This window comes from Eumetopias jubatus, unplaced genomic scaffold (genome assembly GCF_037043125.1).
Source record: "Eumetopias jubatus isolate StellerSeaLion01/CBP00866 unplaced genomic scaffold, mEumJub1_p1.0 scaffold_12, whole genome shotgun sequence".
Lineage (NCBI taxonomy): Eukaryota > Metazoa > Chordata > Mammalia > Carnivora > Otariidae > Eumetopias > Eumetopias jubatus.
The window spans coordinates 95,860,762-96,093,333 of NW_028274818.1; the positions used below are offsets into that span (position 1 = coordinate 95,860,762).

Consider the following 232,572-nt stretch of genomic DNA (forward strand, 5'->3'; position numbering starts at 1 on the left):
TGAACTGCCAAACTGTTTTCCATAGCACTTGTACCATATCATGTTCCCACCAGCAGTGCATGACAGAATCCAATCTCTCTCTCTTGTTATTGTCCCTCTTATTGATTATAGCCATCCTAGTGGTTGTGAAGTGCTATCTCATTGTGGTTTTGATTTAGAATTCCCTAATGGCTATTAAAGTTGAGCATCTTTTCATGTCCTTACTGGCCATTTAATGAAGAAATGCTCATTGAAATCCTTTGCACTTAAAAAAAAAAGAAGAAGAAGACTTTTTTCAAGGAATTTTAGGTTTACAGAGAAATTGAACAGAAAGTACAGGGAATTCCTATAGAGGCCCTTGCCCCCTCCACCCCCCCCCCGCCCCAGCTTCCCCTTACTAACATCTTGCATTAGTGTGGATATTCATTACAATTGATGAGCCAATGTTGATAAACTTTTACTACTTAAAGTTCATAGATTACGTTAGGGTTCGCTCTGTGTTGTACGTTAGAAAGTGCAGTAATGCATACATAGAATGGGTTTTGACAAATACGTGTATTCCACCATTATAGTATCATCAGAATATTTTCAATGCCCTGAAAACACCCCGTGCTCCACCTGTTCGTCCCCTCCCTCCCTCCAAATCCCTTTCAATCACTGATACTTTTACTGTCTCCATAGTTTTGCCTTTTTCAGAATGTCATATACTTGGAATCATACAGTATGTGGCCTTTACAGATTGGATTTTTCACTTAGCAATATGCATTTAAAGTTACTCCGTGTCGGGACGCCTGGGTGGCTCAGTCGGTTAAGCGTCTGCCTTCAGCTCAGGTCATGATCCCAGGGTCATGGGATCGAGTCCTGCATCAGGCTCCTTGCTTAGCAGGGAGCCTGCTTCTCCCTCTGCCTGCTGCTCCCCCTGCTTGTGCTCTCTCTCTTTCTCTCTCTCTGACAAATAAATAAAATCTTACCAGAAAAAAAAAAAGGTGACTCCATGTCATTCCATGGCATGATAGCTCATTTCTTTTTAGTATTGAATAATACTCTCTTGTCTAGATGTACCAGTTTGTTTATCCATTCACCTATTGAAGGTCATCTTAATTTCTTCCGATTTTGGTAATTATCAAAAAAGCCTGGGCGCCTGGGTAGCCCAGTTGGTTAAGCAACTGCCTTCGGCTCAGGTCATGATCCTGGAGTCCCGGGATCGAGTCCCGCGTCGGGTTCCCTGCTCAGCGGGAAGCCTGCTTCTCCCTCTCCCACTCCCCCTACTTGTGTTCCCTCTCTTGCTGTCTCTCTCTCTCTGTCAAATAAATAAATAGTTTTAAAAAAGGTCACTGTAAACATTTGTGTCAACATCTGTGTGGACAGAAGTTTTCGGTTCATTTTGGTAAATACCAAGGAGTATAATAGCTGGTTCATAGGGTAAGGGTAGGTTTAGTTTTGTAAGAAACTGCCAGACCGTGTTACAAAGTGACTATAGCATTTCCAGCAATGAATCAGAGTTCCTTTTGTTCTATGTCCTCACTAGAATTTGGTGGTATCAGTATTTTGGATTTTGGCCATTCTAATAGGTGTGTAATGGTATCATGTTGCTTTAATTGCAATCCCCTAAAGATGTAAGATATTCATATTATTTGCCATCTATTTCTTCATTAGTGAGTGTCCAGATCTCTTGCCCATTTTGTAATTAGGTTGTTTTCTTTTTGTTGAGATTTAAGTGGTTTTTAAAATATATTCTGGATACTAGGCCTTCATCAAAACATCAAATAGGTGTTTTGCAAATATTTTCTCCTAGTCCCTGATTTGTCTATTCTCTTAACAGTCTTTTACAGAACAAAAGTTTTTAATTTTAATGTAAGTCCAACGTGTCCATTTTTTCTTTCATGGATCATGGTTTTGATGTTGTACCTAAAAAGTCATCGTGAAAACTAGGTTATCATCATGAAGTCACCTAGATTTTCTCCTATGTTGTATTTTGGAGTTTTATAGTTTTGTATTTCACATTTGGGTCTGATTCATTTTGACTGATTTTTTTGCAAAAAATGTAAGGTCTGCATCTGTTTTTTTGGCATGTGAATATCCAGTTGCTCCAACACCCTTTGTTGAAAAGACTGTCCTTTCTCCATCCAATTGCTTTTGATCCTTTGTCAAAGATCAGTTGCCTCTCTTTGTTTAGGTAATTCTGGGCTCTGTTCTGTTCCATTTTTCTGTGTACTCCTTCACTAATATCACACTGTCTTGATTACTGTAGCTGTGTATTAACTCTTGAAGTCATGTAGTATCAGTCTCCTTGTTCTCCTTTGCCCATTTTTTAAAAAAAGATTTTATTTATTTATTTGAGAGAGCAAATGAGAGGGGGGAGGGTCAGAAGGAGAAGCAGACTCCCCGCTGAGCAGGGAGCCCGATGCGGGACTCGATCCCAGGGCTCCAGGATCATGACCCGAGCCAAAGACAGTCGCTTAACCAACCGAGCCACCCAGGCGCCCCTCTTTTGCCCATTTTTAATTGAGTTGTTTGTCTTTATTGTTGAATTGCAAGATTTCTTTAATTTTCTGGATACTAATCCCTTAGCAGATAAATAATTATTTTCTCTCATTTTTTTTTTAGTGGTTTTTTTTCACTTTCTTGATGGTGTCTTTGAAGCACATAAGTTTTTAATTTTGATGAAGTCCAGCATACCTTTTTTTCCTCTGGTTCCTTCTGGTTTTGGTATCATATCTAAGAATCCATTGCCTAAATCAAGATCATAAATATTTACTCCTCTGTAACTTCTAGACATTTTATACATTTAGGTCTTCAATCCATTTTGAGTGAATTGTTGTATATGGTGTGAAGAAGGGGTCCAACTTCACTTTTTGCATGTGGATATCCATTTGTCCTAGTACCATTTGTTGAAACCTATTTCCCTCCAACCATTCTGTCCCTGAAAAGGTGACTACTAAATTTTATCAGTCAGGTTCTGTGGACTACTTAGTTATCTGTCATCTTGGGCCCTTATTAAATCTGATAATCTACAGCAGCCTCTAGCCCCTTAGACTTCACTGTATTGTTTAGAACGGTTCAGCAAGGACCAGATAATACCTTAGCCTTGGCAGTTCATAAGATTACTGTCACAACCACTTAATTCTGATGTTACAACACGAAAGCAGCTGTGGTTAATTCATAAATAGATGAGTGTGACTGTGTTCCAGTAAAACCACAAAATCAGGCAACAGGCTATGATTTGCTGACCCCTTGTTTAGATGCTTCTGGAGTAGGGGGAAGAGGGTTCCCTACCCACCAATAACCTTCCTCATGAGGTCCTGCCTGTGGCTTACTTTTCTGCAGGACATCTGGGATTTTTCCATAAATGCTTCAAGAGCTGGCATGCCCAATCCTGGCTGAGATTCTACCCACTAGCATGATACAGAAGCCTCATGGAGTGTGTTTAGTTTTGACTGCCTTACCTACCACACACTATTGAGGCTGCCTTAAGGACTCTGTGCTCAGTCACAACTACTATAATTTTGGGTATCTAGTTCAACAAAGGCTTGTTGAGCACACAGTATATGCCAAGATCAGTGCTGTATAGTTGGGCCACAAAGTCAAGCCTCAAGATACATAGAGCCTGCAAAATAAGGTTACTTAATGCTTCCACTGTTTCCTTTTTTTTTTAATTTTTTATTTATTTGAGAGAGAGAGAATGAGAGAGAGTACGAGAAGGAAGAGGGTCAGAGGGAGAAGCCGACTCCCCGCTGAGCGGGGAACCCGATGTGGGACTCGATCCCGGGACTCCAGGATCATGACCTGAGCCGAAGGCAGTCGCTTAACCAACTGAGCCATCCAGGCGCCCTGTTTACTTTCTGATCCATTGTATACCACCTGTACTTAATATCCTAAAGTACTTTTTCTTTACATCGTATCCTCAGCTCAAAAACTGGAAATCTTCCTATGGCATTGAGAATAAAAATTCCATAGTGACATCAACAAAACGGAGGGCTAGGAAGTTCTAAGCTCTTGTTCTCTCACAGAGACATTGAAAACAAAAGGTAGCTAAAACGAGCTTGTTGGGGCGGGGACGCCTGGGTGGCTCAGTTGGTTAAGTGTCTGCCTTCGGCTCAGGTCACGATCTCAGAATCCTGGGATCAAGCCATGTCAGGCTCCCTGCTCGGCAGTAAGTCTGCTTCTCCCACTCCCTCTGCACTCGCTCTCCTAAATAAATAAAAATCTTTTTAAAAAATAATAAAATGAGCTTGAGGGAGCTCAGGAAAACAGTCAAAAGTCTACAGTATCCAAGTGGCCACTTCTGGGTATATACTCAAAAATTGAAAGCAAGCTCTCAAAGACATTTGTATACCCATGTTCATAGTAGCATTATCCACAATACCCCAATTATGGGAGCAAAACAAGTGTCCATTGACAGATTAGTGGATAAACAAAACGTGGTATATCCCCAGAATGAAATATTATTCAGCCTTAAAAAGGAAGGAAAATCTGACATGCTACAACATGGATGAACCTTGAGGCTATTATGCTGAGTGAAATAAACCAGTCACAAAAAAACCAAATACTGTATGGTTCTATTTATATGGGATACCCAGAGTATAGCCAAATTCGTAAAGGCAAAAGTAGAATGATAGTTGTCAGGGACTGGGGGAGGGGACAATGGGTTACTGTTGTATAATGAGTTTAGGGTTTCAGTTTTGCAAAATGAAAAGAGTTCTGAAAATTGGTTGCACAATAATGTGAATATATTTAACACTAATGAACTATACACTTAAAAATGGTTAAGGTAGTAAATTTTATATTTTTACCACAAAAAAATGAGGGAGAAATTAAGACTTTCCTAGATAAACAAAAGCTGAAGGAGTTATTACCACTAGATCTGACCTACAAGAACTGCTAAGGAAAGAACTTCAGATTGAAATGAAAGGACTCTGAAAAGTAACTCAGAATCGTATGAAGATATAAAGATCTCCAGCAAAGGTAAATACAAGGGCAAGGATAAAAACTAGTATGTGATTTTGATTTATAATTTTATTTTTTATTCTTTTACAGGATTTAAGAGAGAAAGCATAAAAATAATCATAAACCTATATTTAAATGTACCCATTATACAAAGATGTCATTTGTGGCAACAGTAACATAAAGTGTGGAGAAGGGGGAGAGACAGAGCTGTAAAAGAACATTTTTGTTTGTGATTTAAGTTTCTATCAACGGAAGATTAGTATACTTCAGGATGTTATATGTAATCACCATGATAACCACAAGTAAAATATTTTGAAAATACATAAAAGGAAATGAGAAGGGAATTAGAATATGTCACAAAAACAGCAAATCAACTAAACAGAAAGGAAGGCCGCAATAAAAGAAATGAAGGACAAAAAAGCTCTTAGACATACAGAAAACAACAAAAGGGCAAAAGTAAGTCCTTCCCTATCAGCAATTACTTTAAATGTAAATAGATTAAACTCCATCAAAAGGCGCATATTGACAGCATGGATTTTTAAAACATGATTCAACTACATGCTGTTCCCAAGAGACTCACTTTAGATCTAAGGACACAAATAGATAAAAAAAATGAAAGGATAGGAAAAGATATTTCATGCAAATAGTAACCAAAAGACAGCAGTAGTGAACATACTAATATGAGACAAAATAGACTTAAAATTTTTTAAAGGCTATAAGAGACAGAGATATATTAAGAAAGGGTTCAATACAGCAAGAAGATATAACAATTACAAACATTTATGTACCTAATAACAAACCATCAAAATATTTGAAGCAGTAATTGACAGAATTGAAGAGAGAAACAGATAGCTCTACAGTAATAGTAGCTGATTTCAGTACCACTTTCAATAATGATAGAACACCAGATAGAATCAATAAGGAAATGACCTAAGCGATACTATAAGCCCAGTTGAACATGGCAGACATATAGACACTCTGCCCAACAAGTGCAGAATACACAATTTTCTCAAGTGCACATGGAGCATTCTCCAGTAAAAACCATAGGTTAGGCCACAAGACAAATAAATACATTTCAAAACTATTGAAATTAGACAAAATATGTTTTCCCATTCCAGTGGAATAAAATTAGAAGTCAGCTGAAAGAGAACTGAAAAATTCATAATTATGTGGAAATAACACACCCTAAAAACCAAGGGGTCAAAGAAGAAATCTTAAGGGAAGTTATGAAATACCTTGAGACAAACAGAAGCAAAACTACAGCATTCCAAAATGTATGTGATGCAGCATAAACAGTGCTAAGGAGGAAATATGTAGCTATAAATGCTTACATAAAAAAAGATGAAAGATTTAGGGGCGCCTGGGTGAGTCAGTTAAGTGTCCAACTCTTGATTTCGGCTCAGGTCATGAGATCGAGCCCCATGAGCTTAAGATTCTCTCTCCCCCTGTCCCTCCCACCCCTGCTCACATGCGTGCTCTCTCTCTCTCTCTAAAATAAAACTAAATTTAAAAAAAAGATGAAAGATCTCAAATCATCAACCTAACTTTACTCCTTGGGAAGCGGAAAAAGAACAAACTAAACCCAAAGCTAGCAGAAGGAAGGCAATAAAGAGTCACAGTGTCTTAGAGTGTTTGGGCTGCTATAACAGAATATCATAAACTGGGTGGCTTATAAACAAATTTATTTCTTAAAGTGCTGGAGGCTGGGAAGTCCAAGATCAAGGCCTTGGCAGATTTGGTGTCTGGTGAGGATGTGTTTCTTGTTCATGGACGGCCATCTTCTAACTCTCTCCTCTTGTGGCAGAAGAGGGGACGGAACTCATGAGGGCTCCATTCTCCTAACTTAATCACATCCCAAAGACTCCACCTCCAAATACACTGGGGGTTAGTATTTCAACATATGAATTTTGGGGCAACACAAACATTCTATGCATAGGAAGCAGATAAAATAGAGAATAGAAAAACAATAAAGAAAAAAACCAGACCAAAAGTTGGGTCTTCAAAAAAGTCAACAAATTGACCAAACTTTAGCTAGGTTGACTAAGAAAAAAAAGAAGACTCAAATTACTAAAATCGGGGAAAAAAGGATAATACTATGATTTTATGGAAATTAGATTATAAAAAAATACTATGAATAATTGTATGGCACCGAATTGAATAACCCAGATGAAATGGACAAATTATTAGAAACACACAACCTACAAGATGATCATGAAGAAATAGAAAATATGAATAACTAAGAATATTGATTCAGTAACCAAAAAAATTCAAGCCCAGGACCAGATGGCTTCTCTGGTGAAATGTACTAAACATTTAAAGACAGAAGTAACACTGGTATTTATCAAATTCTTCCAAAAAAATTGAAGAATGGAAATACATACTAAGTAATTCTAAGATGCCGGTATTACCCTGATAACCAAAGCCAGACAAAGACACTTCAAGAAAACTAAAGACCAATAGCCTTTATGAATATTGATGCATACTACTAGCATGTTAAAAGGATTACACATCACGACCAAAGGCCACATGGGAAAAATGCACAGCTAACATCATACTTAGTAGTGAAAGGTTGAAAGCATTTTCTTCTAAGATCCTAACAAGAAAAGTATGCCCACTTTTGCCACTTCTATTCAACATAATACTTGAAGTCTTTTCAGAACAGTTAGGCAAGAAAAAGAAATAAAAGGTGTCCAAATTGGAAAGGAAGAAGTAAAATTATCTCTGTTGACAGATAACATCATCTTATATGTAGAAAACCGTAGATTCCACAAAAACACTATTGGAACTGACGAACAATTTCAGTCAGGGTGGTAGAACACAAAATCACCACACAAAAATCTGTTGCATTTGTATACCCTAATAATGTGCAATCTGAAAAAGATACTAAGAAAACTATTCCATTTACAATAGCCTTGAAAAAAATTAACTCCTTAGGAATAAATTTAACCAAGGAGATGAAAGACTTGTATATGGAAAACTACAAAATGTTGCTGAAAGAAATTAAAGAAGACACAAATAAATAGACATCCCATATTCATAGATTGTTCATAGATTGGAAGACCTAAAAATGTCAAGATGTCATTACTACACTAAGTGATCTACAGATTTAATGCAGTCCCTATCAAAATCCCATTGATGTTTCTGTGGAAATAGAAAATCCATCCTAAAATTCATATGAAATCCTGAGGGACCCCCCAAATAGCCAAAATAATCCTGAGAAAGAAAAAGTCGAAGATCTCACACTTCTTTATTTCAAAATTTACTGCAAAGCTACAGTAGTCAAAACAGTGTGGTACTGGATAAAGACAGACATATAAACCAATAGAATAGAATAAAAAGTCCAGAAATAAACCCTTATAGTCAATTGAACAAGGGTGCCAATGCTATTCAATGGGAAAGACGATCTTTACCACAAATGGTGCTGGGAAACTTGGATAGCCAGATGCAAAGGAATAAAAATAGAGCATTACCTTACACCGTATAGAAAAATTAAAGTGGATCAAAGAGTTAGAACTATAAAAACTCTGGGGGCGCCTGGGTAGCTCAGGCAGTTAAGCATCTGACTCTTGATTTTGGCCAGGTCGTGATCTCAGAGTCCTGGGACTGCGCTCAACGGGGAGTCTGCTTGAGGATTTCTCTCCCTCTCCCTCCGGCCCTCCCCCCCTCTAAAATACATAAATAAATCTTTAAAAAAACAAACTGTAAAACTCTTGGAAGAAAACATACAAGGAAAGCTGCATGACATTGGCTTTGGTAATGATTTTTTTCCGACAGGCACAGGCAACAAAAGAAAAAATAAGTAAGTTGATCATCATCAAAATTGAAAACGTTAACGGGTCAAAATGCACTGTCAAGAGAGTGAAAAGGCACCACACAGAATGGAGAAAATATTTGCAAATTATACATCTAATAAGCAACTAATGCCCAGGATGTATAAAGAACTCAACAAGAAAAAAACTAAACGGCACCTGGGTGGCTCAGTCAGTTAAGCATCTGTCTTTGGCTCAGGTCGTGATCCCAGGGTCCTGGGATCAGGCTCCCCGTGGGGTTCCCTGCTCAGTGGGGAGCCTGTCTCTCTCTCCCTCTGCTGTTCCCTCTGCTTGTGTTCTTTGGTTCTCTCTCTGTCAAATAAATAAATCCAATCTTTAAAAAAAAATCTAATTCAAAAATGGGCAAAGGATTTTGAATAGACATTTCTCCAAATAAGATACACAGATGTTCCATAACCTTGTGAAAGAATGCTGAACATCATTAGTCATTAGGGAAATACAAACCAAAACCACTATGAGATCCACACCCATTAAGACAGCTAATATAAAATAAAACAGAAAATAACAAGTGTTGATGAAGAAGTGGAGAAATTAGAATCTTTGTGCATTGATTTTGGGAATGTAAACTGGTGCTTTCACTGTGGAAAATAGGATGGTAGTTCCTCAATTGTTTAAACATAGAGTTATCATATCAAACAGCAGTTTCACTTCTGGGTATGTACCCCCAAAGAACTTGAACAGATATTTGTATACTCATGTTTATAGCAGTATTATTTGCAATAACCAAAATGTAGAAACAATCCAAATATCAGTTGGTGGGTGAATAAAGAAAATGCAATACACACACACACACACACACACACACACACGAATGTTATTCAGCCTTAAGAATGAAATTCTGGCAGATGTTACATGATTGAACCTTAAAGACGTTATGCTAAGTGAAATAAGCCGGACACAAAAGGACAAATGCTGTATCATCCCACTTTTATGAGATACCTAGAACAGCCAAATTCACAGAGGCAGAAAGTAGAATGGTGGGTGCCAGGGGCTAGACAGAGAGGGAAATGGGGGGTTGCTGTTTCATGCTGTTTCAATTCAGACAGAATTTTAGTTTGGGAAGATGAAAAAGTTCTGGAGACGATGGTGATGAATGTACGTATAGCCACTGAATTGTAGACTTAAAAATAGAATGGTAAATTTATGTTGTGTATATTTTATCCCAATAAAAATTTTTAGAAAGCCAGGGTAGAAGGCAGAAGAAGCAGGTTTGTTAACCAGAAATATTGGTGTAGTTAAAACTGAGCACTCACTTTGGCTCTCAGCCTCCTGGAACCAAGAGAAAAGACATATTCTCATAGTGCCAAGAACATGTTGAATGGTTTCAATAGTTTAATGGAAACTATTGCATTGGTTTAAATTATAGCAGCTAAAATTCTGAACTATATACTATTTTTAGTATGGAACTATATAATTTTTTTTAAAGATTTTATTTATTTATTTGAGAGAGAGAGCAGAAGAGGGGGGAGGGTCACAGGGAGAAGCCAACTCCCCGCTGAGCAGGGAGCCTGATGCGGGGCTTGATCCCAGGACTCCGGGATCATGACCTGAGCCGAAGGCAGTCGCTTAACCAACTGAGCCACCCAGATGCCCTGAAAGTTAAATATTGAATACAAAAATATAGACTAAAATTCAGAAATTATGATTTTTTGGTTAATAGAGGAAACAAGGATTTTTAGAAAGCAATATGTATTCAGTCTTCACTTTCTGTCCTTTAGATTAGTGATTTTTTTTTTAAGATTTTACTTATTTGACAGAGAGAGACACAGCGAGAGAGGGAACACAAGCAGGGGGAGTGGGAGAGGGAGAAGCAGGCTTCCCGCCGAGCAGGGAGCCCGATGCGGGGCTCGATCCCAGGACCCTGGGATCATGACCTGAGCCGAAGGCAGACGCTTAACAACTGAGCCACCCAGGCGCCCCTAGATCAGTGATTTTTACACTCTGTTGTATTCAATCCTTGAATTACCAAGAACTTTAGAAGCCCACTCATGGATCTCAAGATCAGACAAAAGGGTAGGGCGATAGGCACGCATTCCAATACAATCAGACCAGCCATGCTTCAGATTTCCTCCAGAATAGGGTCATACTGCTCTGTGTGTACTTTGAAAACCACTTACAGAGAATATATCCTTGAATTAAGATTGAAATCTTGGGGCGCCTGGGTGGCTCAGTCGGTTAAGCATCTGCCTTTGACTCAGGTCATGATCTCAGGGTCCTGGGATTGAGCCCCACGTTGGGCTCCTGGCTCAGCGGGAAGCCTGCTTCTCCCTCTCTCTCTGCCTGCTGCTCCCCGTGTTTGTGCTCACTCTGTCAAATAAATAAATAAAATCCTTAAAGAAAAAAGATTGAAATCTTATTACTTAGGAATATAAATCTCAATATTCTGATTAATTTGTTTTTAGAATATAAGCTATATTGTTTGCCTAAATAATATTAAAAGTAAAACTGTATATTTATTAATATGCAACATATATATACATATATATGTATGTCTTTGAAAAATATTAAAGGTATTCTAGTTTGATACTGTGACCAGGGTAAATTAAGATTTAGAAAAATATAGATTGTAGTATCATTCCAAAAATGGTTCTAGGCATATGAAATACAAAGATAATTTAGAGTGTCTCTGTTTTTAAAGGCACTCATAGCATAGTCCACTGAAAGCTAATATGCTGGCTCTTCTAATACTGCTTAATAAATACCAAGAGAAAGGAAAGCAAACATACTATGGAAACACACTGAAGGGCATGTAACATGGAGATTGCTCCAGGGAAGAGAGTTTCACAGAAATTTATGTAGAACAAATAAAACTTTTGAACTGTCTCAGATGTTGAGTGGGAGTTAGCCATATTTTATGGGTTGAAATGTGTCCCCCACAAAACAAAATATTTTGGAGTTCTGACACTGGTACCTCAGAATGTGACCTTATTTTGGACATAGGTTTCTTTACAGAGGTAATCAAGTTAAAATGGGGTCCTTAGGGTGGACCCTAATCCAAAATGATTGGAGTCCTTATAAAAGAGAAATTTGGGGGCACCTGGGTGGCTCAATCAGGTAAGCGTCTTGCCTTTGGCTTGGGTCATGATCTCGGGGTCCTGGGATTGAGCCCCATGTCAGGCTCCCTGCTCAGTGGGGGGTTTTCTTCTCCCTCTGCTCCTTCCCCCCCACTCCCTGCTTGTGCTCTCTCTCTCAAATAAATAAATAAAATCTTAGGGGAAGAAAGAGGAAATTAGGACGCAGAGAGATACACATAGAGAGAAGATCATGTGAAGAGACACATGCCGAAGACAGCCATGGACAAGGCCAAGGAGAGAGCTCTTCAAAGATACCAGCCCCGTTGACATCTGTAAGTCGGTGAATGTAACTGATTTGGAACTTCTAGCCTCCAGAACTATGAAACAATAAATTTCTGTTGTTTAAGTTAAAAAAAGATTAAAAATAAAAATCTAAGCATTTAACCTTAGCATTCTAGAGCATTCACAATCTGTCTCCCAATAAAATTTCCAACTTTATTAATCTCCTGCACAACCCTCCATTCCAGCCGAGTGGTTTCACTCATTATTTACTCAAGTTTTTGAGTGTCTACCATGCAAGGCTTAGGGCTGGGCAGTGGGGATGGGACATGACTCTGACATCCAGAGTCGCTGCCTTCAGAAAGTTTTATGTTCTAGGGGGAGAGATGCTAAATGACTAATTTCACAGTTCATCATTTCATTACAACCAGGGTAAGAGCTGGACATGAGAATGAGCCATGAGAGCACGTAACAGAGAACCTGAGCTAGTCTGGGAGAATCAGGGAAGTTCTTGGAGAAAGTAATGTGTGGACTTAAAGGATGAGTAAAAGTTGGTCAATGAAGGAAAGAACATTCCTTCAAGAAATGTTTGTTTTCTCATTTCTATGCTTTTGTGTACAGGGTGCCATCTGCTTGTACTACACGCCTTTTTTAAGAATCCAAATTCTAGGGGCGCCTGGGTGGCTCAGTCGTTAAGCGTCTGCCTTTGGCTCAGGTCGTGATCCCAGGGTCCTGGGATGGAGCCCCGCATCGGGCTCCCTGCTCCGCGGGAAGTCTGCTTCTCCCTCTCCCACTCCCCCTGCTTGTGTTCCCTCTCTCGCTGTGTCTCTCTCTGTCAAATAAATAAATAAAATCTTAAAAAAAAAAAAAGAATCCAAATTCTAGGGGCGCCTGGGTGACTCAGTTAAACAGCTAACTCTTGATTTTGGCTCAGATCATGATCTCAGTGGTGAGGTCGAGCCCTGCGTTGGGCTCCGTGCTCAGGGGAAGTCTGCTTCTCTTGATCTTCTGCCCTTCCTTCCCTGCCCCATCTTGCGCTTGCTCTCATGCTGTCTCTCTCTAAAAATAAATTAAATCTTAAAAAACAAATCCAAGTCAATATTTGGCTCATATCCACCCTTCTCCAGAAAGCCCTTCCTGATCATCTTATTCTCTCCTTGCTGTAAACTAAACAAGTCGGCTGGTTATTCGCTATAAGCTATGCATGGCCTTGTGGTTTTTCACGAGGCTCACCTTGCCCTGTTGTATAAATAGAAGTCACCCTTGATTCCAGCCTCCACCCAGTTCATTAGCAAGTCACTTCTGTTTTAATTCCATGCCGAATTTTCTGGGAAGACAATGATCACAGGACTTGGTTTAAATAATCTGAACCTTCTTTATTGTAAAATAAAACACAGATACCAAAAAACCCCACATAAATCATGTGAATTATAAGGCGTTGGATTATGAAGAGAATTTATAATTATGATTCATAGCTTAATGAATTCTAAGAACACCCGTATTAACTATCACTCAGGTCAAGAAGCAGAACTTTGCCAGGCACTCCAGAGATCTTCCTTGCACCCTGTCTCAAATACCATTGCCTTCCTCCTGCATAAACTGTCCACAGTCCTGAACTTTATGGGAGCCACGTCACAGGATTTCTTTATAGCTTTGTTACCCAAGTGTGCATCCCCTACCACAATAGTTTTCTCTGGCACTTTTGTTGTTGTTGTTTTTTAAACATACCTTTTCTGTCTCTTACTCTTCAAGATCATTCACCAGGCTTTTCTTACAATTTCATGATGAAAATCCCAGGCTGTTTGACCTATAGAGTTTCCCACAGTCCTGGATTTTGCTGATGGCATATTTATAGTACAGTTCAACTTGTTCCTCTCTCTTATTTATTTTTTTCCTGCATTTTAGCAAAGGTCCAGAGGCTTGGTCAGATCAGGTTTGATCCCTTTGGCAAGATTATAGGTGGTATTGTGTTCTTTCAGCAAGAGAGAGGCATATAGTATCTGTTTTGTCTGTTTGTGATATTAGCAGGTGTTGATGCTCAGTGCCTGAATCTGTTAATACACTGGGGGTTGCACAATGGTGGTATTCTAATTCTATCACTTTTTCTTTATTAAATGGAATATTTTTATAATGAGATGTTTTTCCTCATCTACTATTGGTTACCCATTTTGGGAAGATATAATTATAAATCAGATCTCCTGCCAACGCAGAAACTTGCTTCCACAAAATACAGGAAAGAAAGGAAACAATCTCATTGAATAAGCATTAAACCAGACTGCAATGCACATAATGGCAATCCATCAAGAAGACTGCAAAGAAAAATAAATCCTGTTATATATAGTCAGGTAAATAAAATCCATTACATACATGCTAATTGTTTTTATCAAAGGGGAAAAAAAAAAAAAAACTTCTCCTATCTCTATGACAAGCAGGGTGTTACATTAAGGAGCCCAGAACCTAGGTTTAAAATCGCAAAAAGGCAAGTTCACATTTCAAGGCTAGCATCCAAGAAAGGCATTCCTGGTATGAAAAACTGGCAAGAAGTCTATTTAACTTTTTTTAAAGACTTACATATGTCTCAGAGAGAGAAAGCATTTATAATTTCAGGTTTTGTAAAGGAAATGCTGAAAAGAAGGAAGAAAGGGGAATGTGTTCTTTTAAGCACCAGAGATATTTAAATTTATTTTATTATTATTTTTAGATTTTTGTTTACCCTACATCTAAGAATAAAGTTCATGCAGGGAAAGCAAGATACATGTTTGATTCTTTCCTTTTATTTACCTATTTTCAAAGTAATGAATTGGCTCCTAAACATCCTCCACAGGTGTCCAATTAGTTTTGTTTGTTTGTTTGTTTTTAAAGATTTCATTTATTTATTTGACAGAGAAGCAGTGAGAGCGGGAACACAAGCAGGGGGAGTGGGAGAGGGAGAAGCAGGCTTCCCGCGGAGCAGGGAGCCCGATGCGGGGCTCGATCCCAGGACCCTGGGATCATGACCTGAGCCGAAGGCAGACGCTTAATGACTGAGCCACCCAGGCGCCCCAGTTTTGTTTGTTTTAAGTGCCATTATTAACCCATGGACTTAACCCATTATTGATGGGCTTTAGTCTATATAATTATTATCTTTAGTGCAGCTGAAATTGTCCTCTGACCCATGGAAGCCTCTTCAAAGCTGGCTCCTGAGTCTCTAAGAGCTTCATATGATCTGGCAAGCAAAGAGTTCCAGGCTCATCTTGTGCCTTTCCTATCCTTGAATCATCCATTTCTTCAAAAAGCCCTGGTTTCTTCTAGTGCAAAATGGTATTTTGAGACCATATCTGCATTGCCACTGGCTGGTCATTGTGTCTACCTCATTTCTAGGCATTTTCAGTCAACAGAGATAGGAATTTATATATATGTGTGATATAAAATATGTCCTAAAAGTAAGTTATATATAAATACACAAAATACATACATATATGAATATATATATGCTAGGATGATATGTACATAATATACATGTATTTTATATAAATATATGCACATATGTGTATGTACGTTTTTAAAGATAAAGTAACTTCTGAGTTCATTCTGACAATGCTTCCACATCAAATTCAGGATTTTTTACTTAAACTCTTCTATAGGCTAGAATTAGAATATCTCATAATTATTTATGTGCTTTACCCGCTTCACATACACAACCACCTCAGAATAACAATAGTAATACTTACCACTACTAATATGATTACTGAAAATAGTTAAAAACATCCTTTTTGTATATGCTTTCCCTTTGACCCTGTGTTTTGTAATAATCATTCTATACACACTTGGCCAGAAATATAACCATTACTTCCTCTTTTAACCCTTATTTAGTCTTAGTTCCACAACTGACTATACGTATCTGTAACGTTCCTCACCATACCTTATGTTCATATCTCCCTAGTTTGGGTTATGCTGTGTTCATATCTTTCATTTTGGTTATCTGAAACTTGTTCTTTAATCGACTCCTCAGTAAGAGCTCATGGAAACAGTATTCCCTGAGCTCTTGCAAGTTGATAATAGTAAGTGCTCTTTATATTTGAAAGGCAATTTTGCTGGATATAAAGTCCCTGGGTCACATTTTCTTTTCTTTTGCTGTTAAAAAAAGTCTGGAAATAATCCACATTTTGTTTCTCATATAAACCACTGGGTTTTTTGTTGTTGTTGTTGTTGTTTTGTTGCCTAGATACCCAAAAGATTTTTTTCCCCTGAAAGTCTAGTGAGTTTATTAGAATATGTCTTGATAGTGTTTGGGTCAAGTATTCTTAGGTACATGGTGTTTGTGTGTGTGTGTGTGTGTGTGTGTGTGTGTAATTTCAAATATTCTTTTCTTTTTCTTCAATTCAGGAACATTTTCTTAATTTTTTTATTTTACATATTTTCTTGATTTATGCATATTTTTTATCAAGATATATAAATATATCTTGATTTTTTATATTTTTTCTTGATTTTTATATTTATTCTATTTACTTGCTTCAGTTCTCAACTCCAGAGACTTCGATGTTCTATATTGGCTCTCCTCTGCCTACCCTACATATTTGTCATTTTCAGTCAATTCATTTTGTTCTTTTCTATAAGACTTCCTTATAATTAAAATTGTTTTTTTCTCAGGGCACCTGGTGGCTCAGTTGGTTAAGCATCCAGCACTTGATTTCAGCTCAGTCATCATCTTAGGGTCACGGGATTAGCCCCAAATCAGGCTCCATGCTCAGTAGGGAGTTTGCTTGAGATTCACTCTCTCCCTCTGCCCTTCTTCACACTTGTCCACGCTCTCTTTCTTTCTCTGTCTCTCAAATAAGTAAAGTCTTTGGAAAAAATTGTTTTTCTCTTGGGGAACCTGGAGCATGCGACTCTTGATTTCAGGGTTGTGAGTTCAAGCCCCACATTGGGTGTAGAGATTACTTAAAAGTAAAATCTTAGGAAAAAAATTAAAAAAAAATTTTTTAGGGGCACCTGGGTGGCTCAGTCGTTGAGCATCTGCCTTTGGCTTGGGTCGTGGTCCCAGGCTCCTGGGATTGGGCCCCGCGTCGGGCTCGATAAATAAATAAATAAATCTTTTATTTATTTATTTGACAGAGAGAGACACAGCGAGAGAGGGAACACAAGCAGGGGGAGTGGGAGAGGGAGAAGCAGGCTTCCCGCGGAGCAGGGAGCCCGATGCGGGGCTCGATCCCAGGACCCTGGGATCATGACCTGAGCCGAAGGCAGACGCTTAAGGACCGAGCCACCCAGGCGCCCCTCGTTTTTGTTTTAATCACAGCCATCCTAATGGGTTTGAGGTGGTATCTCACTGTGGCTTTGATTTGCATTTCCCTAATGATTGATGATGTATATGTTTTCATGTGCTTATTGAGCGTTTGTAAATCTTCTTTGGAGAAATGTCTACTCAAGTCCTTTGAATTGTGTTTTTTGTTGTTGTTGCAGGAGTTCTTTATAGATTCTGGATGTCCATCTCTTACCAGATATGCAATTTGCAAATATTCACTCCCATTTGTGGGTTCTTTTCACTTTCTTGATAGTGTCCTCTGATTTTTTTTTTCCTTTTTTAAATTAATTAGTAATTTATGGAGAGATACTTTACGATTATATGAAGATCCTCTTCCTCATCAAACTTTCCATCATCATCTATTGACGATTCTTTCTTGGTTCAATGGCTACTATTTTTGAGCACCAGCCATGTTCCAGGTGCTGCCCTGGGTGCTTCATGTGCATTGTCCTTACATCACAAAGGAGGAGACTGAGCCGCAGAGGTGGAACAGTGGCACAAGGGCACACAGCTAATAAGCAGCAGAAATGGGAGGAGAGTCCAGGACCAGCTGCTCCAGAGCTAGAGTTCACATGCTAGAGCTGGGGACACCAGTATTAGCTGCAAATGGGGGACTCCAAGCATCAGGTCTGTTGAGCAAGCCTGTTTTTGATGTTCCTTCCTTGTGCTTCCCCGAACACTGCCTGACCTAGAGAGAGAGGGTAGGGCAGACATGCTTCAGGGCCATGGACTGTGATGTGCTGGGTGTGTTCAGCTGTTGGGAACCAGTTCCATCCCCAGTTTGCAGCTTCATGGGCACTATGTATCTGCAGTGTCCTGCAGGGGTGATGGGCTCAGGAGCTGGGTTGACAGAACAAGAAGCCCTAACCTGTCCTTTCACATGATAGGTGTGGAGGGTCTTAGTAACCTGGCAGGTTCTGGGTTAAACATCCCCATTCTTTGGGCTCTTGTGGGACCTTTACTGGGAGGATCAGAACATGGGCAGGGTGGGGTCCTGGGGCAGGGAGCCAGAGCCCTGAGTCATAGGGAGACAGAGAGTCAGGGCCAGGGCAAGACACGCTGAGCCAGAAAATCTGGAGGGAAGCCATGGTCTGAATCCTGGGAGGAGGGAGAACTCACCAGATATAGGCGAAGTCACAGCAGGGGATGCAGTCAGGATGGGAGCCAAGAACAAGCTCCAGCAGGTCAGGATCACGTGCAGCTGGGGTAGGAGATCCTGAACCTGTGTTTGGAGATCTCCAGGGACGGAAGATTGTTCTCGGGGCTGACAGTGGCCTACGGCTGGTAGATTGGCCCAGGCTGAGGATGCACAAGCCCAGAAGCATGCGTTAGTCATGGGTAGCCTGTTGGATCAGACTTTGTGGTGGACAGTCACCTCTCCTACAGGCCTCTCAGGCCCATACCCACCTCAGTTTCCTGGGGCTCAGCCTCCATACCTTATCAGCTGCAGTCCCCTAGCCTGGCTGCTCATCTGCTGTGATCACTCAGTCAGGCCCCAACCTTCTCTTTGGATGAAAACTGCATTCTGAAAGAGCTTTATTCGCAGAGACTTTACATGTAGGAGTTTCTTGTTTTTGTTTTTTTAAACCATCCAGAAATAATTTCAAACTTTCAAAAAGTTGCAAAAATAAAGCACAATATAAAAATACACATTTTTCCCCCCAAACCATCTTAAAGTGACTTAAATATATCAAGACCCTTTACCCCTAAATACTTCACTGTATGGTTATTGCTGGGGTTTTCTTCTCCCTTGCAACTAATAAGCAATGCAGGGACATTATGCAAATATCGTGTGTGTGTGTGTGTGTGTGTGTTTTAAGATTGTGTTTATTTATTTGCGGGGGAGGGGCAGAGGGCGAGGGAGAAAGAGAATCTTAAGCAGACTCCCTGCTGTGCACGGAACCCAACACTGGGGCTTGATCTCACACCCTTGAGATCATGACCTGAGCCGAAATCAAGAGTTGGATGCTTAACTGACTGAGCCACCCAGGTGCCCCCCCAATATCATGTTCTTTATCGAAGTTGCCCCCTAGATTTAGCATCCACTGATGATTCTTGCCTATCTATTCTTTACCATGATGGTTCCAAAAGAGTAAGCCAACACTCCATCCACATTTTCCATTCTGCCCTCAGCGTTTTCCAGTGAACAAGAGACCTTCCTTCTTCGATTTATGTATTTGTGGACACATGGTATAGACTCATGATTTCCTATTTTTTTAGGGATTTATAATTTAATTCTCAGTTATTTTGGTGTTCAAATTGTCCCAGATTTGCCAGTGAGAACCCCTTCAAGCTGTCTTCTAAGCCCATGTGACATAAACCCCCTTTTTAAAGAAGCATTTCCTTACTTTCTGGCATACTAAGGGATTCCACGCATTTCTTAGGCCAGCCTACAACTCAGTCATTGCTCTGAGGAGCCTGATTGATCCATTTAGCGGTGAAGATCTTAGAGATCAAGGTCAGAGAATTAGAGAATTAGGTGTCCTCAATGCTACTGCAGTGTCCTTGCTTCTGGGCTCTTTCAGTGGACAGAGCTAGGAAATGCATGGATGTACGCACAAATGTACATATGTACGTGTGTTTGCACATTCATACATGTGTGACATAAACATGCATATACAGATCTCAGAAATCATGAATTTACGCTGATGTCCCCTCACAAGGTTATTTCTTGCCTTCCCCATTCCCTATTTGTTTGTGCCTTCTCCCTTAGTGAGATTCCTGGCTCCCAACTATCAACGCTTTTGCTCAGTCCTATATGACATCTAAAATAGTTTATTACATCTAGAATTGTTTCTGAATCGCTTTGTCTACACCATTACAAACAGCAGACCCAGTAAAAAGAGATCAGGATTTGTTTGAAATTCTTCCCCATCCTCACCACACTCCCTGTCCCCAACTGAGAGAATATAGTCAAATTCTGTGTTAAATTACTTCAAATTTGCTTTTTATTTCCTTTTCAGTGTGATTATGGTACTTATTTGAAACATGACTAGTTTAATTGTTTTTTTTTTAAAGATTTATTTATTTGAGAGAGCGAGAATGGGAGAGAGAGTACATGAGAGGGGAAGAGGGTCAGAGGGAGAAGCAGGCTCCTCGCCGAGCAGGGAGCCCGATGCGGGACTCGATCCCGGGACTCCAGGATCATGACCTGAGCCGAAGGCAGTCGCTTAACCAACTGAGCCACCCAGGCACCCTAGTTTAATTGTTTTAGTTTGCTTTCAGTTTTAATGTACTCCTTTCCATTCTTATGGATTTAATTTTACTTTTGAATATCTGTAATATTGCCATGCTTTCAAAAGTCAAAACTATACAAAAAGATATGCTCAGAGAAATGTCATTTCTACCTATCCCCCTCCACCCCTTGTAGGTAAGCAACTGCATTGTTTTCTTGTTTATGCTTCTTGTGTTTTATTTTGTAAATGATCAGCAGATATATGTATATGTTCTTATTTTCTCATGCAAAACATACAAGCATATGACATATGTGTAGTATGAGAAATGTATCTGGTCTTTGTCCCTGGTTCCTGGCATAGAGCTCTTGAAATCTTTGGAATTTCTTGAATGATGGGAGTGTCTTTAGTTACTCCTAATGAGACCCTTTGTGAGCATACTTGACTTTAGGCTAATGAAGTGACAGTGTGGGGCCCCTAGATAGCCTTAGGTTGGGGCTGGTCCCCAGAAAGACGAAGTGATTAGAGGGTTGGCACTTTCAGGGTCATCCACTGACTCTTGAACGAAAAGATTTGATGAGCTTCCTGGTTGGTGAATACATTCCCATGCCTGAAGGAGTCACATCCCAGTTCTATGGGGACAGAAGCTCCTTCCCTCAGGACCCTTCCAGGCCCCAACCTATGTACCTGTTCATCCGGCTGTTCATCTGTATCCTTTATTTTTTTTTTTTTTAATTTTATTTATTTTACTTTAGAGAGAGAGAGAGAACAGGGGGAGGGGCAGAGGGAGAGGAAGAGAGCATCTTTTTTCTTTTAGGAAGAGAGAATCTTAAGCAGACTCCACACGTAGCGTGGAACTGGCTGTGGGACTCGATCTCACCACCCTGAGATCATGACCCGAGCCGAAACCAAAAGTCGGTTGCTTAACCGACTGAGCCACCTGGGTGCCCCCATCTGTATCATTTATAATATCCTTTAGAATAGGGGTGCCTGGGGGGCTCAGTCGTTAAGCGTCTGCCTTCGGCTCAGGTCATGATCACAGAGTCCTGGGATCGAGCCCCGCATCGGGCTCCCTGCTCAGCCGGGAGTCTGCTTCTCCCTCTCCCACTCCCCCCTGCTTGTGTTCCCTCTCTCGCTGTGTCTGTCTCTGTCAAATAAATAAATAAAATCTTCAAAAAAATATATCCCTTAGAATAAACTGATAAACATAAATAAATGTTTCTCTGAGGTCTGTGAGCCACTCTAGTGATAAGTGAAATCTGAAGAGGAGTTTATGGCAACCTCCAATTTATAGCCCGTCAGAAGCACGTGTAACAACCTGGCTTTGCAATGTCTGAAGTGGGCCATCTTGTGGGTCTAAGGTCCTTAACCTGTGTGGTCTGATGCTCAGAGAGAGAAGGCAAAAATTGAGTTAAATTATAGACCACCCAGGTGGTGTCACAGAATTGCTTGATGTGGGAAAACCTACCACATATATGGAGTACAGATGTATTCAGGGTATTGTGTGCAATGTAGAGGAAAGCAGTTTTTCCTTTACAATATGCTTTTCTGCAATTAAATTTCTTCAGTTGTCTTCTGGAAATCGTTTCCTCTCAGCTCACAGAAGTCTTCCTTGTTCTCTTTACTCCTCGAGCTCTTGTATTTGCCAGAGTTTATTCACCCAGTCTTCTCTACTTGGATGTTTAGGTAGTTTCCAGTGTTTTGCAGTTGAAAATAATATTGCAGTGAATAACCAATGTATTTGTATTGTTGACAGTATATCATCAGGATAAATTCTTAGAAGTGGGATTTCTGGGTCAAACAAAGGGTGCCTTCCTTTTCTATGGCTGTGTAACAAGTTACTACAAACTTAGCAGCTTAAAACAACACTTATTCATTAGCTCACAGTTCTGTAGGACAGAAGTCTGGGCGTGCTTGACTGGGCTCTCTCCTCAAAATATAACAAGGCATAAATCAAGATGTTGACTGGGCTCTCATCTGGAGGCTCTAGAAAGAATCCATTTCCAAGAAAATGCAGTGGCAGAATTCAGTCCCTGGGAGGGAGGTCTCCATTTTGCTGTGTGCATTTGGCTTCCACAAGCCGCCCCCATTTCTTGCCACATGGCCCCTCCACTTTCCAACCAGCAACAGCGTGTTGAATCATTCTTGCTTGGAATCTCTCCAATTTCTGTCAAAGGTAAACAAAGCTGGACATTAGCTAACGTGGTAAGGACAGATTTTAATCAGTAACTATTGCAATAGGGGAAAAGAGTCCAATGTGAATGGAACTCAACTTTGAGCTTTCTCAGGCAGGCACTTCAAGGGGGAGCTAAGGCTATACTAGGGATGTGGCCTTGAGTTGTCAGAAATCAGGTTAGTGTTTGTTCAAGTCTTTGTAGGCCAACGCCGAGGCCTCGTGGAGAAAAGGACTCGGAGAGGCTTGGCCAGAGTTTGGTCAAAAGGGGGAATCTCTGTCACTACTTCTGCTATCAAGGAAGCTCAGCTGTTAGTGGGCTCGTGTGATCAGATTAGGCCCACTTGGGTAACGTCCCCTTTGCCATATAGCATAACATAATCATGGGAGTTACACAAGGGGGTAAAGGTTATAGGGGCCATCTTAAAATTCCCAGCCCTCCTTCTAGCAATTTTCCTGGCCAGTCCCAACCTAGATCACACCCGAACCAGTATAAGAGGTCTGAACTGCTTGGGGCTCTGAGCCATGCTAAGGCTAACTGAGCCTCTGGTTACCAGGAATGGAGAAGAGCCTTAGAATTCCAACAGGAACTTTCTTGGCCCCACAGGGTGGAAACAGTGATGGAGTCTATAAACAATGTCTTAGAGAGGGAGGGTCGGGGAGCGCTCATGTGTTATCTTGAGTGAAGGACTGTTCCGTGTGGCCGAATCCCATCAGTACTTTTGTGTAAGAACATACACCCGCCTCGCGTGCCCTTTAATGCTCACTGTGGTTTCAAACTCCTTTGAGCAACTTGGCCCTTGCTCTTGGAAGCCACTCCAGTGTGAGTGGCTGGCTAGTAGGAGCACAAGCTCTCAATCGGATAAATCCATGCTCTGCCATTTACTGGTTGTGGGACCTTGAAATTACTTAGCTTCTTTGTGCCTTGATTTCTTCATCCATGAAATGTGAATGAACAGTAGTAGTGACCTCCTGGGATAGTGGGAGGGATCAAACAAAATCACATTCATAGAGTGCGGCTACATTCTTGGCGCACAGTAAGTGCCCAACGAATGTTAGCTGAGTTTTGTCACTCTGTCCGGCTTCATTTCTGACTCTATACCCCACGTTATTCTTGGCTTTCCTGTGGTCCTTAGTGTTAGCCTCTTGATTCTCTCAGCACAATGTCTCTTGGTTCCCAATGTCCTGTCCTGGAGCTGGGATGCTGCTAAGGATGGAGACTAAAAAGAAAGTACCCTGCCTGCCACACATCTTCTTCCAGACCCCCAAACAAGAAGCAACCTTCTATCCCTCGGGGGCCTTACATGCCACCCTCTCTCTGCTTAACTCGGTTCCAGATGGAAGTCTTGAGAAAAGGCATCCCTTCTGTTAATCTATTGTTGTGAAACACAGTACCTCAAAACTTGGTGGCTTAAATACCCGTTTTATTTTGATCATGATTTGCAAGTCAGGAGAGGGCTCGGTTGGGGGGGTCCATCTCTGCTCCATGCTGGGGCTGGAGGATTTCCTTCCAAAATAAGCATGTTCACTCCCATACTGAGCACCCCCTGCATGCTGGTCTCATCGTCCATGGCCTCCAGATGCTTGGGCTTCTCACAGCGTGGCTTTCGAGGACAGTTGGACTTTTCACGTAGAAACTGGCTCCCCCAGAGCAAACATTCCAAGAGGCCCAGGTGGACACTGTAAGGCTTCTTAGGAACAAAGTTTGAGGACGTCATTTCTGCTGCGTTCTTTTGGCCACACAAGTCTCCAAGGCCAGATCAGATTCCTGGGGAGGGAGATTAGATTCTACCTCTCAGTGGGAGGATTAGCAACGAATGTGTGCTGTTTTTAATCTACCATAGCATCTGGTGAGTGGAAGCTAAAACCCACCTGGAACCCTGCTGGGAAATGTAGTTTTAGGATTTCTAGTCTCTGCAGCAGAGAAAGAGAGCGAGACACAGCAAAGAGGGTGAGGCCGTCAATCTGTTATATCCACCACGGTCCCTCGGCATTCGGCGGTGTCTCGGCGCCAGCATCCTTGAATCCGATGGGAATTGGGAGTGCTCAGTCCCTCTACCTAGCTTGTCCTTTTGGCCAAGGCTTTAAAATGTTTTTTTTTTTTTTCACTGAAACTCACAGCAAAAAATATAGCTTATATCAGTTTATGGTCAGATTTATGTAACTGAAGTAAAAGTTTCATGAAACAGTCCTTATCTTTACTATGTGCAATGTTCCCTTATAATTTTCTATCACATTTTGTTCTTTTAAAAAAAAGTACTGGTTGTGCCTCCACTAAATTCATTTCATGACTCACGAATGGGTTACCATCTGCAGTTTGAAAGGCACTTGCTGAAGCTACCTTTTACACAGGGAATCAAAAACTGCGAAGAAAAAAATGGGTCCATTGGGGGAAAAATTATATAGGGACAGAAAAAATATTTTCTCTTAAGAGGTTTACTTAATTCAAAAGAAATGTAGTCAAGTATATCACTGTTTCACAATTATTCACTCCCTTCCCTGTAAGGTATTTATACGTACCCCCCTTGTTAAGCCTTCCATTGTGAGGCTTGGCTGTGGGACTGCCTTGGGCTTTGGCCTTTGGCAAATGAGCAGGCATGTCTCATATCATGTCTGAGCAGAAACTTTAAATGCAATTGCATGGTTTGGCTGGGTCTCTAGCGATTCTGCCCTCTGCTATGAGAACAGTATGTTCCAGATAGGTTCCGTCAGCCTGGGCACCAGAGTGAGAAAACACACAGAGCCAAAGTGCAGCCTAGTCTCAGCCCTCACATGACATGAGAGACAAATATTTGTTATAAACCACTGAGATTTGGGGTTGTTTGTTACTGCAGCAAAAGCCAACTCATCTAAGAAGCCACTTAATGAGAAAACAAACAAAAAACCAAAGCACTCTTCTGAACATTGAAACAGAATGGATGGCGTATAGAAAGTAAAAGAGTTCCCCTTCACCTGCTCCGAGAAGGAGGTTTTTGAAATGGCTGTTTTCTAACTTTCATGAGATGAAATTAGTGCATGAATGTCCACAAATAAAGTTTTATTAAAACACAGCAGGTGTATTTTGTTGATGGCGGCTTTCACACTCAAACAGCAGAGTATTCAGACAGACTGTAACGCCTAATGTACTTAACTATCTGGCTTTTCACAGAAAAAAATTTACTGACCCTTGGTCTAGGTCCGCCAAATATTAACATTTGGCATTTCGCAATTTTTGTTTTTATTTCTCTTTCCCCCCCGCCTCCTCCGCCACCTCCTTTATTTCTCTTTTACCTACGAATTTTTTTCTAAACCATTTAAAATGAAGTGTAGATCTCATGACACTTTTTCTCAATATTTCAGCGTGTGTCCTAAGAACAAGTTTACTCTTCTCCACAAACCACATTATAATGATCACACCCAGAGCATTTAACATTACAATTCTATTAACTAATATTCAAATTTCCCCCAAATTGGCCTGAAAATGTCCTTCATAGCCTTTCCACCCTCCGTTCAGTATGTAATTAAAGATTATACAGCGCATTTAGTTTTCATGTCTTTTCAGCTGCTTTTGATCTAGAACAATTCCTAGTCTTTTTCAGTGCTCATGAAACTGATATTTTTGGAAGAGTCCAGGACAGCTGTTGAGCCGGTTGTCACTCAGTTTTTTGTTGTTGTTGTTGTTGGTTTTTGGTTTTTGTTTTTTAAGATTTTATTTATTTATTTGACAGAGAGAGAGAGACAGCAAGAGAGGGAACACAAGCAGGGGGAGTGGAGGAGGGACAAGCAGGCTTCCCGCGGAGCAGGGAGCCCGATGCAGGGCTCGATCCCAGGACCCCAGGATCGTGACCTGAGCAGAAGGCACACGCCCAAAGACTGAGCCACCCAGGCGCCCCTGTTATTGGTTTTTTGTTGGTGTTTTTTTTGTTGTTGTTGGTTTTTTGGTTTTTGTTTTTTTGTAGCTCGGTATTAGATTCAGGTTAATCATTTTCGTTTTTGGCAGAAATTCTACATAGGTGATGTTGTGTTCTTATCAGGAGGCTCATGATATTACTTGGCCCAGTTTGTGTTGTTAACTTTTTTTAGCTTTTTATGTGGAGTCTGCCAGAGTTCTCTGCTCTAAAGGTCATTTTTCCCCTTTGTAATCAATAAGTGATCTGTGGGGAAATTCTTTGAGAATAACCAATTCCCCAACAACCTTCTGCCCTGTGGTTTTAGGCTCCTTTGATGATTCTTTCCTGAATCAGTTGTTGTCATGGAGAATGTAAATGGACATCAGTATTTTTTTTAAATGGTCTCCAAGTGATTTTAAAGTGCAGCCAGCATTGGGAATCACTAGACCAGTGCTTCTCAATCTGTATTTATAAATCCCCTGGGTATCTTGTTAAAAGGCAAATCAGGGGCACCTGGGTGGCTCAATCAGTTAAGCGTCTGATTCTTGATTTTGGCTCAGGTCATGATCTCAGGGTGATGAGATGGAGCCCTGTGTCAGGCTCCATGCTGGTCCTGCAGCCTGCTTAAGATTCTCCCTCTCCCTCTGCCCCTCAAGTGTGCACTCTCTCTCTCCAAAAAAAAAAAAAAGAAAGAAAGAAAAGAAAAATAAAAAAAGGCAAATCAGATTCAGCAGGACTGGGGTGGACTGGACTGAGATTAAGCATTTCAACAAGTTCTCAGGTGCTGGTGCTGCTGGTCCACATGGACCGGAGTTTACACACTTTAAAATATCAAGGGCCAGTCTAGACTCTAGACAACACCTACAGCTCATACTGGATACGATACCTTTCTTCCCCAAATTCGTTTTGTCTTCTGTTAGTCAAGATTCTCAGTTACAAACATCAGAACACACTCTAGCTCAGAAAAGGCATGTATTAGCGGGCACTGGGGATCTCTAACAACCAACTAGGAGCTTGGGGTGGGCTCCTAGGAATAGAGAGCCCAGACCACATTGCAGAACCGACCTAATGAGGGAACCAGTCTTCCCACTGCCAGGCACTGAGCCAATCTGCACTCACGCCAGGGATGCAAGCCTACTGTGCCCACAGCCGCCATCAGCACCCATGTCACGTGTGTGCCTGGAACTCAGCTGCACAGCTATCGCCAGCCCCGAAAACTGGATGTCTGTTGTCACCCTCACCAGCAAACGGATTCCACGAAGAGCCCGCTTTCTTGTGTTTATTTCTTTTTTTTTCCCCCTAAGATTTTGTCTATTTGACAGAGAGAGACACAGGGAGAGAGGGAACACAAGCAGGGGGAGTGGGAGAGGGAGAAGCAGTCCTCCTGCTGAGTAGGGAGCCCCATGCGCCCGATGTGGGGCTCGATCCCAGGACCCTGGGATTATGACCTGAGCCGAAGGCAGATGCTTAACGACTGAGCCACCCAGGCACCCCTGCCCAGGGGATTTGTAAACACAGATTGAGAAGCATTGGTCTAGTGATTCCCAACCCTGGCTGTCCTATAAAATCACTCAGGGACCATTTAAAAAAGTATTGATGTCCATTTACATTCTCCATGACAACAACTGATTTATATGTAGTATATATTTACATATAAATATATAACATATATTTTCTATCTACCTACCCAGCTATCTTAATAAGAATATCCGGTCTTAATGAAAGAAGTAATAAATGGATATTTTCACACATTACTTATATGAAATAACCCTATTTGGAGCAAAACGGGGCATTTAAAAGAATATTGGGTATTCAAAAGAATAATAACTGCAATGAATTGGAACATATCAAGAATATAGTAATCTAAGCATTCTTAATACTAAAAAACAAAAACAAAAGGTCTGGGTGGCTCAGTTGGTTAAGCGTCCAACTCTTGATTTCAGCTTAGGTCATGATCTCAGGGTTGTGAGATTGAGGCTTGCATGGGGCTTCATGCTCAGCAGGGAGTCTGCTTCTCTCCCTCTCTCTTTCCCCTCTCCCTCTGCCCCTGCCCCCTCTCTAAAATAAATAAATAAATCTTTAGGGGCGCCTGGGTGACTCAGTTGGTTGAGCGACTGTCTTCGGCTCGGGTCATGATCCTGGAGTCCCGGGATCGAGTCCCGCATCAGGCTCCCTGCTCAGCGGGGAGTCTGCTTCTCCCTCTGACCCTTCCCCCTCTCATGTGCTCTCTCTCTCTCATTCTCTCTCTTTCAAATAAATAAATACATAAATAAATAAATCTTTAAAAATAAATAAGTCTTTAATACTAAAACACAAAAGTAAAAGATTATCTTTTGAAGTTCTAGGATACCAATTCATTCTGCAAGTTGGTAAAGGAAAAAAAGAATTAAGCATTTATCGTGCCTATCCTTATCAACTCTATTTTAGGATACCCAAACAGTTGATGAAAAGGAGTTCTTTTTTTTACGGCAAAAAGAATTATAGGATTAGAAAATCTCTATTTACAATTCCTAATGAAGTAATAAATTTAGGCAGTGACTGTCAGTGGCTGTAAAAATATTTGGTGAAATGACCAGGCAGACAGCTTCTGAACCCACAGATCAATCTTAAAGCACACAAAGGGACAACCAGATGTTCTGAGCCTTTTGATGTTGTGTAGTAGGAAGCATACCATTCCCAATGAAGAAGTCATCCCCCCCAAAAATGTTTTTAATTTAATCAGATGTCTCTAGAATAACAGAAAATATAGAGGCTAGAGAAATGTGTTAAATGTCATCATAAGGAAGCAATCAACCAAATCCAGTTTATGGGAATTTACAAGAGTGATAAGACATATATCAACTGGGCTCCTGGGTGGATCAGTCGTTAAGCGTCGCCTTTGGCTCAGGTCATGATCCCAGGGTCCTGGGATCGAGTCCCGCATCGGGCTCCCTGCTCAGCGGGGTGCCTGCTTCTGTCTCTGCCTGCCACTTCCCCTGCTTGTGCTCGTGCTCTCTTTCTTTCTCATTCTCTCTCTGACAAATCAGTCAATCAATCAATCTTTGAAAAAAAAGACATATCAACCAAGACCGTCTTTGGATATTGATTTATTAAAATCAATATAATTTCAGACAATCAGGGAAAATTAACATGGACTGATTGTTGGAAGATTTTAATGTAATGCTGTCAAGTGTGATAATGAAATTGTGCTTATGTTTTGTTTTTTTTTTAAATTCTTATCATGGGGCGCCTGGGTGGCTCAGTCCTTAAGCGTCTGCCCTCGGCTCAGGTCATAATTCCAGGGGCCTGGGATCGAGCCCAGCATCGGGCTCCCTGCTCGGCGGGAGGCCTGCCTCTCCCTCTCCCACTCCCCCTGCTTGTGTTCCCTCTCTTGCTGTGTCTCTCTGTGTCAAATAAATAAAATCTTAAAAATAATTTTTTAAAAATTAAAAAATAAAAATCCTTATCAATTAAAAATACATACTAAAAATGTGTATGTTAAAGGAGAAATTAAAATACTTTAGAAAAAACAACCATGGGGATGGGGAATAGATACATGAAAGAAGAATGACAAAATAATAATTATTAAAGCCAGGTGCTGGTCCATCAAATGCATTATACTCTTTGGCATTTTGTTTGTTTAAATGTCCATAGGAAGGGGGTAAATAAAGTAAAAGATCTTTCACCTTGACTCTGTGATCCTATTACAGAGGGCCCATGCTCAGAAAATAATCTAACATTTAGGAAAAACCTTTATGCATAAGAATATCAATCCCACCAGCATTATGAGTGCCAAAATTACAGCAACGTAAATGTCAAACAAAAGGGCAACAATTTTATAAACTAGATATGTCCCTCAAGGGACTATTATGTGGCCATTAAAAACAGATGTTCATGAAGAGTTGCCATCATATGACAAAGTGCTTGGGTTGAAATATCAAGTGCAAAAAAATAGGTCACAGGATTTTATATCAAATTAGTATACCAATCAGCTTTTGCCATGTAACAAACCAGTCCAAATTTAATCACTTAAGTCACTTACACATTTATTATTTCCCTTGTTTTGTGTGTCTAGGTGTTTTGCAGCTGGGTCTGAATAGTCTGGGATGGCCTCATTCTCACATCTGGTGGCTGGCAGGCTGACTGGTACAAGGGGCCTTACCTGGGACAGTTCATCTCTGTTCCATGTGATCTCTCATTCCCCAAAAGGCTAGCCTGGGCTCTTCTCATAGAGTTTTGTGGACCCGAAGGGCAGCAAGAGAACAAGCCTCAAGGTGTGAGCTCTCTGTTTGCCTCACGTTTGCTAATGTCCCGTTGGTAAAAGCAAATCAGGATGACCAAGCCCAGAGTCACAATGGTGGTGGGGGGAGCATTAGACAATGGTTTGGATGCAGGGAAGCTGGAGATCTTTACCGCAAGAATCTACCACAAGTATGTTCTCATCTATGACTTTTTAAAACTGTGCATTAATAAGGCCAAAAGGAACTATTAAAATGTTAACAGTGATCATCTCTGAGTGGTGTTTTTCTTTCCATTTTAATTGTTTGTAGTGTATTCTAAAGTGTTTGTGATAGTATTATTTTTTTATCATTGGAAAAAATTAAGTTGGAAGAAAGAAAGGAAAAGAAAGAAGGAAGGAAGGGTGGGTAGAGGGGAAGGACTGAGGGAGGAAAGGAAGAAAGAAGTCCTGGAACTGACAGCTGGAAGGCCGGTTGCTTTCCAGGGACTGAATTTTCCAGAAGAGTGAAGCTGGGACATGCAATAAAATCTGAGTGGCGTCTCTCTTCCTCCCCATTCCCTCCTGGTTTGTCAGATCTGCAGAGGGTCACAAACAGCATCCAGTCCAGCCCTATATATATATGCGTACACAAACACACACATACACACACACACAACTATCTATACGTGCATGTGTGTGTTGCATGTGTATGGACAAATTTAAATTTCACATTGTTAACATACAGTGAGTACAGTGTTGGTTTCTGGAGTAGAATTCAGTGATTCATCCCTTACGTACAACACCCAGGGCTCATCATATCAAATACCCTCCTTAATACCCATCACCCACCTAACCCATCCCCCCACTTCCCTCCCCCCATCAACCCTCAGTTTGGTCTCTATCATTAAGAATCTCTTATGGCTTGTTTTGCTCTCTGTATTTTTTCTTCTCCCCCTTCCCATATGTTCATTTGTTTTCTTTCTTAGATTCCACATATGAGTGAGACCATATGATATTTGTCTTTCTCTGACTTGTTTCACTTAGCATAATACACTCTAGCTCTATCCATGTCGTTGCAAATGGCAAGGTTTCATTCCTTTTGATGGCTGAGTCATATTCCATTCTATATATTACACCACATCTTCTTTATCCATTCATCAGTTGATGGACATTTGGGCTCTCTCCATAGTTTGGCTGTTGTTGATAATGCTGCTATAAGATCGGGGTGCATGTATCCCTTCAAATCTGTATTTTTGTATCCTTGGAGTAAATACCTAGTAGTGCAATTGTTAAATCGTAGGGTAGTTCTATTTTTAACTTCATGAGGAACCTCCATACTGTTCTCCAGGGTGGCTGCACCAGTCTGCATTCCCACCAACAGTGCAAGAGGGTTCCACTTTCTCCACATCCTTGCCAACACCTATTGTTTCTTGTGTTGTTAATTTTAGCCATGCTGACAGGTGTGAGATGGTATCTCATCATGGTTTTGATTCGTATTTCCCTGATGATGAGTGATGCTGAGCATCTTTTCATGTGTCTGTTAGTCATCTGGATGTCTGTTTTGGAAAAGTAAAGACCAAATATATATGAGAAAAATATTTTGGTCATCTAAATGACCAAATATATATTTCTTATAAATCACAATATTGTAGTGACAGTTGCACATCTCTCTGAATATACTAAAAACCATTGAGTAGTATGGGTGAATTGTATACTATATGAATTTTATCTCAATAAAGCTGTTCTTAGAAAGAAGAGCTATGAGGGGCGCCTGGGTGGCTCGGTCGGTTAAGTGTCTGCCTTCAGACCTGGCTCAGGTCATGATCCCAGGGTCCTGGGATCAAGCCCCGCATGGGGCTCCCTGCTCAGAGGGAAGTCTGCTTCTCCCTCTCCTTATACCCCACCCCCCAACCCCCGCCACCACTCATGCTCTCTGGTGTTTGCACGCTCTCTCTCTCTCTCAAATAAATAAATAAAATCTTTAAAAAAAAGAAGAGCTATGATGATAGGGGCATTAATATAGTCTGTGACAGCAAATCAAGGAAAACCGGAAAGGGCCAGATCACTCCAGGTGAGGATGGTCAAGGGAGGGGTGTCTCAATGAGGACTTAAAAACCTAATGGGAAGGAAGGCGAGGTGAGGATTCTCAGACAGGTGAAGACTGTGATCTGAAATTGGGGAACGTGCTGTGGGTGGCTAACTTGTGAACAGTTGGGGTTGGAATACAGTAAAGGAAGACAGGTGAGGGTAACAGGAACATTCTTGTTTGAGTGCTACTGCTGTGAGCTGGTTTCAGATTTGTTAAATATTTAGAGCTAGCTCTTTGATGCTTGGGTACTTTGGGGAATTCCCTGAGGAGCTCCTCTCCTCAGTCACTGGGTGTAGGGCAAATGCACATCTTCAAAAAAATTCTTTTCTTAAATCTAATTGCCAACATTGGGGCAAGAAGTAACTACTTTTCAGAACCCTTATACATTTTGCATTTGGTCTAGTCCAGCACTTTTCAAACTTAGAGCCACAGACATTTTGGATTGGATAGTCTTTGTTGTGGGAGCTTTCCTGTGCACTATAGGATGTTTAGCCATATACCTACCAGCTAGATCGTTAACTCATTCCTCTTCCCCAGCTGACAACCAAAAACATTGCTAGGCATTTCTTATCGCCAAATGTCCCCTCAAGATGGTGGTGACAAAATTGCCCCAGGTTAAGAATCACTGACCTAGGCCCTTGCTACTCAAAGTATGGACCAGAAGCATAGGGATCATCTGGGAACTTGTTAGAAAGGCAAATTGTCAGGCCCCACTCTAGACCTGTGGAATCAGAATCTGCCTTTTAACAAGATGTGATTTGTAGGTTCATCTGCATGAGAAGTCTGGTTTAGCACACCCTGTAGAACATAGCTTGTGTTTTGTGTACTTTGTGTATTTTGGTGACTTAGATGAAATAGAAATTTTTAACATAAAAATAAAAAAATGTCAAGGCTATGGCCTAGCCTTATTGACACCATGTTCTTTTGCACTGGCCCTTAACTTGGTGCTTGCATTAGAATCTCCATGACCTTTCTCAAACTACATGGGTTTAGGCCCCAGATTTTCTGATTCAGTGGGTTCAGAATGGGGATTCAGGGTCTATGAATTTTGAAATGTCACTCCAGGTGATGTGTTCTCAGTTAAGATCTTCTAATCTAATAGTCCTGGGTACTTAGCTGCATCATACCAAATCAGTTATTCAAACTGCAAAATTTCTTGAGATACAGTAATTGGATAAGAAGTGAGCCCTGGCCATGTTTCAGAAGCACAGGGGAATGGGGTCATATTTGGATTTTGGAAGTGGATTTTTTTTCTGTGGTCTCCAAACCTGGAGGAGTGTGATCTCTGGAAGTGGCTCAGTTCCTGAATTCCTCTCTCTTGCCTAGAGGATCCAGGGAGCTGCTCTTTCTGTCATCACACCCTGCACTGCACACATCCCTGCTGAAACTTGGCCACCGAGCTCAGGCATAGCTTTCCTTCCAAGAATACCCAGGTTTGCTTAACGTCCTCTGTCCTCAGACAAGAATGGCTGGAAAAAGTGACAGGGCAGGGTTTCTTGGAAAGCAATCTGGCCTGCATCAGCACTAATGATTAAAATGTGTCCTCATGTGGCTATTCCCCAACAGACAGCACATTCCTAAGCTATTTTAACTCATCAGTTCAGAAATTCTAGAGTCCCTATCCTCAGTTCTTGAGGTCTGGATCCTTTTTCTCCTGGAGAACCAGACACAGACACCATTGACTAGAATGTTCTATAAAAATCCTATAGAGTATCTGTCTATCTATTTATCTATCTACATCTGGATAAAGCTATCATCATCTAGATATAGACAGATAGTTGTAGAGATGTTTCTTTTACAAAGTTATGTAACCTTGAATTAGAAAGTTTAGAATGTACTAAAACTTTTAAAATCCCGTTAAAGTTTAGTGGCCAGAACCTTTTTGGAGTTGTTAGGGTAACAAAGGAAATGCCAAGAACATGCTGCCTTGGAGAATCTTGGGAAACTTGACTGGCTTCATTATGCTTCTCAGGGCCATGGAAGCAGGCCATAGAACATTTCAGGCCCTGGCAAGCACTTTTCCAGAGTCTACAGGGTCTTCTATTACCCTACATAAATTGATCTTTTTTCCCTTCACAAATAAACACACAATTAACGAGTTTCAGTGTGATGACTGACTTGAAGCTAAAGATTCCCCAATTTTAGCCCACCTAATCATTCCCACTTTTGTTTCAACTGTATTAAGTTTATGGGACCTTTGTTTTTTAGCACCAATCAGAACCTTCCTTTGTATATTTCCTGTTCAACTAAATATTTAAATGCCATCAATTGCTATACTGATACTGACGACAATTGATGATGCTGAAGTGGGATTGTTGGCAACTACGCCACACCCTCATGAGTTGAAATCATCCTGAGTTGGCTGAGATATTAAAGTTCAAATTTGGCCTTTGAAAGATGTGTTGGGTCTGTCTGTGCATAGTGCATTAAATGTATAAAAGCATAGACTGTTCAAGATTTGACTTAAGCAAAGTTGAGAAACTTCTGTGTATATATAGGATGTACCTTTTCCCTATATCACAGTATCCAAAATTCCTCCCTTTAATGTCCTCAAAATTCAGAACGTTACCCTCTGCCTCATGGTTTATAGGGTCATTATCATGAGAGGTAAAAGTGGAGTGCAGATTTTTAGTATTTCTTTGAAGTCCTATCTGGTGCTTCCATCTTACTTTGGGAGACTCTTAACATCTTGACATGTAGCACTTGCCTGTTTGACCTATAACAGCCCTAGAATGATCAGATGGATGATCTTAAGGGTAAACATGGTAATTATTCTAACCAAAGTTTGGCATCCAAACATAAAAACAAGACAAGTTGCTTACTTTAGATAAATCCTGCATAAAAATGAGGATAAGGGAGACCACTTCCGATTATCTATCCCAAGCAGAGGCAGTACAATTCCCACAGAGAAACAAAGGAACAAAGATTGTCTGCTAGCAGCTGGCCTCTGTTAGAGAAGGCTCTTTCTTTTTTTTTTTTTTTTAAGATTTTATTTATTTATTTATTTGACAGAGAGAGAGTGCGAGAGAGGGAACACAAGCAGGGGGAGTGGGAGAGGGAGAAGCAGACTCCCTGCAGAGCAGGTAGCCCGATGAGGGGCTCGATCCCAGGACCCTGGGATCATGACCTGAGCCGAAGGCAGACGCTTGACAACTGAGCCACCCAGGCGCCCCTAGAGAAGGCTCTTTCTAAGAGCACCAGAGAGAGTGGAGTGCAATCCAAACTGTGAGCCTGTTAAAGCCAGATGCCCCGTCTGGCTCACCTGAAATCTCTTTGAGAATACCTATTTTAAGTCTACTCAACTCCATAAGTTGGACTCTTGGTTGCAAGTGATAGAAACCCAACTCAAACTAGTTTAAGCCCAAAGATGGATTTATTATGAGGAACAGTGGACTCTCGGAACCCATAAGCAAGAATGCAGTTGGGCTTCAAGAGCGACACAGAGTCAGAGACTCAAGTACCACCAGCCTGTCATGTCTCTGTATCTCTCTAAGCTTCACTCTTTTTTCTCAACAATGAATCTGCTTCCAATCTTCCAGTCTACATGATCTGGAACATGGTTGCAGAGAGCTCCTAAATTTTATGTTTTTATAATGTCAGACAGAAAAGAAAGCCTATTTCAACTCTTTTTTAAGTCTGTGGTCCAAAAATCCATGAGAAGTCTCATTAGATCAGCTTAGGGCAGGTGCCTTACCCTGAACCAATCAGCTGTGGGTAGGGGAGAGGTCACATAATAATTGGGCATCCTGAAAGTAGAAAGAAAGGGAAAGGGCAGCAACAAGAAGGTAGATAGTACCAGCCAGTCTTTCCCATGGGTGTCCACTGAACCAACAATCCCACCATTTTGATATCTTTTTTTTGCAGGCATTTATCTATATATGAGTCTTGAGAAATATACCATGTTCCTGGATTAGGAAAATCAGTACTGGAGTGCCTGGGTGGCCCAATCAGTTAAGTATCCGAATGTTGATCTCAGCTCAGGTCTTGATCTCAGGGTGATCTCAAGCCCAGCGTGGAACCTACTTAAAAAAAAAAAGACAAGAAAACTCAATATTATAAAGGTTAATTCTCAAGTTGATTTGTAGATTACACATAATTCTTACTAAACTTTCAACATGTATCTTAATAGATCTTGACAAGCTGATTCTAAATTTATATGAAAGTGCAAAAAGCCAAGAATAGCCAAGATACTGACCTGTACCGAAAACTCTGGTCTGTACTAGATGATCCACTTCCTATTCACTCAAAATGTGATTTAAAAAAAAGTTCGAGAGAAAAACTCACAAAATGCTACACACAGTTTCACTCAATAAATGCCCATTTGATCATATAGCTGCTCTCAGTTCGCTGCCAGAGCAAGGAACCTCAATCATCAGATTTAGGTCTATTTTAGGATGGATGGACTAATTGCCTAAAATATTATGGATTTATTCAAGAAGCATTTATTGAAAACACGTTATGTGTCACCCTACTTAAAGGAAAATTAATTCTCTACTTATAACACTTCTAACACCAAGTGTGTGGGTTTTCCACAGCAAACAATTCTCTAATTCTCTGCAGACAACAATTGGGTGTCCTGCAATTCAAATCAAATCTGAAACTAACTACCTGGAGTTAGTGCAGACCCCACAGATTAAGGGCTCAGTCCCAAAAGACTGCCTCCCATTTCAGGTACCATTGCAAGTCTGAGCCTCCTATACTTCTGATAAACTGGCTATAGATCAGGGGTTCCCACAAACCCTGCTCAGGATCAATAATTTGCTAGAATGGCTCACAGAACTCAGGCAAATATTTTACTCAAAAAGATATTATAAAGTGTACAAATTGAACAGCCAGACGAAGACATACATAGTGTGAGATCTGGAAGGGTCCCAAGCTTCTGGGACATGCCACCCTTCTGGCACATGGATGTGTTCACCAATCTGTGTGCTCTCCAAACCCCTTTGTTTTGGGTTCTCTGGAGATTCTGTTATACAAACATGATTGATTAAATCACTGGCCACTGGTGATTAATTCAACCTCCACCGATGTCCCCTCCCCAGAAGTTGGGATGTGACCCTCTGATAACATGGTTGGTTCCTCTGAAAACCAACCCCCAATCTGAAGTTACCTAGGGCTCATTAACATAAATTCAATAAAAAGCTTCTGCACAGTAAAGGAAACAGTCAACAAAACAAAGAGGCAACCCACGGAATGGGAGAAGATTTTTGCAAATGACACTACAGACAAGGGGCTGATACCCAAGATCTATAAAGAACTTCTCAAACTCAACACCCAAAAAACAAATCATCACGTCAAAAAATGGGCAGAAGACATGAACAGACACCTCTCAAAAGGAGATATACAAATGACTAACAGACACATGAAAAAAATATTCATTATCATTAGCCATCAGGGAAATTCAAATCAAAACCACATTGAGGGTGCCTGGGTGGCGCAGTCGTTAAGTGTCTGCCTTCGGCTCGGGTAATGATCCCGGGGTCCTGGGATTGAGTCCCGCATCCGGCTCCCTGCTCAGCAGAGAGCCTGCTTCTCTCTCTCCCTCTGTTGCTCCCCTGCTTGTGCTCTCTCTCTGTCAAATAAATAAATAAAATCTTTTTTTTTTTTAGCGAGAAAAAAACATACATGGCAATTCATTTATATAAAGGTAGATGATTTCCAGTGTGTGTGCGTGTGTGTGTGTGTGTGTGTGTGTGTGTGTGTGTTTTTCCTTTCCTTTTCTCCAGATGGGTGGAGTGTAGAACAGACAGAAGAAAACGAATCTTGGTTTCTTTCTGGGTGGAAACTGTCAAGTTTAAACCATGGCAAGAAGCACTCATGTTCTGTTGCTGGGTAGAAAAGGTGTGATTTTGAACTTCAGCCGCCTCTCTGGCTTCCTGCCTCTGATCATACAGGTGTCCTGTGATGGTCTTGGGTTTACAGACAGCAAGATTTGCCCCTCTTTTATGGCAACACTCTGGATTTGCGAAGGATAAAATGATCAGATCCTTTTAGAGATTTTTCTTATTTATCCAAATGCTTTATTATTTAGTAGGTTCCAGAGAGGAAGGCTTTGGGATACTTCTGCAAATGTTCTCTTCCCTCTCTGGTCACCCGGCCTCCGAACCTCAGACTGGAAGGAGAAGACCTAAATAAAATCTTAAAAAAAAACACACACACACATTGAGATACCACCTTACACCAGTTAGAATGGCAACAATTGACAAGGCAAGAAACAACAAATGTTGGAGAGGTTGTGGAGAAAGAGGAACCCTCTTACACTGTTGGTGGGAATGCAAGATGGTACAGCCACTTTGGAAAACAGTGTGGAGGTGCCTCAAAAAATTAAAAACAGAGCTACCCTGTGACCCAGCAATTGCACTCCTGGGTTATTTACCCCAAAGACACAGATGTAGTGAAAAGAAGGGCCATATGCACCCCAATGTTCATAGCAGCAATGTCCACAACAGCCAAACTGTGGAAAGAGCCGAGATGCCCTTCAACAGATGAATGGATAAAGAAGATGTGGTCCATATATACAATGGAATATTACTCAGCCATCAGAAAGGATGAATACCCAACTTTTGCATCAACATGGATGGGACTGGAGGAGATTATGCTAAGTGAAATAAGTCAAGCAGAGAAAGCCAATTATCATATGGTTTCACTTATTTGTAGAACATAAGGAATAGCAGGGAGGACATTAGGAGAAGGAAGGGAAACATGGGGGGGGGGAATCGGAGGGAGAGACGAACCATGAGAGACGATGGACTCCGAGAAACAAACTGAGGGTTCTAGAGGGGAGGGGGGTGGGGGGATGGGTTAGCCTGGTGACGGGTATTAAAGAGGGCACATATTGCATGGAGCACTGGGTGTTATGCGCAAACAGTGAATCATGGAACACCATATCAAAAACTAATGATGTACTGTATGGTGACTAACATAACATAATACAAATTTTTAATTTAAATTTAAAATTTTAAGTTTTAAAAATTAAAAAAAACAAATTCAAGCATGGTTGAAAGGAGCTTATTATGAATAACGAAAGATGCTCCTCTCACCCTTATCATTCAGGAAATGACAAGGGTTTTAGGAGCTCTGTGCCAGGTTCCCTGGGATAAAAAGACCAAATACGTATTTCTTATTATATCACAATATTTTTGGTGAGTGAAGCAGTGATTATCAGTATCCTGGTGTTTCAGCATCCCTGTATACTGCTGTTTTAATATGATGAAGGATTTAACACTGTTAAAAATACAATAGGTCACTGAAGTCATTTAGGTTGCAACTGAATTCTTTGAGGAATTAAAGACAACTATTCTCGGGCGCCTGGGTGGCTCAGTTGGTTAAGCGACTGCCTTCGGCTCAGGTCATGATCCTGGAGTCCCGGGATCGAGTCCCGCATCGGACTCCCTGCTCAGCGGGGAGTCTGCTTCTCCCTCTGACCCTGCTCTCTCTCTCTCTCTCAAGTAAATAAATAAAATCTTTAAAAAAATAAAAAATAAAGACAACTATTCTCAGGGTGCCTGGGTGTCTCAGTTAAGCATCTGCCTTTGGCTCAGGTCATGATTCCAGGGTCCTGCGATAGAGCCCTGCATCGGGCTCCCTGCTCAGCAGAGGGTCTGCATCTCCCTCTCCCTCCTCCCCTCCCCCTGCTTGTGCTCTCTCTCTTGCTCATCTCTCAAAAAATAAATAAAATCTTAAACAAAAACAAAAACAACTGTTCTCATCTTATAAATTGAGTCTTTATAAGAACAGAAATGCAGGTCTAGAAGCAATTCAAAGTCTATCAACTCTTTTTACCAATCCCAAAACCTCTCCCATCCATCTTAAAAGGCTTGTAGGTTAAAAAAAAAAAAAAAAGGTTTGTCAGTATTGTAAAAATTCTGACTTTAGGAAACAAAAGTCCTCCTTAAAGGGACTTGCATTCTTTCTTTGTGATGTAAATGTTCTACTTGGTCTTCTCTAGAAACTGAGGGCCATGTCTTTGAAAAGCAAATGTTAGGGAGGTAGTTCTTCTCAGAAGGAAAAAACAAGGAAAGGATATTTGGAAACTTTGCGAATGAAAAATATTAAGTATTTTCTCCACAAGTATTAGTAAATAGTCTAAGCCATCTGAGTAGGTAACCTTATTTCATCAGCCAGAAACATAATTTGGGGTTTTATTAAGGTTTTTATTTAAATTCCAGTTAGTTAACATATAGTGTAATATTAGTTTCAGGTGTACAATGTAGTGATTCAACACTTCCATACAACACCTGGTGCTCATCACAGCAAGTGCGCTCCTTAATCCCCATCACTTATTTAACCCATCCCTCCTCCCACCTCCCCTCTGCTAACCATCAGTTCATTTTCTGTAGTCAAGTCTGTTACTTGGTTTGCCTCTCTCTCTCTCTTTTCCCTTTGCTCACTTGTTTCCTTTCTTTCCTTCTTTCTTTTCTTTTTTCTTTTCTTTTCTTTTCTTTTCTTCTTTTCTTTTTTCTTCCTTAGAGAGAGTGTGTGCATGATGGGGGGAGGGGCAGAGGAAGAGGGAGAGAATCCCAAGCAGGCTCCACACCAGCACAGAGCCCTATGCTCAATCTCACCACCCTGAGATCATGACCTGAGCTGAAATCAAGAGTTGGATGCTTAACCAACTGAGCCACCCAGGTGCCCCAATTTGTTTTGTTTCTTAAATTCCACATATGAGTAAAATCATATGGTATTTGTCCTTTTCTGACTGGCTTATTTCATTTAGCATCATACTCTAGTTCCATCCATGTTGTGCAAATGGCAAGATTTCATTCTTTTTATGGCGGAATAATATTTCATTATGGATATATATGTGTACATACATACACACACACACACAAAGACACACACACACACACATCTTCTTTATCCATTCATCAGTTGGTGGACACTTGAGCTATTTCTGTAATTTGGCTATAGTATATAGTGCTGCTATAAACATTGGGGTGCATATATCCCTTTGAATTAGTATTTTTGTATTCTTTGGGTAAATACCTAGTAGTGCAATTGCTGAATTGTAGGGTAGTTCTATTTTTAAATATTTAAAATATTTTTATCTTTTTGAGGAAACTCCTCACTGTTTTCCAGAGTAGCTGCACCAGTTTGCATTCCCACCAACAGTGTAAGAATGTTCTTCTTTCTCCACATCCTTGCCAATACCTGTTGCAGAAACATAATTTAGATTCACCTGTTCTTTTATAAACTAGTGAGTTTTGCATTACCATACTTATTTCTTGACTGAAAATTTTAAAACAAAAGCTATAAGATTTCTGTGGATGTCTGTTTATGTATGTCTATGTATGTATGTTTACAGATGTGTGATATATTTCTACCTCCAGATGGTGTTGCTAAAAGTAATTTGTAAAGAACTCTATTTAATTGGCTTAAAAATGAACAAGCACTATATAAATTAAGTATACTCTGAGAAATATAAAAACTAGCCCAAATGTTTTTCAAGTTCATGTGATCTAGGATAAATCTTTAATAAATAAAAAAGTCACTGAATATCTAGAACACTTCCAAATAAGATAAAATAATAAAATGTTAATTACTGAACATAGGTTTACTTACTTTGGGGTTCCTTTTACAGAGGGACTAAAGATATATGTGTCTAGGGGCGCCTGGGTGGCTCAGTTGGTTAAGCGACTGCCTTCGGCTCAGGTCATGATCCCAGAGTCCTGGGATCGGGCCCCACATCAGGCTCCCTGCTCAGCGGGAAGCCTGCTTCTCCCTCTCCCACACCCCTCGCTTGTGTTCCCTCTCTCTCTGTCTCTCTCTCTCTCTGTCAATTAAATAAATAAAATCTTTAAAAAAAAAAAGATATATGTGTCTATTAGTAAACATGTTTGTGCCACACTGGAAAATCTACTATAAACAAACATATGCTTCTAGAAATTATGAAATGTGTTTATAAGTTTGCCAGTAATGGACAATCATTTAATTCTTAATTTTCACTAGAAATTAAAGTTTTATGGGTTAAAAATTCTAATATGTTAATTAAAACTAACAGAAATAATAAGAGAAACATCTCTGTATACAAGGAAAATAGAATGTGTGTTTTCATTAAGGAAAGTATGAGGAATGGAGATACATTTTTGTTGATGGAAAATAAAGTAATCTTGTCCCAAAGTAAAGCTAATTGTTTTAGAATGGGAAAGAGAACAAAGGACAAACCAAATAGACATGGAAAGTTGTAGAAGGTTTGTGGAAAAGAGATTTCAGAAAGGAATTTTATGTGTGGCCAAGCTGGCTAAGATTGAAATGAATGTAATTAAATTTTTAAAATTTAATTAATTTTAATATCAAAAGTACACTGGTACAAAATTAGAATTTAGTTTTCAATCTGTTAAGAAGGCAATGTTTTTCTTAAATTATTGGTTTGTTCTTAATCTCTTAATAAGAAATTTAAACAAAGGTTTGGGGGGTTTGTTTTTTGTTTTTTTACCTTTTAAGCAATTTGCCTAGAAAGCGAAGATTTTATGTTTTATCAAAATAATTTCCTGTGCTTTGTGTTATCTTTATCAACATGTCTTTGATTACTTAAGTAAACCTAGTCTTAATATTGAAAGGGCAAAGTTTTGCTCTGAACTATGTAACCTTCTGTATTTGCTTTTGAAATTTTTTATTGTCAGTTTGGCTAAATGCATAATTAAGTATTGTTTCATAATGCTCTGTGATCCTTTTTAGTAAAGTGCCCAAAGTCTTTTGATATTTTTTAAATAACTTCCCAAAATCAAATTCTAAATCGTCTTTTTTCTTTTTTTTTTTTTAAAGATTTTTATTTATTTATTTGAGAGAGAATGAGAGATAGAGAGCACGAGAGGGAAGAGGGTCAGAGGGAGAAGCAGACTCCTTGCTGAGCAGGGAGCCCGATGCGGGACTCGATCCTGGGACTCCGGGATCATGACCTGAGCCGAAGGCAGTCGCTTAACCAACTGAGCCACCCAGGCGCCCTAAATCGTCTTTTTTCAACCTCCAACTAACTTTGGGATTTTCCAGTGGACCCCAGGAATATCTCCAAAGATTTGCTCTCTTTCCATATGAAAAGAGAGATATTAAGCTAATTAGGCTTATTTGATATATTAAATTACATGGGAAACATTGTCAAATTAGAAGTAATGCTTCTGTTAATGTAAGTGTTCCAGAAATTGTATGAAATTTCTAGAAATCTTGTATGTCCTGCTATAATGTTATTAGTCATAATTCTAGTTATCTTAAAATGTTGCGTGTCACAGAAATAACCAAATTTTCTGGTCAGTAGTGAACTCTCATCAGATCTTTAGCAACAGGTATTTTAAAGTCTTTTGTCATTTACAGACAATTATTGTTTTACTCCAGTGCTTTTGTAAAAGTGAGTCATGGAAAGGACTGTACTGAGAACAATTTATAACACCAATGCCAAATTACAAGGTGTTGAACCTTGGGTGCATATTTCACAAATGAAGAAGGCTCCAACTGACATCTGGTCCTATACAAATGCTGGAGACCTCAAAATCAAATTGACGAGGAAAAGAAGTAGCTGACATTGAGGTAGACTGCTTCTTTCCCAGACATCAGATCAAGAACATTTCTTTCCATTTCTTTTCCTATCTGACCATCCTTTTTCTAATTCTTACACCATGAAGGTCCTGTGATTCTTTTGTTCACCTTTTGCCTTGCTCTGGCCTGGAAAGGGAAATACCATTGTTTACATATTTCAGGCCTTGCAAAGGGAGGTAATCCAACTTCAAATGTCTGTTGGATTTGCCATGGTTCTGATGATTCTGTGGTTCTGCCATCATAGACTTCTCCCTGATTTCCAATGCCTCAGTTTCTCTACAACAAACTCAGCTTCCTCTGTATCATACTAGGTTCCCTAACCCGGGGGGTCTATTTTCCTGTCTCTTGTTCCTAACCCCAAACCTGAAAACCTTGCATCCAGGCTCTTACAAAGAAAGGGGCACAAGGCAAAAGTAACCAAAATATAACTGCTTGTGTGGTCTACAGATCCTTATATTTTACTGGTCTCCATGGCTGTCACCTTTCTTGTCCTAACCACAGACCCAGGAATTACCAAGAGGCATTTGTGATTCAAAGTCACTTCCTTTGGCAGATCCTTATTCCTCTAGTTAGGAGTAACTGCAAATGATGCTATGATCAAGAATCTCTCTCTTGACGATATTGCAGAATTGCTGCTAAAGCAATAGCTGCCCAACAAAATTCCCTAGATTCTTTGGCTGAAGTTGTTTTTGACAAAAGGATAGCCTTTGATTACCTTTTAGCTGAGCAAGATGTCTGAGCTATGGCCAACACCAAGATTAACACTTTTGGGGAAGCCAAAAGCTACATAAAATAATTGAATAATCCACGTAGCTTACAAAAGTGACTCCTTCAACATCTTTCTTTCACTTTTTTGATTTTTATTTGGGCCTTGGGGACGACACCTCTGAAGTGCACTTTGGATACTGGGAATTATTCTGTTTATAATAATCACAATTGTCTCCTGGACATACTGTTTTCTCTCAAAAACTGTAAATGCGTGTTCACAGCTGGTAACCACCAAGCAAATGATCTCGCTAAGACTACAACATCAGAAAAGGAACAAAGAGAATGACTGACTTAAAGAATGTGAACCAGATGCTGTAACCAATGAATACCACACAGAGAATAAGTAGCTTCAGAGTGGTAGCTGGGAATAGTGCTAATGCCTTAAATTTTTATCACTTCTCTCAGGCTGAGAGTCTGATCAAAAGGGGGAATTGTTGGGGCGCCTGGGTGGCTCAGTCGTTAAAGCGCTGCCTTCGGCTCAGGTCATGATCCCAGGGTCCTGGGATCGAGCCCCGCGTCAGGCTCCTTGCTCAGCGGGAAGCCTGCTTCTCCCTCTCCCACTCCCCCTGCTTGTGTTCCCTCTCTCGCTGTCTCTCTCTCTGTCAGATAAATAAATTTAAAAAAATCTTTAAAAAAATAAAAAAAAGGGGGGAATTGTTAAAAACAAAACAACATGCTCCAAATGGAATCACTTATTTTAAGTCCCACATCACCAAACCAAGACTTAACTTAATCACAGTTTTGGCTCCTCCAGAAATGGAATATTAAATCAGTGAGAAATTACCTGGTCAATATTAGTGAGTAATTTGCGTGATAGTCCCCTGCCATCCCCTAAAGGAAAGTGACCTTGCCACAGCCAATCTGCTTTTTGCTAGTATAACTTCCTTGTTCCTGTTCCCTTCTGTCTATAAAAGTCTTTCATTTTGACTCTGTGTCTGTTGGTCAATTCATCAATCATTGTATAAAGCCAATGAGATCTTTACAATTTACTCAGTTGGATTTTATTTGTTTGTCTTAAAGATTTTTTTATCTGTCAGAGAGAGAGAGAGAAAGAAAGACAGACAGACAGACAGCAAGCACAAGCAGGGGGAGTGGCAGGCAGAGGGAGAAGCAGGCTGCCCGCTGAGCAAGGAGACTGATGTGGGACTCGATGCCAGGACACTGGGATCATGACCTGAGCTGAAGGCAGATGCCTAACCGACTGAACCGCCCAGGCGTCCCAGATATCGTTTTTTTAACAACAGAAAAACATTTCTCAGAAAAACATCTCTCAAAACATCCTCACCTTCTCCCAAGTAGTGAAGGGTCAGAAGGAGTTTTTCAGCAGCTGGAAATATTTGCACAAAAAATTATCTTGTAACTCCAGACACTGTTTATATTTTTTATAATATATATACACGTATATATATATTTATTTATTTTTAAATTTCTATTTTAATCACCCAATGCTCATCACAAGTACACTCCTTAATCCACATCACTTATTTTGCCGATCTCCCAACCCCCTCCCCTCTGGTAACCTACAGTTTGTTCTCTATAGTTGAGAGTCTGTTTCTTGGTTTGCCTCCCTCTCTCTTTTTTTCCCTTTGCTTATTTGTTTTGTTTCTTAGGTTCCACATATAAGTGAAATCATATGGTATTTGTCTCTCTCTGACTGACTTACTTCTCTTAGCATAAAACTCTGTAGCTCCATCCATGTCATTGCGAAGTTTCACTTTTTTATGGTTGAATAATATTCCATTGTATGTATATACAGCGTCATCTTTATTCATCAACTGATGGATACATGGGCTGCTTCCATATCTTAGCTATTGTAAGTAATGCTGCTATAAACATCAGGGTTCATGTATACCTCTGAATTAGTGTTTTTGTGTTCTTTGGGTAAATTCCCAGTAGTGAGATTGCTTGATCATAGGATAGTTCTATTTTTAACTTTTTGAGAAACCTCCATACTCTTTTCCAGAGTGGCTGCACCAGTTTGCATTCCCACCAACAGTATAAGAGGGTTCCCCTTTCTCTGCATCCTCGCCAACACCTGTTGTTTTTTGTGTTGTTGATTTTAGCCATTCTGACAGGTGTGAGGTGATATCTCATTGTAGTTTTGATTTGCATTTCCCTGATGATGAGTGATGTTGAGCATCTTTTCATGTGTCTGTTGGCCATCTGTATGTCTTCTTTGGAGAAATGTATGTCCATGTCTTTTACCCATTTTTTAATTGGATTATTTGATTTTAGAGAATTGAGTTGTATAAATTCTTTATAGATTTTGGATCATAACCCTTTATTGAATATGTCATTTGCAAATATCTTCTCCCATTCCGTATGGTGCCTTTTAGTTTTATTGATTGTTTCCCTCACTGTGCAGAAGCTTTTAATTTTAATCCAGTCCCAGTAGTTTATTTTTGCTTTTGTTTCCCTTGCCTCAGGAGACCTATCTAGAGAGATGTTGCTATGGCTGATGTCAGGGAAATTATTGCCTGTGCTCTTTTGTAGGATTTTTATGGTTTCAAGTCTTACATTTAGGTCTTTAATCCATTTTTAATTTATTTTTGTGTATGGTATAAGAAAGTGGTCCAGTTTTGGGCGCCTGGGTGGCTCAGTCGTTAAGCGTCTGCCTTTGGCTCAAGTCATGATCCCAGGGTCCTGCGATCGAGCCCCACATCGGGCTCCCTGCTCAGTGGGGAGTCTGCTTCTCCCTCTCCCACTGCCCCTGCTTGTGTTCCTGCTCTCGCTGTTTCTGTCTCTGTAAAATAAATAAATAAAATCTTTTAAAAAAAAGAAAGAAAGTGGTCCAGTTTCATTCTTTTCCATGTTCCTGTCTGGTTTTCCCAGCACCATTTGTTGAAGAGACATGCTTTTTCCCATCGCATATTCTTTGCTGCTTTGTGGAAGATCAATTGACCATAAAATTGCGGCTTTATTTCTGGATTTTCTGTCCTGTTCTATTGATCTATGTGTCTATTTTTGTGCCAGTACCATACTCCTTTGATTACTACAGCTTTGTAATATAAGTTGATGTCCAGAATTGTGATGCCTCCAGCTTTGTTTTTCTTTTTCAAGATTGCTTTGGCTATTCTGGGTCTTTTGTGGTTTCCTGCAAATTTTAGGATTGTTTGTTCTAGTTCTGTGAAAAATGCTGTTGGTATTTTGGTAGGGATTGCATTAAATGTGTAAACTGCTTTGGGCAGTATCACCATTTTAACAATATTTGTTCTTCCAATCCATGAGCAAGGAATGTCTTTCCATTTCTTTGCAGACACTCTTTATATTTTAAAATTGCTTTGATTTAGAAAATCAAATGATGTTGGGGCGCGTGGGTGGCTCAGTCCATTAAGCATCTGCCTTCGGCTCAGGTCATGATCCCAGAGTCCTGGGATCGAACCCCTTATCAGGCTCCCTGCTTGGCAGGAGGCCTGCCTCTCCCTCTCCCACTCCCCCTGCTTGTGTTCCCTCTCTCACTGTGTCTCTCTCTGTCAAATAAATAAATAAAATCTTAAAAAAAAAGAAAAGAAAATCAAATAATGTTATTTCATGATCAGTGTTTCATGATTAAACTTCTATTTTAGGGGCGCCTGGGTGGCTCAGTCGGTTAAGCGACTGCCTTCGGCTCAGGTCATGATCCTGGAGTTCCAGGATCAAGCCCCACATTGGGCTCCCTACTCAGCGGGGAGTCTGCTTCTCCCTCTGACCCTTCCCCCTCTCATGTTCTTCCATTCTCTCTCTCTCTCTCTCAAATAAATAAAATCTTAAAATAAAACAAACTTCTATTTTGACTATCGTGCCAAGTTATTTTTAAGTGATACTTAGTTTTCATTAAATGAATTTGTTAACAACTTATAGAATTATAATCTATAATTCATGTTGATATTTTGTTTGATGTTTTATGATATAAACTTTCATATTTTGAAATGTATTTCAATATGTAGTTTGATTCTTTAAAAAGATATTTGAATTCCTGACAGTTTATAAGAATCTTGTCTTAGCGTTCAGCCCATATATATATTTTTTCCCTTTTTAAAAATGTTTTATTTCATAAGGGACTGGCTTATGCAATTGTGGGGGCTGACAAGGCAAATCCAAAGTCCACAGCAGGGCAGGCAGTGGGAGGGAAGGTCTCAAGCAGGCTGGAGCTCCACAGATGCAGGTAGAAGCTTGTTCCTGGGTACTCAGGAAGGAGGATCCAGAGGAGATAGACAACAATTGCACGAATCATTGGGAAAGACTGTGTGTATGCCACCAAATGGCCGCTGCCTTCCTTCCATCCTCTGCCTTCATGCGAGAATACTGCTTGTAGCCCACACTAGTTAGGATCACACTAAAAAAGGAATTCTGGGGTCTGTAGGTAAGCCTCGCTGAGCTGCCACATGACATACTCATCACACTTGTGTGAGTTCACATTGGTAGACAATGCCGTGATACTATCTTCATCATCTCACCTTATTCTGTACATCATTGCCAATTTCTGACCCTGAGCTTCCTGCATGTGCCTCCTGCGGGCTGTCTCCCTTCCCTCCATCCAGCTTAGTGCTTTTTGTCCTCGCAAAGCCGGTATCGGCATGTATCCTGGCCTTCTCGGGCCATTTAAAGCCCAGCTGGTCCCATCTGTTCAGACACCTCTATCTCACAGCCCCGAAGTGCAAGCCTCTCCACAACAAGGCAACGATCTGCTCTTTCAGGGGTGGAATTCACCCCTACTCACAAATGTTTCAACCACTTTGCTGGTGACTTTATTTACATCAAGGCCTTCACATTCCCTTGCTGCCTATGGCCTAGAATTGCTGAATTTCGCCCTTCTGGGAGCCCTGGGAGTGTAAAAAGCCTTGTGTATTCTGCATTTGTAGCTTGCACATTGTGTGCATGTAAATATTTTACCAGAGTGTAAACAAGGCATGGGCTTGCTGCCTTATTCACTGCTGTTTCCTGTGTCCACAGGGCCTGGCATACAGTGGGCACTCAATAAATAGGTATCGAATGAGTACAGTATACCTGCACATTTCTGTACACGGATGTGTGTACAATGTATAAATCTGTGTGTAGATTTTGTGTGTGTGTGTGTGCGTGCGTGCGTGTGTGTGTGTCCGTGTGCGTGAAGAAAAATACTTGGGTAGACCCAAAAGAGCCATGAGGGATTATTTTATTTTGTTTTTATTTTTTTTTAAGATTTTTATTTATTTATTTGACACACACAGAGAAAGAGAGAGAAAGCACAGCAGGGGGGAGTGGGAGAGGGAGAAGCAGACTCCCTGCTGAGCAGGGAGCCCGATGTGGGACTCGATCCCAGGACCCTGGGATCATGACCTGAGCCAAAGGCAGACGCTTAACAGACCAAGCCACACAGTCGCCCCTATTTTGTTTTTAAAGATTTTATTTATTTGTTTATTTTGAGAGCAAGAGAGAAACAGAGAGAGAGAGGGAGGAGAGAGAGGGATAAGCAGACTCCAGGCTGAGCACTGGGGCCCCACTCAGGCCTGATCCCACGACCTTGACCTTGAGACCAGGACCTGAGCCGAAACCAAGAGCGGGATGCTCAACCAACCAAGCCACCTACGAACTATTTTAATGAATTCTAGCTATGAGTGTAGAATCCATTCAGAGAAACATTTGGAAAATCACCATTTGTGCAGAATGAAAGAAAGTACGTGGATACCGTCTGTAGTGGGTTGAATGGTGGCCCCCCAAGAGATATGTGCTAACCCCCAAAACCTATGAAGGTGACCTGATTTGGAAAAAGATGTAGTCAAGTTAAGGATCTACTATGAGATTATCCTGGATTATCCGGGTGTCTGCAGGATCTTGCCTGAAATCCAAGTTTTTCTGTGAGAGGAGTTGGGGGGCAATGTGACCACGGTGGCGGAAATTGGAAGATACAGCCAAGGAGGTCACAGAAGGCCTGTAGCCACCAGGAGCTGGAAAGGGTGAGGACAGATTCCCCCTAGAGAACCTGCACGTCGTGCTGACACCTTGATTTCAGACTTCTGAGCTCCAGAACTGTGGGAGAATAAATTTGCGCTGTGTTTGTTGCACCACGGTTTGTTAACGGCAGCCACAGGAAATGACTGCACTTTTGGTTGGGCATAGAGGACTTGTGGCCAATTTGTCCGGGGCTGTATGTGTGCTGTGGCTGTGCATCCCCGCATTCCACCTTGACTGCCAGCCCCGGGTGTGTACAACAGCACAGCAAATATTTGCAAGGCGTGGAGCCTGGCTGGGAGGGCCAGGCAGGGCCCAGAGACCTGGAGCCCTTCAGATTCACTGGCCCCTGGAAATTTTCTGGAAATAATGCTTCTGGGACATTTGGAAACCCTTAGGGATTACCAGGGACCACCAGGGAATAGGGAGGGAAAGGATGGTTTTTCTGCTTCCTGCAAACTGGTCCTTTTCCAGAGTGTGGTTCGCGTGAAGGGCCAGCCCCGCTGCCGCAGCCCCAAGGGGTCCTGAAGGGCACTGAAGGGGTGTGGGGTGCCTGCCACTCCTACTTCTGTCAGCCGCAGCTCAGCTCCCGGCTCAGCGTTCAGGCTGCTTTCATGGCTCTCTGCTTCGTTTCCTGCCCTGCTTGCCTTCCCTTCTCCGTCCAAACTGGCCCTGTGATCTCCAGCGCTTCCAGCCCCTGGGCGGCAGCCAGCTCCACTTTCCTTGAATGACTGGCAAAAATAGCAGGGCCAGGCAGGAATCCTCATCAGACAGGGAACGGGCTATTTGCACAGTCCCCGAAATACTGAGTGATTTCCACAGATTACTTGTAAGTTACAACAGGAAAAATGTTAACTTCACAGTGGAGAAGCCTACCTTAACTAGAAGTTAGCATCACTGATCATGAGTCAAATTGACCTGATGTGCTTCCTGCTAAGATGGCACCTCCCTTTTGGGGTGTTCCTGCTCCCCCCCAAAACAGGAAACTCAAGTTGAAGACTATTTTATAAATGTAAATGTAGTATGCCTCAAAAGACAGAGGAAGAGTGAGGAAAGAGGCAAAAGTGACATAACCAAATGCAACACACAGATTAGAAGGAAGAACTAGCCATAAATGTAGCCTGGGCCCAAGGGTGCAGGAGCACTGGCTCTGGGGCCCCAAACAGACTGGGTTTGGCCTCTCCCTGCTGACAGAAACTAAAGACAGGGAGATGAATGGTAGTGAAACAAGAAGGATTTATTTCAGCAAGGCCGACACCGGGAAGACAGCAGACTAACGTCTCAAGACTGTCTCCAAAGTGCCCAAAATACTTCTAGGTTTCCTCAAGGAAAATGTGGGACAAAGGTCGGAGGGCACCTGCAGGTGGGCAGTATAGGTCAGGTCATCATTGTCTTGGGGTCAGTCACAGGTGGGGTCTTCCTGGCTCAGGGCCGTCATTGCTCGAGCCGGTAGTTTCGGTTTCCCAGGGGATGCTTTGGCTGCAGGCTCTTTTGCTGGAGTTCAGAGATAAGCTGGAAAGAAGAACTTAATCAATTACAAGGTACAGACTGAGGTTAAAAGGGAGGTGGTTGAAATTCTCTTTCAAAAAAGACAAAATTGGGAAGATTCAAAAATGTGAATATGGACTGTATATTACGTAAATTCGATAAATTTCCTTCACTGGATCATTGTATAAGAGAATGTCCTTGTTTTTAGGAGATAACTATGAAGTAAAAAGGAACATAAGATACAATGTCCAGGGCGCCTGGGTGGCTCAGGGGGTTAAGCATCAGCCTTCGGCTCAGGTCATGATCCCAGGGTCCTGGGATTGAGCCCCACGTCGGGCTGCCTGCTCAGCGGGGAGTCTGCTTCTCCCTCTGCCTCTGCCATTCCATCCCCCCTCCCACTTGTGCTCTCTGGCTCTTTCTTTCTGTCAAATAAATGAATAGTCTTAAAAACAAAGCGGGGGGCGCCTGGGTGGCTCAGTTGGTTAAGGGACTGCCTTTGGCTCAGGTCATGATCCTGGAACTCCAGGGGTCTGCTTCTCCCTCTGGCCCTCCCCCCTCTCATGCTCTTTCGTTCTCTCTCAAATAAATAAATATAATCTTTAAAAACAAAGACACAATGTCTGTAATTTATTATCAAAAGGGTCAAAAACAATAACAATGATAATTTTATATAGACAGATATCAAACAAATGTAGCAAATGTTAACAATGGGTGCATCAACAGTTGGACACTTGGTAAACAATATATATACTGGAGTTAATTGTACTATTCTCACCAATTTTTTCTCTGTTTAAAATTTTTCAAAATGAAGTTAAAAAAAAACCAATAGGGTTTTTTGTTTGTTAGTTACAGAGCGGTAGAACAAAGTGAACTGATGATTTTTTTTTTTTTAAGATTTTATTTATTTGAGAGAGAGAATATGAGAGAGAGAGCACATGAGAGGGGGGAGGGTCAGAGGGAGAAGCAGACTCCCCGCCGAGCAGGGACCCTGATGTGGGACTCGATCCAGGGACTCCAGGATCATGGCCCGAGCCGAAGGCAGTCGCCCAACTGACTGAGCCATCCAGGCGCCCTGAACTGATGATTCTTAAGGGAAACCCTGTCCCATCATTCAATTCAATCCATCTCAACAAACATTCTAAGGCCTCTTATGGGCCCAGAATAGTGCTGGGTGCTGCAGAGAATATGTAGCAAGTACAATATACCCCGTTCCTATCTGCTGAGGGTGAGGGAGGAGAACCAGACAAAAACACAGAGAACAAGAACGCAAAGTAGAGCAGGAAGAGTTTCTTAAGAAAATTGTAAAGCGGGGCACAAGTCACAAGAGTCACAGAGATGAGACACTTCCCAGCGGAACTGGTGTTTGCAGCGTGTTCGGAGGTTGGCTGAATTTTCACAGCAGAGCTGGGTTGAGGTCAATGCAGGTGGAAGAGTGTGTACGAGCAAAGGATCAGACGTGGAGACCTGGGCACAGCGAGTGGTGAGCAAGTCTTCATTGTCGTGAGTGCTTCTGTTGAGTACGTGTGGGAAAGGTGGCACCATGGTCTTAGGCTGAGAGGCTAGGGCCTGAGGATTAAACTGACAAACAACAGGTTAACAGGAGAAAAGGTTTATTATTGCCCAGGCACACAGGACCAACAAAGGAAGTAGCTGGCTTCTTAAATGGTTGAAGTTAAAGGTTTATATTCTTCTTCTTTTTTTAGTTTCAAGTTTTTATTTAAATTTCAGTTAACATATGGTGTAATAATAATCGCAGGAGCAGAATTTAGTGATTCATCATTTACGTACAACACCCAGCGCTCAACACAGTAAGTGCCCTCCTTAATACCCATTCCCCACTTAACCAATCCCCCCATCCACCTTCCCTCCAGCCACCCTCAGTTTGTTCTCTATAATTAAGAGTCTCTTATGAAAAAAAAAGTCTCTTATAGTATGCCTCCCTTTCCTTTTTTTTAAATTTATTTTTTATCTTTCCCCTATGTTCATTTGTTTCTTAAATTCCACATAGGAGTGAAATCATACGGTGTTTGTCTTTCTCTAACTTATTTCACTTAGCATAATATACCCTAGTTCCATCCACGTCATTGCAAATGGCAAGCTTTCATTCTTTTTGATGGCTGAGTAATATTCCTGTGTGTGTGTGTGTGTGTGTGTGTGTGTGTGTGTGTTACATCTTCTTTATTCATTCATCTGTAGATGGACATCTGGGTTCTTTCCATATTGTTGATAATACTGCTATAAACTTGGGGTGCATATAATCCCTTTGAATTTTTGTATCCTTTGGATAAATACCTAGTAGTGCAATTACTGGATTGTAGGGTAGCTCTATTTTTAACTTTCTCAGGAACCTCCATACTGTTTTCCAGAGTGGTTGCCCCAGTTTGCATTCTCACCAACATTGTAAGAGGGTTCCCCTTTCTCCACATCCTCGCAACACCTGTTGTTTCTTGTGTTGTTAATTTTAGCCATTCTGACTGGTAAGAGGTGGTATCTCCTCATGATTTTGGTTTATATTTCCCTCCTGATGAGTGATGCTGAGCATCTTTTCATGTGTCTGTTGGCCATCTGTACATCTTCTTTGGAAAAATGTCTATTTGTGTCTTCTGCCCAATTCTTAACTGGATTATTTGTTTTTTGGATTTGAGTTTGATGGGTTCTTTATAGATTTTGGACATTAACCCTTTATCAGATATATCATTTGCAAATATCTTCTCCCGTTCCATAGGTTGAAAGGCTTATATTCTTATTTTCTTTTGTTGTTGTTGTTCTTGTTGTTTTTATTTATTTGACACAGAGAGATACAGCGAGAGAGGGAACACAGCAGGGGGAGTGGGAGAGGGAGAAGCAGGCTTCCCACTGAGCAGGGAGCCCGATGGAGGGCTCGATCCCAGGACCCTGGGATCATGACCTGAGCTGAAGGCAGATGCTTAACGACTGAGCCACCCAGGCGCCCAGGCGCCCCTGTTGTTGTTGTTTTGTTTTCTTCCAAGCCCTTGTGATGAGGGCCGACTTTGAATAGATCACAGCGAGGGAGCTGCTCCTGCTACCTAGGAAACCCCGACCCAGAAGCAGGTAGTCTGTGAATGGTTTAGCACCAGGTTCCCCACAAATGTGCATGGTGCTGCGTGACGGGTGAGGGGGCAGCCCCTGAAAGGCTTATATTCTTTTTTTGTTTTAAGGTTTTATTTGAGAGAGAGAGAGAGCACGCACATGAGCAGGGGGGAAGGGGACGGGCAGAGGGAGAAGCCGACTTCCCGCTGAGCGGGGAGCCCCATGTGGGGCTCGATCCCGGCCGGGATCATGACCTGAGCCAAAGGCAGAGGCTTAAACAACTGCGCCACCCGGGTGCCCCGAAAGGCTTATATTCTTAACTTCATTGGGGAAAGGGGGAGGATTTGGGTTTCTAGGGACAGCAAAGTGTGTTAAGTTAAATATACATAGGAAACTAATGGAAGATAAGGGTGATTGAGGAAGGTTTGTTATGCAGATTGAACTGATGATAAAGTGGTGAGTTCTCTCCAAGTTCTCTTTCTGGTAAGAGGGGGTAGCGCCTTTACAAATAGAAATTTCCTTTGCAAAAGGAAAATTTATGCTTTGTTTCCTGCAGAAAGAGGACAAAGAACTTGTGTTTTCTGTTTCTTTGCTTTTTTTTTTCCCTTCAAGTTTTCTGTTTCTTAATTGCCTTCAACTCAAAATAATCCTTAAGCCACAGTGGTAGATTTTGAGGTGGCGTTTCCTGATCTCCTTCACATGTAATGGAATGCCAGGCTCCACATTAAAATATAAGCCCAATAAGGACCGTAGGGACCGATTTGTTCATTGCTGTGTCCTCAGCACTTAGTGCCTGGTGGAAGACATTAGTCAATGCCCTTGAATCCCCCAGATCCTGTGGGGAAGTAGCATATCCTTCCAAGAACCTGATTTTGCCCTGGGAAAGGGACGGAGGAGGGTGGCAAGAAGCTGGTAGTCTCTGTAGCCTCTTTAACCAGGGAAGGAAAACCAAAGCCACAGGTGAAAATGGCCCTCTTGAGTTGGGTCACAGGCCTGAGCAAGCCCTGTCCAAGAAGCAGGGTGCAGGACAAGTCACTAGCATCTCTGGGCACAGGAGGGCCGTACCCTGGAGCGCCTCCCACCGGGGTCCCTTCCCTTCCCTGGAGCTTCTTTCCTTTGAAAGTCAGAGACTTGCCTAAGAGTAGAGTCAGACCCCTGTAGCTAGATCCAACATACACCCCAAAGCACACAGCTTCTCTAATGTAACCTAAGACCCTCACCCTGGACCTCTGACTCAGTGGTCTTCAAATCTGGTAGGGGAGCAGAATTTACCCGGGAACTTTTTGAAAATTGAAGTGTAACAAAAACATACAGAAAAGTGCACACGTGAATAGAGTTTGATGAGTTTTCATGAAGTCAACAAACTGGGTAATTTCCAGGTCAGGACACAGAATATCACCGACTAGCCTCTCTCTAGTCCCCCTTGTGCCACCTCCCAGTCACTACTCCAGTCGCTGTCCCCCAATCCCCCACACCCTCCCCCCGGCCCCGTGGTCTGGGTGACCCTTCTCAGAGCTTCTGCTTCATATAATCCATGAGAGGCTTGGTGTCTAGTTTACAAAGCTGCACAGATGGTTTATATGCAGTGATAGGTTTGAAAACCACTCCTGGAAGTCACACAATCTTTTTTGTTGTAAGTGCAGTGAGAGGATGCTTTGCTGCCAGTCTTGAGCTCAGCACCCGTAGCTGTCTGGCTGGGTTTACCCGCGGAGCAGGGGCACTTCCTGCATCTAGGGTCTGCAGAGCATGTGGGTGGGAGCTCCTAGGCGCAGGAAGCCCGAATGGTTGGTTCCAGCCTGGGCATGTGGCCCTCGCTCCCTGGCAGGGGTTCCGTGAAGAGGTATTTTTGGAAGGTGCAGGAATTCTGCAGCCATTTGGAAAATGCCTGCTCATAGGCTAGGCTGGATTTTCATTTTAAAATGATGATGTGGCTGAGGGGCCTGACCTGGCCAGTTTTCCTGGATCTAGGGGTGGGGAAAGTGCGGAGGCATGCTCTTTTCTTTTCCTTTTCTTTAAATTGTATCACCATTTTCTTTCTGTCTCAAATCCCTCTATCCCACAAGGTTCAAGAGCATTGTAAGGTGTCGCCTGCCGCTCATTGGCCTTTTGATGCTATTTGCAGGTAAGTGTTTCATTTTGTCCTAAGTCAGCCAGGACTTGGGGGTCACTTTAGGTTGGGCAAAAGCTTAATTTAACCCTCAATTCCCCAACAAGGATCTTTGCCTCTGGAGCCCTCACCCTGTCTCTCTGCCCTCCCAGGCAGGACCCTGAGTGCCTTTCTTTTTTTTTTTAAAGATTTTATTTATTTATTTGACAGAGAGAGACACAGTGAGAGAGGGAACACAAGCAGGGGGAGTGGGAGAGGGAGAAGCAGGCCTCCTGCCGAGCGGGGGGGCCCCACACGGGACTCGATCCCAGGACCCCGGGATCATGACCCGAGCCGAAGGCAGACGCCCAACGACTGACCCACCCAGGCGCCCCCTGAGTGCCTTTCTCTTCCCCACATCCCTCTCTGCTTTGCCTTGGTGGCCTTTATTGACAGCTGCAGCTTTTGCCATTTTTCTATTCATTCGCTCATCCATTCATTTAACGCGTACTCGGCCCTGTGCTGGGGGCAGGACAGAGCGCTGGGCAGACACAACCACCTTCCGTCATCACCATTCCTGCCCTTACTCTTGAACCTGCCTTTGTCGCCACTTCTCCACTTCCCACACTTCCCCCACAGCCATGTGTGTGCTCTCTGAAAGATCCCTGCTCCTTCACTTGCGCAGCAAAGGTAGCCTGTCTTCGCCATTTTCTGTTTCCAAGCCCCCTTGCTCCTGACTCTCATTTCCAGCTCCCTTGGGCTGGGACAGAGAATAAAAAGTAGGACCTGGCCTGATTCTCTTCCCCATTTCTGAGGGCCTCTCCCCACTTCCACCTCTGCCACCATCCTCAGTCCATGCCAGATTCTGGAATGGCAATGCCATGAAGGGAGATCTGCTGCACCAAAAATCAAATCAAAGCCAACATACCCATAAAGTAAAAGTGATGGAGGGTTGTGCTGCCTCCTTAGTTCTCCTCCAATCCTGAACGTTCCTAGGTGTATTGACCAGACTTTCCTTCCAGGAGGGGAGATACTATATGGTCCTCACTCACCCTAGGCCAGGCCTTCCTGGGAGATGAATCCCCAGGTGGGAGCTGTGTGAGGCTGGCCTTAGGGGGCAGTGGCTTCCAGGCTGTCCCTGGGGTGTCAGCTACCACTTGTCCACATCTTCTCTTTTCTTGGGCTCGTGGGGGCTGCCTAGGCTGTTTGGAAGAAATAAGCTCTGAGTCCTTTGAATTGCCTCTTGATTGCTCAAGGGATGAAGCTGTTTGTGCCCTCAGGTGAGGTTATCTGAGCCTGAGCAGATCACCTGGAAGAGGTAAGGCTGAGGAGGGAAAATTCATACAGCATGTTCACACTATGTATAATATGTGGCTTATTAAATTACACAAAGCCACGTACACATCATGTGAACCAGAGGTTCATATAGGCTTGAACGGTGGGTTTTGCAGAAAAGAGGGGTTTTTTTTATTCTGAATTTTTTTTAATTTTTTTAAGATTTTATTTATTTATTTGAGAGAGAGACAGATAGTGACAGAGATAGCAAGAGAGAGCACAAGCAGGGAGGAGAGGGAGAAGCAGGCTTCCCAGTGAGCCGGGAGCCCGACGCGGGGCTCGATCCCAGGACCCGGAGATCATGACCTGAGCAGAAGGCAGACGCTTAACCAACTGAGCCACGCAGGCGCTCCCTGAATTTATTTTAAATAGGTAAGCCAAGTACATGACACAAACTTCCACAAAGTGCCTGAGTATATAGATAGAGTGAAAAACAAGTCTCTTTCCCACTCCGGTCCCCAAGCTCTTCAGTTTTCCATCCAGAAACAACCACTGCTGCAGTTTACTGTGCATCCTTCCAGAGATCATTTCTGAAAATTACAAGCATGTGTGTGTGGGGGTGGGTGGGTGTGCGTCCCTAAAAAAATGCAAATGGGCATATTATATACACCGTTTTTAACTTTGTTCTTTTCACTTAAGAGTATATTTTGGAGTCTTTTTTCTTAACATATACTGTTTGAGTTGGGGGCAGATTTAGAAAGCAGAAAAAACTTTTCCCAAATGATTCTGAGCTTTGCTTCACTTCAAGCAGCTCCTTGCTTCTGGCTGCCTTTTACGTTGTGGCCCCTGGGCCACCTAAAGCTGTCCTGCTCTGAGAGACATCCTGCCATGTGACAGGCATGGAGCCCACCTCCCTGCCAGATTCCACAGAAGCGATTTGTGTCCTCTATTCTTCCTGGATCCCCCAGATCTGGAATTTGTTCTCATAGTTTACTAGGTGAGATACAAGCACCAGCCCCTCACCTGGCTACTCAGTTGTTGTTTTTTCAGGTCTTGTAGTTGGGTGAAGTATTTTTGGGGCAGTAAGAAGGGCATCTCAGTTGCAATTCTGTTTTGTGGAGGTGCGGGGCCGGCAGGTGGCTTCAGGTCATGGTGAGCACTTTTCCTGAAGGGGTCTGGAATGCAGGAAGTGGAATGGGCCATAGCCCTTAATGTTTAAAAGACTGGTTAAATGACTTTGGGGGCAGCCCTCGGGTCTTTCTATAATTACTTTGTAGAGCCATCTCCTTCCTTCCCTTATCTCTTGCTCTAGGCCTGCTGATATTGCTCATTTTCTTTTGATGAGCTTTGTAATCTTAGTGGTCCATTTCTTCTGCCCCAAACTGGCTTGGGTCAAATCAGATCATCTTCTTCATTTGATTTAGACATTCTAAAGAGAAATATCATGGTGAATATTTGTTTAAATTTCCTCAGATCAAATTGCTTACAAGATTTTGCCAACTGAATAGAGAAAAACAAAGTTAGATATACTGATCCCTTGTTCTTGGAGAGGCAGCAGAGTCAGGGGCTTTCAGAGGTTTGTTATCTCATTTTATTTTTTGAAAAAGTAACAGCTTTGGGGCACCTGGCTGGCTCAGCTGGTGGAGCATGCAACTCTGGATCTAGGGGTTGTGAGTTCGAGCCCCATGCTGAGTGTAAAGATTACTTAAAAATAAAATCTTAAAAAAAAGTAACAGCTTTACTGAGATATAATTCACATGCCATACAAGTCCTCTAAAGTACACAATCCAGTGGTTTTTAATATATGCACAAAATTGTGTAACCATCACACAATTTTAGGACATTTTCATCAATCACCCCTAAAGGAAACCCCATACCCATTAGCCGTCACTTCCCGTTTTCCCCAATCCCCTCAGCCCAAGGCACTTACTAATCTACTTGCTATCTCTATGGATTTGCCTATTTCGAACATTTTATATAAATGGACTTATATTATATGGGGTCTTTTGTGACTATTTTCTTTCACAGTGTAGTATTTTCAATATTATAATCCACATTGTAGCAGTATCAGAAATTCACTCCTTTTTTATGGTTAATATTTCATCCTATGGATATACCAAATTTTATTAATCAGTTGATGGACATCTGGGTTGTTTTCACTTTATTGGCTATTATGAATAATGTTGCTGTGAGCATTCAGGTACAAGTTTTTGTGTGGACCTCACTTGAACACTACAGCAACTCTCTAAGATACATATTTTACAGATCTCATTCTGTAGCTAACAAAACATTCCGATGTGGTTGACAGGAATTTTGAATCTTTATTAGATTCCTGAACCCATGCTTTTTGCAATCTCTCTTTTGTCCGTCAAGAAGAGGAGGTAAAGCAATCAAAGCATTTATTTGAAGGAGACATGGAGTCCACTGAAATTCAAAGTGTGCTCTGAATTTCAAGGGTGCAGAAGATCAGGCAAGAGCCACAAGGTTACATAATTCGTTTTAAAACAATTATGATTGCTGCTAGCTGAGTTTAAACTTACTAATACATGACTCACCAGCTGTCAGGTGTTAACATCTTCCATTTCACTGCAAAGTAGAAGGTTAAGTGGAGGAGATGGTGGAGTTGAAACTAACAAGCTGCAATTGACGAAGTCGAAAGTTTGAGGTGTTCCTGGACTTGAACTAGGCCCTACTTCCCCAGTGTGCTCTCGACTCTAGAGTGACTCTGTGACAATGCTCACTTAATTTTAAATCTTCTTTCACAGTTCACAGAACTGATGATTGCTTTGACAGAACCTGGTGTGGATATGTCAGTAGGAAGGAATCAAAAACATCAACTATTAATTTTCAGTTGGGAAATTTCAGCCCTCTCCCCAATGTCTCTCTTCCCTTCGCCTTTTCTCCAATCCGTTTTCACTTCTTTCTCTCAAGTATCAGTTCCCCGCCCCTATGGTCCCCGCCTCTATGGTTGGGACAGAATCTCCTATCACTCACTCACTTTTTTTTTTTAAAGATTTTTAAAATTTATTTGTCAGAGAGAGAGCACAAGCAGGGGGAGCAGCAGGCAGAGGGAAGAGAGAGAAGCAGGCTCCCCGCGGAGCAGGGAGCCCAACGCGGGACCCGATCCCAAGATCCTGGGATCATGACCTGAGCCGCAGGCAGACGCTCAACCGACTGAGCCACCCAAGCGCCCCTCGCTCACGCTTCTGTGTGGAATGCAATATTGTGTGAATTTGCTATCTGTTCTTGAGTTCTCGCCAATGAGATGAAAGCTCCTCCGCCAGCAGGGGCCAGAGAGGTGGTATTCGAAGCAGCGGACATGCAGAAAGAGACCTTCTTGGAAAAAGCTCCTTTTCCTGTAGCGTGCCAGGGTTTCATGGATGAAGGCCGCTCACGTAGGGGTTGGGGCGGCGTGGACCGCATCCCAGCCCAGTTTCCCCCCGGCTAGGTCAAACGCGCCGTCGCTAGGGCAACGACCAGTCCAGGCAGGTGGCAGCTCCGGAGCCCTCGTGGGGAGCGCGCGGGCGCCCGGACGCCAGCCCGGCCGCGACGTCAGACCCATCCCGCCCTTTAACGCCTGCTGGACCCGGCGCTACTCCGAACACCGCCCCCCGCGAGCGGTAGCTAGCGAAAACCACCAATCAGAGGAGCCGACACATCGCCCGGGGCGGGCGTGCAGCAACCAATCGCTGCTTACGTGTGATCCCAGGCCCGCCTGCGAGGCTGGCGGCCGGCGCTGAAGCGGCGACGGCGGGAGTCGCTGCTGAGGCAGCCGCGGGCGCGGGTCGCTTCGGCGCTGCTCCGCGGGGCCGGGCCGGGCTGGCTGCAGCTGGCGCCTGGCGGTGAGGGCGGGCTCCCGGGACAGGCGGAATGGCCCCCACCTAGGGCAGTGGAAGAAGCGGCTGAGCACAGGATGCTGGGGAGGCGGCGCGGCGGCTCCTCACTCATCCCAGGTAAGGGGGACGCCGCGCTCGCTGTGGCTCGGCTCGGAGCGCCGCCCCGGCCCCGCCGCCTTCCAGTCGCCGCCCACCTGGCTCCGGGCCCCGGGCCGGCTCTGCCCTGGCATCCCTTGGCCCAGCGTCCCCTCCTGCCCCCACATCTCCCCATCTGCCCCGGGGCAGTTGCCCAGCCCCGCCCCCCTAGCGCGGCGTCCCTCGCCCTGGCGGGCCGGCTGCTGCACCCACGCCCGCTCCCCTTCCCCCAGCGCCTGCGTTTCCCGGTCTCCGCTGCGCCGTCACCCCGCTAGTCCTCGCCGTGGTCGGCCCCCCGCCCCCTCCCGTCTCATCTTTGCTCCCTTCCCTCTCCTCTCCGTCCCCTCCCCTTTCGCGGCGCTGGCACCGTTTCCCAGCCTCTGCAGTCCTTCGGGGCGCCTTCCGGGGATGAACCCCCCCCGCGCAGCTCATCCCGTCGGGATCAGATCAGACTTTTGCCCTCACTTAAACCTGGGCTTCTCTTCCGCAGAATCACCCTCATCCCTGCCCTTTAATTACATATTCTCTGTACCTTTCAGTCGCCCCCCCCAACCCCCATGTCCCTTGGGTTTTGCCCTTTTGCTCCCAGATGCCTTCCTCTACCACCTCGCCTCTTCTCCCCTTACTTTCATCAACCACTTCTTTTCCTTTACGCTTAAACCTTCAGACACTCTAATACTCTCCTGAATACCAGATCTATAGTTTTAACGTAATTCGTCTTTCAGTGAGCTGCACCGCTAACATGTAAAGCGCCTTGCCCAGAACCTGGCACACAGTAGGCCTGCCACACAGTGGGTGCTTATGCGTGTTAGTCTCTTCCTCCTTCCAGGTCTTTGTACTTTCCAGATGGTGGTAGCAAGAGGGAGTCCAGTATCCAGAGGGATTGGACCCACTGTTGGAAGAGTGGTATGGGAGATGGCAGGACAAATTATTGAACTCCCAAGTGTGAGAAAGAGATTAAATTGTCAATTTTTACCCACTGCATTTATTCAGGAAAAAAGTGAATTTTGCTATTTTTGTATCAAATATTGTTTTATGTTAATTGGCTTTGTAAAGGATTCTTAGGGAACCTCACAATGTAATTATTCCCTTATCACCCCCCCTTCAAACTAATAACATTGTATGTAAGAAGTGTTTTACTTGTTTATCTCTCAGCTGGATAGTCCAATTCTGCAGTGAATTTTCATCCTATAAGAGCCTAGGGGAATCGGGTTTAGAATTCTTGGAATCAGATGCTAGAGGGATCAAAAATGCTTAGGAGTAAAAGTCCTAACAAGTTCTGTAAGAGTGAGAGAGTAATTATCTCTCCCTTTCCCCAACACTTTCTGGCAATCAGAGGAAGTAGCTACATTTTTTTTTTTTTAAAGTGAAATAAGTTTGACTTTTCAAAATTATAAAAACAGTGTTACTGGCCTCAGCCCATTCTTGCCACATTTGCTTTAATGGTCTACAAGCCAGGATGAATCAAACAGTTGCTTTTTCTTCTCCTAGGCTCTCCAGAGCAGACTGGAGAAAATCATGTAAGTGAGCTGCTGGTGCTGTTCTAGACTTCTGGATTCTGACTTTATTCATACTGGCTGGAGATCCTTCGATTTACCCCATAGGATATTCTTATGTACTAAAACCTGACTGGCTTTTTATAGATTCTTACCGTTCTCCTCTCTTTGTCCTACTCTTGATATTTCTTCATTGCTTATTTTGCAATAAGCAGAAAATTCACAGAAGAGGGGCACCTGGGTGCCTCAGTCAGTTAAGCGTCTGCCTTCGGCTCAGGTCATGATCCCGGGGTCCTGGGATCGAGCCCTGCATCGGGCTCCCTGCTCTGCGGGAAGCCTGCTTCTCCCTCTCCCACTCCCCCTGCTTGTGTTCCCTCTCTCGCTGTGTCTCTCTCTGTCAAATAAATAAAATCTTAAAAAAGAAAAGAAAATTCACAGAAGAAATTGGTGGACTTTAGCCCTGAACTAGTAAGGGTCTATCATTTTTTTGTGTGTCTATGCCTGATTTCTGATCTCCTTTCCTTTACCAGAGGAAAAAAGGCCCTTCTTTCTAAGGCTAACATCTTTGATCTCCTCTATGTTCTCATTTTTTTCTCCTCCTGTGTGTATGGTCAGGTTTATACCTTCTAAAACAAAAACAAAAACCTTCTCTTGATGCTTCCCTCTTTTTTCATTTTCTCTCATTAGTCTGGTCTTCCTTAGATTTTCAGTTTTTGCTCTTTTCTCTGTTCTCTAATTTCCTTGTGTGATTACACTTCTATCATGTCTTCGAATAGCACCTGTATACTTAGGGTTTTCAGAGATGTGTATTCAGTCCCCATTTTTCTTGAGTTTCAAGTGTTCTTTTCATCTATCTTTTGGATAACTAAACTTGGATACTGAGTACTCCAAACTTGGTTATCTTTTTCTTTCCCTTCCCTCTACTCACATAGCCCCCTCAAGCAGTATAAATACTCATTTTCCTATTTTAGGCCTCACCCTAGAAACGTTAGAATCCTCTTCTCTCCTCACAGTTAAGTCTGTCATTGCTCATGTTGTGTCTACCTGAAATCTTTTTCTTTCTCTCCTCACCGCCAGAAGATTGGTTGAGGCCTGGGTTATGTTTTTCCCAAACAGAGATGGTCATTTCCAATCCAAGCGCTACTTCATTCATTCATTCATTTACGCAGGCACTACTTTAAAACCACCTGGGGAGCTTTTAAAGGTTAAGGATGAGGGGATGAAGGCTTTCACAGAGATTCTGATTCAGTTGGTTTGGTGTAGGGCCAGACCTTGTCATTTAAAAAATGCTTCCCTGGGCACCTGGGTGGCTCATTCGGTTAAGTGTCTGCCTTCAGCTCAGGTCATGATCTCGGGGGTCCTGGGATCGAGCTCCACGTCAGGCTCCCATCCCACTCAGTGGGGAGTCTCCTCCTTTCCACCCCCTCTGCTCGTGCTCTCTCAAATAAATAAATAAAATCTTAAAAAAAAAATTAAAAACATGCTTCCCATGTGACGGTAATAGCAGCTAGGGCTGAGAACTGGACTGAGAGCTTGAGGAGGGACTGATAGAACCCTGAGGAATTACAGTATTTAACTCATCATTTAAAAATTAGGATAAATGTCATTTTTGTTGGCATGGTTAGTTGCTTACTTTCCTGGCACTTGGTATATGTATCTGTTAAAGTACATACCATTTCATTTAAATTATTTCTCATGGGCCCATTTTTGTCACGACTAGGAATTCCTTGAGGTCTAGGACTGTGCCTGCTGTTTCTTCTGCACAACTCATGACCCTTCTGACAGCAAATTATGTGGGCTTTCCCCTTACAGTTCTCCAACTGTCCAGACACCTATTGGGTGTCCTACAATTTAACCCAGTCATGACACTACCTACCTGGAGTTAGTGCAGACCACACAGATGAAGAACTTAGCCCCCACCCACCTCCTCCACACCCCACTGCTATGCCATTTGCAAGTCCCAGGTTGTGACGTGTACTTTTGACCAACTGGCTATAAACTGGGGCTTCCCACAACCCCCTCCTCAGGTCAATAATTTGCTGTAATGACTCACAGAACTCGGGAAAGCTCTTAACCACTACCTGCTTATTATAAAGGGTATAACTCAGGAACAGCAAATGGAAGAGATGCCTAGGGCAGAGTATGTGGGAAGGGGCATGGAGCTTCCATGAGCTTTCCCTGGGGGCACCATCCTCCCGGCACCTCCATGTGTTCACCAACCCAGAAGCTCTCTGAATCCCTTCAGTTAGGATTTTTATGTAGGCGTAATCATTGGTTGTTGGTGATAAACTCAATCTGCAACCCTTTTCCCCCATCCTGAGGTCAGGGGTTGGTTCTTCTGACAACCAGCCCCCATCCTCCAAGATATGGTTGAAGGGGGCTTATTATGAGTAACAAAAGATGCTCCTCTCACCCCATCAAGAAATTCCAAGGGTTTTAGGAGCTCTGTGTCAGGAGCCAGGGATGAAGACCTAGTACATTCTGTAATAATTCTTATATCACAGTATTGTAATACCTTATTTATCTTTTTGTCACTGCCTTGTATAGTACTTCGTATATTTTAAAAACGTGATAAAAATTGGTTGAATGGATCAGTTGGTAAATAATGTAAAACAGATCTTGAATTCACGGTTTTGCAAGATGACCATCTGTTTCTTTCTTGACTGATTAACAGGTCACTAGTCATACTTGCATAGTCATTCTTGTTTAAAAAAACACACACTCGTAATAAATTAGAGTGGATTAAGATAAATATTTGCTCTTATGATTTGGCTTTTAACCTGGCTAAGCTAGTACATGATTATAGAGGTTCATTCAGGCTTCCTCTTTAGTGGATGCTATTTAAAATAGACTTTATGGATGGTTGAGACATAGGTATCTTCCATCTTTTGTAAACAAATAGCTCTGATTTTAGGCTTATAAGCTTTGGGATTTTCAAGTAGAACAAAAACTGTAAAATTGATAAAAGATCTTGAACAATGGAAGAACTATTTCTTTTTAAGAGAATTAAGAAAGCAGGGAATATGCATTAAGCTATCTACATACAGGAGTCTCATTGGCATTGGTGTTGGTGAGGGGGGAATCTGTAATTCCCAAATATTTAATTACTGTTATAAGAAAAATCTCATATAATGGTACCGTATATTTTGTAATAAGTTAGAACTAAGATATAAACTATAGAGTTGTCTTCTTTTGTTCTTTAGTTTTCTTAAGGTTTTTGTCAGCTGTTTCTCTTTATAGAATTTGTGGTTGACGGTTCCTTACTTTTAGCATTTGAAAATGGTTTACTACCTTCTTCAGACCTCTATGATTTTAGGCGAGGAATCCTCTGTCATTGGAATTTATGTTTCTCTATAGGTGATGTATCCTTTCTCCTTGGCTGCTTTATTTTGTTTTATTTTATTGATTTTTTAAAAAGATTTTATTTATTTGACAGAGAGAGGTAACGAGAGCAGGAACACAAGCAGGGGGAGTGGGAGAGGGAGGAGTAGGCTTCCCGCTGAGCAGGGAGCCCGATGCGGGGCTCAATCCCGGGACCCTGGGATCATGACCTGAGCCGAAGGTAGACGCTTAACGACTGAGCCACCCAGGCGCCCTATTTATTGATTTTTTAAAAGATTTTATTTATTTATTTGTCAGAGAGAGAGAGAGAGCACAGGCAGGGGGAGCGGCAGGCAGAGGGAGAGGCACGCTCCCCGCTGAGCAGGGAGCCCAATGTGGGACTCTATCCCAGGACCCTGGGTTCATGACCTGAGCCAAAGGCAGACGCTTAACCAACTGAGCCACCCAGGCATCCCTCTCCCTGCCTGCTTTAAAGGCTTTTTCTTTGTCCTTAGTTTTCAGACGTTTAATTATGATATGGGTCTTGGCATGAATTTGTTTGGGCTTATCCTATTTGGAGTTCTTAGCTTTTTTTTTTTTAATTATTTTTTTAAGTAGGCTCCATACCCAGTGTGGGGCTTGAGCTCACAACCCTGAGATCAAGAGTTCCATGCTCTACTGAGTGAGTCAGCCAGGTGCCCTTCTATTAGCTTTTTGAACTGTAAGTTTATGTCTTTTGCCATTTTGGATGTTTCAGTGATTTTTAGTATAAATATTCCTTTTTTTTTCTTTCTTTTTTTTTAGAATAATTTTTCAGCAGCACTCTTTTCCCCTTCTTTCTGTGACTGTGAGAATACAACTCTTAGATCTTTTGTTACTGTCCTACAGTGCATGAGACATTTTTTTCTTCTTTTGTTTAGATTGGGTAATTCCTGTTGTTCTACTTCCAGTTTCAACTTCACTTGTTTTTCTCTTGTATTCAATCTGTGATTGAGCCCATCTATTGACTTTTTTTTTAAGATTTTATTTATTTATTTGACACAGAGAGAGAGAGAGAGAGCACAAGCAGGGGGAGCGGCAGGCAGAGGGAGGGAGAAGCAGGCTCCCCAAGGAGCAAGAAGCCTGACAAGGGGCTTGAAGGCAGTCGCTTAACCAGCTGAGCCACCCAGGCGCCCCATCTATTGACTTTTTGTTTTGGTTATTTTTCAGTTCTGTAATTTCCACTTGGTTCTCTTCTGTATCTGCTATTTCTGGTAAACTTTATTTTGTTGTTTGTTTCAGTAGTAGATCATTGCTCATTAAAGCATGATGGCTGCTTTAAAATCCTTGTCAGGTAATTCTGACATTTGATTCATGTGTGGTATTAGTATATGTTAATTGTCTTTTTTATTTAAGTTGTATTTTCCTGATTCTTGGTATGATGATTGACTTTTGATTATATCCTGGACATTTTTGATATTTTGTTTGAGACTGTGAATCCTATTTAAATCTTTGGTTTTAGTAAGCAGTCACCCCAAGAGGTTTAGTGTGTAGGTCCCAGCCTATTTTTTTTTTTTTTTTTTTGGTAGCAGCTTTGTTGAGTTATGTCACATACCATACATTTGCCCATTTTAGGTATGAAATTTTGTAGTGTATTTACAGAGTTGTGCATTCATTACTACAGTCAATTTTAGAACATTTTCATTACCCCACAAAGAAACTGCATACTCCTTACCTGTTACTCCCAACTGTCCCACTCTATCTCTAGGCAACTACTGATCTATTTTCTGTCTCTGTAGATTTGCCTAGTCTAGACATTTCATGTAAATGTAAAAATACAATATATACTCTTTTGTTACTGGTTTCTTTCACTTAGCATAATGTTTTCAATGTTCTTCCATGTGCTGGTTTCTTTGTATTGCTGAATAATATTCTATTTTATAGACATAATGCTTTTTACTTGTCCATTAATCACTTGATGGGTGTTTAGATTGTTTCCACTTTTTGGATATTATGAATAATGCTGCTATGAACATTTGAGTTCAAGTTTTTGTGTGGACATGAATTGCTGGTCATATGGTAATTCTAGAACCCTAAGTCTAACATTTTGAGGAATTGCCAGATTGTTTTCCAAAGTGGCTGCCCCATTTCATATTTCTGCCAGCAGTGTATGAAGGTTCCAATTTCTTAGCTTCCTCCCTAACACTTGTTATTATCTGACTCTTTGATTCTAGCCGTCCTAATGGGATGAAGTAATATTTTGTGGTTTTGATTGCATTTCCCTGATGGATAATGGATAAAGCATATTTTCATGTACTTTTGGGCTATTTGTATATATTTGGAGAAATTTCTATTCCTTTGACCATTTTAAAATTAAGTAGTCTTTTTATTGTTATAAGATGTCTTTATATATTCTAGATACTTAATCAGCTATATAATTTGCAAATACAGATGTCCAGTTCTGTGAGTGTCATTTCACTTTCTTGATGGTGTCCTTTCAAGCACAGAGGTTTTTAATTTTGCAAACTTCAATTTATTTGTGTTTTCTTTTGTTGCTTATGCTTTAGATTTCTTTTGTTGTTGTTGTTTTAAGTAGGCTCCATGCCTAACATGGGGCTTGAAGTCACAACCCCAAGATCAAGAGTCACATGTTCCAACAGCTGAGCCAGTCAGGCACCCCCTTTAGGCTTCATATTTAAGAAACCATTGCCTGATTCAGGGTCATGAAGACTTAATCTTATGTTTTCTTCCAAGAGCATTAGAGTTTCAGCTCTTACATTTAGGTGTTTGATCTTTTTTGTGAATTTTGTATATAGTGTAAGATAGGTGTCTAACTTCATGTTTTTGCTTTAGATGTTCAGTTATCTTAGCACCATGTGTTGAAAAAACTGTTCTTTCCTCCTCTGAATTATCTTGGCACCTTTCTCCAGTTGGAATTTTGGCAGGGTTTGCATTGACCCTGTAGATCAAGTTGAGGAATATTGCTATCTTAACAGTATTAGTCTTCCAGTCCATGAACATGAAATGTCTTTTCATTCATTTAGATCTTTTTCTTTAAGATTTTATTTATTTGGGAGAGAGAGAGAGCATGCGTGCAAGCACATGAGTGGGGGGAGGGGCAAAGGGAGAAGGAGAAGCAGATTCCCCGCTGAGTAGGGAGCCCAATGTGGGGCTCAGTCCCAACACCTTGAGACCGTGACCTGAGCCAAAGGCAGGCACTTAACCAACTGAGCCACCCAGGTGCCCCCATTTATTTAGATCTTCTTAAATTTCTTTCAGTAACGTCTTCTAGTTTTCCATGTACAAGTCTTGCATTATTTTTGGTAAAATTTGTTTTTTAATATTTTATTCTTTTGATGCTATTGTAAATGGAATTGTCTTCTTAATTCCATTTTTGGATCGTTATTTTTAATATATAGAAATACAATTCTGTATATTAGTCCTGTATCCTACAAACATCCCTAACTCATTTAACAGTTCTGATAGTTATTTTAATGAGTTATTAGGATTTATATATACATGATATATCATCTTTGATGAGAGATAGTCTCACTTTTTCCTTCCAATCTGGATACCTTTTAATTTTTCTTGCTTAATTGTGTTGGCTAGAACCTCCTATACAATATTGAATAGAAATGGTGAGAGCAGACATCCAGTCTTGTTGATCTTATGGGGTAATCATTAAGTGTGAAGTTAGCTGTGAGTTTTCTTAGATGTCCTTTTTCATGTTGATGTTCTCTATTTCTGACTTATTCTTTGTGTTTGTCATGGACAAGTGTTGGATTTTGTTAAGTGCTTTTTCAGTGTCTATTGAGATTGTGTGCTTTTTGTCATTTATTAATATGGTGTATGACATTAGTTGATTTTCATATGTTGAAACAATCTTACATGCTTGGGACAATCCACCCTTGCTCATGCTTTATGTATGGTCATCCTTTATGTATGTTTCTGGATTTGATTTGCTGACATTGTCTCAGGATTTTTGCATTTATATAAATATATGTTTGTAGTTTTCTTGCAGTGTCTTTGGTTTTGGAATCAGGGAAAACTGGCCTCATAAAATAAATTGGGAAGTGTTCCCATCTCTTCTATACTTTGGAAGAGTTTGTTAAGGATTGGTGTTCATTCTTAAGGTTTGGTAGAATCCACTAGTGAAGCCATTTGATATTAGACTTTTCTTGACTTGTTATGGCTTTATTCAGAGCATTTCTTTGTGAATTGATTTTAGTACTTTGTGTCTTCTAGGACTTTGTCCACTTCATCTAGTTATATAATTGATTTGATTACAATTGTTTATAGTATTCCCTATAATTCTTTATAATAATTTTTATTTATGTAAGGTTGGTAGTAATTACTGATTTTAGTAATTTGAGTCTTCTCTTTTTTGTTCTTGTTAAATCCAAGATTGTTAATTCTGTTGATCTTTTCAAGGAACCAGCTTTTTATTTTGTTGATTTTCTTTATTCTTTTTTCTCTGTTGTATTTATTTCACTGTAGTCTAATTAATTCCTTCTGTCTACTGGCTTTGGGTTTTAGTTTACTCTTCTTTTTCTGTTTTTTTAAAAAAGATTTATTTGAGAAAGAGCACATCTGTGTGCAAGCAGGGGGAGGGGCAGAAGGAGAGGGAGAGAATCTAAAGGAGACTCCCTGTTGAATGTGGAGCCTGATGTGCGGCTTGATCTCACAACCCTGAATTCATGACCTGAGCTGTAATCAAGAGTCCGACACTTAACTGACTGAGCCACCAAAGTGCCCCTTTTCTCTGGTTTCTTAAGGTGAATGGTTAGGTTGTTGATTTGAGGTCTTTTTAACTTTTAAAGTTTTAAACTTTTTAAGATTTTATTTTTTAAGTTTACATGTAATTGACATATAACATTGTGGAAATTTAAGGTGTACAACAGGTTGATTTGAGATTTTCTTTTTTATAGGTATTTACACTATAAATTTCCCTTATGGCATAGCTCTTGCTGCTTTTGCTACATCCCATAAGTTTTGTGTTTCTATCTCAAAGTGTTTCCTAACTTCCCTTGGTATTTCTTCTGTGGCTTATTGGTTATTTAGGAGAATGTTCTATAAATTTTCACATATTTGCAAATTTCTCAAATATTTTACCTGATATTGTTTTCTAATTTTATTCTGTTTTGGTTGGAGAATGTACTTTGTATGATTTCAGTCCATTTATTGAGATTTGTTTATGGCCTAGGGAATGTTCTATGTGCATGTGAAAATGATATGAAGCCTAGACTGTTTTATAGATGTTTGCTAAGTCTAGTTGGCTTGTAGTATCGTTCAAGTCTCTTTCCTTGATGATGTTTTGTCTGGTTGCTTTATCTGATATCAAAAATAGAGTAATAAATTCTCCAAATATTGTTGTAGAATTATCTTTCTCCCTTCAACTGTAATTTTTTGCCTTTTACGTTTGGAAGTTCTGTTGTTAGGTGCATATGTATTTATAATTTCTATATCTTCTTGATGGATTTCAGTTTTTATAATTATATAGTGCCCTTTGTCTCTAGTAACAATTTTTATCTTAAAGTGCATTGTATACAATGTTAGTATAGCTACTCCAGAATCTTTTCATTATGGTGTGTGGTGTATCTTTTCCTCTTCTTTTGCCCTCAGCCCATTTGGTCATTGAATCTAAAGTATATTCTGTAGGAAACATATATTTGGGTGTTTTTTAAAAAAGTTTTAATTCAAATTCCAGTTAGTTAATATACAGTGTAATATTAGTTTCAGGTGTACAATATAGTGATTCAGCGCTTCCATACAACACCCAGTGCTCATCACAGCAAGTGCACTCCTTAATTCTTAATCACGTATTCAACCCATCCCTGCACCCACCTCCCCTCTGGTAACCACCAAGTTTGTTTTCTATAGTTAAGAGTCTCTTTCTTGGTTTGTCTCCCTCTCTCTTTTTTTCTCTTTGCTCGTTTGTTTTGTTTCTTAAATTCCACATATGCATGCAATCATATGGTATTTGTCTTTCTCTGACTGACTTACTTCACTTGACATAATACTCTCTTGGTCCATCCACATCATTGCAAATGGAAGATTTCATTCTTTTTGATGGCTGAGTGATATTCCATGTATGTGTGTATTATCTTATATACACACACACACAAACACACACACACAAACACACACACACACACACACACCACATCTTCTTTATCTCTCCGTCAGTCGATGGACGCTTGGGCTGTTTTCATAATTTGGCTGTTGTAAATAATGCTGCTATAAACATTGGGGTGCATGTATCCTTTCGAATTAGTATTTTTGTATTCTTTGGGTAAATACCTAATAGTGTGATGGCTGGATTGTAGGGTAGTTCTGTTTTTATCTTTTTGAGGAAACTCTGTACTGTTTTCCAGAGTGGCTGTGCTAGTTTGCATTCCTACCAATAGTGCAAGAGGGTTCTTTTTCCACATTCTTGCCAACACCTGTTGTTTTTTGTGTTTTCTATTTTAGCCATCCTGACAGGTGTGAGGTGATACCTCGTTGTTTTGGTTTGTATTTCCCTGATGATGAGTGATGTTGAGCATCTTTTCATATGTCGTTTGGCCATCTCTATGTCTTCTTTGGAAGAATGTCTGTCTGTGTCTTCTGCCCATTTTTTAATTGGATTATTCATTTTTTGGGTATTGAGCTTTATAAATTCTTTGTATATTTTGGATACTAATTCTTTATTGGATATGTCATTTGCAAATATATGCTCCCATTCTGCAGGTTGCCTTTTAGTTTTGTTGTTTCCTTCACTTTATAGAAGCTTTTTATTTTGATGAAGTCCCAATACTTTATTTTCGCTTTTGTTTCCCTTGCCTCAGGAGACATATCTAGAAAGATGTTGCTATGGCAGTGTCAAAGAGGTTGCTGTCTGTGTTCTCTAGGATTTTTATGGTTCAATTCTTATATTTAGGTCTTTAATCCATTTTGAATTTATTTTTGTGTTTGGTGTAGGAAAGTGGTCCAGTTTCAGTCTTTTGAATATTGCTGCCCAGTATTCTCAACACCATTTGTTTAAGAGACTTTTTTCTAATTGGGTGTTATTTGCTGCTTTGTTGAAGATTAATTGACCATATAGTTGTGGGTTCATTTTTGTGTTTTTTATTTTGTTCCATTACCATACTCTTTTGATCACTACAGCTTTTAATATAACTTGAGTTTAGAATTGTGATGCCCCTAGGTTTGCTTTTCTTTTTTCATGATTGCTTTGGCCACTAGGGGTCTTTTGTGATTCCATGGAAATTTTAGGATTGTTTGTTCTAGTTCTGTGAAAAATGCTGGTGGTATTTTGATAGGCATTGCCTTAAAGCTTTATATTGCTTTGGGTAGTATAGACATTTTAACAATATTTGTCCTTCCAATCCATGAGCATGGAATCTTTCCATTTCTTGGTGTCATTTTCAATTTCTTTCATGGGTGTTTTATAGTTTTCAGAGTACAGGTCTTTCACCTCTTTGTTTAGGTTTCTTCCTGGGTATCTTACTGTCTTTGGTGTAATTGTAAATGGGATTGATTCCTTAATTTCTCTTTCTGCTTCATTATTGATGTATAGAAATGCAACAAATTTCTGTACATTGATTTTGTATCCTACAACTTTACTGAATTAGTTTTTCAGTTCTTGCAGTTTTTGGGTGGAGTCTTTCAGGTTTTCTATATAGAGTATTGTGTCATCTGCAAATAGTGAAAACTTTACTTCTTCTTTGCCAATTTGGATGCCCTTTCTTTTTGTTGTCTGATTGCTGAGGCTAGGACTTGCAGCACTATGTTAAATAACAGTGGTGAGAGTGGACATCCCTGTTTTGTTCCTGACTGTAGAGGAAAAGCTATGTTTTCCCCCATTGAGGATTATATTAGCTATGTTTTTTTTTTCATATATGGTCCTTATTATGTTGGGGTATGTTTCCTCTAAACCTACTTTGTTGAGGGTTTTTATTATAAACAGATACTGTACTGTGTCAGATGTTTTTTCTGCAACTATTGAAATGATTATATAGTTTTTACCCCTTTTTTAAAATTAATGTGATGTATCTTGATTGATTTATGAATATTGAACTATGCTGGCAGCCCAGCAGTAAATTCCACTTGATCTTGGTGAATGATTTTTTTTTAAATGTATTGTTGGATTCAGTTTGCTAGTATTTTATTAAGAAATTTTACATCCGGGGGTGCCTGGGTAGTTCATTTGGTTAAGAGCCTGCCTTTGGCTTAGGTCATGATCCCAGGGTCCTGGGATTGAGCCCCGCATTGGGCTCCCTGCTCAGTGGGAGCTTGCTTCTCCCTCTCCCTCTGCTGCTTTCCCTGCTTGTGCTCTCTTGCTCTCTCTCTCTGTCAAATAAAGTCTTAAAAAAAAAAAAAGAATTTTTACATCAGGGGCGCCTGGGTGACTCAGTGGGTTAAGCATCTGCCTTCAGCTCAGGTCATGATCCTGGGGTCCTGGGATGGAGCCCTGTGTCAGCCTCCCTGCTCAGTGGGAAGTTTGCTTCTCCTTCTCCCTCTGCCCCTCCCTCTGCCCCTCTCAAATAAATAAATAAAATCTTAAAAAAAGAATTTCTACATCAGGGCATCTGGGATGGCTCAGTCAGTTGAGTGTCTGACTCTTGATTTTGGCTCAGGTCATGATCTCAGGATTGTGGGATTGAGCCCTGCATTGAGCTCTGTGTTCAGTGGGGAGTCTGCTTGAGATTCTTTCCCTCTCTGTTCCTCCCCCTGCATGCACATGTGCACTCTCATTCCAAAATAAATAAATCTTAAAAAAAAATTTTTTTTCACATCTGTATTCATCAGGGATATTGGCCTGTACTTACTTCTTTGGTGGGGTCTTTCTCTGGTTTTGGTATCAGAGTAATGCTGACCTCATAGACTGATTTTGGAAGTTTTCCTTTCTTTTCTACTTTTTGGAATAGTTTGAGAAGAATAGGTATGAACTCTTCTTTAAATGTTTGGTAGAACTCCCCTTTGAAGCCATTTGGCCCTGGACTTTGGTTTGTTGGGAGTTTTTTGATTACTGATTCAATTTCTTTGCTGATTATCAGTCTGTTCAAGTTTTCTATTTCTTCCTATTCCAGTTTTGGTAGTTTATATATTTTTAGGAATTTATCCATTTCTTCCAAGTTGTACAGTTTTTTAACATATCCTCATACAATTGTTGCATTTCTGTTGTGTTCGTTGTGATCTCTTTCATTCATGATTTTATTTGGGTCCTTCCTGTTGTCTTTTTGGTAAGTCTGGCCAAGGGCTTATCAATTTTACTGATTTTTTTTTCAAATAAATTTAATCAATCTGTTCTATGTGTTTTTAGTTTCTATATCACTTATTTCTGCTCTAATTTTTATTTCTTTTTTAAAATTTATTTATTTGAGAGAGAGAGAGAGAGAGCAAGAGCAAGGGGGAGAGGCAGAGGGAGAGGGAGAAGCAGACGCCCCACTAAGCAGGGAGCCTGATGTGGGGCTCGATCCCAGGACTCCGGGATCATGACCTGAGCCAAAGGCAGATGTTTAACCGACTCAGCCACCCAGGCGCCCCTCTAATCTTTATTATTTCATTCCTTCTGCTGGCTTTAGGCTTCGTTTCTTCTTTTTCTAGCTCCTTTAGGTGTAAGAGTATGTTGTTTATTTGAGATTTTTCTTCTTGAGGTAGGCCTGTGTTGATGTACACTTCCCTCTTAGCACTGCTTTTGCTGCATCCCAAAGGTTTTGGACTGTTGTGTTTTCATTTTCATTTGTTTCCATTTTTTTTTTTTAAAGATTTATTTATTATTTATTTTGAGAGAGTGAGAATGAGAGAGAGAGAGCACATGAGAGGGGGGAGGGTCAGAGGGAGAAGCAGACTCCCCGCTGAGCAGGGAGCCCGATGCGGGACTTGATCCCAGGACTCCAGGATCATGACCTGAGCTGAAGGCAGTCGCTCAACCAACTGAGCCACCCAGGCACCCCATGTTTTTGTTTTTTAATTTCTTCTTTTATTTTTTCGTTGACCCATTCATTGTTTTGATAGCATGTTGTTTAACCTGCATGTATATGTGGTCTTTCCAGACTTTTTCTTGTGGTTGACTTCTAGTTTCACAGCATTGTGGTCCGAAAAGGTGCATGGTATGATTTCAGTCTTTTTGTATTTGTTGAGGCCTGTTTTATGACCTAATATGTGACCTACTCTGGAGAATTTCCCATGTACACAAAAAGGAATGTGTATTCTGTTGTTTTAGGATAAAATGTTCTGAATATGTCTGTTATGTTCATATGATGCAGTGTGTCATTCAAAGCCATTGTTTCCTTCTTTATTTTCTGTTTCAATTATCTGTCCATTGATGTGAGTTGTTAAAGGCTCGTACTATTATTGCGTTACTATCAATTAATTCCTTTATGTGTGTATGTACTTTGGTGTTCCCATGTTGGATGCATAAATATTTACAATTGTTATATCTTCTTGTTGGATTGTCCCCTTTATGATTATATAATGCCTTTCATCTCTTCTTACAATCTTTGTGTTAAAGTCTAGTTTGTCCAATATAAGTATTGCTATTCTGGCTTTCTTTTGACATTCATTTGCATGAGAAATATTTCTCCACCCTCTCACTTTCAATCTGCAGGTGTATTTAGGTCTAAGATGAGTCCCTTGTAAGTCAGCATACAGATGGGTCTTGTTTTTGTTTTGTTTTTGGTTTCTTTGTTGTTTGTTTTTTTAAGGTTTATTTATTTGAGAGAGAATTTTTTTTTATTTTAAAGATTTTATTTATTTATTTGACAGAGAAACAGCGAGAGAGGGAACACAAGCAGGAGGCATGGGAGACGGAGAAGCAGGCTTCCCGCTGAGCAGGGAGCCCGATGTGGGGCTCGATCCCAGGACCCTGGGATCATGACCTGAGCCAGAGGCAGACATTTAATGACTGAGCCACCCAGGCGCCCCAAGAGAGATAATTTTCAAGCAGACTCCCTGCTGAGCAGGATCCCGACTTGGGGCTTGGCCCCACGACCCTTACAATCACAATCTGAGCCAAAACCAAGAGTCGGATGTCAACCAACTGAGCCACCCAAGTTCCCCCAGATGGGTCTTGTTTTTTTATCCATTCTGACACCCTTTGTCTTTTGATTGGAGCATGTAGTCCATTTACATTCAAAGTAATTTTTTTCCTGAAATTTTTATTTAAATTATAGTCAGTTAACATGTATTGTGATATTGGCTTCAGAAGTAGAAATCAGTGATTCATCACTTACATATAATACCCAGTGCTCATCATAACAAGTGCCCTCCTTAATACCCATCACCCATCTAGCCCATCCCCCACCCACCTCCCTCCTCAACCCTCAAGTTGTTCTCTATCGCTAAGAGTTTCTTTTTTTTTTTTTTTTTAAGATTTTTTATTTATTTATATGACAGAGACAGCGAGAGCAGGAACACAAGCAGGGGGAGTGGGAGAGGGAGAAGCAGGCTTCCCGCCGAGCAGGGAGCCCGATGCGGGGCTCGATCCCAGGACCCTGGGATCGTGACCTGAGCCGAAGGCAGCCGCTGAACGACTGAGCCACCCAGGCGCCCCTCGCTAAGAGTTTCTTATGGTTACTTCCCTCTCTCTTTTTTCCCCCCTTCCCATATGTTCATCTGTTTTGTTTCTTCAATTCCACATATGAGTGAAATCATATGGTATTTGTCTTTCTCTGACTTATTTCGTAGGCATTATGCCCTCTGGTTCCATCCACATCATTGCAAATGGGAAGATACCATTTTTTTGGATGGCTGAGTAATATTCGTGTGTGTGTGTGTATGTGTGTGTGTGTACGTACCACATCTTCTTTATCCATTCATTTGTCAGTGGACACTTGGACTTTTTCCATAGTTTGGCTTTTGTCAATAATGCTGCTATATCAAAGTAATTATTGATAAATAGGTATTTGTTGCCATTTTATTACTTGTTGTTTCTGGAGATTTCCTCTGATCTTTTCTTGTCTTTGTCACTTTTGGTTTTTCCTTTCCACTTAAAGAGTCCTTTTTAATATTTCCTGCAGTGCTGGTTTAGTGGTTACAAACTCCTTTAATTTTTGTTTGGGAAATTTTTTATCTCCTATTCTGAATGATAGCCTTGTTGGATACAGTATTCTTGGTTGTAGATTTTTCCCATTCAGCACTTTGAATATATCATGCCCCTCCCTGCTCGCTTGCCAAGTTTCTGTGGAGAAATCTCCAGCTAGCCTTGTGGGTGGGTCTTCCCTTCTAAGATAAAGACTTCTTTTGTCTTGCTGCTTTTAAGGTTTTTTATACTGTGCAAATTTAATTACAAAATTGGTGTTGGTGACTTTGATGGGAGTTCTCTTTGCTTTCTGGGTTTGAAAGTTTTTTTCCTTCCCCAGGCCATTGGTCTGCAGAGACTCTCCTTGCCTGTTGTGGACAGTGTTTGTTCCTTGGCCTGAATGTGGCAGGTTTTAACTAGGTGTCCTCTGTTCTGCTTGTAAAATGAGACCTGACGACTCCTCTAAAACTGAGGCCCTGCAGAAATCGCTGGTCGGGAGTCATGATGTGGGTAGGAGTTTGTGCTGGTCTTCTGGCGGAGGGACGCCATCCACACTGGGAGTGAGGCAAGCTTGACCAAGAAGGGCAGTCGTGCCAGAGCACGGGGAGGTAAGGCTTGGTGTAAGCAAGTTAGGCAGCCAGTGTCTGCACTGTGCTGTTTCCCTCCAGTGGCTCTGTGTTTATGCTGAGTGGCAGGGGTGGGAAATAGTGCCTGCCAGCTCCTTTGTTCCTGGAGAGGCATCTCCACGAACATTACCTCTCAGGGAAGCACTCCCTAGAATTGCAAATAATCTAACCCCCTGTGTGCCCCAAGCATTTTTCAGATTGTTCTTTCCATGCTTTCTACTTCTGGGTTTTCTGCCTGCCTTCTCTGTAAGAGCAGCGCAGTGTTCTCCGTGCTTTAAAACTCCAAGCTTTAGAGATGTGCTGTATGCAGGGGCTTGTGCTGGTCTTCTGAGAGAGGGGCCTGCCACACTGGTAGTGAGGAATGTTTGACTGAGAAGGGCAGTCTTGGCCGAGGACAGGGGTGTGGGGTAAGCAAGAGAGGTAGCTTGTGTTGGCGCTGCTCTGCCTCCTGTCCAAAGATGCCTCTGTGTTTCTGCTTAGGGGTGAGGGCGAGAAATGGCACCAGCCAGCTTCTTCGTTCCTGGAGAGGCATCTCTGAACGCTGCCTTTCAGGGAGTGAATAATCTCCACCCAGTGTGCCCCAAGTGTTTTTTAGATCGTTTCCCTATCTCCCTCCAGGTGTTTTTGCCTACCTTCTCTCTAGGAACAGCGCAGTGCCCTTTGGGTTCTATCCCAGTCAGACCTGCTGACCTTTAAAATCCAGACTTTAAGCCCTGCTGGTTCTAAGAACTCATAAAATTCAGCCCCTCTCGTTTTCCAAGCCAATGGCTTTGGGGAAACGTTCTCCTTGTGTGTTCCCCTGTATGCTGCTCTCTCCTGCCCTTCTCTGTGACCATGGCTTCCTCCCCTCCACAGCACCGTGATGCATTTCTCCCCCAAACCATGTCTGCACACTTCCTACCATCTGTAATGTGGCTTCTTCTTTCTCTTTAGTTTTGGAGTTAGTCTTCAGATTGATTTCTGGGGTATTTTGGATGATTTGATAGTTACCTAGTTGTGTTTGTGGGACAAGATGAGTCTGGGGTCCTCCTACTCTGCCACCATCTTCCCCCCTCTTGGTATATACTTCCATGATTTTGTTTGTTTTGGTCCATTTTGCCAACTCTTTTTTTTTGTGAGTGTTTAATCCATTTACATTTAATGTAATTACTAATACACTAGGTTTTATGTTTGCCATTTTACTATTTGCTTTCTACATGTCTTATGTCTTTTTAGTTTTTCTGTTCCTCTTTTACTGTTTTCTTTTGTATTATTTTCCTGTATATATTTTACTTAGCTTGATATTTTATCATAATTTTTATTTATTTTCTTGGTGGCTATTATTAATCTCTTAATGTATTTCAGGTTGATACTAATTTAACGTTAATAGTATGCAAAAACTGGGGCACCTGGCTGGTTCAGTCATTTAAGCCTCCAACCCTTGATTTTGGCTCAGGTCGTGATCTTGGGGTTGTGAGATTGATTCCCACATTGGGCTCTGCACTGGGGTGGAGCCTGCTTAGTATTCTCTCTCTCTCCCTCTCCCTCTGCCCCTCCCCCACCGCTCACTTGCTCTCTAAAAAAAAAAATAGTATGCAAAAGTTTGCTTTAATAGAGTTCTTTTCATTACTTTTCCTTTGTGTTCATCCAAGTTAGATATTTTACGTTAAAAGCCCATCAACTGCAGTTTTATAATTATTGCTTTATGCAACGTCTTTTAATTCAGATAGAAAAAGTGTTCTAAACAAACATTTCTTCTTAAGTAAGCTCTACGCCCAGTGTGGAGTCCAACATGGGGCTTGAACTCACAACACTGAGATCAAGGGTCAGACTGAGCCACTCACTAAGCCACCCACGTGGCCCCCCAAATATTTTTATATTGTCTCTTGTATTTGTGTAGTAATCTTTATTTGGTGCTGTTTCTTTTTTTGTGTGGGTTTGGTTTACATACTAATGCCTTCATTTTAGCATTAAGGACTCCTTATGTTTCTTGTACAACAGCTCTCCCAGTGATAAATTCTCTATTTATTGGGATTTCTTAATTTCTCCTTTATTTTTGAAGGATAGTTTTGTTGGATATAGAATTCTTTTTTTTTTTTTTTAAAGATTTTATTTATTTGACAGAGAGAGACACAGTGAGAGAGGGAACACAAGCAGGGGGGAGCGGGAGAGGGAGAAGCAGACTCCCCGCTGAGCAGGGAGCCCAATGCGGGGCTTGATCCCAGGACTCTGGGATCATGACCTGAGCAGAAGGCAGATGCTTAACAACTGAGCCACCCAGGCACCCCTGGATATAGAATTCTTGATTGACAGTCCTTTTAGCTGTGAATATGTTTCCCATTGTGTCTGTCTTCTGTGGTTTTTGATGAGAAGTCAGTTGTTCATCTTATTGAGGCTTTTATGTGATTAATTTTTTTCTCCTGGTGTCTTCAGGTTCCTCTGTCTTTGGTTTTTGAGCTTGATTTTAATGTATCTAGGTGCATATCTGTTTGAGTTATCCTACTTGAAGTTTATGCAGTTCCTTGGAAGTTTAGATTAATGTTTTCCATTGAATTGAGGATTTCAACTACTTATTTATATAAAATTGTTTTTTTTTTTTTCTATCTCCTTCGAGGATTTCTGTTTTATGTGTTTTGGTATGCTTGATGATATTGCACAAGTCTGAGCCTGAGTTCATTTTTCTTCATTCTTTTTTGTTTCTCTGCTTTAGACTGGAAAATTGATCTATCTTTTTAAGTTCGGTGATTCTTCTAGCTTAATTCTGGTGTTGAGCCTCTTTAGTGGATTTTTCATTTCAATTATTATACTTTTCAACTCTAGGATTTCTATTTGGTTCTTCTGTATTTTTAAAAAAATTTTTAAAAGGATTTATCTATTTTAGAACAAGAGCAGGAGGGAGGGGCAGAGGGAGAGAAAGAGACGGTCTTTTTATTTTTTAAAGATGTATTTATTTATTTTAGAGAGCATGAGCTGGGGGAGGGACAGAGTGAGAGAGAGAGAAGCAGACTCTCTGTGGAGTGCAGAGCCCTACATAGGGCTTGATCTCACGACCCTGAGATCACGATGGGAGCCAAAACCAAGAGTTGGTCACTTAACCAACTGAGCCACCCAGGCCCCCAAGGAAGAGAAAGTCTTAAGCAGACTCCATGCAAAAGGGCTCAATCTCACCACCCTGAGATCATGAGCTGAGCCAAAACCAAGAGTTGGAGGCTTAACTGACTACACCACCCAAGTGCTCCTTGGTTCTTCTTTAAATAAATTTTTATTCCTATTGATATTCTCTATTTGGTGAAAAATTTATTCTCATAATTTCCTCTGGTTCTTTGGACATGGCCTATCTCAGTTCCTTGAACATATTTACCTGATGTGACAAAGTCTTTGTCTAATAAGTCTAACACATGAGCTTCCTCAGAGATAGTTTTTACTGACTGACTTTTTTTGCCTCTGTGTATGGACAATACTTTCTTGGTTTTTTTGGTGTGTGTCATAGTGGTTTTTTGAAAATGGGCATTTTTAATAATATAATGTGGCTACTCTGGAAATCAAATCTCTCTCTCCCGGTGTTTGTTATTGTTATTTGTTTCATTACTTTTGGGGATACATTCTTTAAATTCTGTATTCTTTGTTCTGTGTAAGCACTGAAGTCTCTACTTGGTTAGAGCTTAGTGGTCAGCGAATGATTGGACAATTTTCTCTAAATATCTTGAACCTATAGTCTTTTAGCCTTTGCTGAGGGTTTGTGTGTGTGTGTGTGTGTGTGTGTGCACGCGCGCGTGTGTGTTTTGTGGTTTCTTTCACGCACCACCAGTTTACACTGCCTTAGCCTTTACTTCTGGCTTATATAGAATATCAAGTCAAAGATGATAGATTAAGGACTTCCCAGGTCTTTCCTGGGCATGTACATGCCTTCTAGATACTTAGGAGCTTTTCTAAGTCCTCTAAGTACATCTCATTCCTCAGTTTTTCCTTTTAAGTTTTTTGATGAAATGTATTGTTTGCTTTAACTGTTTGTCACTGCCAACAGCTGTGACATTAAGCAACTGTCTTTGATTATTTTTAACAAAAGCCCTGGGGGTAGGATGGTTCACACTGTGGGGCGGGAGGGGGGTGGTCTCTGAATATAAGCCCTGAGTATGGAGCTTTTCCAGTGAGCTGCTAGGCAAGTTAATCCAGAGTTGTGGTTTTTGGGGGAGCTCCAAACCTCTTTTGCCCCCTTAAGTGGCTACTGGGATGCTGTTACTCACATCTACCATGTTTGCAGGTTGTTGGTTTCCAGGTCTTCCATAGAGTTGGGGAGAGAGGGATACAGCAAATTAAAATGTCACAAAGCTCTCTGTGCTTGCTGAAAGTCAGCTATTTTTCCTAAATAAATGTATCTTGGATTGTTGCAAGTCTTTGGTTAATTTTTAGATTTTTGAAAAAGTTGATTTTGACTGTTGTTGCCAGTGTTCTCATTACTTTTATAGAGGATCAGATTTTTATTTTAGGTCTTTATTCTGCCATGCTAGATGTGCTTTCTCTAGCCTTTTCTTAGCATTATGTAGTAGGGGTATAAACCTACATACATTTTAGCAGATTTGTTTAGGTCCCTGGTAAGTCTGAGATTAAGCATTTCTGTTTTTCCAGTTTTATTTGCTATTCCCTTATACTCTGGCTAAGCTGATTAATATTCTCTGAATATGTGCTGTCTTCTTCCATTTTGAGGCTTCTTGTTATCTTATTTTCTCTGCTCAAAATAATCTTTCTTCCCTCATTCCCACAGTGGGAGTCCTGCTTATCTTCTAAGATTTATTTTTTGATGTCATTTTCCTGTAGCCTTTTATGAGCCCATGCATGTGATCCTTTCTTTAAGTTCCTGTATGTCTTTTTTTCATACCTTTGTATGACCTTTTTGTTATTATATCACATAATATATATATATTCTTATTTTCTTTCCCTGATAAGTTAGTTCTTTGAAGGCAAATGATGAGTTATAGTTAATTATATGTTCAGTAAATGTTTGTTTTAATTGGAGTGTAGGAGTGAGGTTTTATAGCAAGAATGTTCCACATTTTAGGTATTGTTACTGGGGTCCCATTTTATTCATTATTGAACCCAGGAAAATTATCTATTGTGGAAAATTTAATTTAAATAATATATGGCTGTACACACACATACAATCCTTGAAGAGGCACAAGAACATAAAATGATAAAGGAAAAATTCAGTTTTTCCAGTGGAGAGTGTTATAGTTTCTGATTAGAGGTTTGATGCCCAGCTTTTTTTTTTTTTTTTTTTTAAGATTTTATTTATTTTACAGAGAGCGAGAGAGAGAGAGAACAAGCAGGGGGATGCAGGGTTTGATCCCGTGAACCTGGGATCATGACCTGAGCCAAAGGCAGATGCCCAACTGACTGCGCACCCAGGTATCCCTGATGCCCAGATTTTTATAGAAATCACAAAATTCCAGCTCTGAGTAACTTTGTGTCAGAGGTATAATTTCTCATGACAGAAGTGGAACTTATTTACATGTGAGAGTGACTGTGCTAAAGCCAAACTAAACTGATAAAAACCACAGGAAAGGCTGAGCTAATTGCCATGCTAATTTCTAGCCTCCATATATATCTGTTATCTCTTAGGACCAGCCCTAGTTCTCCATTCTCTCTCTCTTTTTTTTTTTTTTTAGATTTTATTTATTTATTTGACAGAGACAAAGCGAGAGAAGGAACACAAGCAGGGGGAGTGGGAGAGGGAGAAGCAGGCCTCCCGCTGAGCAGGGAGCCCAATGCGGGGCTCAACCCCAGGACCATGGGATCATGACCTGAGCCGAAAGCAGACGCCCAACGACTGAGCCACCCAGGCGCCTCTAGTTCTCCATTCTTAATCCCATCTAGGTGAAACCCTCAGGGATTAGCAGAAAGTGTGTAAATGTGCATGTGATGTTCATTAATGCAAATAAAGCACAATGCATACATGGATTTAGAGTTTTCTTCTATCATCTAATTAGATCTGAGATGTTGATAATAGGGTAATTCAGAAGCTGTGTATGTTTTTTTAAACCATATGCTTGCTAATGAAAGCCTTGTAGCAATAGAACATAGTCTTATATTCACTTTATTTGAATACAGAGTCTCCCAGATTTTTAGCGTGCACATCTGAGAGGATGCCCACTTATCAGTAGAAGAAATAGAAGCGGAAGAGAGATTTACTGGGGAAGATGCATTCCATTTGGTCTTCCTTGAATTTGACCTGCCAGTGGAACATCCAGGAAGAGCTGAATTGTGCCTTTGTCTTTGAATGATCAGGTTTGAGATTTGGGATATAAGCCTTGGTTGCAAGCACGGTTGAGAGGCATCAGAATATGAGTAGAAGATAGCTGTAGATGAAGCAGGATGAGTGTAGGAATGTGGATGAGGGAACCCGATACCATAAGTTTTTTCTACCTGCTATAAATTTTGTACATTCAGTTTAAAAAATCCTATTGGGATGATTGAAATCGTAAAAATTTTTATGACTTCCAGATTACTTTGTTTTTGTTTATTTGTAGTTCCTTGCTTCATTTTTGACATTTGTTGAACATTTGCTTTGTTTCACATGACACTGTAGGTATTTTACAGAGATTTGAAAAGATTTCACTAGGTGTTTATCATTCACCTGTATTTTCCTTGTTTTATATTTTATCTGATATTCATGCACTCATTGCATGATAATGTATTTTAATTTGTGCTTTAAAGGAGTTTATAATCTAGTGGGGTAAACTGCATAGTACAGTGCATGAGTGTAAACCAACGTGTTGTTACCAAGTGCTTGAAGTTACAGAAGTTGGAACAATTGATTTGGGGGGTGAGGGGGATATGAAAAGAACACTGAGGAGCATGTCTAAAACAGAGAAAGGGCCATGACATAGGAGGTAGCAGCAGCGTGAGTAGAGGGCAAGTGTGGAGGTACCTTGTATGGATGGAGAGTGGTCCTGAATGGGGGCAGGCTGCATGGGAGGAATGCCAGGAAGCGTCCACAGGCCTGTGGTCTTTTTATTTTTTTTTTTAATTGTTGAAGTATAGTTGACATACAATGTTGTGTTAGTTTCAGGTGTACAACATAGTGATTTTTAAAAATTTTTATTTTAATTTCAGTTAGTTAACATACAGTGTTATGTTAGTTTCAGGTATACGATATAGTGATTCAACAATTCCATACATCATCCGGTTCTCATGATGAGCGCTTTCCTTAATCCCCATCATCTATTTAACCTATCCTCCCCACCCACCTCCCCTCTGATAACCATCAGCTTGTTCTCTATAATTCTTTTTCTTGTTTTGTCTCTCTCTCTTTTTCCACAACATAGTGATTTGACAATTCTATGAATTACTCAGTGCTTACAGTAATTAAGTGTAGTCACCATCCACTATATTCAGTATGTTGTACTTTTTACCTCTGTGACTTATTTATTTTATAGATGGAAGTTTCTACTTAATTCCTTTCACCTGTTTTGTCCATCCCTCCAACCTCCTCCGCTCTGGCAACCACCAGTTTGTTCTCTGTATTTATGGGTCTGTTTTTGTTTGTTTGTTTGTTCATTTGTTTTTTGTTTTTGTTTTTTTACATTCCTTGTGTAAGTGAAATTACATGGTTGTCTTTTTCTGTATGATTTATTTCACTTAAAATAATGCCCTCTAAAAAATAAAAATAAAAAAAAATAATGCCCTCTAGGTCCATCCATGTTGCAAATGGCAAGATCTCATTCTTTTTTCAGACTACTGTTCTATCACACACACACACAGACACAGACACACACACACACACACACACACTTACATGTATGTACCCCATCTTTTCCATTCATCTCTCGATAGATTGCTTTCATATTTTGTCTATTATAAAAAATGCTACAATAAACATAGGGGTGCGTGTATCTTTTTGAATTTGTGTTTTCATTTTCTTTGGATAAATACCTAATAGTGGAATTACTGGATTAAATGATACTCTATTTTTAATTTTTTTGAGGAAACTCCATACTGTTTTCCACAGTGATTGCATCTATTTACATTCCCAATAATAGTGCATGAGGGTTCCCTTTTCTCCACGTCCTCACTAACACTTGTTGTTTCTTGTCTTTTTGGTAATAGCCATTCTTACTGGTGAGGTAATACCCCATTGTGGTTTTAATTTGCATTTCCATGATGATTAGTGATATTGAGCATCTTTTATATGTTTGTTGGCCATCTGTATGTCTTCTTTGGGAAAATGTCTATTCAGGTCCTCTGCCCATTTTTAATTGTTTGTTCTTTTTGGTGTTGAATTGTGTAAGTTCTTTTTATATTTTGGGTATTAACCCCTTATTGGATACACCATTTGCAAATATCTTCTTCTATTCAGTACATTGCCTTTTTGTTTTGTTGATGGTTTCCTTTGCTGTGAAAAAGCTTTTTATTTTGGTGTAGTCCCAATAGTTTATTTTTGCTTTTGTTTCCCTTATCTGCAGAGACATATCCATAAATATGTTGCTAAGACTGATGTCCATGAAATTAGTGCTTATGTTTTCTTTTAGATGTTTTATGGTTTCAGGTCTCACATTTAGGCCTTTAATCCATTTTGAGCTTATTTTTGTGTATGCTGTAAGAATGTGATTCAGTTTCATTCTTTCCCAGGTAGCTGTCCAGTTTTCCCATCACCATTTATTGAAGACTCTGTCTTTTCCCCATTGTATCTTCTTGCCTCCTTTGTCATAGATTATTTGACCATGTAAGCATTTTTTTTTAAGATTTTATTTATTTATTTGAGAGAGAGAGAATGAGAGATAGAGAGCATGAGAGGGAAGAGGGTCAGAGGGAGAAGCAGACTCCCTGCTGAGCAGGGAGCCCGACGTGGGACTTGATCCCAGGACTCCAGGATCATGACCTAAGCCGAAGGCAGTCGCTTAACCAACTGAGCCACTCAGGCGCCCAAGCATGGTTTTATTTCTGGGCTCTCTATCCTGTTGCATTCAGATCTGTATGCAGATCTGTCTGTCTGTTTTTGTGCCAGGACCATACTGTTTTGATTAGTACAGCTTTGTAGTATATCTTGAAATCTGAGATTTCTGATACCTCCAGCTTTGTTCTTCCTCAAGGCTGCTTTATCTGTTCGGGGTCTTTTGTGGTTCCATATGAATTTTGAGATTGTTCTAGTTCAGTGAAATACACTATTAGTATTTTGATAAGGATTGCATTAAATCTGTAGATTGGTTTAGGTAGTATGGACATTTTAATATTAATTCTTCCAGTCCATGAGCGTAGTTGTGTCTTTATGTTTGTATTGTCTTCAGTTTCTTTCATCAGTGTCTTACAGTTTTTAGAGTATAGGCCTTTCACTTCCTTGGTTAAATTTACATCTAGGTAATTCATTCTTTTTGGTGCAGTTGTAAATGAGATTATTTTTTCTTTTACTAATTGTTGTTTTTATACAGAAATGCAAGAGATTATGTATGTTAATTTTGTATTCTGCAACTTTACTGAATTCCTTTATTGGTTCTCATAGTGTTTTGAGGGAGTTGTTAGAGTTTTCAATATATAGAAATGTCCACAAATGGTGACAATATTACGTCTTTCTCACCAATTTGAATTCCTTTTATTTATTTTTCTTATCTCATTGCTGTGGCTAGGACTTCTAATACAATGTTGGATGAAAGTGATGAGAGTGACAGTCTTTGTCTTGTTCCTGATCTTAGGAGAAAACTTGGTTTTTCATCGAGTATGATGTTAGCTGTGGGCTTTTCACATATGGCCTTTATTATGTTCCCTCTAGATCCACTTTGTTGAGAGTTTTCATCATGAAGTGGTATATTTTGTCAAATGCTTTTTCTGAATCTCTTGACCTGATGAATGGTTTTTATCCTCTCTCTTGTTAATGTGATGTATCACATTTTAAATTTTCTTTTAAGATTTTATTTATTTGACACACACACACACACACACAGAGAGAGAGAGAGCACAGCAGGAATGGCAGGCAGAGAGAGAAGGAGAAGCAGGCTTTCTACTGAGTAGGGAGCCCGATGTGGGGCTTGATTCCAGGACCCTGGGATCATGACCTGAGCCGAAGGCAAACACTTAACAGACTGAACCACCCACACACCCTACATTTCTGAATTGAACCGTTTTACATCCCACTGGATTGTGGTGAATGATCTTTTTACTGTGTTTGTTGAATTTAATTTGCTAATATATTGTTGACAGTTTTTGCATCTATGTTTGCTAGAGATATTGTGTAGTTTTCTTTTTTTTGTAGTGTCTGTCTGGCTTTGGGTCAGGGTAATGTTGGCCTTGTAGAATGTATTTGGGAGTTTTCCTTCCCCTTCTATTTTTGGACTAGTTTGAGAAGAATAGGTATTAAGTCTTCTTTAAACATTTGGTAGATTTCACCTGTGAAACCATCTGGTCTTGGACTTTGGTGGGAGTTTTTGATTACTGATTCAGTTTTGTTACTGTAATTGGTCTGTTCAAATTTTCTACTTCTTCATCATTCAGTTTTGGAATATTTTGTTTCTAGGAGCTTACTCATTTCTTCTAGGTTTTGTTGGCATATAATTTTTCATAGTAATTTTTTATAATCCTTTGTATTTCAGCAGTGTTGGTTGTTATTTCTCTTCTTTCATTTCTCATTTTATATATGAGTTCTTTCTCTCTTTAACTTGAAGAGTCTGGCTAAAGGTTTATCAATTTTGCTTACCTTTTCAAAGAACCAGCTCTTGGTTTCATTGATCTTTTGTGGGTTTTTTGTCTTGATTTAATTACTTTTGCTGTTTATTATTTCCTTCCTTATATTAACTTTGGGCTGTGTTGTTTTTTTCTTAATTCTTTAGGTGTAAGTTTTGATTGTTTATTTGAGATTTTTCTTGTTTCTTGAGGTAGGCCTGTACTGCTGTAAATTTTCCTCTTAGAACTGCTTTTGCTTGGACCATTGTGTTTCCATTTTTATTTGTATGTATTTTTTATTTCCTCTGATTTCTTCATTGACCTATTGGTTATTTAGTAGCATGTTGTTAAGCCACCATGTGGTTGTGTTTCTTTCTAGTTCTTGTGGTTGATTTCTAGTTTCATACCATTGTGGTTGGAAAAGATGCTCGATATTGTTTCAGTCTTTTAAAATTAATTGAGACTTGTTTTGTGGCCTAACATGACTTATCCTGGAGAATGTTCCAGGTGCACTTGAATGTGTGTATTCTGTCTTTGGATGGAACGTTCTGTGTATATCTATTAAGTCCTTCTGGTCTAATGTATCATTCAAAGCCACGGTTTCCTTACTGATTTTCTGCCTGTATGATCTTTCCATTGATGAAAGTGGAGTGTTAAAATCCCCTAGTCTTCTTGTATTCCTGTTAGTTTCTCCCTTTATGTCTATTAATATTTGCTTTATTTAGATGCTTCGGTGTTGGATGCTATATCCTCTTGTTGGATTGATCCCCTCATCATTATGTAATGCTCTTCTTTGTGGCTACAGTGTTTGTTTTAAAGTCTAATTTGTCTTGTATAGGTGTTTCTACCACAGCTTTTTTTTCACTTCCATTTGCATGGAACATCTTTTTCTCTCTTCACTTTCAGTCTGTGTCTTTAGGTCTGAAGTGAGTCTCTTGTAAGCAGCATATAGATGGATCATGTAGTTTTCTCTGTTCCGGTCTTCTCTTGCTTTCTTCCCTTGTGGTTTGATGGCTCTCTTTAGTGTTATGATTGGATTTCTTTCTCGTGGTTTTTTGTGTATCTTGATTTGTGGTTACCACTGGGTTCATATATAACATCTTATGTGTGTAGTAGTCTGTATTAGGTTGATTGTGGCTTAAGTTCGACCATTCTGAAAGCACTAAACTTACTACTCCCTCCATGTATCATGTATATATTTTACATTTTTTTATTTTGTGTCTTCCTTGACAATTTATTAGTTTATTAACTTATGGAGATATTGATTTTACTACTTTGTGGTTCAAACTCCATACTGATTTAATAAGTGATCAATTTATTACTTTTATTATGTTTGTATTTACCTTGGATCTTTTTCTTTTCCTAATTTTTTAAATTATGATTTTGGCCTTTTCTTTCCATTCAAAGCATTCCCTTTAATACTTCTTGTAAAGCTGCTTTTGTGGTGATGAACTCCTTTAGTTTTTAATTTCTGGGAAAATCATTATCTCTCCTTCAGTTCTACATGATAACCTTGACAGGTAAAGTATTTTTGGTTGTAGGTTTTTCCTTTCAACATTTAGAATATATCATACCACTCCCTTCTGGCCAGCAAAGTTCCTGCTAGAAAATCAACTGATTGCCTTATGGGGGTTTCCCTTGTATGTAACTGCTTTTCTCTTGTTGCTTTTAAGATTCTCTATCTTTTAATTTTTGCCATTTTAATTATTGTGTGCCTTGGTGTGGACCTTCTTGGGTTCATCTCGTTTCAGGCCTCTGTTCTTCAAAAGCCCTTTAACGCATTATCCACTAGACTATCCTAGCAGCATTGTGAAAGAAAAGAGAACTTGCAGGAGTTTTTTTATGTTTGTGCACTTCTTTTTATAATTTCTACTCCAAGTGAGAAAAAAAATTTCATTATCATTATCCCCATTTAACGGATGAAGAAACTGATGCTCAGTGATTTAACTAGTGTCATAGGTTAAAAAAAATAGATTTCAGATTAGAGTCCAGGTCTAATACACTAGGCTTTTTTTTTTTTTTTTTTTTTTTTTACATTCAGTGCCAGCTTCTTTTCTCCTTTTAATTCTAAGAGTTAGGAGATTAGTAGAAACATTGTATAATTGAGTTATTGAATGAAAGTATGTAATTTAAGCAAATTTGCTTTTGTGTGTGTGTGTGTGTGTTCCCTCTCAAGGGTAGTTTACATAGATGAGAAACGTGAGTGAAGAATCTAGAAGAAGAATGGTTAGCCTACAATGACCCTCTGATTTACAGATCTGAGAAGGTTGGAATTTGGCAACTTAAACATTATATTCTTTTTTACTTCATTTTACCATTTACTAAAATTTTCAATCATATCCAAAAATAGAGAAAATGATATTGAATCCTCAAGTACCCATCACTCAGCTTTAGTAGTTATTAACTCATAGCCATCAATTTCATATATAACTCCTCTCCCCACTCATACATCTGCTGTCAGATTTTTTTTTTTTTAAGATTTTATTTATTTGACAGAGAGATAGCGAGAGCAGGAACACAGGCAGGGGGAGTGGGAGAGTGACAAGCAGTGAGCCCGATGCGGGGCTCCATCCCAGGACGCTGGGATCATGACCTGAGCTGAAGGCAGACACTTAATGACTGGGCCACCCAGCCGCCCCTGCTGTCAGATATTTTTGAAGCAATTCCCAGACATTATTTTATTTCACTTGAACCATTGAAAATGTTATGTTTAACTTGTGCTCTTATGTCTATTTATGTCATAGACATTAGGTCCAGTTCTTTGTATTTGACTGGCTTTTTTCCCTCTTGACCATGGGGTTTCTTGAAAACAAAATCCCAGAACACCGCTTCTTTAAAAAGATGGGTTCCAGTCGACTTCCCAGAGATCATCAGCTCTGTATGCTGTATTCTTTTTGCCATTTGCCGTGTATTGTCAGTGGTTCTAGTGGCAGACCCCAATGTATGGCAAGAAAAATCTGTTCCCATTTTGTACTCTATGAGCTGACATAAGAATTGGTCTTGCAACAGTAGTTTGTTTACTGGAAGTTTCTGCAGAATGGCAAAGCTGTAATTTAAATGAACCCCTGGACACATACTAATTGGCAAGTTTAAAGGCATGGTATAATTATGTTTACTTTTACTAAAAAACTTAGAGAATAGAGAAACCCACTATGGAGCAGACTTTAGACAGCAGGCAAAGTGGCATTGGCTGTTGCTACTTGCTATATTGGTTGATATCATGAATAGGCATAAGAAGAAAGGAGCTAACGAGTTAACACTGTAAAGAAAGTTTTTAGGAGGTTGTTATTTTGTTCAATTTATCTTTTCCTAGGACATTTGATCAACATCTCTTTGGACCTAGCACATGGCCACTTTCCTGATTATAAAAGCAGGGTGTGATGTATGTGCTCATGAGTGCTCATGCCTGGGCCTGTGTGTGTGCCCTGAGTGTTGGCACAGCCTTTCTGACTATTGACTTCTATACCCCTACTTCTGTTGACTGATAACTGTTTTTGATTAGAAATCTTTATAAAATTTGTAAAGCTCTAAGTAGGGAAGTATAATGTCAACACTCTCTTCTCTAGAGAGTCTTTCATTTCTGGGAGTCTTTCATTTGGTTTGCTGAGAAACAGTAGTCCTATTAATAGTGATTTCTCAGAAATGTTTGTTGCAGTGTTTAATGCTTTTTCTTTCCCCTGGAGATAAAAGTGAGACTGAACTTTTTAGTGTTCTAGCTCAGCCTCGGCTCTGTAAATGTCCCAGTTGAGAAAATATTGATACTGCTTGTTTGAAAAGGAGCAAAATAGAGTTTTAGGTAATGGACAAAGGCTTGTGTGTGTGGGTGCATGTGCATGTATTTTTGTGTGTGTGTTTGTGTGTGCATGTGTAGAATGGTTGAATATATACGGCTAATGATCAGACTAGCTTTTGCTGTACTTTCTACTTAAATTATAGGGCTACTTATTAAAAAGAATGAGGAGAATTCATATCAAGGTGTGAGTAGAGACCTCATTTTCACGGAGTCTCTCTTCTAGAGCAATGTACTTCCCAGTTTGGTTGGTTTACTGATGCTTTTTGAAGACTCAGTGTACAATGTGACCTCATGCCCTGTTACACATGCTGTGGTAGGGGATGAAACCCAGACGAGGACTCTGAATTTCTGAGCTTAAAATCTTTTGGAGTAAATAAAATGTACAGGATAAAATTAAAAGTGACCTTTGAAGAATGGGTAAGATTTAGAGAAATGGTGAGGAAAGTGTGCTATTAGGTCCTCTGTTTGTGTATCTATAAAATGAGAGCATTGGGTCAAATGATCTAAAGGCCCCTCCTAGCACTGATGCTGTCTGATTCTTTGATTCTTCAAATTAAGAAACATGCACAGAGGGAAAAATAGGCTTCATAAGCTTAGTGAAAAGTATGAGAATGTTTCTGGGAAAGCCAAAATCCCTTTCTTTTCATTTTTAATATCCCTTAAAAAGTCTTTGACCACCATCTTACTTGATTTCAAACGTCTTGAAGGGGATGTAGAACATACTTTTTTCTTCCTAATGGGTTAGGGAAGACAATCTTTAATTTAAAATACAATAAAAATGAAAATTTGAAAAAAATCCAGATTGTGTTGACACAGTTATCAAGTATGCTTGGATATTTCCCCCACATCATCCCTTAGTAAAGAAGGAGTTGGCCTTCATTTTAGTCCTTATGAAACTTCTAATGTTAAGAGGTGTCTTCTCTCTCTTTTTTTAAAGATTTTATTTATCTGACAGAGACACAGTGAGAGAAGGAACACAAGGAGGGGTAGAGGGAGAGGGAGAAGAAAAAAAAAGAGGTGTCTTCTCAATTATGTTATTTTTAAAAAAATTTTTTAATTTATCTGACAGGGAGAGAGAGACAACGAGAGCAGGAACACAAGCAGGGGGAGTGGGAGAGGGAGAAGCAGGCTTCCCACGGAGCAGGGAGCCCGACGTGGGGCTCAGTCCCAGGACCCTGGGATCATGACCTGAGCCGAAGGCAGACCCCTAAGGACTGAGCCACCCAGGCATCCCTCAGTTACTTTAAACAAGAAGATATATTGTCCTGACCTCTGTCAGTGTTGTTTTTGATGCCTATAGAGATTTCTTGACAAAATCAGTAGAAAAAGAGAAATTTAACACAGATTTAATGTTGGACGTCTTAAGCCTTTTCAAGACTATTTTGAAAAACAATACTAGGCTGTGAGCAGAGGAATGATGTGTTCCGACTAAATTCTAAAAAGATCCCTCTGGCTATTGAGTGGAGAATAGTCTCTAGGGAGCAGGAGTAGAAGTAAGGATACTTTTCCCATAATCCTGGTACGAGATGCTGGTGGTGCAAATGAAGTGTTGAGAAGTGGTCAGATTGTGACTGTATTTTGAAGATAGAGCCCAGTGCAGGGCTCGATCTCACGACCCTGAGATCATGACCTGAGCCAAAACCAAGAGTCTGACACTTAACTGACTATGCCACCCAGGCGCCCCAGTAGTTAAGAATTTTAACGGGACAGGGCGCCTGGGTGGCTCACAGTTGGTTAAGCGACTGCCTTCAGCTCAGGTCATGATCCCGGAGTCCCTGGATCGAGTTCCGCATCGGGCTCCCTGCTCAACAGGGAGTCTGCTTCTCCCTCTAACCCTCCCCCCTCTCATGTGTGCTCTCTCTCTCTCTCTCTCTCTCTCTCTCTCAAATAAATAAATAAATAAAATCTTAAAAAAAAAAGAAGAATTTTGATGGGATAAAGGGAATGCAAAAACTAAGTCTCTCCCAGGCCAGGAAATAGCCTAACCATATCAGAGACAATAAATCAGTGGTAAAAATTCCAGTTCTGTTCCATAAGCAAGCAAAGCCTTACATTCCTTTCCTGAGATAAGGAGCCCAAAACCCCATCCAGTTTATACAAGATCTCAGAGCATGCCCATAGCCCCTTTGACAGTTACCTCTGCTTCCTTGAATGTTAAAGTCTTCCATCCTAGGAAGAGCACAAGCTTCAGTAACATAGCATACGATGTATGTATAGGCCTGTTTTCTAAGTAAGAGAGTGCAACCTTATACCCACCTTTATATGTGATGACAGAGCTTCCCTTTCTGAATATTTGTTCTAACCCCAAATAAAAGGTACCCACTCACCCCTGCTTAGGGATTTACCGCTTTGGAAGTTATTCTTCATGATCTCCTTATTTGCTAAAAACAGTTTCCTTTGTTTGACAACACCACTTTTGGTGTAGTCTCTACCTGTAACTCACCAAGGAGCAAACTCACATGAGCTTGGTTATAGATCCTTTCAGTAAAGTATTATGCAGCCATTAAGATGATTTTATGTTTCTGGACACAGAAATATGTTAATATATTTCCAGTTTTTGTCTTTTTATGTATTTTACTGAGAATTTGGGATATTTTAACACAAAGTTGTTTGATACTCTTGGTTGCTCTAGTAAAGTGGTTTTGTCATGTTAGCTTTTGCTTGGTGAATATTTTGTATCTCATATGTGCTTGGGGAAGATTTGGTTTATTAATATCTTGTTTTTGTACAATTGAATTTTATTTTTTTAAGATTTATTTATTTATTTATTTGATAGCGAGAGAAGGAACACAAGCAGGGGGAGTGGGAGAGGGAAAAAGCAGGCTTCCCTCGGAGGAGGGAACCCAATGCGGGGCTCCATCCCAGGACCCTGGGATCATGACCTGAGCTGAAGGCAGACACTTAACGACTGAGCCACTCAGGCACCCCTGTACAATTGAATTTTAAATTGTTGCTCAGGTAATTTTTGGAAGAAGACTCATTTATTTATCACATGTTGAGGTCAGAGGTTGGTAAGTTAAATGTAATTTACAATACATATAGTACTAAATTTTACTAAAAAGCTTTCCCATTTTCGAGTGATTTCTTAGTGATTACTGTTCTTCTCTCCTGCAACATGCATTATGTATCTGCTACCCCACAAATGAAATGTGCTAGAGGAATCATTCCTGTATAACTATCTAAAACGAAACCAATCATTATTAGAGTTAATTGCTTCCCTAAGAGCACTTCTCTTTGTTTCACTAAGTAAGTTTTGTTTGCTTTGTTCAGACTTAAATGAATTTTTATTTCATCTCAGCGTTCATAAAATGGAAAACATGAGATAATTTTTCTAGGATAATTTCTTTGCTCTTCTCAGTAAAACCCATTATTTATTTAATGTATTCCTATTACCACTGAATTTATCACCACTGAATAATATTTGATCAGAAACATTATTGGGGCTGCCTGGGTGGCTCAGTCATTGGGCGGCTGCCTTCGGCTCAGGTCATGATCCCAGGGTCCTGGGATCGGGCCCCACATCAGCTCCCTGCTCAGCAGTGGGCCTGCTTCTCCCTCCCCCACTCCCCCTGCTTGTGTTCCCTCTCTCACTGTGTCTCTCTCTGTCAAATAAATTTTTAAAAATCTTAAAAAAGAAAGATTTCCCATTGTAAGGGTCCAATTCAGTGACTTTATTAGTAGATTTTATAGAGTTGTGTAACTATCATGACAGTCCAGTTTTAGAACATTTCCATTACTGCAAAAAGTAACTTCATGCCTATTTGTCATTAAATTCCTGCTTCCACCCTCTGCTTTCTGTCTCTATAAATTCGCCTTCTGTGGACATTTCATATAAATGTATGCTGATGCAGCTGCTCAGATACACACAAACACACACACTTAAAATTGTTTTCATTTTTAAGCATGGCTTTCTAGGGGTTGCCTTCCTGTCAGCATAGGTTAATGGACAGTGGTTTTGCTCAAACGTCTTAAGATAGTATGACTTTTCATCTGCCAGTGGATCTGCATGTGGGTAGGGGAGCACATTTAAAGTTCAGGGCATGTTCAGATCTGCACTGGTGTTTACTTTCCTCTCATTCCTTTCATGTCTCCTCTTTGCCTCCATGCACCTCTGAGTTGGCAGTGAACTTGCCAGTCACGACTGCACCCTGAGACTGCTAGAGCTGTTCGTCCTGCCTGCTCACCTGCCGCCTGGAACATCACTTACACTGAGAGCGCAGCAGAGCATGTGTGTTACTCACCACTCCAAAATGAGTGATCTCCCTTTGATCCTGGAAGCAAAGCCACCAGTCTTCATAGTTTGCCCTGACTGGCCCTGCTCTGCAGAACCTCTGTCCTGCTGAGTGGGTGGCTGATGGAGTGGGAATCGTCTTAGGCAAGAATGCCACAGACTGTCATTGTTCTTACTCAGCATTTAGCAGTTTTCAAGCATAAATGCTACTTAGGTTGTTGTATTCCTTTGGTTGATTTCCAGAGAACTGAAGGGTCGTCAGTTTCATCCTGCTTTTAATTGGTTTTGGGGGAGAATTGCATACCCTCTCACTAGTCCATAGCTCGATGTTCTGCCTCTCAGAAGGTATTCTTTTTTTAGTATAGCTAGTCATTTCCCCAGGTATACTTACTATTAGTCAGGAGACATATGGAATTTTTAAGGAATTAGCTCCTGTGGTTGAGGTGCTGGCATTTAAAAATCCATAGAGCAGTCCAGCAGGTAAGAGTTGATGTTAACCTTAAGTCCAAATTCTGCAGGGTAGAAAGCTGGAAATTCAGGTAGAATTTCCATGTTGCTGTCTTGAAGATAATTCCTTTTTCTTCAGGAACTATGTCTTTTCTCTTAAGGACTTAAGTTGTTGGACGAGACCTACCCATATTATGAAGGCTAATCTGCTTTAATCAGTCTGTTGATTTATTTTTTTATTTAATTGTTAAATCATCTAAAAAATGGCTTCCCGGCAACATCTAAACCAAACTAGTGTTTGGTGTTTGACAAACACAGGGCTCCATAGCCTAGCCAAGTTGACACATAATTAACTATCACATCTCCCCACTGAGAATTCAGGGTACATTTTTTTAGTCTAGGTGTAGTCTGATTGCTGTCTGCTTCATAGTACGTATCCTAGCTCCAGCTAAACTAGTGTTTCCATAATATGTGTATTTTACATATACATGTAATATGTAAATTTTACATAGTGTATGTGTTTTACATACATGCCCTTCTACACATCCACATCTTTGGTCATGTGTATCTTCAGCTTAGAAAACTGTGTCTAAATCTTCTCTGTCCTTCTGAAGGCTAGATCACAGACACGTATGCATTAATGTCTTTACACACTGTTCACCAGCTCTCCTGAACTACTTCTTGTCACCTAAATATGCTGTGTTCTGTCATGTCATTGTGCAAGTTCCTAGTGCTTAGAGTACCCCTCCCTCTTATGCTGTGTTCTGTCATGTCATTGTGCACAGGAACTTGCACGCAAGTTCCTACTGCTTAGAATACCCCTTCCTCTTATTTTCTATGAGGCTTTTATAGCTTCCTCTGGTAGACTTATGTGCTTCTTTTCATTAGACTCTCATTGTCCCGTTGGCTTATTTCTACTAAGGTAATGATTGCATTTTGTCATTGTTTGCATATCTGTCCGTTCATGAGACTTTGTTTCCTGAGAGCAGAGGTCACTGCACTGCTGTCTTTGTTCAAAGCTTATCCTCAGCCAAGCCCAAGTATCTGGCCTTGCAGGATAAACTGAATCTTTGTTAAAGTTTTGGGAGTTGTATATTTCTTCTGTAATTTCTCTTTAGAGTAGAATGTAAAGATAATGACTTCTTAGGGGTGAAGCAAATGTGAGTATCAGTGATGAGCCTTGGGTTAGACTCCAAACATATTTGGGCATATTAAATATTTTCATGACTCACTGATAGAAATAGTTTTATTTTTCCATTCTGTGCAAGGTACATAGAATTGTTACATTAAGACAAGCTGTTTCTGATTAGAAATGATTTCTTTTTGCTTGCATTTGTGTATACTTGTGTTCTAAGAATATCACAGTATCTAAGATTGCTTCAGCTTCTTTCTAGCTAAAATGTAATGGTGATCACTGATGACTAAGTTGTAAACAATCTTTTTTTTTTGTAAACAATCTTAATGTGATGATAAAATAACTTTTTCCTTTTCCCATTAGATGTTGATCCTCTTTCTTCAGTAGAATCTCCATGGCCTGAACATTTTCTGAAAATTATTTTGAGCAGACTATCTGTTTAATAACAAGATAACCACATCAAGATGGTTGGAAAACTGAAGCAGAACTTACTATTGGCATGTCTGGTGATTAGTTCTGTGACTGTGTTTTACTTGGGCCAACACGCCATGGAATGCCATCACCGAATAGAAGAACGTAGCCAGCCTCTCAAATTGGAGAACACAAAGACCACTGTGCGAACTGGTCTGGACATCAAAGCCAATAAAACCTTTGCCTATCACAAAGATATGCCTTTAATATTTATTGGAGGTGTGCCTCGGAGTGGAACCACACTTATGAGGGCCATGCTAGATGCACACCCCGATATTCGCTGTGGAGAGGAAACCAGGGTGATTCCCCGAATCCTGGCCCTGAAGCAGATGTGGTCACGGTCAAGTAAAGAGAAAATACGCTTGGATGAGGCTGGTGTCACCGATGAAGTGCTGGATTCTGCCATGCAAGCCTTCCTACTAGAAATTATTGTTAAGCATGGGGAACCAGCTCCTTATTTATGTAATAAAGATCCTTTTGCCCTGAAATCCTTAACTTACCTTGCTAGGTTATTCCCCAATGCCAAATTTCTCCTGATGGTCCGAGATGGCCGGGCATCAGTACATTCAATGATTTCTCGGAAAGTTACTATAGCTGGGTTTGACCTGAACAGCTATAGAGACTGTTTGACCAAGTGGAATCGTGCCATAGAGACCATGTATAACCAGTGTATGGAGGTTGGCTATAAAAAATGCATGTTAGTTCACTATGAACAACTTGTCTTGCATCCTGAACGGTGGATGAGAACACTCTTAAAGTTCCTTCATATTCCGTGGAACCACTCAGTATTACATCATGAGGAGATGATTGGGAAAGCTGGAGGAGTATCTCTGTCAAAGTGAGTAGATGTTATTATTTTTTTTTACCCTATCTTCAGGTAATAAAAGTGTGTGTGTGTGTGTGTGTGTGTGTGTGTGTGTGTGTGTGTAAACTACAGCTCTTTTTTGGAATCGATATAACTTTATCAATGAGTTTTAAAAAAATTATCTAGCCAGTTCATTATAGACCCTTTCATTTATTTAATTCATTTGTATATTTATGAATTGTGGTCCTTTTCATTTTTTTGATGGAAGCAGACCCAATTTATAGCAGTGAAAGGTCTTTTTCACAAACCTTAGGCCTTAATGTCCATCATTCAATCTTAGTGACTCCTGATTTCTAATTTCTAGATATTTTTATTAATAAGGATAGTTGGCTTTTGTGTGGATTAAGGTTAATGTGAGAAGCATCTCACATGTTGGTAAGCAAGTGGTGAATTCTAAGCATTTAGGAATTTTTAGTAATAAAAATTAAGGCTAAGTTTATCTAACCCAGTCCTTTCATTTTACAGGTAGGAAGACTGAATCAGAAAGTAAAAATGATTCACTCAAATTTAGATGGAAAGGCCAGAATTAGAATCCATGCCTTGGTCTCAATGGGCTAGTGTTGTTTTCTGTGACATTTTATAACATGTAGTACTTCTTTTGTCATCTGATGGATCTTGATTTTTACAAAAGGGTAGAGAACTCCACAATTTAGAAGCTTAATCCATAATCCATACAGGAAGTTCCTTAGATTCAAATACTTTTAAAATCATTGCATTTTTTCCCCTTTCTTATGAAGTGGTGACTGGGGTGCCCTGACTTGATCTGACAACGTGATTTGATGACTTATATACCTAGAACAAGGATATAAAAAGGAAACTACTGTTAAATTCAGGTAGCATCTCCTTATGGGGAAAGTTGGGTATAAATAAGTTCTATTTTATTTTTTTCCATTTATAAAAGTGATATGTACCCCCTGTAAAAAAAAAGAAAGAAAAGATAAAACAGTGTACTTCTCCCTTAGGTACCCTGCTTCCTCCTACCAAGGAATGTCTTCTTGATTTCCTTTTTTCAGTGTATAGAACTCGTACAATGAGTATCGATTCCTGATGTAGATAATTTGAAAGGAACAGCTGCGTTTCTGCACTTAGCTACAGGGTATTGATTATAAATTATTAGGTATGATCACTTTACTGGTTCTGGGTTATTTTTATTGATTCAAAGAAAATTATAGCCCTAGCTACTGTCATCATAGTTTATTGTTCTTTCCAGATAATAGACCATAACTAATTTCTAATCACCTGTATTCCTAGGTAAGCATTTCACTCTATGTGCTTGTATGTTGGCCCAGATATTCTGATGCTGGTTCCTTCTAGTAGTATCAAATAAACCTGTTAGACCTCACCCCCCTCCCCCACCCCCAGTCTGTTCAAATAGGGATTAAGGCGACATGCTCAAGGTAAATTTTGGTGGAAATCAGGAAAAGATTATTTTACATATATGTGTATATATAATTACTATGTTTAAGGCAAACATGAAGACCGAGGAAATTCATAGAAACTACAAATAGATAGATTTTAGAAGGGAAAGAGACCTTACTTAACATTTAGTATGCAGAATGGAGACCCAGTGAAGTTTTGTGCCTTGTCAAGAATCACATGTGGCAGAACCATGACTAGAACTTGCAGTGCTTATTCCAAGATTCTTGGTATTATATGAGGTTTTTTTTTTTAAGATTTTATTTATTTATTTATTTTTAAAGATTTTGTTTATTTATTTGACAGAGAGAGACACAGCGAGAGAGAGAACACAAGCAGGGGGAGCGGGAGAGGGAGAAGTAGGCTTCCGCGGAGCAGGGAGCCCGATGCGGGGCTTGATCCCAGGACCCTGGAATCGACCTGAGCCTATTTATTTTTTGACAGAGAGACAGCGAGAGAGGGAACATAAGCAGGGGGAGTGGGAGAGGGAGAAGCAAGCCTCCCTGTGAGCAGGGAGCCCAATGCCGGGCTCGGGACCCTGGGATCATGACCTGAGCCGAAGGCAGCCGCTTAATGACTGAGCCACCCAGGCGCCCCATAGAAGTTTTAATTAAGGCATACCTATAATTAAATGCACAGATATTCACTGTATAATCTGATGAATGTCTACATCTGTATACACCTGTATAATCACCATCCATATAAAAATACAGAAAATTACTAGCACCCAGGAAGCTCCTTTATGCTTCTTCTTGGTTAACATCTTCCTCAACCCAAAAGTAACCACTGTTCCAGCCTCTATCACCAGAGGGGCTATGATGTCATATCTGAAGTTCAGAAACAGTCTTGCTTGTTTTTGAACTCATATAAATGCAAGCATACCTATTTATTATTTTTTGCCTGGTTACTTCCATTTAACATTAGATTTACCCATCACATTGTAAAGAGCAGCAGTTGATTCTTTTTCATTACTATGTAATATTCCAGCATATAAATATAACACAGTTTATCCTTTGTTCCATTGGTGGACATTTGATGTTTCCAGTTTGGGGCTATTATGGATAAAATTGCTAAGATCATTCCTGTACATTACTATTGGTGAACATAGCATTAATTTCTCTTGGGTATATACCAATGAGTGGAATCGCTGGATCATAAGATATATCTATATCTCTATATTTAGATGTCCTTAACGGATACTTGTTTTCCACAGTGTCCGTACCATTAATGTATGGCTATACTATACAGGAATGTGTTCTAGTTACTTTGCATCTTTGCCAACACTTGGTATTCTGAGTCCTTTTAATTTTAGGGCAGGTACAAGTATTTTTTTAAACCTAAAAACAAAACAATAACAACATTGAACTCTTTTTTGAAACAGATCTTCCCAGAATTCCAATATAAAACAGATAAAAACAGCTACATTGGTTGAGGCAGGTCTAATCTAGGCTGTACTGCCTCTTTTAAGACTGAGTCCCTGCTCTCAAAAAGAGCTAACTGGGAGATAAGGCAGAAGCATAGAATTATTCCATTAGTAAGTACCAAGTTGTAAATATGCCATGTTAGTTGAGAGGTCATGACCATAAGGAATTCATAGCCCAGAGTCAGTGTGTATTTTGCTTTTCTATAAATATTTTTATTCTGGGAAAATTGTTTAAAATAAGTATTTTAATACTTATTGTGGTATTATTTAGTACTAAAATACTGAAAATATTTAGGCAGTTTTGAAGGCTTGCAGATACCACCAGATGGCTCAGGAACATATGTAGAAATTGTTGGAAGACGGTGATAGAAAGCTTTCACACTTCTACCTGCCCTATTTTGTTAACTATGAAAATTAAGCTTTTTTTGCTTTGCTTAGGAATTTCCAGTTATTTTCAGTCAGAGAGGTACCTCTTGCCTCCCTGGTCAGTTCCAGTTCCAGTAGGAGCAAAAGGTAATCACCTGCTAGCATATATAAGAGTTCCTCTCTGAAAGAATTTGGTGGAAGAAAGCATTCTTTCATTCTGGGGTGCTTCAGGGAATCTTCATAAGAGACTACTGTATATAAGCTAAGTTTTTTTAAAAACTGAAAATAAAAGCAAAGTTTTTAATGAGTGGGGAAGGGATGAAAACAGATTGCTTTGGGTGGGTGATAAGTTTAGTTCTGCATTAAGGTACAACTATAGAGTTTTAGGTACACTATTTATCCTTGATGTTTTTAGGTAGTCGTTTCAAGTTCAAGTAGTAGAACTAGTTTCTCCAGTGACTGAAGTTGTAACTTTGATGTTTTGAGTACTATGTTCTGTTTTAACAAATTACTCACACATACTGTTCGACTTCGAATTAAATTGAGCTGTAGTCTTGAATAAGATGGCTCCAAAAATGATACAGAACTCACTGATCTCTTCATTTCTTACATACTAATAGAGTAGAAAAGATTGAAGCATTTCTAAATGTCTTTTTGCCTTTATCTTTCAAGAAATGTTTGTTTAGAAAGGTGGGGGGTGCATTTTAAGGAAAATACCTTACACAAATAGGTGGATTCTAGTAGAATTCTCCAAGTGATTGAATATGCAGTAGGATTTTGCTGATTAGAGAATGGTATCTACTGCCTGCCTGCTTCTCAAATAATTGGAGTAGGAAATGGAAATAAAGTTTGAGGCTATTTATATTAACTCTGTCTCGTGAATTGTGGAATTTTTGTGGAATTTCAGTCATTTCCATCTGGGTACATTCAGGAAATTACTAGTGTATACAGCATTGTTCCTGCTTTTAAACTTATTAAGATACGATGAAATTATCTGGAACAAATAAAAATCATCAGTAACAATAACAAAAGAGCGCATCAAGGTATACTTAAGGATGACTAAAATAAAAAAGTAACCTAGGATCAGTCAACAAGTTTACTACGTGAAAAGAGCAAAGCCAGAAAAACAAAACACTATAATGGTAACCCTTAAACAGAAGCAAGTATAAGAATCACAGCTACAATTCAGAGAGAAGTAATCTGCCCTTGGGGCAGACAAAAGATATACAACTATTAAACACAAATAGGTTAGAAGGAAAAATATAGTAGCAGTGGCAAGTACAAAAGAACAAATAAGAATACAATAATTGACACTCAGAAACTTCTGGTAAGTAAAGCAGAGAAAACTAGAAATCAGATCCAGAACAAAGAAAGTATTAAATAACAAAAATACAACTGAGTAAATTTTAACGATCTAATTGGCTTTATTCATGAATCGGGCAATGTCCCATCTAGCAAGTAGTGGGGGAGCCCCAAAGGACTACAGAAAAGGGAAGGTTTTTAAAGGTAGAGAGCTAGTGGAAAAAAAGGAAATTATTAGGAAAGAAACCATTGTTTTAGGTAAGGTTGCCCTCCTAAGGGGAATGGCTGGGGTCTATCAATAAATTTGCTAGTGCTGACCAGGAAATTCCCACGTTGACTCGTTAAAGGTTATATTTCAGGGGGTGTGAAACTGCAGTTAGATTAGGTATTAAGACTTTTTTTTAGGGGGACACCTGGGTGGCTCAGTTGGTTAAGCGACTGCCTTAGGCTCAGGTCGTGATCCTGGAGTCCCGGGATTGAGTCCCACATCGGGCTCCTGCTCAGCGGGGAGTCTGCTTCGGACCCTCCCCCCTCTCATGCTCTCCTTCTCTATCTCATTCTCTCTCTCAGATAAATAAATAAAATCTTTTTAAAAAAAAGACTTTCTTTTTAGGAACAAAACCCGAGTTTTTTATTTGTTCATTTCTTACATTTGAAGTATTCCTCAGTGACAGTCCTTGGCCTGAGACCCTTTGCCGTCACACAACTGCAACCAACCACTTTATGGGATTTTCCCTCCCTGTCAGTTTTACAGAGGCCTACCCATTTCCCTACTTTCTTGTCATCAACCTTATTAGGTTGATTTGGTGTAGAGCACAAAGGGCCTCCACCAACTTCACATCACAGTTGGGTGCAAACACACAAAGATGGGTTTGCTGTTTGTCTTGAGGTTTTGGCATCTTCGCAAATTCCACCTGCGAGGTCATTGTGGATGAGGGTGGGCTTCAGCACCTCTTATAAAGCAGTATTAACAGCCATTATATTTCCAGCAGCAATGACTTCCTCCATGGTGGTGGGTTACAGATGCAGCCAAATTTTAAGTGCACACAAGCCTCTGCTTCCACGCCACTCAACAGGGGCAGGCCAAGAGAGGTATTAAGTCTTGGTTTACTGTCTTGGGGCTGTAATCCAAGTGACACCATTTTAGGCCTGTGGTTTTCTTTTTAAAAAGGTAAATCGGTGAAAGCAATGCAAAAAAAGTTTTTTGGAAATGGAGATGCTCCTAAGTAGAAAGAATAGTTACTAAATTTAGAATATTACATTTCTTTTTTAGTTTCCCAAATGGAATTTAGTTTGGAAATCAGACATTCTGATAATATCTTACAGAATTAACAGAGAAGGATATAACAAAATATCCACTGAAAATTTTCTAAATTTGGGGCGCCTGAGTGGCTCAGTTGTTAAGCGTCTGCCTTCGGCTCAAGTCATGATCCCCAGGGTCCTGGGATCAAGTCCCACATTGGGCTCCCTGCTCAGTGGGAAGCCTGCTTCTCCCTCTCCCACTCCCCCTGCATGTGTTTCCTCTTTCGCTATGTATCTCTCTGTCAAATAAATAAATAAAATCTTTAAAAAAAAATTTTTTTTTCTAAATTTAAGGATAGCAAGAATATTATGAGCAAGTTAAGAGAAGGACAGGTGATATTCACACAAATTATGATCACTTCTACAGTGTGTAAAATTAATAGCATGCAAATTATGATTACCTGAGTTCTACTGGCTCAGATTAAAATATCCCAGAAGAATTTTATAAATATTACTTTTTTTGTTTTTGAAAAATTATTTTGGGTTACTTACCCTTTGTGAAGGCAGCAAACCTAGCTTTATAAATCTGGTTGTTAGTCAAATACTACCTAAGAGCAATGCTTTAGTAGTTGTGGAAATCACTTGTTTTTCTGTTACAAATTATAGGTAGCTGAGAACCCTTAGTTGGAGAAGGGTAATTAAATAAACAAGGAATGCAACTGACAGCAAAACAGGTTGCAAAAGGAAAAGAGCAGAGGAAAAATTGTATTTCAGAATGTGTTAGTGAAGAACGAGAAGACGCAGAACAAGAACATAAAATAATAAAGCACAGTTCATACTTTTCTTGAAGAAGATGGCATTTGATGGCAAAAAACAGAAGTAGGGTGTTAGATCATTTATTAATTTAGATGAGGTGTCTTTGCAAAAAATAGTGACCGAAATAGCCATGGTTTTAAACAAAATAGTGGCTGTTATATAAAAGAAGGCAGACCAAGGCTGGTTTAGAAGCTTTGCAGTCATCCAGCATTTAGGCTGCTTCCAGTTTTTGGCTCCATCAGCCCTGTGGTCCAAGTTGGAGCTCCAGTCATATCATCTGTGTCCTAAGTAGTAGGGTGGGGGTAGTGTGGGCATATAAGAAGAGGCATTTAATAGATTTTTAGGACATTTCCCATGAATTTCCTTCATTCCCTTTCCACGTAGCCCTTCTTTCATTCTACTGGCTATAACATAGTCTTATGGCCATATATAAAAGGCTAGGGAATGTAATTTTTATTCTAAGTGACCATGTGCCCAACTGAGAATTGTTTATTCTTTTACTAAGAGGTATAGGCTAGATATTGTATGTACTGTGTGCCACGCACAGTGTTAAAGTCTCTGTGCTAAAGGTACACATGATCTAATGGAAGACACAGATTCATATACAATACAATGCTAAGTATTATAGGAAACCAAGAAGAGGTAATCTGGGGTGTTCAGGAAGGCCTTCCTGGACAATGTGGTATCAAACTGAGAAATAAAGCAGTGTTTCTTGATCTTGGCACTATTGACATTTTGGGCCAGATAATTCTTTGTTGTGGGGGCTGTCCTATACATTGTGGGATGTTTAACAACGTCCCTGGCCTCCATAGATGCCAGTAGCAAACACCCTCCCCACTCTTGGGACAATCAAAAATGTTTCCAGACATTTGCAAATGCCTTCTAGGGGGCAAAATGCTCCTCTTTTCCTCTCCTGTTGAGAATCATTGACCTAAAGGATAAGTAGCTCAACAGATAAAGGGAAGAACATTCAGTTTTGACTTGTAGGATAATGTGCTCCTTGGGTGACCCATGGCTAGAGTGCTGTAGTTATTCCTTGACCGTCCAGAATGTTTTTGTCTTCCTTAGCCAAATGAGCCATCAGGAGACATTACTCCTGGGAACAGCCTGTGTCTAACTCTAGTCCTACAGCACCCAAAAAGAAGAGATGGGATGGCAGGCTTCTTGTGGCATGACTGCTGGCCCAACCTGGGGGCACAAAAGGACCTAGGGAACAACTCGGCCCTGTTACACCTGACCTATGGACCCTGCCCTTCCACCATGTAGTAAAAGTCACCCAAGCTCAGTCCCACTGGGCCCAGAATGTGGCATTTGTTTCCCATAGCCTAATGTAATTTTTAAAATGTAAAGTAAAATAAAATAAAACCAGGCAGGAGTCATCTGGAAGTTACAATATGGACAAATTCACAAAGATGAGAAGCATCTCATAAATTGTGGTATTTATGAGGAACTATAGGCAGTTTGGTGTTACCAGAAAGTTCATTTCTAGGCAGGAAGTAGTGGGAAATAAAGCTTGAGAGTTGATGGGGACCAGGCTTTGGAGGGCCTTTATATTTTATGCGAAAGATCTTGAATTTTATCCTGTAGACCAGTTGTTTGCAAGCTTCTCTTATTGTGGGACTCTCATTCGAAATGAAATCTCATAAGGAACCTTGGTATCTAACGTACTTAGAAGTGGAGTGGCTTTGGTTGAGGCAACATTTAATTTTGCTTGGATTTAAGAAAATTGAAGTGAAACTCATGGAATTGTAAAACTTCTGTTTTTAAAAGATAAATTGACAGGGTGCCTGGGTGGCTCAGTCGGTTAAGCATCTGACTCTTGATTTCAGCTCAGGTCATGATCTCAGGGCTGTGAGATCAAGTCGCCGTCAGGCTCTGCACTCAGCGGGGAGTCTGCTTGAGAATCTCTCTTCCTCTCTCCCTTTGCCCCTACTCCCAGCGTGTGCGCGTATACATACACGCACTTTTTCTTTCTCTAAAATAAACCTTTAAAAGAAGAAAATTGATTATAACATCCTCCAAAATTTATAGAAATGATAAAATTTAAGCAGTTAGGATTATCATGGTTTCTAAGAACACTTAGTTTTAATAGGTATAAGTTTGACTTCATTAAAAAACAAAATTAAACTGAGTAAATTTGCAGATCTAATTGGCTTTATTAAATGATTCATGAATCAGGCAGCGTCCCATCTAGCAAGTAGAGGGGAGCTTCACTGAGCTAAACAAGAGGAAGGCTTTTAAAAGCAGAGAGAGGGCATAAAGTAAAAGAAAGGAATTTATTAGCAAGGAATGCATTGTTTAGGCAAGATTGCCTTCCTGAGGGGAGTAGAAAGGGTCTATCAGTAAATTCTCAGTATTGACTAGGAAATTCTGTCAGCTGGTTAAAGGTTACATGCCTGGTGGTTTGAAACTGCAATTAGATTAGGTATTAAGCCTTGGTTTCTTGACTTGGGCTTTAACCTAAGTGACACCATTTTGGGCCTGTGGTTTTCCTTTTAACAATTATCCCCACCCCACCCCCCCCTTTTGATCAGACTCTCAGCTTCACTGGGAGATGCGATTAGAATTTATAGCATTAGCGCCACTCTCAGCTACCACTCTGTACTTCTGGTAGCTTTTGTTGATCCTTTGTGTGGCATTCACAGTTCATAACATTTTGCTTTATCTCTATGTGCTCACCTAAAAGATAATCAAGGACTATTCTATTATCAAGAACAATTTTGGCCAGAGTCTAAAGATACCTTTGTTGAGTAGCTATTGTGTTAGTAGCAGATTCTGCAACAATTTCAAGGATTAAGAAGTTCCTGATCATAGCCTCATTTACATTTATCCCTAACAGAGGAAGTAGGGACCTGCCAAAAGGAGTGAATCCTGAATCCTGCAAGCTTCCTGGTAGGTCGTTTCAACTCATGATGTAAATTCAGGGGAGTTGGCCAATAAGTTGTCTTATTTTGCTTGTAGAAAGTTAGGGCCAGGGGTGCCTGGGTGGCTCAGATGGTTAAGCGTCTGCCTTTGGCTTAGGTCATGATCCCAGGCTCTGGGATCGAGCCCCGCATCTGCATTGGGAATCCCTGCTCAGCGGGGGGCCTGCTTCCTCCCACTCCCTGTGCTTCTCCCCCTGCTCATACTCTCTCTCTCTCTGTATCTCTGTGTCTCAAATGAATAAATAAAAAAACCTTAAAAAAAAAAAAAGAGGGGCACCTGGGTGGCTCAGTTGGTTAAGCGACTGCCTTCGGCTCAGGTCATGATCCCGGGGTCCTGGGATCAAGCCCCGCATCAGGCTCCCTGCTTGGCTGGAAGCCTGCTTCTCCCTCTCCCACTCCCCCGCTTGTGTTCCCTCTCATGCTGTCTCTCTCTCTGTGTCAATTTAATAAATAAAATCTTTAAAAAAAAACTGCTTAAAAAAAAAAGAAAAAAGTTAGAGCCAAGTTAGATTTTCTTCTAGCCTGAAATAAAAAGTTGTTATAAATTCCAGAGGTTGGCACCCTTATCAGTGGCCTGAGAGATAAAGATAAAGGCATTATCTTTCCAGGCCAGTGGCAGAGGAAAGGAAAGGAAAAGGAGAAAGGGTTTCATGTTCTGTTGAAGTCTTGATCCATCATGGGTGGAAGCAATTTACCTTGACGTCACATACTTCTCTTCCTTGTAATTTGACTTGGAGGTCTCCAGTGTCTGTATAGGGCTGGATGTCATGTGGAGCCTTTAGCTGGGTGATGTGTACTAAAGGCTTAACACCTGATTTTGCAGAGCAGTGTCAGTGGCCAGGAGCAATTGGTAAGGTTCTTTCCAGTAGGGCTCAAGAGCTGTTTTTCTCTCATGTTTCCAAAATGCCTAATCACTATCTCTAAACTGTGACCTTTGAATTCGGATCCAGATAGACTTCTTTAACCTGTTGATAGGCTTCAACGTAAGACGTTAGAGGCTTACGGTAGCTTGTACTTTTCATAAGATAACAAAGGATCAACAGGAGGTTGTATATTGATGGGATTCCAAGAAATTTGCAAGGTTTTTATGATCTGTCCAGTGAGGTGGGTGCCTCAGTCACTGGAGATTACAGAAGTTATATCCCAAGTGGGAAACACATTTTTTTAACTTTTTTTTTTTTGTTTTTGGTCCTCGCTGTGAGGGCATCAGCCTTGTGGCAGGGAAAGGCTTTAACCCATCTGGAAAACATACATACAAGAACAAGGACATCTTGATAACTCATATGAAATGGCAAATGAATAAAATCTAGCTGTAGGTGTTCAAAGGGTCCAGCGGGAGGAGGTCTGAGGCCCCTAGAGACAACAGCTTTTTCAGGATTATGGACCTGACAAGTCAGACATTGCTGATAGACCATCTACAATTTTAGAAACGTTTCCCCACCAGTGTCTGTTTTTAATTTGAGTCATCTTAAATGCACCATGGTGGGTGAAGGAATACAAAAACCGAAAAATGGGTTTTGTCAGAAAGCTAGGAAGAGCCAAACAGCTGTCTTGGTTTTCCCATAGCTCCGACTGTTCATTTATAGGCATTGTTTATCCGTATTAATTTCTCTGATTCAGGAGCATACTGTTGTCTTGTTACAACAAGGGGCCATTTTTTGCAGAAGCTGAGTGGATTTTATCCATGTGTCACAATCTTTATAGAGTCTGTCGCTACTGCTGTGCATGAAAGCTTGATCACACATTAAAATTTCCTTCTGAAGATTTATTTTCCACAAACTTTTTACAGCTCTTTTTTACATTCAGATTTTGTTCAGTTTTCCCGCTTTAAATAACCAGTTTCAAAAATAAGTAACTAAATAACCAGTTTCATTTTAGGACAAAATTACTTTATTTTCTTTCAACAAAAATGTTATTTCTATTTTTCAGATTTTTTCTTAATCAAAAACACACAAATCCTACTTTCCTTGCATGCAGAGTTGTTTCCCTTATTATTTCCAGTAGTCTTAACTACATTTATTAGAGTTCTTAATTCTTGGAAACCTTAATTTCTAGTGAAAGCGATTAAGTAAGCAATCGTGAACTTTTATGCCAGCATTCATTCTTTCTTTCTTTCTAAAGATTTTATTTATTTGACAGAGAGAGACACAGCGAGAGAGGGAACACGAGCAGGGGGAGTGGGAGAGGGAGAAGCAGGCCTCTCACTGAGCAGGGAGCCGGATGTGCGGCTCGATCCCAGGACCCTGGGACCATGACCTGAGCCGAACCGAAGGCAGCTGCTTAACCGATTGAGCCACCCAGACGCCCCTCCAGCGTTCTTTAGATTTGCAAATTTATGAATATATTAATTTTAGAAGCATATGCCTTTTTCATTTTTCCAGTGTAGCACTAACACATCCGAATATCTTTTAGTTTCTCTGTAATAAGCTCAAAGTAGTTAAACCTGTGTTCAGTAATTAATGTTATAGTATTTTATCTTATTTGGAAATGACCTAGATATTTAAAGAATTTAACTTATCATTTAACCTAATTTAGCAAAACTTTTAAGGTTTTAGGTTACCAAAAAGATTTGGGTAAACTATTTAAGTAGACATAAATATTGCTGAAACTTTTGTCTTGCTTACATTTATTTACTTTTTAAAATAAGTATGTTTAGATTACCTATAAAATCTCATTAAACATTAGACAAAGTCAGCCATTATACCAAGCTATTTTTTAAGTACTTTATTTATTTTTAAAATATTTTATTTATTTGTCCAATAGAGAGCGAGAGAGAGTGCACAAGCAGGGGGAGTGGCAGGCAGAGGGAGAAGCAGGCTCCCCGCTGAGCAAGGAGCCCAATGTGGACTTGATCCCAGGACCCTGGGATCTTGACCTGAGCCTAAGGCAGACGCTTAACAGACTGAGCCCCCCAGGTATCCCTCATTATCCCAACCTGTTATTTTTTTGTTGGTAGATCTTGTTAAGAGATAATATGAATTTGTTTGGCTAATAAACTTAGGTAGAATAAAATTTTATATTTGGTGTTGATAACTCTAAACACATCTATTTTCATTAAACCATAAACCTTACACTAGCTTTTATATAAAATATTTTTTTCAGATTACATGAACTTGAAAGACATTTGGGTTAGTTTCTGTCTTTTTGAAAGTTTTAGAATGCCCAATCCTTATAAGCACTTGTCTTCAAACCAAGTATTAGAGCCCTTCACAGATTAATTTTAGCAGTATTATCCAGAGGCAGCACAATATCTCACATTTATAGCATGTACACAAACATAAATGCAAAGACCTTATAATTACTAATATTTGTGGAGAAGATTTTTAAGATTTGTATTTGTCCCTGGAATTAATCTTTTTTTTTTAAGATTTTATTTATTTATTTGTCAGAGAGCACAAGCAGGGGGAGCAGCAGAGGGAGAGGGAGAAGCAGGCTCCCCGCTGAGCAGAAAGCCCAATGTGGGACTCGATCCCAGGACCCTGGGATCATGACCTGAGCCAAAGGCAGACACTTAACCGACTGAGCCACCCAGGCATCCCATGACCCTGGAATTAATCTTAAGGACAGACACTTCTAGAGTCTAGGAGCCCTTTTAGCAGTTTGCATTTTAAAAAGACCTTTTCCCCTTTCTTTCTTCCTTTAGAGTCAGGTGATTATGAGCTGTGTTTATAACTCCAAGGGACTGAAAGAATTTAAGTTTCTCCAAGATGGACTTTGCTTTCCTAAGGCCAATAATTTACAAGTCTTTTGAGATAAATAAGGGAGTTTGGGGATTGCCTCTAGAGCTGACTTTTGTTTTGCAAAAAATTTGCAAGATTAGGACAGTTGCTTTCAATTCCTCAAAGAATTGGGTTGTAACCTAAATGACATCATACATTGATCCACCTATCCAACTACATTATCCTCAATTGGTTTCTTTCCCTCTGGGTACAGGGTTTTATTTTTAAATATTTCTGGCAGTATTGAATAACCCCTCTTGGGTAAGGGCACCAAAGAGGGTAAAGATCCCAAAATCCAGTCACTCCCAAAGATTGCCTAAAAAAAAGAACTAATAACTTGCATGTCCCAGGCTGGCAAAAAGCCAGGCCCAGTTGTGTAAGCAAGAAGACAGTAGCTATCCCAGAGAGAGAAAGGATCAATAAACAATGGGTTTGGATTTGGAAGGGAAGGGATAGGGTGCACTTTTATTTTCCTCTCTCAGCTGGGCACTACAGACAGATTCAGAAGAAGGGATTCTACTAAGAATTTTCACCCTTCACTGGCTTCTGTCAGTTTTTCTGTAATCCCTTCTGTGGACTCTGGTATCTACCAGAGGTTACCCTTGTTTGTTTAAAGAAACAATGTAGCAGTTTACCAGTAAATTCCTCAGTTTCATCAACTCTGAGAGGGTTCTATACAGGGGCCCTCCTTTGAAGGTAGATACAGGGTTGTCTGTAAGGCCATTAACTTGGAAGACTATGTTTATGGTTGTGTAGTCCCTTCAGAGTGGAAAAACAGTTCAGACAGAGGATTAGTAGAATGAGTACTCAGGAGGAAAGAGAGAGCTGTGGGAGTTAACAGTCCTGTTTTAAGTCCCTCACATTAATTTTTCTTTAGGCTTTTACAATAAATTTTTCAATGAAACTACTTTGGAATTGTGGAACCTTTTGGAAGCCTCTGCTTGCCAATTAAAATAGGTATCCCATTCTGTTTATTTTGGGAGCCATTGCTTTCAAGTGTACTTCTTTTTTTTGTTTTTTTGAACTCTAATTTAAATTTTTATTGTTAATCACCATGCATTACATATTAGTTTTTGATGTAGTGTTCCATGATTCATTGTTTGTGCATAACACCCAGTGCTCCATGCAGAACATGCCCTCTTTAATACCCATCACCAGCCTAACCCATCCCCCTACCCCCCTCAAGTGTACTTCTTAAATGATCTTATCTAATTGGAACATTCCCCATCAGGGCCATTGTAATTCTAGGTTGTTTTTTGTAAAAATTTGCCATTTCTTATATATTCAGTGTACCCAGCTCCGTAGTTTCTATTTGATTTATTATTTATTTATTTATTTTTTGTTAAAGGTTTTATTTATTAGAGAGAGAGGGAACACAAGCAGGGGGAGTGGGAGAGGGAGAAGCAGATTCCGTGCTGAGCACAGAACCCGACGCGGGGCTCAATCCTAGGACCCTGGGATCATGACCTGGGATCATGACCCAGGCGCCCCCCGGCTCCATTGTTTTTGGACATAAAATAAGCAGATGTGCCAGGCCCAGTTGTGTAAGCAAGAAGACAGTAGCTATCCCAGAGAGAGAAAGGATCAATAAACAATGGGTTTGGATTTGGAAGGGAAGGGATAGGGTGCACTTTTATTTTCCTCTCTCAGCTGGGCACTACAGACAGATTCAGAAGAAGGGATTCTACTAAGAATTTTCACCCTTCACTGGCTTCTGTCAGTTTTTCTGTAATCCCTTCTGTGGACTCTGGTATCTACCAGAGGTTACCCTTGTTTGTTTAAAGAAACAATGTAGCAGTTTACCAGTAAATTCCTCAGTTTCATCAACTCTGAGAGGGTTCTATACAGGGGCCCTCCTTTGAAGGTAGATACAGGGTTGTCTGTAAGGCCATTAACTTGGAAGACTATGTTTATGGTTGTGTAGTCCCTTCAGAGTGGAAAAACAGTTCAGACAGAGGATTAGTAGAATGAGTACTCAGGAGGAAAGAGAGAGCTGTGGGAGTTAACAGTCCTGTTTTAAGTCCCTCACATTAATTTTTCTTTAGGCTTTTACAATAAATTTTTCAATGAAACTACTTTGGAATTGTGGAACCTTTTGGAAGCCTCTGCTTGCCAATTAAAATAGGTATCCCATTCTGTTTATTTTGGGAGCCATTGCTTTCAAGTGTACTTCTTTTTTTTGTTTTTTTGAACTCTAATTTAAATTTTTATTGTTAATCACCATGCATTACATATTAGTTTTTGATGTAGTGTTCCATGATTCATTGTTTGTGCATAACACCCAGTGCTCCATGCAGAACATGCCCTCTTTAATACCCATCACCAGCCTAACCCATCCCCCTACCCCCCTCAAGTGTACTTCTTAAATGATCTTATCTAATTGGAACATTCCCCATCAGGGCCATTGTAATTCTAGGTTGTTTTTTGTAAAAATTTGCCATTTCTTATATATTCAGTGTACCCAGCTCCGTAGTTTCTATTTGATTTATTATTTATTTATTTATTTTTTGTTAAAGGTTTTATTTATTAGAGAGAGAGGGAACACAAGCAGGGGGAGTGGGAGAGGGAGAAGCAGATTCCGTGCTGAGCACAGAACCCGACGCGGGGCTCAATCCTAGGACCCTGGGATCATGACCTGGGATCATGACCCAGGCGCCCCCCGGCTCCATTGTTTTTGGACATAAAATAAGCAGATGTGCCAGAAGGTGGTACATTTGACTCTTTAGAATTCAAGGACCTCATTAGCTAAGCCTTTGTTACACAAAACCAGACAGACAAACATACCAGCAGGAACCAAAAGATGTTACTATGGGCTGGCCAAGAGAAGGTCTTGTGCACCACCAGCACTAAACCAGCAGGCTCTAGTAAATGGGGATTTCAGACTGGAACTTTGGGGAAGAAATTCCAATGTGGAATTGTGGACTGGGCTGTGAACACTGGTGCTCTGCTAGGAGCCCCTTGTCAGTCTAGACTGACCTGTGAACTCTGGACTGGAAAGCCAATTAGATAGGTAGCTTGAGTGAAAAGGAGCAGAATCAAACCATGAAGGACTTACCAATGGCCCTCAGAAATGGCCAGAAAGGGGGCGCCTGGGTGGCTCAGTCGTTAAGCTTCTGCCTTCGGCTCAGGTCATGATCCCAGCCCCACCCACATCAGGCTCCCTGCTCTGCAGGAAGCCTGCTTCTCCCTCTCCCACTCCCTCTGCTTGTGTTCCATCTCTCACTGTGTCTCTCTCTGTCAAATAAATAAATAAAATCTTTAAAAAAAAAAAAAAAGGCCAGATAGACAGTGAACTCAAAAGGGTTTGCAGGACGCCATGCCTGTGTTTTTCATTGTTCCTGAATTCTCTCAGAAGTTTGCTTTGGATCTCATTGCTGTCACCAAATCTGTTAAACAAAATTCAGCTGAGTAAATTTGAAGATCTTACTGGCTTTTTAAAAATGATTCATGAATCGGACAGCATCCCATCTAACAAGTAGAGGGGAGCTCCACTGAGTTACACAAGAGGAAGGTTTTTAAAGGCAGAGAGAGGGCGTTAAAAAAAGAAGAAGAAGAAAGGAATTTATTAGCAAGGAATGCATTGTTTAGACAAGGTTACTTCCCTAAGAGGAGTGGAAAGGGTCTTTCAGTAAATTCCTAGCAGTAACCAGAAGTTCTATGTTGACTGGTTAAAGGTTACATTTCTAGCAGGTTGAATATGCAGATTAGGTATTAAGTCTTGGTTTGACACCATTTGGGGCAGTGTTTTTCTTTTTAACAACTTTTTAGGGCATAAAACAAAGATCCCTCTGGCATAAATTAAAAAAAAAAAAAGATTTACAATGTAAGCCTGTTTGGGAATGTATTTTTAAGATGAAGCGTAGAGGAAATTTGATTTGTAAATAGAGTAACCTAAAAATTGAATAATTTTGTCAAAGGAAAACCAATAGCTAGTGCCTATTCAGATATTATTGTCCTCTCCCTCTTATGAATTCAGAACATCATGGTCCTCTCCCTCTTCTGAATTATTTGACTGATAAAGGATGATTTCATTATTTTTGAAAACATCACATTCCATCATTGCTCAAAATCATCTTATCAAATGTCAGCCATATATTAGAATCACTTCAAGGACTTTGAAAGACCCACATCAGTTAGTTTCTTCCTCCCTCTCTTTCTTTTTTTTAAGTAGGCTCCACACCCAGCGTGGAGCCCAATGTGGGGCTTGAACTCATGACCCTAAGATCAAGACTCAGACGCTTAATCATCTGAGCCACCCAGGTGCCCCTAAGATACCAGAGTTTCTGATTCAGATCTGTGACAAGTCCAAGAATCTGCATTTGTAACAGATTCTTAGGTAATGCTGATGTCCTGGTCTGCAGCTTTCACTTTGGGAACCAGTGCCTCAAAATCATGCTACATTTTATGTTGAGGTTTCATATGCAGACTCTGACTTTCTCACCCCTTCCTCCCTGGGCCCCAACTGTACTGAAATAATTGTATCTACTCAGATATTCCATACTGCTCATTATATTGCTCCTTCTGCTTGTGGTACCTTTCACTCGCTTGTTTATCCGAGGGACTCAAGTTGTATTGCAGCATTCAGTTCAGATTTCCTTTCCCTGAAGATCTCCGAGACCTCCCTCTGTCCGGTGAGCTTCCTATGGCTTCATGAGATGCCTTGGGAAACGGGAAAGAGTTCCGACTTTGAAGCTGATTATACCTCTGTTTAAAACCTTTCACTGATACTAACTGGTTTTGTAACATTGCATAAACTACTGTCCCTCTGTATATGTCTGTTTTTTATTTATTTTTTTAAGATTTTATTTATTTATTTGACAGAGAGTACAATCAGAGGGAGTAGCAGGCAGAGGGAGGGAGAAGCAGGCTCCCCGCTGAGCAGGGAGCCCAACGCGGCGCTCGATCCCAGGACCCTGGGATCATGACCTGAGCCGAAGGCAGACGCTTAACCAACTGAGCCACCCAGGCGTCCCTGTCTCTGTTTTTTAAACTATAAAATGGAGAAGATGGTGATGATAAAATAATGATGATATCATCCAGAATTTACTGAATATTTGTTGTGTGCCAGGCATTGTTAAGCTCTTTACATGCATTACTTCATTTACTTTTCATATTTACCCTTTCACACTTACCCATAGGTACTTTAAAAACCATTTTATAGATAAAGGACTATACCTCTCACAGAGATTGAGGAGCTTGTCCTCACTCAGTTGAAACAGGTAAGCTAGGACATGGGCCCATGTCTTTCTGTCTTTAGAAACTATACTCGTAACTCCTAGGTTATATTTACCTTATAGGGCTTCTGAATATTAAATAAAATAATGAGTGAGAAAGTGGCTAACATAGGCTTTAGAGTCAGACAGACAGAGGTTTAAATTCCAGCTCTGTCCTTTATTAGTTGTATGACCTTAGATGAGTTACTTGATTTTTGCCTTTTCTTAGTTATCTCATCCTCTCACTTTTTTTATCCTAGAAATTAGGGATGGTAATAATATCCAGTAGGGATGATAATAATACCTGCTTCAGAGGGTTATTGTGAGGAGTAAATTAGAATGACTATTAAGCCTTAGCCCAGTGTGTGGCATTAGTAGGGGTCAAAAATGTGAAAAATATTTCAAAAATGAAACATTTCATTAATGAAATATTTTCATTATTATTAGGATGATAATAGTATCCATTGGGCATGGCGATAATAGTATTTATCTCATAGAATTGTTGTGAGGATTAAAATAAAGTTACTATAAAGCCCCTCGCACAGCACCTGGCATGAATGGTACTTCTTATTAGTATGTTATTATTATTATTAAATACTTGTGCTCTTTTGAAAAAAATAACGACTGGGAAACAACTAGCATAGTACTGAATACTTCATAGGCTTTTGTTAATGTTATCACACATTCTCCCGTAGGCTTGTTTAGGGTAGAGATAGTCTTAACTCATGAAATGTTTGTTTAACAAAGCAAATTGGACACCTGATTTGAACAACCCCAGTGGGGGAAAACTGACAGGGCAGGTTGGGAATTTAGTGTTACAGTAGCAGTAATATGAAACTACTTGATGGTGATCCCCAGTCTTTCAATGTCATGGTTTTCCTGTTTTTATTTGCTTCTTTTATTTGCCTGTTTATGAACTTTATATAAATGGGATCATAGTCTGTTTTCTTTTTTCTTGCATGTGTTCTTCCTTCTTTCCTTTCCGCATCCTCCCCTTGCTCCTCCTCCTCCTCCTCCTCTTTCTTAACATTATCTTGAGGTTTATCAGTTTTAAGATACATAGCTATTATCAGTTTGTTTTTATTGCCACAATACTGTTCTCGGATATAGCTTATTTCGTACTATTGATGAACATTCGGGTCGTTTTGGTTTGGGCTATTTATATATTTTTAAGGTATCTACTTCAAGAATTTCTCTGAAATAAACAGGAATAGAGTTGGTGGAATCATGGAGGATATGCATGTTCAATTTCACATAGCAATGCCAATTTTTTTTTTTTAAGGTTTTGTTTATTTATTTGAGAGAGAGCACTCACTAGCAGAGGGAGAGGCAGAGGGACAAGCTGACTCCCCGATGAACGGGGAGCCCGACACAGGGCTTGATCCCAGGACCCTGAGATCATGACCTGAGCTGAAGTCAGATGCTTAACCAACCGAGCCACCCAGGTGCCCCACCAAATTGTTTTCTAAAGAGTTTTCAGTGGTTTACATTGCCACCATCAGAATATAAAAATTCCCAAGGGTCTGTATCTATAAGCCTGGCTTTTTTTTTACGTTAATATTTTGTTTATTTTTCATAGATACATATTTTTCCATACATATGAAAAATAAACATAAATTATAAACATATATATAAACATATACATATAGATATGCAGTTTTAAACTTACATGTACATCCACACCAAACATTTAGATAATAAAATAGGGATCACTTAGTGTACAGAACTACAACACATTTTACAACCTTATATAGGACAGCCTGTTTTTTTAATTTTCCAGTTGGGTAAGAGTAAGTGGTACCTCATTGTGATTTTAATTTCTAATTCTCTGATTAAGTGTGTGTGAGCACCATATATATATATATATTTTTTTTAATTTTAATTCCAGTAGAGTTAACATACAGTGTTATATTAAGTTAGGTGTACAATGTAGTGATTCAGTAATTCCGTACATCACCTGGTGCTCATCATGATAAGTGTACTATTAATTCCCTTCACCTATGTTACTCATCCCCCCAACCACCTGCCCATCAGTTTGTTCTCTACAGTTAAGAGTTTGTTTTTTGGGGGGGGCCTGGGTGGCTCAGTCAGTTAAGCGACTGCCTTCGGCTCAGGTCATGATCCTGGGGTCCCGGGATCGAGTCCCATGTCGGGCTCCCTGCTCAGCGGGGAGTCTGCTTCTCCCTCTGACCCTCTTCCCTCTCGTGCTCTCTCTCTCTCATTCTCTCTCAAATAAATAAATAAAATCTTTAAAAAAAAAAGTTTGTTTTTTGGTTTGTTCCTTTTTTCCTTTATTCATTTGTTTCTTAAATTCCACATATGAGTAAAATCATATGGGTACTTGTCTTTCTGTGACTGACTACTTCAGTTAGCATTATACCCTCTAGATCTGTCTTTGTTGTTGCAAATGGCAAGATCTCATTTTTCTCTATGGCTCAGTAATAATGTTCCATTGTGTATATATACTACATCATCTTTATCTGTTTATCAGTTGATGGACAGTTTAGCTGCTTCCATAATTCAACTATTATAAATAATGCTGCAATAAACATAAGGGTGCATATATTCTTTTGAATTAGTGTTTTTGTATTCTTTGGGTAAATACCCAATAGTGGAACTCCTGAATCATATGGTGGTTCTATTTTTAATTTTTGAGGAACCTCCATACTGTTTTCCACAGTGGCTGCACCAGTTTGCATTCCCACCAATAGTGCATGAGGGTTCCTTTTTCTCTACATCCTCCCCAACACTTGTTTTTTCTAGTGTTTTTTATTTTAGCCATTCTGACAGATGTGAGGTGAGATCTCATTGTGGTTTTATTTTGCATTTCCCTGATGATGAGTGATGTTGAGCATCTTTTCATTTGTCTGTTGGCCATCTGTATATCATCTCTGGAGAAATATCTGTTCATGTCTTTGCCCAGTTTTTAATTGGATTATTTGTGTTATTGAGTTGTATTAGTTCTTCATATATTTTGGATACTAACCCTTTACCAGATTTGTCATTTGCGAATATCTTTTCCCATTCTATAGGTTGCCTTTTAGTTGAATCTTTCTTTCACTGTGCAGAAGCTTTTTATTTTGATGTAGTCCCAATAGTTTATTTTTGCTTGTTTTCTTACCTCAGGAGACATATCTAGAAAAATATTACTATGGCTGATGTCTGAGAAATTAGAGTTTGTGCTTTTTAGGATTTTTGTGATTTGGGGTCTTACGTTTAGGTCTTTAATCCATATTGAGTATACTTTTGTGTATGGTCTGAGGAAATGGTCCAGTTTAATAATTCTTTTGCAGGTAGCAGCCCAGTTTTCCCAGCATCATTTGTTGAAGAGATTATCTTTTTCCCATTGCATAGTCTTTCCTGCTTTGTTGAAGATTAATCGACCATATAATTTTGGGTTTATTTCTGGGGTCTACTGTGTTCCATTGACCTGTGTGTCTATTTCTGTGTCAGTACCATACTCTTTTGATTACTACAGCTTTGTAATGTAACCTAAAGTGTAGAATTGTGATGCCTCCGGTTTCACTTTTCTTTTCCAAGGTTGCTTTGGCTATGCGGGGTCTTTTCTGATTCCACACAAATTTTAGGATTATTTGTTTTAGTTCTGTGAAAAATACTGTTGGTGTTTTGATAGGGATTGCATTAAATCTGTAGATTGCTTTGGGTAGTATAGCCATTTTAATGATACTTGTTCTTCCAGTCCATGATCATGAAATGTCTTCCCATTTCTTTGTGTCATCTTTAATTTTTTTTTCCAAGATTTTATTTATTTTTTGACAGAGAGAGAGAGACAGTGAGAAAGGGAACACAAGCAGGGGGAGTGGGAGAGGGAGAAGCAGGCTTCCTGCTGAGCAGTGAGCCTGATGCGGGACTGGATCCCAGGACTCTGGGATCATGACCTGAGCCTAAGGCAGACACTTAACAACTGAGCCGCCCAGGTGCCCTGTGTCATCTTTAATTTGTTTCATCAGTGTTTTATAGTTTTCAGAATATAGGTCTTTCACCTCTTTGGTATTTTATTATTTTGGGTGCAATTGTAAATGGGATTGTTTTCTTAATTTTTCTCCCTGCTACTTCATTATTAGTGTTTGGAAATGCAGTGGATTTCTGTATATTGGTTTTTTATCCTGCAATCTTACTGAATTCATTTATCTGTTCTAGTGGATATTTTGGTGGAGTCTTTAGGGTTCTCTGTATATAGTATCATGTCATCTGCAAATAGTGAAAGTTTTATTTCTTACCAATTTGTATGCCTTTTATTTCTTTTTGTCTGATTGCTGTGGCTAGGACTTCCAGTATTATGTTGCATAAAAGTAGTGAGAATGGATATCCTTGTCTTGTTCCTGATTTTAGGGGACAATTTCTCTGTTTTTCACCATTGACTATAATGTTAGCTGTGTTTTTTTTTATAGAAGGCCTTTATTATGTTGAGATTTGTTCCCTCTAAGCCTAATTTGTTGAATGTTTTTTTTTTTAATCAGGAATGTGTGTTGTACTTTGTGAAATGCTTTTTCTGCATCTATTGAAATTATCATACAGTTTTTATCCTTTCTCTTGTTAATGTGTTATATCACATTGATTGATTTGAGGATATTGAACCACCCTTACATCCCTGGAAGAGCACCTTATATTTTCTGTGGCCATTTATGGCTCTCTTTTGAAATGCGTATTCATGACCTTTGCCCATTTTCCAAGGGGTAAGTTTTGTCATTTTCTTTTTGCTAGCCTTTATCTGATACTTATGTTGCAAACTGCTTCTCTCAGTATCTTGTCTTTTAACTTTCTTTATAATCTATTTTGATGAATGTAGATTTTTAAGTTGTTGCATTTATCTGTTCTTTCATGGTTTGAACCTTTTTGTGTTTTGTTTTGTTTTTTAAGATTTTATTTATTTGAGAGAGTGAGAGTGAGAGAGAGCATACACAGGGAGAGTGAGAAGCAGACTCCTTGCTGAGCAGGGAGCTTGATGAGGGGCTCAATCCCAGAACCCTGAGATCATGACCTGAGCTGAAAGCAGACACTTAACTGACTGAGCCACCCAGGCACCCCTCTTTTTGCATTTTGTAACAAAATCTTCCCTTACCCTAAGGTCATAGAAATAGTCTGCCATATTTTTTTCTAAGACTGAAAAAATTTTCCTTTCGCATTAATCAGTCTGAAATTTGTTATTCAATGTAGGCTTTATTTTTTGTGTGTAAGGTACAGATCCATTTTTTATTTATTTCCATATAGATGATGAGATGAGTTTCCTAGAAAGTGGTTGTTCTCCTAGTGATGTGTAGTACCAACCTAGGTTAAATATTATGTTTCCATATACACATTATTCTGTTAGCTCTTTCTCTTCAATTCTGCTCTGTTTTAATTATTATTGTTTTACAAAAATGTCTTATTATCTAGCATAAGGCAAGCCTCCTGCTTCGTTCTTGTTCTCTTGGAAGGTCTTGGCTATTTTTTAACCCTTTTCTCCATATAAATCTTGCTTAAATTTACATGTAATCTGTAGATAATTTTGAGACAGATAGCCATCATTATGATAGTAAGCCTTCCTATCCATAACACAGAATGCTTCTCCATTTATTTAAATCTTCAACATCTTTTGAGGATATATTATAATGTCCTTCATAAAAGTCTTGTATTTCTTTTGATTAATTTATGATTAAGTGCCTTTTTTGTTGTTGTGTGTGTTTTAAAATTTTGTTAGTTGCTCTTGTATAGAAATTCAAAAAACTTCTATATATTTACATCCTGCAGTTTTCCTAATATTTTGTGTGTTTGCCTGTGCTAGGACTTCTTTTTTTTTTTTTTTTTTTTAAAGATTTTATTTATTTATTTGAGAGAGACTGAGAGATACAGAGCACGAGAGGGAAGAGGGTCAGAGGGAGAAGCCCACTCCCTGCTGAGCAGGGAGCCCGATGTGGGACTCGATCCCGGGACTCCAGGATCATGACCTGAGCCGAAGGCAGTCGCTTAACCAACTGAGCCACCCAGGCGCCCTGTGCTAGGACTTCTAATAATAACAAACAACCTGTTTTAAAGCAGTGGTTCTTGACTGGGGCCACTTTGCTTCCCTGGCGTACATTTGGCAATGTCTGGAAATATTTTTGTTGTCACAACAGTGGAGTGGTGGCACTACTGGCATTTAATGCCTAGGGCCTGGGATGCTACTAAACATCCTGCAGTGCACAGGAAAACCCCCACAACAAAGAATTTTATCAATTCGAAAATATCAGTAGTGCCAAGGTTGAGAAACCTTAAGATAAACTTTTTTTATTATTGTGAAAAATTTCAAATACAAAAGTCGAATGGTATACAAAATGCCCATATGACCACCACCAATTATCCACACCGTTTGTTCCACCACTTCTGAATTGTTTTACAGCAAATCCAGTTTAACATATCATAACATCTTTAATATTAAGACTGGCACACTACCTACTGTGCTAAGGAGCCCAGTTTCATTCCGTGTTTAAAAAAAAAAATCATGTATTTTGCTAAAGAAATTAGCAACAGTTTTAAATCAGGCATTTACAAAAATAACATTCTGAATATAATCTGCCTTAAGTTTCCTTTCCCTAATGTAATGAAGTGCTTTGTTTTATGTTATTAGTTATTAGTTCCTGTGAAGACATATTCAGTGAGTAAAATGGTTAAGATTTTGGTTTCTTAGATAGTCTTGGGTTTGAATCCCAGCTCTGCCACTTAACAAACAGTTGTGAACCTAGACAGGTCACTTCATCACTTTGAGTCTTGGTTTATTTCCCATTTAAAAGGTTGCATTTAAGAAAGAAATTTGGAGGGCACCTGGGTGGCTCAGATGGTTAAGCGTCTGCCTTCGGCTCAGGTCATGATCCCAGGGTCCTGGGATCGAGTCCCGCATCGGGCTCCCTGCTCCTTGGGAGCCTGCTTCTCCCTCTGCTTCTCTCTCTCCCTCCCTCTGTCTCTCATGAATAAATAAATAAAATCTTTAAAAAAAAAGAAAGAAATTTGGAGCCACTTTTATAAAGGATACAGATGAACAACCAGAAGAAGTAGTACATAGGATGGCAGGTTTCAGAAAGGTTTCAAGGACAGGGGTTTATGGCCCCGTGAAACTGGAGTGCTCCACCTTCCCAGAATGTAGGTATGTTCAGCAACCTGGAGGCTCCTCAAAATGTAGTGACTTAAGACAGCAAACATTTGTTATATCATAGCTTCTATGTGTCTGGAGCATGGGCATGGCTTGGCTGAATCTTCTGGTTTAGAATCTCTCACAAGGCTGCAATCAAGGAATTATTTATTCTACATTCAGGTTTTTAAATTATTCTTACAATGGAGGCTGTAGTCCTGGAGTTATTCCCCATGGTAAGGGACTATTTTCCAGCTTATGTGGTTTATGGCAAGATTCAGGCCTTCATAGGTTTTGGATGGAGGATCTCACTTCCTTGTCATGAAGCTGTATGGTTACAACATGGCAGTGATTTCTTCAGGTCAACCAAATGAGAAGAGCCAGGGAGAGTCAGCAGGAGGGAAATCACATCTTTTATAATCTAATCTTGGAAGTGACATCCTGTTACTTTTGCCTTATTAGAAGCAGGTCCCTAGTTCCAGCCATAATCAAAGGGAGGGGACTACTCAAAGGAGTACCAGAAATTGGGAATCTCAGGTACCATTTTAGAAGTAGCCTATCAGTCTGCCTTCTAGCTGCCAGTGTCTTTTATTTCCCTTCAGTACACTTCAGTACACTTCCCCTCCCCAGACATCAAAAGTCTCATCCTATTACAAGCTGAAAAGTCCAGCATTTTGCCATCTGAATCAGGTCTAGCTGTATATGAGCTTCCTGGGTTTAGTTCCTTAAATACAGTTGCTCTCAATCTGAAGATCTGTGACACTAAATATTCAGTTATGCCTCCGCCCAGTATGCTGTGGTGGAACAGGCATAGGATAATAGACATTCCAGTTTAAAATGGGGGAAAATAGGAAGCACAAAGGTTTTATTGATCCATATCAATTCCAAAGCCCATCTGGAAAAATGTAAGACATTTTTTCATTAGGTTTCAATCAAATAGAAATCATTCTAGGTATTATTGTCCATGTCTATCAGCTCTGCCCAGTTGAAAGATAACACATGTCTTATAGCTATGTGGTTTTATTAATCTACTTCCTGCTAGAAGAATTTTGGTAATACGTGCTTCTTTTCCAGTCCAAGTTGACAGTATTTCTGCTGATAAACTTTTCTCAAAAACTTTGTGTCCTCTATAAATCTAATTGGGCTTCATTTCATTGGATGATAGTTATACCTACAAATTTCTTTGAGATAAACACTTCTATGCTTTGGGCTCCTGCTGAGATGGCTAAGGGACAGTGTACTTACACTTCTTAAATGCCTTATTGTTCAATTGTGAGGACCCATGAGGCACAGCGTTAATTTATTTAAAGGACTCTTTTTGTGACTGAATTATTGGGAGCCATTTTATTTTTATTTTTTAAAAAGATTTTATTTATTTATTAGAGAGAGCAAGAGTGGAGGGAGAAGCAGACTCCCCCCTGAGCCGGGAGCCAGATGGAGAGGCTCCACTGGGATGTCCTGGGACCATAATCTGAGCTGAAGGCAGACATTTAACCAACTGAGCCACCCAGGCACCCCTGGGAGCCATTTTAGAAGCCTACCTCAGAGGTTAAATTTTATCTAATCAAAATACTCATATGACTTTTTTCTTTCCTTTAAGCTACTAATGCAGTAATTACATTAATAGATTTCTAATGATGGGGCGCCTGGGTGGCTCAGTTGTTAAGCGTCTGCCTTCGGCTCAGGTCATGATCCCAGGGTCCCGGGATCGAGCCCCGCATTGGGCTCCCTGCTCAGTGGGAAGCCTGCTTCTGCCTCTCCCACTCCCCCTGCTTGTGTTCCCTTTCTTGCAGTGTCTCACTCTGTCAAATAAATAAATAAAATCTTTTTTAAAAAATTAAAAAATAGATTTCTAATGTTGATTTAACCTTGAATTTCTGATAAAAACTACAACATGGTCATGATTTATTGCCTGATAATTACTGCTGGATTTGATAAGCCAATATCTATCTTTTCATGTAGATACAATAAAAAGAAAAGAAAGAAAAGAATAAAGGGAAAAAATTATTTTTTCTCCTTATGATGAGAACTCTTAGGCTTTACTCTTTTACCAACTTTACTGGCTTAGAATTTTTATATTTATTTCATGAGTAATAATGACCTATAATTTCAATTTTTCTTGCAATCTATATGTGGTTTTGTTATATAGTTATGCTAGCCTTACAGATTCCTTGAAGAGTGTTTCCTCCCATTCTGTGCATCTTTTGGTTATCTTTTCCCTCAATATTGGATCATTTTTCTTGGTTTTCTGTATTTCAGGAACATTTGGAGTTATGTTTTGAGTCACAGAGTCCTGTTAGAATTCTCTGGGGAATGATGTTTTTTTTTTTTCTTTTTGGTGGGCAGTCAAGCTGGTTAGGTTCTAACCACGTTTGTCTTACCTTCTGTGAACAGTGTTTCTAGTATCAGTTTGGTTTTAAGACTTTGCTGTGCTGCTTTGGGTCTTTTGCATCCACATACCAGTTAAGAGTTTACAGATTTGGTGGCAATTTATTCCATAGTGTAATTCACAAAGTCTTTGCTTGCTTAGATCTCTTCTAGGTGTGAGCTGGAAGTTGTGCTGATTCATGTGCAAAGTTATGAGAAACTTTTCTCTGGCTCTTCCTTTCCCTGGATTCCCCCGACAGTCCCTGGATCCCACAAGCTACTTTTCTTGTTATTCTGGCCAGAAGTATGGGTTTCTCTCACAGTTTTACCTACCTACACCATCACTATGCATTTCTGCATGTCTGATGCCACCACTGGGGCAAAGAGGTGAGAGAAAACTGTCAAAAGTAACGAGGGTGTTTCATATAGTCTTTAGATCCCAGTGGTCCCTTTTCCCAATTCTTTTTGCCTGAAAGATGGGGTTGTGCTTAGTTTTTGCTGCTCACATTTGTTCATAGACAGCATGGACAAGGATTTTAATTTTGTTCTAAGGATTTAATGTTTCTAAGTTTCCTTTGAAAAAGTCTTTTTTTTAAAGATTTTAATTATTTGAGAGAGAACAGAGTGAGGGAGAGAGAGCATGAGCTGGGGGAAGGGGCAGAGGGAGAGGGTGAAGCCGACTCTCCTCTGAGTGGGGAGCCTGATATGGGGCTCAGTCCCAGGACCCTGCGATCATGACCTGAGCTGAAGGCAGATGCTAACCAACTGAGCCACCCAGGCACCCCAAATAAGTCTAATTTTAAAAAGATTTTTGTTGTTGTTGTTCTATTCACTGGGTTGCCAGTAATTTTCTTGGAGATATTATTCCACTGTTCTTCAAATTGCATTTGTTGCTCTTGAGAAATCTGTTGTCAGTCTAATTATCATTTTTTTAATACACCATTTTCCTGACCGTTTTAAGGTCTCTTCATCTTTTGTGTTCTGTATTTTTACTACTATATTTTGTGAGTAGGTGTGGATTTCTGTTTTGATTTATCTGGCTTGGTAAATGTTCCTTTTGGAAATATTGGAGGTTTTTAACTACAGTTTCAATTTCTTTAAAAGATGAAAGTCTAAATTATTTCTTGAGTGAGCTTTGTGTCTTTCAAGGAGTTTGTCCATTTCTTCTAAGTTGCTGAATCTGTAGGCATAAAATTACTCATAATATTCTCTTACCGACATTTTCATATCTCTGGAATCCATAGTGATCTATAGAGCCTCTCATTCCTGAAATTGGTAATTTCTACTTGGAGTTTGTTGAGATTTTTGGGTCTTTGGGTTTTATAGTGTCTATCCTTTGTTGCCTCAAAGAGTCTTTTGACTCTGTTCTTAGGTGCCTGCACATTAAGGATTGTTAGGTCTTCTTGCAAAATTGATCCCTTTATTATTAATATAGCTACTCAACATTTGATTGGTGTTAACATGTTACATCTTTATCCATCTGATAACCTTTAATCTATATGTGTCTTTATATTTAAAGTGGGTTTCATGAAGCAAACATATAGTTGGATCTTGTGTTTTGATCCACTCTCACAATAAATTGCTTTTAATTGGTACATTTAGACCATTGATGTTCAGAGTGATTTCTGATATAGTTGGATTAATATCTACTATAATTATTACTGGTTTTTATTCATTGCTTTGTTCTTTGTTCCTGTTTTTGTTTTTCACTCTTTCTGCCATTTGTGGTTTTGACTGAGCCTCTTATGTGATTCAGTTTTCTCTCCTTTCTTAGCATATGAATTATACTAAAAATATTTTTTTTGTGGTTGCCTTTTTGTCTACAATATACATTTACAACTAATCCAAATCTTTCAAGTAACACTATACCATTTCATGGGTAGTGCAAGTACCTTATTATAACAAAATATTTCTATTCTCTCTCTGTCCTTTATATCATTGGTTTCATTCATTTCACTTATACATGTAAGTATTTATACTCAAATACATTGTTGCTATTATTATTTTGAACAAATTCTGATAGGTAAATCTGTTAGAGCAGTTAAGAATAAGAAAAATGAAAGTTTTGAATTTACCTTCACTTACTACTTCTCTAATGCTTTTCCTTTCTTTATGTAGATCCCAAGTTTCTGCCCAATTCTAAAGAACTCTTTTAAATTCCTTGCAATGTAGGTCTGCTGGCAACAAATTCCCTTAATGTTTGTCTGTGAAAGTCTTTATTTCCCCTTCACTTTTGAGGAGTAATTTCACAGGATAGAGAATTGTAAGTTTGTGATTTTTTTTTTCTGTCAGTACTTTAAATATTTCACTCCACTCTGTTTGCTTGTATGTTTTCTGAAGAGAAGTTGAAGATAATTCTTATCTTTGCTCCTCTATAGGCAAGATTTTTTCCCTCTGGCCCCCCTTTTTTTTTTTTTAAGATTTTATTTATTTATTTGCCAGAGAGAAAGCATACAAGCAGGGGGAGCAGCAGGCAGAGGGAGAAGCAGGCTCCCCGCTGAGCAAGGAGCCCAATGTGGGACTCAGTCCCAGGACTCTGGGATCATGACCTGAGCCGAAGGCAGATGCTTAACCAACTGAGCCACCCAGGCATCCCTTTCTCTGGCTTCTTTAAAGATTTTTTCCCTTATCTTTGCTTTTCTGCATTCTGAATATGATATGCCTGGGTATAGTCTTTCTTTTCTTTTTCTTTTTTGCATTGATTCTTCCAGATGACCACTGAACTTTCTGGATCTTTGGTTTAGTGTGTATATTAATCAGGGTTTTCCAGACAAACAGAACCAGTAGGATGGTGATATATATATATTTATATTTATATATGTAAAGAGATTTATTCTGAGGAATTGACTCATGTAATTATGGAGGCTGAGAAGTCCCAAAATCTGCAGTTGACAGGCTAGAGACCCAGGAGAGCAGCTGCTGTATTTCTAGTCTGAGTCTAAAGGCTTGCGAACCAGAAGAGCTGATGGTGTAAGTTCCAGTCTGAGGTCAGAAGTTCCCTCTTACTCAGCCTTTGTGTTCTATTCAGATCTTCAATTAGTTGGATGAGGGCCATTCACATTAGGAAGGGCAATTTGCTTTACTCTGTTGATTCAAATACTAACCTCATTGGAAAACACTGTCACAGACACACCCAGAGTAACAGACTAATTGGGCGTCTTATAGTTCAGTCAAATTGACACATAAAATTAATCATCATATATCTGAGATTAATTTGGGCAAATTCTCAGTCATTAATGTTTCAAATATTTCTTCTCTTCTTTTTTGTCTGTCTTCTCCTTGTATTCCCATTACATGCATGTTACACTTTTTTGTAGTTGTTCCATGTTTCTTGGATATTTTGCTTTATCTTTTCAGTCTTTTTTCTCATCTTTTTTTCAGTTTTGGAAATTTCTGTTGATATATCCTCAGCTCAGAGATTTTTTTTCTCAGCTGTGTTCACTCTGCTAAAGAGCCCATCAAAGGCCGTCTTCATGTCTGTTACAGTGTTTTTGATCCCTAGCATTTCTTCTTTCTTAAAATTTTCATCTCTGTGCATTACAGTATCTTTCAGTTCTTTCATGTTGTCTACTTTTCCCATTAGAACCCTTAACATATTAATCATAGTTGTTTGAATTACTGGTTTGATAATTCCAACATTCCTGCTGTATCTGAATCTGGTTCTGATGCTTGTTCTGTTTTTTCAAACGTTTTTGCCTTTTAGTATGCCTTACAATTTTTTTTGTTGAAAGCCATGAATGATGTGTACTGGGTGAGAGGAACTCTGGTGAGAAGTTCTTTAGTGATGTGGTACTGTGGTGTTGGGGGCAGGGAGGCACTCTGTGGTCTGAGGAGTAGGTCTCAGTCTTTTCATGAACCAGTGCCCTTTTAGTTTTGCCTTCCCCCGCCCCTGTGACTTAGGTTGGACAGGATGGCTGGAGAGGACTGGAGCTGAGTATTTCCCTTCCCTCCGGTCAGTTAGGCTTTGGTCAATTAGTTTCTTTTGAGGGCAGGCTTTATTAAAGACAAAAGGCTCTGGCATATTTCAAAATGGTTACTTTTCTCCTATCCCTGACAGAAGCAGGAGAAGGTTTTTCTCTGATTTTTACAGTGAGAACCTGGTAGTATTCGAGATGGTAAAACTCGTAAGTCTGGGGGTACCCCTCAAATCTTTAACTTATAGGTTTGCCTACTCTGAGCCTCCAGCAATTTGTCAACTGTAGTTCAGGTTTTCCTATCCCAGAACTGCTTTCCCCAGAGGTTTCTGCTCATAAGTCTCTGCTCTGGTAGGTCGTGCTTCTTGGTATCTGCCTGTCTGTCTCTCCAACTTTGGGGGTTTGCCTTGTGACCTCACTTGCTTGACAGATCTAAGAAGAGTTGTTCTTTCAGCTTTTTACTTGTTAGGATGGAGGGGCAACTTCCAAGCTCCTCTCATGCTCAATGAGAAACTGAAAGTCCTCTTTTTATTAAAATTTATTTTCCTCTCTGTTTCATTCCAGATGATTTTATTGCTTTGTCTTTTATATTCACTAATCTTATAATTTGAAATATATCTAATCTGCCATGAATATCTTGTGTATTTTTCAACTCAGACAGAATTTTCATCATTCAAAATTTGATTTGGGTCTTTTATATCTTCCGTGTTCTACTTATATGTGTTTTTTCCACATCTCCAAGCAGTTCTCCAAATCTCAAAGGACACTGACAAAATATGCCACAAATTTAACTCAGTTATGACACTATCTACCTGGAGAGTGTCATATTTCACAGGTTAAGGGCTCAGTCCCACTGGACCCACAAGACTGCTTCCACTTGAGGTGCCAGTCGCAAGTCTAGGTTGTCACCTGTGCTTCTGACCAACTGGCTACAAATTGGAGGTTCCTGAAATTCCCTTGTTGGTTCCATTAATTTGCTAGAGCCACTCACAGAACTCAGGAAACCAGTTTATTTATTCTTTGTTACAAAGGATATTAAAGGATACAAATGAACACCCAGATGAAGAGATACATAGGGTGAGGTTTAGAAGGGTCTTGAATACAGGAGCTTTCTCTCCCTATGGAGTTTGAGGTGTGTCGCTCTGCTCATATGTGGGTGCATTCAGCAGCTTGGAAGTTCTCCGAACTCATCCTTTTGGGCTTTTATGGAGGCTTCAGGGCATGGGTGTGATTGATTAAAAAAAGGGTTGGAACTTTCAATTCCACTTCTCAACCTCCTAGAAGGGAAGAAGAGCCAGAGATTGAGCTCAGTCACCAATAGCCAATAATTTAATCAATCACCAAGTACCTTAGCTCTTGTTATTTTTACCACTATCACTACTCCATATATTACTACAAGTATACATGCAAGGAGAACCACTTAAACTTTCTTAGGTTGCATGTGTTGACAAAGATTAAGTGACTGTGTGTGGTCTTGTATTGTTCTGAGTCCTTATTGGTTTCTGGGATATTGGTAGTCCCTGTACACCTGGATGCAGTCTATGGCAAATTAAGTCATGATCTCCTCTCCACCATGGCTGAGTGGTTCTCCCTCCTGTACTGGCCCCCACCTTGAATCATATTGACCTTGAGAGGTCTGGCTGTCGTATTCTTTAAGCCCTGATCTTGGACAGTAAGACCTACAGCTCTCAGCTACAGAATCTCTTTGCCTCCGCTAGGGCAAACTCCTTTCTCATAGTAATTTTGCATTAATAAAATTCTGCTGAGTACCCTCAGCTCCCTTACTCCTTCTCAGTTGGGCATACAGAAAATTCTCGATGCCTTTTATGCCATGTGGGAGCCAGTGGACTCTGGATATGTAAATTCATACTCTATGAATTTCTCATCTTTTATAAATTCCTCATCTTTTATACTGATCATGTAATGCTCCCTGGTTTATTAAGAAGGGCATCCTACATAGCAGTCTCCTCTTAGAACCCCAACTGGGAAATGAATCAAAGTCCCTCTCTTTTTAGCCTTTTCTTCAACCTATTTAGCATGTCTTTACTTCTTTAGAATTTTATCCTGGAGGAAGGAGGTCAGTATCGATGAGTGTTACTGCTTTTTCCTTCCCATTGTTCCCTTGTCCTTTCAACAGTACACCAGGAGGCTGCTCAGGGCAGGCTTTCCATTTCCTATGCCACTTTTCTTAAGGCAAAATGGCAAGTATGATACAGGGAAAGAGTAACTGGCTTCCTGACAAGGAAACACAGGTTGGAAGGTATTTAAAAATATTATCCTTACTAAAAAATTAAAAAGAAAAAATACATCCTGGAGTAGAGGTGGGTTTGCCAATTTAGATAGAGGTCAAGGAAGGTTTCTCTGAGGCAGTAATTTCTGAACCCTTTCAAGGCTTGTTTGAGTATTGACAAAACTAACATCAACACTGATTGTGCACAGATGCAAAAAGCAGGCTCCCTCATTCCCTCTTCTCCCTCTCGCAGTGAGTATATTCTGTTTTCTGTACTACTCTCTCCTGTCCTGATTGCCCAGTTTTATGGCTAGGTCTTTATAATACACTTGTGCTTACATATGCTTATGTTTATCAGTATACCATCTTAGGATGCAGAAGCCAAAAAAAAAACCTAAGGCAATTTTTCTCCAAGCCAGACTACCAGTATCAGAACTACCTGAGACACTTACTAAAATTGCAGCTTTCTGGACTCTGCTCCAGTGTCATAATTATTCATAATTTCACGTGGCATCTGATATTGTTGAATTCATGTTACTTGAGTGGAAACAGTTTGCCTTAGTTATCCCTGTAGCCACACAACTATATAAACTGTCAACAAATTTTGATAAATTGAGTTACTGGGAAATTGGGAGTCATGCATTTTAAGTATCTTTAAAAGTTTTATTTTGAGGGTGCCTGGGTGGCTCAGTCATTAAATGTCTGCCTTTGGCTCAGGTCATGATCCCAAGGTCCTGGGATCGAGCCCTGCATCAGGCTCTCTGCTCCGTGGGAAGCCTGTTTCTCCCTCTCCCACTCCCCCTGCTTGTGTTCCCTCTCTTGCTGTCTCTCTGTCAAATAAGTAAAATCTTTAAAAAATTAAAAATTAAAAAAAATAAGTTTTATTTTGAGATGACATCAGCAAAAATGGCAGAATCAAGAAATCTGAAATTTAGTTCTTCCAGTAAAAGCATAGAAAAACTGGCAGACTGTTAGAATCAACTTTTCAGAACTCTGGTAATTAACCAAAGGTTTGCAACAACTAAGGGAAATACTTATTCATGAAAAGTAGCTGAATTTCAGTAAGAAGAGTGAGCTTTGTGGCTATTCAATTTACCCTAGTTCCATTTCCTGTCCCCCAGATCTGCTGAGCCTAAAATAACAGCCTGTGTTCTCGGTATTTGAGAAAACAGACCTAATTCTCAAAGATCTATAATTACTTGTTTTGCCTTGGTTGGAGGCTCCCTGGAAGACTGACTCAAAACCCTTGTCTTTATTTCTTCTGACTCACAACTGGCCAAGTGCTAAAGCTGCTGGGAGCAGGAAGAGCAGCATTTGTCAAAAATATTTACAAGCAAATAATTTTATTACTGCTGCCTGAGGCAATAGAAAATACTTGGGTCACACAATAGATAAAAAAGCCTAGAATTAGACGTCCATAGGGCTTGGAAAACTCCCAACATATTCCTAGAAATATAGAAAGCCGTGTACTTGGGCAGGACTGTGTGCATGCCTAGAGAAGACCAAAGAGGGCCCTAAGCTCTCACCTCTGGCCAGTCTTGAAGGTCTGTGGAAGCAGGAAGTGAAGGCTAAGACAGAGTTGTGAATTGCCTGGCTTAGCATTTAAAGTATACCCTGAACCCACAGAGTCCTCCATAATGATTGGGAGATTTTTGGTTCTAGGGATTTAAAGAAAACTGTCCAGTTATTAGCTGACCCCTAAGCTAACAGAACAGAGATCAATGGCTACATACAACAAAGAATACAGACTTTACAAAATTTATTTTGAAGAGTCTCTAAACAAACAACTACTATAATAAGCAGCAGTGATGAGAAACTCTGGAAGAGAGAGAATCTGATTTGCAGATATGCCACAGTATAATATTCAAAATGTCCAGTTTTCAACAAAAAATTATGAGGCATACAAATAAATAATGGGAAAATCATCAATAGAAACTTCCTTGAGGAAGCCTAGATACTACACTTTCTAGACAAATACTTTAAATCAGCTATTTTATATAGTTCCCCAAGGAATCAAACCATGTCTAAAGAACTAAGGCAAAGTTATGAGGGAGGGTAATGTCACCAAGATGGCAGACTAGGAGATCCCAGCCCTCACCCCTGCACAAAAATAATGATAAAGTCAACTATCACAGATGAGGAGAATTCTGGGAAAACGACGGGCTACAGTTCGGGGGCTGCAGTGGACCAGAGGAGTGCAGAGACTGGAGATGACTGCATAAATGGGATAGGAAGCATTCTGCCTATGTTGCCCTATCTATCGCTCAGGCCAGCAAAGTGTCGCAGGGAATTCCCTTGGCCATGAATTCCCCTAATTGGGGAAGAAGAACAGCGAGGGAATTCAGCAGCTGTAATTACTGCTGCAGAGGACTCCTGTGTTCTTTCCTGATGCAGACCCCAGCTGCTAGAGCTTCCTCATGACAGAGGTGCTGCATCCCTTGGAACCAGAGCCGCCAAATGCTGCCCCTCCCACCCACGAGTTGGAGCTGTCACTCTCCCTTACCAGCCCCAGTGCCCCCCTTGATGTGCAAGCCTGAGCATATAGCTCCCAGCACATAGAGGCACCACTGAACACACATCCATGTGTCCAAGGAATTATGAGCCCACCATAGTTGCTCATGTACATCCATGGGGCCAGGTGCTTGCCATGGCTGCACACATGCAACTGGATGACCAGCTGCCCTCATTTGCCCTGGAACTGGCACACCTCCACATCTGGACTTGGAGCTGCTGTACACCTCACCCAGCTGATGACCTCACATCTTTTCTTAGAGGACATCTTTCCCTAACTAAGCCAGTCCATGAAGGTTGGAAGGGGTTAATGCTTCTTCAGATGCAAAGACAGCAATGCAAGGCTAAGGAACACACACAAAAAAAGGGCACATGAAACCACCAGGAGGAACACAATAACTTCAGTAACTGACACCCCACAAATGGAGATCTATGAATTGCCAGAGAATTAAAAATAATTGTTTTTAAGAAACTCATGGGCTACAAGAGAATATAGATAGAATCAACAAAATCATGACAGCAATATATGAAGAAAACAAAGAGTTCAACAAAAAGATAGAAATCGTTAAAAAAAAAGTGAAATTCTGGAGCTAAAGAATACATTGTGTGAAATAATACAATAGAGAGCTTTAACCTCAGGTTCAAATAAGCAGACTCATAAGGAGAAGAAAACTCAAGGATACAGTATTTGAAATTACCCAGAGAATAAAGAATGAAGAAACCTATGGGATTCATGGGCTGCCATCAAACAAAACCATATATGCATTATGGGGGAGGGGGGGTCCCAGAAGGAGAGGAAGGAGAGGAAGGGGACAGAAAGCTTATTTAAGAAATAATGGCTGAAAATTTCCCAAATCATGTGAGGGGAAATTGATACCCAGATTCACAAAGCTCAGAAGTTTCCACATCGGGATCAACCCAAAGAAAACTACACTGAGACATCATAATCAAATTACCAAAAGTCAAGGACATTGTATATCTTAGACTTACACAATGTTATGTCAATTATATCTCCATTAAAAAGTAAAATAAAGCAAAAAAAATTAAAGGACAAAGAGAACTCTGAAAGCATCAGGAGAAAAGTGGTCACCACTTAATAAGGGAACCCCAGAAGAGTATCAGTAGATTTCTCAGCAGAAACTTACCAGGCCAGGAAAGGGTGGGATGATATATTCAAAATTCTGGAAGAAAAAAACTGCCTAACAGGAACTCAGTGTCAGGCAAAATTATCCTTTTAAATGAAAGAGAGGTAAAGTTTTTCCCAGACAAAAACCGAGGGAGTTCATCACCATTAGACCTGCATTACAAGAAAATGCTTAGGGAGTTCTTCCACTTGAAATGAAAACAAGCTAGACAGCCATATGAAAACATAAATCTCATGGGTAAAGGTAAATATATAATCAATGTAATATTGTAATGGTGGTATATAAATTACTTTTAACCCTAATGTAAAAGTTAAAAGACAAAAACATTAAGAATAATTGTAGTCACAAAAGTTTGTTAATTGATACACATAGAAAGATGCAAACTCTGACTATAAAAAAACAAAGTATGTATGAAGGGGAGTGTAGAATTTTTGTATGTAATTGAAATTAAGTTGTTGTCAACCTAAAACAAAATTGTAACTACAAGATATTTTATGGAATCCTTGTAACCACAAAGAAAATAAAAAACTATCATAGATACTTAGAAGAGAAAAAGAAAAAGAATCAAAGGAAACCATTACATAAAATCATCGAAAAACAAAAGAAGACAGCAAGAGATGAAGAGGGAAACAAAACAGTAGCAAAACAGCAAAAAATAGCAGTAAGCTCTCACTTATCAAGAATTACTTGCACCTGGGTGGCTCAGTCATTAAGCAGCTGCTTTCGGCTCAGGTCATGATCCCAGGGTCCCGGGATCGAGCCCCGCATCGGGCTCCCTGCTCAGCGGGGAGCCTGCTTCTCCCTCTCCCACTCCCCCTGCTTGTGTTCCCTCTCTCTCTCTGTCAAAAAATAAATAAAATCTTGCTCTCTTTTTCACCGCCATCCTGCCCTGCATGGCTGGCTGCTTCTCGCCATGTCTTCTCACAAGACTTTCAGAATCAAGCGATTCCTGGCCAAGAAACAAAAGCAGAATCGTTCCATTCCCCAGTGGATTCGGATGAAAACTGGTAATAAGATCAGGTACAACTCCAAAAGGAGGCACTGGAGAAGAACCAAGCTGGGTCTATAAGGCGTCACACATCATGAGATGACACACTTAATTGGCACACATTTAATTAAGCTGCATGAAGATCATGTGTTCTGTCATTCTGTAAACATCCTTCCTACCTGGCCATAGACTTGTCTTATCATGGAAATGATTTTTCTCTGTGACTGTGCCTCTGCACCAGTAGGTTGGTTCAGTAATAAATGTGAGACCTCTCGGCTCTAAAAATAAATAAATAAAATCTTTAAAAAAATTACTTTAGGGACATCTAGATGGCTCAGTCGGAAGAGCATGTGACTCTTGGTCTCAGGGTTGTGAGTTTGAGGCCTGTGTTGCTTGTAATGATTACTTTAAAAAAAAAGAATTTAAATGTAAAGCGTTTAAACTCACCAATCATTCAGTATTTATTCAGCTTTAGTGGCTGAATGGATTAAAAAAAAAAAATCCAGTAATTTTTTTAGTTGGGGGAGCAGTGGGAGTTACAGAAGACTCACTTTAGATGTAAGGATTCACAAAAAGTATGAAGAGAGTGGATCTTATGTATATTTACCACACACACAAAAAGATGATTTATATGTTCATTAGCTTTACTGTACCTATTATTTCACAATGATGTGTGTATTTAAACATCACATTGTACACATTGTAAATATATACAATTTTTTAAAAATAAAAAATAGAGCAAAGTATGAGAACAGTGTCTCACAGAATAGAGAATAAAGAGATGAAACTGTATGAAACCAGATAGGAATTCTGGAATTGACAATAAGTAAGATGAAAAATTCTTTCATCAGGTCCAAGAGACTTGAACTGAAAGAAATCAACAAACTTGCAGATAAGTTAATTGCTATTATCCAATCTGAAGAACAGAAAAATATATATATACAGAACTTGTGAGATACCATCAAGTGTACTAACATACATATAACAGGAATCTTACAATGAGAAGAGATACTGAATTAGCAGAAAGAATATTTGAAGAAATAATGGCAAAAACCCCAATTTTAATGAAAAACATGTATCTAACACATCCACAAAATTCAGTGAACCCCCAAGTAGGATAAAACCAAAGAGATCCACACCTAGACACATCATAATCAAACTTCAAAAGACAAAATCTTTAAAGCAGAAGGAGAAAAGGACTCATGCCATACAAGGGGTCCTCAATAAGAGTAACAGCTGCCTTTTTCATTAGAAACCATGGATTCCAGAATGCATGAGATGACATATTCACAGTGCTGAAGGGCAGAACTCAACTTAGAATTCTATATCTGCCAAAACTGTCCTTCAAAAATGAAGAAGAAATGAGACAATCTTTACAAATAAAAAGTGAGAGAATTCGTCAGCAGTAGGTCTGCCTACACAAATGCTAAAGGGAGTCCTTCGGGATGGGATGAAAGAACACTAGACTTGAATCTATATAAAAATTAAAGAACATGGGTGAAGTCAACTACATAGGTTGACTCAGCACTGGCCAAGATGGTCCATAGAAAAAGGAAGTCTTCCGAAGATCACTTGCTTCAAGACAGAAAAGATAAAACGACACTTCTGTATTCTCCATCTGTCAGGAGTCCTGCATTCAGCAGTCTTCCTTCATTCAGCATATAATTTTTGAATAGATTAATGAGGTGAGATCTTTTCACCATTCTAATTCTACTTAAATAAGTAAATAAAAGAGTGGGCTTATTACAGGAAATACAAATTAAAACTATAGTGAGATACCCCTACATGTGCACCAGAATGGTTAATATTAAATGGATGGACAATACAGAGTATTGGCAAGGATGTGAAACAACCAGAATTCTTAATGTTGGTGGGAGTGTAAACATATGACACTTGGGAAATTATTTGTTATAGCTGCTTAGCAAAACATGCCTACCTTCTGACCCATCAAGTCCACTCCTGGGTATATATAAAACAGAAGTTATAGATTTAAGAAAATTACATGAAAAACCTATAATATTTATGGCAGCACTATTAATAACTTATTATATAAGTATTATAACTATTCTAAAAGTTGGAAGCAAATCTGAATGCCCATCAACATGGGAACAGATAATGTGGTATATTTATACAGTGAGCAATAAAAAGGAGCAAACTGCTGATACACACATGTTGAATCTCACAAATATGCTTTGCATAAAAAGCCAGACACAAAAGAGTGTATAATGTAATTTCCCATTTATATGAAGTTCAAAAATGGGTAAAAGTGATCTATGTAATTATTAGAATACTGGTTTTCTTATGGGTACTAACTGGGATGCAGCATAAAGGAGCCAGTTTAGAGGCTGAGCACGTTCCCTGTCTTGTTCTAGATGGTGGTTACATGAGTATATACGTAAAAATTTGAATTAAGGGGCGCCTGGGTGGCTCAGTCATTAAGCGTCTGCCTTCTGCTCAGGTCATGATCCCGGGGTCCTGGGATCGAGCTCCGCGTCGGGCGCCCTGCTCGGCGGGGAGCCTGCTTCTCCCTCTCCCTCTGCTGCTCCCCTTCCTTGTGCTCTATCTCTCTGTGTCAAATAAATAAAAATCTTAAAAAAAATATTTTTTTGAATTAAATGCTGAAAAAAAGTTGCTATTGAAGCTCTGTACTTTATATTATGTAAGATAAAGATCTTGAAATATATATCTTTATTCTGTCAGTGTTCAAATCTGGGATAAATAATAGTATATAATTAGATCATGTGGAAGGAGATTCAACACAGTTTCATTATTTATGACTGCTAAAAGTCTGTGGGGCGCTTGGGTGGCTCAGTTCGTTAAGCGTCTGCCTTCAGCTCAGGTCATGATCCCAGGGTCCTGGGATCGAGCCCCACGTCGGGCTCCTTGCTCAGCAGGCAGCCTGCTTCTCCCTCTCCCTCTCCCTCTGCCTGCCACTCCCCCTGCTTGTGCTCTCTCTATCTCTTTCTCTCTCTGTCAAATAAATAATAAATAAATAAATAAATAAATAAAACGTGTAAAAGTCTTAAGGTATAATATGTTAACATAATTTACCTTTGACATAAAAATATAAACCTAGATAATGAATCTGATGATTACCCTATTTGACTTTAGGGTAATATTTAACTATTTGGTCACATATGTTAATCTTTTTTTTTTTACTTTTATTTATTTATTAGAGAGAGAGAGAGAAAGCACAAGCAGGGGAGAGGCAGAGGGAGAGGAAGAAGCAGACTCCCTGCTGAGCAGGGAGCCCAATGTGGCCCCATCTCAGGACCCTGGGATCATGACCTGAGCCAAAGGCAGATGCTTAACTAACTTAAAGGACTCACAAAAAGTATGAAGAGAGTGGATCTTATGTATATTTACCACACACACAAAAAGGTGATTTATATGTTCATTAGCTTTACCTATTATTTCACAATGATGTGTGTATTTAAACATCACATTGTACGCTTTGTAAATATATACAGTTTTTTAAAAATAAAAATAAAAAATAGAGCAAAGTATGAGAACAGTGTCTCACAAAATAGAGAAAAGAGATGAAACTGTATGAGCCACTCAGGTGCCCCATACATAACGTTAATCTTAAAGTCCGGAATGGGCTAAGGGCAATTATTACCAGCATTTAACTAGCTTGTTCTTTCATTTCACGCTGGAGGACCAAAGTAGAGTGAGCAAGTAAGTGAACGTTCAAGAAATGAAATCTGTTCCTTGCAAAGAATGCAAGTCTGGCCAAACACCAAGATGTGGCTGCATAGAGAAAATACAACAACCAGAGACAAAACCACAACAGAGCTGCTTTCATCCCAGAATGTTCAAGGACAGAACGAACAAGGACTGGCCCATGGCCAGGCTCGGGGAAGGGGAAGGGTCATCAGGGGAGAAGAGAGATTTTTATTTTTTTTTCTTCACCTTATGTGAATTATTAATCTAAACCTAGAAATGTTGAGTTCATCTGAAGAATCAGAAACAAGATTTCTCCAGTTTATTCATTTATTCAACAAATATTTATTGACCTTCTGTTATGTCCCTAGCATCATTGTAAGCACTTGAGATAGAACGGCAAACGAGACACAAATTCCTGAGCTTATGGAACATATATTGAGAGTGGGGGTGGGATAGGAATGTGTACACACATTATACATGTTGCACTGAGCCTATATTACATAGCTACTTTTCTTAGTTTAGCCTTCAACTGACCATACTTCTGAAACCTCCAGTTTAATGCTGCTATTTAGGCCCATTACCCTTTCTAATGAGACCCTCCTTAGTACTTAAATAATAAAATCTTCTTGCATATGAATCTGTCTTGATAAGTGGTAAAGAATAGGATTAGAAGTAGACCCAAATTATATGGGAATTTAGGACATTGTTACGATACCGTACACAAAGGAGTACAGTAGTGCCCACCCTTGTCAGTTTTGCTTTCCACCAGTTTCAGTCACCCATCGTCAATCACAGTCTGGAAGCCGATAATCATTCTGACATATCAGAAGGTCAGTAGTAGCCTGATGCTGTGTCACAGTGCCTATATCATTCACCTCACTTTCTCATCACATAGGCATCTTATCTTAAAACCATTAATACAGAACAATCAGGTATTTTGAGAGAGAGAGAGAGACCGTGTTTACATAACTTTTACATATATATATTGTTATAACTCTTCTGTTTTTTATTATTATTGTTAATCTCTTATTGTTACTAATTTATAAATTAAACTTTACCATAGGTTAAAAAAAACCCCACTATAAATGGCTTGGTACAATCTGTGTTTTCATGCATCCACTGAGGGTCTTGGAATTATCCCTGGTGGATAAGGGGGTACTACCGTGATAGTCTTGGATCCTAAAGTCAATGCAGATAAAACTGAAAATACTAAAATAGAGAAAAATAGTAGGAAGGATAAATAAAAATGAAAATTGATAATTGAGATGATCAGTGAAAAGGTAAACCCTTTGCAATATCGATGAAGGTATGAGAGAGCAAATGTGTATTAGCTAAAGGATGAAAAAGGAGAAATAATACAGATATAAAAGAAATTAAAAGAATTATGTGTGAATACTATGTAAAGGTATCTTTGTAATAAATCGAAAGCCCAGAGATAATAGCTAATTTTTCATGATAGAGAACTTAAATACATTGATTAGCATCAAAGAGATTGAAAAGGTCAATCTTAGTCAAGAGAGAACATTTAAAAAGGTGTAGATGATTCAAAATTGAATTACTTCTAACACATGAGTCCGGTGCTGTTTAAACTAGTTTAGGTAATAGAAAAAGATGGAAAACTCCTCTGTTCATTTTATGAAAACATGACTTAACAACAGAACCCAATAGAAGTTACAGAAAAGAAAACCAGAATTTACTTATCCATATTGATGCCAAAATCATAAATAATAAAGTCATAAGTAAAATATTAGTAAGCAGAATTCAGCAGTGTATTAAAGATTGATAAGCTTTTATGACCAAATAACTTTTATTTCAAAAATGAAAGAATGGTTCATATCAGAAAAATCTATTAACACAGTTCATTACATCAAAAAATTAAAACCAAATGATCATATTATTTAGTACTGAAAGGCTCTTGGTAAAATTCAGTTGTCATTCATGATAAAAATTTAAGAAGGAATAGGAAAAAACTAAATATGTTAAAGACTATTTATTTGTTCACTTAACATGTTTTAAGATTTATTTGACAGAGAGACACAGCGAGAGAGGGAACACAAGCAGGGGGAGTGGGAGAGGGAGAAGCAGGCTTCCCGCCGAGCAGGGAGCCCGATGTGGGGCTCGATCCCAGGACCCTGGGATCATGACCTGAGCCGAAGGTGGACGCTCAACAACTGAGCCACCCAGGTGCCCCCACTTAACATGTTTTTACCGAGCACTCATTATGTCCCAGGTTATGTTCAATAGGCTGGGGTTATAGCAGTTAACAAAACACACAAAACAAACAAAAATAAGCCCTTTCTTCATGGAACTTACATTAGCATTTGGAAGCCATCCCATTAAAAAAATAGGCAAGTTAAACGTCTAGTTCATCAGATGGTAATAAGTCTTATAGAAAGAAAGAAAGTAGAGGATAAGTTGTTATTAAGAGTTGGGGCATAGGAATAGTAGGGAAGTCCTCATAGGTAAGGTAATACTTCTTGCAGAGACCTATGGGAGAGCAAGAACAAGTGAACAAAATACGAAAATTGCTGCCCTTATGGAGCCTACAGTCTAGTGGGCGAAGACTAAAAAAACCCAAAAACCATATTAAATAAGAAAAACACATAGCATATTCAGAGATCATAAATGCTATGGAAAAAGAAAAATCAGAGGAGAATAAAGGGAACCAGGATGGTGTGGACTTTTTTTTCACCTTTTTTTTTTTTAAGATTTTATTTATTTATTTGACAGAGAGATAGCACGTGTAGGCAGAGCGGCAGGCAGAAGGAGAGGAAGAAGCAGGCTCTCAGCTGAGCAGGGAGCCCGATGCGGGACTCCATCCCGGGACCCCGGGATCATGACCTGAGCCGAAGGCAGCCGCTTAACCAACTGAGCCACCCAGGCGCCCTGGATTTCTTTTAATTTTTAAAAAGATTTTTAAGTAATCTCTACACCCAACATGGGGCTCAAACTCACAACCCCAAGATCAAGAGTTGCATGCTCTGCTGACTGAGCCAACCAGGTTGTCCCATGGACCAGGGGCATTTGGAAGGGCAGGTTATAATATAAAATAGCATGATCAGGGTATTCCTCATCAGCATGAGATCTGAGGAAATCTTGGGAGTGAAGGAGTTAGCCAAGTGGGTAGTTGGGGAAAGAGTGTTCCAGGCAGAGGAAACAGCCACTGTAAAGACACCAGTGAGGAGCATACGTGGTCTACTCAAACAATTGCAAAAATGTCAGTGGAGCTGGAACAGAGTGGATGTAGGAGGGTGTGGAAGTCAGATTAGGTTATATAGGGCCTTGTGGACCATGGTAAGGACTAATTAAAAATTAGTTTAATGAATTTTAATAAGGCAAACACCCTTGTATAACTACCATCCATGTCAAGAAATTGAACTATGCCAGTCAGTCCAGAAGCCTTTCCATGTATCCTAATCTCAAAACAAATCTCATGCTTTTCCCCAAAACTATACACTATTCTGACAATTTTAGAGATCACTTCCTGTTGTTTCTTTAGTTTTAGCATCCAAATATGCAGGCATATATATTATAGTCTCACCCTTTAAAAACAGTCTGGCACATATTTTAAGTTTCTTTTAATTTATAGATTTCCAAATGCTCAATTCCTATCATAACCATACACTATTTTGGGGGGGAGCCTAGGTCATTCAGGCAGTAAACTTATTTACCATCTGAATTTTGCTAACTGCAAAATTTTTTCAATCGGACTGCTGATTGTCCAACACATTCTTCTTAATTCTATATTTCATACAAATTGGTAGCTGGATCTAGAGGCTTAATCAGACTCAATCTGATTTGGCAAGGCTATCTTTTTTGTTTTTTAAAGATTTTATTTATTTATTTGACAGAGAGACACAGCCGAAGGGGGAACACAAGCAGGGCGAGTAGGAGAGGGAGAAGCAGGCTTCCCGCAGAGGGGGGAGCCAGCCTGACGTGGGGCTCAATCCCAGGACCCTGGGATCATGACCTGAGCCGAAGGCAGACACTTAACGACTGAGCCACCCAGGTGCCCCGACAAGGCTGTTATGTGTAGTTGTCTTTTTGTGATTTTAGCAGCATTTGATCCTCAGTGCCTAGATTCATTAGTTTGTTCGATTTTGCAAAATTCTGATTTCATTTCTCAATATTATTTAGAAAAACTTTTTAAAGAGATACAGCCCTGCATCTACTATCTGGTTACTGAGGTTTATAGTCCATATAGGAGAAAGGCATGATAAATACTGGATTGTTATTCTTTATTTGGTAGTTTTCAAGATAATGAGTTGGTTTCTTTTCATATTTTTCCAAGAGACTGACTTGACGATTTTAATCTATTGCAATTATTATTTTGTTGAGGTTCAGATTGTCCCGTCTCTGGCCCACTAGATCTACAGGAGGCCCATTTTATACTACAGACACCTGCAGATTGAAAGTAAATGGATGGAGAAACATCTATCGAACAAATGGATGTCAAAAGAAAACCAGAGTAGTAATAACGCACATCAGATGAAGTAGACTTTAAAACAAAGACTATAACAAGAGACAAGGACACTGTATAATAATAAAGAGGACAATCCAATAAGATGTTATAGCAATTTTAAGTATTTATGCACCTAACATAGGAGCACCCAAATATATAAAACAGTAACAAACATAAAGGAACTAATTGCTAATAATACCATAATAATAGGGAACATTAACAGCTCACATCAATGACAGATCATCTTAACAGAAAATCAACAATGAAACAATGGCTTTAAGTGATCCACAGGAGCAGGTGGATCTAACATATATAAACGTATAAAACAGCAGAATACACCTTTTCAAGTGCACATGATTCTCCAGAATAGATCACATATTAGCCCACAAAACAAACCTCAACTAATTCAAGAAGATTAAAATCATACCATACATAATTTCTGACCACACCACTATGGAACTAGAAATCAACCACTAGAAAAAAGTCTGGAAAGACCACTAATACATGGAGATTAAATAACATGCTACAAAACAATAAATGGGCCAACTAGCAAATGAAGCAATAAAGAAGTACACCGAAACTTGGGGTACCTGGGTAGCTCAGTCAGTTAACAGCTGACTCTTCATTTCAACTCAGGTCATGGTCTTGGGGTCACGAGATTGAGCCCCCCGTGGGGCTCTGTGCTCAATGGGGAGTCTGCTTGTCCTTCCTTTCCCTCTCCCTTCCACCTGCTTGCATGCGTGTATATGTGCTCTGTTGCTCAAATAAATAAATAAATAAATAAAATCTTAAAAGAAGTACATGGAAACAAATGAAAATGAAAACACAATGGTCCAAAACCTCTGGGATACAGCAAAAGTGGTTCAAAGAGGGCAGTTTATAGCAATACAGGTCTACTTCAAGAAGCAAGAAAAATCTTGAATAACCTAACCTTGCACCTACAGGAGCTAGAAAAAGAACAACAAAACCTAAAACCAGCAGAAGGAAGGAAATAATAAAAGATTAGAACAGAAATAAGTAATATAGAAACTAAAAACACAGAACACATCAATGGAAACAGGAGCTGGTTCTTCGAAAAAAATCAGTAAAATTGATAAACCTCTAGCCAGACTTACCAAGAAAAAAACAAGAAAGGACTCAAATCACAAATGAGAGGAGAAATATAACAACACCGCAGAAATACAAATAATCATAAGACAAAATTATGGAAAACTATATGCCAACAAATTGGACAACGTGGAAGAAATGGATGAATTCCCAGAAAAATAAACTACCAAAACTGAAACAGGTAGAAATCGAAAATAGAAATAGAAAACTTGAACATATCGATAACCAGGAAGTAAATTGAATAGGTAATCAAAAGTCCAGGACCAGATGGCTTCACAGGTGAATTCCACCAAATATTTAAAGAAGATTCGTACCTATTCTCCTTAAACTGTTCCAAAAAATAGAAAAGAAGAACTTCCAAATTCATTCTACAAGGCCAGCATTACCCTGATACCAAAACCAGAGAAAGACTCCACTAAAAAGAATATAACTACAGGCCAATATCCCTGATGAACATGGATGCAAAAATTCCCAATAAAATACTAGCAAACAATACATTTAAAAAATCATTCATTATGATCAAGTGGGATTTATTCCTGGGTAGCAAGGGTGGTTCAATATTCACAAATCAATCAAAATAAAAGAAAGGATAAGAACTGTATGATTATTTCAATAGATGTGGAAAAAGCATTTGACAAAGTACAACATCCATTCATGATAAAAACCCTCAAAAAGTAGGTTTAGAGGGAACATACCTCAACATAATAAAGGCCATATATGAAAAACCCACAGCTAATATCCTCCTTAATGGGGAAAAACGAAGATCTTTTCCCCTAAGGTCAGGAACAAGACAAGGATGTCCACTCTCAGCACTTTTATTCAACATAGTACTGGAAGTCCTAGCCACAGCAGTAGGATAACAAAAAGAATACAAGTCATTAAAATCAGTAAAGAAGAAGTAAAACATTCACTATTTGTAGATGACATAGGCGATATGTAGAAAACCTGAAAGACTCCACCAAAAAACTGCTAGAACTGATGAGTGAATTCAGTAATGTCACAGGATACATAATGTGCAGAAATCTGTTGCATTTTTATGCACCAATAATGAAGCAGCAGAGAGAGTACAAAACCACTCCCATTTACAATTGCAACAAAAATAATAAAATACCTAGTAATAAACCTACCAAAGAGGTGAAAGGCCTGTACTCTGAAAACTATAAAAGACTGATGAAAGAAATTAAAGATTACACCAAGAAATGGAAAGGGAGACGCCTGGCTGGCCCAGTAAGTAGAGCATGTGACTCTTGATCTCAGGGTCATGAGTTCAAACCCCACAATGGGTGTAGAGATTACTTAACAAATGAAAAAAAATTACACAAGAATTTTCAAGTGCGTGGGTGTCAGCACCCCTACATACCATGTTGTTCAAGGGTCAACCATATAGATGTCTTTCAGATGCCCTGTTGCTTCCTTGTCCTTCCTCCCACTCATTCATTTCATGCAGGTATTATGGTTATGTTGGTTGTTTCCAACCACTTGTATTTTGGAGTTTGTAGGGAAACTTTGTCACCTAGTTTTGTTTTAAATGTTGTTTGTGTTTTTTTGGTTTTGCTATCTGGTTTCTTTGTTTTCATGGATGATTTGTCGAGATTAAAAAACCTATTCTTATGGCTTCTCAGATTCCCTTTCATTTTCAGGACTTGGACTTGGAATACTTATGGAGGTGTTGCAGGATTTTGAGCAGAGAAGTGACATGGTCTAACTCTGTCTGGTGTATATACTGCAACTAGACCACAGGGATGCAAAGAAAGAAGCAGGGAAACTATTAAAAGAATATTGTAGAAATCCAGGCAAGAGATAATGTTGCCTTGGACCAGGGGCGAGTAGCTGTGGATTTCATGAGAAGTGATCATATTTGGATATATTTTGAGGTATAAGTTGATAAGATTTTAAGATGGATTGGATGTGGAGTTTGAAAAAGAGTAGTCAAAAGACAGCTCCAGTTTTTATTCCGCACAGCAGGACAATGGAATTGTTTTCAACTAAGACTGGGAGGGCCATGGATATGTAGTAGACTTTGGGGATACGATCAGGAGTTAAGTTTGGGCTGTGTTGAGCTTGAGATAGTTAATAGACTTCTGTGTGGATCGTTATAATTCCACTATTCTATGGACTGAAAAAGACATTGCTTACTATAGACAATTGGAAAATACAGAAAAGTTAGGTAAGAATATAAAAATCAAAATCATATCACTGTCATTGTTAGCATTTTGATATGATTCTATGAGTATATATAACATTACAAAATCGAATTTCTATTGTGTACATACACAAAAGAATCCACTTTCACAAGACAATGTGTTTGTTAAGAGTGAAATAGTCTTTGAAAACATGACTTTAATTTTTTATTATTTTTTTAAAGATTTTATTTATTTGAGAGAGAATGAGAGACAGCACGAGAGGGAAGAGGGTCAGAGGGAGAAGCAGACTCCCTGCGGAGCAGGGAGCCCGATGTGGGACTCGATCCTGGGACTCCAGGATCATGACCTGAGCCGAAGGCAGTCGCTTAACCAACTGAGCCACTCAGGTGCCCGAAAACATGATTTTTTAAAAAAGATTTATTTAGGGGCGTCTGGGTGGCTCAGTTGTTAAGCGTCTGCCTTCGGCTCAGGTCATGATCCCAGGGTCCCGGGATCGAGCCCCGCATCGGGCTCCCTGCTCCGCGGGAAGCCTGCTTCTTCCTCTCCTGCTCGTGCATACTCTCTCGCTATCTCTCTCTCTTGCTATCTCTGTCTCTCTCTCAAATAAAAGATTTATTTATTTATTTATTTGAGAGAGAGAATGCATGAGTAGATGGCAAGGCAAGCGGGGAGGAAGAGAGAGAAGCAGACTCCCTGCAGAGCGTGGATCCCAGTGCGAGGCTCATCCTCGTGACCTTGAGATTACAACCTGAGCCGAAATCAGGAGTTGGATGCTCAACCTACTTAGCCACCCAGGCGTCCCCGAAAATAGGAGTTTTAATGGTATTTCATCTTTTTAGTCTAATAAATCTAACCATATGGGTTATGTACTTTTTTTAAAAAAGATTTTATTTATTTGTTTGCAACACAGAGAGAGAGAGAGAGAGAGAGGACATGAACAGTGGGGAGAGGGAGTGGGAGAAGCAGGCTCCCCACTGAGCCAGGAGCCTGATGTGGGGCTCGATCCCAGGACCCTGGGATCATGACCTGAGCCGAAGACAGACACTTAACCATCTGAGCTACCCAGGTGCCCCTGGATTATGTACTCTTATCCATTCCTTTTTTGCATGTCCATTCCAGCCCTGACGCTTGCTTTAGTCTAGAGAATTTGGTTTCCTGTAGTAGTTGCTGTGTATCATAATTCAGACCTGTGGTTTGGCAGCCCTCCTGGCTGTAGTGTTTAAGACTCATGTAAGATCCATGCTTTTAAAATGAGTGTCTTGGAAGATTATATTCACCTCAGTCATTCAAAATTTTGGCCATGTCCCCATTCCCTGAGGAGAAGTGCCTTCCACTATGAATGCTGCAGAGAAAAGGGAGCCTGGACGCTTAGGACTGGGGAAGAACCTGCAAATTCACAGGTATCTTGCCTTGCAGTCCTGTGCCTGGGCTGTGGGTGTTTAAGTATTCTAGTCTGGCAGGCACTGTGTTTTAGGGTCCCAGTGAGATTAGTGGGTACTGGAATGGTAACTAACTTATACCCTGGTACACTTCCCGCCTAACTGTTGGTTAATTTCTGGAAAGACTAAAGGAGTAAGGGGGATTTGATGAGCTCCATCCAGCCTGCATGTTGTGTAGAAAAGATAATCAGGCTCTCAGAACAAAGCTCATTTCTCTCTAATGACAGTATCCTTTGGAACAGAGATCAACAAACTTTCTGTAAAGGGCCAGGTATTTTTGGCTTGACAGGCCATTCAATTTTTGTTGTAATATCCAGCTGACTTAGAGCTAAAGCAGTCATACACTGTTCCGAAACAAGTGGGGTGCTCTCCACGTGTAGCTCTCAATTCTCTAAGTGCAGCAGGTCTCTCAAGTGTGTGAAAGTTGATGGGATCCTTCTGTAAGGAAGGGTGTCACCTGAAGACTCCCCACACAGATCCTACATGCCCTTAAGGTGCAGTCTCAGATTACAGTTGATAATTTTTTTCTGTAAATGGCTAAATAGTAAATATTTTAGGTTTAGGGAGCAAAATGGTCTTAACTATTCAACTCTGCCATTGAAGCAGAAGAGAGGCCATAGACAATGCATAAACAAATGAGCATGGCTGTGTTCCAGTGAAACTTCATGACACTGAAATTTCATATGATTTTCATGTGTTATGAAATAATTCTTTTGAGTTTTTAAAAACTGTTTACAAATGTAAAAGCCATTCGTAGCTTGAAGGCCAGACAAAAACAGGCAGTAGGACTGAATTTGGCCTGTGACCCATAGATTGCTAACTCTTGCCTTAGCTGCTTGGCAGCTTGCCCTGATCAACGTCCCACCCCAGGAGAAGAATGGCTTAGTTCTGTCATCTGCAGTCACATTATATAGTTTCTGGCTTTTTTTTTTTTTTTTTTTTTTTTAGAGAGGGTGAAGAGGGGCAGAGGGAGAGAGAGAATCTCTTTTTTTTTTAAGATTTTATTTATTTGTCAGAGAGGGAGAGAGCACACAAGTAGGGGGAGCGGCAGGCAGAGGGAGAAGCAGGCTCCCCGCTGAGCAGGGAGCCCAGTGTGGGACTTGATCCCAGGACCCTGGGATCATGACCTGAGCCGAAGACAGACACTTAATTGAGCCACCCAGGCGTCCTGGAGAGAGAGAATCTTAAGCAGATTCCATTCCCAGTGCAGAGCCTGACAATGCAGGGCTTGATCTCACAACCCTGAGATCATGACCTGAGCTGAAATCAAGAGTCAGACACTTAACCGACGGAGCCACCCAGGCACCCCTATAGTTTCTAGCTTTTGTGATTACATTTATCATGCTGCGTATTAATCATGAGTATTTGTTTCTCTCTCTTATTGGACTCTGAGCTTCTTGAGAGGAGGGCCATGGCCTAATCAGTCATTTTTACATCTGTAGTATCTAACACTTGACCTGACACATAGTGGGTATTCAGAAAATGTTTAATTTGAATTTTATGGTCAGTAAATATAAAATGTCTTTACTACTGTCTTAAAGAAAAACACCTGATTGATAGGCAGTGGGCCTTTCCAAGTTCTTCCCTTTAGCAGTCCATAGTAACTGCATTTGCTGCTAGTGGATCTTGTGACTCAGTGGTTATGTAACAAAAAACCTTTCCAAATTCTTTCATTTTAGAGTTCTCTTTTGCTTTCAGATAATAGATCATTGGACTTTGAATTATTAATTTGATCTTAATGATAAGTAATGGCTTTTCATTTTTCTTATGAACCAGTGCTATAATCTGGATGAAAAAAATGATAATAGCTATTGTTTATTGAGCATATCCTACATTCCAGTCTCTTAGTCAACTCTAGTATTTCTTTAGACTTTTGGTAACTTTGTGACTACTATTAATTTACCTCTTTTTCGGACGCCTGGGTGGCTCAGTCGTTAAGCGTCTGCCTTCGGCTCAGGTCATGGTCTCAGGGTCCTGGGATCGAGTCCCACATCGGGCTCCCTGCTCCATGGGAGGCCTGCTTCTCCCTCTCCCACTCCCCCTGCTTGTGTTCCTGCTCTCGCTGTCTCTGTCTCTGTCAAATAAATAAATAAAATCTTTAAAAAAATTTTTTTTACCTCTTTTTCTTTGTTCCATACATCTAAAACAAAACAAAGCAACAGCATCATATGCTTTCCTTCCATACTACCTACTGTAATGAATGATAACACTATTTCGAGCCTTTCATGTCAAATCTGAATTGATCTAGACTCCTTCCCCTCCTTCTCCCCCTAAGTGGCCACTAAGTCTTATCAGTGTTTGTTTGTTTGTTTTTAATCTATTGAGTTTTTCTTCTATCTCCATCTCACTTTGCTGTAGATGAATTAGTAATTTCTCAACTTTTCCAATATGTAGTTGAACATCTTTACTAGTGTTTCTGACCCCAGTTACACCATCCCTCAGTCTACCTTATCGATAATTATCGGCATTGAGTGCTTATAGTGATAACCTGATCATGTCAATTCTGTGATGAAAACCCTTCTATCATTTCCCATCATTTTCAAAATAAAGCCAACTTCCCAGTCATGATATGCAGACCCCATGTGTGACTCCAGGGTTTAACACAGATGTGTTTCAGAACTCAGAAATATTTGGATCTCAGGTCATATAATGTACATAACACATATTATATAATACCCACTGTTCTGTGTCAGCACTGTGTAATCATGCACATTAATGTTTCTGCATCAAAGAGTATGATTATTTAGGCCAAGTAGAATAAGGACTATAAATACTATCAGTTCAGGTCATGTTTTGCTGCCAAATGAAGGCAGGAAAATGTTTAGTTTTTAGAGTTTTTTGGATTTCAGAATTTGAGATAGGAGATTATGGCCCTGTAGATATTCAGTGGTCTGCTGGAACTGGTCAACTGCAGTTGGTGATGCCATGTTGGTCATTTGAAATCAGCCATGGTAGGGGTATTTATTGCCATGGACATCAGTAAATGCAACAAATCTTTTCTGCTCCCTGGAGATCACGTTGAAGATTACCAGCAGAGGATTATATGTGCCTATTATATGTATAGTATATATGTATATTTTTACCGTTGTGGCAAACCAGTTTTCTCACTCTACACAGCGTAGAACAAAAGGCTGAAGTTTCCAGGGAAGCATAGAAAAAATTAAGAAAATCAATAGGATGGCAATAAGAGAAAATGGGAAAAACGGAAGCTTTGGAATTATATAGATGTGGGTTCAAATTCTAACTCCACTATTTCCAGACTGTGTGATCCTTGGTAAATCACTTACCTTATCTGGGTCTCAGTTTACACATTTGAAAAATAAGGACTGATACCTTACTCTTAAGGTTGTTTTAGGGAGGGGTGCCTGGGTGGCTCAGTCGTTAAGCATCTGCCTTTGGCTCAGGTCATGATCCCAGGGGATCGAGCCCTGTATGGGGCTCCACGCCGAGCGGGAAGCCTGCTTCTCCCTCTCCCATTCCCCCTGCTTGTGTTCCTTCTCTTGCTGTGTCTCTCTCTGTCAAATAAATAAATTAAAAATCTTTAAAAAAAAAAAAGGTTTTTTTAGGGATACAGAAATTAGATATCACATGCAAAGTGCCTGACATAGAATGAGCAGAAAATGATATTCTATGTTTATTATAAGCTTTGCTTTTCTGGAAGTATTTATTTCTGTAGACATGACTCCTATTCTCTGACATTCCTAATGCCCCCACAGAAAATACATGCAGTTTAGCACTTGTGTGTTTTCTGGTTAGTTCATCCTGTGTCCATTGACCTCCTTATAAAGATGATCCTTGACTTCTCTTGAGCATGTTTGTGTAAACTAAATATATAGGCCTGTGCTTTTTTCCCATGAAAAGCTTTTAGTCATTGACTTAATAAACATTAATTGAGCATCTATTACATATTAATGTGCTATGTGCTGGTGATAGTGAGATTAACAAGACATATAATAACTTATATTTCAGTGGAATGATAGATAGTTGGGCAAGGAAGCCAACTATTTAAATGCAGGGAAATTAGGAGGCTTCTGTAATCAGCTGGGTGAGAAGTGATGGTGATAGGAACTAAGATAATGGCAGTAGGAATGGAGGAGAGCTGTTTCACTCAAACATAAAGACTATAGAACTGGATAACTTGGAAATGATCTTGCTTTCTTTCTCCCTGTCCCATCTGAGATCTCTGGCTTTGCCTTCTGCATAGGTGGTGGTGCCATTTATCAATATAACATGTACATGAAGAGGACCAGATCTTGAGCAGAAGATGATGGGTCCAGTTTTGGACCATGTTAGTTTTGAGGTGTGTATAGGGTATCTGGGTAGGGTGACCATATAATTTTATCATACAAACTTGAACATTTATGAGAGTAAGTAGGATGTGCTGTTAACAGTGAAGGCTGGGGCAGTAGGTATAATACTGGACCTGTCCTGGAAAAACCAAGGATGTCAAGAAAAGATCAATAAATATCAATATCAAGCAAAAAGTATAGAGTGAAAAGAGCAGTGGGTTCAGTGGAGTACTGGGGAAATTTTTTTTTAAATTTAAACTCAATTAACATATATATTATTAGTTTCAGAAGTAGAGTTTAGTGATTCTAAACTAAACTTGTACATATAACAATCAGTTATATGTACAAGTTGCATATAACACCCAGTGCTCATTCCATCAAGTGCCCTCCTTAATGCCCATCATCCAGTTACCGCATCTACCCACCCACCTCCCCTCCAGCAACCCTCAGTTTGTTTCCTACAGTTAAGAGTTTCTTACGGTTTGTCTCCCTCTCTGGTTTTGTCTTATTTTATTTTTCCCTCCCTTCCCCTATGTTCATCTGTTCTGTTTCTTAAATTCCACATATGAGTGAAATCATATAATTGACTTTCCCTGACTTATTTCGCTTAGCATAATACCTTCTAGTTCCAACCACGTCGTTGCAAATGGTGAGATTTCATTCTTTTTGATGGCTGAATGGTAGTCCATTTTATATATATACATCTTTTTTTCATTTTTAAACTTTTTTTAAAAATTCAGTTAATATATTGTTAGTTTCAGAGGTAGAGGTCAGTGATTCATCAGTCTTATATAAGACCCAGTGCTCATTACATCACATGCCCTCCTTAATGTCCATCACCCAGTTACCCCATCCCTCCACCTCCCTCCCCTCCAGCAACCCTCAGTTTATTTCCTATGATTAAGAGTCTCTTATGGTTTGTCTCCCTCTCTGATTTCATCTTGTTTTATTTTTTCCTCTCTTCTCCTATGATCCTCTGCCTTGTTTCTTAAATTCTGCATATCAGTGAGATCATATGATAATTGTCTTTCTCTGATTGACTTATTTTGCTTAGCATAATACCCTCTTGTTCTATTCATGTTGTTGCAAATGGCAAGATTTCAATTTTTGATGGCTGAGTAGTATTCCATTCCGTGTGTGTACACACACACATATACATACCACATTCTCTTTACCCATTCATCTGTCGATGGACATCTGGACTCTTTCCATAGTGTGGCTATTGTGGACATTGCTGCTATAAACATTGGGGTGCCTGTGCCCTTTCGACCACTATGTTTGTATCCTTTGGATAAATACCTAGTAGTGCAATTGCTGGGTCGTAGGGTAGCTCTATTTTTAACTTTTTGAGGAACTTCCATACTGTTTTCCAGAGTGGCTGTACCAGTTTGCATTCCCACCAACAGTGTAAGAGGGTTCTCCTTTCTCTGCATCCTTGCCAACATCTGTTGTTTTCTGACTTGTTAATTTTAGCCAATGTGACTAGTGTGAGGTGGCATTTCATTGAGGTTTTGATTTGTAGTTCCCTGATGCCGAGTGATGTTGAGCATTTTTTCATGTGTCTGTTGGCCATTTGGATGTCTTCTTTGCAGAAATGTCTGTTCATGTCTTTTTTTTTTTTAATTTCATTTATTTATTTGACAGAGAGAGATAGTGAGAGCAGGAACACAAGCAGGGGGAGTGGGAGAGGGAGAAGCAGGTTCTCCGTGGAGCAGGGAGCCTGATGTGGAACTCGATCCCAGCACCCTGGGATCATGACCTGAGCCGAAGGCAGACGCTTAACGACTGAGCCACCCAGGCGCCCCTATCTGTTCATGTCTTCTGCCCATTTCTTCACTGGATTATTTGTTCTTTAGGTGTTGAGTTTGATAAGTTCTTTATAGATTTTGGATACTAGCCCTTTATCTGATAAGACATTTGCAAATGTCTTCTCCCATTCTGTTGGTGGTCTTTTGGTTTTGTCAGCTGTTTCCTTAGTTGTGCAAAAGCTTTTTATCCTGATGAAGTCCCAATAGTTCATTTTTGCTTTTGTTTCCCTTGCCTTTGGAGACATGTCTAGCAAGAAATTGCTACAGCTGAGGTCAAAGAGGTTGCTCTGTGTTCTCCTCTAGAATTTTGATGGATTCCTGTCTCACATGTAGGTCTTTCATCCATTTTGAGTCTATTTTTGTGTATGGTATAAGAAAATGATGCAGTTTTATTCTTCTGCATGTGGCTGTCCAATTTTCTGAACACCATTTGTTGAAGAGACTGTCTTTTTTCCATTGGACATTCTTTCCTGCTTTGTCGAAGATCAGTTGACCATTGAGTTGAGGGTCCCTATCTGGGTTCTCTGTTCTAGTCCACTGATCTATGTGTCTGTCTGTTTTTGTACCTGTACCATACTGTCTTGATGATTACAGTTTTGTAATACAGCTTAAAGTCTGGAATTGTGATGCTACCAGCTTTGATTTTCTTTTACAACATTCCTTTGGCTATTTGGGGTCTTTTCTGGTTCCATACAAATTTTAAGATTATTTGTTCCAGTTCTGTGAAAAATGTTGATGGTATTTTGATAGGGATTGCATTGAATGTGTAGATTGCTTTGGGTGTCCTGGAGAAATTTTTAAGAGGCGGGGGGGAATGTGACCATTGAGACAGGAAGGAAACCTGGAGTTAGTGGTCTCACAGAATCCCAGGGAATAATCATTTTATTTTCTCTTGTCTTTTGTTTAGGAATGGAGTCCCTTTGAGGGATTCATCAGAAATGATTATCTGCAGTGAGAGGTCATACACTTTTTAAAAAGGGGTTTTACCTCTTATTAGAATACTAATTTGAATGACTTCTTATGTATTATGATATAAAACTCTCAAGTTTTATTAGGCACTTTTGTTTTGCAGTCATTTGGCCAAAATCTAATTCAGATCCAGTTTAAATCTAGGTGTCACTTTATATTTATTTTATTTATATTTATTTATTTTATCCTAAGATGATGAGTTATTTAGTCAAATATAGTGAGTATAACCAGAAGCATAAAGTAAATTTCTAGATTAAGAGACAGAATACATTTATTCTATAATATTGAAAATCATAAATAGCACTTTTCCTTCTTTAGAAAAAAGGGTTCTTTAGGAAGTCAACAGAAAAATAGAACAAATGAATATTTTGCATTCTTAGTAGACTATGGTTGGCTATTTTCCCCCTAATATTTTATTATGAAAAATTTCAAGCATACAAAGAATAGAAAGAATTATACCTACTAGCTTTAATTAATGTATTGCTGTCTTTGCTTTATCACACATCTGTCAGTCTGTTTGTCCCTCTAATCATTCATCAGTCCATCCTATTTATTTGTTTAATTTTGATGCCTTTCAAGTAAGTTGTTTGGCTGTTTTCCTAAGCAATCTTAGCATTGTTATTTTTTTTGTGGATGTTGTAATTAAATTGTTAACCTGTTTTGTGCAGATGTTTTTAGCTGACCATTTTTCCTGTTTCTAGAAATACAAAGTTGCCAATAATAGCTATCAAATTTAGGACATTAAAAAAAAGTCTGGGAAATAGTGTTATGTCCTCTTTCTCAATAGATTTATAATCCAGACACTTACAGTTTTTAAAGTTATCAAAAATAATTTCCATTGGTCTTTTAACATTATTTTTTGGTATTCTAAATAAATACTTATTCATATTCATATTATATTGTTTTTAGAGTGGAAAGATCTACAGACCAAGTCATCAAGCCAGTCAATGTGGGAGCACTATCAAAATGGGTTGGGAAGATACCCCCAGATGTTTTACAAGACATGGCGGTGATTGCACCTATGCTTGCCAAACTTGGATATGACCCATATGCCAATCCACCTAACTATGGAAAACCTGATCCCAAAATCCTTGAAAACACTAGAAGGGTAAGTGAGATTTTTAAAGTGAATTGATAAAACTGGATATGGAATTTGGGTCCTGAAAAGTTTTTTCTTACTTTGCTTCTTATTTTTTATGATCAGAAATTTAAGTTTGAACAATTATATTTTAGAATGCTTTATCATAAGAACACTTACACTGCATTTTAAGGGTAACTGTGACTCTTCCCAGGAATTATGGGGACAATTATTTAATCTCCTTTGTCCAATTTCTAGAAATGGTGCTTATTGTTGGGGAGATTTATTCTCATAGCTGATTACCACAGATTTGCCAGAAAAACCAGAATTATTAGTGACCTCACTTCTAGGGGTTTTTTTTCCCCTTTGAACCTAATAGCTACTTTACTTTTAAACCTTTGTTTAAATGGGGCATGATTTCTTGATACTTGAAAACTGAACATTGGCTACATCAAAAGAATTATTAAACAGGTGTAATAAGTTACCTTCTGATTGAAAGTTGCTATTAAAGTGTAATTACGGCTTTTTAAATGCTCACATCTTTATAAAATATTGTTTTAGAAAAGCTGAAAACTCAAAGCTAATCTGAATATGTACCTTTCTCATGTAATTTATTTCAAATCAGAATTTTCTTTTTTTATTGTAAAATATACGTAACATCAAATTTAGCATTTTGACAATTTATAAGTGTGGAGTTAGTGGTATTGAGTACATTCACATTGTCGTGCACTGCCACCACCATCCATCTCCAAAACTTTTTCATCTTTCTAAACTGAAACTACATACTCATTATCCTTTCCTCCTCCTTTCAGCCCCTAGCAATCACAGTTGTACCCTCTGTCTCTACCTGCATTCTTTTCTAAAACTGCAGTTTAAACAACACAACTATGTTAACTTAAGTTTACTGATAGGCTTGAGTTCCAGATTAAAATTCCTTGCTTTTCGGGCGCCTGGGTGGCTCAGTCGGTTAAGTGACTGCCTTCGGCTCAGGTCACGATCCTGGAGTCCTGGGATCGAGTCCCGCATCAGGCTCCCTGCTCAGCGAGGAGCCTGCTTCTCCCTCTAACCCTCCCCCCTCTCATGTACTCTCTCTCTCTCTCTCTCATTCTCACTCTCTCAAAATAAATAAATAAATCTTTAAAAAAAAAATTCCTTGCTTTTCTCAGGTATTCTCTTGCTTTTATGTTAGTGTCCTTCTCTCCCTACAACCTTATATCATCTCTTTATTCAGTCTTTTTTTTGATACCTTTAATTGACAAACACACTTAAATTTCATGAGGTTAATTCCATGTGGATTTTTTTCTCTTATGTATTATGTACTTTAATTTTCCTTTTTCGGTTCACTAGTGACTGTATATAGGAAGAGCTAACTTCTTCTAAACCATCATATATATAGCTAGCTTTTTTATTTTTTAAATAACCTTTATTCTCTTTATGATTTCATATATACATTTTATTATAAAAATATAAGCTTGGTGTATATAACTTATAAAATTAAAAAGATAAGAAAATTGACTTATGTTACCAACCATGCACATACCATTCTTACTATTTCAGTGGATTTCCCTTCCTTCTCTGCCTATTGTTAAACAAAGGTAAGATTGCATTGTTTTATAATCTTACTTTTGCACACACACACACAATTTTGTATCCAGCCCTTTCCTTGTAATAGTCACAAGCGTGTTAGCTTTTTTTTCTTTTAAGATTTTATTTATTTGACAGAGAGCAGAGGCAGAGGGAGAAGCAGACTCCCCACTGAGCAGGGAGCCCAATGCAGGACTCCTGACTGAGCCACCCAGGCACCCCCGAGCATGTTGCTTTTTAAACATAATTTTTCATGGTTACGTAATATATTATCATATGAGCCACCTTAAATCCTTTCTGAAACACAGTAGTAGGTCAATAAATGAATGAACAAATAAAATATATTTCCCTAATATATGTTCTATAATTCATTTTATCATTTTCCTTTTGTTGCTTACAGTTTTCTGTTTGACACATTACACTACAATGAACGTCTTTGCACAAAATACATTTTAGTTTCTTTTTTTTTAAGGTTAGACTAATGAAAGTAGAATTAAACCAGGTCCAAGTATCTGAAACTTTTTAAGTTGCTTGATAATATGTTGATAATTTCTTTTTAATCTTTTGAACTATCTGTATAATAGGTAATTTTATTTTTTATTTTTGTTAATTTTAATAGTTTTCATTGATTAATATAACTGAACATTTCCCAGTTGGTATGCATATATTTTTTTATGGACCATCTTTGAAGTTTTAAAAAAGTTTACATTCTGCTAAAGATGAAGTACACATGAGTCTAACATCCATTATCATAGTCTTTGATAATCTCTTGGTAATTGGTAATTCATAGCTTTCTCCTTTGTACAATAGTGGAATGTTTTTTATAAGCCAGAAACATGTACAAATGATACTTAAGAGGTTTTCCAGGCAGTAGTAGTTTTCCTACATGCAAGTTGACTGGCTAGATTATTCTTGGCCTGCTTGAGTTGTAGGTTGGGAAGAATGCTGTGGTTTGAATCCATGTGACTAGAGAATTTGTTTCATACACACTTGTGGCTTTTTAAAGGGTTTCTGAATGCACACTTGGGGGGGACCTTTTCCCCCCATCTCTATTTCTGAAGAGGCAAATAATTTTGAGGGGAAAAAAGATAAAGTGTGAACTATTATTGCATTTTTGAGCACTTCATGATAATACATACAAGCTGACATTCTTGTTTTGTGGGGTTGGGTTTCATAGCCTTCTTATAATCTAAGTCCTATGTTTTTTCGAAGCTTCTTTGCTTGCAGAAACTCAGATGCTAATATATCCAGCATTGATGATCATGAAGTTTCATAAAGTAATGCTTAAAAAGTGATCTTTGATTGTTAAGTATGATGTGAGAATGGGTCCAGAGAAAGAAGGTGGCTAGGGAGATTATTCCTTTATTTATGGGATGGGAGTGGGAAGAAATTCACATTTTGACTGGGAATAAATAATCTGAAGCTCCAGGCCTAAAAGTGCTGGTTTTCATATAATTCTGGGTAGTCTAGAAGCATTGGTGTCTGAGTCAACATATTTTGGGGACACATTGCCCAATTTTAAACAGAAAATCATGTGCTTGATGGTTCGTGACTCAGATGGTAAATTGGAAATTAAATGTTAACATATTCCATACTCTTTCCCATCATAGTCTTTAATCCCAAAATTGTGGCACATTTAAGTAAATAGTGCTTTCTTGGTTGCAGCCTTAGCCTTCCACTCTCTCAGAGGTTTTTAATCTTTTTAGATTCACAAACCTAATTGAGAATCTGATTAAATATATGGATATCTACCTTAGAAATGGAGACACAGAGATGCACAGAATTTTACCCACCATTTCAGTGAATTTGTAGATGTCCCTAAAGCCCCTCACATTAAGGACTTCTGTTTTGTAGTCTCCTTGATCAGGCTCATCCACTCATGTGGCTTTGATTAGAGCCTATTTGCTGATGTATCTCCCCGGGGATTTCTTCCCTAGGCCCCAGGTTCCTTATTTCCAGCTGCCTTTTGTACATCTACACCTACATGCTCACAAAGATTTGAAACACAGTGACCAAAATAGAACTTACTTTCCGAACTCACTCCATTGTAGGCAGAAGCTCAATGGAAATGTTCACTAAACTGAGCAGGAATCTAGAGTAGGAGTGGGATAGGCTAGCTCATCTGTACTTGAAGCATCTGTGAGCCACTGAGAAGATAGGAGGAGCAGAGTCCTCAGGGCACTTGAGTCAAGCCAGAAAACAGTTTAAAGACCTGCTTACTAAACCTGAAGAGAGAACTGAAAAGCAGATCAAAGTTTGAATGGACTATGCAGTTGAAAACCTGAATAGACACACTAATAAAGAGCAAGTAGTCAAATGGAAAAGCAGGTATCAGGAGGGTTCTTCCAAAGGCTGCAGAACCCACCGTAGCAAGCAAGAAGGAACTTGATATAAAGCATAGGAACTATTGGTAGAAGTGTTAGATATTGTTGATTGCCTGTTCCATCTTTTCCTGTTAGTAAGAACTATCTCTTAAAAAATAAACTAAAAATTCCTGGTATTAATTTTTCTAGACTTTCTTATAGGTGGGATAAGCATGTGGCCAATTTTTATCTAGGCAATGCTATATAAGGAGATGTCTGCTAGGGTTTTCTGGGAGACATTTAACTCTCTGAGAAAATAAAGAATTGTATGAAGAGAGCTTATCCTTCCCTTTCTGCTTTTGAACATTGCTATAGAAGAACATCAGGTGTGGCTCTGCTGTAGCTACCTTGAGATCATAAGAGAAGATATCACTGATACTTGGATGATGGTAGAAGAAAGACAAAGAAAGAGCCTGGGCCCCTTGATTTCTGAGCTACTGGGCCTAGCTCAGGACTGACCATCTACCTCACCTCTGTACTTTTTATGTGTTTGAACTACTCTTAACCAATTATTCTGTACTTGTATCTTAACTGCTAGTGGAGTCCTATTCCTGAGTGTGTGGAGGAAACAAAGCAACCCAGTGAGGCAAGCAGAGCGAGTCCAAGAAAGAGTCTGGCACTATTTGAAGTCCTGGTTCTCTTTGAATATCATGTTCAACTCTGCTCTTGCCACAGTTACGTGAGACATCGTCATTCACATCCAGGAAAAACCCGCCTTGGACTCCTTTACTTTAATTGGGCTTCGGGGCCATAGAAGGAGTATTACAACTAATACTGTTCTTGGTGAATTTGAAGGATGATAAATCTTAAGCTATTCCTCATTTCCTTGATTTCTTGTACTCAAACTTTAGCTGTTTTAGTTAAAGGAATACTTACCACATTCTCTTAAAATTTTCATAGACCTTCAAAGCAACAACTGTGGAATTAAATTCAATTCCTTATTCCAGCTTTTTTTCCCCCCAAGTATTTTGCCTTGATTTTGAAAACAGGCAGAATTGTTTCCTTTGGGCATTTTATGAAGAATATATGAGGAGGTTCAGAGTAGTACATTTTACCATCTCTTAGAATATACCTCAGTCTGTATTTAGATCATTTTAAGACTTTAATTATTAAACAGGTAATTACTAAATAATTGCTCTAGGCATAACAGTTGCTTCAGAAGAAACAAAGACTGGGTTTGTATATGGGAGGAAGATGTGGGTAATTAGAAAAGACATGACAGAAATAATAAGGTAATGATAAGATGACAGAAAATTTTCCACTGTGTTTTAAAGGCATAAAAACTGGTTTTAGAAACTCAGGAATTTGTCCACTGGGTCACTCCCAAAATCTGAGACTACCCCAAGGGAATATCCACAAGATTGTGCCCTTTGACTCATCGTTCTAAGTCAAATCTTTGTTTCATCTTTTCTGTCACCATTTTGGCACAGTCATTCACAAATGTGTCCCAATAACTTGTGATTTCTGCCAGAAATCCTCTTGGGGGTCATGAATTTCATGTATTCGTATTTGCTGTGTAAAGCAAGTCTTCTTCTTCTTTGTCTTTTACTTACCTAGATCAAATGTCAAAGGAGCCCCTTTGTTATGTGTACAAGCCACATATTCCTTACTCGTGTCATTCCTGATTTAATACATTTAAATTATCTTCTTTAACAACAGTTGTCTTCACATGTGATCCTATCTGAAGGCCTGTGGGGAATCCAGTCTCTTAAAAGAAGCAGGTTCCATAGTTCCTCTCATATTTCTCTTTCTGCTTTCATTAGTGAGACCATCTTTTGAGGAAGAGAGCACACTTGAAGCTAAGAGATTTGGTTGGGTAGCTATATACAGTTTCCCTTGGGATTCTAAAGAAATCAATTCTCTTTATGTCAATTAATACCTGTTTTTAAACATTCAGAAATGATACACCAAACAATAATACCCAACTCTTAGAAAATCCATGTCTGTAATGGGAATATAATAAACCAGAATAATGAGAAGTAATTTTATACCCTGTGCTCTTACTCAAGGGAAAATAAGGGAGAAGATATTTCTAGGTTAACTTAGTATCAGATTACCAGTGCCTGCAATAGTTTTGTCTGATTACCTTTTAAAAATTCCATAAAGGGGCGCCTGGGTGGCTCAGTTGGTTAAGTGTCTGACTCTTGGTTTTGGCTCAGATCATGATCTCAGGGTCCTGGGATTGAGCCCTGCATCAGGCTCCCCGCTCAGTGTGGAGTCTGAGATTTTCTGTTTCCCTCTGCTCCTCCCCCACACTTGCACACACACTGTTTTTCTCTCTCAAAATAAAAAAAATAAAATAAAAATTCCATAAAGATACTTTAATAAAGAGAAACATCATTGTAAAAGAAAGATATGAAAAAGCTTTATGCTAAAGAATGGGGAAATTTTCTAATAAGTTTATCATTGATTACATTGAGGACCACATTCATGTCACTTCCTTAAACCCAAGTTTACCAATGGCCACAAAGAAGGCATAATAAGGATTGGACTCACCTTTACTCTCCATTTCTAACTCCAGATTGGAAGAGCTTCCCTGACTAAAAATCAAGAAGTTAAGAGTTATTAGCTGGTCTGCTAAAAATCCTAACTCTGTCATTTCCCCTTTCTATAGTCACTCTGTCTTTCTGTATCCACTCTCAAGCCACAGCTCCAGGTAAACAACATGTCTGAAGTATAAGGAACATGTGATAAAGGGCAGAATTGATGCTACAGAAAATCAAGTGAATGACATAGCACACTTGAGTGCTCTTCTAGGATGCACAGTGAAAGGACAGAGGTGGAAATGATAGGTAAAAGGGAAGTATACATACAAAAGAAAGAAAATTGGAAATTAACCAATGAATAATAGAAATCTCTAAAGGAAAAATCAGAAGAAATAGAACAGAAGCATTAATCAAATTTGTCATTGTAGGAAAGTTTCTAAGGCTGAAAATGACCTGAAGAATAAAAAGGGCTTACTATTTTCTAAAGAACACATGAAAAAATGTCTGTACTATATTTTGGTGGTATTTAAAAAATTTCAAAGATCCTGTGGGGGGAAAAACACTGCATATAATGAAGCAGAAAACAATGGGCTACCTACAAAAAAAATGAAAATTATGCTAGTGGCAGAATTATCTTTTGCAATACGGGATATTTGAAAAAAATGGAACAATGGTTCTTAACCTGCATGTACTTTATGGTGTCTTTGAATTCCCTGAAATAATACAAACTTATGTGTGTTGACGCAAATTGATTTTCCTGGAAATAGAATCTATATCTTTCATCATATTTTCAAGTGAAATAAAGAATCATAATAGAGCAATCTCCATAGCACTTTTTCTTTTGAAATAATTTAAAACCTGGAGAAAAGTGACAAGAATAACACAGAGGACTCCTGTATCTCCTTTCTCAGTTTCACTAATCTTTAACTTTTGGCCAAAAGTATGTCCTTCACCAACTCCCCCCGCCCTTCTTCCCTCTCTCTCCCTCTCTCTCTGTATATGTATAAAATATATTTACCAGTTTTACTTTTGTCTTACCATTCTCTCATTTTACACTAACACACATACACACACTATATTGTATTATGTTACTTATTCATTTATAATTTGAGAAGTGGTTGTATACATCATGCCCCTTTGTTTTCAAGATTTCTTAAAAACAAGAATATTATCTTACATAACATCAGTACAGTTTATCAAATTCAGAGAACTTCACATTGACACAATGCTTTTATCTAATTTATAGTCTGTGTTTCAGTGTTGTCAATTGTCTCAATAATGCACTTTCTTGATTTTTTTCCCCCACCAGTACAGGTTTCATTGTAAGATTACATATTGTATTTAGTTTCATGTTGTTTCAGTTTCCTTTAACCTGTAACATTTCCTCATATGTTTTATGTCTTTAATGACATTGACATTTTTGAAGAATTCAGGCAAGTTATTTTATACAGTGCTCCTCATTGTGGGTTTGTTTGATGTTTCCTCATGGTTAAATCAGATGGTGCATTCCCAGCAGGATACTAGATATATGGTATTGTTTCATTCTTAAGGAATCACATCTGGAGGCACATGATATCCATCTGTACCTCCTTGCTGTTGTTAATTTTTCTGTTTGTAAAGGTGTTTTTCCAGTGTCTCCACTCTGTATTTATTATTTTCTCCTTTTCATTTAAAGCAACTTTGCACTTTGAGACTGTGCAAATATCAGATGCCTGAGTGGCTCAGTCAGTTAAGCGTCTGAGTCTTGATTTCCACTCAGGTCATGATCTCAGGGTCCTGGGATGGAGCCGCACACTCTGCACTCAGCGTGGAACCTGCTTGATACTCTCTCTCTCCCTCTGCCCCTCCCCTGCTTGCATGAGCTCTAACTAAATAAATAAAATATTTTTCCTTAAGATTTTATTTATTTATTTGACAGAGAGAGAGTCCAAGCAGGGGTAGCGACAGAGGGAGAGGGAGAAGCAGACTCTCCCTGAGCAAGGAGCCAGTCGCGGGACTCGATCCCAGGACCCTAAGATCATCGCCTGAGCCAAAGGCAGATTAACCCACTGAGCCACCCAGGCACCCCAATAAATAAAATCTTTTTTAAAAAAGACTGTGCAGGGCACCTGGGTGGCTCAGTGGGTTAAGCGACTGCCTTTGGCTCAGGTCATGATCCTAGAGTCCCAGGATTGAGTCCTGCATCAAGCTCCCTGCTCAGCAGGGAGTCTGCTTCTCCCTCTGACCCTCCCCCCTCTCATGCTCTCTCTCTCTCATAAATAAATAAATAAATAAATAAAATTCTTTAAAAAATAAATAAAAAACTAAAGACTGTGCAAATCTTGCTTTTCATTAAACTTCACACCTTAGATTTGGCATCCATTGATAATTTTTGCTCACAGCGGTCTTTATTGTGATAGTTATGAGATGCTGGTTTGTGCAACCCTACAACTCTCTCCATTTTATAGAATTATCCATGTCACAGAATTCTGCCCCGAATTGTCTTTGTTATGGTAGTGACAGGAAGCAGATGGCACACTCGCAAGAGTTTAGCTGACAAGATTTTATTGAAGGATTGATTTACTGAAATGTGGCCATGGTTAAGGAATCAACAAGGAATGATGAAGTGCCAGTAACTAGCAGCAAAGAGAAGCCATTACCACCCTCAAGGCCTTCAGAGGCCATGCCGCTCACCAGTCTGGTGGAAACCGGGACGAACTACACATAGGTGCTCTGGCTCTAGAGGAAAGCGGCCACTGACAGCACAGAGGCAAGGTAGATGTTTTGTCTACAGTGGTGGGTGATGGATTTGTCCACTTCTCCCTTAAGTTGTCAAAGTTTGCTTTATTTTGAGGCTACTTTATTGAGAGCTTACAAATTTAGAATCATTACTGTTTCCTGGCAAATTGAGCACTTTATCATAATCTAAAGATTCTGTCATTAAAAATGCTTTTTGTTGTACAGTAGGGTTGCCAGATAAAATACAGGATAGCCAATTAAATTTGTATTTCAGATAAACAAATAATTTTTAGTGTACGTGTGTTCTGAATACATTAAAAAGTATTCATTGTTTATCTAAAATACAAATTTAACTTATAGTCTTGGGTTTTCTTTATTTTCACTAAATTTAGCACCCCATCTTTAAAAAGACTATTTTTTTAGTACTAATATAGCTACCCTGACTCCTTTTGGTTGTAATTTCTCTATTTCTTTTTCTATTTTGTAAATTTCAGCATTTCTAAGTCTTTATGTTTTAATGGTTTCTTAGCCATTAGCTGGAATTGTATTTAATCTAATCTGGCCTATGTTTTCTAGCAAGTTTTTTGTGGGTCTTTTTGGTGTTTCTTTTTTTCCTTTATTTATTTATTTTCTATTTTTTTTAGCATATAATGTTTTATTGGTTTCAGAGGTACAGGTCTGTGATTCATCAGCCTTATATAATACCCAGTGCTCATTACAGCACATGCCCTCCTTAATGTCCATCACCCAGTTACCCCATCCCTCCATGCCCCTCCCCTCCAGGAACCCTCAGATTGTTTCCTAGAGTTAAGAGTCTCTTATGGTTTGTCTTCCTCTCTGGTTTCATCTTGTTTTATTTTTTCCTTTCCCCTATGGTCCTCTGTTTTATTTCTTAAATTCCACATATCAGTGGGATCATATAATAATTGTCTTTCTCTGATTGACTTATTTCACTTAGCATAAAACCCTCTAGTTCCATCCACCTCATTGCAAATGGCAAGATTTCATTTTTTGATGTCTGCATAATATTCCATATTCACCTGTTGGTGGACACCTGGGCTTCTTCCATAGTTTGGCAATTATGGACATTGCTGCTATATATAAACATTGGGGTGCAGGTGCCCCTTCTGACCACTACATTTGTATCTTTGGGGTGATACCCAGTAGTGCAATTGCTGGGTCATAGGGTAGCTCTATTTTTAACTTTTTAAGGAACCTCCATACTGTTTTCCAGAGTGGCTGTACCCATTTGCATTCCCACCAACAGTGTAGGAGTGTTCCCCTTTCTCTGCATCCTCGCCAACATCTGTTGTTTTCTGACTTGTTAATTTTAGCCATTCTGACTGCTGTGAGGTGGCATCTCATTGTGGTTTTGATTTGTAGTTCCCTGGTGCGAAGTGATGTTGAGCATTTTTTTTCATGTGTCTTTTGGCCATTTGGTTGTCTTCTTTGCAGAAGTGTCTGTTCATGTCTTCTGCCCCTTTCTTCACTGGATTATTTGTTCTTTGGGTGTTGAGTTTGATAAATTCTTTATAGATTTTGGATACTAGCCCTTTATCTGATAAGATATTTGAAAATATCTTTTCCCATTCTGTCGGTGGTCTTTTGGTTTTGTCAGCTGTTTCCTTTGCTGTGCAATAGCTTTTTATCTTGATGAAGTCCCAATAGTTCATTTTTGCTTTTGTTTCCCTTGCCTTTGGAGATATGTCTAGCAAGAAGTTGCTGTGGCTGAGGTCAAAGAGGTTGCTCTGTGTTCTCCTCTAGGATTTTGATGGATTCCTGTCTCACATGTAGGTCTTTCATCCATTTTGAGTCTATTTTTGTGTATGGTGTGAGGAAAGGATCCAGTTTCATTCTTCTGTATGTGGCTGTCCAATTTTCTGAACACCATTTGTTGAAGAGACTGTCTTTTTTCCATTGGATATTCTTTCCTGCTTTGTTGAAGATCAGTTGACCATCGAATTGAGGGTCCCTATCTGGGTTCTCTATTCTGTTCCGTTGATCTACATGTCAGTTTTTGTGCCTATACCATACTCTCTTGATGGTTACAGCTTTGTAATAGAACTTGAAGTCTGGAATTGTGATGCCACCAGCTTTGATTTTCTTTTTCAACATTCCTTTAGCTTTTCGGAGTCTTTTCTGCTTCCATACATATTTTAAGATTATTTGTTCCAGTTCTTTGAAAAAAAAGTTGATGGTATTTTGATAGGGATTGCATTGAATGTGTAGATTGCTCTAGGTAGCGTAGACATTTTAATAATATTTGTTCTTCCAGTCCATGAACATGGAGTGTTTTCCCATTTCTTTGTGTCTTCCTCAATTTCTTTCTTTTTTTTTTTTTTTAAGGTTTTATTTATTTATTTGACAGAGAGAGACACAGCAAGAGAGGGAACACAAGCAGGGAGAGTGGGAAAGGGAGAAGCAGGCTTCCCGCTGAGCAGGGAGCCTGATGTGGGGCTCAACCCCAGGACTCTGGGATCATGACCTGAGCCGAAGGCAGATGCTTAACGACGCCCCTCTTCCTCACTTTCTTTCATGAGTATTCTACAGTTTTCTGAGTACAGATCCTTTGCCTCTTTGGTTAGATTTATTCCTAGGTATCTTATGGTTTGGGGTACAATTGTAAATGGGATCGACTCCTTTATTTCTCTTTCTTCTGTCTCATTGTGTATAGAAATGCCACTGATTTCTGTGCATTGATTTTATATACTGCCACTTTGCTGAATTCCTGTATGAGTTCTAGAAATTTTGGGGTGGAGTCTCTTGGGTTTTCCACATAGAGTATCATGTCATCTGCAAAGTGAGAGTTTGACTTCTTCTTTGCCACTTTGACTGCCTTTTATTTCTTTTTGTTGTCTGATTGCTGAGGCTAGGACTTCTAGTACTGTGTTGAACAGCAGTGATGATAGTGGACATCCTTTCCCTGTTCCTGACCTTAGGGGAAAAGCTCTCCATTTTTCCCCATTGTGAATGATACTCGCTGTGTGTTTTTCGTAGATGGCTTTTATGATATTGACGTATGTTCCCTCTATCCCTACACTGTGAGGAGTTAAAGATTTAATTAAGAAAGGATGCTCCACTTTGTCAAATGCTTTTTCTGCATCTATTGAGAGGATCGTGTGGTTCTTGTCCTTTCTTTTATTTATGTAGTGTATCACATTGATTTGCAGATGTTGAACCACCCTTGCATCCCAGGAACAAGTCCTACTTGGTCGTGATGAATAATCCTTTTAATGTACTGTTGGATCCTGTTGGCTAGTATTTTGGTGAGGATTTTTGCATCCATGTTCATCAGGGATATTGGTCTGTAATTCTCCTTTTTGGTGGGGTCTTTGACTGGTTTTGGGATCAGGGTAATGCTGGCCTCAGAACGAGTTTGGAAGTTTTCCTTACATTACATTTTTGAAACAGCTTCACAAGAATAGGTATTAATTCTTCTTTAGATGTTTGGCAGAATTCCCCTGGGAAGCCATCCAGCCCTGGGTTCTTGTTTCTTGGGAGATTTTTGATTACTGCTTCAATTTTTTTGCTGGTTATGGGTCTGTTCAGGTTTTGTACTTCTTCCTGTTTCAGTTTGGGTAGTTTAGATGTCTCTAGGAATGCATCCATTTCTTCCAGATTGTCTAATTTGTTGGCATATAGTTGCTCATAATATGTTCTTATAATGGTTTGTATTTCTTCAGTGTTGGTTGTGATCTGTCCTCTTTCATTCATGATTTTATTTATTTGGGTCCTTTCCCTTTTCTTTTTGATAAGTCTGGCCAGGGGGTTATCAATCTTATTAATTCTTACAAAGAACCATCTTCTAGTTTCATTGATCCGTTCTATTCTTTTGGTTTCTATTTCATTGATTTCTACTCTAATCTTTATTATTTCTCTTCTCTTCCTGGGTTTAGGCTTTATGCTGTTCATTCTCCAGCTCCTTTAGGTTTAAGTTTAGGTTGTGTATTTGAGACCTTTCTTGAGAAAGGCTTGTATTAGTACATACTTCCCTCTTAGGACTGCTTTTGCTGAATCCCAAAGATTTTGAACGGTTGTGTTTTCATTTTCATTTGTTTCCATGAATTCCATGAATTCTTTAATTTCCTGGTTGACCCATTCATTCTTTAGTAGGATGCATTTTAGCCTCCAGGTATTTGAGTTCTTTCCGAATTTCCTCTCATGATTTCCAATTTCAAAGCATGCGGTCCGAAAATATGCAGGGAATGATCCCAGTATCTCGGTACTGGTTGAGACCTGATTTGTGACCCAGTGTGTGATCTATTCTGGAGAATGTTCAGTGTGCGCTTGAGAAGAAGTATATTCTGTTGCTTTAAGATGAAATGTTCTGAATATATCTATGAAGTCCAAAGCCTTTATTTCCTTATTGATCTTCTGCTTAGGTGTTCTGTCCATTGCAGTGAGGGGGTGTTAAAGTCCCCTACTATTATTGTGTTATTATCGATGTGTTTTTTTTTTTATTTTGTTATTAATTGGCTTATATTATTGGCTGCTCCCATGTTAGGGGCATAAATACTTACAGCTGTTAGATCTTGTTGGATATACCCTTTAATTATGATATAGTTTCCTTCCTCATCTCTTATTACAGTGTTTGGTTTAAAATCTAATTTGTCTGATATAAGGATTGCCACCAGCTTTCTTTCTATGGCCATTACCATGATAAATGGTTTTCCACCCCTTCACTTTAAATCTGGAGGTGTCTTTGGGTCTAAAATGAGTCTCTTGCAGACAGCATATTGATGGGTTACTTTTTTATCCAATCTGATACCCTGTGTCTTTTGACTGGGACATTTAGCCCATTTACATTCAGAGTAACTATTGACAGATAGTTACTGTCAATACAGTAAGAGTTGACACTAAACTCGACTAAATTCGAGTCGAGTGCCATTGTATTACCTGTAAGTAACTCTTACTGTATATTGTCTGTGTTCCTTTCTGGTCTATATTACTTTTAGGCTCTCTCTTTGCTTAGAGGATCCCTTTTAATATTTCTTGTAGGGCTGGTTTGGTGATCACAAATTCTTTTAGTTTCTGTTTGTTCTGGAAACTTTTTATCACTCCTATTTTGAATGACATCCTAGCTGAATAAAGTATTCTTGGCTGCATATTTTTCTCATTTAGCACCCTGAATATATCATGCCACTCCTTTCTGGCCTGCAGGTCTCTGCTGCCAATCTAATGTTTCTACCCTTGTACGTTATAGATCTCTCATCCCAAGCTGCTTTCAGTATTTTCTTTTTGTCTCTGAGATTTGTAAGTTTCACTATTATATGTCAGGGTGTTAACCTATTTTTATTGATTTTGAGGGGGGTTCTCTGTGCCTCCTGGATTTTGATTCCTGTTCCTTTACCAGATTAGGAAAGTCCTCTGCTATAATTTGCTCCAATATACCTTCTGCCCCTCTTTCTCTTTCCTCTTCTTCTGGGATCCCAATTATTCTAATATTGTTTCACTTTATGGTATCACCTATCTCTTGAATTCTCCTCTCATGGTCCAGTTGTTGTTTATCTCTTTTTCTGTTTTTTTATTGTCCATCATTTGGTCTTCTATATCACTAATACCCTCTTCTGCCTCTTTTATCCTAGCAGTTAGAGCTTCCATTTTTTATTGCATCTCATTAATAGCCTTTTTGATTTCAACTTGGTTAGATTTTAGTTCTTTTATTTCTCCAGAAAGGGATTCTCTAGTGTCCTCTATGCTTTTTCAAGCCCAGCTAGTATCTTTATAATCATTCTTCTTTTTTTTTTAAAGATTTTATTTATTTATTTGACAGAGACAGTGAGAGAGGGAACACAAGCAGGCGGAGTGGGAGAGGGAGAAGCAGGCTTCCCGCGGAGCAGGGAGCCCGACGCAGGGCTCGATCCCAGGACCCTGGGATCATGACCTGAGCCAAAGGCAGACGCTTAACGACTGAGCCACCCAGGCACCCCTTTATAATCATTATTCTGAACTCTAGTTCCAACATCTTACTTATGTCCATACTGATTAGGTCCCTGGCAGTCAGTACTTCCCCTTTTCCTCTGTTTTGAGGTGAGTTTTTCTGTCTTTTCATTCTATCCAGAGGAGAATAGATGAATGAGAGAACAAAACACTAAAATGACAACAACAACCCCACAGAAATATTTACTAAACAAATCACAAGAGACCCAAAACCAGGGGGAGAAAAAAAGAGAGAGAATATAATCAGATAGGTGAGCAGAATGGAGCAATACACTGGATTCTATATGTATTTTGATCTGTTTTTTAAGAAAACTAGATAGACTTATATAGATGTACAAAAATAAAATTAAATACAATGAAAGGATAGAATGTAACTGTAAAAATGGAAATGAAAAGACAAGAAAAAAAGAAAGAAAAAAGAACAACAACAAAAAAGGAAGGGATATAAATAGGTGAACAGAACAGAGCAATGCACTATCTCTTGAGTGTATTTTTTTTCAGTTTGTTAGAAGAAACTCCATCTCAAAATTATAAGGAAAGAAAATCCTGTAAATACAAAAATAAAATTAAATACATTGAAAGCATAGAATGTAACTGTAAAGATGAAAATTAAAAAAGACTTTAACAAAACAAAACAAAACAAAAAGAAGAAGGAAAACCCACCAAAAAAGAGATTATGATCAGACAGGTGAATAGAACAGAATCATACACTAGATTTTGAGTGTATTTTGGTCTGTTAGAAGAAATTGCATCCCGGGGCGCCTGGGTGGCTCAGTCGTTAAGCGTCTGCCTTCAGCTCAGGTCATGATCCCAGGGTCTTGGGATCGAGCCCCGCTTTGGGCTCCCTGCTCGGCGGGAAGCCTGCTTCTCCCTCTCCCACTCCCCCTGCTTGTGTTCCCTCTCTCGCTGTGTCTCTCTCTGTCAAATAAATAAATAAAATCTTAAAAAAAAAAAAAAAAGAAATTGCATCCCAAAATTGTAAAGAAAGGAAAACATATATATACAAAAATAAGATTAAATACAATGAATGGATAGAATGTAACTGCAAAAATGAAAATTAAAAAAGATTTTAAAAAGGAGTTGATATGGGCACCTGGGTGGCTCAGTCGGTTAAGCGTTTGCCTTCAGCTTAGGTCATGATCTTAGTGTCCTGGGATTGAGCCCTGCATCAGGCTCTCTGCTCAGTGGCAAGTTGGCTTCTCCCTGTCCCTCTGTGAGCACTTCCACTCTCTCTCAAATAAATAAATAAATAAATAATCTCTATTAAAATTAAAAGAAGGAGTTGATAAAATAAGAAATTGGTTGAAAAAAGGAAAGAAAAAAACATTTAAAAAAGTTAAAGTTGAAAGACTAAGGAATCATGGAGGAAAAGTCATGAATTCTGTGTGCTGTATTTCCCTAGCGCTGGAGTTTTGCTGTCTCATTGATTGGTAAACTTGGTCTTGGCTGGATGTTCTTGCTGATCTTCTTGGGGAGGGGCCTATTGCGTTGATTCTCAAGTGTTTTTGCTCCAAGTGGAATTGTACTGCCCTTGCCAGGGGCCAGGCTAAGTAACCTCCTGTCTGCTCTATGTGGCTTTTGTTCCCTGAAGGCTTTCCATGCAGCTTTAGAAGATGAGAATGAAAATGGCGGCCTCCCAATCTCTGGTGGCCCTGAGCTGAAAGCTCTGGGCCTCACTCCTCAGTCAGCCCTCAGAGAAAAGCAGTCAGTCACTCCTGTCTCCCTGGTCTCCGGCCCCACTCTCACCCAGCCTGTGACCAAGCATTTCTGTCTCAGGCACATGACCCATTTTGAGTCTCCAAATCCAGCAGACTCCTGTAGCACACCCCCATGCCACTCCTCCCAGGAGGAGGAAGGGGGATATCGCCAGTTCTGCTGCTTTTTGGGCCCCTGCTCAGAGAGCGGTCACCCAGCTGTGCCGGGGTTCCCAGTTTAAGGCAGCCTTGAGCTGAGCGCCCACTCCTGGGCTCACTGATTGCAGTTGGCTTCCCTGCTCTGATTCCTGGGAGCTCTGCCGAACTCAGGCACTGCCAGTCTTCCTGTGACCCCGAGGATCCTGAGACCACCCTGTCCTAGCTAGGGTTCTGCCCCTGCTTAGCCACCTAAGTGACATGCCTCATCAGAGCAGACTTCCGTGTTCCGATTTTGTGCTCCGCTGCTGCATCACTTGCTGGTAGCCGGCTGACAGAGGCTCCCTTCCCCCGTGGTCTGTCTTCCCATATATCCCCCCGGATTCACTTTTCCACACCTCCAACCTTGCAGAAAGTGGTCGCTTTCCTATTGGTAGAGTTGCAGCTATTCTTTTTTTAGATCCCTGGTTGAGTTCACAGGTGTTCAGAATGATTTGATAGCTATCTAGCTGAATTCCTGGGACCAGATGAAATTAAGATCTCCTACTCTTCCGCCATCTTGGACTCCTATTTTTACATTTATTAGTATTACTGACATATTGTCCTTATATTTTTAAACTCTATTTTCAAACATTTTTTGTATTTTTCCCATTTCTTTTGTATTCTTGCTGTCTCTCTTTTTTTTTTTTTTTCCTGACTTTTAAAATTCCATCTTCCCCAACTGCTGTTTTAGAAGTTAGACACAATGGGACACCTGGGTGGCTCAGCTGGTTAAGCATCCAACTCTTGGTTTCAGCCCAGGTCATAATCTCAGGGTCATGAAATTGAGCCCCATGTCAGGCTCCACGCTCAGCAGGGAGTCTGCTTGAGATTCTCTCTCCCTCTCCCTCTGCCTCTCCCCCTTCTAGCATACACACTCACTCTCTCTCTCTCTGAAATGAATAAATCTTCAAACAATAAAAAGTCAGACATTTATTTTTTCTTTTGTTAGCCTTTACATGTTGCTGTCCAAACTCAACTTGATAAAATCTAAAGCTGTCCAATAATTTGAATCTCCAGACTTTTTACCTCTAATAACTACCTTTTTAATGTTTTTGCTGTTACTATTGACTATTTTCGTTCTTTTTTTAACCCCACATTTAGACAGTCATTATTTTCTATAGACAATATTTACTTAAAGTTATGTACATATTTACCACTTCCCTTGCTCATGTGAGTACTTGTGTCTAAGATCTTTATCAGGTGGGTGTCCCTATGTATATAGAGAGAGATACATACACACAACTGTTCTGTAGTTTTACTGCCAATATGCCTAACTTTGGCTTTTTTCTTTTATTTATTTTGCTTTATGTACCTATTTTAGGCAAATTCCTATATTTCATTACTTCTGTAAAATTTTCAGCCATTTCTCTTTGAAAATTGTGTTTTCTCCATTTTCTGCATTTGGTCATTAGACTCCATAGTTATTTGAATATTAAAATATTTCATTCTGCCCTCCAAATATTTTAACATCTCTTTCATGTCTCTCTGCTATGTTCTGGGTAATTTCTTTGGATTCATTTTCTAATTCACTCATTCTCTGTTTCTAATCTCTTTAACCTATCTGGTACATTTTCATTTTAACAGTTATATTTTTGGCTATTTTATTTTATTTTTTGAGAGAGAGAGTGCAAGCTTCTGGGGTAGGGGGGCGGGTAGAGGGAGAGGGAGGGAGAAAATCTTAGGCTCCCTGTCCAGCATGGAGCCCGACATGGGGCTCAATCACATGACCCTGAGATCAAGACTTGGGCCAGAATCAAGAGTCTGATGTGTAGCCAACTGAGTCACCCAGGAGCACCTATTTTTTGACTCTTTTTAACCTGCCTGCTATATTAAGAAAATAGTCTCTTGTTCCTTGTTTTTTGAATATGTATATATTTTATGGCAGTTTTTAAAACATCAGAGTGGTCTTGGGTATTTCAACTACTAGACAATTCCTAGATTTTTCTCTTTTTTTGCCATTTGCACTCACTTTTTTTTTTTTAAGATTTTATTTATTTATTTGTCAGAGAGAGCACAAGCAGGGGGAGTGGCAAGCAGAGGGAGAGGGAGAAGCAGGCTCCCCGCTGAGCAAGGAGCCTGATGTGGGGCTCGATCCCAGAACCCTGGGATCGCGACCTGAGCCAAAGTCAGACACTTAACCAGGCATTCCAACTTCTGTCCTGAATTTATGATGGAGTTGATTTTGCTTATTTTTAAGCTTCATATAAATGGAATCATACAGTATATATTGAGGGGGAAGAAAAACAGCCTCTGACAACCAGGAGCTGATCTCACACAACATCTAGGCTATAGTGTATTAGAAGCTGGGTTTGTGCTCACCATTAGGACATGTTGGTCTCCTTTTGGATATAAATGATCTCACAGAATGCCAACATCAGACAGTATGACTTTTTAACAATGATGAACTGAGAAAAGACAGGACCACTTGATAATTTTGCCTAAGCACAGAGAAAATTAAGGTCACTTTGCAAGCCACAAAATACCAGACACCCACCTCTTGTCTAATATGGGTGACTGCTATTTACCAATAATCGCTTTAGTCTTGCTTCTTCTAGCCTGCCTTCCTCTAGATAAGATATAATAAGATACCCAAAGGGAGGGAAAAAAGGATAGGAAGAAGTCAGAGAGGGAGACAAACCATGAAAGACTCTTAACGCTGGGAAACAAACTGAGGGTTACTGAAGGGGAGGGGGATGAGGGATGGGGTAACTGGGTGATGGGCATTAAGGAGGGCATGTGATGTGATGAGCACTGGGTGTTATATGCAACTGATGAGTTATTGAACATTACATCTGAAACTAGTGGTGTACTATATGTTGGCTAATTGAATTTGAATTAAAAAAAGTAAGATACCCAGTCATAGAATCATCCCTTCTGGTTGGTGGCACCCAATCCAGAGCAAGCCCCTGTTTCTTTGGACTCTTCCCCCAAATCACCTAACCAAAACCTGCATCATATAAGTCCTTTCCAGTACTCTTTTACTGAGACACCCACATTTCCCCATGATGTGGGTTTTCCCTTCTTGAAATGAGTAATAAACCTGACAGGTTTAACTACAGCTATATTTCTGGTAGTCTTTCTCTTGAGGACATTGACAGTATTCGTTTTTGTCTGGTTTCTTTCATTTAATATTTGTGAGATTCGTGTGGTTGCATTTCACAGTAGTTCATTTTTGCTATTTAATATTAGACTTTGATTATACAACTATTTGTTTTAGGGATGTTTTAATGTTGATACACAATGTTCTTGTCAATGTCTTTCAGTGAAAATGAATATGCACTTTGTTGAGAATATTCCTAAGAGTATGTTAGGAGTTGCCAACATTACTCACAGTAATCCCTAATTCTTATATTCACGGTTACAGTTGATTACAGCAAAAGGATACAAAGTAAAATCAGCAAGGGGAAAAGGCATGTAGGAAGGAACTCTGGAGGAAACCATGTGCTATCTTCAAATGTCCCCTCTTGTGGAGTCACATAGGATATGCTTCATTCACCCAGCAACATGTGTGACAACACATGTGAATTGTTGCCAACCAGACAGCTCACCTGAGGATTTTTATTGGGGGTCAGTCACAGGCCTGTAGTGTCTGTAACTTCAGTTTCTCATGCTCCAGACCCACCGGGGAGAAAACAGGTGTTCACCATAAATAAATTATTAACATAAACTGTCTGCTCGTACTGGTACAGCCTGACCCAAAGTCTCAGACATGCAAAAGCATTCTTATAGACAGAACACTCAGAACTCAGATCCCAGGAGCCAACCAATAGCCAGTCCTGAAAACAGGCCTTTCATTGGAATGTGCCGCATTTAAACAACCTAGGCCTGCTGAGTTAATCTTTTTCTTCATAGAGTAAAAGTGATGGGTAATAGAGTATTTGTATGTTTAAATTTAGGAGATAATGCCAAAGAGTTTTCCAAAGTGATTATACCAGTTTACTCTCTCACCCGTGTGTATTTGAGAATTTCAGTTGTTGTACATTTCCAGTATTGTTAGAATCAATCTCTTAAAATTTTAGTGGTTTTTTTTTTTTTTAAGATTTTATTTATTTATTTGAGAGGGAGCGAGAGTGAGAGAGCGAGCACAAGCAGGGTGAACGGCTGAGCAGGGAGCCCGATACGGGGCTCGATCCCGGGACCCTGGGATCTTGACCTGAGCTGAAGGCAGTAAAATTTTAGTGTTGTCTTATTGGTGCACAGTGATGTCTCATTATGGTTAAAATTCATATGTACTTAATAACTAATGAGAGTAAACATCTTTTCATTATGGTATTTGCCACTGGACTATGTTATAAAATGCCTATTCAAGTCTTTCACCCAATTTTCTACTGAATTGTTTGCTTTATCCTTTTTTAATTTTATTTTATTATGTTATGTTAGTCACCATGCAGTACATCATTAGTTTTTGATGTAGTGATCCACGATTCATTGTTTTCGTATAACACCCAGTGCTCCATGCAGTACATGCTCCCTTTAATACCCATCACTGGGCTAACCCATCCCCCCCACCCCCCCGTTTGCTTTATCCTTAATGATTTTTAGGAATTCTCTATGTATTTTGATATGTAAAGTTTATATGTGTTTTTTTATTTAAATTCAATTGGCTAACATATAGTACATCATTAGTTTTTGATGTAGTGTCAATGATGCATTAGTTGTGTATAACACCCAGTGCTCATCACATCATGTTCCCTCCTTAATGCCCATTGCCCAGTTACCCCATCCCCCCCACCCACCTCCCTAAAGTTAATATGTATTTCACATATCTTCTCTCACCTACCTGACTTGCCTTTTTCTCTCTCTCTTACGGCTATGTTTTCAAGAATGAAAGTTCCCAATTTTAATACCTCATTTGGTACCTTTTCCTTTATGTTTAGTGTTTTTGTTATATCATTTAATCTTTTTGATAATCTAAGGCCATGAAGATACTCTTCTGTGTTATATCTAAAAGCTTTATTGCTTTACCTTTCTCATTTAGATCTGCCACCTGCCTAGAATTGATATTTTTATTGTGATAAAAAATGCATAACATAAAATTTATGATTTTAAACATCTTTAAGTGAACAATTCAGTAGTGTTAAGTATATTACAATTAAGTATATTGGAATAGATATCCAGAACTTTTGCATCTTGCAGAACAATTCTATCCATTAAACAACTCTCCATTTCTCCCTTCCCCCTATGGCAACCACCATGCCACGTTCTATCTCTGGATTTGACTCTAAGTACCTAATATAAATAGATTTATATAGTATTTGTCTTTTTCATAACTGGTATATTTCATTTAGCATAATGTCCTCAAGGTTTATCCATGTTATGGCGCATGACAGGATTTGCTTTTAAAAAGTGAATGATGGGACGCCTGGGTGGCTCAGTTGGTTAAGCATCTGCCTTTGGCTCAGGTCATGATCCCAGGGGCCTGGGATTGAGTCCCACTTCGGGCTCCTTGCTCACTGGGGAGCCTGCTTCTCCTTCTGCCTCTGCCTGCCACTCCCCCTGCTTATGTGTGTGCTCTCTCTCTCTGATAAATAAATAAAATCTTAAAAAAAAAATTGAATGATAGTGGCACCTGGGTGGCACAGTTGGTTAAGTCTTCAGCTCTTGGTTTTGGCTCAGATGGTGATCTCAGGGTCATGAGATTGAGCCCTGTATCAGGCTTGCACTCGACACAGAGTCTACTTAAGACTCTTTCTCCTCTGCCCTTCCCCCCATCCCCCTCTTCCTCAAATAAATAAATAAATCTTTTTAAAAACCTGAATGATATACTCCATTATATTTACATACGTCATTTTATTTATCCATTCATCCACTGATGGACATTTGGGTTGCTTCCACCTTGTGAATAATGCTGCTACAAACATGTATCAAGACCCTGCGGGAGTACTGGATTATATGGTAATCTTATTTTTAATTTTTTTGAGGAACTGCTACACTGTTTTCCATAGCAGTCATACCATTTTATAATTGCATAACAGTGTGCAACCTTGCCAGCACTTCTTATTTTCTGGCTTGTTTTTTTTTCTCTAGTAATCCTAGTGGGATTACTAATGAATATGAAGTGATATCTTGTTGTGTTTTTGATTTGTATATCTCTAATAGTTAGTGATATTGAGACTCTTTCCATGTGCTTTTTGGTCATTTGTATAGCATCTTTGGAGAATTGTCCAAGTCCTTTGCCTGTTTCTTAATCAAGTTGTTTGATTTTTTTATTGTCAAATTCAAGAAATTCATTATATATTCTGTGTATTAACTTCTTATGAGATATATGATTTATAAATATCTGTTTGTTTAGGGTTGGTTTCTGGAGTTTTATTTTGTTCCTTTGATTCTTTGTATGCCTCATGGTCTTTTGTTGAGATTTATGTGTGTGAAAAAACAATCATCTCTCCCATTCTTTATGGATGGGCTTCATGCAGGGGAAGAGCTTCACTGTCAGCCTGCTAGAATCTCTAGAACCTCTCAAACCTTTTCTGAGTTTCCAAGTCACATTGCAAGTGGCCTGGATTAAGGGAGTTGAAAACCAAGGTCACTTTTGCAGTCTACAACATGGATGATTTCAAATAATGGATCATTTTTCTGTAACAGACCAAATATCCATTTTGTCTTATGTCAATTGGTTTGAGTTGTGTTTTCCAAGAGCTTGTCTATTTCTTCTGATATTGCAAATTTATTGGCAAAAAATCCATAATATTCTCTTAATTACCTTTTAAAATATTGACGCAAACTCTGGAAAACAGTATGGAGGTTCCTCAAAAAGTTGAAAATAGAGCAATTGCACTACTGGGTATTTACCCCAAAGATACAAATGTAGTGATCTGAAGGGGTACGTGCACCCCAGTGTTTATAGCAGCAATGTCCACAATAGCCAAACTGTGGAAAGAGCCTAGATGTCCATTGACAGATGAATGGATAAAGAAGATGTGGAATATATATATACAATGGAATATTATGCAGCTATCAAAAAAATGAAATCTTGCCATTTGCAGTGGTATGGATGGAAATAGAGTGTATTATGCTAAGCAAATACGTCAGTCAGAGAAAGATAAATATCATATGATTTCACTCATATGTGGAATTTGAGAAACAAGGCAGAGGATCATAGGGAAAGGAAGGGGAAAATGAAACAAGATGAAACCAGAGAGGGAGACAAACCATAAGAGACTCTTAATCTCAGGAAACAAACTGAGCGTTGCTGGAGTGGAGTGGGGTGGGAGGGGTGGGGTGGCTGGGTGATGGACATTGGGAAGGGTATGTGCTATGATGAACGCTGTGAATTGTGTAAGACTGATGAATCACAGACCTGTACCCCTGAAACAAATAATACATTATATGTTAATAAAAAATAATAAAATATTGAGGCAAAATTCACATGACTATTAACATTATTAAAATGCACAATGCCACTGACTCCAGCAGCATTCAGTTCATTTACAGTGTTATAATTACCGACTCTTTCTAGTTTAGTATTTTACATAACCTCAGAATAACCATTAAGTAATCATTACTCATTCCTCCTTTCTCTCACACCCTGGGAACCACTAATCTGCTTTCTGCCTCTGTTAGAATGTTTTTGTGGTTCATGTGTCCTTTCTAAGGCTTAATAATATTCCATGATTCATTTATACCACACTTTGTTTATCCATTTGTCCAGTGATGGACATGTGGATTGTTTCCACCTTTTGGTTATTATGAACAATGCTGCTATGAACATTAATGTACAGGTTTCTGTGTGGATATGTTTTCATTTCTCTCAGATATATACCTAGAAATGGAATTCCTGGTAATTTTTGTATGGTAAGTTTATGTTTAACTTTTTGAGAAACTGCCAAACTCTTCTACGCAGTGGTTTTGCCAGTTTACGTTCCATCAGCAATGTGCAGAAGTACCTGTTTCTTCTCCTCAATACTTGTTATTTTCCTTTTTTTTCTTAAAGATTTTATTTTATTTATTTGAGACAGAGAGAGAGAGCACAAGAAGGGGTAGGGTGAGAGGGAGAAGCAGACTCCCTGCCGAGCAGGGAGCCTGTTGTGGGACTCGATCCCAGGACTCCGGGATCATGACCTGAGCCGAAGGCAGTTGCTTAACCAACTGAGCCACCCAGGTGCCCGTTATTTTCCTTTTAAAACAAAACAATTCTAGCCATCCTAGCAAATGTGAAGTGATATCTCATTGTAGTTTTGATTTGCACTTGTTTAATGACAAATGAATTTGAACATCTCTTCATGTGCTTATTTTCCATTTATGTATCTTTGGAGAAATGTCTTCAAATCCACTGCCCATTTTTTTATTGGGTTATATTATTTTGTTGAGTTGTAAGAGTTCTTTATATATTCTAGATATCAAACCTTTATCAGATTCATGATTGCAAATATTTTTCCCATTCTGTATGTTGTCTTTTCCTTCTCTTGATAACATCTTTTGATGGACAAAGGTTTTAATTTGTGTGTGTCCAATTTATTTGCTTTTTCATTTGTTGCTTATGCTTTTGATGTCAAATCTAAGAATCCATTGGCACATCTGAAGTAATGAAGAATTTACTCCTGTGTTTTCTTATTATCATTCTTTTTTTAAAGATTTATTTATTCCAGAGAGAAAAAGTTGTGTGCATGAGGAGAGGGGGAAGGAGCAGGAGGAGAGAAAAAGTAGACAAACCCCGAGCGCAGAGCCCAACTCAGGGCTCAGTCCCACAACCCCAAGATCATGACCTGAGCCAAAGTACAACACTTAACTGACTGAGCCACCCAGGCGCCCCATTATGATAGTTTAAAATTTTTAGTTCCTATATTTAGGTCTTTTATCCATTATGAGCTAATTTTCATTGAACGAAGCAGGGTTCCAACTTCATGTTTTTGCATATCCAGTTGGCCCAGCACTATTTGTTGGAGAGCTTATTCTTTGCCCCACTAAATGGTTTTGGTGCTCTTGTGAAAAATCAATTGGCCATAGATGATTGAGTTTATTTCTTGAGCCACAGTTTCATTCCATTGGTCTATATGTTTGTCCTTGTGCCAGTACCAGTGTTTTGATTGTTATAACTTTGGAGTGAGGGGTACCTGGGTGGCTCAGTCGTTAAGCATCTGCCTTCGGCTCAGGTCATAATCCCAGATCCTGGGATCGAGCCCCGCATCGGGCTCCCTGCTCGGCGGGAAGCCTGCTTCTCCCTCTCCCATTCCCCCTGCTTGTGTTCCCTCTCTTGCTGTGTCTCTGTCAAATAAATAAATAAAATCTTAAAAAAAAAAATAACTTTGGAGTGAGTTTTGAAATCTGTGTGAGTTTTTGAGCTTTGTTTTTCTTTTTCAATATTGTTTTGGCTTTTCAAGGCCCCTTGCAGTTCCATATGAATATGATGATTGGCTCTTCCATTTACACACATGCACACACACACATGCGCGCGTGCGCACAAAGCCATTGGGATTTTGATAGGGATTGTATTAAATTTTCAGATCACTTTGTGGAGTGATGCCATCTTAAGAATATTAAGTCTTCTAATGTATGAACAGGAAGTGTTTTTTCATGTAATTATGTCTTTAATTTCTTTCCTTAGTGTTTGGTTGTTTTTACTGTACCCATCTTGTACTCCCTTTAAATTTATTCTAGGTGTCTTTTTTTAGATGCTGTTGTAAATGGTATTGGATTCTTAATTTCCTTCTTGATTCTTCATTGCTGGTGCATCTAAACACTCATTTTCATATGTTGATCTTTACCCTCCAATATTGCTGAATTTGCTTATTAGTTCTAGTAGCTATTTTATGTATGTGTGGATTCTTTGGGATTTTCTACATGTAGAATTATGTCATCTGCAAATAGAAATAGTTTTACTTCTTTTCCAAATTGGATGTCTTTTATTTCTTTTTCTTGTATAATTGCACTGGCTAAGACTTCTAGTACAAGATTGAACAGCATGCAAAAGTAGGCATCCTTGTCTTATTCCTGATCTTAATGGGAATCTTTCAGTTTTTCACCATTAAGTATGAGGTTAGGTGTTGGGTTTTCATAAGTGCTCTCTATCATGTTAATGAAGCTACTTTTCCTACTTGTTGAGTGTTTTTATAATGAAAAGGTATTGAATTTTGTTGAATGCTTTTTCTGAATCTATTGAGATAACCATGTGCGGTTTCTCTAATTTTCTATTCAGCAGTTTATTTAGTACCTATTAGGTGCCATGTGAGATGAGCTAAAGATAAATGACATATAGTCTTTGCTATTAAGGTAATGTCACTGGGGAGAGAGGCAGGGAAAAAACTAATTCCAAAAGTAAAGTGATTGATGCTATAAAAAGAGTAACCAAGACGCTGTCTAGGTGGCTCAGTCTGTTGAGCATACAACTCTTGATTACGGCTCAGGTCATGATCTCAGGGTCATGAGATTGAGCCCCACGTCAGCTCCACAGTGGGCATAGAGATTGCTTGTGATTCCCTTTCCTTCTGCCCCTCCCCCCAAAAAAGGGCAACTGAGTACTCTGGAAGATTAAAAATTATTGCCCAGCATGGAGCCCAATGTGGGACTTGAACTCACAACCCTGAAATCATGACCCAAGCGGAAGCCAAGAGTCCAACGTTTAACCAGCTGCACCACCTAGCACCCCAGAAGACTAGAAAGTTAATTCAATTTAGGAAATCACAGTGGTGCTGATATTTTAGCTGAGTTTTAAGAGTTAAATGGAGGTTCACTGGCCAAGACAAGTTTCAGAAGGGGAATTTCAGTCAGAGGGAACAGTTAGTAGAAAGGTAGGAGAACATGAAGCTCTGTTGGAAATGGCAGATTGTTGTTTGGAGATGAGATTGGATAGGGAGTTGTAAGAGAGGAAGCTAGATGGTAACATTGAAGAAAAAGTTCGAATGGCCTTGTACACCATGCTTGGGTCTTCAGACTGGGTATGAAAGATATACAGCAAGGTAGTCACTTGCCCATATGTGCACTGTAGCCATATGGATTAGAATGAGGAGAGCCTGAAAACAGGATTTTGAAAAATATATCAAACATATAATTGTTATTACTGGTTTTTAATTTTTTCTTTCAGTTCTCTCTCCTTGTCTCCCAGTTAGTGCTGTCTTGTGTCAGCATCTAATACCATTTCCAGAATGCAAGAGGTGATAGGTAAGAGAAAAAATATATAAAATGGTATATGCAACTATCAGAATTTGAATTCTGTTAAGTTTTATATAAATATACTTCTTTTGAAGTCATTAAAAAATTGTTTTAAGTGAAGCAGTAAAAGAGCCCTTTTGAAAACACAGAAATACTTGAGCTTAATTTCTGAAATTTGCATTGCTAGAAAATAAATGATTAGCCATCAATTCAGGAAGTTTATTTTCTGTCTTGCCTGGCATTTGGCCAGGACTGGAATGGATTTCCTGGTAATTTGGTTTGAGAGATGACTGCTTTACATCTTCATTGATATCTGTAAAGCCAAAATAAATTGATTATGAGGTCACTGACCACTGAATTCTAGTTAATGGTGACTGTGTTTCCATACTGCAGCAACAATATTGCACTTATAATCGTACATTATTTTATAATTTAGGAGCTTAATTTAGATCATCTGTAATGGTTGCATATTAATTAGGACATACAAACAGAAAACTTGAATTGTTCAAACAATTTAATTCAAATTAAATCACTCAACAGTGAAGACATTTATTGATGCATATCAATTATTACTTTGTAGAATTTCTCTTCAGTACTGTCATGAGATTACTATTCCCTAAAAGCATTTTCTACTTTAATAATTTTTCCTGAGTACGTTCAAAGAGATACAAACTTCAGAATTCTTAAAATTTCTTTCAAGCATACATTCCAATTTAAAGTACTTTTCATCAGAAACTTGATGACATACATTGATATTTATTATGAAGTCTCTGGAATTATCTGGAAAGTAATTCTTTCATGTGGAAGGAAAAGGACGAGGGATAAATATGAAAAATGGTAACTTCAGTGATGAAAGCATAGTCTAACCTAGCAACTCTTAAATTTTTTGATTTCAGGACCAAAATTATTAAAAATTGTCAGACTCGAGGGCACCTGGGTGTCTCAGTAGGTTAAGCGTCTGCCTTCAGCTCAAGTCATGATCCCAGGGCCCTGGGGTTGAGCCCTGCATTGGGCTCCCTGCTCAGCAGGGAGTCTGCTTCTCCCTCTCGTTCTGCCCCTCCCCGCTGCTTGTACTCTCTCTGTCTCTCTCTCAAATGAATAAAATCTTTAAAAAAACTATCAGACTCAAGAGTTTTTGTTTATATGCTCTATCTGTGTATATATCCCAATGTTTATTTTATTAGAAACTAAAACTGAAAAATTTTTAAATATTTTAAATTCACTGAGAAATAAGAAACCCATTATATATGAACATAATATAGCCTAGTTTTATGAAAAATAACTACTTTCTATAACAAAAAGAATTAGAAGAGTATTTACATTTTTGCAAAATATCTTCATTGTCTGACTTAATACTTAGATTCTCATATCTGTTTTGTATTCAGTCTTTTGCAATATCACATGTCAGGTAGCCTCTGGAAAGGTCTACTATAACTAAAGAGAGAATTAGTGTTCACTTTATGAAATCCCCAAAAGGGACTCAAAACCAGTTTGAGAACCTCTGGTGAGTTTCAGGCAACCACAAAGTGTTAGTTTATTCTGGGTTAAAAAAGATGTCTTGCAGATGTCAGTATTTTTTCTGACTTAGATATTACAGTGGAGAGAAGTTTGTATAATCTCCCTTCCAGACTTCAGGGGACTTAACTAAAATAAATTTGTCACTTTTTAAATGTTTTCTGGAATCTAGGCTACTCTCAGGCAGTGCGTCCCATGTGTTGTCTCAACATTCAGGCTTTTTTTTTTTTTTTTTTTTTTAATTTATGTGACAGAGAGAGACACAGCGAGAGAGGGAACACAAGCAGGGGGAAGTGGGAGAGGGAAAAGCAGGCCTCCCGCCCAGCAGGGAGCCCAATTCGGGGCTGGATCCCAGGACTCTGGGATCATGACCTGAGCCGAAGGCAGATGCTTAACGACTGAGCCACCCAGGCGCCCCTCAACATTCAGGCTTCTTTGATCTTGTGACACCTCTATATCAACATGTGGCAGAGGAAGAGAGAGGGAGCATGGAGAATTGTGCACAAAGTCTTAAATGCTTCCTCTTAGAAATGTCACACATGATTCCTCTTTATGTTTTGCTAATAAAAGCCATGCCTGACATCAAGTGGTCCTGTCTAACTTCAAGAGATAGGGAAGTACAGTCCTCTCATGTGCCAGAGGAAAGAAGGCCTGGATATGTTGGTGAGCAGCACAAATGTTTACTACTCTCTTTGAAATGATGTTTTTAAGAAACATGAATGTAAATACCTTGAGCACAACGACCTTGTTTACCACAATGTGATGAGCACCTAGGATAGTATCTCTCATAACCAAGAAATACTTGTTGAATAAACGTGAAAGGAGGACATTAAACTTCCCAAATTCAGTAAAGCAATAATATTTTCTGATTGGCTATAGGTATAGAAGAGTACAAGTTGAATTTATCTCTAATGAGGAACCATTTGTTTTTCTTACATTTGGAGTTTATTATGGTCAATCTTCGGTAAATGGATGGTTTAGTGCGGTAGTCAAAAAATATTAAATAGGGGCGGAGCAAGATGGCGGAGTAGGAGACCTGGATTTCGTGTGGTCTCAGGAATTCAGCTGAATAGGGATCAAACCATTCTGAACACCTAGGAACTCAACAGGAGACTGAAGAAGAAAGTAGCAATAACTCTCTGAACAGAGAAGCGACCACTTACTGGAAGGTAGGACGCGCGGAGAAGTGAATCCGAGGCGATATTCGGGAGGCTAGACGGCGGGGGAGGGGGCCTCTGTCGGCCGCTTCTGGCAAGTGATAGAGCTGCGGGGCACAAAATCGGAACTTTTAGAAGTCGGCTCCGCTGAGGGACGTTGCTCCAGTGGCTAAGCGGGGGATTGAACCCTCGCGGGACAGTGTGGTCTCAGGACCCTCGGGGTCACAGAAAGACCGGGGGTGCCTGAGTGCAGCAGAGCTCCCAGGTATCGGAGCGGGGAAGCCGGCTGCAGAGACGGAGCCGAGGTGCGAGCTCTCAGCTCGGGGTTGCCATAAACTGTGATCCGCGGCCCAGTCGGGCCACTGCTCCTCCAGCAGGGACCCAACAAGCGGCAGATCCGGGGAGACTCCCCTCCCTCCCCCGGGAGGAGCGGCGCGGGAGTGCACCACACGGATCTGCTGGGTTTGGAGACTCCACACGGGGTCGGGTGCCAGAGATAGAAACTCTCGGTCACAGGCCAGGTGAGCACGCAGTGCAGCCGGAGACCAGGGAGACGGGAGTGACTGCTTTCTCTGGGGGCGCACTGAGGAGCGGGGCCCCGAGTTCTCAGCTCCTCCGAGTGGAGATTGGCAGGCCACCATTTTCACCCTGGTCCTCCAAAGCTGTACCAGACCTTGCAGGGAACAAAAGCTCCTGAGAGCAAACCCGAGCAGCTTGCTTAGCCCGGACCGACAAGGGTGGGGCAATTCCACCTCCGGCAAAGACATTTGGGAACCACGGCAACAGTCCCCTCCCCCAGAAGATTGGCACGAACAGCCAACAAGCCAAGACCAAGTTTACCGATCAAGGAGAACGGGAGAACTCCAGCGCTAGGGGAATACTGCACATAGAATTCATGGCTTTTTTTACCATGATTCATTAGTTTTTCAAAGTTAATTTTTTTAAATGGTTTTTTTTATTTTTCTTTTTCCCTTTTTCAACCAACATCTTATCAATCTCTTTTTAAAAAAAAACTTTTTATTTTTCATTTTTAGAGTCATATTTTATGCCTTCATAGTAGTTACCCTTATTTTTGCCATACATATATATATATATAAGTTGTTCGTTCTTTAAAATTTTGAGATACAGTTTCTTCTAACAGATCAAAATATACCCTAAATCACTACTGTATGGCTTTCTTCTAGTCTCCTGCCTGATCACATTCTCTCCCTTTTCTTTTTCTTTTTCTTTTTTTTTTAAATCTTCTTTCTTTTTCAAACAACTTCTTATCATATCAATTCCGTTTATAAAATCTTTTATAATTTTCATCTTTATACTCATCTTCCATGCCTTCATTGCATCAACCCTTATTTTGTACATATATAAGTCTTTCTTCCTTTAAATTTTAGGAGGCGTTTTTTTCTAACAGACCAAAATACGCCCAAAATCTAGTGTGTGGCACTGATCTATGCACTAGCCTGATCATATTTGATCATATTCGGTTTTTTTCATATTGTTCTGTTTTTGTATTTATCTTTTTGGGTTTTTTTTCTTTCTTTTCTCTTTCTTTTTTCTTTCTTTCCCTTTCTTTTCCCCTGGTTTCAGGTCTTTCCTGATTTGTATAGAGTATATTTGCTGGGGACATTGTTAACCTGTTAGCATTTTGTTCTCTCATTCATCTATTCTCCACTGGACAAAATGACAAGATGAAAAAAATCACCTCAGCAAAAAGAACAAGAGATAGTACCATCAGCCAGGGACATACTCAATATGGACATTAGTATGATGTCGGACATAGAGTTCAGAATCATGACTTTAAAGATACTAGCTGGGCTTGAAAAAAGCGTGGAAGTTATTAGAGACACCCTTTCTGGAGAAATAAAAGAACTAAAATCTAACCAAGTCAAAATAAAAAAGGCTATTAATGAGGTGCAATCAAAAATGGGGGCACTAACTGCTAGGATAAATGAGGCAGAAGAGAGAATCAGCGATATAGAAGACCAAATGATGGAAAATAAAGAGGCTGAGAAAAAGAGAGAGAAACAACTACAGGATCACGAGGGCAGAATTCGAGAGATAAGCGATACCATAAGACGAAACAACATTAGAATAATTGGGATCCCAGAAGAAGAAGAGAGAGAGGGGCAGAAGGTATATTGGAGCAAATAATAGCAGAGAACTTCCCTAATGTGAGGAAGGAAACAGGCATCAAAATCCAGAGGCACAGAGAACCCCTCTCAAAATCAATAAAAATAGGTCAACACCCCGACATCTAATAGTAGAACTTACGAGTCTCAGAGACAAAGAGAAAATCCTGAAAGCAGCTCGGGAGAAGAGATATGTAACCTACAATGGTAGAAATATTAGATTGGCAACAGACCTATCTACAGAGACCTGGCAGGCCAGAAGGAACTGGCATGATATCTTCAGAGCACTAAATGAGAAAAATATGCAGCCAAGAATACTATATCCAGCTAGGCTGTCATTGAAAATAGAAGGAGAGATAAAAAGCTTCCAGGACAAACAAAAACTAAAGGAATTTGCAAACACAAAACCAGCCCTCCAAGAAATATTGAAAGGGGTCCTCTAAGTAAAGAGAGAGCCTAAAAGCAGCATAGATCAGAAAGGAACACACAATATACAGTAAAAGTCACCCTACAGGCAATACAATGGCGCTAAATTCATACCTTTCAATAATTACCCTGAATGTAAATGGGCTCAATGCCCAATCAAAAGACACAGGCTATCAGATTGGATTAAAAAACAAGACCCATCCATATGCTGTCTGCAAGAGACTCATTTTAGACCCAAAGACACCCCCAGATTGAAAGTGAGGGGGTGGAAAACCATTTACCATGCTAATGGACACCAAAAGAAAGCTGGGGTGGCAATCCTTATATCAGACAAATTAGATTTTAAACCAAAGACTGTAATAAGAGATGAGGAAGGCCACTATATCCTACTTAAAGGGTCTATCCAACAAGAAGATCTAACAATTGTAAATATCTATGCCCCGAACATGGGAGCAGCCAATTATATAAGGCAATTAATAACAAAAGCGAAGAAACACACTGACAAGAATACAATAATAGTGGGGGACTTTAACACCCCCCTGACTGAAATGGACAGATCATCTAAGCAAAAGATCAACAAGGACATAAAGACTTTAAATGACACACTGGACCAAATGGACTTCACAGACGTATTCAGAGCATTCCATCCCAAAGCAACGGAATACACGTTCTTTAGTGCCCATGGAACATTCTCCAGAATTGATCACATCCTGGGTCACAAATCAGGTCTCAACAGGTACCAAAAGATTGGGATGATTCCCTGCATATTTTCAGACCACAATACTTTGATACTAGAACTCAATCACAAGAGGAAAGTCGGAAAGAACTCAAATACATGGAGGCTAAAGAACATCCTACTAAAGAATGAATGGGTCAACCAGAAAATTAAAGAAGAGTTAAAAAAAATCATGGAAACCAATGAAAATGAAAACACAACTGTTCAAAATCTTTGGGATACAGCAAAGGCAGTCCTGAGAGGAAAGTATATAGCAATACAAGCCTTTCTCAAGAAACAAGAAAGGTCTCAAATACACAACCTAACCCTACACCTAAAGGAGCTAGAGAAAGAACAGGAAATAAAGCCTAAACCCAGCAGGAGAAGAGAAATAATAAAGATCAGCGCAGAAATCAATGAACTAGAAACCAAAAGAACAGTAGAACAGATCAACGAAACTAGGAGCTGATTCTTTGAAAGAATTAACAAGATTGATAAACCCCTGGCCAGACTTATCAAAAAGAAAAGAGAAATGACCCAAATCAACAAAATCATGAATGAAAGAGGAGAGATCACAACGAACACCAAAGAAATACAAACAATTATAAGAACATATTATGAGCAACTCTATGCCAGCAAATTAGATAACTTGGAAGAAATGGGTGCATTCCTAGAGATGTATCAACTACCAAAATTGAACCAGGAAGAAATAGAAAACCTGAACAGATCTATAACCACTAAGGAAATTGAAGCAGTCATCAAAAATCTCCCAACAAACAAAAGCCCAGGGCCAGATGGCTTCCCAGGGGAATTCTACCAGACATATAAAGAATTAATACCTATTCTCCTGAAACTGTTCCAAAAAATAGAAATGGAAGGAAAACTTCCAAACTCATTTTATGAGGCCACCATTACCTTGATCCCAAAACCAGACAAAGACCCCATCAAAAGGGAGAATTATAGACCAATATCCTTGATGAACATGGATGCAAAAATTCTCACCAAAATACTAGCCAATAGGATCCAACAGTACATTAAAAGGATTATTCACCACGAGCAAGTGGGATTTATCCCTGGGCTGCAAGGCTGGTTCAACATCCGCAAATCAATCAACGTGATACAACACATTAACAAAAGAAAGAACAAGAATCATATGATCCTCTCAATAGATGCAGAAAAAGCATTTGACAAAGTACAGCATCCTTTCTTGATCAAAACTCTTCAGAGTATAGGGATAGAGGATACATACCTCAATATCATAAAAGCCATCTATGAAAAACCTACAGCGAATATCATTCTCAATGGGGAAAAGCTGAGTGCTTTTCCCCTAAGGTCAGGAACGCGGCAGGGATGTCCACTATCACCACTGCTATTCAACATGGTATTAGAAGTCCTAGCCACAGCAATCAGACAACAAAAATAAATCAAAGGCATCCAAATCGGCAAAGAGGAAGTCAAACTCTCACTCTTTGCAGATGATATGATACTGTATGTGGAAAACCCAAAAGACTCCACCCCAAAACTGCTAGAACTCATCCAGGAATTCAGTCAAGTAGCAGGCTATAAAATCAATGCACAGAAATCAGTGGCATTCCTATACACCAAGAACAAGACAGAAGAGAGACAAATCAAGGAGTCGATCCCATTTACAATTGCGCCCAAAACCATAAGATACCTAGGAATAAATTTAACCAAAGAGGCAAAGGATCTGTACTCAGAAAAGTATAAAATACTCATGAAAGAAATTTAAGAAGACACAAAGAAATGGAAAAACGTTCCATGCTCATGGATTGGGAGAACAAACATTGTGAAGTTGTCAATGCTACCTAGAGCAATCTACACATTCAATGCAATGCCCATCAAAATACCATCCACTTTTTTTCAAAGAAATGGAACAAATAATCCTAAAATTTGTATGGAACCAGAAGAGACCACGAATAGCCAGAGGAATATTGAAAAAGAGAAGCAAAGCTGGCGGCATCACAATTCCGGACTTCCAGCTCTATTACAAAGCTGTCATCATCAAGACAGTATGGTACTGGCACAAAAACAGACACATAGATCAATGGAACAGAATCGAGAGCCCAGAAATGGACCCTCAACTCTCTGGTCAACTAATCTTTGACAAAGCAGGAAAGAATGTCCAATAGAAAAAAAGTCTCTTCAACAAATGGTGTTGGGAAAATTGGACAGCCACATGCAGAAGAATGAAACTGGACCATTTCCTTACACCACACACAAAAATAGACTCCAAATGGTTGAAAGACCTAATCGTGAGACAGGAGTCCATCAAAATCCTAAAGGAGAACACAGGTAGCAACCTCTTCGACCTCAGCCACAGCAACTTCTTCCTAGAAACATCGCCAAAGGCAAGGGAAGCAAGGGTAAAAATGAACTATTGGAATTTCATCAGGACAAAAAGCTTTTGCACAGCAAAAGAAACAGTCCACAAAACCAAAAGACAACTGGCAGAATGGGAGAAAATATTTGCAAATGACATATCAGATAATGGGCTAGTATCCAAAATCTATAAAGAACTTATCAAACTCAACACCCAAAGAACAAATAATCCAATCAAGAAATGGGCAGAAGACATGAACAGACATTTTTCCAAAGAAGACATCCAAATGGCCAACAGACACATGAAAAAGTGCTCCACATCGCTAGGCATCAGGGAAATCCAAATCAAAACCTCAATGAGATACCACCTCACACCCGTCAGAATGGCTAAAATTAACAAGTCAGGAAACGACAGATGTTGGCGGGGATGTGGAGAAAGGGGAACCCTCCTACACTGTTGGTGGGAATGCAAGCTGGTGCAACCACTCTGGAAAACAGTATGGAGGTTCCTCAAACAGTTGAAAATAGAGCTACCATACTATCCAGCAATTGCACTACTGGGTATTTACCCCAAAGATACAAATCTAGGGATCCAAAGGGCTACGTGCACCCCAATGTTTATAGCAGCAGTGTCCACAATAGCCAAACTGTGGAAAGAGCCAAGATGTCCATCGACAGATGAATGGATAAAGAAGATGTGGTATATACACACAATGGAATATTATGCAGCCATCAAAAGGAATGAGATCTTGCCATTTGCAACGACGTGGATGGAACTGGAGGGTGTTATGCTGAGTGAAATAAGTCAATCAGAGAAAGACATGTATCATATGACCTCACTGATATGAGGAATTCTTAATCTCAGAAAACAAACTGAGGGTTGCTGGAGTGGTGGGGGTAGGAGGGATGGGGTGGCTGGGTGATAGACATTGGGTAGGGTATGTGCTATGGTGAGCGCTGTGAATTGTGCAAGACTGTTGAATCACAGATCTGTACTTCTGAAACAAATAATGCAACATATGTTAAGAAAAAAGAAAAAGAAGAAGATAGCAGGAGGGAAACAATGAAGGGGAGTAAGTGGGAGGGGGAGACGAACCATGAGAGACGATGGACTCTGAAAAACAAAATGAGGGTTTTAGAGGGGAGGAGGGTGGGGGGATGGGTTAGTCTGGTGATGGGTATTAAAGAGGGCACATTCTGCGTGGAGCACTGGGTGTTATGCACAAACAATGAATCATGGAACACTACATCAAGAACTAATGATGTAATGTATGGTGATTAACATAACAATAAAAAATTTAAAAAAATATTAAATAGCATTTTTTTAAGTCTGTCATTTGTAGAAATAGAAAGTTGATATACACACAGTCATGTCTGTGCTGCCATTTAACATATGATTTCATTCTCCCACCATTTTTCTTCTCAAAATACAAAATTTAGCTTAGTATAGCACATTTCATTGATTGAATCAGCAGAAATTTTTGAAGACATTGGGAAACAAAACTGACAAAAATCCTTGCTTTTCTTTTCTCAGAAAATAAGCAATAATTATGGCAAATAAGTAGATTTTTATATATATCATTAGATGATAATTTTAGAAAAATAGAGCAAGGTTAGCAGGATTGAGAGTTGAATGGGTTAGGGAATGGGTTACAAATACACAGAGAGTAATCTGAGCAGCCCTTATTAAAAGATGTGTCTGAGCAAAGACATCAAGGTGGTAAGGGAATTTCCATCCAGATATTTGGGAGCAAGCCTGCACAAAATAGAAGGAGTAGGCTTTGAGGCAGGAGAACACCTGGTTTGTCTGAGGCATTACATGTGGTTGGAGTTGAGGCAGTAAGAGATAAAATAGAGTGGTTGACTTCCAATCTTTGCTTCTAGTCACCCCGGGGACCACAGCAGCCGTCGTGCTTATCTAGTTTCTTTGATCAAGGAAATTCCTGTCTCTTAGCAGTAGTCTTCTATCCCTGTCCATGCCCTTGGCTCTGAGATAGTTTTTTAAAAATAGCCTCAGGGGGGCGCCTGGGTGGCTCAGTCGTTAAGTGTCTGCCTTCAGCTCAGGTCATGATCTCAGGGTCCTGAGATTGAGCCCCGCATCAGGCTCCCTGCTCAGCAGGCTCCCTCTCCCTCTGCTGTACCCCCTGCTTGTGCTCGTTCTCTTTCTCTCTCTCATCCTCAAATAAATAAAATATTTAAAAATAGCCTCAGGTTGAAAAGGCATAACTCATAATTTAGTCTTAACCCCAGGCTTATCTCTTTGTTTAGTGGAGAATTGTTTTGTTTTGTTTTAATTTTATTTATTTACTTGTGAGAGAGAGAGCAAGCGAGCACAAGCAGAGGGAGAAGGAGCTGAGCAAGGAGCCTGACATGGGACTCAGTCCCAGGATCCTGGGATCATGACCTGAGCCAAAGGCAGCCACTTAACCGACTGAGCCACCCAGGCGTCCCTAGTGGAGAATTCTTAACAGTATCTAGAAAGGCCTAGATTAGGCTTTTTTTTTTCCCCCTTAGTTTTATCTCCTATCAAGTCTTCCACCTCACTGCCTCTACATACACTACTTACTTGAGCTTGATGTACAGAATTTGACTTTTTCAATCCTGAAAATGTCCAAATTACTGTACCCTCAGTCAGTTTCAGTTTGGCCTTAACTGAGCTATATTTACTTTCAAATATTTATTGATGTCAGGATTTACTGAAGGCTACAAAATTTAGTCAACAAATACCAACATCTGGACTTTAACTTACAGTTTTCCCTAATATTATATATAGACTCAGTAGGCACATGATCCATGTCCCAAGGTACAATATTTGATAGTTTAAAAGGACTGAAGCTGCTACAAAAATTCTCAAATTCCCTGTTTGGTCTTGTGGGGTCCCTGCTACTACTGTCTGACAACCCTCCTCTTAACTTTATATTACAGTTTCTCATTCCCGACATGAAGTTCTTAGTTTCAAGCAACAGGAACCAACTCAGGCTGATTTAAATAGAAAGATAATTTATTAAAAAGGTATAAGGTGACATGAGAGTCCATATATAAGTCCTACCATTTATGACTAATTGTTTTTCAAAAAGAATGCCAAGACAATTCAATGGGAAAAGAATAGTCTTTTCAACAGATGGTGCTGGGACAACTGGATGTTGACATGCAAAGATTGAAATTGGATCACTTCTTTAATATCATACACAGAAATTGACTCAAAATGAATTACACACCTAAATGTAAGAGCTAAAACTGTAAAACTTGTAGAAGAAAACATAGGAACAAATATCTATGGCCTTAGATTTGACTCTAGTTTTGTAGATAGGATCAAAAGCATAAGCAACAAAAGGAAAAATAGGAAAATTGGACTGCATTGAAGTTAAAAACTTTTGTGCTATAAATGATATCATCAAGAAAGTAAAAAGACAACACACAGAATCATATCCAGATACTAGAATCCAGAATATATAAAGAACTCTATGATTCAGTAATAAGAATTCACATCACCCAATTTAAAAATGGGTAAAGAATTTGAGGGGACACTTCTCTACAGAAGATGTAGAAATAGGGGCACCTGGATGGCTCAGTCGGTTAAGCATCCAACTCTTGGTTTCGGCTCAAGTCATGATATCATAGATCGTAAGATCGAGCCGAGTTGGGTTCCATGCTCGGGGCGGGGGGGGGAGTCTGCTTGAAGATTCTCTCCCTCTGCCCCTCCCCCCACTCTCTCTTCTCTCTCAAATCTTAAAAAAAGAATGATATAGAAGTAGTTAATAAGCACATGAAAAGATGCTTAATATCATTAATCATGAGGGAGATGCACATCAAAAGCACAATTAGATACTATTTTACATCCACTAGGATGCCTATAATAAAAATATCTGAAAAACAATATGATAGTTCTTCAAAATATTAAACATAGAATTATATGATCCAGCAATTTCATTTCCAGGTACATACACAAAAGAAACGAAAGCCGGTACTCCTATTTGTACGCCAGTGTTCATAGCAGTAGCATTCAAAATAGCCAAAGGGTGTGAACAACAACCCATTGTCCATCAGCAGATGAATGGATAAACAAAATGTACTATATACATACAGTGGAATGAAATTCTGTAAAGTGGAATGAAATGTGATACATGCTGCCACTTTGAAGACAGACATGATGCTAAGTGAAATAGCAAAATACAAAAAGGACAAATATTGTATGATGCTACTTATATGGGGTACCTAGAATAGTCAAATATATAGAAACTAAAGTAGAACAGTGGTTATCAGGGACTGGAGGAAAGAGGGAATTAGTTATTTAACAGATACAGAGATTCAGTAAGGAATGATAAAAAAAATTCTTGAAACAGATAGTGGAGATGGCTGCACAACGGTGTGAATGCACTTAATGCCATTGAACTATATACTTTAAAAATGGTTAAAATGGTATGGAACTGGTGAATCACTATATTGTGCACCCGAAACCAATATAACACTGTGTGTTAACTACACTGGAATTAAAATTTTAAAAATTTAAAAAATGGTTAAAATGGGAAATTTTGTTGTATATTTTGCCACAATAAAAACAAAAAAAAGTTTAATGTGTTTCTAAGTATGTGGAGAAATTAGTATCCTCATACAGTGCTGTAAAACAGTGCAATCATTTTGGAAAACAGTCTGGCAGTTCCTCAAAAAGTTAAACACAAAATGGACAAAGGCCTTAGTATTTCTCAAAGAAGATTAACACAGTTGGCCAATAAACATATGAAAGGATGCTTATTTCGTATTCTTTTATGAGCCGGTCAGTGAGGTGTGTCCATAAGAGGAGTCTGAGAAGAGGCTCAGGAAAACAAAGTTTATTATACTTACAGGTCCTAGAGATAGAAGGCATGGCATGGACTATGTAGAAAAGCTACCAGGATGGTTAGGGGACAGAAGACAGGAGCAAGGGCAAGGGTTAGGCCAGAGCCTTTACTGGGGTTTCCAAATGAAAGGCAAGACAGAACAGGGTGAACAGTTTAGGACTGGCTAGTTTATAACTTATTTGGTATTTGATGGTATTTGGGCTTTGATTTTCTACTTTTTTTTTTTTTGCCACCTGTCACAAATTGATTCCTTTATGAACATTTCAAAGTGCAATTAAGCAAAAGAATACTTTTTTATTAAGCTATCTAATGTTTTTATCAAATAATAATTTTAAATTCTTAAGTTCTTTTATTTCCAAGAGTAGAATTGAATAGAATGATAGAATGAATGATAATATTCTATAAGGTAATATCATGTGTAGCCCTGATGGTTCAACAGGTTCAAATCAGGAAGGTCCGATTAGAATTGTTTCTTCTGCTTCTCTGTGTTCAATCTATACTGTAAGTTGGCCTCAGAAACTATTCTCAGTCCTTCATCTGTAAAAATGGAGACCACTATGAAAGGATCTCACTTATTTATTCCTTTTTTCCAACTGTCCATTTGTTCCTGTATCCAGGATATTAGGATGATTGACTGTCTCCATAAGAAATATGGTGAAGATAGATTTGTAATTAGCTGCAATTCAATGTGATGACTGCCATAAAAGTAAGTCATTTAGGATGCCATGAGGGCACAGTATTGACGGTACTTGTATGTATTAATTATCTTTCAGTGTCCCTGAAAACTCAGTTTGGTACCATTACCTTTGAATGGGAATGACTTTGCATTTTTGCCTGATAAGTATCTATAGTCCAATAATATGATTTCTTTATATAATAGAAATAAGTTCCTATTTCAACTATTACACTTTCCCAATTCAATTCACATTCCAGTCCATCTTATCAAACTTTACTTAAAAATCAATACACTGAGGGCCCCTGGGTGGCTCAGTCTGTTAAGCATCTGCCTTCAGCTCAGGTCATGATCCCAACGGTCCTGGGTGGAACACCGCATAGGGCTCCCTGCTCAACTAGGAGCCTGCTTCTCCCTTTCCCTCTGCCTGCTGCTCCCCCTGCTTGTGCTCTCTCCCTCTCTCTCGCTATCAAATAAATAAATAAATTAAATAAATAAAATAAATAAATAAATAAAAGCATACACTGAAACATGTCTTTTTCTTAAAAATGTTGGAGTCGAAGATCATGCTTCTGAGCTGATTAATTTTTTCTTGATATAGAAAATAACATTTATCTAGTTGTTTCTAGGCAGCACAAGACCATTGAGCTCTCCAAGAACCCAATCTGAGACTTGCAAAGCTGCCAAAATATTTTAAGACAAATGAGAATATGTTAACATACATGTTGTCAACTGTTTCAGAGATAATAAGTTTCTAATGAGCCACAAGAGCCCTGTGGGATTAAGGATGTAAATTTCAAAATCTAGATTCCTTCCTGTATTATATTTGGCTGGAGTTCTGTTTTCTCTGAATGTGAAAATACCAACTCATAATTTCTCAAGAGGGATACTTATTACGTTATTAAAAACAATGAATTACCTTACAGGATAAATAACAGCAAGCCAAGCATAGACCAATGATGAAAGTTTGTCATGAACTAAGGATTGTGATTAATCCAATTTTGTTCATTTGACTAGAATTGGAAGGAGAAAGGAAAAAAGGGAAGGATGGATTATATTACATAGTTTATAGTGGGTTTACAGAAAGAAGGAAGAATAAATTGATTTGGGTTTACAGTGAAATTTGAACTCACAACCAGGGGTTGTGAGACTAATCTTTTAACCTTTGTATGCACAGACACACACACACACATTTTGAAGAAAACGATAAGCAGTGGCGCCTGGGTGGCTCAGTCAGTTAAGCGGCTGCCTTCCGCTCAGGTCATGATCCCAGGGTCCTGGAATCGAGCCCCACATCGGGCTCCCTGCTCGGCGGAGAGCCTGCTTCTCCCTCTCCCTCTGTCTGCCGCTCTGCCTACTTGTGCTCTCTCTCTATCTCTATTAAATAAATAAAAATCTTTAAAAAAAAAAAAAAACGATAGGCAAAAGCAACACCTAAAGTCTGCAGTGCCTAATATAGTGCTTATTAGCACATAATATGGTCATTAGTACATGTTTCTGGAGATTGTTTAAAATTCTCTTATTTTGGTTTTTTCTTAACATTTTATTTATTCATTTGAGACACAGAGATATAGAGGGAGAGGGAGAAGCAGGCTCCCTGCTGAGCCAGGAGCCCGATGTGGGGCTCAATCCCAGGACCCTGGAATCATGACCTGAGCCAAAGGCAGACCCTTAACCATCTGAGCCACCCAGGTGCCCCAAAATTCTCTTATTTTGAAAGAAGGTTTTGAGTTAAAGCAGGGGTTGGCACTTTACAGCCCACAGGCCAAATCTGGCCTGTGATCTGCCTTTGTAAATAAAGTTTTATTAGAGCTCACTGTGTTCATTTATTTATATATTGTCTGTGTTTCTGCACTATGGTTGCAGAATTGAGTAGTTTGGCAAGTGACTATATGTCCCACAAAGCCTAAAATATGTACTCACTGGCCTTTTACAGAGTAGGTGGCCAACCCCTGAGTGTAATCCTCAGTTTCAGCCATATACAAATTGTATATTTCTTATAATCCAATGAGCTTTGTAAAGGTAATATATTTGTTGTGTTGAAAAATGTTTTGATCCCCTGATTTTCCCCAACTTTTTCGTACTTAAAGAAAAATTTGAAGAACATCTTACACTTTTAACATAGATTAGGTAAAATTTTGCCATGTTTGCTTCATCTGTTCATCTCTCTCCGTGTACATGTATACATACATGCCTTTATTTTTTTTTTTTTGCTGCTACTGTTGAATTATTTGAAAGTTACAGATATTGTGCTCCTTCAGCATACACCTCTAAGAATGAGAGCGTTTTTCTACGTAACCCATTGTTTTAAAATTTAAAGACACACGTAAGGGCTTTTTGTTTGTGTGTAAGGGCTATACAACTGTCTTTTCTGTAGCACTTTGTTCATCTCTGTGTTCCCATTTATAAACTGTAGAAATTCTAAGTATTGTACATTAGTTATCTATTGCTTACTTGTGGTAGCCTGAATAATGAATGGCCCCCTAACGATTTCCATGTCCTAATCCCTGAAATCTGTGTATATGTAACCTTACATGGCAGAGGACTTTGCAGATGTAACTGAGGAATTAAAAATGTATCCTATATTATGTGATGGGCTCAGTGTAATCACAAGGGTCCTTGTAAGAGGGAGGCAGGAGAGTTAAAAGCAAAGGAGGTGGTAAGTAATAAGAGAAATGTGACAGTACCACAGCTCACATTGAAAATGGCAGGGCTCAGAGTATTCACACCCAATTTCAAAGCCATCAACTCCTTTTTTTTTTTTTTTAAACAATCCTTCCCTTACTTTCTCTCTCCTTTTGCATTTTACTATAATTATCAAGAAAAAACTTGGTGGCATCTTCAACGCTTTGCTTGGAAATCTCTTTAGCTGGACTATCCAGTTCATTTGCCTCATTTTCTACTTTCTGTATAACTGCAAGTGACAGGGTTGCTGAACTTTCTGTTACTACATAACAAAGATCCCCCTGCTTCCGATTTCTAATCAGATGTCCCTACCTTCCTTAAAACCTTATAGGCAGCCTCCTTAAAGTTCTTATAGCTACCTCCCACTGCCCAATTACAAAGAGAACCCTACGCATGACACCAAAATCTGTATTAGTTATCTACTGGCACTTGAAAATTTAAGGTGATTAGCAGCTCAAAACAGCAAGCATATTATCACACAGTTTCTGAGGACTAGGAATCCAGGTGCAGTTTATCTAGATGCTTCTAGTCCAGGCCTGTCGTGAGGTTGTAGTCACACTGTCAGCCAGAGTGGCAGGCATTTCAAGATTCAATTGGAAGAGGATCCCTTTCCAAACTCACTCATGTGACTGTTGGCAGGTCTCAAGTCCTTGTCGGTCACTGGTTGGAGATATCAGTTCTTTGGCACAGAGACCTCTGCATAAAGCTGTTCACCGCATGCAGCTGGCTTTCCTCAGAGCAAGGAAGCAAAGAGCAAGAGAGATTACGCAAGACAGAAGATAAAGACTTCTTGTGACCTAATCTCAGAAGTAACATCCCATCATTTCTGCCATATTCTAGTTGTTAGAAGCAAGTTACTAGATTCAGTTCACACTTAAAGGAAGGGGATTACACAGGTCATGGATACCCGGCCCGAAACATAGGGGCCCAATCTCAGAGGCTGCTTACCACAGATAACAAGACACTTGTGTTTCAGAATGGGCCACAAACACTTTTAGTGTGAAAACAGTTTATTAGAGAAAGTTTAATATTCTCCATAAGATCAAGCCACATTCAGAGTTTGGCCTCATAACATTTCTGAGAGTTTCTCCTGTAACTTGTAGAAGTTTGACCATCTGAAACCCTTAGGTAATCAGTCATTCTAGTCAAGTTTCGGGATAGATCTGTCCCAGACCAAATCTTAATTAATAATTTGGTGTAGAATTCCTTCTGTATTTGATCACATGCTTCCTTACCTTCTTAAATAAATTACTGACCATATTTTGAAATTTTATTTCATCAAAAGAAAATTAATCTTGTGTTATATAGAAAAAATGCTGCGTCCCCCTAACATAGGATATAGAATTGTCTCTTTTTTTTTTTTTTTTTGAGATTTTATTTATTTACTTTACAGAGAGAGAAAGAGACAGCGAGAGAGGGAACACAAGCAGGGGGATGTGGGAGAGGAGGGAGAAGCAGGCTTCCCGCTGAGCAAGGAGCCCGATGTGGGGCTCGATCCCAGGACCCTGGGATCATGACCTGAGCCAAAGGCAGACACTCAACGACTGAGCCACCCAGGCGCCCCTGTTGGTCTGTTTCTTAACTCAAGGCTTCCTGTCTGCCTTTTTAAAATTTGTGTCTTGTTTTATTTGTCACTTTGCAGTTATACTTGTCCATTGCCTATGTGTTTGCTGTATCTAATTGCTGTTAGTTGAAACTAAATAACTTAGGTTGAATAAAACCCTGTGTGAAGGAAAAGGGACCTGTGGAGGGTTGAATCTGCAGTCTGTACGTCACATTAATGATATTTATTAACTGCTGCTAGTTGCTCCCAGACTTTAGTTTACATTTTAGTTGTAAATTGTTACTACATATAGGTGAGGCTGCAGTAATGGTGAAGTGGTATTGGGCTTAGTGGGTCAGTTCCTAATTAATTTTATGAGAAAGCTGAAAGTGACCTGAGGACAAATAATCAGTATTGTGCATTGCTTGCTTCAGACAATATTCTAAAGCTTTTCTTTCTTGGATTTTTGAAACTTCTCAGGCAATTTAGGCAAAGTCTCCTCCCTTCTTTAGCTCTGTATTCTAGGTAATCTCACAATTAAAGGCTGCACTTATAGTTAATTATACCTCACTTCAAAAATCTGAACCTGATTTCAGACTATAAACCCAAAGCAGCAAATATAATTTACTTTTATATTTGAGTGATTTCTTTGGAAATTCTGTTTGTTGGCAGCCATAGCCTCTCAAATGGAAACACACTGTCACTACCACAAGTAAAAGCTATTAAGCTTTTAAATATGTGGAACTCACATTTTTATATGCATTTCTTTTAGACTTTATTAAGTGCTTTGCTCTGAGTGCCTCAAAAGCAGAGCAGTAACCTTTATAACTTGTTAAACACAGACCTGGAAGGCCTACTGGACAGGGTGAAGGTGGAACTGAGAAAGCAATCCCCCTTTGATACTCGGGCTTTGAGAAACTGCCTTCAAACTCACAAAGTATTAGAGCTCAGAGGGGAACAGTTTAAAACCTCTTAGTCTTTTCCTCATACCTCCAGTCTCTTGCAAATAATTGACAGTAAAGCTAAAGACTAGGGGAATATATGTCTCTCCTATCTTTTTTTATCTTTTTTTCTCTGTACGACATTTCTTTTCCAGTAGTGGTATGTTCCTCTATTTAGCAATTCCATAAATAGTGGTTTGCAGCCTCCAGACACAAGTTACCTACCTGGACTTCAGAGAATGTACATACTATGGGTGTACCTTCATACATGGAGAAAGAACACTGACCAAAAAAAAAACAAAAGAGCCAGCTGAGGAAGCACAACTGTAATTAGCCTCAGTCTTCATATACAGAATTTCAGTCAACTTTTTGTGCTTCAAAGCCGAGACGCACAGGATACTTGCAGAACTTCTCTAGCACGAAAGAAACCAAAAGAAAGAGAAAAGGAAATCACAGAGGAAATAAAAACAATGTAATGAGCAAAAGAAAATGTAAATGATAGGGCGCCTGGGTGGCTCAGTCGTTAAGCGTCTGCCTTCGGCTCAGGTCATGATCCCGGGGTCCTGGGATCGAGTCCCGAGTCGGGCTCCCTGCTCAGCGGGGAGTCTGCTTCTCCCTCTGCCTGCCACTCCCCCTGCTTGTGCTTTCTTTCTCTCTGACAAATGAGTGGATAAAATCTTTATTTTAAAAAAAAGGAAAGAACAAGATGGTTTAAAAAAAACAATTAAAAAATTTGGAAACAAAATAATATGAGAGCTGAAATTTAAAATCAGTAAAAGAAAAAATCAGTAAAGTTGAGAAAATCTCTTAGAAAGTAGAACAAAAGGACCAATAGATGACTTGGAGAGGAAAAAAAAATTAGAGGCTTTATTCAGGTGGTCCAGTATTTGACTAATTGGAGAAAAATAGGGGCACCTGGGTGGCTCAGTCATTGAGCATCTGCCTTCGACTCAGGTCATGGTCCCAGGGTCCTGGGATCGAGCCCCGCATTGGGCTCCCGGCTCAGCGGAGAGCCTGCTTCTTCCTCTCCCACTCCCCCTGCTTGTGTTCCCTCTCTCGCTGTGTCTTCTGTCAAATAAATAAAATGTTTAAAAAAAAAAAAAGTGATGATGAGGAAATTATCAATGTTGTAATATAAGGACATTTCCAGGAACAGAAGGACATGTATCTCCAGTATGAATGAAGAAAATGAGTCTCATCAAGACACATTATCATGTAATTATAGAACACTAGGGGTAAAAAAAAAGTCTTAAAGCTTCTAGAGTGAAAACAAAGGTCATATAGAAAGGACCAGGAATTAGAATCATATCAGCCTTGTCAACCCAAACATGGGAAACTAGAAGAGAGTGGAGCAATGCCATAATTTCAAAGAGAAAATTACTTATCTAGAATTACATAACCAGATAAACTTTCAGTCAAGTATTAGGATAAAATAAAGACATTTTCAGACATGCAAAATCACAAAAGATTTGCCTTTTTAAAAAAGATTGATTTATTTTAAAGAGAGAGGGGTTGGGGAGGGCAGAGGTAGAGAGAGAATCTCAAACAGACCCCCGCTGAGTGCAGAGACCGACACGGGGCTTGATCTCACGACCCTGACGCTCTGACCTGAGCTGAAATCAAGAGTTGGACACTTAACCGACTGAGCCAGCCAGGTGCCCCCAAAATTTGCTTCTTATACACCCTTTCTCAGGAGCTACTGAAGAGTGTACCAAAGATGATGGATTAACCAACTAAATGGAAGACCTGGGCAAGGAAATGGGAATCAAAACCAGAGAGGTATGAAGAATATCCAGGATAGATATTCTTGGAAAATCCCAAGACAACACCTGAGCAGGAAACCTAGAGAACAAGCAGTTCAGATGGAAGTAAACAGAGGGTTTCAGGAAGGATGTTTTGGGAAAGGGGAAAAAAGGAAAGAGGGAATGTAAATGCCAAGAATCATAGATTACCTAGAGCAGAAATCTCCCACTGAAGTAAGTACTGCTGGGAATGCATAAACTGTAAATGATGAATTGCCAGAGGCTCAGTGAGAGTTCAAAAAATTGAGAGTTTAAAAACCAGGGGCACAGTCTTAGGGGATCCCCCCAAACTCATGAATTTTACCTCCAGGAGCCCCACAAGGTTCTCTGGATGAAGATCAGAGAAAAATCCCCTGGTGCTCTGACAGAGGGAAGGGGAAAGTAACCATTTTAAAATAAGCTTGGGATACTAACAGCTTGCGTTCAAAGTAGACTATTTTGCCAAAGCCTAACCAGCTTGGGGGAAGGGAACTACCCAACTCTAGCCCCTCCAGCTTTTCTGTCTTCCTAAAGGGCAGGGAGGGGAAGCGGAGAAGCACTTAACAATGGTTACAGCCCAGGCACACAGACTCACTAAAATACTTAGATGTAATTATGGGAGTATAGAATACTTTCTCCCCCACCCCCCAAACACACATACCCTACCACCACACCAGGCAGGCTCTTGTATAATAACAGTGGATTACTACTAAAAGAACTGCAATGCTCAGATTCTGTTTTTAAAAGAAGTCTCTAGGGAAACCCCAGAACAACAAGTACAAAAACAAGGACACTTGAACAATTTTAGCCTCCGATATGTACAGCGCCAACAAACAGTGAACACAGGCTGATTCCTAGCCAGATAAACGTAAAACGTCACACTAAAGACTTACTTTGTCCCTTTTACTCAGTATATCATGTCCACTTCTAACAAAAAAAAGCTACAAGATGTGCTAAAAGGCAAAAAACAGTTGGAAGAGACAATAGAAAGTATTCAAACTGGATTCATATATGCCAGAAATTTTGGAATTATCAGACTGGGAATTTAAAGTAACTATGATGAATATGCTAAGGGCTGTTGATGGGAAAAGTGAATGTAAGCATAGAGATGGAACTAAGAAAGACTCAAAAGGAAATGCTATAGAGGGGCGCCTGGGTGGCTCAGTCTGTTAAATGCCTGCCTTCGGCTCAGGTCATGGTCCTGGGGTCCTGGGATCGAGCCCTGCATCAGGCTCCCTGCTCAGCGGGGTTTCTCCCTCTCCCTCTGCCCCTCTCTCCAACTCGTGCGTTCTCTCTTTCTCTCTCACTCTCTCTTTCAAATAAATCTTCTTTAAAAATCTCTTAAAAAAAAAAACGAAAAGGTTACATACTGTATGAGCCCAACTCTGTGACATTGTGAAAAGGCAGAAATGGAGACAGTGAAAAGATTGGGGGAAGGTAGGGAGGGATAAGTAATTGGAGCACAGGATTTTTATGATAATGGAACTATTCTGTATTTACTGTAATAGTGGATTCATGTCATTATGCATTCATCAAAACCCACAGAAAGTACAACACAAAAAGTGAACCCTAGTGCAAACTAAAGACTTTAATTAAGAACAGTCTATGACTACTACTGCATTAATTGTAACAAATGTACCACAGTAATGCAAGATTTTTTTTTAAAGATTTTATTTATTTATTTGAGACAGAATGAGAGAGAGCACATGAGAGGGGGGAGGGTCAGAGGGAGAAGCAGACTCCCCGCTGAGCGGGGAGCCTGATGCGGGACTCGATCCAGGGACTCCAGGATAATGACCTGAGCCGAAGGCAGTCGCTTAACCAACTGAGCCACCCAGGCGCCCAGTAATGCAAGATTTTAATGGGAACTGTAGGAGAGGGAGAGGACGTATATGGGGACTCTACTTTCTGCTCAGTTTTTCTGTAAACCTAAAACTGCTCTAAAAACTAGAGTCTACTAATCAAGAAATATATGAGGCTATTACTAACTTTAGCTAAAATAACAAATAAGCTGTGTAAGAAAATGTAAATATGTGACATTTATATTGTCATAATAGTGGAAACTTACAGAATGTGACTTTAACCAGAAATTATTATGTAATTTTTGAGAGAGTAGAGGAAGGGAAGTGTTGCAGACCTGGTATCCTCATCTCTCATAATAGAAAATGAGTAACAGAAGTGAACGTCCATGCTCCTATCTGAAGGCGTTTCCTTCCCTTAGGTACCCAAGTCCATCTCCCCACGTCTCCTGTATCATCAGATTTTGTTCTCCAGCAGGATCTTTCCCATCAACAAATATACCCTTAGTTCTTCTATCTTAACATTAACACACACACACCCATACTTCTTGATTCCAGTTGCCCTGCCATTTCATTGCTTCCCTTTACATCAAAACTGAAGTTTTCTGTACTCCCCGTCTCCAGTTCCTCTCCATTCTCTGACATCCACTCCATACAGAATTTTACAGCTACCATTCTATTTAATTTGCTCTTGTCAAATTGACGGTGACCTTCGTGTTGCTGTATCGAGTGGTCAGTTATCGTCTTACCTCCCAGCCTCTCTTGACACAATTGATTACTACCTCCTTGATAGGTTTCCTTCACTTGGTTTTAAGGACACCACTTTTTGGGCGCCTGGGTGGCTCAGTTGGTTAAGCGACTGCCTTCGGCTCAGGTCATGATCCTGGAGTCCCGGGATCGAGTCCCGCATTGGGCTCCCAGCTCAGCGGGGAGTCTGCTTCTCCCTCTGACCCTCCCCCCTCTCATGCTCTCTCTCACTCTCTCTCTCTCAAATAAATAAATAAAATCTTAAAAAAAAAAAAGACACCACCTTTTTAAAGTTTTCCTTCTGTGTTACTGGTAGCTTCTTTTCAGTCTTTGCTGTTTCTTCCTCTTCTCCCTGACCTCTTAATGCTAGAATGCCCCCATATCTCAGTCTTAAGCCCTCTGCTGTTGTGTCTCTACCCTGAGCCCCTGGGATATCTTATCAGGTATCAGGGCTTTAAATACCATCTGTAAGTTGATGATTTTCAAATTTATATATCCCAACCAAGACTTCTATGAACTCTAGGCTTGTATATCCAACTGGTGACTTGACACTTTCATTTGTTGTCTAATAGACATCTCAAGCTTAACATACCCAAAACTAAACTATTGATCTTCTTCCCCCTGAAAATATGCTGTAGCCAGAACATTTCCCAATTCAGTTAATGGCAACTCCATATTTCCACTTGGTACTGCTTAGGCCAAAAACCTTGGAATTATCCTTGACTCCCCTCTGCTTTCTCACATCCCACATCCAGTCTGTGTAATTAGGTGTAATTAGAAAAATAAAGATCCACAAACGTACCACTTCTCACCATCTCCTTATCATCCTCTCTTGTCTGGATTACTGCTATAACCTCCATACTTCTATCCTTGGCCCTCTACGATTTAAACAGAGCAATTAGGATGATCCTTTTAAAATGCAAGTTCAATCATGGTACCTATTTGCTTCCCATTTCACTACATTGGACAAAATACTTAATTTCTCTGTGACTTAGTTGCTTCATTTGTAAAATAGGAATAAATAATACCTCCCTCCAGAGATTGTGGGATTGAATGAGATAATACATAGGAAGCACCCACATAACACCAACCTGAGACAATAATGTTTACCTGCTGTTCTTATTATTTTTATTTCCCAATGCACCCTCCAAATCAGGAGCCTACTTTTGTCTCCTCATCATGCCTTTGGGGCTTGAGGTGAGAGGGTTCTGTAGGAATGTTTGGATTCTGAGTGCCTAGCTCATTGCTGTCAAGCACAATCCTCAGTCCATTAGTACCAGAGAACAGCATCTGTTCATTTAACCAAAGGAAATTCCATTCCTAACTTTGCTGTTTTTATAAGCAGTGTAGTGCTGGGTTTCCTTCACTAAATAGGAATTGCTTTGTCGGTAGAAAGTGTTCTTTTTGTTGGTACCATAGTTTCTATCTTTTGAAGCATTTGTTCCCTAAAGGATAATGAAAGGAGGCAGCTTCCCACTTACCTTTTGATTGAGCCTTTTATCCTAATGTCTTATCCTGACCCCTTTTTGGTTTTTTATTAAATTTGTGACATCATATAGTTAGGGGTGTTTTCCCCCCTTACAAGTCTTACCTCTCTGGAACTGTTGGTTCCTGGAAGACTTAAAATATTTCATGTTCCCGCTCATATTTTCTGTCATGCCTTGCTGGTTTTTATAGTGAACTGAGAAAAGGGAAGGTTTAACCATAAGATTTGCTAATGGTAATAAAAGACAAGACAGTGCTGGGTGGGGCCTTCTGAGCCTCACTCTGCCACTGACTCGCTATGTAACCCCCTGGGCTTTCATTGAACCTTCTGCTTGAATTCTAGCAGAAGAGGCTAGCTAAAAGAGAGGAGAGCCAGTTTCTGAGTCAGAGGATATGAGGAATATCAGAAAAATTGCTTAGGGACCTAACCCACTAAACTGGAAGAGGGACTAGGGCAAATCTGCCTTGTTCTGTTCAGTAATGCAGCCAGGGTACAGGATCCTAACTAAGCCTGAGTAGGGTATGCCCTAGGGGCTTGGAAGGTGGGGGCTGGGACACAGTTACGTGAATAGAGGGAGAAGGAAAGACACCTGAGAATCTGGTGTAAAAAAAAAAAAAAAAAACAAGAAAAACATCCTATTGGCTTGAGCCCCTGCGCTGGATATAGTGTCTGCTTGCAGACAGGCACCGTGGAAGTCAGAACTAACATGATACACAACTCCAGGGGCTTAGATACTTCTTGCATCAGAAAGCTGGAACAGTAATACAATGTTATATGTCAGTTATATCTCAGTAAAGTGGCGGTGGGAGAGGCACAGTGCAGGAAGCTGGAACAGTTTTTGGCCTGTGGTGATAAGGTAGAACAAAGAGGATTCTTCTTACATGCAGATTTTTTTAAAAGACTTTATTTATGTGACAGAGAGAGACGGTGAGAGAGGGAACACAAGCAGGGGGAGTGGGAGAGGGAGAAGCAGGCTTCCCGCCGAGCAGGGAGCCCGATGTGGGGCTCGATCCCAGGACCCTGGGATCATGACCTGAGCCGAAGGCAGACGCTTAACGACTGAGCCACCCAGGCGCCCCTTACATGCAGATTCTTCAGGGAGCAGCTAGGCCAGACCCCCTGTTGACCTGGGGTTATTTGAGGGTATGACAGAGATGGTGGTAGCTTTTGAAACAGTCCTAGTGGATGCAGTGTTATCCTGCACCCACCTTAGCTTCCATCGTGATGCATCTCTGAAGACTTTATCCAAAAGTCCAATGTCTCTGTTTTAAATTTAGGCGTCTAAGAGACCGTAAAGAATGGAGTAGGTTTTAGAAATTGCAGAGAAAGAGACAGGCAAAAGGTACAGTCATTTCAGAGGGAATGCTGCTACTTTTAGAAGTGGATCAGTCATCATATAACCAAGAAAGAATCCGTTAGGTTTGTGGGCTTTAGGAGTCACCACATAGAAGATTTTTTTTTTTGCTCGGAGAGGCTACTCAGTGACTCTCTTCCCAATAACCATCTGTAGTTTCTGACCATACTTTCTCAGGTTCAGCAGTTATCAAACTTTGGCTAATGGAGACCTTCTTTACTCTTGATTGGCACAAATAGTTCCCAGTTTGTTTCAGTGTTGAAACAAACATCCTTGTATTTAAAGTGTGTGTGTGTTAGCAGTAAATTTTTAGTATTAAGTTACTGGCTTGATTTGTTCAATTTTGTTCTTGAAGCATAACATGCAGAAAAATTACACAAATCGTAGCTCTATTAATGATACAAAACAAATACACCTAGGATGCCTGGGTGGCTCAGTCGGTTAAGCGTCTGCCTTCAACTTAGGTCATGATCCCAGGGTCCTGGGATCGAGCCCCACGTCAGGCTCCTTGCTCAGTGGGGAGCCTGCTTCTCCCTCTGCCTGTGCTTGCTCTCTCTTTGACAAATAAAAATCACTAAAAAAAAAATGAATACATCTTCACAATTGCTACCCATATCATGACAGAAAATTCCCAGCACCCTGAAAGCCTCTTTCATCTCCTTCCCAATCACTACCACTTCCCTCCTCCCCGGAGTAAACAGTATCCTGATTTCTAACATCATGAAGTTGTTTCGCCTTTTTAGAAACTTTAAGATATTTAAATGGAGCCATATATATCATTTTTAGGGGTGTGGCTTTTATCCCCCTCCTCATTATGTGTTGGGATTCATAGCAGTAGTTCATTTTTCTTTTTTAAGATTTTATTTATTTGTTAGAGAGAGCGTGGGCGAGAGAGAGAGTGAGCAAGGGTACAAGCAGGGGGAGCTGCAGGCAGAGGGAGAAGCAGGCTCCCTGCTGAGCAAGGAGCCTGATGCGGGACTCGATCCCAGGGCACTGGGATCATGACCTGAGCCGAAGGCAGACGCTTAACCGACTGAGCCACCCAGGCGTCCCAGAGTTCATTTTTCTTAATTGCTACTCAATATCGTTATATACCACATTTATTTATTCATTTTAATTGCATTGCTTGCAATGCCACGTTTATCATAAACCAAGTATCTGTACACAAGGGTCTGTTTCTAGGTTCTTCATTCTGTTTCATTAATATATTTGTCCATACTTGTACCAAAGCCTTACTATCTTCACTCTAACTTAATTATTATCTTTATTATTTTACGTAAATAATAATATATATTGTAGCATACATTTGTATATTATAACAATTATAACTTATATGTGTGTATATATCTAGCTGTATATTTGGCTTAATTATAGCTGTAATAATAAGTCTTTAATATCTAGTAGAGTAGGCCCCCCACTTTGTTCTTTTTAAGATTACTTTGATTATTCTTGGCCCTGTGCATTTCCATATAACTTTTACAATCAGCTTGAAATTACCCCTGCCCCCTCTGCCCAGAAAAGTATGCTGGAATTTTGATTGGAATTCCCTGAGGAGAATGAACATCTTTGCTATATTGAATCTTCCAATCCCTGGAAGTGGTATGTCTATTTTTTGGTCTTTCATTTCTCTCAGTAATGTTTTATAGTTTTCTGTGTAAAGATCTTATACATCTTGTGTTAGATTTATTCTTAGGTATCTGGTGGGTTTTTTTTTTTATGTTGTTATAAATGGTATTGTTTTTTAAAGTTATTTCCTTATTGTATTAAAACATAATTTTATATATTGAGAAGAGTAAGTTTTTAATTATAAGATTTTTATGAGGTTAAAAGTATATCATTTTAAGAATCATCTAATATTCAACTTATGGGAATATAGGGCACATTAAGAAAAGTAAATTTGGGGGGCACCTGGGTGGCTCAGTCAGTTAAGCGTCTGCCTTCGGCTCAGGTCATGATCCCAAGGTCCTGGGATTGAGCCCCACGTCCACCTCCCTGCTCAGCGGGCAGTCTGCTTGTCCCTCTCCTCCCTGCTCGTGCTCTCTCTCGCTATCTCTGCCGTCATCTCTGTGTCTCTCTTTCTCAAATAAATAAAATCTTTAACAACAACAACAACAACAAAAAAGTAAAGTAAATTTGGAATATATCTAAGATTTGTAAGGGTGGAGATTTTTAAAGGATATCAGGAGGAGCCTGTTCCTAAATTGTGTGAATTCTCTGTTGGTTGCTTGAGAGAGATGGCCCAGGGCTTGCTTTCTCTCTCAGCTCAAATGATTGGAGCTTGGAATGTTGGGATGCTTTTTTTCTTCTTCAGATTGAGCCCTCTCCCAGCCAGCCCGCATTTGGGAGCACTCAGGCAAATGTAGAACAGGTGGGACCAGAGTGAATGGGAATTTCACTTAGTCCTTCAATGCTAGCAGTTTTTAAACTGACAGGCTTCTCTCCCATTCTAAAACTCACCGAGAAGGAAGCAGTAAATCCATGCACCATTGGGCATTGCAAGCATCCTGAAATGATGATGACTGTACCTGTTTCCTTAAACTCACACTTGGCTTTGTTTTTCCAGGTCTATAAAGGAGAATTTCAGCTCCCTGAATTTCTTAAAGAAAAACCTCAGGTACTGTATCTGCTTCCTCTTCTTAATCTGATAGATAGACTCTTGTGTCTGAGGGATCTTTTGAAAGAGTGCTATACTGGTGGTAGAAAGACTGGCCTCTGGTAATTGTTGGTTTTAACAGTAATTTAACACCATCTTAATTTGAGAGAGCTCAGTATCAATGTCTTCCAAAATTAGGGAGCTACTTTATTGACAACTAAAATCCAATTGCTTGAGGTGACTTATAAGCCATATGGTATTCCACATATAAGAAGCCTGCCTTAGTGAATCTGCTCCGGCCTTCTCATATCTAACTTGAAATAAAACTATACAGCCACACTTGGTTCTTATCACATAGACATCCATGATATTCACAGCCATTGGCCTTCAACTGGAAAGCCCCCAGGTTGGGAAAGGACAGCGAGAGTTTGAAAATTATAACTTTTACTTTTTTAAAAAATTAGTTAAAACAGATCCAGAGTTATCCTTGTAATGTCACGCCTTCACTGGGTCAGTACTGTTTCTTGAGTCCAAGAGAGACAGGCAGTGTTACAGCTGACACTGTGCGCCTAAAGTGTGGCCCGGGGTGTCCTGCATCTGGCCGTCATCGGCCATTCCTATACAGTAGTGGGGAGAAAATTGTCAGCTACTACTTGAGCCCAGCAGAAGACTTCCCTTTCTAGCCTAGTGATAATACATGTTGCCTCCAGGCTGCTACTATCAGTAGTTGGCTTGTAAATAGGAAATGACTCCACACTGAACCGGTTTCTAAAATCATCCGAGATAGGATTGGTGAGGCAAACATACCTCCTCACAGACTGTGTGAGTGTGAAGTCGTGTTGACTGAAGCAAGCCTGCAGTAAAGTGGGCTGGGCTCTCCAAGAGAAGCTGCCCTCTCACACCAGGGTCGAAGGCTCTGTCTTCTCAGATCCTTGTCCGATAACAATCAGCCATTAATACTGGATATGTACACTTGAGAATTCCAAACTACTTTCATGGCATATTCTTATTAGCATATGTTCAATTTTAATCCTCCCATTCATTCATTTTATTTATTCAACGAATGTTTACTGAATTTCTGTTATGGGTAAAAAATTGGAAGTCCTCAAGAGTCAGAGAAAAAAGGAGATCTTCTTAAGGAACTTCTGATCTCCCCTAAAGACTAATCAGTTTTTGCAGACAAGGGGGCACTGGGCCCTGAGCCTGGGCTAGGCGTGATGCCCCAGAAACCTGGATGGATTCATCAATAAGCCATCAATCACTTGCAGGGTGTGGCAATTGGAGCCAGAGAAAAATCCAAGAAGCAAGTCCAAGGAATGTCAAATCCAAAGACTGTTTTGCATAATAAGTTTGAAGGAATCAAGAAAGAGAATTTGAGACTAAAATTAAAGGGATACCTCTGCTTCACTGCATACATAAAAATCATATCCAGGCCGATTATAGACCTAAATGTGAAAGGCAAAATAATAAAGTTTTTAGGAGACAATAAAGGAGAATATCTTCATGACCTTAAGAGGGAAGGTTTCTTAAACAGATCATAAAAAACACTGATCATTAATTTTAAAATGTATAACTTGGGCTCCACTAAAATTGATAATATTTACTTATTAGAAAGCATCATAAGGAGAGTAAAAAAGTATACCTTAAGTGGAATAAAATAATTAAAAACAAAGGAGTCATTTGTAGAATATAGAGGATTCCTACAAATCAGTAAAAAAAAAAAAAATGCGCAAAAGGCTTACTAGGAACTTCGAGCCCCTTACTGTGGTTAGTTTAATGCGTCACACACACACATACTTAGAAAAGGGCTGTAAAAGATTTTAACTTACAATAAGTGAGAAAGTGGAAGCCCACAGAACCCTCAGGTTTGGTATGTAGCTAAAGTGACTCACAGAACTCAGCAAAATGCTGTACTTCCAGTTACAGTTTTATTATAAAGGATACAAATCAGGATCAGCCAAATGAAGAGACATGTTAGGACGGGGACTGCAAGGGTCTCAGACACAGAGCTGTGCCCATTCCCCGTGGAATCAGGGTACTCCTCCGTCTCAGCAGCATGTCAGTGCATTCACCAACCAGGAAGCTCCCCTGAACTTCAGCATCCCTAGTTTTTATTGAGATCTAATTACATAGACGTGATTGATTGAATCATTGACCATGTGATTGAAGTCAATGCCAGTCAACATCCCCTATCCAGAGGTTGGCTGGCTTAAATTCCCAGCTCTCTAATCACAGGGGCACCAGCCAATTAGTGGCAAAGCTGGTTTCTGCTCTTTTGATCTTTCTGTGACCAGCCCCCATCCTGAGTTATCTCATCTCTTAGCGTAAACTCAAGTATGATCCAGGGAGCTCCGGAATAATGAAGACATTCCCGTTACCTGGGAAAATCCAAGAATTTAGGGTCTCCCTACCAGGAACTAGGGACATAGTCCAGTCAGATTCCTTATTATACAATAGTAGCAGACTGAGTTCATTAGAAAATATGTGATCAGAGCCTACAAGCTACCCCTGATACTTCAATGGGAGCAGTCACTTTTCATCCTGACCAACTTCAAGGACTTTTAAAACATCTTTTGCTTCCTTTGACAGACTGAGGAAGTGGAGTAGCAGAGCCAGGAACCACTTAACGTATGTGAGGTGAGAGTTGGGGGACATTCCTTGGTCTTTGGGTTTCCCTGCTTAAGCTCTCCTAGGAGGCAATGTGGTTGGAGTGGAGAGCACAGCTCTGAAGTCCATCAGCCTGGGTTGGAATCTGGGTTCTGTGGCATTGAGCAAATCGCTTCTCTGTGTCTCAGCTTCCTCATCTGTAAAGTGAGGACAGTATTAATAAGAGAGTAATAGTAAGAATTAACCATAATAATGTCTACAGAAAGCTTGTTACTAAGCACTCAAACAGTGTTAGTTGTTATTTTTAATATGAAGAGGAGTATAAGATAATAAAATATTTTAACTGAAAGCAATTTGGAGACCATTAATCCCACTAACCTGTTTGCAGGTAAGGAGACTGATCCCCGAGAGAGAGCAGGTTATTTGTCAAAGTCACATCACAGGAAGGTGAAAGCCAGAGCTGCTTCCACCACTGCATGCTGCTTCTGTGTGTGCTGGATGTGCAAATGTTTTTGCAGTAATATTTTGGGGAGTTGGTCAAGTCTGTCCTTGCAGATTTTAATGTACAACGAGGTCTTGTTTGTAACCTACATTGTCTCATTGTAGGTAAGGGCTACAGTTGGGCTAGGCCAGCCATGCCTTATCAGTCCCCTTTATATCTGAGTAATCATCAGGTACATGTCCAGGGACACCAGCCAATTAGTGGCAAAGCTGGTTTCTGAACCCAGAGGTCCTGACATAGCTGCTCAGAGCTCACACCCTTTTCCCACACTTCCTTAAGATTGTGTTTTGTTCTGAATGATGTGGTAATGCCTTAGATCATTTGGAACTTGAAAAGCTTTTTTAGAAATCTGATTTTTTTCTTATAGTTTTGCTTGCTGTTTTAGTTTTATTTTATATAATAACATTGTATTGACAGCATACTCTATACGAGGCATAAAATATCAAGCATTTTATGTATGTAATATATAAATAACGTATATGACACATACTATATAATATATAATATGATATTCATATATGTAATATATGAATGAACTCATTCAGAGTTCAAACCACTCTGGCAAAGTAGGTGGTATTATACCTGTTGTACTGATGAGAAAATTAAGACTGAATAATTTGAATTAAGAGATTTTTTTTCTGACTTGCTGGGTTAATGGATAATAGACTAAAAAAGCACATGAACACTGCTATGCCATGTCAAAATCATGGATCACTTTGAGCTAATTAATAATATTAATAGGTTTCAGGATTTATGACTGCCTTTTTGCTAAGGAGCAAATGCTAAATGTTAGACATACACTCTATGTACGTATGTAACAGCAGTTATCATACCTTTTATAGATAAATTCCCTCCGTGAAATGCGCACATAGGGATTCACTTATTGAATGTTTCACAAGACAGAATGCAGTGTCAGTTCACTCCAGCCTTCGAGTTGACTCCACAGCATCATTTCATCCTTGCATGTTTGTTGTAGCTTGTAGGGGCCACATGCAGTGAGAGGACTCAGAAGAAGCAGGAAGACAACAAAGCATCTCAGGAAGGATACTAGTCTTTCTTCTTGTCTTTGGAGTCCCTTTGGCATTTGAATGACAGTCGCTGTGTTCTCTAAATCTTCCTTTAAAGAACCCTGGTATCTACTCTTTCAAATGCAGAGTCAGCATGTCAGACCCCTGGACTTGTGACATCCCTACCAGTTCCCCTGCAGTAACTTCAATTGCAGATGACAGTCGCAGTCATTCAGCAATGGGCAGGAGCAGCCCGTGCTTTGGCTGCCATCTGCTTGTTTGGTGTCCCAAAGCGACCGGCAGGCGTCTGAAAGCATCCCAGACTGAGGGAGTGTGTGCTTCCTTGGTAGTCCTTCTGAGGCGGCTGCTCTTGTGACCGTCTGTCCTCCTCGCTGCCTACCTGGCTTAGGCTGGGACCGCAGCTGGGTGCCGGGGAGAATGAAAGTGTGACTCCACACCTGTAACCGTATTCTATTTGTTTGCCTTAGGGAAGACTGCTGCCTTTCAACAGGAGGGAAAGTTCTAGGACTGGCTGTCCCCCGCTGAGATCAGTAGAGCGTATGTACCATGGCCCGCATCTCCTGTTGGCTTGCCGGTCTCCTCCCACTGCGAGGGTGGGATGTCAGTATACATTTGGGCCTTCCTGAGTGATCTTCCTGACTGCAGTGCTCTTGATCCTAATTACATGCACAACCCTGTGGATAAGAAGCCCAGAGGGAGCATGTGCTTTCTGTTAAAACTGCTCTGGTCCTCATCTTTTCTTACCAGATTCCAAACTTTTGTTTCAAGGGGAGGGTTTTAAAATGGAATTCTATAAGCAAAATTGGGCAGTTTCATCTTGGAATAGGTTGTCTGTACATGTTCTAATGTTTCGTAGAACACTTCCTGTTTAAATGTATTGATGTGGATAATATTAAATATCTTAATTATTTAAATAATTCATTGTATTGTTTTTGAGAAGTTGAGGAATTACCGTACATTTACAACTTAATGACTTTTGTATTTTATTTTTCAAAATAAAAGCTTTAAATGTGTGAAGCATTTCTGGTGGTTTACATGTTTTTATTACTGTGATTTCAGAGAAGCAGTAAGACCTTATCAGACGGTGATTGATAAACCAAAGTTTCTTCAGCTGGCTATATTGTAGATATTCCCTTCTATGCATCATAACTTTTTTTAATTTTTTAATTTTAATTCCAGTATAGTTAACATACAGTGTGATATTAGTTTCAGGTGTACAATACAGTGATTCGACACTTCCATTCAATGCCCAGTGCTCTTCACAAGAAGTGCACTCCTTAATCCCCATCACTCACCTAGTTCACCCCTCCCTCTACTACCTCCCCTCTGGTAACATCAGTTTGTTCTCCATAGTTAAGAGTCCGTTTCTTGGTTTGTCTCTCTCTCTCTTTTTTTCCTTCCTTCATTTGTTTGTTTCTTAAATTCCACATGAGTGAAATTACATGGTATTTGTCTTTCCCTGTGACTTATTTTGCTTAGCATTATACTCTCTAGCTTTGTCCATGTTGTTACAAAATGGCAAGAGATCATTTTTTTATGGCCAAATAATATTCCATTGTGTGTGTATGTGTACCACATCTTCCTTATCCATTCATCAGTCGCCGGACACTTGGACTGTTTCCATAATTTGACTATTGTAAATAATGCTGCTATAAACATCAGGGTGCATGTATCCTTTTGAATTAGTGTTTTGTTTTGTTTTTTATTCTTTGGGTAAATACCCTGTAGTGCAATTACTGGACTCGTCCTATTTTTAACTTTTTGAGGAGTTAAAAAGTTATGCCCCGTGCTCTTCACAACTGTGGAAGACCTCCATACTGTCTTCCACAGTTGGCTACACCAGTTTGCAGTTGCACCAACAGTATACAAGGGTTCCTTTTTCTCCACATCTTCCCCAACACTTGTCATTTCTTGTGTTTTTTATTTTAGCCATTCTGACAGGTGTGAGGTGAGATCTCACTGTGGTTTTGATTTGCATTCCCCTGATGATGAGTGATGTTGAGCATCTTTTCATGTCTGTTGGCCATCTGTACATCTTTGGAGAAATGTCTTTTCACGTCTCCTGCCCATTTTTAATTGGATTATTTATTTTTTGGGTGTTGAGTTGTATTAGTTCTTTATATATTTTGGATACTAACCCTTTGTCAGATATGTCATTTGCAAATATCTGCTCCCATTCTGTAGGTTGCCTTTTAGTTTTGTTGATTGCTTTCTTTGCTGTGCAGAAGCGTTTTATTTTGATGAAGTCCCAGTGGTTTATTTTTGCTTGTATTTCTCTTGCCTCAGGAGACATCTAGAAAAATGTAGTTAACGGCTGATGTCAGAGAAATTACTGCCTGTGCTCTCTTCTAGGATTTTTATGGTTTCAGGTCTCACATTTAGGTCTTTAATGTGTTTTGAGTTTATTTTTGTGTATGATGTGAGAAAGTGACTCAGTTTCATTCTTTTGCATGTGGCTGTCCAGTTTTCCCAACACCATTTGTTGAAGAGACTTTTTCCTATTGCATATTCTTTCCTCCTCTGTTGAAGATTAATTGACATGCATCTTAACTTCTTAATGAAGATTTTGCTGTAATTTATTTCATGAAGACCTATCATCCATTTGTCTCAGAATCCTGTTCTATTTCATGCCTCCCTACTACATTTAAGGACAGAGAAGTTACTGTTCCCAGCTGTTTTCTAGAAGCCATTGTTCTGCAATACAGAATAACCAGACAACAGTAGTAATTTTTATTGAGGGTCTTCCATGTGCAAGACACTGAACAAGGTGTTTTATGTGTTTTCTTACTCCTGACTTGAGAATTCTGCATCCTCTGGTCTTATCCATCAGCAAATAATATTTTCTACCTAGTCATGCAAGCCAGAAACCCAAGAGTCTTTCCTTCCCTTTTTCCCCCCACGTACAAGATCTTTCATTCTACCTTTAAAATACTTCTTGAATTCATCTACTTCCCTTCAGCTCCACTGCCCCCACCCTAATGGAAGACAGCACCGTCTGTCACCCAGACTGTTGCAATAGGGAGCCTCCTAAATAATATCCCCATCCCTACTCTTGCCCCCCACCAAAGTTTAGCACACAGCAGAGTAATAGTTTTACAATGCACGTATAGTTATGTCCTTCGCCTTACCCTCTCTTTTAGAATAGAACCCACATTCCGGCCATGATCTAGCCACTGCCCTTCTTTCCATCTCCCCCACCTCACCTCTTGTGCTCTAAGGTTCTTTGCATCCCCTGGAAACACACGAAGCTTTTCCTGCCTCTGCACATACTCTTCCTCTCTCTGGAATGTTCTTCCCTTTGCTCTTTGCCTGATAGCCTCCTTCTCAGTTCTCTGGTCTCAATAAATTCCATTTCCTCAGAGAGACTTTTCCTGACCCCTTGACCTAAAAAGTAGATGCCCTCCCTGCCTCTCTTCATCACAGTATCACCTTATCAGACTTGGCAGTTTTTAATCTGTTGACTTTTTTTTTTTTATTGTCAGTCTCCTATACTAGGTGGTAATTTCCTGGAAGTCAGAGACTATAACATTTTCTTGTCCATTTTGGTATCTCTGACACCTAGCAAAGTGTCTGGCACATTCTAGGAACCTGGGAAAATACTTGGTAAATGATTAATTCTCCCAGAAACCTCTGGCATATCATTTTACAGATGAAAAAACAGGCTCGCCTGGATCAAGTCCCTTAGACAAGGCCCCTCAGATAGTGCTATCAGGGTGAGCTGCTACTTCAGTCCAAGCCTGACCTGAACATCCCTCTTTCCAGTCCTCTCACCCAGGCCTGTCCCCTTCAGTTGAAAAGGAATACTGCTGTCCTATCAATTCTTTGTTCAAAAACCTTCTTTGATTCCCTAATGCCTAACACATTACATCTAAACTGTTCTGCGGGGCACCTGGGTGGCTCAGATGGTTAAGCGTCTGCCTTCGGCTCAGGTCATGATCCCAGGGTCCTGGGATCGAGTCCTGCATCGGGATCCCTGCTCCTTGGGAGCCTGCTTCTCCCTCTGCTTCTCTCTCTCTCTCCCTCTGCCTCTCATGAATAAATAAAATAAAATCTTTAAAAAAAATTAAAAAATAAACTGTTCTGCTTCCACAATGTGGGCTTCCCACTTTCTAGTGTACAGTATGCCTCCTGCCTGTCTTCCTTACACTCCTTCACTTTCTGCTGCTTTCAGATGCCTGAAAACCCTCTCCCCTCTACCTGGGAAATCCCAGCCTCATTAAGGGCTCAGCTGCTTTCAGTGCCATTTCTCCTTACACAACTGCTCCAACCTCCAAATAGTAATAAAGTCAGCTTCAGCTTAACATAATATTTATTTGTTTGCTTATTTCCTGTGTTAGTCTTATGTCATTGACTTTGTAGGGAGGAGGTTACATATTCCTCTAGAGCCTCTCAGAATGGGAAAGGAGCACTTTTTTTAACCATAACGCAGCCTGCCTCCAGTACTTGCCCCAAAGGAGACATGAGTTTCATTTCTCCCACCTGCCCACCCCTAGAGACTCCACTATTACAGGTGGGCGTGTATTGGACTAGGAAAAGGGCAGAGAACCACTGCACAAAATGGCTGACTCGGGGGAAAAAGGAAACCTCGGCACAACTGGCTTCATCTGCAGATGCTGTGCTATTTCCATCCCTATTGACATTCCCCCTTTCACAAAGCTTTCTTTCTTTCTGGCCCACGCACACTTCTTTTGAGCCCTATGAAGAAAAGCGTTTCTGTTTCCTGTTGGCCTCTTGGATCACGTGTATGAAGATAACTGTCTATGTGATTGGGTGAAACCAAATGGAACTCCTGTTGAACAGATGAAAGATGGCTGGAGTAAAATTTAAAAGGAGGCAACAGGAGGAGACCAGGTTAGACGTGTGGCCTCTATCGGAGTGCTTCCTGGAGCCAGCATAGCCATCGGCCACAGACAGCAAGTGAACCCACAAGGCCAGAGAGGCTGGTGTCCTCAGAGGCCACAGGAAGAGTTAAAGAGAGCATCAGCCATGAAGAATCATAGAATTTAAAAATGAAAAAAAAAACCCTCAGTAATCACTAATCGAGGAATCGGTCTAGTGATACTTATCAAGAACTTGTCATGGGCCAGGCCCCTTGCTAACCATTTTGCATGTCTAATCTCATTTATTTTTTTTTAAAGATTTCATTCATTTATTTGACAGAGACAGCAAGAGAGGAAACACAAGCAGGGGGAGTGGGAGAGGGAGAAGCAGGCTTCCCGCCGAGCAGGGAGCCCGATGCGGGGCTCGATCCAGGACCCTGGGACCATGACCTGAGCCGAGGGCAGACGCTTAACGACTGAGCCACCCAGGCGCCCCCATGTCTAATCTCATTTAATTCTCATAACTACCATCTGAGGGATGTACTATTGCGACCTACATTTTACAAACACTGGCTCTGAGGGTAAAGTACCTAGTACAGCTAGTGACAGAGTCCGGATTCAAACAGAGGCAACCTGGCTCCAGAGCTGACACCCTAACCACTACTCTGCATCTCCAATAATCATCTTTATACTAGAATAGAAACTTGCCATTAGCATTGAGTTGCAACTGTTTAAGTACCTCCCTTGTACTTAGTAATTTCCTAGGTATAATTGGGTGGTGCGCCAGGAAGTATAGGCAGATCACTGCCCTTGGGAATTTATGGTCTTGGTAAAAATCAAGAAAAATGCCCATAAAACAATTATTTCAGGTTCTAACAAAATGTATGTACTATCACCTACCAAAACCTGGCTAGTAGGTGATAGATAAGTAATGGTCTAGGCGAGACTCCATCCAGTGTTATCCCCAAATCTGTATTTCTAAAGGAGCTGTCTGGGCTTTTCTCTGGGGAGGTCAATATTTTCAGCATTGAGTTCCCTTCCCTGCTCCTCACTATCCACTGCAGTCTTCTGCAGACACTTTAGGTCTTTGTGTAAAGCAGAGCATCCAGAGTTATTCTGAATTGGGCAAAAGAGGTAATTTTTATTCATTTTGTGTTGAAATCCTAACAAAGGAGTTCATTATTTGAGTATTGGGTGTGTATGTGTGTGTGTGAGAGAGAAAGAGAGTTAGTTTTGTTAGAGAGAAAAATAAAGGAGTTTGATTCTTCCTCTGGAGCTGATTATTACCAAAGACCCAAAATTGAATCATTTTCACAATAAAACCACTATTTTTGTTCTTATATATTATAGAAATGGCTTTAAGGCCTTACTTTGAGAAAGCCTAAAATGACCTCTATTGGCCAAACATGGAATGACTACTGAACTTGTTTTCAAGTTGAAAAAAAAATAAGGGAATATATATATATCATGCATGGTTGACTTTCTCTACAAAACTGTCCATTGCGATACAGTTTTTTGAAATAAAAAAGTTGAAGCAATCTAGTGAAAGGGTGTACTGGTTAAATGAATTGTGGTACATCCACATAATAGAACTCAGCTAATAAATATGATATTGTAGAAAAAGATTTGGGGCGCCTGGGTGACTCGGTTGGGCGACTGCCTTCGGCTCAGGTCATGATCCTGGAGTCCCGGGATCGAGTCCCGCATCGGGCTTCCTGCTCAGCGAGAGAGGAGCCTACTTCTCCCTCTGACCCTACCCCCTCTCATGTACTCTCTCTCTCTCATTCTCGCTCTCTCAAATAAATAAATCTTAAAAAAAAAGATTTAATAACACAGAAAAATGTTCATGTTATATTATGTGAAAACTTGAGATCACAAAGCTGTTTATTATGATCCCATTTTTATTATTTAAAGGATAGGTAGGAAACTAAATAGAATAGCTAAATTGATAGACAACTGAAAGGACGTGTTCCAAAATGTTAAGTGTTATCTCTTGGTGGTGGAATTGTGGGGATTCTTGTTTTCTTCTTTCTGCTTAATTCTGTTTTCTAAACGTGCTTTGATCAACATGAATTATTTTTGTAAAAAAGTAAACAATGAGTTATTATTATGTTCTTAGATATCATTAGACATGGAAATTATTTATAGGAAAGGTTTCAGAACTTCAGAGGAATGGACAGCTTCACACGATGCCATTTCAATAGTGATTTATTTCAGTCTACATATTTTCCAAGAATGTTACCATCCTTGCGGTCCAGAACTACTTTGGGGCCTCCATATTCTGGGAGAAGAAACTTATCTCCAACTTTCAGGCTAATTGGTTGAATCTCTCCATGCTTTCCTTTAGAGCCTGATCCAACAGTTACTACTGTTGCCTGCAGTACTTTTCCTTGAGAATTTTCTGGAAGCAGAATGCTTCCTTGCAACTAAAACTCAGTCAAAGAGGGGAAGAAACCTTCTCAATCCTGTCCTGCAGTGACTGGCTGCCTCCGTTTCCACTCTGCTCTCGTACCACCACCACAAGGAGACCCCCCAAAAGCAATACTTTTTTTAAGGAAACAAATCAAGAGATTGAACCCCCTAATTCCACAGATAAAAAAAAAAAACAGAACAACTGGGGTCTTGAGTAGTGCTGCAACTTACCCAAAACTACACATCTAGTGAGACTTAACATTGACTTTCTGTTCATTTATTTTCTAGTAAGTCTCATTTACCCAATCTTCAGGTAAGTTAGTAATATTAATAATCTGAAGACTTGGTTATTGATTGTTCTTCACAAAGGAATAACTGAGACTTGAATCAGAAATGAAGCAGGGTTTCAGCCATTTGGATGTTTGGATGGAGCACATTTGAAAGGATCACGATGCAGTTAGGATGCATTTATTTATCTTACCTGGGGGTTGGCAAATTACAGCCAGTGAGCCAAATCTGGCCACATGTACCAAATATGTCTGTGACTGCTTTCTCTACAGCTGCAAGTTGAGTAGAGACAAACTATATGGCCTACCAAGCTGAAAATATTTCCTATGTGTCTCTTAACAGAAAAAATACACAAACCCCTGCTCTAGAGATTATTTTAATCCTATCCTGTCTCAGGACGTTTAAATATTTCACTACACCTTAATGTCTCTAGCCAACCAAAGGGACTCTCAGCTGGCAATTTCAAGAAACGTCAAAACAAACATCAGAGCTAGGAAGCTCCCATTTCCCTGATACTCTTTTTCTGCCTCAGAAAAGCAGGCCCTTCCCAGCCTCAAATCCAACAGTCTCTGAGTGGGTCAGGATGCCTAGGAAGACAAAGAATGTAGAAACGGGGAGAGGACCCAAAAGAAAGGAACATCAGGAGACAGGGTGCATTTTCTCAGGGTGCAGGGGATTATATTTCCCCTAAACTCTTTTTCCACTTGATGGAAGCATGTTCCCTTAAGCTGGGAAGTGCTTAAGCCTGAAATGATAGACCAATGAAAATGCAAAACAAACTGGGCATGAGGTGGGAGGGAGAATTGGTGATGTGGCTCCAATATCCGCACCCACCCATGGGATTTGACCGTAATCCTTTCAGAGGTGACTGGAGATCAGAAAAGAAGTGAGAGAGCCAATGTGAACATCGGTCACATTTATCAAGCAGGTGATAGGAAGAGAAGTCCAGGCTAAGGAATAGCAGTGGGTAATGAAAGGGGTGCATCAGAGGCTGGAGGACAGCTGAGCTGGGTTGAGAGCAAGTGGGCAAGCTTGGTTCTGAGCCTTCCATGCTCTGCCTCTTAAAAAAAAAAAAAAAGACAAGATTGGAACTAGAAAAGGAAGTTGACTTGGATATTGACTGGGTTTAGTGTGGTAATCTTTTTGCAATTTATACAAATATTGAACCATTATGTTTGTACACCAGAAACTAATATAATGTTATATGTCAATTATACCTCAATTAAAAAAAAAAAAAGAAAAGAAAAGAGAGCTGACTAGAAGAAACACACACACAGATGGCCCAAGGTCACTGTTCATCATGCATTTATAGTGGTACCAGTTCATATGGTGATGGCGCTCACCCAGAGGCAGAGCATGGAGGGCTGATGGGTTAATCTAATGGGTTTTGTCCCACGGTCAGGTGCTGGAAAGGGAACACACAAAGGCATTCCCTAGGGAGATGCTTAAATGGATACATAGGATCTTGGTAGGATAGGGGAGAAAATAAAATCCAGTGATTTTAGTTTATCAGATACCTGAGAGAAAAGGGTGGGAGGGTCAGGGACTATCAGTCATAAGGAAATAGAAAAGCAAGTAAACCAGGTTTTGGCAAAGAGATGGAAGAACAGAATCTAGTGATCAAAGATCAACGTATTGGAGTTAAAACTTGGGAGGTAAGAAGAGTTCTGAGTCCCAGCAAAATTCCTCCACAGAGTATTTGCACTTTTTTTTTTGCTCTTTTCTCTTTCTTTTTTTCCCATTTTCCCTTCACTTCACTCAGAACCAAGCTTTTTTCTTTACCCCTTTCTGAAACTCTTCAAGAGCTTTAAATGCAGGAGTGACGTGATTTGGTATGTTCAGAGCAGCAAGAGATATTAAAATAAGGCTCATAGCAGCATTGATTGTCATACTACAACACTAGGAAATAATTAAATATTCATCAATAGTGGCATGGATAATACTGCATTTATTTAAAGTCTAAAAACATGGGTGCCTGGGTGGCTCAGTCAGTTAAGCGTCTGCCTTTGGCTCAGGTCATGATCTCAGGGTCCTGGGATCGAGCCCCGCATCGGGCTCCCTGCTCAGCAGGGAGTCTGCCTCTCCCTCTACCCTTCTCCTCTGCTTGTGATCTCTCTCTCTCTCTCTCTTCCCCTCAGATAAATAAAATATTTTTTAAAAAAAGTATAAAAACAGGGGCGCCTGGGTGGCTCAATTGGTTAAGTGTCCACCTCTTGATTTCCACTCAGGTCATGATCTCAGCATTGTTGGATGGAGCCCCCTGTCACGCTCCATGCTCAGCAGGGAGCCTGCTTGAAATGCTCTCTCTCCTTCTCCCTCTGCCCCTTCCCCTGCTCTCTTTCTCTCTCCTCTAAAATAAATAGATAAATCTTTAAAAAATAAAGTCTAAAAACAGCCAAAGTTAAACTGCATTGCTTAGAGATGTAGACGAGGGTGGGTAAGCTTGGAAACAAGGAAATGATTGTCAGAAAAGTGAGGATTTTGGCGACCTCTGGGAGAATGGAGGTTGCCTTCATCAGGGAGGACCCTTGGAGAATGTGGGGGCTGGCAATGTGGTTTTATGGGTGTCTCCTTC

At 39.7% G+C, this 232,572-nt stretch overlaps 1 protein-coding gene and 1 pseudogene across 6 annotated transcripts; both read left to right on the top strand.

The window, feature by feature from the left end:
* The first annotated feature begins 62,712 nt into the window (after positions 1-62,712).
* Positions 62,713-223,497, top strand: TPST1 (tyrosylprotein sulfotransferase 1). Of its 6 annotated transcripts, none has more exons than XR_003610407.2 (6): positions 100,268-100,358; positions 100,935-101,880; positions 161,382-161,580; positions 163,108-163,145; positions 189,554-189,630; positions 190,518-190,719. XR_003610407.2 is itself a non-coding variant. In XM_028109998.2 (6 exons), exons 2-5 carry the CDS (start codon positions 101,036-101,038, stop codon positions 220,945-220,947), a joined length of 1,113 nt encoding a protein of 370 aa, XP_027965799.1. In that variant the 5' UTR covers positions 100,268-100,358; positions 100,935-101,035; the 3' UTR covers positions 220,948-220,977; positions 222,945-223,497. The 6 variants fall into 6 exon arrangements, 5 of the variants coding, with proteins under 5 accessions (XP_027965797.1, XP_027965799.1, XP_027965798.1 ...); XM_028109998.2 differs by lacking the exons at positions 163,108-163,145; positions 189,554-189,630; positions 190,518-190,719 and adding exons at positions 218,311-218,361; positions 220,930-220,977; positions 222,945-223,497; XM_028109997.2 differs by lacking the exon at positions 163,108-163,145.
* Positions 140,497-140,701, top strand: LOC114214379 (large ribosomal subunit protein eL39 pseudogene; annotated as a pseudogene).
* Positions 223,498-232,572: the final 9,075 nt, after the last annotated feature.

Excerpts from the sequence above, each read along its gene's own strand:
- TPST1 (XM_028109996.2), top strand. The coding sequence starts at position 101,036 with ATGGTTGGAAAACTGAAGCAGAACTTACTATTGGCATGTCTGGTGATT. Across the intron at positions 101,881-161,381 it reads GGAGGAGTATCTCTGTCAAA|AGTGGAAAGATCTACAGACC; the intron begins GTGAGTAGATGT and ends TATTGTTTTTAG. Across the intron at positions 161,581-166,035 it reads TCCTTGAAAACACTAGAAGG|TGGAGTCCTATTCCTGAGTG; the intron begins GTAAGTGAGATT and ends CTTAACTGCTAG.